The sequence below is a fragment of the Miniopterus schreibersii genome (genome assembly GCF_964146895.1).
Source record: "Miniopterus schreibersii genome assembly, chromosome: X".
In the NCBI taxonomy this organism is placed as follows: domain Eukaryota; kingdom Metazoa; phylum Chordata; class Mammalia; order Chiroptera; family Miniopteridae; genus Miniopterus; species Miniopterus schreibersii.
In genome coordinates, this window is record NC_138104.1 from 29,249,894 (window position 1) to 29,538,251 (window position 288,358).

General features: G+C 40.2%; 6 protein-coding genes, 1 long non-coding RNA gene and 1 pseudogene across 16 annotated transcripts; 6 read left to right on the forward strand and 2 right to left on the reverse strand.

The window, feature by feature from the left end:
- Positions 1-18,578: 18,578 nt before the first annotated feature.
- On the forward strand, positions 18,579-30,455 carry XKRX (XK related X-linked). Its single transcript, XM_081126486.1, has 3 exons — positions 18,579-19,464; positions 23,369-23,637; positions 28,909-30,455. The coding sequence occupies exons 1-3, from the start codon at positions 19,130-19,132 to the stop codon at positions 29,652-29,654; spliced, it is 1,350 nt and encodes a 449-aa protein (XP_080982612.1). The 5' UTR covers positions 18,579-19,129; the 3' UTR covers positions 29,655-30,455.
- A 37,355-nt stretch (positions 30,456-67,810) lies between these two features.
- NOX1 (NADPH oxidase 1) lies at positions 67,811-90,396 on the forward strand (the record flags this gene model as incomplete). 3 transcript variants are annotated; one of them, XM_081126068.1, is made up of 13 exons in its annotated part: positions 67,811-67,957; positions 71,918-72,013; positions 77,563-77,673; positions 78,232-78,316; positions 78,659-78,810; positions 78,913-79,094; positions 79,182-79,314; positions 85,521-85,613; positions 86,171-86,406; positions 86,652-86,814; positions 87,242-87,388; positions 87,588-87,712; positions 90,270-90,396. In XM_081126068.1, the coding sequence occupies 13 exons, from the start codon at positions 67,913-67,915 to the stop codon at positions 90,394-90,396; spliced, it is 1,695 nt and encodes a 564-aa protein (XP_080982194.1). The 3 variants fall into 3 exon arrangements, with proteins under 3 accessions (XP_080982194.1, XP_080982193.1, XP_080982192.1); XM_081126067.1 differs by lacking the exon at positions 87,242-87,388 and having other exon boundaries at positions 67,913-67,957; XM_081126066.1 differs by lacking the exon at positions 77,563-77,673 and having other exon boundaries at positions 67,913-67,957.
- A 3,671-nt stretch (positions 90,397-94,067) lies between these two features.
- CSTF2 (cleavage stimulation factor subunit 2) lies at positions 94,068-116,738 on the reverse strand. Of its 4 annotated transcripts, XM_081126452.1 has the most exons (16): positions 116,579-116,663; positions 115,391-115,469; positions 114,427-114,596; positions 113,353-113,489; positions 112,786-112,905; positions 112,533-112,670; positions 109,903-110,026; positions 105,423-105,485; positions 103,129-103,188; positions 102,865-102,951; positions 102,346-102,487; positions 101,400-101,575; positions 100,824-101,116; positions 97,123-97,248; positions 96,300-96,425; positions 94,068-94,278 (listed from the first exon to the last, which is right to left on the reverse strand). In XM_081126452.1, exons 1-15 carry the CDS (start codon positions 116,634-116,636, stop codon positions 96,303-96,305), a joined length of 1,896 nt encoding a protein of 631 aa, XP_080982578.1. In that variant the 5' UTR covers positions 116,637-116,663; the 3' UTR covers positions 94,068-94,278; positions 96,300-96,302. The 4 variants fall into 4 exon arrangements, with proteins under 4 accessions (XP_080982578.1, XP_080982576.1, XP_080982575.1 ...); XM_081126450.1 differs by lacking the exon at positions 102,865-102,951 and having other exon boundaries at positions 116,579-116,671; XM_081126449.1 differs by lacking the exons at positions 102,865-102,951; positions 103,129-103,188 and adding an exon at positions 106,821-106,886.
- Positions 116,739-116,782: 44 nt separating this feature from the next.
- LOC308551223 lies at positions 116,783-157,437 on the forward strand. Of its 3 annotated transcripts, XR_013997997.1 has the most exons (8): positions 116,824-116,974; positions 121,402-121,546; positions 122,133-122,549; positions 129,171-129,284; positions 129,727-129,815; positions 148,224-148,381; positions 154,514-154,630; positions 156,475-157,437. It is a non-coding gene; the product is annotated as an uncharacterized lncRNA (long non-coding RNA). The 3 variants fall into 3 exon arrangements; XR_013997996.1 differs by lacking the exon at positions 121,402-121,546 and having other exon boundaries at positions 116,783-116,974; positions 122,159-122,549; XR_013997998.1 differs by lacking the exon at positions 121,402-121,546.
- A 15,597-nt stretch (positions 157,438-173,034) lies between these two features.
- Positions 173,035-240,088, forward strand: SYTL4 (synaptotagmin like 4). Of its 2 annotated transcripts, XM_081126039.1 has the most exons (19): positions 173,035-173,184; positions 173,498-173,727; positions 198,545-198,618; positions 201,537-201,716; positions 202,017-202,232; positions 202,369-202,478; positions 202,703-202,805; positions 210,291-210,386; positions 210,836-210,911; positions 217,297-217,387; positions 217,503-217,606; positions 218,207-218,305; positions 219,445-219,623; positions 219,913-220,015; positions 229,298-229,459; positions 233,306-233,414; positions 235,218-235,317; positions 236,076-236,284; positions 238,433-240,088. In XM_081126039.1, exons 4-19 carry the CDS (start codon positions 201,607-201,609, stop codon positions 238,564-238,566), a joined length of 2,001 nt encoding a protein of 666 aa, XP_080982165.1. In that variant the 5' UTR covers positions 173,035-173,184; positions 173,498-173,727; positions 198,545-198,618; positions 201,537-201,606; the 3' UTR covers positions 238,567-240,088. The 2 variants fall into 2 exon arrangements, with proteins under 2 accessions (XP_080982165.1, XP_080982166.1); XM_081126040.1 differs by lacking the exons at positions 173,035-173,184; positions 173,498-173,727 and adding an exon at positions 173,845-173,932.
- LOC308551633 (heterogeneous nuclear ribonucleoprotein A1 pseudogene) lies at positions 223,033-225,332 on the forward strand (annotated as a pseudogene). Its single transcript has 2 exons — positions 223,033-223,071; positions 224,572-225,332. The product of its transcript is annotated as a heterogeneous nuclear ribonucleoprotein A1 pseudogene (transcript).
- An 8,239-nt stretch (positions 240,089-248,327) lies between the features above and the next one.
- SRPX2 (sushi repeat containing protein X-linked 2) lies at positions 248,328-272,822 on the reverse strand. Its single transcript, XM_081125877.1, has 11 exons — positions 272,497-272,822; positions 270,380-270,598; positions 265,913-265,993; positions 257,734-257,925; positions 255,492-255,668; positions 255,065-255,191; positions 254,808-254,929; positions 253,325-253,504; positions 252,844-252,977; positions 250,574-250,695; positions 248,328-249,483 (listed from the first exon to the last, which is right to left on the reverse strand). The coding sequence occupies exons 2-11, from the start codon at positions 270,459-270,461 to the stop codon at positions 249,303-249,305; spliced, it is 1,398 nt and encodes a 465-aa protein (XP_080982003.1). The 5' UTR covers positions 270,462-270,598; positions 272,497-272,822; the 3' UTR covers positions 248,328-249,302.
- Positions 272,823-280,360: 7,538 nt separating this feature from the next.
- TSPAN6 (tetraspanin 6) lies at positions 280,361-287,113 on the forward strand. The gene is made up of 8 exons (XM_081126306.1): positions 280,361-280,749; positions 281,675-281,863; positions 282,146-282,220; positions 283,091-283,189; positions 283,660-283,794; positions 284,124-284,207; positions 286,110-286,214; positions 286,988-287,113. The coding sequence occupies exons 1-7, from the start codon at positions 280,663-280,665 to the stop codon at positions 286,176-286,178; spliced, it is 738 nt and encodes a 245-aa protein (XP_080982432.1). The 5' UTR covers positions 280,361-280,662; the 3' UTR covers positions 286,179-286,214; positions 286,988-287,113.
- The last annotated feature ends 1,245 nt before the right edge of the window (positions 287,114-288,358 follow it).

A 288,358-nucleotide genomic window follows, 5' to 3' on the forward strand; every position in this document is an offset into this window, starting at 1 on the left:
GTCATTGGCGCTAATTCAATGCCAGCAGGAATCCCTAATTCGGGGTGCAGTGAAAAGGGAACATTATTCAGTGCAAAACAGCTCAATAGTGATACAGCATGGCTGTAAAAACAGCACAACTGTGAGCTGGCTCTGGGGCCAGGACCCTGTCTGCCTAAACAGCTCTGCTCCTGGGTGGAATTTCAAGATGGCAGTAGAGTTAGTGGAAGCTACACACACCTCCTCCCAGGACCAAACTAGAATTACAACTAAATTAAAGAACAATCATCCTGAATAACCAAATGAAGACTAGCAGAAGGAGAAGCCTTATGACAAAGGATTTATAGAGAAGCCACATTGAGACTGGTGGGAAGGGTGGAGATGCAAAAAAGGCTGGCCCCACACCCACAGATGGTGCCTAAGGTTCGGGAGGGATATCTCAGCTGCAGGGGGTTCTCCCCACCCCCCCAGAAGCATGGGGTCTCAAGCCCAAGTCAGACTCTCCAGCCCAGAGCACCAGAGCTTGGAAAAAATGCCCACATATCATCTGGCTGTGAAAAGCCGCAGGGTTTCTGACCACCAGGGAGAGACTGAGTTGGCTGGAGGCACAGGCACCCCCTTAAAGGGTCAATGCATAAAATTTTGTTTGCAGCCACTCACCCTGGGCTCTGGTGGAGGGAGGGCAGAGCAGACTAGAGTTACCTGAGCAAAATCTCGGGTATGTGTCTCTAAGGAGGAAGCTGGAGTGATAGCTAACAGGATCCCTATGCTGATTCATTCTTCAGTACTGCAGTTGCCATTTTTGTGGGTGGAACATTCCTTTCCATGTGGCATCAGCCTGGGGAAAAGCAATTGCAGCACCCTTTGAACTCTTTCTCACTCCATTCTGTGGAGCTTAGGCCCTGCTGAGGACTCAGCTGCCTTGGCCAGGTTGTAGAGGCCTGAACAGACTCAGGAGGTGTCAGTGACTGAGTTGTCTGGCTTTCGGGGGGCCATTCCCCCCACTTTCCCATGAACAGGACTGGTGCTTCACCCTCATGGGAGATCTGATAGAACCACTGTCCCAGCTTCTGGCAGACACAATCTCTGGGCTCCTGAGGTCCCACCCTACCTGACTCCTAGTGGCTCCGCCCTACCTAAGTCAGGGCATTAATTTGGGACAGACTGAGTTGTGTGACTCTGGGATTGGGAACCACATCCACCACCTTCCCTGAAGCACGAATGGAATCTCCCCCTCTGGAGATCCACTAGCCCAATCATCCCAACTCCATCAGAGGTTCTTTCAGTGACAGAGCCTGGCAGCTGACAGGTGGAAGCAGGTGGAGGCAGATCTCAGGGTGCCTTAGGACTTTCACTAACCTGCCCCTGGGCCTGGTGCCAGTAAAAGCCAGCTTTGGTGTACAAGTTGGTACTCCCTGTGCACACCCAAGCCTAGTAGAGGCAGCTATAAACTATTGATCACTTGTAGCTTCAAACAGGTTGCCCAGGATGATGCATAGATATCATCTGACATTGGCCTGCACCAGAGTCCCTTCTTAGAGGCCCAGAACCAGCATACCCAGTGGCCAGCTTCAGAAAACATCAGAGCAGAATCCAATAAGCTTCACAAACAGCATATCCAAAGGGAGATCTCAGCAGGCACTAAACCCTGCAGAGACAAATTCCACTTCGTGTGGTCACCACCTGCACAGCAGCTCACATGCTACGGTCCAGGTTGAGCCTCATAGTCATCCAGCCTGAGGGTCGATCCCATGCACGAATGGGCCAACAGCAATCAAGACTCAATTACAACAGGAAGGCCCACATAACACACACAAGGGACATTCCTAAAACACCTAGCTCAGGTGATCAAGGAGACTGCATCATTGAGTCCCACAAACACCTACTACATAAGGTCACCCCACAAGGACTGGAAGTCATAACAGATCTATCTAATACATAGAAACAAACACAAAAAGGCAGACAAAATAGGGAGACAAAGAAACAGGCCCCAAATGAAACAACAGGAGAACTCTCCAGAAGAATCGCTAAATTAAATGGAAGCGAGCAATTTATCAGATACAGAATTCAAAGTAATGACTACAAGGATGCTCAACAAAATGAAAAGGGACCTATAAACCATTAAAAAGGACCAGTCAGAAATGAAGAATACAATATCTGAAAAGAATACACTGGATCGAATGTCAGAGGGATGGAGGAAGGCGGGTGGGTGGAGGGGGAGAGAGTAACTAAAGAATTTATATGCATATATGCACAACCCAAGGACATGGACAACGGTGTGGAGAGAGACTGGGGAGAGGGATGGGACGGGGTGAAATGGGTCATTGGGGAGAAAAAGGGACATCTGTAATATTTTAAACAAAAATAAAATTAAAAAAAAAAAAAGAATACACTGGAAGGAGTAAGCAGTAAGTTGGATGAAGCAGAGGATAAAATCAGTGATTTGGAAGACAAAGCAGGAAAAAAACACCCAATCAGAGCTAAAAGAAAAATGAATTAAAAAGAATGAGGATAAGCCATTGTCACCCCAATAAATTTAATTAAAAAAAATAAAATAAAGGTAAAGCAACAGAACTTGCTGGGGGAATGTTAGGAGAAAGAAAAAAAGTTAAGGGTGATTCCTAGGTTGTTAGCTTAAGCAACTGAGTGAACGGAGGTGCCAATGATGGAGAAGGGAAAGAGGAGCAGAGGGAAAAATCAGGGGTTTGATCTGGCACATATTAAATTTGAGATGTCTATTAGCTCTATTAGTGCTGATGTCAAGACAGCAATTGGAAATTTAAGTCTAGTACTTATGAGAGAATTCAGAACTGGGTATAAAAATTTGAGTCACCAGCTTAGAGATGAGATTTGATGAGTCACCTAAGGAATGTTCACTACATTGAACAAATGTGTCCTTTATGAATAAAATATCAAGATTAAGTTACATTTTAAGCATCATTTTTATGTTACCTGAATATAGATTTTTATTTTTCCCTTTGTATATCCCAGTCTCACTGTCAGTATTATCTGCTGCTTCATTATAAACCAATTAGCTTTATATTGTTACTATTAACAGTAATTGCTATTAAGTGCTTCCTCAAGGCAAGCAGTGGACCTAGAACTGTTTGAGAAATGTTCTCTTTCTGTTCTTATGCAGAAAGCTTATCAGCTGTGGAGTTCTATATTATGCCATTCTGCTGCAGTTCATTATTCTTAACAAAGAAAGTGTCAGTTGCACAAAATGGAACTATATTTTGTGTGTTATAGGTCACTTTGGTTTGGAAAATTGTTAAGCAATCACTTTTTTGTCTCTTGTACCATCTGGACTATGAATATTAAAATTTTGGGAACAACCTCAGCATTTGCATTATCAAATGATATAGTCTGCCTTCCTACTTGTTGAACTATGGAAGTTAGTTTGCACTATTATTTGATAATCTGTTTCAAAATACTATCTCAGTTGGAGGGGCGTGAATAATTTCCCTATGTGATGGAAGCTATTTAATGAATTGAGCAATAAAAGGAACCAGCTTCGATTACAATTTCCATTCCAGAAGTTCTGAAAGCCTCATTACAGAAGGAAATTTTCTTCCAACACCATTAGACATCCTAAGATTTAGCAGAGGGATTGCATGACCTCAAAATAAAACTATACCAGTTCCACATTTGTGTCCCTAAGGCAATGTCTTTGGGTTGGTGGTGCACAAGATCAAGGTAAAATTGGCCTTTGGGAAACAAAATAGAAAGGAGAGATGGGGTGGCTTGGGAGAAGCTACTTGGGTTTCCTAAAGTCAACTTCACACAAAAACACTTGGAGCTAGTATGTATGTTCAAAAGCAAATGCAGCTTTTTGTATAGAGAGAGAAAGAGAAGTAGAGTCCCATGAGGTAGAAAAAAATGCATTCTTAAAACCTGTATTATCTACCTTATTGAGCAGAAAAATAAATGACAATGTAAAAGTGGCACTTTTTTAGACACTGGAAGGTCACTATCTGGTAATAGCAACACGGAGGAGATATTGGTGCATTTAATCTTAGAATTATGTTACAGGCTTTTTGTACAGGGGTGTCCATGCTTTAACAAGAGCACTGCTGCCTCCCTTCTCCCGTTCTGAGCAGTGAAGAGAGTCCAGGCGTGGCAGCATCTGAGTCTGGGGGCCACTATGTCCAACTCTCCACTTGCTTTCACGTTTGTGCCTTACTTGCGATCCAAGTGGGAGTCGAACAAGAAGGCAAAGCATATAACCATTTTTAATGAATGCAAAAGTGAATGCCTCCTTTGGTGTCCCCCAGAGATATTAAGAGCAGAGGGACAACGAGAAGGGAGGCATTAGAAGAAAATAAAAGTAGGGAAGATGAAAAATGAGAAATGGCTGTTATTTAGGGACTCAGTGGTAATTCAATGTATTATTTTACATTGTCATTTATCTGGCTCTGCTTCCTCTTGATGCTGATATAATTCCTACTTTTCCTTTGCTGTCAGTGGGAGGTGGGAGATTTTTTTTCTTCCAAATATGGATTGGTGACTTAGAGCAGTGATGATTGGATCAGCAACCATTTTATCAGTTACCCAAAAAGTGATTCCTACCAATTCACTCTGCATTTATAGTGTGCCTACTCTATTCTAGCAAGAAATATGTTTTTTGCATTTATCTGTAAACTACAGAACAAAAATCATTGGAAGCTAAACCTTTAAGAAGAGTTGGATTTATTGACCCATTGTTTTATAACAGGCAAAATAAAGCCTCCTTTCATTCATCAGTAGATATCTTCTGGTATTGAATTCCTCTTCAACTCTGAGGAGTGGAACTCTCAGAAATATATTATTATACACAATGAAAGCCGCCATGATTTTCCAGGAATTTCTAAGAAAATTTCATCTTTACACAGAAGTCTGCAAATAAATCAGAAGTGTGCATGCAACATTCATGTGAAGTTCTCAAGAGAGAGTTATATCAATTAATTCCTTTTCTTATGCAGCAACATAGTTACCTTTCCTATGATGTCATTAGAATCAATGTACAGGGAGCAGGAATTTGTGTTGTCAAAGGAAAGCAAACCAGGGCTCAAAAAATCCTCACTAAAATGTATGTAGATTCCACTATATTCAGAGTGCTGGAGGAATAAAAGGTTAAAGTTATTTTTTTTTAAAAGGGCAAGATGTGTATATTTTAAAGTTGCACAAGGATGTCTCTTGGGGTATGATATTATTAAATGTTAACATTATGAAATAAAATTACAGAACACTCTAAATAATGAGAACTGTAGTCCCCAGCAGAGCTGCCACTTGAGGGTAGATGCTCAGGCATCAAGCAGTTGCAGGGTAATTTTGAGTGTGTGAAAGAAAAGGACTAACTGCATCACTGTTTCCTTGTTGATATCTTGAAATAATAAAAAAATTCTGAGAGCAGACAGCCCTCACATTTGCTTGAGGTTATAGGAAGAAAATATTTTTGCTCTGTCTTTAAGATCCATTCTGAAAAGTAGAGAAATTTGGTTCAGACTGTGGAATTTATTAAAACCTAGGACTTTAAGCTCAGTGAAAGGAAGGTTCTATACTAAATGCCAAAAAATCCCTTCAGCTTAATCATTACAGTTACCATCTTTATAGATGGAAATGATCTTCATTTATAATCACTTTCTTTAAATTAATTCCCAGATTAAGTAGACTCAACCAAAGCAAGCACATGGGTTGCAGCAGTGCGCCCTCTAGTAACCCTTTGAAGTCACCCTCCCTCCCTGCTTCTTGCTTCAGAGGATAGAAGACATAGGCATGCTGCAATGGGAGTCGGGTGATGTTCCTTATGTAATGAAAAGTCCCCAAACATCAAACATTTGCTTTAGACCCTTGTTAGAACAGCAGTAATTGGCAGAGTCTATATAAAACAGACTGAGCTACTTGAAGGAATAGTATAACATTTTCCTATGACAATTGAGATGACTTCCAGGTGGAAAAACAGTGGCAAAAGTCAAGAGGAAAATCATGAAATGCATTCGAGAGATGTGAGAGGACTCCTTTGATCTGCTATCATAGAAGAATCACTACAGGCATCCCCCATAAGTTCACTATGCAGTTGTTGAGGGCAGGAACTGTTATCTCAGTATTTGAGGTGATGATGGAATATGGTATAAGTTCTGACGTGTTTGTTGAGTAAATGGAAAGCATGAAGGGAAAGAAGAAGAAAAGAAAAAAGGAAGAAAAGAGGGAGGGGGAAGGGAATTTTTAAAAGAAAGAAGAGAGAGAAGAAGAAATGGCAGGGACTGGAGAAAGAAATACTTTTAGGAAGGCCTAGTAATTATTTTTTGTCTCCCTGGAATAGCCAAGTACATTATATATATGTACTGGATCTTGTTTGAAAATTAAAGTTTGTATTAACTTGCTGCCATCCACAGCTTCTACCAGCAGATGAAATTGCTCTCTAACTCTTGTGGAATTTCATTTACTTAGCACTTCGTAAAGCAACAGGCTTTCAGGAACGAGATATGCATTGAGATAGATGGTGTGAATATACGTCTAAGGAGAGTTTGCTTCAAGTCAGCCAGCTGTTTCTGGCTGTGAGCAGTTGTGAGGTACTTGGACTAGGAATTTTTAAGTGTCCTGTGTGCTTAGTGATTCTTATGGAGTTGATATACATCTCTATGCTCAACCTCAAACAAGAGCCCCTACAGCTGGCAGAGTTATATCCAGATCTGGAAGCCCAGCCTTTGAAACACATCAGAAAGGGCTTTGTCAGATAATCTAAGCAAACAGCATGGTTTTAGTCCTCTGTTCTGCAAGATGTGAAACTTATAAAGAAGCTAAAACAGAGTTGGTAGACACAGGCATGACACAACTCCCTCTTTTTTCCAGTGCTCATCAGACTACAACTTTCATTCCTCTATCTGCCACTTGGGCCAAGCTAGTGCATATGTTAGAAGTTATTGTAAGGAAGTCAGAATCACAGAGCACCAAACAGGAAGAAACAGGCTTAGTATAAGCAAAAGTTAGAGGCAAAGCAGATGCTATGAAATATTAAGCCCTATTCCTGAGAATCTTCTGAAAATAGTACCTACCCAGTAAGGTGGGGTTTCTTTGGATATATAGATTGACCAAAAGGCAAGAGGTTAGAGATCACAGAATTGAGTTTGAATCAGGCTCCACTTCGAATTAGCTGTGATACCTTGGAAAGGTGCTTTGGCTCACCTCCTCTATGATATGGTAGTAATAACAGAAATATAATCTTTAAAAAAACAAAGAATGAGGACAGTTTAAGGACATTTGGAATAGCATGAAGCATAACATCTGTATCATAGGGGTACCAGAAGGAGAAGAGAGAGAGCAGGTGATCAAGAATTCATTAGAAGAAATAATGACTGAAAACTTCCCTAACCTGATGAAGGCAAAAGACACACAAGTTCAGGAAGCACAGAGAGTCTCAAATAAGATGAACCCAAAGAGGCCTAGACAAAGACGCATCATAATTAAAATGGCAAAGGTTAAGGACAAAGAGGGAATCTTAAAAGCAGCAAGAGAAAAGGAGTTCATTACCTTCAAGGCAGCTCCCATAAAACAATCAGCTGATTTCTCAACAGAAACATTTCAGGCCAGAACAGATTGGCATGAAGTATTCAAATTAATGAAAAGCAAGGATCTGAAACCAAGACTGCTCTATCCAGCAAGGCTATCGTTCAAAATGGAAGGTGAAATAAAGAGCTTCCAAGACAAAAAGAAGAAGAAAGGGAAAAAAAGCTAAAGGATTTTCTTACCAGCAAACCAGCATTACAAGAAATGTTAAAGGGACTGCTGTAAGAAGAAGAACAAATAGAGAAAGAGAGAGGAACATAGGCATAAAGAATAAAAATGGAAATAAATAAGCACCTATCAATAATCACTTTAAATGTAAATGGCTTAAATGCTCCAATCAAAAGACATAGGGTAGCTAAATGGATAAGCAAGCCAGACCCATATATATACTGACTACAAGAGACCCACCTCAGAACAAAAGGTACACACAGACTAAAAGTAAAGGGATGGAAAAAGATATTTTATGCAAATGGAAATGAAAAAAAGCTGGTATAGCAACACTTATATATGACAAAATAGACTTTAAAACAAAGGTTATAGTTAGAGACAAAGAAAGACACTACATAATGATAAAGGGAGCAATCCAACAAGAAAACATAATCCTTGTAAACATTCAAGCACCCATCATAGGAGCACCTAAGTATGTAAAGCAAATCTTGATGGACATAAAGAAAGACCACATCAAACTAAAAAGATTTTGCACAGCAAAGGAAACCATTAACAAAATGATAAGACAGCCTACTGAATGGGAGAACATATTTGCTGATACCTCTGGTAAGGGCTTAATATCCAAAATTTATAAAGAACTTATAAAACTCAACACTAAAAAACCCCCCAAACAATCCAATTAAGAATTATGCAAAGGACCTGAATAGACACTTCTCCAAAGAAGACATACAGATGGCCAGTAGACATATGAAAGGATGCTCATTGTCACTAATCATCAGAGAAATGCAAATTAAAACCACAATGCGATATCACCTCATACCTGTCAGAATGGCAATCATCAATAAATCAACAAACAACAAATGTTGGCAAGGATGTGGAGAAAAGGGAACTCTTTTGCACTGTTGGTGGGAATGCAGATTGATATAGCCATTGTGGAAAGCAGTATGGAGTTACCTCAAAAAATTAAAAATTGGCCTTGGCCAATGTTGCTCAGTGGTTAGAGTGATGGCCCTCGAATTAAAGGGTCACAGGTTTGATTCCCCAACAAGGACACATACCTGGGTTGCAGGATCGATCCCTGGCTCCTGTCGGGGCAGGTGTGGGCAGCAACCAAGACACATCGATGCCTCTCTCTCTCTCTGTCTCTCTCTCTCTCTCCCCTCTCCCTACCTTATCTCTAAAAATCAATGGGAAAATGTCCTCAGGTTAGGATTAACAAAAACAAAACTAAAACAGTCAATGTGAATGCTAGAACATCTGCATCTATTTAAAAAAATTAAAAATGGAACTGCCTCATGACCCAGCAATTTCACTTCTGGGAATATATTCAAGGAAACACAAAACACTAATTCAAAAGAATATTATGTACCCCTGTGTTCATTGCAGTATTATTTACAACAGCCAAGATTTGGAAGCCCCCAAGTGCCCATCAGTAGATGAGTAGATAAAAAAGCTATGGTATATTTACACAATGGAATACTACTCAGATGTGTAAAAGAAGGAAATCTTACCTTTTGCTACAGCATGGATGGACCCAGAGAGTATTATACTAAGTGAAATACCGGTCATAGAAAGACAAATACCGTATGATTTCACTTATATGTGGAATCTAATGAACAAAATAAATTAACAAAGTGGAGACAGACCCATGGATACAGAGAACAGACTAATAGCTGTCAGAGGGGAGGGGTTTGGGGGTTGGGTGGGAAGGTCGAAGGGATAAAGCCAAAAAAAAAAAAAAAACAGACTCATTGAGGCAGACAGCAGTATGGTGATTGCCAGGAGGAAGGTGGATTGAGAGGAGGTAGGAGAAGGTAAAGGGGACATAAATGGTGATGGAAGGAGACTTGACTTGGAGTGGTGAACATACAATATAATATACAGATGATATATTATAGAATTATATACCTGAAACCTGTATAGTTTTATTATCCAATGTCACCCCAGTAAATTCAATAAAAAAATGAAATGAAATAAAATAAAATAATAAAATAAAAACAGCTGTGCTCCTGCTCTCTGACCAGATATCTTTGGTGTTTCAGCTCAGCTGGAAAAACACAGTCTTCATTGTAAATGGTAAATGCCTACCTGGAACCAGTGGGGAGCTGGTTTATATAGACAGAAGCCCCTGCCCTTGGTCCCTGATTGGTTCATCCTCATACAAATGAGAACCCAAATCCTTGTAGTTTGATTGCTCCAAAAGGCACTGTTCTGATTGTTCAGAAATGAGCTGCTCTGTTTGGGTGGTGATGATATAATGGGTATATAGCTGCACAACTCTGATTGGATTGAAAAAGCTTCCATCCTATTGGTTGATATAGCATTCCAGAAACTCCTTTATAAGGGCTGGCTCATGTGGCAGAGACACATTGCAGGCAGGCAATTCAGTGCAGAGGCAGGTAATTCAGTACAGGCTTCTCCGTGAAGTGCAGTTTATGTGAGAGGCCTCTGTGTAGAAATGGCTGCTAGGCTCTATTTTTAAAAAATTGAGCAGGTGCCCCGTTAGGGCAGTAGGTAGCGCGTCAGTCTCATAAAAAATTGAGCCCAGTTAGTCACTAGGAGCCCTTCTTAGTAGGTATCTTCTAACTTGGTACATAGTTTGTTAACTCGCTGCTGCTTCTCTCTTCATCCAGGCCTCATCCAAACAAAAGCTTCTCCTGGCCTCTTCAGTTTCTCTTCAGTCAGCTGCCTGAAGAGACTCTCAGAATGTACCTTCCAGTCTTGAGGGCAGACAGGGAAGGAAACAAGCTAGCCACCTAGACACTCTTGAGACAGACTAAACCAAGAATTTGCCTTAGACTCTTCTTTCTGTTTTCAGAAACAATGGTACTCCTTTGTTCACTTAGGTTCTGTTACATGGTTGAAAAAGATGGGTCTGTGACGCAGTTGGTTAAAGTTCTTTTTTCTTTTTTAATGTTTTGGACAGATGCATACATATTTTCTCTACCATCTCCCTAGTTTTCCCTTTTCTTTCCCTGGAGTCATTTACTGTTAACAGTTTCTTGTGTATCCCCTCAGAAGTATATATGTATACCCTTCAGTTTTATACAAATTGCAACATTCCATAAATGCTATTCTGCACTTTGCTTATTTAATTTAATATATAGAATACTTTCATATCAGTATATAAAGAGCTTCTTTGTGGCTGCATGGCCACATGGTATTCTGCAATTATTGGAGGTATACCATAGTTTATTTAGGCAGTTTTTGTTGGTGGAAGACCATCTTTGGCTATTACAAATCATGCTTATACATGTTATGTTTCACATGTGAGAGTATATCTCTAGGAGAAATTGTTTAATACACTTTGATCATTGGCTTGTTCAGTTGCTTGATGGTCATAAAAACATAGCACTACATGTGGAATCAAAGATTCTAGGAGGTACAGGCATGCTTTACCACACAAATGTCACTGGATGTTAAGCTAGAAGGGATCTTAGAGATCCCAGAGAGGGCCAAAATCACACAGAGATTTAGAAGTGATCCAGGATTAAAACCCACAGAAATTTTTGTTGTTGTTGTTGTTTGTTTGTTTGTTTTTGTTGTTGTTTACTGCAGTTTATAACAAAATTATTTTGGCACCGCCTGATTTTTGTCCCAACTGAGAGGACTGTGCATTAACTGGCTTGCTGTGATCTCACTACCCTGGCTTTACCTTATTTCTCTTTCCAGGGTGTGACTTTGCCAACCTAATTTAACCTACTTTCCCTGATGTTCTGACTTCTCCCATTAATAATAACTCCATCTTTAAAAAAATTAGAGCTGAAGTCATTTATGGTTTGGGGACCCTTTAGTAGTAAAGCCAAGTAGGAAAGGCAGGCATGCTGGGGATTTGATCTGGTAATGCCACATGATTCATGATCTTACCTGTTGCTTTCTACTCTTAGCTTATCCACTGAGTCAGCGTGCAGCTCAGACAAGGGAGTTTCTGTCTCTTCTTGGCAATTATAGAATATCTGCTTCCTTTGGTCATAAGGTTGAGCACCTCAAGATCCAACAAGTGCATAATTTGACCCATAAGAAAGAATATGACAGTTGTGCAGATAGTTTAATTTTTACTGAATTGTACAGGTGATATTCATTATGGGCAGCCCTAGGAAATCAAGGGCTTTGGTGTCAGGGACAACCCCTTGTATGTGGAATGACACTTAAGTGTCTCAGCTTTGGCCCAGACCACAGATGAGCCAACTGATGCCAGTATTTATGAAATGCACACTATGATGATAGATAAAATCATTCTAGGGACACACTGTAGAGCTATCCCTAGGACAGTTTTTCTCAAAGTATGATTCTCTGTGCACCTGCATTGCTCAAAGGAAGAGGCCCTATAGTCTGCAAGTAGTCCTCCTCCCCAAGTAATTCTTCTGCGAATGTAACTATGAGAACTACTGCCTCAGGAATGGTAAATTGGGAAGATGATCATGAGACTTTGAATTTGGGGTGGCTTATAAAATTAGTGACAAGAGCTGACTAGCAATTCCCAGTAGCATACAGTTATTTCATTTGAGATTTCATAAAGATTGGGTTAGGTGTCTCTTACATCCTCCCACAGACTATGTGATTCTATCATAACCCTTATCATGCTGTGTCATAATTGAATGTTTTGTCCCTTCCTCATATAATCTAGAGGGTTCTTAGTTATGAGCAACAGAAATTGACTGGCTAATTTAAGCAGAAAATGTTTGTCTTGAAAGCATATTGAATAGATCACAGAATCACAGCTTTGATTGGAAAACCAGACTCAGGGCTACACAGCTGCCATAGTTACTATCACTCCCACTGCTAGCACCATTAGTGTGTTAACTCAAGTCCTCAAAGGAGCAGATACCAAGCTGCGATTAGACATGGAAGAGATTTATTGGGGAAAATGTTTGTGAGAAAAAATAGTGAAGAAGCTGGAGGAAACTGGGAGAGCTGTCCAACTGTGGTGTAAATCTGACCTTTAAAGGTGAGAGAAGGAGAGAAGGTTGTGTAGGAAAAGTTATAGTCTGAAGTACAGTGCTAATAAAGTTTTGCGAGGCTGGTGTGGAGTCCCGTTGCCAAAGTCACAGGTCACATAGTCCTGTATCTCCCAGAAATTGGCCTGACTTAGTATCCCAGTGGTGCTCAGTCATTGGCTGGAAGCAGTGTGGCTGCAGAGAAAAGCAGCAAATATTGGGGTGAATTGAGAGCACAGCTGCTAAGGCAAAGGTCAGTTACACTCTCAACATTGGAAGAACCAAGAGGCATATTTTTATGACTGTCTCAATTGGAGATTGTCCACTTCTTTGGGTCACTGGCTCCCAATTCAAGGTACGGATCCTTGGATTGAGTGAGCCTAAGTTACATGCTTGTGCCCCAACTGTAAGGGGGACCTGCTTCCTACCAAGATTCCTATGTCTTCTCCCCTAAATAAAGGGGTTCAAATGTTGGACAGCAACACCTCCCAAAGGAGAAATGTCTGCTATACTCCCTGAGAGCAGAGATCTTTGTCTTGCTCATTGCTATTACAAGTATTTACAAATAAATGTTTATTGAAGTAATTGAAAGAATATGGCTAGCTAGTATTCAAAGGACCTTACTTACACACGCGAGCACACACACACACTCAATTTAGCCGTCAGGAAAATGCAAATCAAAAACCCCTTGGATGGCTATAATGAAAAGACAGATAACATGATTTGTCAAGGATATGGAGAAACACACTGCTGATGGAAGTGTAAAATGGTGCAGCCACTTTGGAAAAGTCTGGCAATCCCTCAAAATTTTACATATAGTTACCACATCATCCAGCTTTTTACTTATAGGCATATACCCAAGTGAAATGAAAACATGGTTATGCAAAAATGTGTACACAAATATTCCTAGTTGCATTATTCATAAGAGCCAAAAAGTAGAAACAACCCTGTGATGGTTAATTTTATGTGTCAACAATGGCTGTGGTGCCATTGTTTTGTCAAACGCCAGTCTAAATGTGTTGCGAAGGTATTTCTTAGGTGTGATTAACATTTAAATTAGTAGATGTTGAGTAAAACAGATTACCCCCCCATAATGTGTGTGGGCCTAATCAATCAGTTGAAAGCCTTCAGAGCAAAGACTGAGGTCCCCTGAAGAAGAAGAAATTATCCCTCCAGACTGCAACATAGAAATTCTGCCTGAGTTTCCAGCCTTTGTACTCAAGACTGCAACATCGACTCTCTCCTAAATGTATACCTTGCTGGCCTGTCTACAAACCAGGCCTCATAACTATGTGAACCAATTCCTTAAATCTCTCTCTCCTTTCCCCTACCCATTCTGTTTCTCTGAAGAACCCTGATTAATGCAAACTCTTACGTCCATCAACAGATTAATGGATAAATAAAATGTGGTATATCCATACAATGGAATAATATTCACCATAAAAAGAAATGAAGTACTTGACACATGCTACAACATGGCTGAACTTTGATAACATTACGCTAAGTAGAAGCCAGACACACAAAAGGTCATATATTGTATGATTCCATTTATATGAAGTGTCCAGAATAGAAAAATCCATAGAGATAGAAAATAGATTAGTGATTTTTCTAGGTTGGGGGAGGGGGCAATGGGAAGTGAAATCTTAATGGGTATTTGGTTTCTTTTTGGGGCGATGAAAATATTCTGGAACTTGGTAGGGGTAATGGCTGCACTACTTTGTACTAAAACCACTGAATTGTACACTTTAAATGGGTAAATTGTATGGTATGTAAATTATATCACAATACAGCCATTATTTAAAGAATAAATCATATCCATTACAAACCCCCTTTCCTGTCCCTTCCCTCCACCAGAACTGTCTGGCAAAACCCTTTATCTCCAAATTCCATGCTGCATTTTGCCATAGTATTTTTTTCCCTTCAATGCTAACTGAGATAATTATTTTAACCAATTTTTTAAAATAAAAATGCTAGGGGTGAGGGCTGCAAGGAACTCACTTGTGTTTTTGTTGTTGTTAATCCTCACCCAAGGATATTTTTTTCCATTGCTTTTCAGAGAGAGTGGAAGGGAGGGAGGGAAGGAGAGAGAGAAAGAAGGAGAGAGAGAGGCATTGATGTGAGAGAGACACATTGACTGATTGCCTTCCACATGCACCCCAAGCTGGAGCGGGGAGCAAACCTGCAATCCAGATATGTGCCCTTGACCCAGAATCAAACTCACAACCCTTTGGTGTGTGGGGCTCATGTTCTAACCACTGAGCCACACCGGCCAAGGCTCACTTGTGTTTTAACTCCAGGCCCAGATGCCACCTATGGAGGATGCTGATGAGGGAGTGGCTTAGAACAGGATAGGCAAAAGTCTGACCTCAGGGAGCTTATAGGGAAAAGAAAAGGTCCAGAGGATAAATGAATGATTTTGCATATAGTATCTTTTAAGGATTCTAACAGTCCAAACTCATCATTCTACAGAAGAAAGCCATTCTTCCATCCTAGCCACTGATTCTCCGGGCCTTGTGTATCACCTCCCACCAACTAGTGTTCTGTGACTGGACTATCAGCCACTTGCTACACATCTCTCTCCTTCTTCTCCTCTTCCCTTGGGGATGCCAGCTACCTCTTACAAGTCAGCTCTGGTTGCAGTGGCTTTGAAAGCTCAAACCTATCCCCGAGCCTTATATGATTCAGAGGGGTTCTGAATGCTGATAAAGATGCCAAGAGCTTTTAGATCCACTTTTTGCTCCTGCTGTGTTGGAAGTTGGAGATAGGAGTGGGTGAGGAATCAAAGTTGGCTCACCCTTTCTTGCAGAACTTTGGTTCTGCATGAAGAAGAGGAAATTGACCTCAAACACTACCTAGCATTCAAGGCACAGGCAGCCTAGTGGTATCAGATGGCCAGTTCTTGGGAGATCAGTACTCTTAATGGGGAACGGGTTGCCAGGGCCTCAGGAGTCTCCTGACTGTCAACATTTCTGGCATCTCTAGTCCTAAGAAGAGTAAAGGGCTGAAGCATGGAGATTGTCTGAAACAGGAGAGAGTTGGACAAAAACAGCAAATTCTCAGTAAGTTTCTCCCAGCAGGGCAAAAGGAATAGGGAAATAAGAGACCAGAGGATTTAGTGACCTAAAGCGCCAGAGAGTCCTGGGGCTGAAAATAGAGAAGCTGGTGGGTGAAGGGGATCAGGTGGCAGAGAATTTACAGGTCTATACCATCCATGGGGGAATCTAGAAAAAGTGCAACCTTCAAGGAGCATGTGGTAATTTAGTTGTGGAGTAAAAATTAATATATTTGAAATAATTTGTAATTTGGTGCTAAACTGTGGTGTTGACAAAAATGCACTGTAGGAACTCTGAGAAGGGACAGATCGTGTAGGCTGGTATCCTCTGTGAGCTGAATGGCTGGCTCAGGCAGTGTGTGTCCCAAGGGACTTTATGCCCTGTCTACAGTGGCTACAGCTTTTAGAGATGAGTGTGCCTGAGCCCTGCACGGTTTCCTTGAGGAAGCATGGGGGAGGAAGCTTCAGTATCATCACCATTTGTCAATCACTATTGTTATCAATAAGAACTACAATAAACATTAATTAAGCATCCCTCCCTGGGTATACACTTCTGTTGGAGAGGCAGGGCAAACACAGAAATTGTTTAAGGACTGGTATAAGACAGCATGTGCCAGTAGCAAAAAGACAGAGGGAAAAGTGAAGATTGGGGAAGTGAGAGAACGCTTCCTGGAGGAGGTAGTACAGGCATACCTTGGAGATATTTCAGGTTTGGTTCCAGACCATTGCAGGATAAAGTGAGTTGTAATCTTTTTGCTGATGGAGGATGTTGCCTTCATTTTGTGAAGTACACTAAAGTGAAGGACAACAAAATGGGGTATACATGTACCTGAGCTGACCCTTAAAGGAAAGTTAGGGTTTGGACTATAGAGAAAAGAGTGAAAGGGGCCATAAATGGCCTAATAAGGCACAAAGGTGGGAGTGAGCAAGGCAGTTATGATTAAGTGAGAAAACCTACTGGACTGGAGCAAAGGGTGTGTGGGAGGGTAAAGTGAGCAATAAAGTCAGAGAGGGAAGTATTAGTGTGATTATAGAGTCTTGAATGGCAGACAAAAGGAGTTGTTTTGGAGCAAAGTAGGAAGGCCTTTGTAGATTTATGTATTTGGGGAGTGATGTGGGCACAGGTAAGGAGAAAAGGCTGAAGGAAAAACATTGGGATTCCACGTTCTTCCTATCTTCAGTCTCCAGTGTTAGGGTGGCCAACTCATGCTATCGCAGCAAACGGAGATGAGTTTGTCACTGCTTGGTATTCCACTTTGAGAACAGGTTCCTAAGACACCCCCAAGAAGTTCTGTATCATATGCTGTTGGTGGAGAACCTTGTGCCAGTTGGAAAGTCCCAACCAATCATCACTATGTGTGAGGTGTTCTCAGATAGTGTTGAGGCACCTTGTGAAACAGAAAAGAGGAAAGATCAGCCTGCTAGGCCCAGCTGGTAGCACAGGTGCATACCAAGATGGGGCGACTGTTTCAAAGGCAACACCCTTTAGAAGTTGATCTGTCTCTGAATCAGCCCTCGGGAAAGGAGGCAACAATTGCAGGGATCTTAAAAACCAACACTACAACAAGACTGTCTTTCATCATTTTGGTGGCTGCTACTTGGCCACTCCTCACGTAGAGTATTTTTACTAACTTCCTGCAGCAAAAAGAGATTGGTGCAGGCTCTGCTACATTTATATTACTACCAGGATGCAGATGTTTTCTTTTTTCTCTGGGGTTTAGAATTATGTAAATGAAGGCATGAAAACAAAAGCTCAGTGAGGTGGGGGAGTAGGAAGGGGGACTGGGGACGGGGGTGGGACAGGGTGGAATGGGTCACTGGGGAGATAAAGGGACGTTTGTAATATTTTAAATAAAAATTTAAAAAAATTAAAATTATAATTAGGTACCAAAAAAAAAAAAAAAGGAAGAAAGAAAGAAATTCAGGCAATTTTCAGGGCTCTTTAAGACACCCTTCTCAGTTTTTATTAACAGCTCTCTTGGCTCCTCTAGTTTATTTAGAATTTGGCACCTCTTCAGAACTTTCCAACCAAAGATCTGTAAGTTTATTCTAAAGTTCCTATCCTGACTTCATTTTGCAAGTGGAGAAATCAAGGCATATAATATGAACTTTCACTGTCTGTGGGCTAATCTTGAGTCTTGACACCCCCCCACCCCCACCCCCACTATCACTCTCTATCTTCCCTCTGTTGCATACAGTCTTGCCTGGAAAGGAAAAGCTATAGCCCAATTGCCTCCCAGGTCTTCCCTCAACCCCACCGTGATATTATCTGGAGGGCAATAGGACCTAGGGAGGTTCAACCCTGAGGCCCAGAGAGACACACCTGCCTAACAGCGTGGGTTGAGCGAGTGTGGGAGCGAGCTAGTTAGGGAGGGCGGGATAGAAGCGGGCGACTGCTGCTATGGGGGTAGAGGATAGCTGTGGCTCCCTCTGGGGTCTAGGTGTCGTGGTGAGAAGTGCTTCTAAAGATAGGTCCAAGCGCCTTTTTGTCGCGCCTCTACACACCAAGCGATCCCGCCTTGGAACTCGCAGGCTGGCTTTTTTTGGCCCCAGTTGTTCCTCCCATTTCACCGGCCCCGGTTATCAGTGCCTTAGTTCTCCAAGCCACTGTCCTCTCACAGCTGAACTAGGACCCGGCAGCATCCAGCAGCAGATGGCACACAAGTTTGGCAACATCTACCCGGCCAGGTTGGCGCCCCGCACGTCTTCTCGCAAGCAAAGTTTCTTCATAGGAAGAAAGAAACCCTTACAGCTTTCTCTTAATCCTGTGGCGCGCGCGCTCAGCTTCTCTGGCGGAAGATTGTGTTTAGGAACAGCGCGGTGACTTTGTTCCCGCCCACTGCCCGGCTGCCTTGGGGGCGGAGCTTGTGGAATCCCAGGAGCCACCCAGAGAACCCTTGACTGAGCGCGGGTCCTGAGAGAGCATCAGGTGAGCAAGCGAACTAAGTCACTCAAGCTGCACCCCTTCTACTGCCCTGCCTCAGTTCTTGGCTGATTTGAGAGGGCACACTGATCAGGACTCTTCGAGAGGAGCTGCTGGGTGTCGGTGCTCGACAGAGTGGCTATCCTTCTGCCTGGGGGTGCTGAGAAAGGAGGAGCCCACACGAAAACAGCTGTCCCCATGGCCCTTCAACTACTGCCTGGAATTGGACTCTGGACGGGGCACTAAAATGCTTGCTTGTCCAAGTTTCACAGCACGTGTATTGACGATTGGAATCCTGAGCCAATCAAGAGTCAAGTTGAAAGTGGTACTCCTGGGCTCTCCATCCCAGACTTCAGCAAGACTAGAAGGGAGGGGTCTCCTGCTCTAACTAGTAGATCTCCGTTCTGGAATCGGACTTGACAGCTTTACTCACCAATACTTGGACTGCAGTGGCTACAGGGTTCTCTTAGAGGTTGGAGGAGGGTTCTCTCTGAAGACCAGACCAAAACACTCAGAACCTCGACAATGGACCGAGTTTATGAAATTCCTGAGGAGCCAAATGTGGATCCGATTTCATCTCTGGAGGAAGATGTTGTCCGTGGGGCCAACCCCCGATTTACCTTTCCATTTGGCATCCTTTTCTCCACCTTTTTGTACTGTGGGGAGGCTGCATCTGCCTTGTACATGGTTAGAATCTATCGAAAGAATAGTGAAACCTATTGGATGGCATACACCCTTTCCTTCTTTATGTTTTCATCCATTATGGTCCAGTTGACACTCATTTTTGTCCACAGAGATCTGGCCAGAGACAAGCCGCTATCATTGTTTATGCATCTAATACTCTTGGGACCTGTTATCAGGTGAGTAAGTTTTTAATCTCTCCCCTCCTCCTCTCCCCCTCCCCCACCCCCAATTTGTGTAAAGAAAGATGAAGCTAATCTTTATAAGACTGATACTGTGCCTCTAATTGTGCTCTCATTCCCTCCCACTCTTGGCTTCCCTGCCTACCATCCAAAAAATCTTATCTGAAATCTTAAATGCCATCACGATGAATATGTGATATGTACCTGTGTTCTAAAACTATGTATGGTACCATTGATGCAACTTCATTAGACAATGTTTGCTCTCTGGATTTGGGCTGGGAAAATTGGTATGGAACCAATTGATGTGGTCACCTTGTGCACACAGGCCATACTTAGCTTAAGAGTGTGTTATTTAGACTCTACCTTTTAGACGCACTATAAATTGAATGAAAGTTCCTAACCCCCTTCACATCCCATCTCACATTCAGTTTCTTTATCCTGAACTGCTTGGGCTGGTGCTGCTACCATTTAAAAATTTTCCAGATTTGTTTTAAAATATTTTAAGACATCTGTAGTCATCTGGTACTCCAACCTACTGTGTGTAGTTTATTTTTCTCTGTCAGTTCATCTGTCTCCTGTTTATCTCTTTGTATCTTTCTGAAGAAAAGTTACATGGTTAAAAGTGGGCAAAGAAAGATAGTTCATCTGTCCATCTGGATGCTGTAGCACAATATAATAGCATCAAGTCTTTTCCATTCAGATTGCCTTAAAGGTACAAGAATGTGCCTTATTCCAGGAAGGCAGGCATCTGTGTCAGCAGTCTCATCTGGACAGTATGGGATTATACAGATAGGGAGACATTGCAAAACTTATGAGGTCAGGAGAAAAGAATGGACCAAGTTTGTCTTGATTGCCAGAGAGGCAGAAACCTGCAGTCAGCTGAGCAATATGGGTCAGAGTGCTGATGTTGTAATTGCAATAGGAAGATATCTTATTCTTGTGGAAATAAACATAGTCCAAAACTGACTAAGGTTGGAACTCCCCCTTAAAATTTTTTTTTTTACAATATGTGTTTAAATGGGGAGGAATTCATTAGCCTCCATTAGAGAAAATATGGATATCAACAGAAACAGTGGCCTGGAATTCAAGAGACCTAGTATCTAACTCTCCCTTTGTCACTAACTAGTTGCATGGCCTTGGTGAAATCTCTGAAGATGCCTTGGCCCACAGTTCCGTCATCTGTAAAATAAATTGGTTGCATGGGCTAGGTCTCAAACACTTGCAGAGGCAAGGCAGGCATCATAAATGAGTGAAATGGGCCAAGTATGAGAAAAACAGTAGCTTCACGTGTGATAAATGTAAACAAAACTCAATGTTAAATGATGGAGAGTAGTGAGGACTGTGGCAATCTGGAGTCCATGTGATCTACCTCCTTTGAGGCAGCTACTCTATAGTTCCCGTCCATTGTTTCCCTGTTGAAATTCAGACCCAGTATTGCCACATCCCCCAACTTTTCAAGAGGAACTCCCAAAATAGGATTTTATATGAAATGCCATTATTTAAAAATTTGGGACCTTACTAATGAAATAAAAACATGGTATGGGCCAAACCACAGCTGTTGGTCAGATGTGACTCAGCTGGACTGTATCCACCCTTTGGACTAGGTAGTCTAAAAAGAACCTTTACAGTTCTAAATCTTTGAAGTTAAGCTGTAAAAGGAACACTTCATCTTCAACTTGGAACCAAGAAATTTAGAGATGTGGACCATGGAATCCATTCTTCTCTCCTTTTTCAACTGCAATTTATTGAATTAACAGATCCAGCACTCACAAGATGAAAATTTCAGCAAGTTCCATACCAGCCCTCAGTTCTGACTTCCCATGTTTGCTTTGTGGCCTCCCAAGCCATCTTTGATTCGGACCCTCCATATAGAGTGTTGAGTACTATGTTTTATATTTGTAATTTAGCTTCCACTAGAAATGATTGGAAAGCATTCATAATCTCAGTCAACTAGCCCCACAGCAGAGAAAAACAATTAAAACCTCATAAATTATATTCTTGATATACTTATTCTCAAGGCAAATTACTTTTTAAGGAGGTAGGAACTTGATTGGTGCTATTAGGCACATGAAAGTGTTTGGAGGGCCCAGCTCCCTTTTTAAAAAAATATTTTTAATTGATTTTAGAGAGAGGGAAAGGGAGAGGGAGAGGGAGAGAGGAACATCAATGTGAGAGAAAAACTTTGATCTGCTGCCTCCTGTACACTCCGTAATGGGAACTGAACCCACAACGCAGGCCTGTGCCCTGACTGGGACTTTTTGGTGCATGGGTCGATGCTCATCCAACTCAGCCACAGTGGCCAGGGCCAGGCTTCCTTATATAAATGCAAAGATAACTTCTGGAACTGAAAATGTACTCTAATTTACTGAAGCTTATAAGCAAGGCAAACACCCTTACTTAAACCAGTAAATATCCTTAAGAATAGAAGCGTAAAGAAAATGCTTTATGCAACTGCTTCCTTCAATATTTCATTCAGCAATAGCATTGGTGGACTTGGGTTAAAGTCTAAAATCTTTTGTCAGAAATACACTTAGACATTTTCCCTGAATAGGAAGAGAATGTTGCTTTTTTCTTCTCTGTTCTCTCCTTCCATCTTTTTCTCTCCTGGGTTTCAGAGCTGTCCCTAGAAAGTGGATGTTTCAAGCTACATGCTTCAGACTGGCACACAAGCACCAATCTCAGAGGGATCCTGTGAGAATGGCAGCCAGCACATGTTCCTTGAGGAAACCAAAGGCTTAGAGAGCATATACATCTCTTCTGTCTTTGGTATATTTTTCTGTTAAATTACATTGCCATTATTATCATCCTCTCCTCCCATTATTTCTCACCCTGTATTGTTTTCTTCCTTCTTACTCTTTCATTTACTCAGAAAATGCCCATTTATCAAATACCCACTATGTGATAAGGGTGGTAGGCAAGATAAATATACCCCCCCCCCCCCGCTTCAATCTGTCAGGAAAGATGGCTTAATTTTCACAATTGCTCTTACTTATCATACGAAATAGTCCACAGTTTCCATTCATTTCAGGGTGAATAGAAGTGGTAATTCAGGTGTTCTAAAACAAGATGTTCTAGTTGCTTCTCTTCTATTCATTACATCAGAACTTCGAATGACTTCTGATTTATATGGGGGAGATGCGAGGGGGTATAGCAGGAAATGTGGTCTTATCACTGTTTCAAGAGTGGTAGGTTCTCATAAGGATGTTTTCTTCTTTGTAAAGAGATAGTGGAGTTTAAAAGTCTGTTGTCCCCATACAGGTCAAGAGGCCCCCAAAGCAATGTAGAAAGATCTTTTGAGGTGCCCTAGGATTGGATTGTGAGCTGTCAAGTCTTTTAAGTTCCTTTGTTGCTAAATGGCTTTTCCGTGTATGTGAGAGGTTTTCTCTAGATCCCCTTTAAGACTTGTTGGCAGAGACAGTGATAGTTGTGGGTTTTGTCTTGAAAAAAGCAGAACTCAAAAACCCCAATTATGGAGCTGAATGCTTTGAATAAGGAACACTTGACCTCAGGAACTTGAGGTATTATGACAACCGGGGCTTTTTGGAACTTCCTTATTCTCTCTCTCAACACATTGTTTACTTAATATCTTGGTGTTTAGGGCACTTTTCTACCCTTGGGCTTATTCTTAAGGAGACAAAGCAATTCCTTAACTCCTCAAAGAAACACTTTTGAAATGGTGTTTTTAGGTCAGTGGATGACTGAAAAAGAAAAAAAAGGATTTAGACTCAAGTAACTTGTAGAAGGTTTGGCCAACTCTTTGACTCATGAGAAATGAGTAGAATGGGAGAGAAGGAATGGCAAAAAGTAGCAGCACCTCTCTGAGTTATTTTCCCCTCCCTCACTAAAATCTCCCTTCCCAGGACAGCTTTAGTTAAGTTCCCATGATGCTTTACTTCTGCAGATGTTTGGAGGCCATGATTAAGTACCTCACACTGTGGAAGAAAGAGGGGCAGGAGGAGCCCTATGTCAGCCTCACCCGAAAGAAGATGCTAATAAATGGCGAGGAGGTGCTGATAGAATGGGAGGTGGGCCACTCCATCCGGACCCTGGCTATGCACCGCAATGCCTACAAACGTATGTCACAGATCCAAGCCTTCCTGGGTTCAGTGCCCCAGCTGACCTATCAGCTCTATGTGACCCTGATCTCTGCAGAGGTCCCCCTGGGTAGAGGTGAGTGGGGTCAGGATTGGGGTGGGCTCCACTTAAATCCAGGGTCTTCAAAATCTAGACCTGAGCTGTCTAATACACTGAGCGACAGCTTCCTGTGGCTATTAAAATGAAAAATTAAGTTAAAAATTTACTTTCTGTCATACTAGCTATATTTAAGTGTTCAATAGCTATGTGTGGCTAGTGGTCACTTATTGGACAGCACATATATTATAGAACATTTCCATCATTGCAGAAAGTCCTATTGGACAGCACCGGTAGATAGTCAAACAACTTGGGAATCCAGACATCTCAGGCCTGACAGATTTCTTAAACTGGGGTAAGCTATTTAGACTAAAAATGCCACAGATAAGCCCTCTCTGGGCTAGTAATAAACCCTCTCAGAAGAAGCTAGTAATACCAGCAGTCAGTAGGACATTTTCTCCAGCCCAGAGTGTTTAAATTATACTGAGGATTTTTTGTTTATTTGTTTGGTTGGCTTAGGGGTGACCATATTTAAATAAGAGGTTCCCAAATATTACTGATCATGAAACTCCTTTTTACAATTACATTTTCTACTCAGACCTGAATCAATCTGAGTGTGGGGAGGGTAGGAATCTGTATTTTTTAATGTACCCAGTTGATTCTGATCAGCCACATTTGGGAGCCAGTGATTTAATCACTTCTCCCAACTCCAGCAAAGAGAAAGACCTTTGGCAGAGGATGAAATGTGAGTCAGTGTTTTCAAAGCTGAGATAAAGTACTGTTAATGAGTTTTAACAGCCTGAGATTAGCTTCATCTTCTTGGGCTGGAGCTGGTACAGCTGTGGGTACAACTTTGGATCATTTTCTTATTGTTGGGTGCTGACTCTGCTTGGCAAACCTCCATGTCTCAAATAAGTGTAAGGAGGAAATTTTTCCTCTTTTGTACTTTTCTCCACTAAGAATTGTTCATGAAGCTCTATTGGTCTTGAAGATTTTCACATTCCTAGAATGGACAATTGTAGGAGGAGAAAGATCTCTGGAAATGACATTTTTCCTCCTGAGAATTTTGAGGGTCATCAAATCATCTAAATTAAAATGTGTATACATTACAAAAGTAATACACACACAAATCAATTGACCTACAGGTCATTATATATGCACAGAAGAATTTCTGGAAAGATATACAGGAAACAATTTACCTCTAGGGAGTGGAAATGACTCAGCCAACTTTTACTTTTACTTTATACTCTTCTTTATGGTTTGAAATTTTTAATCATGATCATGTTTTATTATTTTAGATCCTTATTTTTAAAAATTTAAAATGTTATTTTTATCCTTATTTTTAATTATAAAAATCTGATAAGGTAAAGACTCAAAACCATACAGAATATATATAAAAGAGGAGATGTAATCTCACTTCCCAAAGGTAATCTCTGTTAATCATTCAGTATATATCCTTCCAGACTTCATTTTACTATGTAAATATAAACATACATACAACAGATATATGTATATTTTTGCCAAAAGAGGACTGTATTAAACATTCTGTTAAGCAACATGTCTTTTTCAAAAGTAAGCCAGTATGTCTTTCTTCAACAATTACTTATACATACATATAAAATAATAATAATAATGATAAATATATATTTTTTCCTTATATGAATTGGACCAGTCTTTCTTATTTCCCTAATCATCTATTGGTAGGATTAAAGTTTGTTTCTATTTTTTCCATGCAAAAATTTTTTTAAATTATAAACTATGTTCCAGTGAACATCTGTGTACTGGAATGAAGCTTTGTATGATAAATTCTGAACAGTAGAATTGCTGGGTAAAAGGATATGCATGTTTAGAATTTTATCAATACTGACAAATAACCCCCACAAAAGGTTGTATGAATTTATAGTCTCACCAACAGGGTAAAAATGTGCCTGTTTCTTCACATCTTAAACTAAATATTATTTAGTTCTATAATTATAAAATAACTGATTTTTAAAACATAATTTGCATTCTTTAGTATGAATGAAGCTGTGCATCTTCTCATGTTTGGTCATTATGTTCTTTAAATTGCTTACTTGCATATTTTACTTTTTCTAGTGGTATATTTTTTATTAATTTGTAGGAGCTATTTACTTATTCTGGCTATTAATCTTTTCTCTGCTGTGGATAAGTATGTATGTATACATTTGTATACTTTTTTGTGTGTGTATATACACACGTTTTAAATGTACATATACATGTAACATGTGCAGCACACACATGCAACACATGTGTAAGATCAACACTATACTTGTATCTTCTGGCATTCTGAAGGATTAAATTTTTATGTATTTACATTTTTTATTGGTTTTAGATATTGTGGCTTTTTCACAAAGGTCTTTCACAACGCATATCTGATAGAGCAACTTAGCCTGATCTTCCAAATAGATGATTTACCACAATCAATTTGTCAATTCCCCTACCAAAGAAACAAAACGAAGCAAATAATAACAACAACAAATGAAATAACATTTCATTGAGACTGTGATTAGTATTACATTAAATTATTTAGGCTATTTTGGAAGGAATTTACATCTTTACAGGATCAATCAATTTCATATTAGAAAATAATATATCTCTCCATTTCATTAAATATTTTTAAATCACTTTATTGAGGTACAGTTGACAAACAAAAACCTCGCCTATTTAATGTATACAATTTGATGAGTTTGGAGATAAGTATACCTCCATGAAATTTCACCACAATCTATGCCATGAGTAAGAATAGTTTTCTTGCTATAGGTCATTCACATTTTTGTAAGGCTTATTTCTAGGTGTTCTATCAGTTTTAAAATTGCCTAATTTCCAAAGTGTCATGGTAGTGCCTAAGTAAAGTAAATGCACCTACTACACTTTTGGAAATAGAGGATGATGATGATGATGATGATGATGATGATGGGAGCTAGCAGATAGTATTTACTATGTTCCAGACATTTCTCTAAGCCCTTTATGTGTAATTATTTCATTTAATCTTCATAACAATCCTACGAGATAATTATTATTATTTCCATTTTACAAATGAGGAAATAGAAGCACTGAGAGGTTAAGTAAATTCCCTAAGGTTCTGTAAGTAATAGGTAGCAAAGACTGGATTGGAATTCAGGATGTCTGCCATTAGAACCTGTGTTTCTAAACATATTACTATGCAAAGGATGTAAAGGAAGTTTTTTCAAGGCCTTTTAAAAAATTATTCAGTGATTTCTCCTATTAAAAACTTTCTGACAATACCATCTCTTTTAAGGTTTTGTAAGCTTTTTGGTTTAGTTTTCCTCCTACCTTCTTCTTGCTACCCTTTTCCTAATCCCTTTTTCTCTTGGAGGCCATCTGGATTATCATAGATGACCAAATTCACTCACAGCATTATGATCTCTTATGGCATGAGTCTATTTGTAGGGAGGCAGATGGAAGGTGTTTTTACATTTATTTGGAAGCATCAGGCTTTCCTTCTTTTATTACACTACTATCAGTAAATGAGTTCTAATTAAAAGGAAAGCATTACCAACACACTTGGATAGATGTAGGTACACTCTGACATTCCCAGCTCTTGAGCATCAAGTCTGGAGGATGGGACTGAGAGTGATTTAGAAAGCTAAGACTATAGCAAATTATTATGTTACACACTTTAAGCCAGTGCAATGTTATATGTCAGTTATATCTCAATAAATATAGAAAAAATAGAAAAATAAAGCTAAGAATAGAGACTTTAAGGAAGTCTCCCATTCTGGTCTTTGAGATTCCAACACTCTACTTAGAACTGAAAAAGAGGTAGAAAACAAAGCTGTGCTTCCTTTTGGGTTTCCATGGGGATGTCATCACTTTTCTTGCAGATGATCTCCACTGCTGTAGTTCTCTGGATGCAGTATTTTTATAGGAACAGAAAGCTCAAGTAGTTTTGTTTTTTGGACTCTCAGGCCTGCTCATTCTCCTTGTGAGTACTAGATTTTTCTTTTTTAAAAAAATTTTTTTATGTCTTTATTGATTTCAGAGAGAGGAAGGGAGAGGGAGAGGGATAGATAGAAGCATCAATGATGAAAGGGTCATTGATTAGCTGTCTCCTGCACCCCCCCCCCCCACTAAGGTTCAAGCCAACAACCTGAGCATGTGCCCTGACTGGGAATCAAACCTTGATCTCCTGGATCCCAGTTGATGCTCAACCACTGAGCCATGCTGGCTGAGCTGGATTTTTCTTAGTTATCAGTATCCTTTGCTATAAAGGAAGAAAAGGAAAGGGGCATGACACGATCTATAGTTAATATTTAGTAAAGCAGGTTAGGAAGTATTCTAATCCTTTAGGTCTCTAACATACAGCAGTATGGATGATAGGCTAGGAAATGGAGTTTTTATATTTTAAACAACTCTGCTGGAAGTTTGGCAATTCCTAAATTATACCAAAGCATTGGGGTGACAAATTTTCATTGTTGATGATTAATACAAACAACTCTAGAGTATCTCAGTGAATTGGGGGAACTGAGGTACATAGATACTGAGTGACTTTCACAAGCTTCCACACAGCTGAACCAAGGACTTTCTAAACATAAGTATTTTATGCTACCTCTCTAAACTCAGAATTCTTCATTAATTCCACAAACATTTATTGAGCACTTACTATATTCCAGGCAGTATGTTAAGCTCTGGGGATACAGCAGTAAATCAGATAGACATGGTTCCTTCTGCCCTCATGGAATTTCCGGTATATATTTTGACACATTCTTGAAGTACCCACAAACAAGATTAGCTCCTTGAAGGAGATACACATCAAGGAAGGAACTTCTATAACCAAAGGCATTCTCTGTGAATCTCCTAAGACTGTATTTTTCTGAGATAAGAGCTCTTTCTGCCTCCTGCACTGTTTGCTCAGAAGCCTGTTTCATCAGGTAGATGCTGTCCTATATCTTTATAAGTGCTCCTCTTAGTGACCCCTCAATGCTAGTTTTGAGATCCACTCTTTTTAAAAATTTCATTGTGTATGTTTATGTGATTAATTAAAATATTACAGTATATGTTCATGGCAAATTTAGAAAATAGGGAAACATAGAGAAAAGAATTTTAAAAACTGACATAGTCCTTATTATGAAAATATATATTTTAGTTTATTTCTTTCCATTTTCTTTCTGTGCTTGCTATTTGTTTACATAGCTGTATTCATACATGAGTGCTCTTAACTGGGGCCCTCAAGTCTCACCTATTATCTCTCTGGACCTCTGCATCAGAATATAAGCTTCACCAACATTAACTGAATGCCTATTTTTGTTTCTTTTTTTTTTCTTCTTACAGTTGTGCTAATGGTCTTTTCCCTGATATCTGTCACCTATGGGGCTACCCTCTGCAATATGTTGGCTATCCAGATCAAGTATGATGAATACAAGATTCGCCTCGGTCCACTAGAAGTTCTCTGCATCACCATCTGGAGGACATTGGAAATCACTTCCCGCCTCCTGATTCTGGTGCTCTTCTCAGCCACTTTGAAATTGAAAGCTGTGCCCTTCTTATTGCTCAACTTCCTGATTATCCTCTTTGAGCCTTGGGTTAAATTCTGGAGGAGTGGTGCCCAGATGCCCAATAACATTGAAAAAAATTTCAGCCAGGTTGGCACCCTGGTGGTGCTGATTTCCATTACAGTCCTCTATGCTGGCATCAACTTCTCTTGCTGGTCAGCTTTGCAGTTGAAGTTGGCAGACAGGGACCTTGTTGAAAAGGGTCAGAACTGGGGACATATGGGCCTGCACTATAGTGTGAGATTGGTAGAGAATGTGATCATGGTCCTGGTTTTTAAGTTCTTTGGAGTGAAAGTGTTACTGAATTATTGTCATTCCTTGATTGCCTTGCAGCTCATTATTGCTTACCTGATTTCTATTGGCTTTATGCTCCTTTTCTTCCAGTACTTGCATCCATTGCGCTCACTCTTCACCCACAACATCATGGACTACCTCCATTGTGTCTGTTGCCACCGGAACCCTCGGGGCAGGCTTGAGAACTTGGAGTCACCATTTGATACTGAAACAACACAAAGTGTTGTCTGATTCTATCTCCTGGGTATTTTTGGATGGATTTGGGTGGCCAAGAGCAACTGTGAAATTTAAGCAGAGGATGAGGCTCATGAATGATGAGTACCCACTGGGACTTTTTTTTTTTTTTTTTGAGTTTTCTGGTAAGCCTTTCAGAAGAAAGAGCAGCCCCCAAATAGGTTTCATTTCCTTAAAATTGACTGCTATGTTTGCACACCAGGATAGCCACCATATATTCAGAAGGGTCAGAGATAGCATTTATACTCCTCCCATCCAGGTCAGCTGTCTCGCCTCCCAATGGGATAACCTACCTCCATGCACTTCAGGCATTCTTTGACCTTCTAGTTCTGCTCATTTGCTTGAGGTGCATTACTGAGCTTTCCCCAGGCTGAACTAAAAGACCAGAATCCAGCCAGAATATATCCTGACTGATCAGAGGATGTGACTACTTACTAGCTATGGTTACCCTTCAGGAAACATTCTGACTAAGGTGGAACATTTAACTGTAAGTGTGGCTGGGGTCTTTAATTCGAATGAGAAACTCTGGTTAAGAAGAAAAACCCCACTATTAAAAGTTCTGCTCTCCAAATGAGTTAGCTCTCCATTAAGATTTTACTAGTGATCATTCATCAAGGACCTCTCTTTTCAGTGGTCCATTATAGGCACACTCTGAGGAGGGAGTGGAGAGTAGGATTCCTTCAGGGCATATGCAGAATGACTCTTTTCCTCAGGGACCTGCATGGACCTGCAGCTTGTACAATGGAATGGTTAAGTAAAATCTCTCTCTTTGTGGCTCATTATCAGGGATTCCCTTCAACCCAGCTTTTCTGTGTTTTTGGTGTTTTGCTACTTGATATGAACCTCAGAGAAGGTGAACTGTAATTAAAAATGTTTCTAATGTGTGGAAGAAGTGAAGATTTCATTGTGTCTTTTACTGTCTTGAGTATTTTGTTGATTTGTTTTTTTAAGGGAGAGAGAATGTAATAACTGGGATATCACCTTTATGTTTTTTTGGGTTGAGATGGTGGCTAACACTCCAAGGTAGAGTGAAGGCAGAGGAGGGAAACAAGATCACAGTAAATCATGTGACATGGGATATTATTTTCTAATTAGGAGCATATGTTTATCATTCCCATACCCCTAATGGATGAATGCAAGTCTCCCTTTCTCATGTATCTCAATGTTTACATCTCAAATCATTTGAGTATTTTGATGGGAATATCACCTGGATGCCTCTAAGGTAATGAAGGAATCAAGGTTAGTATATCCATTACCTATTGGGACCGAGAATCCCACCATTTACCTAACTAATGCTTGCCTCTCACAGACCAAGAAGGTGAGAAGAACTCACTAGTAACATGTACTACTACCACAGTTGCTGTGAGAAGTTCTGAATAGCCCAAGCTAAGACTTCTCATTCCCATCCAATTTTACTCTTGGGATCATGCTTTAGCCATTTCCCTTCCTCTTATTCAGTGTCAGGACATGTTGCAGGGGCTCCCCCTTCTAAGTAAGTAGCAGGCTGTTTAGCCAGAATTGTCCTGTTTCCTGGCGTATCTAGTGTGGTTTTCCCCTCTTCAACCACTGTTGGGGGCTAAAAGGATTGGATAGTACTTAATTTGGGGGAGACTAAAGTGACTTGCTTTGGAGCATGGAGATTTCCTTTTTCAATCCATCTCCCTCATTCCATCCTTCATGATGAAGAAGAGATTTAGGTGGTCATAAAAAGCTCACACTGCTGTCTTCTATGTTATTCAAGGTGAATTTGAAAGAAATAATCTATCAGACGTCCAAAAGAACATGCTGCCTCTTTAGAATTCAAACAAGAATCTCTACCCAGTGGTTAATATGCCCTCCATCAAAAGCAGAAGTAGTGTGGAACTATAATTTGGTCCATAAAAGCCATGTGAATCAGCTACTTAAAGGGTGGGTGCTATGGGAACATAGAGAGACACGCTAAGCTAGGCAGGCCAATTAGAGCTAGAGTGGAGATACACAGGGTGGAAAAGCATGTCTTGGTACTGAACCAAGCCTCTTTTCCCAGTGTATCTTCCCCAGCCTTAGTGACTTAATATCCAGGGAATGCAGGAAGTTTAGGGTGAAGGGTGTGGAGCAACTTCTGACCTGAAAAACCTGCTGCCCTTACCCAAAGAGAAAAGACTCTAGTGATATATTATGCAAATGAAGCCTCAGAACCTCCTATAAGTGGTGGCCTCTCTATTCTACAGCAGTCTTCTAGATACACAGAAGATGGAATTGTGGAATATGATTGTGGGGGCAGGGGAAGCACCCCCTTTCACCTACAAACCCTTCTTTAATTTACTACTCTCTTTTTACCCTTTGAAATCTTAAAGCAACACAGGGTACTAGTGTAGGGGCAAGTCTGACTGAGTGGGAGAGAAGGCAGAGATTGGGCCAGAAAATTGGTCTTGGAAGAGGAAGGCAGAACCATGAAGATAGGCCATTGTAACAACAGCTTCTCTCATATTGGAAATTTGGTGGGCTAAGTATGGGCAAGTGAATATGGTAAAGAAATGTATTATATAAACCAGTAATTTTCACCAGTGCTGCAAGAATTTTTAAAACATGCAATACCTAACTATTTAGTCAGGGCCACTAACCTCTTTTCCCTTAGATTGTCAAATAAAAAAATGACAACAGCCAACACAACAATAGTCATCCATTGTGAATGAGTAAAAATTATGCCTATTTTTTTTTTTTTTGTCGGATTGACAAAAAATATATTTTTGGTGTGCCACAGATTTTATTAATTAGTTTGTGTGCCATAAGATAAAAAAGGTTAAAAATCACTGATATATACTAATTGTTGTCAATTTTATTTCTCCACAAATGCTTTAAAGACTATGGGCATAAAACTGTGAGGCACTGTAGGAAAATTAAATAATAGCTAATATTAATGAGCACTCACTATATATCTAGCATTGTGCTTTATGTGCATTATTTCATTCAATCCTCAGAACAAATGAAGGTTTGAAGGCATAGAAAAGTGAAGTGAACTGCCCAAGATTACAGCTAGTGTCAGAGCCAGGATTTAGAATTAGACACTAAGGCTCCAGAGCTTACACTCTTAATCATGATACAAGCCTCTAAATCCTCTTAGGTCCTTTGTGAGATTATTTTAATATATTAGTGATTTCAGGAATATTTTCTGGGCTATGGCTAGATTCATATCAAACATTCTTTCTCATAAACATACCTTATCAAGGGGCACCACTCTAAAGAGAGGAGTCAAGTCCTAAAAGGCCTGGGATGAAAACTGAGTGTGTGTTCACATGTACTTATAGGTTGGTATGGGAGTGGGGATAGGGTGGAAGAGAATGGTAAAGGGACCCATTTCCTTTCTAGTTTCAGGATTTTGCTTCCTGTGTGTTCTTAAACACACATTTTCCAGACCTTGGTTGTGGGAATTAAAATGGTGGGAGCAATTTTCACTTCAATTTGTATGAATTCTTCCTCCAGAAACAACCTATTAGAGCAGGGCGGTGCTGAAGCCCATTCTTTTAAACTTCCTCTTGCCAACACTGCCCTTACTCTCACTGAGAGGCTGACTTCTAGTTCTTAGAGCAGGCCATAGAATGTGGATGTTAGAGAATAATACCACCTGCCCCCCTCCCCAGCTTTTACAATCTTGAGAGCCTAGGTCAACCTTCAGTGCTCTTTCAGCTAGCCCCCTCAAGTCTGCACCTCACAAGGTCATGATCCTTAGCATTACAGACTTGATGGCTATTTCACAGTGTGGAGGTGGAGTGAGCAGCTATAGGGTAGGGTATTCACCAGGACATTCCATTTAAACCCATGGGGCTCTATCTCTGAGAAGTCCTTTATCACAAAATCAGTGGAACCTCCAAAATATTTACCTACTTCAAAGTGGTAATCCTTGTTCTCTGAAGCTTTTGCTATTGGGCTTTATTACTATCTTCAGGGGAAACATATGCCCATAATCTTATGTCATTGCACACACTTTAGACCTCAGAGCCTCTGGGGTTCTCAGTGAAAGTTACCTCAGGAGCCTTGGCAATAAAACATATAGCATGTGAAACTGGGAAGTAGCAAGACCAACCTGAATGAGAGATAAGAACTAGGTGTGAAAACACATTTCTGTGTATGGAAGGGATGTCTGAATAGCACTGCATAATATTAAAGGGCACATTTACATACATTAGCTCTGTGCTCTTGTATCATTGTTAGGACAAATCTTCTGAGTTGTACACATGGATTTACATTGTTCTAACCTTCAGTTCATCAAACAATTACTAAATTATTATTTTATGACAGGGAAATCTATCTGGATATCTAAAAATGCTTTATAGAGGCTCAAAGACTCAAAGGAAATCCCAAATATCGAGTATAAGTCATTTTGGAGATAAGGAGGCACTCTAATGCATTACTGGTATAAGGGTAAAGTATTAGCACAATTTTTTGGAAAGCAATTTGTCAATATTTGTCAAAATTAAATAAACATGCTTTTTGTCTCAGGATTTTAACCTCTAATAATTTTTCTTATGGAAACATAGTCACAGTTGTGGAAAGAGATATGCATAGGAATGTCCGTTGCAGCACTTTGTAATGGTGAGAAATTGGCACCAACTTAAATTTCCATCTATAGGGAAATAATTAAATTCTGGAAATTCTAAAATTAGAATACCTTTTAGCCATTAAGAAGAATGGGGTAGATGTATACAGCATTATTAAGTGAAAAGGCAGATGGGAAAAGCTTTGATTTTAACTTAGCAATATTGTTTTAGCATTTCTTTGTTTTTTAACTTACTATAAAATGCCAGTTCTCATATCCTCTTTTGAGTTAATTTTGCCACCATGCTGGTTTCCTCCTTCATGAGTTAAAATTAAACTTTGACACATGCTCACTCTATTTGTACGAAACTTAAAAAAGCACTTTGAGAATCTACTTTAACAATGATCCCACATTTGTAAAAACAAAACAAAAACAATATGATGTGGAGGGAGTAGGCAAAAATTGCTCCAAACTCTTTACAGCAGTTCTCTGGTTGGGGAAGTGGAGGAGGTTATTGGGGATATTTTCTGTGTTAAATAGTTTACAATATTTGAATTTTGTATAATGTTACATGATATTTATAATCAGAAAAATACATTACTTCAAAAAGTAAATATATGTAAATGAAATAAGCCAGTCAAAAAATACAAATACCATATGATTTCACTCATATGAGGAATCTAATGAACAAAATATAAACAGATTCATAGATAAAAAGAACAGTCTGACAGCTGTCAGAGTGGATGGGAGTTGGGTGGAAAAAGAATCCAAGAAAATGAGGATAGTTTAAGGCACCTCTGGGAAAACATCAAACATAACAACATTTGTATCATTGGGGTACCAGAGGAGAAGAGAGTGCAAGAAATTGAAAACCTATTTAAAGAAATAATGACTGAAAACTTTCCTAACCTGTGGAGGAAATAGACATACAAGTCCAGGAAGTGCAGAGAGTCCCAAACAAGATGAGCCTAAAGAGGCCCACACCAAGACACACCATAATTAAAATGCAACAGGTGAATCTGAAAAGCGGCAAAAGAAAAGCAGTTAGTTACATACAAGGAAGCTCTCATAAGACTGTCAGCTGATTTCTCAACAGAAACATTTCAGGCCAGAAGGGACTGGCAAGAAATATTCAAAGTGATGAAAAGCAAGGATCTGCAACCAAGATTATTCCACCTAGCAAAGCTATCATTTAGAATTGAAAGAGAGATAGTTTCCCCGGAATACTATGCAGCTGTAAAAAAGAAGGATCTCTTACCCTTTGAAACAACATGGAGGGACCTGGAGAGTATTATGCTAAGCAAAATAAGTCAGTCAGAGAAAGAGAAATATCACATGATCTCACTTACATGTGGAATCTAATGAACAAAATAAACTGATAAGCAAAATAGATCCATAAACAAGTAAGCACACAACAGACTGACAATTCTCAGAGGGAAGGGGGGGGGGAGGCAGAAAGAGATTAGCCAAAGAACTTATATGCATATATGCATAATCCATGAACACAGACAATAGTGTGGTGAAAGCCTGGGAGGGGAGCGGGAGTGGGGAGGAAGGGGCCAATGAGGAAAAAAAAGGGGACATCTATAATACTTTCAACAATAAAGATAATTTTTTTTAAAAAAAGTTTCCCAGACAAGAAAAAGCTGAAGGATTTCATCACCACCAAACCATTATTACAAGAAATGTTAAAGAGACTTTTAAGAAGATTTTAAAAAATTAAGAAAACACTGCAAAGAATAGAAATTCTCACTTACAAGGGCCAACACATAATAAAAGCAGTGGATCAACCAAGTTTAGAACTAGTACAAAGGTTAAAAGGCAAAATAGGAAGACCATGTGTAATTACAACAGTAAAGTAAGGGAAACACACACACACAAAAGAAGTAAAAAATAATGACAAAACATAAACATGGAGGGGTGAATAAAAATGGTAGTGATTTTAAAACGTGCTCAAACTTGAGGGACCGTCAACTTAAAATAAGCTGCTATAAACATAGCTTGTTTGGTATATATGAAGCACATGGTAACCACAAACCAAAAATCTAGAAAAGATATGCAAGAAATAAAGAGAAAGGATTCCAAACACAGCACTATATGAAGTCATCAACATACAAGAGAAGAGAGCAATAAAAGGAACAGGGAAAGAACTCAAAAACAATCAAAAACAATAAAATGGCAATAAGTACATACTTATCAATAATTAGTTTAAATGTAAACAGATTAAGTGCTCTAATCAAAAGATGAATGGATAAAGAAGATGATACATATATATAACGGAATATTACTGGGCCATAAAAAAGAATGAAGTCTTACCATTTGCTACAGCATGGATAGACCTAGAGGGCAGTATGCTCAGTGAAATAAGTCAGAGAAAGTAAAATACCATATGATTTTACTTATATGTGGAATCTAATAAACAAAATATATGAACAAACAAAACAGAAACAGGCTCATAAGTACAGAGAATAACTCATGGCTGCCAGAAGGGAGGGGGGTTGAGGGGCTGGGTGCAAAAGGTGAAGGGATTAAGAAGTACAAATTGGCAGTTATTAAATAGCCATGGGGATAGAAAGTGCAGCATAGAAACTATAGTTAATAATATTGTAATAACTATGTATGTTGCCAGGTGAGTGCTGGACTTAAGGGGGGATCACTTTGTACATTATATAATTGTCTAACTGCTATGTTGTACACTTGAAACTAATATAATACTGAATGTCAACTGTAATTGAAAAGTAAAATTTTTAAAAAATAAATGTATGTGAAAATGATTCACACAGTGCCTGCCCTCAACAAATTTAAGATCTGGTTAGAGAGAGAGAGAGGCATGTATTGCATATAACTAACTAGAAATGTAAGTCAAATTATGATAGGTGCCCTTTGAAGGAAGGGGGCTTGTCATCTCTTGAGTGCTTATTAGATACCAACGTCCAGGTTGGATTATTTATATAATTTCACTTCAGCATCACAGTGATTCTCAGAGATAGTTGCTCTCTATCTCCATTTCTCAGATGATGAAGCTGAAACTGAAAGTGAATTGTCCAAGGTCACAAAACCTTTAAGGAAAAGAGCCAGAATTTAAATCCTGGTCTTTCTGAATACAAGGTTCATATTCTTCCCATTCTACCATGCTGCCTTCCATTGATGTTGGATCCCATAGTCCGGACTGGGTAGGACTGAAATCAGTGGGTATTTTATACTCATCTTTGGCTTTTTAAATAGGACAGGTCCATTCACACATAACACAGAGGGGAATAGTCAAACAGCCCTTATCACTAATATTTACCCAAAAGAGCCTATGGTTTTGCCTGCTCTCTATGGTTCAGTGCTCTTATTCTTGGCTTTGGGATCCAGTTCCTCCTTGTTTACTTGACCTACTTGGCTCTGCTGCTCTTGTTTACCACCCTCTGCCTACCACACTTGACTTTAGAATTTCGTCTTCCCCATTGGGTTGGCTCAGTTGCCAATGAGACAGTCCTCCTGTCAGCCTCAGCCCCAGGTACCCACATCTGTTAGGCAAGCTCCCTTGTCTTCCAGCCAGGAGTGTGGGATTGAACAGGCATAGCCAGGTCAGAAAACTAGAATGTCCCTGGGAGTGGCATGGAAGAATCATGCTTAGGGGACCAAGTCAGGAATTCAGTGCTAGAGCAGAAAAGCTGGAACTTATGTAATTGAGAATAAAGTTGATGCTGGAGTTTGAAGGATGGGAAGGTAAATAACAGGACAAATTTAAAGTCTACAGGTATAATAAGCTGGCCTGGAAGCCAGGGGGGCACTGGGTGCTGAGATAGGAACGGAAGGAATGCAAATGCTTGGTACTAAGTGAATAGTTCTGAGTGGGTTTAGTGGTTTTATTGCATAATTATTGGAGCTTGTTTCTGCTTGCGCTTGTCCTATAATATCTGGTTGTATCAGTCAATGAGATAAAAGCAGAGTTCTGTGGCAGCACTAAGAGATTCAATTCTGATTGAGGAGCTGAGGTCCACAGAAGATGTGAGGTTTGAACTAAACCTCGAAGGATAAGTAGACTTGCTATTGTTGGTGGGTAAAGGTGCATTTTAGCAAAGGGAATATTAGAAGCAAAGACACAGAAGTGTCAAGGTCCTTGACATATATGTTCATTGAAGAGCAAGTACTTAGTGTGGCTGGAATATAGTGTGTATTTGGGGTGAGGCTCCATGAGAGATGAGGTTAGAAAGGTAGACTGGGAGGTGGGGGAAACGTGGAAGGCTTTACATACATTAGCCAAGAATCCCGAGTTTGAATCTATAGGCAATGGGGAACCATTGAAGGCTTTTTCAAAAATTATAGAAAAATTGAAATTTTGGGGTAATGTATAAATTTTAACACATTTATAGATTTGTGTAACCACCACTACAATCAGGACAGAGAACAAATTCAATACCCCCAAAATTTTCTCTTAGTACCTCTTTATAGTCACACCCTCCCCACACCCTGGACCCCTGGCAACCACTGATCTTTTCTTTGTCCCTGTAGTTTTGTCTTTTTGAGAATGCCATATAAATGGAATCATACTATTATAATCTCTTGCACTGACTGTTTTTGAGCAGAGAAGTGACATTGTTAGGGCTGTTTCAGGATGATCACCTTCATGTTTGTGTGAAAGAAGGATTAGTTGAGGGTAAAACTAAAAGCCAGGAGACCAGCTGCAAAAGCTCAAACCAGAGATGACCATTCCTTTGGCACATATGGTACATATTCATTAAAGGGATGACTGTAGTTAATGAAACAGCTGTCAGAAGAAGATAACTAAACTAGGTCATGTTTACACATCTATAATGTTTTTGATAAACTTTAGCATGATTACCCCAAGGATATAATAATACACACAGAGACAAAAAAGAAAACCCAACTAAACGAAATATGAGGCCACAAAATGACACAGTATAGTCCAAATTTTATTTTTTTAAAAAACATGTATATAGCCCTAGCCTAGTGGCTCAGTTGGTTGGAGTGTCATCCCATACACCAAAATGTTGCCAGTTTGATTCTCGGTCAGGGCACACACCCAGGTTTTGGGTTCTCTCCTAGTTGGGGTGTGTGTGGGAACCAACAGATCAGTGTTTCTCTTTCACATAGATGTTTCTCTCTCCATGTCTCCCTCCCTCTCTCTCTAAAAATCAGTAAAAACATATCCTTGGGCGAGGATTAGAAAAAGAAAGACAGTATATATATTCACAGAAAAATATCTGGAAGACATGTCAAGATCTTTGTAATTGCTGTATGGTGGGTGGGATCTTCTTTATAATATTCTATGTTTCCAAAAGCCCTGTTTTCTTTCCTACTCCCCCTCCCCACCCTGATGCCTTTAAAATAAGTAGAATATTTCCTATATATGGACCATACTTTCTTGTTTGTTTTAATGATTCTTATTTTTTTGTTGAAAATTGGATATTTTGAATAAGTTGAAATTCTGGAACTCAGATTTTCCCCCAGGACTTGTTGCTGCTTGTTGTGAATTGCTGTTTTTTGTTTAGTGAGTTTTCTAAATGATTTTTTAAAAAAATATATCTTTATTGATTTCAGAGAGAGGAAAGGAGAGGGAGAGAGATAGAAACCTCAATGATGAGAGAGTCATTGATTGAGCCCGCAACCCGGGCATGTGCCCTGACCGGGAATCAAACCCCGATCGCCTGGATCCTAGGTCGATGCTCAACCGCTGGGCCATGCCTGGCTGGGCAAAATGATTTTTTTTTAAAGTCTGTATTCTATGTCATGTGTGGCTACTGAAGTCTGTGTTCCATTATTTTAGTGACCAGCTAGTATATTAGCAGGGCTTTCCTTTAAATGCCTGGAGCCAAAAAAAGAAAAAAAGAAAAATAAAGTTATATTCTCCCAAATTTTGTAGATTGGCTCTTTTCTGGGTAGTCCTTCAGTGTTTAGCCAGGCTGTTAGCAACTGTGCTTCGACCTTCACTTTCTACTTGCCTGGAGCCTGAAGATCAGCCAGTGGTGAAAGCTCAGGGTTCTCTCAGGCCTTTTCAAAGTATGTGTTCCGCCCTGGGCATATGTGTGGCCTTGTTTTCTTGGTATACCCAGGAACTTTTAAAAGCCCTTATTTCCTTATGTATCTCCTTTTCCAAACTTTTCCCATATTTTTCAATCTATTGCTTGTCCCAACTGACATCCTTTGACGCAGGGTGCAGAGACCAATACCTTTGCCTTGAAATCCTTTTAGCAAACACCACCTTGTAAGCTGCCTCAGCCTTTGGAACACTTGAAGTTGGGCAAAATAAACAAGCCCTTATGACCTTTCTTTAGGGAACCACCAGACAGGTTGAGTACACATACCCAGTTCTTTGAGAATAAGGTCTATGCTGTTTCCTCTGACACAAGCAACCTGCACCAGCTGCCAATTTGATGAGTGAAGAGGGATGGAAAGCCGGAAATTTCAAATACCAAAAATCCTCTCTTACTGCAATTACAGCAGCTTCTTTCTTCATTAAGCTTTCCTTTGTTTGATGTACATTTTTTTACCAGGTTCCAGAGTTCCTGGAAAGTTGATTCTGACAGTTTGCCACATTATTAGTTGTTTTTGTGGAGGGGCAGAGCCCTGGAATTACCTATTCCACCATTTTTTGTGACCCTCAGTTTTTTATTTTCTGTAAGGATGGCATTACCACTTCTAAGCTCTTAATATGCCAGAGCTAAAGCCAGATGTCCACCCATTATTATTTTTTTTATGCACAAATCATCTTATCATTGGCCAATGGAATTCCCTTCAAAATGGCTCTTAGTCCTTTTAACAGAATCTCAGTAATCACTGATAGCTTCCTTTCTGCTACAAGAGATCTCAGACTCATCTTGTACACTTACTGACTCGGGTTCCTTTAGGTGGGAAACAGTATTTAAAGGCCAAAATCTGGATGCTAAGGATATTTGTTGCTATTGAATTGTCATTGCTTCTAGACTTTTCAGTGGATAGACCTAGAAGAAACCTTTTGAAAAATGAAAAATATCATGACTTTGTAATGATATTTCCAATTCAAATGTAATAGTACAAAAATTAATAGTACAAGGTTTTACCTAATTTCTTTATTTTGTACTTATGTATTTTTTCTCTTATCCTGACCATCTTGGTTTCTAACTACATGAACTTCGTACTTATTTGTAATATTCTAAATAAATAAATTATAATTCCAAAGTAACAATGCTACTATTGCTATTAACAATAAAACTACTGAAAGCAGTTTAACATTTCTTGTGTGTAGTTCATTTTGTTCTTAAACCATTTATCACTAAGGATGTACAGCCAAAATACTATGTTTTAAAGTCAATTAAAGTTATTCTCTTCTTTATATAATTATGCCACCAACATGACATAGAGTAGGGTTCATTTGTTTCTCTTCATTTTCAATAGAGATTGCTTTTTATTTTCCTTTTTATTTAATTTTATTTTAAATTATGCTTCCAAAGTAAAAACTAAATTAAAAATACATTTAGAGAAGCTTAGCTTCTATCTCTGTCATTGCACTCTGTTCCCTCCTTGCCCCAGTTTCTTTCTTTCTTTTTTTTTTTTAGATTTTGGTTTATACTTTTGATGTTTCTTGTTGAAAAATATAAACAAATATATGTGTGTATGTATTTCTCCCCTTTTTGTACACAAAAGGTGGCACACTATAAAAACTATTTCTACCTTGCTTTTTTATCAGTTATTATATCCTAGAGATCATTCTATGTTAGTATATGAAGATTATCTTGTGTATTATTTCATTATGTGAATGTACTGAGTTTCTTTTAGTGTTTTGCTGTTATAAATAATGTTACAGTGAATAGCATTAGGCATATGTCATTTTGAATTTTTTCCAGTATGTCTTTGGAACACATTCTGGGAAGTGAGATTGCTTTACTGTATGCATATGTAATTTTACTAGATAGCAACAAATCCCCCTCCATAAGGGCTATACTATTTTGCATTCCCATCAACAATATATGAGAGTTAGAACTCTTTACATCTCTCCACAGAGCTAGTGTGGATAAGTTTGCTAACTCTGGCCTTCATGGCATGGGAGACTTTGCCTTCTTTGCTACTCATCCCTCAGATACATACCAGAGCTTGCAGCCTATTATCTTTCTTATTACATGCCTTGGAATTCAAAACAAATAGGTTGCCTAATTTGTTAGAAGTAATGAGGAATGAAGTAATGTGGCAAGCCTTGGCTTGTTATGAGCTGCTTCTCAAGCTGCCTGTGACGGAGGGAGGTTTCTGAAAAACATGTTCAACAGCCCTGACAGCCTGATTGCAAATGAGTCCACATTGCTGTTGGTACCAACCATGTGATCTTGCCTATGCCCCTGTGACCAGAAGGCATGGCCTAGTACACACGGCTCAGGAAAGTACATTAGACATGCATCTTTATACTTCCCTGAAGTAACTGTTTATTGTTTATTATCAACTTTGAAATAAACCCATTGAAAGTTCCCAAAAACAAACACATCTTTGTTTTTTATTTCCTTTAAAAATTGTTTACCTTTCAATTACAGTTTACATTCAATATTACTGTGTATTAGTTTCAGGTAACAAATCATTGATATTTAAAAAATAATTTTCTTTTTTTTTTTTTGCCCAGCCAGTGTGGTTCAGTGGATTGATCATGGTCCCATGCACCAAGAGGTCACCAGTTCAATTCCTGGGCAGGACACATGCTTAGGTTTTGGGCATGATCCCCAGTAGGGAGCATGCAGGAGGCAGCTGATCAATGTTTCTCTCTCATCTATGTTTTCTTCTCTCCCTCTCCCATCCTCTCTCTTTAAAATATCAATAAAAACATTTAAAAAATAAAATAATTTTTTTATTTTTCAATTACAGTTGACATACTTTATTATACTAGTTTCAGGTGTACACCCCAGAGATTAGACATTACATAACTTTCTAAGTGATCATCTTGATAAATCTCACACTCAGCTGACACCATACATAGTTATTAGAATATTATTGACTATATTCTCTATGCTGTACTTTACATCCCTGTGACTATTCTGTGATAATCAATTTGTACTTCTTAATCCCTTCACCTTTCTCATCCATCCCCCCCTCCCCTCCTCCCATCTGGCAACTGTTAAATGTTCTCTGTATCTATGAGTCTGTTTCTGTTCTGCTTGTTCATTTATTTTGTTTTTCAGATTCAATTGTTGATAAATATGTATTATTGCCATTTTATTATCATATTTTTATTTATTTTTCTTCTTAAAGAAGACCCTTTAACATTTTATATAATACTGGTATGGTGGTGATGATCTCCTTTAGCTTTTCCTTGTCCTTCCATTCTAAATGATAACCTTGTTGGGTAGAGTAATCTTGGTTGTAGGTCCTTGCTTTTCATCACTTTGAATATTTCTTGCCAGTCTCTTCTGGCCTGAAATGTTTCTGTTGAGAAATCAGCTGACAGTCTAATGAGAGCTCCCTTGTATGTAACTAACTCCTTTTCTCTTGCTGCTTTTCAGATTCACCTGTTGCATTTTAATTATGAAGTGTCTTGGTGTGGGCCTCTTTGGGTTCATTTCCTTTGGGAATCTCTGCACTTTCTGGACTTGTATGTTTATTTCCTTCACCAAGTTAGGGAAGTTTTCTGTCATTTTTTCACATAGGTTTTCTTTTTTTAATTTTATTTTTGTTCAAAATATTACAGATGTCCCTTTTTCTCTCCAATGACCCGTTCCACCCCATCCCTTCCCCCTCCCCAGTCCCTCTCCCCATCACTGTTCGTGTCCTTGGGTTGTGCATATATGCATATAAATTCTTTGGTTACTCTCTCCCCCTCCACCCACCCGCCCTCCTCCATCCCTCTGACATTCGTCAGTCACATCTATGCTTCTGTATCATTGAATCTATTCTGTTCATCAGTTTATTAAGTTCTTTAGATTCCATGTATAAGCGAGATCATGTGATATTTGTCTTTCGCTGCCTGGCTTATTTCACTTAGCATAGTATTCTTTAGATCCATCCATAGTGTCCCAAAGGGTATGAGATTCTTCTTCTTTACAGCTGCGTAGTATTCCATGGTGTAAATGTCCCACAGCTTTTTTATCCACTCATCTACTGATGGGCACTTGGGCTGTTTCCAGATCTTAGCTATTGTAAACATAGGTTTTCAATTTCTTGTTTTCTCGCTTCTCTTTCTGGCACCACCATAATACAAATGTTAGTACTCTTTAAGTTGTCCCAGAGGCTCCTTATACTATCCTCATTTTTTTGGATTCTTTTTTTCTTTTTGTTGTTCTAATTGGGTGCTTTTTGCTTCCTTATATTCCAAATCATTGATTGGATTCTTGGCTTCATCTATCTACTGTTGATTTCTTGTAAATTATCTTTCATTTCAGTTAGTGTATCCTTCATTTCTGAAGGTCCTTTTTTATGCTGTTGAGGTTTTCATTAAGTTTCTTGAGCATCCTTATAACCAGTGTTTTGAACTCTACATCTAGAAAATTGCTTGTCTCCGTTTGTTTAGTTTTTTCTGTTCTTTCATTTGGGGTATGTCTCTTTGTCTCCTCATTTTGGCAACTCTCTGTGTCTATTTTTATGTATTAGGTAGAGCTGCTACATCACCCAAGCTTGGTAGAGTGGCCTAATGTAGTGATGTTCTATAGGGCCCAGTGATACATCCTCTCCAATCATCCAAGCTGGGCCCTTGAAGTGGACCCTTCCACCATGTAGACTGTGTATATCCTCCTCTTGTAGTTCAGCCTTGATTGCTGTTGGCACATCAATGGGAGATATTTACCCCCAAGCCAATAAGCTTCAAACACTGGCTGCAACCACTGACTACCATGGTCGATTAGCTGTGCAGTGGCTCACCCCAAAGAACAGGACTCACTTAAGCAGAGCTCTGTTGCCTGCTGAGTCTACCCCTTAAGTGTGTGGCTTGTGGAAGTGGTTGAATGGTGGTGCTTTGATATGGTCTGAAGCTGTCCACTGGGTGCACTGGCTCTGGGGCCTCCCAGGAAGTGCAGGCCAAGGTCAGCCACCACCTGTGTTCTTCTCAGGGCCACCTGGCATAAACTACAAAGCAATCTGTAGATGGCTTCTACTTGTGCTGGGCTTGGAGGTACCCAGGTGAGGCAGAGCTGCAAACAAGGCTGGCTGCTGCTAGTGCCAGGCCTGGGGCACTTAGCGAGAGGTACAGGGCATGCTAAGGCCAGATGCTGTTTTTTTGAGAGATTTTAGGAAAAGATGAAGCATGGGCCTAGACAGGCCATTCAATAGAAAAAGCCACTGGAAACAGCTTAGGTGGGCCTGAAAGTTGGGTTAGATGGGGCCTCAGGGAATGAGGGGAAGAGAAGTGCAAATAGTGTTAGTAGCCAGGTTGATGGAGTTTCAGATATGGCGCCTGCCTGCCGGCTTCGTATGGGGAGGGCTCATCAAAGGAACAATGGACTCTGCCAGCACTTCTGTATGGGAGAAAACTGCCCCTCCAACTCTCGCTCGGATGTCCTGGTGCCTTTCTTTTTTTTTTTAATTTTTATTTTTGTTTAAAGTATTACAGATGTCCCTTTTTCTCCCCAATGACCCATTCCCCCCATTCCTTCCCCCTCCCCAGTCACTCTCCCCACCATTGTCCGTGTCCTTGGGTTGTGTATATATGCACATAAATTCTTTGGTTACTTTCTCCCCTTCCATCCCCCTGCCCCCCTCCATCCCTCTGACATTTGGTCAGTCTCAACTAAAGCTGCTGCCCCAACACTAAAACTCAGAGGGAGTGAGTCCAAGTACTTTTGTGCATGTGCCCTTTAGGAGGAGCTGCCTGGGACTCCAGAAGCCCTCCGTCTCCCCCAGCTACAATCTCTGCTCGTTTTTACAGCCAGAAGTTACAGGTACTTCTCTTCCCAAAACTAGAATCCTGGGTTGGGAGGCCTGGTGTGGGGTTGGGACCCTTCACTCCTCAGGGGGGACCTCTGCAGTCGAGATATCCCTCCCAATTTTTATCTGCCACATGTGGGTGTGAGACCAGCTCATTCCATGTCTCCACCTTTCCTACCTGTCTCAATATAGCTTCTTTAATTCCTTAGTTGTTGGATTTCCATTCATCCAGATTTCAGGCAGTGCTGAATGATGGTTGTTCTGTAGTTGTAATTTTTTAAAAAAATAAAGGATGTGACTCCATTTTTTTTCTTTTTCTTCTCTTTAAAAAATTTATCTTTATTATTGAGGGTATTACAGATGTCCTCCTTTTTTCCCATTGCCCCCCTCCACCTGGTTCCTACCCTACCCCAGTCCTTCACCACACTATTGTCTGTGTCCATGGATTATACATGCATATAAGTTCTCTATCTGTTATTCCTTGCCCACTCCCCCTGCCCCCTCTTCTCTGAGATCCCTCAGTCTGTGCCATGCTTCCATGACTCTGGGCTTATTTTGTCCATCAGTTAATTTTGTTTTCTTTTATTAATTTTAGAGAGGGGGGAGAGAGAGAGAGAGAGAGAGGGAGAGAAAGCGAGAGAGAGAGAGAGAGAGAGAGAGAGAGAGAGAGAGAGAGAGAGAGAAAGAAAGAAAGAAAGAAAGAAAGAAAGAAAGAAAGAAAGAAAGAAAGAAAGAAAGAAAGAAAGAAAGAAAGAAAGAAAGAAAGAAAGAAAGAAAGAAAGAAAGAAAGAAGAAAGAAAGAAAGAAGAAAAGAAGGAAGGAAGGAAGGAAGGAAGGAAGGAAGGAAGGAAGGAAGGAAGGAAGGAAGGAGGGAGGGAGGGAGGGAGGGAGGGAGGGAGGGAGGGAGGGAGGGAAGGAAGGAAGGAAGGAAGGAAGGAAGGAAGGAAGGAAGGAAGGAAGGAAGGAAGGGAGAGAGAGAGAGAAAGAGAGAGAAAGAGAGAGAGAGAGAGAGAGATTGATAAGTTGCCTCCTGTATGCATCCTGACCAGGGATCAAACCTGAAACCTAGGTATGTGCACTGACCGGGAAATGTACCAGTGACCTTCTGGTGCATGGGATGGGATGATGTTCCAACCAACTGAGCCACACTGGTAGGGCGTTTAGTTGTAATGTTGATGTGATTGTGGGAGGATATGAGTACCAAATTTACCTATGGGGCTATCTTGGCTGGAAGTTAACACATCATTGTTTTGGTTTTTTTCTCCCCCAGTTTTATTGAGAAATAATAGACTTACACCATTGTATAAGTTTAAGGGGTACAGCATGATGGTTTGATTTACGTATATTGTGAAATGATTACTACAATAGGTTCAGCTAGTTATTGTTGTTCATACTTCTTTCATCAATGACACTTGCCTTCACTTCCATTCTCTGCTTCTCCAAGTATTTCCTTGGAGCTCTTGACATTCTGTGGCAGGTCAGCAGGCTTGCGAACTGCAATGTTGACTTTTCATAAGTGTGAATAAAATGTTTTATAAAATATCACAGGCTCAGGCTCTCCCTGCCACCTTTGGCAGCACTGTGAAGGAAGAAATATTCATTGCCAATGTTCCCAGATTTTCTTTTTAGAACTCCCTTCATTTTGTGCTCCCAGTGCTTCTTCAAGGTGCTCTCTCTGACCTAAAATACTCAGAGCCCTGGTGGTCTCTGCACCTTAACAGCTTTTTGTGATAACATGTCACTGTATTCTTCTCCTGAAGATTTTGTTCTCTGGCTGTGAAAAGAAAAAAATCTGTCTTCAGCTAAAAAAATTTCAGGCACCAGAGAGGGTGGTAATGACAGGATGAAGGGGGGTGCGTATCAAACTTAAGAATAAAATTTTTCCTGAAATCATGCCATACAAATATCATTTATTCAGCCTCTGCCAGGACTGTGACATAGCAAACTGAGAGAGGACCTGAAAGAACTTTTTGATATAATGGCAAACTTTCACAATAGCATATCACTTATTTCTAGCCATGGTACATGTCTGGTACTTGCAGTTCATTAAGGCTTTTCCCCAGAGATGACTTGATGTTTCAGTGGTTATCTACAAGGTGCAATCCAAAGGGTTCTAGGAAGACTCCAGAGCCCAAAAGATGTTTTCCCCTAGATTTTTACTCTCCTGGAAAATTTCACTCATATGTGGAAGTACATATTTTAAATTATAAAAAGCAATGCATGGTTTTACGTAAAGATGGCAAATTGAACACACGAATTTGTTTTTGCTCCTTCAGAAAGCCTCATTTTAATGGCAATGAAAGAAAACCTCCAAGATTTCAAAATGATAACAAAACTAAAAAGATTGGTATCCAGAATATGTGTGTATAATATGTAAAAATGACAGTGAAGGGATTTTTAAAAAGTAATAACCCATAAGAACCAAGAGAGTAAGAAATAAGATAGAATTGAAAATATTTTGAAAGCTGGAAAACAAATGGTGAAGTTATTAATTCCCTCAGAAGATCTGAGGAAGCTGGACCTTATAACAATAGTGAGAAAACGAGGAAATGAAAATTTAAATCTATATTAACTCAAGAAATTTTCCCAAAACTGAAGCTGATGTATTTCCAGGTTGACGGATCCTATGAGTAATGTAAATGGATCAACACTAGGCACATCTTCATAAAATTTCTCAAAGTTGAGTTAAAAAGATCATACGCGCTTCCAGTGATAAGAAAAAGTTATATATAATGGATCAAGAATTAAAATGTCTTTGTATTTCTCAATATCAATATTGGAAACTAAGAGATGATGGAAAATGCTTTCAAAACTCCGAAGAATAATTATTTTCAACCTAAAGTTCTATACCTAGCCATGCTGTCAATCAAGTGTGAGGATAGAGTAAAGATATTTTCAGACAAGCAAAGTCTCAAAAATCTACCCCTCATGCACTTTTTGGTTAAAACAAGTTTTAAATCAAGAAAAAGGAAATGCTTAGGTTAGTGGGAAAAGTATCCAGCATAAGAAAGACGCAAAGAGAATCTCCAGGATGACGGTTAAGGTAGTCCCAGGATGACAGCTACACACCAGAAAGGAATAGAAGACAAATAGCTCATACAGGACAAAAGCTTCAGTAGAGATACCTGATATACCTAAACACGTGGAGAGGAGATGGAAGTAAATGATGAAGTGTTTAAAGTTGAAGTCCTGCTAAACTGTTTAAAGAAAACTATTTAAAAGAAATAAAATAACTATCCTACCCAGTTTTGCTCAGTGGTTAGAATGTTGTCCCTTGGACTGAAGGGTCCTGGCTTCAATTATGGCCAAGGGCATGTAGTTCGGTTGCAGGTTCGATCTCTGGCCCACTCGGGGCTCATGGGGGAGGCAACCAATTGATGTGTCTCCGTCACATCTCTCTCTCTCTCTCTCTCTCTCTCCTTCTCTCTCTGAAAAGCAATGGAAAATATATCTTCGGGTGAGGATAAAAAATAAATAAATAAATAAATAAATAAATAAATAAATAAATAAATAAATAAATTAAATAAAATAAAATAAAATAAAATAATAAAATAGAATTATTAGCTCCAGGAAAAACAAAAATTTGTGTCAGTAAGGAAAAATATTCGTGATGCTTCATGACTCAACTGCAGTAATGTCTACTTAACAACCATACCATAAACACTAAATAGTGGCCTAACCAAAATCATGATATGCCTATACCGGAAGAATGTAGGGATAGGAAGTGTCCTTGAGTGAGGTGGGAGGACAGGGTGTGTGTAGGTATGTCAATAGACAATGCCAAAAACTTAAAAGTCAAGAAATAATAAGATAATGTTATTTAGAGAACCAAAATAAGTACCAAAAGAATCAGCTAAAAGAGTTGAAAGCTTTTGCCCCTGGGGAGTGGGAAATTATGAGGAAGGAGGGGGAAAACACTGTTTTGCATAACAAAACTTGTAGAATTATTGAACTCTGTGAAATATGATATTGTATAACTTTAATAAAAATAAAAATAAATTAAAATATAAAGAAAATGCATGCCCATTATAAAAACTTAGAAAATTTGGAAAAGCAAAAAAAAAAAGTTTTAAATCACAAAAAAACTCACTACTTATCAATAGCCATATTTAATATTTTGCTATATTTCCTTTCAGACTTTTTACATGCCCAGTTTTTTTCTGTTAATTTTAAAAATATAGAGGGTACTCTTCATGAATTTGTGTGTCATCCAATTTACATAGTTGTGATTATCCTGATATCTTGGCTTTTCTCTCTATTAATGTCAAGGCATATACATTTTCCTGTTATATTCTGTTAAATGGCTTTGTAGTGTTCCACTGTGTAGATATACTATAATCAATTTAACTATTCTCTACTACTGAGTATTTAGATTGTTTCCTTTTTTGCCACTATAGCTAATGCTGCAATGAACATGTTTATTCATAATTTTTTCTGTACTTTAAATTATTTCCCTAGTATATATTCTGCAGAGTGGTGCTGAATTGTGTGCCCTCTAAATTCATATGTTGAAGCACTATCCCCTAATGTGGCTGTATTGGAGCTAGGGCATATAAGTAGGTGGTAAAGGTTAAGTGAGGTCATAAGGATGAGGCCATATTTCCAAAGGGTTGGTGTCCTTATAAGAGGAGGGGACACAAGAGGTCTCTCTCTCTCTCTGTCTCCCTCTGTCTCTCTCTCTGTGCACACAGAGGAAAAGCCATGTAAGGATGAAGCAGAAGGCAGCTTATCTGCAAGCCAGGAAGAGAATTCTCACCAGAGACCAACCCCTGATGGCACCTTAATCTTGGATTTCTAGCTCCAGAATTGTGAGAAAATAAATTTCTGTTGTTTAAGTCACCCCGTCTGTGGTATTTCATTATGGCAGCATGAGCAGTTTTGCATCTTATTTTATACATTAGAATCAGAGAAGATGTAAAGTGGGAGAAAGCAAAGTGGAGAAATCTCTGAGATTATATAAAGAGTAAAATGGAGAGACACATACTTTTACATTGGTGGGTACAGGATAGTTCACAACTAACATTTACAGCACCTAGAGATGGTAGGAGGGGAACAAGGTAACAATGAGGGGCTCTGTGGTCTCTGCTCTGGTGGGAGATTGTGCCCTGAGGGATCTAGGAAAAGGGGATTACTCCCACATTCTAAAGGCATGTTATCATAGATACAAAAAGGTAATAGGCTCAGTTAAGGTAAAGATTGACCTTTGTCAAGGAAGATACCGGCCTAGGACCTGAGTACTTGTCATGACTGGCTTTTAGTTAGGAAGTTTTCATTTCAGACCATCCTATGTGGTTACTTTAGGTCTCTGAGTTTGTAAGGCTGCCAAGCAGGCCTCCTCAAGCTTGTCAGGTTTAGTATGTGGCCCCTTTTTCATCCACAGAAACTAGACTTTTGGTCTATAGTGTATACAGATATCAAATTATAATGTTGTGCACCTGAAACTTATATAATGTTATTAACCAATATTACCTCAATTAAAATGAATAAATAAAGCCCTCATGTAAAAATGTCAATGTACTTGGGGAAGACTTACACAAAGGGCTATTGTCAGCTGTTCACGCCCTAGTGTGACAATTTTATTTGCTCCTTTCTCCTTTACAATGAAGTGAAATACTGGCACCTGGAGGTGGAACTCATTGCAGCTAATAAGGGATTGGCAGAGCTTCTGGAAGTCACAGAGACCTAGCAGTACTGAGTTAATAAATGCCAAAACAAGACTTGATAATTATTTAGATTTGTAGCAGTGTTTTCTTTTGTATAAATTGTTTATCAATATGAATAAACACTGCCCGTTCACCTGCTCTTCAAAATATATCCTAAATCCACACTTTCTTCCTATCTCCACTGGACCCAGCCACTCTGATAATTTCCCCTGCTTCCATAATCAGTTCTTTGCACCACTAACAATACACTTATAAAAACTGAAAACCAGAACCCATTCATTCCCTGTTCAATACTGCTTTCTATCACATTTTAAATAAAGTTCGAACTCCTTGCCATTATATATTGTATATGTGCAATGTCTATAATTTACTTCAAAACCCTTCAGTACCACTGTGTAATATATCTTACTTAATCTACTGTAAAATGTATATTTTTTCACTTTTTATTACCCCTGAAATTGGGGCAAATTTTACCATTAATGGCATGTCATAGTTTGAAAACAATTTTCTTTTCTTGGTGCATAAAAGAATGACAGGTCTACAACCTATGACATCTTGGATTCACAGAACTAATGACTTAATAAAATGGTATACTTGTCTACAAATGATCTTTGAAATATTGGTCTAGGGTGTGGGCACTGGAGGTAGGAAGAAGGGGTGGATTTAGTATGTATTTTGTTGTTTTTCTTCTTTTTAGTGAATTTACTGGGGTGACACTGGTTAACGAAATTATACAAGTTTTGATACCATTGTAATTAACCAGTTATTAATTCATTAACAGGAAAGGAGCAAAGGGAAGGCTGAATATTATAGGCACACCCAGTGAAATCTGGGTGACACAGAGAGGTGCTTTCCTGTCAGTCATACCTGGGAACAGGGCATTGGCCAGAGTAGATGTGTAGTCTTGGCCACTACAAGTGCAGGAAAATTTGATATTTAAGCTCCTAAACAAAGGGGTTCACTTGCTTGCTTGCTCTCCTGCTGCTCTCGTCTGATTCATGTCTTGCGGGGCTCTCACGCTCTGTACTCGCTCACATGGGCCACAGACGTGTGGACCCTCCACAAAGGACTGATGGACTGGAATTAATCTAATGCTGTGCTGGACCCAGCTCCATCATGAAACAGAAACTCTGGACACTGGCTTTGCTTTTGACTGCTGAATCCCCAGCTCCAACTTTTCCAGGACTGGTTTAAGGGAAATGGGACTTTGGAAAATGAGGGATATAATTCCAGGCAAAGAAAGCTTTCTACCACATCTCATTCTCATGTGGGGGCCTCCAGAAATTCTTATTCCAGCAGCACCCCAAGAATCCCACTTCCACTAGCAACAGAGAAGTTCTACCTGTGCAATTTTCCGATAACAGTTTCAGGTGCACAGTTCCACAACACATCATCTGTATATTGTATTGTGTGTTCACCACTCCAAGCCAAGTCTCCTTCCATCATCATTTATTCCCCTATACCCTCCTCTACCCCCCTCCAATCCTCCACAATCACCACACTTAATATATATTTTGAAGTGGAGAAGAACCAGGCAATGTTTATTCATATTGATAAGCAATTTACACAATTCACTGTAAATTCGTTTTAATCCACACTCTGGAGGTGGTTAGTTAACATATGAATTATCTTAATCAGGAATATCACTCAAAAGTGGTTAGTTAGCATTTGAAAGACCCTGCGTAGGTTTCCACACCCCAGCCCCTTGATGTTCACATTTTCTTACCTGAACCTGTGCAGGAATTCTTAAACTTTCTTTGTACCATGGTCTCCTTTTGTCAACTGGTGAACCCTTTTCAGAGTCATGTTTTTTAATAATTTATGTATATGTATGGCTTTATACAATAATAGCAAAGATTGTTCTTGTGTCTGTAAGTACATCGGCCTCATCAGGCACTTCTCAGAGAGTATTGGAACAGGAACATGGATCTGTACTGTTACTAAACTCAAGAAGCTGTACCAGGCTGTGCACCACCCTCAAGGAGGAGGCTATGAGTAAGGCCCAGCAGCTTTGTTTGCATAAACCACACTGTTTTTTACTGAATGATTACTCCCAAAATAAAATCACAACAGAAACTTCTCATTTAAATGTCAGTTGTAAATTAAGACCTCTTAACAGCCGAATGTAAAAATTTTTGGGTGGGGGGTAGATAACATATATCTAGTAGTTGGTCAAGTCTAAATTATATACCTTTGGAGAACTGTTTCCATTTTAAGTGGCCTTCTCTTCTTGGGATGTTCTATTGACTTGTATATTTAGATTCATTTTAAAGGTATTTGCATGAGTTAAGAATTTATTTAGCCTTTAGCAACCTAAATTATAATTCTGATCATTATATTTTAATATTGTCCAATTACCTGTAACTGACAGACCAAGCTAATTGGCTTTGTGTCCCACTTAAAGCATTGGTTTTTTTCAAGTCACGTGGATGCCTGAAGTCAGCACAGTAAAAGGAACAGGTGAACAAAAATGTTCCTCTTTGCCTGCTTGAGAAGGCTCTTATTTCTATGTACTTAGCCCCAAACATTTGCTTTGTCCTATCTTTGAATTGCATCTTTGTTGGTTTGTTTTTTCCTACATGTTTAACAAGAACACAGGGGTCCCTGATAGATTTCCTGCAGGAGGCCAGCTCAATGGTAAGATTCCCACTGTAACTTGTACTATTTTGAAAATTCATTAAGCAACCACCTCTCTAACCATCTTCACTGTCGGCCACTCCAAAATGTGTCTGGGTTTGGAAATCCTAGTTTCTCTCAGCAGTGCTTCCTGCATATGGAAAAGAACTTGGTGCAGAGTACTCATGTTTCTGTTACCACAACTGTTAGATGGGTCAGGTATGGAAACCCAGGTACAGAAACTAAGGTACATAGGCTCACTGGGAAAGAAGGCCCTGGGTGACTAGCAAGGGGCAAAACTGGGAAAACAAGAACCTTGTCCCCTGCGTAACCTATCCTCCTCTAGCATATCTCTGGTCATGTGGTTTAGACCCCCTGACCTTTCGTCCCTAAAGATAACATCTAGCCCTTAATTGTATTTCAGCTCCAGGCCCAGAAAAGCAGGAAAACCAGATAAGTGACCCTGTGGCTGCCTCAGGACCAGCTACCTGGAAAGCTGATGAATATTCTATTGAGACACTCCCTTGAGACCTCCCCTAAGAATCCCGCCTGCAAGAAAGAGATAAATAGGCTCAGGATAAAGGACCCAGTGTGTGCTTCCCACTAGGGGAGCATGCCAGTGCCATCTCCTTCCCTCCAAGGGGACCCCAGGAGACTTGCAACCAGGGGAGCAATGCGCAGCTGCAGCTCTCCTGGGCTTAGCCCCTGAACCTGTTTCCAAGGCCTCCTTCTCTCTCCCTGACTCCTCAGGGAGCCGAAGCAGCCCAGCCCAGGCTCTCCTGTTACTTCTATGCCCTTCCTTGTCACTGTCCCAAGTATATTTTTGCTACCATCATGGACCCAGTACCCTTTGGCTCAGTGCTGTGTAGCCCTTTCCTTTGGATATTCCTATCCCCTTTTAATAAATTTAATTTTTCTTTATCCACCCATCTGAGATGGCTATTTAGCCTGCCCATGCACCACCATGTTAACCTTTCAACAACTATCACTTCTCATCCCATGCCATTACACATGAGCCTCAGAGACAACTACAGCTAACGTCATTATTAATATCTTACTGCTTCATAGTGTGACTTTTAAAAAGACATTTCTCCCTCCCAAGTCTGTGTAAATGTCTTTTTTTTCCTTTCAAATTTTTCTTTGTGTTGAAATACTAACATGAATCCTAGGCACAATGAACTCCAGTGAAAATACCTTGTCAATTTTGAAAATATTATATGACCTCTGGTAATTCTTTTCCTGTATGAATACTGACTTTCTGGAGTAATTAGTGTATCAGTTACTGTACATGATTGCTTTGTGAACTGTGCAAATATCACCTATGTAGCCTTGTTTGATTTACTTTTTCTGGTTTGTACTGTTATTAAAAGCATATTGTATTACAGTCATGTTTTTAATGCATAAAGTAAAACACAAAGGATTACAATTAAAACCAACTGTGTTGAAATGCTATTATCAAAATTATAGAGATATAATTCTGACATTAATATGTGTGCTTCTTTATTAACCAAGCAAATAACAAGATCTAGCAGCAGGCCTAATAAACACCATAATTTTGAAATAGTGATGAATATAAAGGGTCTTTTGAGATATTTGCAACAGCTTTAATGTGACATGAAAATATCTTCAATATGTAAGTAAGACTAGTGTGTTGACTTTCAGTTAGAAATTGATAAAAATGTAGGAATAATTTTTTCCAATGAAAGTCCACAGACTCCCCTAAATTCTCTCCTCAGGACCCAAGGTTAGGAAACCTTACACCACAGACTTCATTAATTAATTGCATGAATAGAATATAAAAATCTTGTGAGCCAGCCACTTAGCTCAGCACTCTTCAGAATGGCTTTCTAAGCCCCAGACTGTGTGGTTCTGTATCCCTCTATGTGGTAGCCAGCCTGCCAGATGGTCCCAAGTGATGCCTTCCTTGTGTAATCCCTTCCTACATTGAATAGGGATGACCTGTGTAACCAGTAGGATACTGTATTATGGAAATGACTGTGTGTGACTCCCAAGACTATGTCAGGAAATACATTGCAGCTTCTGTCTTGTTCTATCTTGGATCATTGCTGTTACCTTGTTATGAGAATATTCAAGCAGTCCTATGGAGAGGTCTAGGTGGTGGGAAACTGAGATCTCCTGCCAGCAACTAACACAAACTTCTATACATATGAGTGAACCACCTTGGAAGCAGACCCACAGCCCATTCAAGCCTTCAGATGGCTGCAGCCCTAGCCAACATCTTGACTACAACCACCTAACTAAGCCACTCTCAGATTTGTGACACACAGAAACTACGTGAGGTAATAAATGTTTGTTGTTTCGAGGCACTAAATTTTGGGGTAATTTGTAACACAGCAGTAGATATACCACTTAATAGAAGATTTTCCTGCTCCACTCAGAAAACAGGCTGATCCTGTTACCATATCATTAGGTCATCTGTTTCAGGTAAATCTTTTATGCAAGGAACTTCCTGGAGTTCCTAAAGGTCAGAGAACATGTACTTTCACCCAGTTTACAAGATGAGGCTATATAGCTTCTTTGGTCCCTGATGACTAATCATTGTATGAGCCATAGAGTTCTTTCTGACAATTACCTTCACTGTAAAGTTCTATCTAGTAGGAGGCTGTGGAAGAGGTGACCTATAGCCCTCACCTACCTTTAATCTTCAGAAGCTCCCTAAGTCTGCCAAAAACAATGGGTTTAGGTCTATTTGCAACACATGTGCAAAGGCCTGCAAGGCCTTAGATAGTCAGACTTTTATCTACTTCTCTGAACTCTTCTTAGCTCCTACTCTCACTTCTCTCTAGCAACACAGTCTGTATTTGTTTGCTGAGGTGCCATAACAAAGTACCAAACACAGAATGGCTTAAATAATAGAGGCTAGGAGTGGAGATCAAAATGTTGGCAGGATTTGTTCCTTCTGAGAGCTGTGAAGAAGAATCTATTCCATGCCTATCTCCTAACTTCTGGTGGTTTGCTGGCAATTTGGGGTGTTCTTTGCCCTGATTCCTGTCTTCATCTTCACATGGTTGTTCTCCGGGTGTGCATGTCTGTGTTAAAATTTCCCCTTTTATAAACACATCAGTCATATTGGATTTGAAGTCCACTCTACTTTAGTCTGACTTTACTTAACCAATTACATCCAAATAAGGTCATATTCTGGGTTATGGGGGGGGGGCAGTTATGCCTTATGGGCTGTCAGAAAGAAGATGCCTACTAAGAAGGGCTCCTGGTGGCTAACTGGGCTCAAATTAAAAACAAAAAACAAAAAACAGAGCCTAACAACCGTTTCTACACTGAGGGCCTCTCACACAACTGCACTTCAGGGAGAAGCCTGCACTCTGCACTGAACTGCCTGTCTGCACTATATTTCTGCCATCTGAGCCAGCCCTTATAAAGGAGTTTCTGGAATGCTATTTCAACCAATAGTACAGAGGCTTTCCCCATCCAATCAGAGTTGTGCAGCTGTATCACCATTACATCATCACCAACCAATCAGAGCAGCTCATTTCTGACCAATCAGGACAGTGCATTTTGGACCAATTGAACTGTGAGGATTTGAAGTCCTTATTTGCATGAGGATGAACCATTCAGGGACCAGGTACAAGGACTTCTGTCTCTATAAGCCAGCTCCCCTCTGGGTCTGGAAGTGCACTTTCTTTTTCCACTGAAAACTGGAAGACTACATTTCCCCAGCTGAGCTGAAATACCTAAGGTGTCTTTCTGGAACAGAGCAGAGCAGAGCAGAGCAGACCAGTGCAGCACAAAGCAGACTGACTTGAAGCAGAACAAAGCTGTCTAGCCTGATAGGGGAGGGCCTCAGGACCACCTGGCCCCAGAGCTGCCTCAGTTGTGCTGTTTTCACAGCTGTGCTGTATCACGATTGAACTGTTTTACATTGAATAAAGTTTCCTTCTTCACTGCACCCCAAATTGGGGATTCCTGTTGGCACCAACGGCCATTGGTTGACAGCTTTCAACATATGAATTTTTGAGGAGACACAATTCAACGCATAACATTGGACTTCTTGCTGTTTCTCTAGCGCACTGAGCTCATTTCCACCTCATATCCTTTATACTGATCCTTCCATCTAAACCCCAAAGAAGCATTGACTGTTCCCTTCTCAGCATATAGGTGTCATCTCATGTCACCTTCTCAAAGAGGTCTTCCCTGATTACCCTATCTAAAATAGCCCCTCCACCACATACACATCATTCTCTGCCCCATTATCTGATTCAGTATTCTTCATAGCTCTCATCACTACCTGAAATATATTTCTTTTTTAAAAAGTATGTCTTTATTGATTTCAGAGAGAGGAAAGGAGAGAGAGAGAAACAGCAATAATGAATTATTGACCTGTTGCATCCTGCATGCCCCCCACTGGGGATCGAGTCTGCAACCCTGCATGTGCCCTGACTGGGAATCAAACCAAGATCTCCTGGATCATAGGCTGATGCTCAACCACTGAGCTGTGCCTGTTGGGCCTGAAATATATTTCTTTTTACCTATTTTTATCAGTTCTTCTCTCCAGAATGTAAGTTCCATGAGGACAGGGAACTTGTCCATCTTATTTATTACTATACCGTCAGCTCCTAACACAGTGCCTGTTAGAGGGTAAATATTTAATAAATGTTTGTTGAATGAACACTGAATGAGCAAATGTTCACTGTGTTGATTCTCTAATTTAGTCTCTGGAAAGTCCAGTAGAATAAAGTTTTCCCTGAGAAAATGGAAGTTGTTGTAACTCAAGATATAAAACAATAAAATAATATTACTTCTCTCCCCCAAAGTTACCTGTTTTCCCTCTGCTTGTACTACCAGGAAATCACCCAACGGTAGTAAAAAATCAAAGATCAGAGTGAAGAGATGTCAGTTCTGAGACAGAGGCACATTTTTAATATTTCCTCAAAGATTGTCTACCACCTGCTCTCTCTCCAGCCCGGCTAGTTCTTTTCAGGTCCAGCAGGCACACATTAATGTGCCTCGCTGGACTACCTATTAGGAAATAAAGGGGGTTCCCCTTTCATTGGATCTACTGCTCAGAAAAGGCAAATGAACTAAGCTGACTTCCAATTGAGATTTCTGAATATAAGAGCCTTAAGGTAGAACAATGGCTATACTTTGTTCTTCAAGGTTTTTGTTTTTTAAAAATAATTGTCCACTTTGAGTTCTGACCTGCCTGAGAGTAGAGAGGTGACCTTACTGACCTTCCGCCTGCCTCCCAGCTCTCAGTTGTAGGACAGGTGCAAAGATAAAGTGTTATCTAAACAGTCTCTTGGGGTTTTTTGGTTATTGTTTGTTTTCATATTTCCTTAACCATCAAAAGAGGACTCTAAACGGAACTTTTGATGTGTAGTCACCTAAACTCGGGCTTTTCCTGTAATAAGAAGAAGGGATTGTTTGTGGCTTGTGAACTGAGAAGTTTCAAGCAAGTAGGGAGGGAGGCTTAGTTTCTAAACTATTTTTTAAAAGACAAATTTTTGTTAAGTAAAGGGAAGAATTAATTTAATTAAATAATTTTGTGAGATCAATTTCCAACTTTATTCCATTTAATCTTTTCCCAAGCATGCTTAAGTCAGTAGTTTTTGAGCCCTTGTGGGTTGCAGACCCCTTAGAACATTGCTTCTCAAGTTTAATGTGTGTATGAATTACCTTGTGATCTTGTTAAAATGAAAATTCTAATTCAGTAGGTCTGGAGAGGGAATTATAGGGTAAATCAAGTGGGTTTTCAAGCTTCCCCTTTTTAAATTTTTATTTATTTTTTATTTGAGAGAGAGAGGAAGGGAGAGGAATAGAAACATTGATGAGAGAGAGAAACATTGATCCTGCATGCTTCTTACTGGGGATCGAGCCCACAACCCAGGCAAGTGGCCTGACTGGGAATCGAGCCAGTGACCTCTTGGTTCTTGGGTCAGTGCTCAACCACTGAGCCACACAGGCTGGGCTTCAAGCTTCCCCTTTTAAACACTCACTTTGGCTTCAGCCAACCTCTAAATGCCCAATGCATCCCTGTTTTCTGAAGCCCTCTGCTGCAGTACCCCATTCTAACTACCCCTTCCTGCCAGACACACCATTTTACAGATCTTGCTGTTTTTAACTCACCTGAAAATTTACCTGTCTTTTTAAAAGATATTTTGCTTTTTTAAAAATATGTTTTTATTGATTTTAGAGCGAGAGGAAGGGAGAGAGAGAGAGAGAAACATTGATGTAAGAGAAACATCGATATGCTGCCTCCTGCATGCCTCCTATTGGGGATCAAGCCCACAACCCCGGCATGTGCCCTGAAGGGAATCAAACCTGCCACCTCTTGGTGCATTGTTGGGAGTCGGTGATATGCCTCGACACGGTCCACTGAAGGTCTGGAGTCAAGGACTCGACCCTCCCACAATTACCCTTTGTTGGGAGCCGGCTACGTGTCTGGACATGGTCCACGTAGCCTGAGGGTCTGAAGTCAAGGACTCGACCCTCCCCACAAGTTCCCATGAGGAGCTGAGATAAAGAAATTACCAAGGTCTGGGCTCACGCAGGAGGCAGGGTGTTTACGCTGAAAGAGTGTTCGTGAAGCCTTGAAGGGACTACTTTGTATCACCCTCACCTCATTATCACTTGTTTGTTGCTTACTGTATAATAAAGGCATTGAAGCCATTTGGGGCTGCTCCTCATGGGAGGGCAGCCCTCCTGATCCCATCACTTTGTCTCTTTCATTCCCACGGCTCGAACTCAGGTTTGTTTGTTTCTCAGGCTGGTTCCTGACTGCATGGGACGATGTTGAAGTAGCTGAGCCATACTGGTTATGGCAAATTTGCCTGTCTTAGGTCCTTTTCTTTTTGGACCCTACTATCTATGAAAATATAATGAGTAACAGATAATAAAGAAGTGAAAGAAGCCAATCACAAAAGTCACATATTGTAAGATTTCATTTATATGAAATGCCCAGAATAAGGAAATCTATAGAGACAGAAAAAATATGTCAGAGAGTAGAAAGCAACTGCTAGGGGCTGGGGAAAGGCAGGAATGGAGAGTAACTGTTTAATGGGTATGTGGTTTCCTTTCATGGTGATAAAAATATTCTTTGACTAGATACTGGTGATGATTGCACAATATTGTGCATGTACCAAGTGTCACTGTGCTGGGCACTTTAAAATGGCTAAAATGGTAAATTTTATGTTATGTGTATTCTTGCCCATGTACAGACTGGAGAACCAGTGGACACATGGCTCTTTTCTCAGTGCACTTGACTAGTTATAGATGTGGGGACAGCATTCTAGGATTAAGCCCCAGAGCACCTAGGCCACATTCTCTAACCCAGTCAGCAATTCTCTTCTTTGTCTCCCCAACTCGAAATCCTACCTGGATTTCAGGATACCACTTCTCTATCCAAAACCCAGTTCTGTTTTCTTTACCAACCTTGATGACCCATGGTGAAGAGCCTCAAACCAGAGCCCAAATCCTTAATAATCAAAACCTTTTTTTGACAGCAAGAAAGTATCAGTCTTGAAAATTTAGATAATCTCATCTTGTACTCTCTGGAAGGAAGGACAACTATTTGCATCCTGTCCTGGGAGAGTTCCCTTACCCCTATAATGAGCTGAGTGTTTCTAATACACCAAAGGAAAAAGACTTTAAAAAATCAGTTCCATTTCCTTATTTAAAAAAACCCAATCATTTATATCCTGCTTTACATGCAACCAAAATAGTTCTAACTCATCTACCCCACAGCACATGTTATGTTAATGATAAGAATTGTAGTCTGTCAATCTTGAGCTCTGAAAACTTGAGGCTTTACCTTCATTCTCAGGCAGAGTAGGAAGTTCAGAGCCAGTGAATAGTCACAGGAAAGTCATTCCTTGTCATCTGCATTAGTTTCCTGTGGCTGCTGTAACAAATTACTACAAAATTGGTAGCTAAAGACAACTCAAATTTATTATCTTACAGTTTGGATGTTAGAAATCTGCAATGGGTCTCACTAGGCTAACATTAAGGTTTTGGCAGGGCTGCGTTCCTTTCTGTAGGTCCTAGGGGAGAACCCATAACTTTGCTTTTTCTAACTTCTAGACACTGTCTACATTCCTTGGTTCATGGCCCTGATCCTCCATCTTCAAAGCCAGAAGCAGAGTGTTGAGGTCTCACATCACATCACTCTGACCTCTTCTTCTGCTTCCTTCTTCCATTTTTAAGGATCCTCGTGTTTACACTGGGCCCATGTGCATAATCCACAATAAACTCCCTATTTTGAGGTCATCCGAATAGCAACCTTAATTCAATCTGACACCTTAATTCTCCTTTGCCATGTAAGGTGACATATTTACAGGTTCTAGGAATTAGGATGTGGACACCTTTGGAGGCCATTATACTGCCTACCACACCATCACTTGACAAATGTTTCTTGAGCACCTACTATGCACAGAGAGCTTCATGCTCTGCCTTAGGGAGCCACCTGGGTGAGACAGGACTTAGTCAGAAAGGGTAAATAAAAATAGGTTTCTCAGGCTGCAAGAGAGATAAGAAGATAAGAGGAAGTCCTGTTATGAAAATTAGCAGAGGGTGTGGTGTGACTGATGTGTTCAGAGAAGGCTTCCTGGAAGAGACAGAACTTGTTTAATCAGTCTTAAAGGAAGAACAAAACTTGAATATTGTTTTAACAATATTGAAACATTAAATTGAATTCAATGAGTTGAATAAGGCTTACATACTGTTAAATTAGTTGAACAAGGAAACCATTAGACTAAGGTGGCTTTAATTCACTGGTGGCCCATGTAAGCAGATCAAAACCTATGCCTGTAAATGCCTCAAGGTTAAAAAACAGAAGCCTAAGGATACCCAATCACAAAGAGCCAACTAGGCTTTAAGATTTAACCCATTAAATCATTTTTTTTTCTTCTGTACCTTCTCTGTATAAGTAATTCCCCTAGCTAGTGTCCATGGAGAGCCCCTAACCACCTGTGGTTTGGTGCTGCTCAATTCAAATCAATTTTTGCTCAAATAAATTCTTTATATGTTTAATATGCCTCAATTTAACTTTTAACAATACACATTTTTGAGTGTAGCTTTCCAGCGTAACAGCTGTAAAATGTAAGTACTCACTGCTATTCAAGTGACGTCTCCAGAACACTTATCAGCTTCAAAAGCACCATTATAAGCTCATTTGATGTTCTCCAAAGCCTGTGAGGGCAGTAGGGAGGGCAGGCAGCCACATGTGTTTTGTCATCACTAAGTCCTCAGGCCCCTTTCCAGGCCTGGGTTTGTGCCTCATGTTCCTTCTTCCTGGTAGCCCAGGGACACAGCCAGTTTTCTCCCCTTTCGGCAGTTGTCTTCCTATGCCTAGCTGCAGAATGAAATGCAGTCTCTCCACCTCCTCCACTTCCTTGCTGCCATTTAAGTCAAGTAAACGGGCTTATTTAATGAAAGGTTTATCTGCTAACTACTTTGGACAAACAGGGGGTAAAGCTAACAGATAAGGGAGCGGCAAAGGTTCCATAATCTTACAAAGTTTATATAATGAATGGCCATTAATCTATCATTTCTGCTCCCCTTTACAATGGTAAAAGCAAGCAATTTTGGGTTCAGGCCCTCAGCTTATATTTTCTTAGAGATCATTATCATCATAGCAACAAGCAGCCATGGAGTGCATTGTTCTAATTGCTTTACATATTTTCACTCATTTAATTTTCACAAAATTTAACTTTATGAATAAATAAAATGAGGTAGACTTCAAACCCAGGTAAACTGGCTCTGGAATCTGTGTTTCTAACCATTGTGCGGTACTGCCTTTTCCCTGCCTCCGCCTACCTTCTTCCTGTCAATACAGGCTACTATTTGGACATTTCCTCCATGAAGAACCAGTGTACTAAGTTACAGATGAAGAAACTGAGGTCTAGAAAAGGTCGACTTTCCCAAGGCAGTATTGGTAGGGAGTAGGGAGCTGAGAGTTAAATCTAGCTCCATCACACCACGTTATCTTTAAGGATGGCTACTTTGTGAGGTTTGGTTCGGATCCCAACATAGTGGGGGGGGGAAAACAAAACTGATTTCAGATGACGAGATCGGGCGCTTTCAGGGTGGTATGGCCATAGATAAAAAACTGATTTCAAACCATTCCACATGCACTAATCCCTCTTATCATTATGGAATGTTTCGTGTTTGGACACTGATCAAAGCCAGATTAATACCTTTAAAGGCTCTAAACTCTAAAAAGAGAAGGATGTCCTCCCAGCACAATCCTCTATGGATACAAATTAAAAACAATTATAAACAGTAAAATAAATACAACAAAGTATTAATTTTCTCGTCATGACTACTTAAATTTTTCTTTTTGAAATTTTAATAATCAAATACTTAAAAGAATTCTTAGAAGGATTTTTTTCCAGGTGTCCTAAGCACATGTTTAAACTGTTAAGTAATTTAACACTGACTGTTATATATTAATTCCTGGAAAAGGTGTACAAGAGTTATTATTGTAAAAGTAAGTTGGAGACAAACGATGACGAAGACAAGTGAACAGGAAGAAGACAAAACAAGCTGGTCAGGGAGTGCCTCTGGGCGTGCAATTTACAGAAATCCACCTATCATGGGCGGGATCGTCAGTCTACAGGAAAGCTTTGCAAAAGACTATGGCCAATAGTACAACTGTTGGTGAGTTACTGATGACATTAAAGTATTCCCTAGAGGTCTCCAGGAAGCAGCCAACCTTAAACCTAATGTCAATCTATAAACCTGGGAAATGCAAACATTAAGACAGCCTTATGAAACAAAGAAGGGGGGAGGTATTATAATATCTAGAGCCAAAAAGAAGGAAAACAATTCTTGGAGAATTTATAAGAAAAGGAGATGGACTGTAAGAATTTTTCAGTGTGTCCAGCATTGCCTGAGGAAGAAGGGCCTCAGATTTGGGCCAGAAATATTTTAGTTGGATTAGCTGGTCTAATCTTATTTTGAAAGGACCCAATTAATCTTGCTGTTGCAGCTTAATAATAATAATAATTCATTAAGATCATCCACTTATCTTTGCTCAGATTTTATGCTCATCAACTTATCAATTGACTTCCTACTACTCTGGTATTAGGAATAGGGCCCCTACCCAGTGGCTCCATTCAGTATGGCATATATAATCCTTTAGGTAATACACAAATTGTCATCTAGGTTATAAATCATTCTTTTGTGAATCACAGGATCTCATGGTTGGAAAATAACTGGCAAGTAGTTATTTTTCCTTGACATGTCAGGTAACAGGAAACGCATCACCTCTTCACTTCTTTGAATACCGCATTAGAAAATTCTGCTTTATATTAAACAAAAATGTTGTTACTTTAGTGCTTCCAACCCTAGGTTGACTCTTTGGGTCCACATAAAAAAAACAAACTAAACCTTCTCCTCCCCACCCCCACTCCCATCCCCACCCCCAAAACATAGATAAGCTCATGTCCCTGAAAAACTAGGATGGTTTCAAATCATCATTCTGGTTACCCTCCCATGGGTGGGCTTTAGTTTTTTTTTTAAGGCATAGTCTTGGGCATGGTGAAGTATTTTTGTAGAATTTGCAAAAGTAACATATTTTCATTGCAAATGGTTAAGATAACTTTTTCCGCTTCTCCTTCCCCTCTGTCACACTTACACTCACATCAAGCAATGCTGAAATGGCCATGGGCATTTCTAGAATAAAGTTAAGGGGAAGCTGTGTTGGTAGTGTATTTAGTTTGGGTTTAGGAGAATATATATTACGTGGTTTACTGACACTTCCATGCATAGTTAACTGATTGTTAGCTATGTCTTAGTGTAGGAATGGCTTCCGGGAAGACTCCAAACACCCACTCACTGTGCTAATTTCACTCAGCGTTGTGACACTAAAGTTGCAGGTGTATTAGGTAGCTAATGAAAATGTTATGCTATTTTTATGAGTTTTATAATAGTGAAGAGATTTTTCAGCTTTTTAAAACATAAAATGTGATATGCATTGAGCTGTACCCTTATAATGAGTAAATTTTATGGTATGTAAATTATACCTCAATAAATCTATCAAAAATGTTAGGTGATTTCTTTTCTTACTTTAAATAAATATTTATTTTTTTGCCCAAAGTAAAGTAAAATAAGAGTATATAGTTTTTTGTACAAAAAGCTACACCCAACATTATACTTAAGGGTGAAATGTTGAAAGAATCCACTTTGAGACTGGGAATTAGACAAGGAGATCGCTATTACTACCTTTGTTCAACATTGTATTAGAAGTTCTAGTGTGTACAGCAAGCCAAGAAAAATAAATAAAAGGTATAAGAATCAGGAAGGAAGAAATAAAATTGTCATTATACAAAAAATATGGCTGTGTTTGTAGAAAATCTAAAAGACTAAATACAGAAATATTATTAGAATTAACAATTGAGTTTAACAACATTGCTGAATACAAAAATTGGTATGTAAAAACCAGTTGCAATTTTATTTAGTTTTTTGCACTTTTAAACAATAGCCACAATTAAAAATTAAAAAGATATAATTTATAATCATATAAAAATATAAAGTACTTAGCAGCAAACATGACAAAAGAAGTGCAAGAGGAAGTTGAATCTAAAATTTACACTGGCCCTGCCAGCGTGGCTCAGCGGTTGAGCATCGACCTAGGATCCAGGAGATGGCGGTTCGATTCCCGGTCAGAGCACATGCCCGGGGTGCAGGAGGCAGCCAACCAATGACGACTCTCTCATCATTGATGTTTTTTTCTCTCTCTCTCCCTCTCTTTTTCTCTCTCTGAAATCAATAAAGATATATTTTAAGAAATAAATAAAAAAGATACTGGAAATAAATGTGTTTATTTTTAACTTAGGTGGCAAGTACATAGATATTCATTCCTTAAAATTATTATTTGAATTACATCAATGTTTTATATATCCTTCTGTGTATATTTTACCTTTTATAGTAGAAGAAAAATCAGTGCCCAGAACTGAACACACAACTCCAGCAAATCAATCATACTAGGAGACAATCACCTCCCTTGTTTTGAACACTTTGACTCTGTTTTGCAAATCTGGGTGTACATTTATACTGCTAATTTATCTCTTATTCGATTTAGCTATTCTTTTCACTTGTCCTCCCAGGCAGCCAAGCTCTCCCCAGAAACAGATCATCCTCTCCGATACAGACAATCCTCCAGTTACTTAAATTTCTGAGCCAGCTAGGCCTGAGGTCCACATTACAGCTGGAAATGTGACAACTCCTCTGAAAGCCCATCTTAAAGCAGCTTCCTTAACAAACTCACTTCCTGTCCTGCTTCTCCTGAGGTGATCTGTTTATAGCCCAGCCTAATGAAGGTAATGCCTCACATTAGGTCATGTTGATAAGATGATGAGAGCGTATTCTCACTCAAGAAGACTGTTATTTCCTGAAGGGATAAAACCCCAAGAGGGAAAATCCCTGTGGTTCTCATAGGTAGGGCTGGTCTGCTACCCAAACTGATAACATAGTTCCGTCCAGAGGAGGAAGGGCAAATGCATTTATTTGTTCTGGAAGTTTTGTGGGTAGATGTGCATCTTCCATGTCTTAAAGACTCACAGACCTTGAGCTGGAAAGAGGTCCCAACCCTGAAGAACCTCTCCAGAGTCCAGGCTGCTGAATCTTTCCTGCTGCTTAAAAAGGTTCCAAACCACCTCTTGAGAATGGCAAACTGGGTGGTTAACCACTGGCTCTCAGTTTTGGTTTTGGTAAGTGATATTTAACTGCCTATTAATTACTCTTAAAAGAGGAGACATCCTGTTTGTTTATATTTGTAAAGCTATTTGAAAGGGAAAGATTCCGTGCCAATATTGGGGTCATCAAGGCCAGTTATCAGTTAGAAATTTCAACTTTATGCTTTATATACTCTTTTGTGTATAATATATTTCACCACTTTAGAGAAGGAAAAAAATCCAACTCTAGAAATTGATTAGTAGAGACAAATAATATGTTCTTAAGTCACAAGTATTTGAAATTTCAATCTTTTCATTTTCTATCTTCTCTTTATCTCTTCCATCTCACTTATAACTACTGCCATGGATCATTCTATTCTCTCCATCCTTCCTGCACTGCTTAATCAAGATTTTATAAGGCCCTGGCCGGGTAGCTCGGTTGGTTAGAGCATCGGCCCCATATGCCAAGGTAATGGGTTTGATCCCTGGTCAGGGCACATACAAGAAGCAACCAATGAATGCATAAATAAGTGGAACAACAAATTGATGTGTGTTTTTTCTCTCTCTCTCCCTTCCTCTCTCTCTCTCTAAAAGTAATAAAAAAGATTTCATAAAATCATTGAACTTTTGAGTTAGAGGGGATCTTAGAGATAATCTGGTATAGCATTGTCTATTAGAAATATAATGTGAGTCACATATGTGATTTTTAACTTTTCTAATACATTGAAAAAGGTAAAAATAATAGGTGAAATTAATTTCTAGTAATATATTTGTTAAATCCAATATATCAAAAAGATTATCCTTTCAACATGTAATCAATAATGAAAATATTAATATGATCATTTATATTCTTGTATTTTTACTAAGTCTTTGAAATCTGTTGTGTATTTTCCACTTACAACACATCTCAAACAGGACTAGCCACATTTCAAGTGCTTAGTGGTCACATGTGGGGATAGTGACTATGGCATTGCATTGTGCAGATATATATAAATTCCTTGATTTTACAAGGGAAAATGAGACCCAGATTTCACACAGTGAATTGATTGCAGAACCATCACTCAATCCCAGCTCCCCAGTGTTCAGACAGAACTCCTGCACACACACACACACACACACACACACACACACACACACACACACACACACCCTTTTCCCAACTCTCATTCTTTCATTTCTGAGCCACCCCTGAACCTTGGACTCCCTATGTCCTTTCTTACTTTCCTTGATCTTCATGCCATCACTCCTTCTAAGGTCCTTGTCTCTTTCCTCTTGTTTTCCTTTGGGCCCCATAGGACTGCCATGTACTCCAGGGGAAAAAGTGTGGAGACCAATCACGTTCCCCTGGAGAGTTGTTCTGCATTTATTTTGGCAGGCTGTACTATGACTTATATTTTCAGTGTTTCAATGCTCTATGTTTAATTCCTTTTGCACTAGTTTAGGAAATAGCACATCTGGGAATTAGTTTCAGTTCTGCTCTTAATTGAGTGGCCTTAATCAAATTATTTATGCTTTTTAGACTTCAGTTCACCCGTGTGTGTATGTGTGTGTGTGGAGGGGGTAGATTAATGAAGTGACTAGATAAAATATAACGGTGTTTCTAGCTTTAAAATCCTTTGCTTTGTATTATCCCTCTCCTATTTTTTGCTCAGAGAGTTTATTGCCCATGGTGATGAGTCACATTTAACTGTCTAGCTTTGAATATCCATCCCCCACCAATCATCCCGGCAGGCCCAGACTTCTTGCTATCTCTGACATATACTCTTATACACTATTTTTTTAAATGAAAAAATAAATTACTCAAAAATATTTTTACTCCTCTTTCCTGTCAGGTCTTCTACTCCACTTTCTTTTTCATTCATAGTGGAGGAAATGATAGTCAAGGTGGGAAATGGAATTATTTACTCTCAGATGTCACTGTATTTCATCATTCACCTTACCTACAATTGTTTATTGGGCTGACACAGAGTTCCTTGCCTTTGTGTACCTCTCGGATTCTGAAATATTTCTGCTCCCTCTAAATTAGTTTCTCTCCTCTATCTTCTGAATCTTGAGATATCTGTGGTTTTCATCAGTTTTTCCATGGGGTCAAAGAATCTCTGGAAGGTACTCATCTCTGGAAAGGGTCTCTAAACAAAGGATGCAGGAAAAAATTAATCAGTAAAGCCGGTCTGATAACAATGCAACTCTGTAGCCTGCATTTATTGAGCTCTTACTATGCACCAAGCATTGCATTAATTATTTCACATGCATTATTTCATGTAAGACTCATAGCAGTGCTGTGAAGTAAATATTGTTATCACTCTTATTTTACAGGTGAATTAATTGAGGTTCAGACAAGTTAAATCATATGTCTGTTTAAGATTACAGAGATAAAAAGTAGTGGAACTAGAATTTGAGCCCGGTGAGTCTGACTCCATTATCACACATTAGATCACTATGCCATGCTGCTAGAGGTGTGTGAATGGTCCAGATCTAGTGAATCTGAATGGGCAATGTCCTAGGCTAAAGACCCTTTACCCTGGGCTGAGATGGTTCTGATCCATCCTGGGACCAGGGATACATATTAGAGGCATCCCAGTGTCTGGAGTCCTGTTCAATTACAAACTAACACCTCTAAGCTTCAGCTAGAGCCCAGTTGTTTGATCTCCCAGGCAGTGGGCAGTGGGTTCCAAATTTCCCCCTTTACCAATGCAGAGACGGAGCTTGGGATATACAAAAGCAGTCTTAAGAGCTCAAATGAGTCCAAAACAATGATAGGTTAATTTAAAAAGAGACTCACAATCTAAAAACAGGAAAATGTGTGTCAGGGTGTAATTAAAGAGGCCAGCCCATCTGGAAGGGTTTAGTCCTTTTCAGATGAATATTGTTAAATTTATTCTTTGCTTCTTTAGAAATCCATTATTCACTGATTGTCATCTTTTAGGTAATAGTGTAAATTCTCTAGTCCAGGAGTTGGCAAATGCTTCCTGTAAAGGGCTGGGCAGTACACATTTTAGGCTTCACAGGCCATATAGTCTCTGTTACAGCTACTCGGTTTGTTCACTGTATCATGAAAGTAGCCATAAACAACACAGAGATGAGCAGGCATGGCTAAATTCCAATACCACTTTGTTTATAGACACTGAAATTTGAATATCATGTAATTTTCATGTAATAAAATATAATTTTTCTTTTGATTTTTTCCAACCATTTAAAAACTTGAAAATGAAAAAAGTATAAAACCTATTCTTAGCTTGTAGGCTGTACAAAATAGATGGTGAGCCCATGGACCTTGGTTTGCTGACCCTGCTCATGAGTGTCCAATCCATGTTTCGAAGTTCTAACTCACTGTGAAAGTAAGTTAGATACTAGCAGGACTGTGTTCATTTAAAATAGAAACAGACTCGCCCTAGCTGGTTTAGCCTAGTGGTTAGAGCGTCGGCCCGTGGACTGAAGGGATCCTGGTTCAATTCTGGCCAAGAGCACATACTTTAATTGCAGGCTCCATCCCTGGCCCTGGTCAGGACGAGTGTGGGAGACAACCAATCTATGTGTCTTTCTCACATTGATGTTTCTCTCTCTCTTCCTTCCACTCTCTCTGAAAAGCAATGGAAAAAATATCCTCAGGTGAGGATAAAAAAATAAAAATAAAAAATAATAATATAATAATATAAAAACAGACTGCCCTTGTGTGGTTCAGTTGGTGGAGTGTCTTCTCGTGCACTGAGAGGTCACAGGGTAGATTCCTTATCAGGGCACATGCCCAGGGTTTCTAGCTCAATACCCAGTAGGGCAGTAGGGGGCATACAGGAGGCAGTCAATCAATATTTCTCTCTCTCTCTCTTTCTCTTCCTTTCTCTCACTAAAATCCATAAAAACATATTTAAAATAAAATAAAATGAAAACAGATAAACACAAAATAGTCAAAGGGTGACACTATTTCCTACCCTTTATTTCCTGCTGCCCAGACCCCAATTTCACTTTATTCTTTGCTTTTTTTTTTTCTTCTTTTAGGTTACTTGGTTGGGGCTGAATGCTTTTTTGTTTACACATGCCTTCCTATCATATGAGAAGGGTGACAAGTACTACTACACAAGAGAAATCCTGGGGGTGAGTATCACAGTTGCAAATGTGGGGAATCTAGGCATTTTTCTTGTCTTTGATCCTGGCTCATTTGAGACTCAATTTCCTAACTTCCTCTAGGGTTCTCAGAAAAATTACAGGATGCCCAGATAAATTTGAATTCCATAAAAATAACAAATCATTTCTTTTAATATAAGTATGTTCCAAATATTGCATAAGCATACAGTAAGCCCTCACTTAATGTTGTCATCAATTGTTTCTACAACTTCTAGCAAAATGATGTATAACAAAACCAATTTTACCATAAGCTAATTGATATAAACAAGAGTTAAGTTCCTATGACAGCTCATCAACATTATAACTACATGACCTTAATCAAAAGGACTTTATTCTAGGGCCTCCTGTACTAAAAAAAAAAAAAAAAAAAAAGGTTTTCCCCACTCTCTGAAAGTAGAGCATTCCTATGAAACCTTTTGCAAGCCAAAATGGCATAAAGCAAAGAAGCAATTACCATTGATTTATATGGAAAACTTTTTGAGCATTCTTAGACTCCAAAAATAATCCATCACATCATACCAAATATGCTTAATTACATCTGGTTTTATGCTAAGTGTAACACTCTTCTGAGCTCGGATACTTTAGGACACACCTTGCTAACATGTACATAATGAATCAAGATAAAGCATAGATGCTCAGAGACACAGTTCAAAGCTATGGTGGCTTGGTGCTGAGATGCTGAGGTAGCTCCTGGGAAGGATCTTAGTGAGGCCACTCACTGCTCAGGTGTGCACTGTCCCTGTAAGAGCTGGCTGCAAAGCAAACGCTGAATGCTATTTTTGCTTTTAACTTTTCTTTTTTTTTTTTAAACACAATCCTCTTTGTGCACCCCCCTCCCCCCGAAAAGGTACTGATGTAGGTCTTTTGTAAAAGTTAAGTGGCAGAACTCAAACTTCTGAAAATTGGGGTGATATCTGTATTCCTTTTGTAAATCTGATGTTCAAATTTAACTGGGCATCATGTATTTTTGTTCACTAAATCTAACAGCTCTGTCTAGGGCACACTCCCCAGACCCATTAATGAAAACATGCAATACAGTAAACTATTAAGCAGTGTTTTTCAAACTGGTTTCCACAGAAACTCAGGTGCTCCTACAGGCTGTGAAGGGAAGGCTAACTGAGTAGTGCTCCTGCCTCTGCCCCGACTTCAACCAAAGCAGCCTTTATCTGTCTTATGGACTCTTGCTTATGATTTTAAGAGTTTGGTTAAAAATAAACAACTTAAAACCACCGCTATGGATAATCTCACAGAAAAATAATTTCCATGAAACAGGGATACTTAGGGAGGTGTGGGGTTGGGTGGTGCTACACAGCTCAAGGCCTGCAGAAAAGTGAGGTCAGGTCACAGTAACAGGATGGAGAAGGTTGGAGATGTGGCAGATTGAGAATAGAAGATGCGGTACATATATACCAGAGAATACTCAGCCATAAAAAGATGAAGTATCGCCATTTGTGACAACACGGATGGATCTTGAGAGTATTATGCTAAATGAACTAAGTCACACAGAAAGGGGCAAACACTAATGGTTTCACTCATATGTAGGATATAAAACAACAAACAAAACAAAACAAAACAAAAAAGAAACAAAAAAACAAACTCATAGGTACAGACAACAGAATGGTGGTTACCAGAGGGGAAGGGGAGTATGAAGTGGGTAAAGGGAGTCAAATACATGGTGACAGAAGGAGACTGACTTTGGGTGGTGAGCACACAAAAAAGTACACAGATGGCATATTATAAAATTGTACACCTGAAATTTATGTAATGTTATCCCAAAATTTAATATAAAAAAAGAATACAAGAGGAAGGGTAGGGGTGAGTAGGGCACATTGGTGTGGAAGTTTTCAGGGGGAAGCATGGAGGTGAAAATGGTTCTCTCACAGGCTCATCAATCTGGCCACTACTTGTTAGAGAAGGAAATGTGACTACTAACTGGTGAGTTATTCAGTAACAACAGGTGAGGGATTTGGTTAAGTCACTTTAATCTTGACAGTGCCTTTTTCTTTTCTTTTTTTTTATCCTCAGATGAGGATATGTTTTTATTGATTTTAGAGAGAGGAAGGGAGAAGGGAGAAGAGAGGGAGAGAGAGGAAGAGAGAGAAACATTGATGTGAGAGAGAAACATCAATTGGCTGCCTCCTGTATACACCCCTACTGGGGTTCGAACCCGAAACGTGAGCATGTGCCCTGACCAGGAATCGAACCTGAGACCCTTTGATGCATGAGACGACTCTCCAACCAACTAAGCTACACCATCCAGGGCTTGACAGTGGCTTTTTCCACTAGCTTTCCACAAAGATCCACCCAATGTACATGTTTAAAGATAGCTTGTCCTTTATTTATTTATTTTTTCCTAAAATACATCTTTATTGATTTCAGAGAGAGGAAAAGAGAGGGAGATAGAGAGATAGAAACACCAATGATGAGAGAGTCATTGATCGGTTGCCTCCTGCACGCCCCCTGATGGGGATCGAGCCCGCAACCCGGGCATGTGCCCTGACCGGCAATCGAACCCTGATCGCTTGGATCCTAGGTCGATGCTCAACCGCTGAGCCACGGCCGGCCGGGCTATCTTGTCTTTAAAAAAAAACAACAAAAAAACCCTTCTTTTCTCTCCATAATCAAAGGATCCATGTTGAGATCACAACTAATTTGAATGTTCTTCTCATGGCTTATTTTACCCTGCTGTTTTCTATTTAAAATATTTGTTTTTGATCCTTCTTTGGAAACTATAACTCCAAAGGAAGTGTTAATTTGTTTTAAAAATAGCTTTTTATTAAGAGAATGATGCAATAAATGTGACTAGTTGTTAACAGCTGAATTGTTTTATGATCAAAAAGTCAGCAGCAGAAAAATGAATCATGATGATTTCCTGTGGGTATTTCATTTTTAAAGGCCCTCTCTATTAAAAAATCAATTATAAATAATGCTGCATTCGATGAGATCAAATGATAGAGAAGTGTATAAGTAAAATGTGAAAATTGCCCCGCTGGCTTGGTTCAGTGGTTGAGCATCAACCTGTGATCCAGGAGATCGTGGTTCGATTCCCTGTCAGGGCACAGGCCCGGGTTGCGGGCTCGATTCCCAGTAGGGGTCATACAGGAGGCAGTCAATCAATGACTCTCTCATCATTGATGTTTCTATCTCTCTCTCTCTGAAATCAGTAAAGATATGCTTTTTTAAAAAAATGTGAAAATTACTCTCCCATCCCATGCCCCCAAAATAACCGTTTATTAATAGTTTGGGAGGGGTGTGTATAAATACACTGACATATTCACAAATACATCAGGCATGGGTTTTGTTTTATTTTTGAGGTAGATACTATTGTTATTCAATCTTTTCCTGTATATGGTAAAAGTTGCTCTTTTTGGTGTACTGTTCAATGAGTTTTGATAAACACATTCAATAGGACACATAGGTTTTTTAAATTTTATTTTAACCGAAAAATGGATCACATTGTAGATTTTGGTTGGAAATTTCTTCCCACACTTAGTATATCTCAGATATCTTCCAATATGGGTATGTGACCAGCAAAGCGCTGGAACCAGCTTATACCAGCTTGCAGTAGCCAGGTATGTGCATATCTTACCAAGCCAGCATTCAGTGGCATTCAATGATTTCAAGTTGGTATCTTGAAATATGCCATGGTGGGAGTGTTTACCTCATGTAAATTGGAAGATGCTGGAAATAAAGATCGCTGTGTCTTCCGAAAGCTGACTGTTAAACATTTACTACACCTATACCACTGCATATTGTTCTCATTCTTTTAAGAACATAGCACTCGATGGCATTGATGTGCCATAATTTACCTAATCATTCCATAGGATATTTCTTAAACTTGTGTTCCCTCTAGGAAAATGCAGAGAGTTATTTGATTCAGTATGAAGCAGAGCAAATAAGTAGCAGAGGAAGGAGTTTAAATCCATAGTTAGTGAGGCATTAATGACAGTAGCAGTTGAATTAGAATATCGCCTAGTGTTGATGTTGAAAAGTGAACAGAATTTGGGGTATTTCAGTGTGCTGCAATGGGAAAAAAAGATTTGTTCTAAAAAGAATCCATCCTATACAAATGGCCCCCACAGAATATGGAGCTGTGAAATTGAAGCCCTATATTTTCAATTCACTTGCCAATTTTAGCCTTAAGAAACCTCTGTGACTTAAATAAGCAAGCTGTGGGAAACAATGTGGAAATGTGGGATCTTTGAGATGAGCAGAGAAAATTTACGCAGTAATGGAACACGCTGTTTCTATCAAAAAACATTCAGAGTGTGACTCAGCGGAGGGAGAAACACAGGTCATGTGGAAAAGCCAGAAATGGAAAACAGTAGGACAGCTCTTGTTCACTGCACTGCCTGACATTGTAAGGCATTATGGATGCGAGGGAGATCTTGCTCAGGCTTATTAAACCAATGTCGCGTTGCTCGAGGTTTAGGTTGTATGGAAAAATAGCTTTTGTGTCAAAAAGATTACTAGAAAAAAAGGCTGAGAAATTGTTAACTCTAACCCATATTCTTCCTTTTAGTAAGTCATCAACGGGTGCACATGTAAGGCCAGCCAGTCACCTGAAGTGCAACAGTAATTGCTTTCAGGTGACTGGCAATTGTGAGATTGCCATAGTGCATTGACTGTGAGATGGTCATACCACATAGCCTGCAGTTTCAAGTACATGGAGCCGACTCAGAGACCAGTTGTGCAGAGTTGAGGAGAGAAGTTGGATTTAGCTACTATGGAGTTGAGCATATTCTTTCCAGTGTATACCTAATTAAGCCTCTTTCTGGGCTAAATCCTTCTTTGAAGAACTGATTTTTTGTCTCCTTTTCCAGCAGCTTCTACTGCTGGATCAGATTGACCTTGATGTCTGTTGCCTGGCCACCCAAGGAAATCAGTTTCAAATTCTGTTCTCAGAAGTTGTCCCTTCTCAAATCTCTACTGAAGTTTAACCTTTTCGCTTTAAGAGATTCACTAGTTTTGCCTAGGCTTTATTCAATTATTAAAGACATCTTAAATACAAGCAGTTACATTTTAATTGTTTTTATTACATGAGTATTACATGCTTATAATTGCTACAATAGAAAATACAGAAAAGAAAAAACAGTCACCATCTGTAATTATACCTCTAAATAAAATAAGCTTTATTTAAACTGCAAATAAAAAAGATATATCCAAGATTGTTTTACAAATGAAAACAATATACTCATAATCATTGTTGTAAACTATTACACCCATAGAATGTGTTTGTTGACATGGAATCATTAAATCCTGTTCTCTTTCATATTGAAAATGTATAGTCAAATATTTCAAATCACTGTCACAGGAATTTCTCAATTCAATATTAAGTTCAGCAAATTTTCAGTCATTTGCAAGCAGAGAGCCTGGCCTGATTGTTCTAGCTACTGAGAAAGAGGGGAGGAAGCTGCCGCCTGCCCATTTCCAGGTCTCAGACAAGTCGACTGGGCTTATCCTCCCCGGCTAAACAGTGAGATGAAGCAGCTGATGATGTCTTCTCTCCTCTGCTCTAGTCCTCGTTGGCCTGGGCCCGAGCTTCTGCTCGATGCCTGAATTTTAACAGCATGCTGATCCTGCTTCCCATGTGTCGGAATCTGCTGTCCTTCCTGAGGGGCACCTGCTCAGTGAGTCCCAACCATTTGTAGGTCAACTTTCACATTAAGGAAGGTGATTTAGAACACCTAAAATGGAAGGGAAAAAAAGTGAATTAGGGTACTCTCAAAGAATAATAGTTTTTTTCTGAATAGCTGTACATCTTGTATTACCTTTAGGGCATTCATCTGAATGTCAATTTATAAAGTACTTTCAATTAAACTAAACCTATAGAAAAAAAGCAGACACATCACAGGGTTTCTAGGAAAAAATGAGAAATAGGATGGAAAATGACTATGGTGTAAAATGTATCTTTTACTTTTCATAACCACTCTGAAGTATGTATAATTTATGGTTTATTAGTAAAGACTTAAAGATTAAAAAACAGACGAGAGACCCTGGACTCCTTAGTTGGACAATCCAACACCAAGGCTCTAGGGATGGAAGTCAAAGGTCTCCTTGGTAGCCAAGGGGGTGGGCATTGGTGGGTGAGTATTGGTGTGCTCTGTGTAAGACATGTTGGTTATGGGTTGGTGAATTTCATAAAGCTGCCTGGGAGAAATCTCACCTCCGTCACTTTACATTTGTAGTTTTGCAGGCGCACCCTGAGAAAGCAACTGGATCACAACCTCACCTTCCATAAGCTGGTGGCATATATGATCTGCCTACACACAGGTAACTGAGGCAAACCATGAAACTATAGGCTTCCAGGCATTCAGAGTCTAGTTTCATTCGTCCATGAATATAGACATTCAACAAATATGTATTTTACACTTGGCATTATTTGCCAGGCACTGTTTTAGGCCTATTTTCATGGAACTTACATTCTATTTATTTGGAAACAGAGTAAGTATGGAAAAGGTCTTGGGTCTCTCTATGGTCAAGGTTTATTGGGCACCTTCTGTGGACTTGGCATTCTGCTAGACACTATATATAGGATTCTCCTTTTCTAGTGAGGCATGCCTGCCATGATGCTCCTGGGATACCTCTCACAATCCTTTTCATCTTTCCACTTAGCTATTCACATCATTGCACACCTGTTTAACTTTGAACGCTACAGAAGAAGTCGACAGGCGACAGATGGATCCCTTGCTTCTGTTCTCTCCAGCTTATCTCATCAAGAGAAAGAGGGGGATTCTTGGCTAAATCCCATCCAGTCCCCAAACACGGTGAGTTGACTCAATGGCAAAGCATCTGGCCCTGGTCACGAACAGGAAAAGCCTGGTATTCTTGGTGGATATTGTGCCAGGCTGACATTTCTCCTTTCATAGACCGTGATATATATGACATTCACCAGCATTCCTGGTCTCACTGGAGTGATCATCACAATAGTTCTGGTTCTCATGGTGACTTCATCTATGGAGTTTATCCGGAGGAGTTATTTTGAAGTGTTCTGGTACACACACCATATTTTTATCATTTACTTCATCGGCTTAGGGATTCACGGCATTGGGTAAGGTCCCCAAACTCCTTTCTCATGCTCCAGCCCCTGACCTTGCATAATTCTTTGCCTCAAACTGTCCTTCTTTGTCTATTTCAGTGGAATTGTCCGGGGCCAAACAGAAGAGAGCCTAAAGGAGAGTCATCCTCACAGGTGTGCAGAGTTTTTCGAGAAGTGGGATGATCATGACTCCCACTGCAAGCGTCCCCAATTTGAAGGGAACTCCGCTGAGGTAAAAACCCTATGGACAAGGATAGACTCTTGTTAGGAGCTGTTATTTGTATTGTTGTTATTATTATTTGTTATTATTACCTTATTAGTTCAGCCAACATATCCACAAAATTCCTACCATCAAGGAATTCCAATACCACTGGCAACAGGCTAAGGAATTAGCATTAGCAGAGGACCCTGAAGAGGAAGGACTAATAGTTAGTGAATGTTGTGAAACCCTCTCCAAAGGTAATAATGATAGCCTATGTTATTAATAGTGTTTACCATGGGCCAGGTTTGCTGCGTTATATGGATTACCTCATTTATACATAGCAATAACCTATGAAGTAAGTACTTCTTCTGTCTCCATTTTGAGACAAAAGGACTAGGAGGATTCATAGAGATGAAGTAAACTGTAAGTAACTAGTGGAGCTGGAATTCAAGCCCAGATATTTTGGATTCCAAAGATTGTGTTCTTGACAACTGTACTGCCCCAAAACTTAGGTGAAATTCCAATCAATTTTGGGGGGGTTTTGTTTTTTTGGAAAAAACATTCTTTTTTAAGCTCTATTGAAGTATAATTGACAAATAAAATTGTATATATTTAAAGTGTACAGTGTGATGAATGACATACATATACTTTGTGAAATAATCACTGCAATGAGGTTAACACATTCATCACTTCATATAGTTACCATATTTTTTTTTCTGCTGAGAATGCTTAACATTTACTCTTTTAGCAAATTTCAAGTATATTATACAGTATTATTAACTATAGTCACCATACTGTACTTTAGATCCCCAGACCTTATTTTATTTTTATTTTTTAGTCCTCATCTGAGGATATTTTTTCCATTGCTTTTCAGAGACAGTAGAAGGAAGAGAGAGAGAGAGAAACATCGATATGAGAGAGACACATTGATTGGTTTCCTCCCGCAGGTACCTCAACTGGGGCCCAGCCTGCAACCAAGCTATGTGCCCTTGGCTGGAATCGAACTCGGGACCCTTCAGTAGGCAGGCGCAACGCTCTAACCACTGAGCCAAACCGGCTAGGGCAGACCTCATTCATTTTATAACCGAAAGTTTGTACCCTTTGACCAAGTCGGGATCCCCCACTCCCATCACCAGCCCCTGGTTAACCACTTTCCTACTTCTGTTTCTCTGAGTTGAACTTTTTTTTTTTTTTTTTAAGCTTTCTTAAGGTCGGCTTTCATTGGTGTTATAAGAATATGCTTAGAAATTATTGTTAAATAGTGGATGATCAAGAAATTGGATTCCAGGGAACTCAAGGTGTGCTTCAGGGTAATTTTGTGGCTAGTATGGCTTATTTTGGCTTGCTCATAAAATATGTTAGCTTAAAGAATAAATGGAAGGGAAAGGTTAATTGTGATGCCTCAAAGTGTTTTGAGGATAATTGAAGCATTTAAATCAGATGCAGAATGAAGAGCAATAGCTCAGTCCTCATCTAGAAAGGGAAAAAATATCTAAAGAAATTCCCTAACGTTGGCATTTTAAATCAGTGGGAAAAAGATAAGAGTGTTCAATAATTTTTTTTAAAGATAATATAATAGTCATCTAGGAAAGAAAAGTTCTATCTTTAGTCCATATTTTACATTAAAATATGGATCAAGGATGCATGGATCAAGAATTTAAGTGTTAAAAAAAAGAGAAAGAAATCATAAAAGCACCCTAAGGCCACATGAGGAATTTTTTCTAAGACTGTAATATTAGTAAAAATATTCTCTAAATAAGATAAAAAACACAAAGCCAGAAAACATAATAAAATTTAATAAATATATATTCAAATTTATTATCATATATATATGGCATGTATAAACACACATGCATACTTTTGTGTAGCCAAAAAACCCCATCATAAATAATAAAGACAAGCAACAAATTACTAAGTAGGAAAAGTACTTACAACTTACAGATCATGAACTAATTTCCTAATATATGACTCCTACAAATCAACAAGAAAAAGCCTAACAACCTGATAAAAAAGATATAGATCACAGAAATGTTGATATGTGTTAATCTTAAATATATGAAATGATGTTAAATGTTCCTCATAATGGAAGAAATGAAAAAAAGAAACAACTTCATTAAGATGCTTTTTAAAAAAAATATCTTTATTGATTTCAGAGAGAGGAAAGGAGAGGGGGAGAGAGAGAAACATCAATGATGAGAGTCATTGATCGGCTGCCTCCTGCACGCCCCCTGCTGGGGATCGAGCCCAAAACCCAGGCATGTGCCCTGACCGGGAATCAAAATGCGATCTCCTGGATCCTAGGCCCATGCTCAACGGCTGAGCCACGCCCGGCCGGGCAAGATACTTCTTTTTTAATCAAACAGATCAGCAAAGATGAACAAGTCTGTTCATGTGCTGTGTTGGCAATGCTCTCATGCATTGCTGGCGAGAGTGTGCACACAACTGCTTGTAAGGTTGATTGGCAGTATTTATCAAATTTAAAAATTCTACTTCTGGGAGTTTTTCTAAAAATATACTTGCTTATGTATTAACACGTATTCGGTTATTAATTTTATCATTACTTGATAGAACAAAAGATTGGAAATAAGTGCCCATCAATAGAGGACTAGATAAATTATGGGACTTTCCTACAATTATGGGACTTTTCTGCAGCCATTAAAGAGAAAGAAGCAGGCCTATATGTACTAACATGGAGCAGTCTCTGAGATGTTAAATGAGCCCTGACAAGTGCAGCTCAGTAGGTTGGAGTGTTGTCCCATACACCAAAAGGTCGAGGGTTCGATTCCTGGTCAGGGAACATGCCTAAGTTGCAGGTATATCCAGGTTACCCAGGTTTCGGGTTCAATCCCCAGTGCATACAGGGGGCAACTGATAGATGTTTCTCTCTCACATCAATGTTTCTCTAAAATCAATTTATATCTCTATCTATCATCTATCTATCTATCTATCATCTATCTATCTATCTATCTATCTATCTATCTATCTATCTATCATCTATCTATCATCTATCATCTATCATCTCTTAGGGTGAGGATTAAAATTTTTTTTAAAGGATGTTAAATGAAAAAAAGGCAGGGCAGTGTGTATAGTCTGCTACCATTCATACTTTAATGCATATTATCACTTAAACATATATTTTCCAGAAAGGTTTACAAAATAATAACATTGATTGCCTGCCTCTGGGGAGGAGGGGTGGGCAGGGATGGAAGGGAGATTTGTACTTTTGATTTTTGTGCAATGCACACGTATTACTTATTTAGAAAATAACTTTAAAAGGACATACCTGGCATATGTTAACAGCACACTTCATTTCAAAAGTCAGAGGAACTTGGAAGCTATAACCAGAGACCTTCTGTATTATTCGACAAGAGGCCCTGAAAAACAGAAACCTATAAAGCTTGATCAGCCCCTTACTAGCTAAGGCAATTAATCCCCTGTCTTACCAACATCTATCTTTTCCCCATATAGTCCCTGAGATAAGGTATATTTGGCCTATTGGGAGGTATACTTAAAACTCAAGGCTGCTTTGATTGGTTACATAATACCCCAAGGGCGAGAACACCAGTTTTGCCATCTATTTGAGTATATTGGTTTGTTTCTTCCATAAACATTAAAAAATATCCTCTCCACATTCTCCCCACTTGAAAATTATAAAAATAATTCATGTTTATTGTAGAAAGTTTGAGAAATATAAAAAAAATATTTAGAGGAAAATAAAACTTTCAGAGTTCTACCACTTAGATGTAACAATTTTTCCCCTTCATCTATATCATTGGATGGTTTCCTCTGTTGTCAAATATTCTTTTGAAACTTAAGTTTTTAAAAAGCTGTATGGTATACCATTTTTCATTTTTCTTTTTCTACATGGTCAATTTTAGTGACCTTGAGGGCATTATGCTAATTGCAGTAAGTCAGACAAAGACAAATACCATGTGAACTCACTTATATGTGGAATCTAACTTTTTTTAAAAACCGAGCTCATAGATATAGAGGAGAGATAGAAGGTTGCCAGAGGCAGGGGGTGAATGGTGGGCAAAATGGGTGAAAGTGGTTAGCAGGTACAGACTTGCAGTTATGAATAAATAAGTTCTGGGAATGTAATGTACAGCATGGTGACTACAGTTAATAATACTGTATTGCATATTTCCAAGTTGCTAAGAGAGCAGATCTTAAAAGTCTTAATCATAAGAAAAAAAATTTTTGTAACTATGTAAGGTGACGGATGTTAACTAGACTTATTGTGGCAATCATTTTGCAATACATACAAATATAGAATCATTATGTTGTACACCTGAAACTAATATAATATTATATGTCATTCATATCTCAATACAAAAATGAATTAAAATAAAATTTAAAAGACAGTTTGGTTTTGACAAGAAATATGTATGGTATACCATTTTTGTCATTTTTTTTTTTTGTAGTAAATAATGTGGCCATTACTATACTTGTATATTTGTGCACACCTTAATTATTTTTTATGCTCCATTTCCTAGAAGTGAAATTCCTGGGTAAAAGAGAAGAAATGCTTTGCAGGCTGTTGAGATGTACTGACAAATTGCTCCCTGGGAAGATGTTACTAATTTGCACTTTCACCAGCGGCACATGTGAATGTGCCCATTTCCCTGCATCCCCATTAATGGTGGGCATTATTGTTTAAAGCTGTTTTTGAATTTGAGAGGCTAAAGTGATATTTTGTTTTAATATTCACTTCTCTGATTACTTCTGAGGCAAAAATTTTTCCCCACATTGTTTGTTTTTTTTTAAAAAAATATTTCTTTGTTTTTAATTACAGTTGACATACAGTATTATATTAGTTTCAGGCGTACAACTCAGTGATTACTTACGAAGTGATCACCCACTTCTAGGAATATATCCTAAAAATCCTGAAACACCAATCAGAAAGAATATACGCACCCCTATGTTCATAGCAGCACTATCCACATTGTTATCAGTCATTTCTTAAGTAATTTTTTTCATGTCTTCTGAATTCAGCTGGGGATTTGTCCCCAATAAGAAGTAGCATCACATTGTGTAATGCCCACTCTCAGGTTCACTAGCCCCATCTCTGCCCTTTTTCTCCCCAGAGATACCCAAGGAAGTTACTTACCTGAAAAAGCACGAGAAACCTCATTTCACACAGTTTTGATGTATCACACTTGAACAATTATGTGAGAAAGGATATGACTTAGCATTGCTAGAAAATACATTTTTAGTAGTTCTGTGGATATGGAAGCAACTTGCTACCTTTAAAAAGATTTTGGGGATAAAAAGGCTGCTTTAAAAAATGTAGACAAGACCAAAAGTGTATTACCATGTTAGGTGCTTTGAGCACCTGAGTAAAGAGGTGATGAACAAAGACCAAGTTTTATATATTGTTACCAATAGTGTCTGCCACCTACTTTCCCTTCTGTGTTTGTTTTGTTTTTAATCATCTGCTTCCATTTCACATCTACCTTCTCTGTTGGTCTTTCAGATTGGGCAAGCTGTCCTGGAAAACAGTCTTAGATTCTGAAAATTAGGTTTATACATATAGATGTAGATATATAAATTTATCTTTATTGTTGAAAGTATTACAGATGTCCCCTTTTCCCCCCTGTTGATCCCCTCCATCTCCCATCCACCCCCCAGGCCTTCTCCACACTATTGTCTGTGTCCATGGGTTATGTGTATATGTATATACTTACCATGTACTTTATTTCTTTTTTTGTTTTTTAATCCCCACCTGAGGGTATTTCTTCCATTGCTTTTCAGAGAGAGTGGAAGAGAGAGAGAGAGAGAGAGAGAGAAACACAGATGTGAGAGAGACACATCGATCGGTTGCCTCCTGCATGAGCCCAGACCAGGGCTGGGGATCGAGCCAGGAACCAAAGTACATGCCCCTGGCTGGAATTGAACCTGGGACCCTTTAGTCCTCAGGCCAACGCTGTAACCACTGAGCCAAACCGGCCGGGACCCATGCACTTTATTTTTGTGCTTTTCTTTTGCTTCCTGGTGAGGCCTGTAAAATTTCAGGAGGTGATTTGCTTTATGAGTAACAGATCAGCAAACAAAAGCATTGTGATTTATTCTTTTCAATTTCTGTCCTCAAGATTTGGTGAAATTAGTGGCTTACCAATGATACACAGCAGAGAACTCAGTAAATACTTACTGAATGAAGGAATGAACTGCCACACAAATAAATCCTAAACGAGAGATTAATGTGTAACCTCATTCTGTACTCTGCTTCTGTGCAGTCTTGGAAGTGGATCCTTGCACCAGGTGTTCTCTATATCTTTGAAAGGATTCTCCGATTTTACCGCTCCCAGCAGCAGGTTATGATCACCAAGGTAAAGCATATGCACTTTCATCTTCCCATGATAAGAGTTCTATTCTTCCCGATTATAGAAATAAATTGTCACGTTGTCACCCTGAAGGGAATAAAAAAAAGATCTTGGTGGTAGCATACTTCAGTTTGTCTGGAGCTGGACAGAACTTTGGCAAGAGGGGCTTAGCAGAAATCATCAGCATGAGCATGGGTCTGTGTCAGAGGCTGCAAACAGGCGGCCTGTGCCAGATCTAACCCACAAACATATTTTGTTTGGCCCACACACTCATTGTTTAGAAAGTTGAATTGGTTGCTAACACTTAAAAATCTGGATGGAGGCTTTCACATTAAAAATTGCATTTCTGGCTTCTCTTGAAGAATCAGGCAACTTCCTAACGCTGAATCACGGTTCCATAGCGCAACCATTGTCTGGATAAATAACAGCTACTCCCTTTAGAGAGAGCACTTGTGCTAAGGGTTCACCACTGTCACCAGCCCTCCAGCTTTATTAATTAACTTTATCTACCTGTCCCTGTTGCCATTTGAAATTGCCTCCTTTGGTCTCTGCTTCATTCATAGGTTGTCATGCACCCATCCAAAGTTTTGGAATTGCAAATGATCAAGCGTGGCTTCAGCATGGAAGTGGGACAGTATATTTTTGTTAATTGTCCCTCAATCTCTTACCTGGAGTGGCATCCTTTTACTCTGACCTCTGCTCCAGAGGAAGACTTCTTCTCCATTCATATCCGAGCAGCAGGGGACTGGACAGAAAATCTCATAAAGGCTTTTGAACAACAGCATTCACCAATTCCCAGGTAGGTCTTGGAGAGCTGCAGAGACCCAAACCAGGATGCAGACAAGCAAAAAAACAAGAATGCAATTCCATTGAACCTTACATCTGGTACAACAGGATATAATAATAATAATAATAATAATAATAATAATAATAATAATATAAGGCTGAAATCAGCTGTGGGAACTGTTGTGTCTCTGGGATGATGTTTGAGGTTGGGGGTGGAGGTGAGACTTCACTTGTCCGTTGTCTTCTGTCTTCTGCCAGGATTGAGGTGGATGGTCCCTTTGGCACCGTCAGTGAGGATGTTTTTCAGTATGAAGTGGCTATGTTGGTTGGAGCAGGAATTGGCGTCACTCCCTTTGCTTCCATTTTGAAGTCCATCTGGTACAAATTCCGGCATGAAGATCACAACCTCAAAACACAAAAGGTATACTCCCTCATACCACTTTTTATCTGGACTGGGCCTGACAGGTTCATTGCTTTCATGGGCTAAGTTCTTTACAATTGGTGAGAGAGTAGCCCCTCCCTGGAGTTATGAGAGCAAGTGATCACTTCTCTCTGCCAAGGCATCTGTTTCTACGGATTGACCATGAAAACAGGGTCTTCATTTTCAATTTGAAATTTAAAATTACCTTGAACCAAAGATGACACTGGTGGGCAGTCTCTCTCCATAAGGGAAGTTATCAGAACTCTGGACATTTGTGCTGCCTAAGGTCTGCTGCTCTGTAGAGGTGATTTCTCAGGTCACCCTGAATTTGATCAACAAATATACAGTACATCTACCTAACCTTGTCACCACAACACACATTGTAAATGGTACTTAATAAGGCCATGTTCTCTCTTGGTGGTTCCAGATATATTTCTACTGGATCTGCAGGGAGACAGGTGCCTTTGCGTGGTTCAATGACCTATTGGCTTCCCTGGAACAGGAGATGGAGGAATTAGGCCAAGATGGTTTTCTAAACTTCCGTCTCTTCCTCACTGGATGGGACAGCAACATTGTGAGTTCAAACAATACACTAATTCCCATGTTAGATGCAAGCTGAATGTCAGCCAAAAGACAGTGCATGCTGATTGGAAATAATTATTTCTTGTGATTTCCTACCTGCCCTCACCCTCACACCCAAGTTTAAAAGTGACTGAAGGAAGAGACAGCTATCAGGACCTGCTTTTTCTAACTTTTTATTTCTATGACTCTAGGTTGGTCATGCAGCATTAAACTTTGACAAAGCCACGGACATCCTGACAGGTCTGAAGCACAAAACCTTCTTTGGGAGACCTATGTGGGATAATGAGTTTTCTACAATAGCTACCTCCCACCCCAAGTAAGTGCATTCTCCTCTGGTTTAGGAAAGGTATTACAGTATGTTGAACACCCTTGGGAAAAGATCTCTGGGGTAGAAACTATTTGCACCATTCTTAGATTCTTGCTTGAAACTGAGGAAATTACATCTGGGGTTTCAGACATATAAGAGTCATGATCTTGTAATTGATGAGAAGACATTTGCTGCCCCTACAAGCCCGCATTCAGACAGTGAGGTAGAGAACTCAGTTCTGATCTGTATTACCAATGAAATAGGGAACTGGAACAACTTAAATGCATTGCTTTTGGCCTTAGTGACCTCTACTAAAGCAGCAAGGGTTTGGAGTGTATTACCTAGTTAACTGATGACTTGACCTGGTGCCATGACGTCAGGCATTCTGATGGAAGGGAGATTAAGCTGATCATGTTAAAGTTCCAGGAACAAGTTGGCAAGTGAAGATCAATTCAATTCCACAAACATTACTGCTGACCTTCTATAAGCTTAGCACTCACTAGTCTAGAAGCTTTGGAGGTTGAAAGAGAAATAGGATACGGTTCTTGCCTTCAAGGAGCACACACTTCAATAAGAGATGCATAAAACCAACTCAAAGCAGAATGAAGCACTCCATGAAACAGATGGAAGGAAAGTCTATGCCCACATGGGCTGATCAGGAAAGGCTTCATGAAGGCAGTGGCCACTTAGTGACTGGGATTCAGATGATCCTGGTCATAATGCTAGTTCTGACACTTTCCAGTTCTGGGACCTTGAGCTAGAAAATGCTCTGATCTTCAAATTTCTCATCTGTAAAATGGGAGTTATGTGAGTAGATGTCTACTCTCTCACTTGCAGGATTCTTATGAATATTAAGCCAAACGATATATAAAAATGTTCTGTAAACGGTAAAGCAGCATATAAGCAAAAGAGATTATTTTAATTAGTGTGTCAATTGACCATAGTTGATGCTATGAGAATGGATGGGATTGCTAGGGGAGAGAGAGTGGCAGAGGACAGAGTATTATGTAATGTTTCTATTATGTAGGAAAGGAGAGAGGTGAACCAGGCAAGGAGGAGACTGTGAAGCAGTGTCACAGAAGCCAAAGGAGGAAATATTAGAGAAACACGGTTAACAGTTTTGAAGGAGTGGCAGGGTCCAGGAAATGCTTATTTAGCATAAAGATGATCTAAGCATATTTATAAAAAGAATAGGAGCCAGTAGACAGGAATAAAATAAATACACAAAAAGGGGGATAGGGCTAAGATGGTCATAATAAAAGATAGGTGATAATAAGAATTTGCAAGAAAGTGAAGACATTGTATGAGGGTTCTTCCTACATTGCTTGTTGGAATGTGAAACGGTGCAGAACTTGAGGAAACCTTCGACATGTCCTCAAAATGTTAAACACAGAGTTACCACATGATCCAGCAGTTTTACTCCTAAGTATATTCCCAAGAGAAATAAAATACATGTCCACACAAAAACATCTACATGAATGTACACTGAATAGGCCAAAAGTGGAAGCAACCCACGTGTCCATGAACAGGTGGATAAACAAGATGTGGTACATGCACAGCGAAATATTACTCAGCTGTAAAAAGGAATAAGTATAAATGCATGCTACAATATGGATGGACCTTGAAAACAGCATGTTAAGTGCAAGAAACCATGCACAAAAGGCCATGTACTGTAGGATTCCATATATATGAAATGTTCAGAACAAGCAAATCTAGACAGGAAGTAGATTTGATTGTCTAGAGCTGGGGGTGGGCAGTTGGGAAGAAATGGGGAGTGACTGCTAATGCGTATGGGGTTCCTTTTTGTGATGATGCAAATGTTCTTGGGTTAGATAGTGGTGATGGTTGCACAACTTTGTGGCTATACAAAAAAAAAAAGCACTAACTGCACACTTTAAAGGGGTAAACGCTATGACATGCCAGTTACCTCAATTAAGTAAAAAAGAGGTAAGAGGAAGGTATGAAAGAAGGAAGGAGAGGGTGAGACCCAGAGAATAGTTAGAAAGATTATCGCCCACTGCCTCTTCTGTGTGAGAACTTTTGAAGTGGGAATTAAGTGCACAGTGAATGACTTTAAGGGCAGCTAACACATGTGTACTTGTTCTGTGCCAGGCATTTTTCTAATTGCTTTATATGTTTTTCATTTAAACCTCAAAACAACCCTATAAGGTGGGTACTATTTTTATCCCCATTTTTGGAGGGGGGGGGGCGGGACTGAAACACAGAGCGCTTAAGAAACTTGCCTAAAGTCACACAGCTGGGACAGGTGTCAGAGCTGGGATTTGAACCCAGGCAGCCTGGCTCACTAGTCTAGCTAGCACTTCACTGCAGGGCACTACATCTGAGCATCTGTTCTCAATAGAATAGGCAAGGCCGAGTGCTGAGCGTGCTAAGTGCTGAGAGCACATTTGGGGCTTACAAGAATAAAAAGTGAGAAAACTATGAAGAATGTGAGAAGGGCATCAACAACTGAGTTTCTACACAGGGTTGTCAGTAGCAGAGGCCTCGTCGTTTCTCTAACATCACAGCCTTTACTACATTCTAGCCAACTATTCTTTTCTTGCAGGTCTGTGGTGGGAGTCTTCTTATGTGGTCCTCAGGCTTTGGCAAAACGCCTGCGCAAATGTTGTCACCAATACTCCAGTCTGGATCCTAGGAAAGTTCAATTCTACTTCAACAAAGAAAATTTCTGATTTATAGGGATAAGGACCGTAATCTGCATTTAGTGGCTCCTTTGTACCTTCAACGACTTATTTGGTCTGCTCAGCTTTGGGCAGCCACTGAAGGACACTAATGGTGCCTCTCAAGACTTGAATTCCTGCCGTTCGTTTTTGGTTGGATTTAGTTTTGTTTCCACTGAACTTAATGTCGAGTGCTGGCGAGGGTGTGGAGAAGGGGAACCCTGGTGCACTGCTGGTGGGAATGCAGACTGGTGCAGCCACTATGGGAAACAGTGTGGAGGTTCCTCAAAAAATCAAAAATGGAGCTGCCTTTTGACCCAGTGACCCACTTCTAGGAATATATCCTAAGAATCTGGAACACCAATCAGAAAGAATCTATGCAGCCCTATGTTCATAGCAGCACAGTTTACAATAGCTAGGATCTGGAAACAGCCCAAGTGCCCATCAGTAGCTGAGTGGATAAAACAGCTGTGGGACATTCACACCATGGAATACTACGCAGCTGTAAAGAAGAAGGATCTCGTGCCCTTTGGGACAGCATGGAGGGACCTGGAGAGTATTATGCTAAGTGAAATAAGCCAGGCACAGGAAGACAAACATCACATGATCTCACTCATATGTGGAATCTAAGGAACCAAATAAACTGACAAACAGAATAGATCCAGAGGCACGGAAGCATGGATGAGACTGAGGAATCTCAGAGCAAAGGGGGGTGGGTGGCAAGAGATTAACCAAAGAACTTATATGCGTATATGCAGAGCCCATGGACACAGGCAATAGCGCAGTGAAGGCTGGGGGTGGGGGGAGGTGGCAGGGAGGGGAGTGGGGTAGAGGAGGTCAATGGGGGGAAAAAAGGGGATCATCTGTAATATTTTCAACAATAAAGATAAATAAATAAATAAAAAGAACCTAAGAACTTCAGAAGTCACAATAATTGCAAAGCCCATGGAGCCGTTCTTCGGAAAATAACCGTAAATCATTTTGGAATGCCATGACTTCTGCAAGGCCTGGTAGCAGAGGTGGGTGACAATTTAACCCCAGGTGATTCTGTTGACGGCAAGTATTACTATCTCCTGGACTTTGGGTCATATTCCCCCCTCCCTCCCACCTTCAAAAAAGATTTCTAAGTAGGGTGCTTTTTCAAAATAAAAATTTATTTAAGAATGACAAAACATAATAAGCATAAATAAAACATAAAATTACCAAGAACCTCATCCCTATATACACTATGTACATTCTTACTGCTATTTTTAAACATGGTCTTATCCAGTGTGAACAGCTATTTATGCTTTACTTATTTTTGCTTGTCAAAAAAATGAAGGATTTTCTTCTTTGCTTAATGAATAAATCTTTTGCTACTTTAGGCTCTCCATTTGGGAAAGAAAATCTTGAAAGTATGCTAATCATAACTGAAATTGTATAACTGAGAGTCAGCTATATTTTCATTAGCTTGCATTGCTCTGTTGAAAATTGTGTGAAAACTTGAACTCGATCTTAGGACAACTTATTTAGTCAATGGGGGCTCTTTATTGTCATTTTTATTACTGGGGTTTATTAATCTCTAGTTTAAAAGATAATGTCGAATTTTGATATTTTTTTGCTCCCACCTACTTATTCATTAGGGAATCATTTCCCTAGTGACATAAGCAAAATGCCTTTTCTTTCTCTTGTTAAAATGCTTTTTATTTCTCCCATCTTCCTAGCTCTGGGATGTAAGTAGTCACACTGAATCAGTAGAAAGAAGACCAGGGCCCTTAAAAGAGGGAAAAACCCCACACTTCATTGTGCCCAAAAACAATTCAACCCATAAGATTTACAAGAATGTTAAGTTACTGAATTAGTATTATAGTACCTATTTCTTTCTCTACCATTAAGTGATCAAAAATGAACAAATGATTGTTTCTGATTACCCAGAAACCTCTATAACTTGAAGGATTAGTAAGATTGATTTTTTCAGTCACTAGTCTGAACAAAATAAAAGTCAGGAACTTTACAGTAGTGAATTATGTTTCATTTATTAATTGGACATCAGTATAAAGTATTAATGGATGTTTCTGTAGGAATAGATTGGGGTACCCCTACTGTTGCCAATTTCCTCGGTTTCAGCTATCTAAATTTAATAAGGCTTTAGAAAAAAGCACAATGGAACCCTGACAATATGGTTCCTATTAGACAGCTGCTGACCAAATGATAATTTGATTTTCAATGACTTTGGTTTGGAATCTTAGCGTTCCTTGAATATCTTATGAGTTCCTACTGAGAAAGGCTTCACTCTTGATCCCAATGTCTAAATTATATTGACACTTTGAAGATATGACTGCTGCTAAAATCAACATATCAAGGTCTAGACTATTCATGGAAGTAGGCAGAAAAGGTAACGATAGTAATAAATCCTACACATAATCAACATCCAAGCCCAAACTGGGGATGTGCACGACACCCAGAAAGCTCCTAAACTGTTTTGAGCAAGTTTTTCTTCCTAGGTTGTAATATGAAGCATCTTATTCAGCAAATTCTTGTAGTAAATGTTTATATATCAGAGTAGAAAATCCCTCAATTTCAATGTCTCTCGTAAAGTCGATTATCTTTGCATTCTTTTGCTTGACATGTAAGCAATATGCTACTACACTCTCTAAGCCTATTGCAGGCTTTTAATCTTAATCTGAGGGTAGGATTCTGAGAATATAAATAGGCTTGAGCAGTTCCAGTGGAACTTTACTAATTATTAAGGCACCTCATAACCTCTTGAGGTTGGCCTGATGGAGAGAAATCACGTTCCTCCTTAATGTCACTATGAGAGAGAACAGCAGGCCAGAAGAGCCATAGGCTAGAGCTAGGGCACTAATTATGTTCACATCTATCTGCAAGGAAGCAGGTAGGGGAGGGCCTAATGGGCAATCTGCTTGTGCTCGACATTCGGTCCTCTTAAAATAAATAGTAATGCAATAGTTTTCAGGTTTTCTAAGTTTTAATTTCCCAGAATAAATTTGGTTATAAGGTAGGTCTATAGGTTAGTGACTATCTAAAAGGTAGGATGAAATGTATTTTGTCCATTTGGTTTCTGTTCAGTTTTTACTTTATCTTGAACATATGAAAAATTTGTGGCTTTTGTAACTTTTAAGGTTGACTACCCAGACTGAGAGTTTTAGAATAGACACGGAAATGTCCACAGTCTTGTGTTGTTGACACACTAGAACCAGTGGCTAATACATCTTTGTCTTAACTCTGAACTATGCATGTGAATAGACCTGCTATTGACAAAAGAACGCATTTTGATATTTCGATTTTTCTAAACTATACACTGCTCTGCTAGGCTCTTCGCTTTGTTGGCCTTCTGACCATTTTGTAACTCTAAGCATGTGCTATTTTCTTCCAGTAGACTCAGAAGTTCTAGCAAGTTCTCAAAGGGCAAATATTATTCCCACTGGAAGCAGACTGAGTAAAAACTAAGTTTCAGAAAACACTGTTTCTCAAAAACAAAACGAAAAACCATTGTTTCTGAGAAATTCTCAAATATCATCAAGAAGAATAAATGGTTAACTTAAATGAAAAACAGCTGTGGCAGTATAACACTGAAGTACGACACTGCAGTAAGGGTAGAAAATACATCTAAGGTTTCACCCTTGGTAGTCAGCTTTTTAAAAGCAAAAAGGTCGTGTATATCAATTTGCAATATACTAAAATTGTGTTCAAAGTTTATTTCAAGTCACAGAAAATATACAAACTAAGACAACAGAATGATCTAGGTTTGCTCTGAGAGAAGGTGAGGGGAGTCCTCCGCCTGGCACCAATTTGAGTCATTTGAAGCTTAGGATGTAGAAGTCATCTTTTTGTAACATTTCAACAAAGTTATGGAATTAATGTCCAGATTTGTTGCCAGGTATTTTTGAAAACCTGTAAGGAAAAGTTGGGAGAAAGCCATTAGAAGTGGAGACGAAATTCTCTTCCCCAGACACCAGGAAAAAAAATTTAAAGGTGGGGGAGGGAGACTATGCATAGAGCAAACCACCGGGAGCAGGTTCCTAAGGTGGCTGCCTCCTGCCTCTCAAAAGTAATCGTCCTTGTCGGCAGCATTTCTCAACCTCAGCACTACTGACATTTGGGGCCAGATAACTCTTATGGGGGATGTCCTGTGCATTATAGGATGTTTAGAAGCATCTCTGGTTCCTACCAGTGAATGCCAGTAGCAACATCCCCTTAAAGGTGTGACAATCAAAAATGTCTCCAGACATTTCCAAATGTCCTGTAGGGGGAAAAATCGCCCGTGGTTGGGAATCAGTGTTCTAATGGTAACGGTATAGAAGCCTGTCAGTGGTAGCAGAGATGGATCACAGCTAGCAAGGTACAGGATGGAGGGAGAGCCAATATTTTAGCTACAGTATACACAGATACCGGCAAATAACCATTAAAGCCTCGCCTGTGTAAATTGCACAGAACTACACTCACACAACATACACACAAATCAATGTAGGTTTAAAAAAATGGTGAAAACTGAGTAAGGTCTGTAGTCTAGTTAGCGGTAATGTGCCAATGCTGACTTCTTGGTTTTGTACTACAGACCAAAAGGTATTATACAACAGCTTCTCAAGATCTTATCATTGGGGGAAGCTGGGGAAAGGGTACATGAGGTACTATTTTTTCAAGTTGAATTGTGAATTTACAATTATTTCAAAATAAAAGGTAAAACAAAAAACCCTGCCCTGTCGTTTATGTGCAAGGCTTTGAATTGAGATATCTCACAAGCAAGAATACGTAATGCAAGAACTTTCAGAAACATTTCTATCTCCATTAACCCAAAATAGTAATTTCCTCACATTATAAATTAATAAATTTAAAAAAAGAGGAAGTGTTATTTATCTGTTCCTCTGAACGTAATAGGTACTCTATACTTTTACTGAAAAAGAAAAAAAAATAGAATGCCCCGGATACGTGAACTAAAAAATTAAAGTACTGGTCATACCGAAAAGTCTAACTAGCCACTCATCTACAACAGATATTATGTCTATTTCCAGTCTGGATGTTTTAATGGCATTACAAATATGGGTTAAAATATGACATATTTAATAAAGACTGCTAATTAGTGTGAATGAGTTCACGATTATATGATATGTGGACGGAAATTAGAATACGAATGGGGTAAAAAGTAGAAATTCAAACTGATATTCCAGCTGATATTGGGACAATGTAAATTTTAAACTGTTTTTAGAAAACAGATTTATGAAATACAAGCTGTTGGGGAAAAATTTTTTTTAAAGGAAACACCATCACACATAATCAAGTTAGGTCACATGGTTATGATGCCTTTTACCTGACTGATAAGCAAGAAAAATAAGGGCAGCTGTGTACAGCCATCTCTCAAACATACAGGGACTGAGGGTGATGGTGGACGTTTACTACCTTAATTATGTCCTGCAATAGTTTAACCTCAAAATAGTCAATATAAAATAAATACTGGAAATGAAACCATTTATACATTTTACTGAAATGCTCTGTATTCTTACCATTTTGATGGGACAGTTTGGAATAAAATAACACAGCTGATTCTGGAAGGGTATACACCAAACTATAGTTAGAGGTTATGTCTGGGGATCGAGATTAAGGAAGCAGAGCTTTTTACCCTGAATTTTTCACATTTCTGTATTTGATTAATTGAAATAAACTGATTGTATGTTACTTTTGCCATTAGGAAAGAAAGGCTGAAAAAGATTACAACTAATTCAATATCTGAACAAATGTCCTGTAGCCTTCTGTTATCCTGATAAGGGCTGACCTACTGAAGTGCGAAGAGTCGAGCCAAAAGGAGTGCAGGCCTCAGAGAGTCCTGAGGTCAGGAGAGTCCTGTTGGTTAAGGTTGGCAGTATATCCCCCAAATGTACAAGGAGCTTGCCTGACTCAGGCTGGGTAAGTCTGCTCACCTTTTAAGGTGCTCCAGTGGATTTCTGTATTTGTTCCTTTAAGATCAGGATGCTCTGCCTCTGTTCAGGAGGCAGCATGGCGATCTGGTCTGCAGTCAGCTGAAGAACCTGCATGATCAAAGCAGCCTGTGAAGAGAAAAAGAAAAGGGAGTGAGTTTTAACGATGGCAGCTACAAAATAACAACACCAGCTTTGGTCCAAAAGGAAAGATATTTCACACATAGAAAACAGCCCCCCGCAGATCAACCCAAACCAAACAAAAAACATACAAAACTAGAAGATGAGAAAAGGCACAATGAAAAGCACAAGTACAATACCTAAGATTAGAAGACTCACAGCAGACACCTTTACGAACCCAAAGCTATTGCAGACTAAGGTGATATCCGTGAGCCCTGGAAAATTTTCAGTTTTCGATTGTTTTGAATGTCTCCCCTTTTCTCAAGTTTTAGCCCTTCTATCAGACATGAGCTCCCCACAATGGTCAAATACAGAAACAGAAAGATCTTTGTAGGGAATCTGCTACTGTTTTTGAGGGATAAGGCAGAAAGGGGAAGAAGGGATTTGGATTTTCACGTCAATCTGGACTGTACAAAAAACGGCTACTGGTAGATGAGTCTGAAATGTAAAATAAGCTGCCATTTACATACATCCATTTAAGGATTTTAAGACCAGCCAATAAATTTTCAGGTTAACAAGATCATGAAGAGTTCTAAGAGTAAACACCACTTCCAAAGGGGCTCTGGAAATCCAGGACTTGCACATGGTAATTAAAAAGAGTCCAAATAATTTGTGCACATGCAGGCAGTCAGGCTGCGTTGCTTACCTTCTCATGGTCCTGTGGAGTGACTTGGTTCTGGCCAGGACTAAAGCCTCCAGGCTGGCCTCCACCCTGGATATTTGCTCCTTGCATGCCTGCTCCTTGCATGCCTGCTCCCTGCATGACTGGGACCTATGTGCACAAAGAGAGATGAGGAGAGATTTTTGGAACTTCTCATATAGGCAGCCAGAATCCAGTAACAACAATGTTAAAAAATATGATCTGATTATGGATATGAGTAAGAAAAGCAAATTAATGATTTTGAAGATCATTTCCTACTGCTAGCAATGGCAGAAGGCAGGGTTTAGGCAGATCAATTAGCAAGTTAGACACATTTGCTTACAACAGCTCCAGCATCGACAAATATCACACAGCACAACTGGATACCATCAAATCAAGCAAAATTCAGCCACATAAGCACAGAGAAAACAGAGCATCCTGGAAAGTAGTGTTCAGTGGAAACAGAAATGAAAGCTGACAGATTCTAGATAATGGATGCTGGTCCACTGGGGAAGCTACATTCACAGGGATACCGCCTACCTCTAGTTCAATCAGACATAGGTTGTTCATCCCAAAGGGCCCTATCCCACAAGTAAGGCAGAGACGATCCTAATGGTAGAGGCAGAAAGGAGATGGGAAGGCCTCTGGGGAGAAGATTGCTATTAGCCCAACATTTGTTTTTTGTAACTTTCCAGAGAATATGCAGCAGATGCTAAATACATACAGAGAAATATGACTGACCCGAATTAAAAGAACAAAGTGCAGTTATAACATACTTATTAATATTTAAGATATTTGGTGAGTTCAGTGTTTGAAAAGACTACCAGGACCCAGGAAAAGGCCTCAGAGCACCTAGGATAACTGTTAAATAGTCCCTATGTTGGAGTTATGTTCACATTCAGGCATTCACCCAGAGCTTAGGTACTCTTATGAAACACCAATTGTTAACAAACTTGTTACCTGCTTCCCCAGAAGATTAGAAGCAGCAAAGCATAAAAGAAATGAGGATAGACCATTAGGAGCAGATACCACGACAGCAATATGAGGAGCCAGGTGACAGCCTGACGGTGAAGGAAACTAGAAACAGGAAATAACTCAGCTTTCTATTATAGCATATACAACAATGGATACATTTAATGATGACCTTGAGTACTCAAAATAATTAAAATAATTTTTGTATTCTGTTTAAGAAGGGAAGGAAGCATAATACACTTTACAAGTTTTCATTCGAGTAGCTTAAAAATTTGGTAGAATAGTTCTATTATCTGGAACATTCACTTACATGCATTAACTCATTTCCTAAAGATACTAAAGCATTAGTATGACTTTGTACAGCTTGCTAAACTATTGTCACTTCCTGGTCTTTATCAATATTGAATCCACAGATGGGTCTGAACTTTCATCATCTGTTACAGACCTGAAGCATCTCTGAGAATAACCTTTCTGAAGCTTCAGTCAATGCTAACTTGAAGTACTGTAATGTGGTCTAATCACTCAGTTTCCAGGAGTGCCTATTTTAGGCAGACAAGTAATAATATGGGTGACCATACATCTAGGTTTGCCTAGACAATCCCAGTTTATGCTTTTTTCCCTGAGTAAATACTAACAGCACTCTCATTCTCAAATGTGTCCCTGTTTGATGATAAGTTATATAATCACTCTAACAATAATAACCCTTTTACTGATGAGTTTCCAACTTAAGTGTACTGGAGTTAATTAAAATCTGATTTAAAATGATCAAATGAGGATATACTGTTAAGTAAAAAAACAAGGCACAGAAGGGAGGAAAAATAAAAATATAGTATATTTGTATTTGAAAAAATAAGAATATATATTCTTATTTGCTAGAAAGATACATTAAAAAGCAATTATCTATAGGAGATGGTGGTCACAGGGGAGACAGGTACAGGGCAAGAAGTGAGGTTCTTATTTACATCTATTATATATGAGTGAATGTATTTTATATATTTACTTATAAGTTTACACACTAACTTAAACAATTTTTAAAAGGTTTTAGCATAAAATTTTTATTTTCTCTACCTCAAATCTAATGAACTTTATAGAATCTACTAATGAAAACTATATAAGCCTAACATTACAGAGTAATGATTTCAAGCACTAGCAGAGATAAAGGAGCAAGACATTATCCAGAAATAGTCTTCCAACCACTGTTTTCAGTGTCTTTCTCCACAGCATTATCGACAGAATTATATAAGCACATCATATAGTTATTTGTTGTCTGTCTCAACTAGACTGCAGGCCCATGGGAGCAGGGACTTCTTTTGTTCACACTGCTATATCCCTAGTACCTACAGCTCTGTCTGGTATGTACATAGTAAGTGCTCAATAAATATTAGTTGAATGACTGAAGGAACACATAAAAACCATTTGTATTATGAGGCTACTGACCATAGAGGGCACAATAAACATTGAGGTCCATGAACACATTTTTTAAAAGCACAACTTGAAAAACAATAGAGAACAGTTTTCTTCGACACATACCAGAAACAACATACTCATATTTCATTTTAAAGAGGGGGAGGGAGACACACGTATACAAGATGCAGGTAACAGGACAGAGTGGTACAGTGGAAAAAATAGTGGGTCTTATTCTTTGCTCTGCCACTTTTCAGTTGTGTGAATTTAGACAAGTCACCTGAATTCTTGGGTCTCAGTTTCCAAACCTACAAAATGAGAGAATTGGATGATTGACATGTTCCATTTCAGCTCTGACATTCTGTCCTCTCTCCCTCTCTCTCTCTCCTCGCTCTCACACACACACAGGAGGGGAGGAAGGCACAGAAGCATATGAAAGAGAAAAGAGAGACAGAACTACGTAGAGGAAGGAGGAAGACATATAGGAAAAAGAAAGGTGGAGGGGCTAGAAGGAGATGAAGGTTTTAGCGTATTGAAACTGAGGGGAGATACACACCTCCCCACAATCAATTGGGGATGAAGAGAGAGGAGATAACAACACACAGACAATCACAGACAACCACATACTCTCACAGCTGGAGAGAGACAAATAAAAAGAAAGCAGAGATAAGAATTCAGTTCCACAGGTTTTAAGGTGAGCATTAGTAAACTGCTTTTCATACTCACTGTTCACTTAGGCTAGACAATAAAAGCAAACTAAAACAGGTTTCTGCAAACCTAAGATTATCTAAATGACCACTAAGAATCTTCATATGCACGCTCTAACAAAGCAGTTAATCATTTGGGAGAGGTTTCTCAAATGACTACTGATATATTCTTTTTAAAGAAATTTTTAATTTATTGGTTTTGAGAGAGAGAGAGAGAGAGAGAAAATCCACTTATTTATGCATTCATTGGTTGATTCTTATTTGTGCCTTGACTGGAGAGCGAACTCGCAACCTTGGCATATCGGGACAATGCTCTAATTAACTGAGCTACCCGGCCAGGGCCTAGATATACTCTTTATCTCTGAATTTTCAGGGCCTCTGCTCTGAATCAAAAAGCTCCTGAAATTGTGGGAAAAAGTCGCTTTTTTGGACTATAATCCTGTAAACCAGAAAATCTCTATCCTAAGGGACAGAGAAACTAAAGGAAGGGAGATTCTAAACTTCCCTTTCCAACAGGCTGAGAAATAGCCCAAATCAGAAAGCAGTAATAATCAGGGTGAATAATCAGTTTCAGAGCAGATCAAGATTTCACATAGAAGCCAGAAGTGAATGTGCCGCACATACCTGCCTGGATCCCTGGGGGCCAACAGCCCCCATGCTCATTGGATTGGGACCCTGGATTCCACCAGGTATAGGGCCTCTAGGGCCAGGCACGGGGCCCCTTGGATCCATGCTTCTGGCCTCCATCCCTCTGACTTCCATTGCACGGGCCTCCATCGCGCGGGCCTCCATCGCGCGGGCCTCCATCGCACGGGCTTCCATCGCACGGGCCTCCAATCCTCTGGCATCTAATCCTCTCGCCTCCATGGCTCGAGCCTCCATCCCTCGTGTGTCTATGCCGCGGGGATCTCTTCCGCCTAGAAAGTAAGGTCCAAGAAAACCATTGTGTAGCTATCCACCTTTACTGCAAGAAGAATCAATAACCCAAGGAAGACAGAAATCAATTCCTCTAGTCACAATTCCCCCCAATTACAGGGGACTGCTTTCTCTTCCCCAATTTCTCAGATTTGTAGATAAACCTTAAAATGCCTGCCAACTTGATTGCCCCAGCATTCTTCATCCCAGATTAGAGCCTAAGACAGCCGGGTTTATCACCAACCCATAACTACCAGTCAGTGTTGTGACATGGTCTGCCCTTACCTCTGCCATCCAAGGGTGGACCCCTCTGATCTAGCATAGGTCCTCTTGGCTCTGCCATTAGAGGTCTGGGCTCGGCTAATGGCCCTCCCCTCATCTCATGTGGGGGCGGGCCACGGCTGTCATGGCCAGGGACATGGTGCATGGGTGGACCCTGATGAGGTGGTCCCAGGTAACCTCTACAGATGGAAAAAATTATTATATTTTAAAACAGAACCAAAAAATAAGACAAAAGTGTCAACCAGAAGATCAGTAAGCAAAAATCAGACAAAGAACTGATGCAAACATCAGTCTATGAATGCTAAGAGAGTAACACCAAACAGGCTGAAGAAAAGCTATGGAGACGTAAATCAACATATTCTAGAATTTCACATTTGGTCAGGGCGCTCGCTCATAATAAGGACTTAATGGACATCCATTATATATAATGAGTATGCAGTATAGTGCTTAAGAACATTGTTACCATAGGGGTTCAAATCTAGGCTCCACTACTTATTAGCTGTGTGATCTTGGGCCCATTTACTTAACTTCTCTATGCCTCAGTTTCTTCATCTGTAAAACGGGACTGATATTATTATCAATCTCACAGGTTTGTGTGGATTGAATGAGATGATCTAAATAAAGTACTCCGAGCAGAGTCAGAGGCATAATCCCCAGTAATATAAGTTATTATTTTAGTATGATTATTATTGCCATTATTAATATTACTACTACCAATAAGCAGTATGTTTTTCCTGTCTGGGTATGTGTGCTAGATATTCTAATATCTGAAGATGGGAGTAGCCATGGTTAGTTCAAAATGACATAGTCAAGTACACAGTTCTGCTCAAGGAGAAGTGCTCAGTCTTGAACAGCAGCCAACGGGCACAACTAGTGTGGAAAGACTTTGTTCTCAAAGCAAGGAAAAATTCTGATTCCTCTAAGCTTTTCCTTCCATGTCATTGCTTACCTAGGCTCTACCTCTCCAGTTACAGAAAGTAAAGTGCCCCCACGTGGGTCATTTGGAGCGTCTCCTAACAGACCTCGAGGAGTTGGGACGTTGGCAGGCAAGGGCCCACGCTGCATAGCTGCTCTGGGGTCTTGCATCGGCACTGACAGGGAAACAAATGGGGAGTTACTGCTGTGAAGGACATATAAGGAACAAGAAATGACTCTATACACCACTGACAACATAATTCAGACACCTTAGAGTGGGTGACACCTCACCACAGCAGACTCCTCTTGCAGCTCAAGAACAGAAGCAGGGTGTAGGCAGAATCTGTGCCATGTCAGAGGTATGGATGGAATTATATAAAGAGCAAACTGGGGAGAACCTTCCAAGGACTAGCACTGCAACCTGAAGAAACTTATGCTCCTGGTTTTCCTTATAATCAACCTTAGTTCAAGGACCAGAGTCACAAAAGAGAGGTAAGGGTCTTGGCATATGTGAACACTGCCATGGCTCTGCAAGAACCTGCTGTCTCCTTACAGACTGCTATTCCATCCAAGCCTCCTGACACCAGTAGGGAGGGAGTACAGCCTCGGACAGATGCCCATATCATCCATGTTCTCTGCCCTGTGTGAAGAGGTCAATCTTAGGCTTGTGGCCCCAACAGGAAAAAATTATAAACAAAAACCCAAAACACTACCCTTTTGGGTTCTGAACGTGAGGATGACTGCCAAGCAGTCCTTGTCCTCTCAACGTCCCACCCTGAACCACAAGCAAAAGGAAACCCACAGATACAATGGGTACCTTGAACTCGCTCAATTGATGGAGGCCCGGCGGGTCCCACGGGCGAGTGCTGTAGGGTTCCTAGGTAAGCAGTAAGTTGAAAAGGAGAAAGAGCAGACACTTAAAATAGCTTGCACACGCACGCAGAAACATACACATACAGGCACTGGAGATTTATACGTGTAAGTTAAAAAGCCGAGAGTTCATTAGTTTGCCTCAGGCTACAAAATCTTCCTAAACTATATTAGCATCTCTGGGATCAGAAGCTGTTCTGCTTTGATCAGACTGCTTCCAAAGCTGAAACCTGTGGGCCACTGATTTTATTGGGGCAGGAATACCAGCCACTTTCCATTTCCACCTCTGCTATTATGATTCCCCCTAAATCTCCTTATGATACCATTAAAAAAGAAACAAAATATAAAAAGGATGGTTCTGAATCTCTACTTAGGTAAAGAATAAAAATGAAAGAAATTATACTGAATGTGGCAGGCAAGATATATTCTGGAGAGGCCCACAACAGAAGTACCAAATGGGGAAATGCAGTGAAGGAACTTCAGACAAGGAAAGAGAATGTCACTCCTCAAGAATATTCTGCCACTGCAAGTCTTTGATAATAAACAAACACCATGACAACAGCAAACAAAGACTAATGAAATGACAAGGGCACTAACACTAAACAAAGGTGGCAGAAGGCAAGAGGAAGTATCATCTTAAACATCTCACCGTCTCCTTTCACCATTATAAATGTGCCAAAGAAACAAGGATTCCAGGAAAAGAAAGACAAACTAGGTACAAATGGAAAGATTCTTGCTTCTTCTGCCAGGTACTGAAGGAAACTCATGAAAGGAAACTCATCTCACTTTGTCTCTTCATGAAGACAGCCTTGATATACCTTCAAAACTAGAGCCACTTCCCTTTGTTAACTTTTGACCAGGAAAATGAAGATAACTATAGCAGAAAGGAAGATGCCTTGTGGAAGTATATATCAAAAAGCTACAGCTCAACTGACGGAGAGCTACAGCTTGGGGAGAGGTAAAAGTACGACTGAAACCCCAACTCCTCAGCACTACTGCAAAAATACTTTAGGATACGTATGCAATCTACTGATTAGCTGGGTGGGGCACAATTGCACAAAAGCATGGGATGCTCAGATGAAGTACTTAGCCCAGAGCTTGTCCTACAATCAACCACCTGACAAGATTATTAGTCACAGCTTCCGTAACCAAGTCCAATGCACATAGATAAGGAGTACGTATATAGTTCTATTTCTTAATGTTTTGCTTAAAAATAGGTTTCACTTATGGACCATATGCTAAGAAGTAACTTAAGCTTGTCTAAAGAAAATATTTTTGGAAGTTAATAGAGGCGGTATGGATTGACAAAAAGAGGATAGGTTCTAGAATTGGAGACTTCAGAATCTTCGCTCTGTCACTTACTAGCTGGAGGAGAAGATGAGCGCCCCAAGTATAGTCCACGTTACTCAGGTATCGGTATTTACTTACCATGTCCCCTTCAGCAAGTAACTCAAAACTCTGAGCTTCCATCTCTTCACCTGAAAACTGAGGTGCTGACCCCTAACTCACAAGGCCGTTTACGAAAATTAAAGTGCCTGACCTACAGTATGCACTCAGTTTTATTGTTAGTTCCTTCTGTTTTCTCACTCTCTCTCCTCCTAATGTTTTCAACTGAACCACTGCATTTTCATTTCCTTCAAATTCCAGCAACATAGAGAAATAACGTGGAGATTTTGGAGTGCCTACCACTGTGGTATCCAGTGTTACTGCCACAGCTTTGGTCCCCTCCCAGTTTTCTCTGGGATTTCAATTTAGTCTTTGACGTACCCAGCTGCATATTACATGTTCATTATTAAAATCCCTTACTTGATCAACATATATGCACAGAGGGAGAGCAAACATGTCAGCAGAATCATTAGACTATCAGGAAAAGGTGAGATGAATTAAATGGCAACAAAGGATCCTTTACTTCATCATCAATCCTTGTAGAGCTGGGCTCTGAATCCCTAGATTGGAAGTCTAGACCAGAGGTGTCCAATTGAATTTTCTGCAATGACAGAAATGTTCTATAGCTGTAATATCCAGTAGGGTATCCACTAGCCCCATGTGGCCACTGAGCAGTTGTAATATGGAACTGAGTTTTAGATTTTACCTAATTTCAATGTAATTTAATATCAATTACTTTAACATTCAAATAGCTATATGTGTGGGTAGTGGCTGCCACATTGCCATCTTAGACAGTGCAGATATAGAACATTTCCAAGTACAGTTCACATTAATAAGATATTACTATTTATTTACCTTGTGCTCGCTCCATGGGCACTGGTCCACTTCCTGGCATTCCAACCTGGGCCTGCATTCCTCCTAGAATATAAAGGGCAAGAAAGAAAACAAGAATTAGAGCAGTGGGAAAAAATTAGCACAGTGGCTGAGTTAACAAATTTCCTCTTTCTGTCCCACAAGCAGAAACCTACAAAGGGAGATAGATAACTACCACCAAACAATGCAGTTATACAGAAGATGGGAATTTGTTAGTATACTTTAAGCTTCAGTGACAGAAAAGTGAAATAAGAATATTTAATCTCATTGGTTATCGATACCTTGGCAGGAAGTTCTGTAATGCAGAACAATGGCACTTACTCACGTAATTCCTCTCACAGGGGACTGTAGTTTCCAGGGTATTTTGTAAATGTATGGGTACACTGTTTCGGTTGTAACAGAGATTTGTGGGGGCATGGCTGGCAATTAATGAGAAGCTGACGGAGATACTGCAATGTGTGAGACAGTCCCACAAAATCAATAATTACCCTAACAAAACTTTTAAATGTCTTGATGAACATTCATACAAACGAAAACCTGTTTATGGCCACCTGAACTTAAAACCTAAGTCTGTTTTATTTGTAAACAAAATAGGTCCTTTGCCCTGTTTATGTATGTGTGTGTTGTATTTTCCAGAAATTCAGAAATGCAGTTATTGAGTAAATTAAGGGTACTATATTTTGTTTTGTTAAGAACTTTACCAAGAGCCCTGGCTGGGTAGCTCAGTTGGCTGGAGCATTGTCCTAATGCTCCAAAGGGTCATGGGTTTGATTCCTGGCAAGGGCACATACCTGCGTTGTGGGTTCGATTCCCTGGTTAGGGCACGGATGGGAGGCAACCGATCGATATTTCTCTCTCACATCGATGCTTCTCTCTCTCTCTCCCTCCCTCTCCCTTCTCTCTCTAAAATCAATAAACACATATCTTTGGGTGAGGATTAAAAATGAACAAAAAAAGAACTTTATTAAGAGTTTTCACCATTTCAGAAAATCATATCACCAATGTCAATAGTCCTTGTGGTATTTGAGTAGCGAAAAAAAACCACCATACCCGAATCTGTCTACATTTGTAGCTTTTACATTCATGGTATAGGTGCAAGCGTCAGATTGCTACCTTTTGTTTTCTAGTATAGTTTTGCCTGAACAATTGCATATTAAAAATATTTTGTTATAAATTAATTTCTTTTAACTTATCCTTTACGTTATAGGTAGGGCATTATACCGATTTTTTAAAAATCATGTTAAGTAGGTTATATCATCTGTGCATTTCATTTCCGGATAGTAAAGAGTCATTGCAATGTATCTGTTAGAAAGAGGGGCCACTGGGTTTATTCTAACCAGTTAGGGTGTGATGACTGCTATACAAAAAATAATCATGTGCCACAAGTCCTTGTCTGGCCTTTTCCACATAGAAATTCTTCTCTTTTCCTCAAAGGAGCAATATATGCTGCAAGTGGGGAAAATAGACAAGCTCAACTGTTTGCAGTCATTAATTAGTACTTACCTAAAATATCAAGTACAAATCACATTCTTTTACTCCATTTAACATGCCAGGCATCAAGGAGCCATGGATAAAAAACCTAAACCAGTGCTAGCCCAAGCCCTACTACTAAGTGTGATTTTGAACAAATAATTTGATAAAATTAACATATTTCCAGGCTTCCTTGTATGTAATGTGAAGGAGTTGGCCTAAACCAGTGGTTCTTAGAATATGGTCCTCAAATCACCGAGCGACATCAGCATCACCAGGGACTTGTCAGAATTGCAAGTACTCAGGGCCCTACCTGCTAAATTAAAGAGTCTGTGGGTGGGGAACAACAATTTGTGTTTTAATAAGCTCTTTTGGTGATTCTACTGCAAACTAAAGTTTGAGTATCACAGGTCAAATTGATTTCAAAGCTGTCTTATAGCCAATTACATTTTATGATTTATTCAGACCACTCATCAAAACAATACAAAGATTTAGGATCTGAAGAAAGTGGTGGCAGAAGGAATTATGGGCATAATTTCTCATGTTATAAACTATTATATAACAGCACTTTTTTTGTATGCACTAGCTTCCCAGAAGTGGAATTGATGGGTCAAAGTGTATATGAATCTTTAATGTGAGACTACATTCTTAAAAGGCTGAAAACCTTCAAATTTCTGCCAGCAATGTAATTAATGATACCACATATTCCCCATCAACAGTATCACCTGTCTTTGAAACTTTTGCTAGTCTGACGGGTTTAAGTAAAGCAAAATCTTGCTATTTAATTTACAGTCCCCTGACTATAAATGAATTTGTTCTTGTTGCCATTTGGATTTGTTCTTCTATGAAGTGCTCACTCATTTTCTTTACCTACTTTCCTAGTAGGTTATTCTGCCTTCTCATCAACTATAAAAGAGCTTTGTGAGGGTACCTCAAAAATCTTAGTGTTTTCATAACTTCAGAAGTATAAATGCTACAAACTCACAAAAAATATCACTTGAAAATTCATATTACACTTAATATCAACTTTTATATTTATTAACTCCCTCTTCTTGGTGTATTTTTTAAAATCGTTTTTCTAATTCTTTCAGACGAGGGCTCAGAGTTCCATTCTTCTTTAATAATATAGGCATTTAGAGATATTCATTTTCCTTTAAGTACTGCTTTCACTATTTCCCATAGTTTTTTATATGAAGTTTATTACTTTTTGTTGTCTTTTAGGCAGCTTATAAATTTCTTTTTTTAATTCAAGAATTACCCACAGTATGTTCCTAGTAATAGTGTGTGTGTTTTTCAGTCACCTTTTAATTATTTATTTCTAATTTTATTGGCTTATAATCAGAGAGCACAGACTGTAAAATCTCTATATTTTAAAATTTGTTTTTAGTTTATGACCTGTGTACACAGCCAAGTTTTTTTGTTTCATTTTTTCTTTACTGTGCCATGGTCATTTGGGAGCGGGGGCATTCTCCAGTCAAAAGATATAAGGTGCCCTCTATATATTAAATCAAGCCTATTGATTCCATTATTTTATTCCTTAATGTTCTTATTTTTTGTCCACTAACACAATGCTATTCAAACTGTGGTCCCACAGACAATGCTGATCCACACTTTATGTTAATAGTTCATGCCAATGTAAATACAGAAGTGCAGAGCAGTCCCTTAGAAACCTTTATAGCAATTTGACATTGCTGACATCCAAGTACATGGTCAATACACTTGGCTTGCTGAACAGGGTATTTGGATATTTTTCAGCTCATATAATGAGCTGCATATGTCATGGCTTGCATACTTGTCAGGTATAGTAGGACCACATTACAACTATTTTAAGGTAAATTACACACCTATAATTCATAAACATATAAAATACAGAAGCTATTTCTTTCGCTGAAAGATAATTTAACTATAACATTATAGGATAAATGAAAATTGTGAGTTGCTGAAATTTCTTTAAAAATCCCTTCTTCCATTCTTTGTCAACTTGTCTCTGTATAAAACAGAACAATTTAGATTCAAATTATCCCCCATGAGTAGTGTTGTAGTCAGTCTAACCCAAATTAGATAAATTAACAAGTAAGTTTGCTGTATTAAAAACTTTCAATATTGACATACATTATGTGTTCATACAGGTGTTTCATATGGGGAAATCACTATTTCATGCATAACTTTAGTTACAATTGTTAAATAATGAAAAGCTACAAGTATAATAGCAAGCCTTATATATACACTTTCAATGAACATATGAAATTTTTAAAATTGTTTTTTCCTTTTGTTCTTTGGTCTGATTATATTTATTTATTGACTGATTGATTTTAGAGAGAGAGAGGAAAAGCAAAAGACCGAGAGAGAGAAACATCAATTTGTTGTTCCACTTATTTGTTCATTCATTGGTTGATTCTTGTAGGTGCCCTGACTGGAGACTGAACCCAAAATCTTGGCATATCAGGAAGATGCTCTATCCAACTGAGCTACCCAGCCAGAGCCTGGTCTGATTATACTTAATGAAATGTGATTTTATGTCTGTTAATAAAAAGAAATGTGTCCATGTACTCTGTATCTGTTTCCCCCCCCCGCCATGTGTTTTTACCCTAATCTAACAGTCTCTGGCTTTTAACAGAAGAATTCGGTCCATTCACATTTAGTAGAATAATGACTATACAAGATTTTATTCCTTCCCCCTTACTCTACGTTTACTATTACTTACTTTACCATATCGTTTTATTTTTTTCCGTATTTGCTGGCTTGGTCTAGTTTCCATTCATTTCAATTTTCCTTTCATTAATTTGGAAATTTCACTGTACCTTTCCACTTTACTGTCCTCTTCCCTGTTCTCATAATCAAACATATAGGATTTATATATAAGAAATCAACTGTTTCCTCCACCTAGAATTTTTTTCCCTAGTTGTATTTTAATTTTATATCAACATCTATCCCGTTTGCAATAAAAAACTTTAGCAAAATACCAAAATGGCGAACTCTAAATGCAACGTACCTCCGGGAGCTAAGGGACCAGGGCCAGGTCCTGTTACACCAGTTGGTATTTGCCCTGGTGCTGGAACTCCAGCCTGCATAGAAGCTTGCATCAAAGGAGGTGCACCATTGACATGCATGCCACCCTGACCAGGAAAAAAACCAGAGTATGTAGACATCTCTGTGGAGACTCAACACACAAAGACTATGACCTTAAAGAACTCTTCAAATTGACACCCCAAATATTCTACCAAATACCCTTTTTGTATAGCATGTCTCATGCAGACTTAGGTTTATAACACACTTCGAAAAGATGCAATACACATGAAGAGCCTGGTTATAACACAGTTAAGATGTTCTAAAAGCTGAGACAAGTCTTATTTGTGTGGTGAGGCTACATATAGCATCTATTGTTGATTTCATGACTGGGGCCTGGCAATAAGAGTAAAACAAAAAGTGCCTTGAACCCCAGGAGAAAAAGAGGAGGCTGGGACATTTTTATAAAGAAACTGCTAGGCCTGGTCAGGCGTGGATCAGCGGTTGAGCGTCGACCTAGGATCCAGGTGATCGGGGTTCGATTCCCGGTCAGGGCACATGCCTGGGTTGCGGGCTCGATCCCCAGAAGGGGTCATACAGGAGGCAGTCAATCAATGACTCTCTCATCATTGATGTTTCTATCTCTCTCTCTCCCTCTCCTTTCTTCTCTCTGAAATCAATAAAAGATATATTTTTAAAAAAATAGAGAAATTGCTGGCAGTCTGCATTTTAAGATGAAATTTTTAAAATTTGACCAATCTTTTCTCCTCCCTGTCCTGAGATATAATTCTAGTTTGGGGGGAGGTGGGAATGTTATTTTTTTTAATGCTACAGTAAAGCTCCTGGAGGGAAAGGGACTGTTATATGTTTTCATCTGTGTATTCCCCAGAGAACTGAGCAGTCCCTTGGAACAGAAAGAGCTTAATAAACAATATCTAAGTTATAAGAAAAATCATACATATTCTCAGAGAACACACAAAAAAAACCCCTCTAAAACAGAAATTGTATAGTAAGGTGGTTAAGAGAAAACAGGCTATGACGTCACAAAGAACCAGGTTTAGATCCTAGCAACGCCACTTACAATTATGCTATTTTTGGATGGGTTAACCTCTCTGGGTCTTATTTCATTTCATTCTATTTCTGAAGAAATATTTATTGAATTAGAGCAGGGGTTAGATCTGGCTTACTTGTTTCACAAATAAAGTTTTATTGGAACACAACCATGCACATTTGTTTATGTATTGTCTATGGCTGATTTCACACTCCAATAGAAGAGTTGAGTAGTTAGGAAGGATTACACGGCCTGCGAAGCCAAAAATATTTACGATCGGGCCATTTACAGGAGATGGTGGCAGATTCCTGCCCTAAACTTTTGTATGATCCGTCCAAGTTGTTTGCCTCTGCCAATCTGATAGCTGAAAAATGGTAGCTTTTTTTACTTTGTTTACATTTATCTTTTTTGAGGTTGAACACTTTTCCATGTATTTAATATATATTTGTATTTCTACTTTTGTGAACTGTTTATATCCACTGCAAACTTTTCTACTGGGTTATTGATAATTTTCTTACTGGTTTATGGTCTTTTTTGCTTATCATGAAAAATTCCAGATATATAAATTGTATAGTAGACAAAATTAACAACACAGCTTAGGAGATAAATTATATACATAACTGAAATCTCCCACATGGTCTTCCTTAATTGCACTCTGCATACCCTTCTTAGATAGCCACTTAAGAATTCTTATAGATGTTTTGAAATTTTATGTCATTATATACTGAATATTCTTTGCAACTCGCTCAACATGTTTTTGATAGACACATATATCCCATGAGTTTGGGAATGCTTCCACATTCACTTATTTCCACTTCTGTATGGTATTATGTTTTTAAGTTATCTTAAAAACCATGTGTTGATACCATGTATCCTAGTTTATCTTAATTGCTATATGGAATTATGTTTTTGAAAGTCACTCATGGTGACACATGTAGTTTATTCAACTGTTGTGGAGTATACTATATTTTCTCTATTCTTCTGCTGATGTAAATTTAGGATGTTTTTAATTTTCTACTATTATAATGTGGCAATAAACATTCTTAAACATGATTAAGGGCTCTTAAGTAATGAGTCAACTGTCCACATGTATAGCAAATACTTTTTCCCAATTTGTCATCTGTCTTTGATGTTTATTTCTTTTTGTCCATATAGAAATTTTTCAGTTTTCAAATGTATTGATTTTCTATGGCTTCAGGGTTTTGTGTCACATTTGAAAAGCTAGGTTCTTACTTTTTTCATTGGTAAGAATGGAGATCATAAGAGTGCTACCCTCATACAATCACTGTATTAAATAAAACAAGGTATAGGAAATAACAAAGTGCCAACCACAATGCTACACATGCATAGACACACAAAATTAGCTTATAAAAAGGGCATACAGGAAGGACTTCTTTGTTTTACAAAGTTGGCACCAAATCTATATTCATTCAGATGCCACATACTGTTCAACCTGGAAACTACTTTTATGCTTGGAAATTGAAATGACCATCTCTGGCGCCTGACCTAAAATGAAAACAACATTCTAAGACAGATAAAAGAAATGTTAAAGGGTAAAGCCCTACCAAAGGCTGGGCCCCAGGGGCTTGAGGATTCTGCTGATTCATTGACACACCAGGCCCTGAGGGAGGCCCGGCACTGTGGACTGGCTGAGGGTTGCCTGCCATCAGCGTTGGGATATTGGTCTGGCGATGCAGAATTTTCTAAAAGGTAAAAAGACAAAACTATGAGCTGTCTGTTTAACGAAGCAATTAGGTAGTTCCTACCCCCACTCAGGGTTTACCTCAGTAGTTCCATAAAAGAACCAGTAGCACTCACCAGGGCTATCTCTGGATCCACAATTCTCATCACTACCTGTGCTTGAAGTAAAGCATAAGCCAGCTGAGGGTTTTGGAGCAACATGTTCCGTGCTTCCTGGGGACTATTCTGGACACAGAGCTGAGAAGATAAACAGAATAAACATTAGATTCAATACTTATTACTTAGAAATTGATAGTGATTTAGAGCCATTCCCATCTGAGAAATGTAATGGTTTTTGCATGGCACACAAAATCTTGGTCATGGCAGGCAAGAGAAGGAAGAGGCATTTCAAATACCATAATACAATCATTTAGGGAAAAATCCACATTTTAATATCTACATCTGATATCTATGGGCCACAAAAACCCAGCCAGATTGTGTTGGTGTTTGTGTACAAAAATGAAAAGCTCTTTGCACAAAATGTAAAATATACTGTGCACACGTGGAATAGTGACAGTGCAAGAGATGGCAGTCAACAGGCACACCTTCTACTTGATCTCAGGGAATCATTTCCACTTACTTTACCAATAACTCTTGAAAATCTGATGTGATTGGATTTATTCATAACTTAATACCTCCTCCTACCTTCATCTGTTTCATCAGCTCAAACATCTGCTCTGGTGGAAGACTGGCAACAGCTTTGCTAATGGACTCAGGGGCATCCTCAGGGCTGATGGTCTCTCCATAAGGTGACTCAATGACAGGGGCACCAGTGCCAAGGCCTGATCGGGAAGAAAGTACAAAAAAGTTAAAGAGGCAAAATAAAGAGCTAAATCATTCAAAATATCTACTTTCCAGGGCTGCTGTAAGGACGTGATGGTAACTTCAAATTCTCTAGAGCTGAGAAATAAGTGATTGGCTAGTCTCTTATTTCTGTGGAAGAAAGTGACAGAGTGTATTTTCTGCTCTCAGAGTAAAGCTGGGACTAGACTCACAGAGGCGGACAATGTTAACCTAAATTGGGGATTAGGCATATCCATTTCCTTTGACAAGCAATTTCCAAAGCAAAAGGTTTAAAAAGAAAAAGATGCTAATTTCAAAATGGAATTCCTGGATCTACAACCTCATAAAAAAGCCTTACAAATGCCTTAGTGTCTCCACCAGCTAAAGATCTGGCAACATAGTTTATAGGAGTGGCAAACACCGATGACATAATTAGTACTACTAATAACTTGGTGAGCCTGAATTCACCCTCAACTGGAATTAACTCCTTGGCAACTGAGGAACTTCTAAAGTCAACTTTACCTTGTTTCTCAAAGATACACACTTCCCTAATGCAGGCACCTCAGGTAGGTCAAAAAGAAGAAGTTGTGTGGGCCCAGCCAGCGAGGCTCAGCGGTTGAGTATCGACCTATGATCCAGGAGATCGAGGTTAGATTCCCGGTCAGGGCACATGCCAGGGTTGCAGGTTTGATCCCCAGTAGGGGATCATTCATAAATATTTCTCCTACCAAGGAGGCAGCCGATCAATGACTCTCATCACTGATGTTTCTATCTCTCTCCCCCTTTCCCTTCCTCTTTCTGAAATCATTAGATATATTAAAAAAAAAAAAAAAAGCTGTGTGAGTAACCATTTAAGATGCTTAAACATACCATACATGGAAAATTTTGTTACATCTATACTACCTCATGTTGCATACAACTTGGGTTTATACTCACTCTTCAACTCCTCTTTGTTCTTTTCACTGGCAGCATTGTCCACTCGAAGTGCTCTCCCACTGAATTCACGCCCATTCAGGTTTCTCATGGCACTAAGTGCTGTCTCTTGGTCTTGGTATTCACAGAAGCCATAACCCTTTGGCTTTCCTGTCTCCCTATCATATACCAACCTGAAGAGCAGAACCGAGTATCAGGCATAAATGTTACATACACACAGGGTTCCTGCAAACACTGCCATGTTCCAATTTGGTGAACTGTAAGGTAAATAACTATCAGCCTGACTGCCTCGCTGGAATATTTTTTAAACATTGAAAAAAACTTATTTTTTAATTACAATTGACATTCATAAATATTTCTTAAAATGAATCCCTCACCCAGCTCAGTTGACAAGACAGGGCAGGTCATAAGGATCAACAGCTTCTCTGTGACTAGTGAAGGGGCTTGCTCAATTTGGTGTGGTGGGAAAAGCCCACACCCAGCAGTGTTGTCGGTAGAAATGACAATCACGGGGGTGGTTGAAGAGGGAATGCTCACAGCTCCACTAGCTTGAGGTTGTAGTCATTGTTAGAGAAGGCACATTTTTGGCTTGACTGTGTGCATGTGCAGCAGATTCTGGAGAAAATGCAAACCAGTTACACATACCTGGCCGACCCTGAAGCTGAACACATGAGCATAGGAAACATAAAAGGGGCCAGGAGAGAGTAAAAGCCTGGGCATACTTGAAAACGGCATGACCTTTGAATGCCGCCTGCATTAAAAAAAAAAGTATCTTTTAGTAAAAATGAATGTGAATTGTATGGTATGTGAATTATATCTCAATAAAACTGTTATAAAAAAAAAAGAAAAAAAAAAGAAGAAGAATGCGTGCAAAAAGTCACCAGTACAAACCTTGCCATTATTACTAATGGCCAAATTTGTGGTGATTTTTAAGAAACTCCCACCAACTAACAAAAGAGAATCGCACCTGAAACTAACAACAGGTCCAACCTCAGAAAAGATGTCCTTTAACTGCTCTTCAGTAGCTTCATATGGAATGTTCCCCACTAAGGAAAAAATAGATAACATTAAAATTCTGAGTCTGTAGCCTAGATCTTTAGTAAAAAAATAAACAGTATTTTCTTATATCATGGCAAATGTTAACAACTGGCTCAAAATACAGTGCTCCTCCAATCCCAGTTCCATGGTATTCCTTTAGATAGGATTTCAATTTTTGCTGACTTTAATTGCAAGAGAAATAAACCACTGGGACTAAATACATAAGGTGGAGACACTCCTAAATATAAGTTCACAGACTGATCAGACAAGAGTTACATTTTCCTTAACTTTGGTGAAAATACTTAGGCATTGGTATTTATCTGAAGGTCTGCAAGTCTTATCGTTAACTACTAAAATAATCAATATTGTAATTTTAAAAACCGGTTCATATGTCCATATTTACACACACACACAACCACTCAAAGAAGAATGACCATGGATGTAATGGAAGACGTTTAAAAATTATTCTGTACTGTTTTTGCCATGCCCCTTCCAAAAGGTGCTTTAAAATCACCACACATACTTAAAAAAACGCACACACAAAAAAACCCAACTTATTTCGGCTGAAAAAATTATTTAGAATAGATTAAATCCTCTTTAAAATTTCTTTGACGAGGTCTTAATCGTTCATTCATTCATTTATTTACAATCCGCCTTAAGACGCCAGGTTGCCGCTACCACCATGAACGAACTAAAAAGTACCGGGCTTTAAGCACAGAATGAAAGTCCTTACAAGAGGGTGGGAAGTGGACACAAGGATCTATACCCTCAGCACAATCTGCTCAGAAATAGGAGATGAGTAAGTAGTATGGGGCAGTTGCTAAGCGCCCTCGCTTCTGGAAAATAACTGAAGCTAGAAAACCAACGAAAGGACAAACGCACAGAAACTGCACGCTAGTTTAATCTCCTCAGCCACATCGTGGAAAGGCTGCCAAACCTCGGGCGAAGGGGAACATCACTTGGCCCACGAGTCCATCAGCTTGGCCGCCTCACAAGAGAGGCAGGCAGAGCTATCACAGGTTCCCAAAGCGATTCGAGAGGAGCAGGGGGCGTTCCTCGCTGCTCCCTGCCTCTTTCTGTCCCTCCCCAGTGCTTGGCAACTCCGCATTACTCTTACCGAACACTGAACGGAGTGAACGATCTACCGCAGGGTCCCTTACATTCAAACCCGCCATTGCTCTCTGCCTGCGGCTTCCGGTTGGTCCGGGCACACTTCCGTACTGCGCGCGACCCCGGCGGCCAACACGCTTCCGTACTGAGCGTGAACCGGAAACGCCTGGACTGGGCGGGCACAGCGCAGCGCACCTCCCCCGGCGTCATTGCGTCACAGGAGGCGTGTCTTATGGCCGCCGGCGCCTTAACCCCTCCCGGCAGGGTTGCTGCCTGGGAATACCTTCCTTCTGAGCCGAGTTCAGGCGTTTCCACGCTAATAGAATCGTTTATTATTCGTTTTATTAGGCTAATACAAGTAATTGATGACCACGATAAAGATGGCGGCAGCGGCTTTACCAAGGTAACGGGGAAGTCATTACCTAACAACTATGGCCCTTTGATTTTAATTACGCCCTCTTAGGGGAGGGAAGTGCTTGGCCCCGCCCCAGCGGCGTGCAAGTTATCACTTTGTAAAAGCTGTGAGTGTACGGGGGTGGGGAAAGAGAGTTGAGGCAGCCTAGAAGAATGAGAGAATGAGGGGCATTCAACGTCAGAGCATTAACACATAACTGAGAAGATGGGGAGGTAGAAGGAGAACAGGCCCCCCGTCTACTCTTGTCTAGCCCCAGGGCTCCATGTGCTTGGTGGTGGTGATGGGGCGGGGTGGCAGACAGCCTTAGAACAGGAAACGTCATTGACTAGGGGTACGTAACTAGCAGCAAAGGCATGATTTGGACTAAGGTTGCTTTGGCTCCAGAGACTGAATGCTTACTGTTGTATCTACTGCCAACGAGTATAACTGAGAAATATGGATGGCTTAACATATTTTATTACCATTTTGGGGGAGAAGAACTTAGAGTGTGTGACCTGGCGATGGTGGATCAATGACCCACAATAATGAACCACCCAGAATAGGTTGAGGCACTTAGCCAGGGTTAGTTCTGGTGCCATTAACCCTCTGTGGAGAATGGTTCTATCACTTCATCAACCATCCCTACTCCACTAGTTATAAAAGAGGAGGTGGGTGCAAGGCATATTTCCTAAGCTTTTGCTTTTTTTATATTTGAGTCTCTTGATTGTTTCTTTTGCTGTGCAGAAGGTTTTTAGCTTGCTGTATAGTCCTACTTGTTTCGTTTCGCTTTTGTTGCCTTTGCTTATTCCTTTTCTTTCTTCTTTTTTTTTTTTAATATATCTTTATTGATTTCAGAATGAGGAAGGGAGAGGGGGAGGGAGAGGGAGAGAGAGAGATAGAAACATCAATGATGAGAGAGTCATTGATCGAGCCCACAACCCGGGCATGTGCCCTGACCGGAAATCGAACCCGGATTGCCTGGATCCTAGGTCGGCGCTCAACCGCTGAGCCACACCTGGCTGGGCCCTTTTATTTCTATTATAAGTAGAATTGTTTTCTTAATTTCCTTTACAGATTGTTCATTGTTAGTATATAGAAATGCAACATATTCTTGTGTGTTGATTTTGTGTCCTGCAATTTTGCTGAATTCATTTATTCTAATGGGCTTGAGAGAAATATTAAGGTATTCTGCATATGAGATCATATCATCTGCATGCCATGGTAATTTTAACTTTTCCATTCCAATTTGGATGCCTTTTATTTATTTTTCTTACCTAATTGCTGTGGCTAAAATATCCTTTGTGATGTTGAATATTGTTTATCTGAGAATGTCTTAAATTCACCTTCATTTTTGAAGGATAGTTTTGCCAGATATAGAATTCTCAGGTGACATTATTTTTCTTTCAGCCCTATAAATATATTATCTCATCCCTTCTGGTCTTTGAGGCTTTCACTGAGAATTCACTGATAATCTTATTGAGGATCCTTGTACATGAAGAGTTGCTTTTTTCTTACTCCTTTCAAGATTCCCACTTTGGTGATGAGAGTCTGATTATAATGTATCTTGGTGTAGGCTTCTTTGGGTTTATCTTACTTAGGGTTCATTATGATTCTTGGACTTGTAAATTCATGGTTTTCCTCAAATTTGGGAAGCTTTCAGTGATTATTTCTTCAAATAACCTCTTTGCCTCTTTCTCTTTTCTTTCTCTTTCAACCTTTTGGAACTTTCATAATGGATATATTGCTTGATGATGTTCCATAACTTTCTTAATCTCTGTCCACTTTTTTTTTCTTCATTCTATTGTGTTGTGGGGTTTTTTTTGTGGGTTTTTTTTGTGGTTTTTTTTTTTTGCTCCTTAGTCTCCATAATTTCAAATGATCTGTTTTCAACTTCACTGATTCTTTTTTCCTGTGTGCGTCTACTGTTGAACCCCTCTAGTGAATATTTCAATTCAGTTATTATATTTTCAGCTCTAGAATTTCTGTTTGGTTCCTTTTTATAATTTTTATCTCTTTTGGTTTTTGGGAAGACCACACAACTAAAATGTCATTTTCATCACATCGTATCAAGGCCTTGATCAATTGGCCACAGTAGTATTTGCCAGGTTTCTCCTCTGCAAAGTCAGGTTACCTACTTTCTATACTCCATATTTTTAGAAGGAAGTCACTAAGTCCAGCCCACACTCAAGAAGGGTTGGAGAAGATAAATCTCCACTTCCTGGCGGGTGAGAATCCACACAAATTATTTAGCATTCTTCTATAAGGAAGAATTATTTGGTTTCTCAAATTGTTTCAGCTTTGTCCTTTGGAAGCTATTTCACTTTGGTTCCTATGCCCCTTTGGCATGCCTCCATTGTTTTGTGTTTTGAGCACTTTCTGGCACTGTGGGATGTTCATTTTCATATTCCTGCCACAGCCATTGCAGAATCAGTCATTTCTCCAAGGAACCCTGGTTCCTTTTAGTAAATCAAAATGTCTTCCAGAATATGAAAGATCTAGTAGATTATAGTAGTGCCAATGAAACCCATTCAGAGGGGTATGCATGTGTAGGAAGTGGTTAACAGGCAAAAGAAAAAGAAAGCTAGAAGGGTCAAAATCTGATTCTCTCCTGAATGATAGTTTATTATATAAGAGCACAAACTAAGGGCAGGTACCTTAGGCTCCAGTGCCAGCTCTGTCACTCTCTAGCTGTGTATCTGTGAACCTCAATTTCCTCATTTATAATATGGTATAATAACCTCATGAGGTTGTTGGGATGTTGATTTAATGATAACACATGCTTTGCACAGCGCCTGCCACATAGTAAGCATTCATATGTTAGCTATTATTAGTTTCAATTCTTTACTTGTCTGAACTCACTACTATAATGTCATGAACAACTATGAACCCTTGCTTTTTCTTATCTGATGCCTACATTATTCATCTTCCCTCTTGTTATATTTCTTTCCCTAGGAATAATTTTGATTTGACCCAGTGCATGTTTTCCTTTGATATCATCACTGAGAATCTGCGAGTGCCCTAAATGCCCTGTGCTGCACAAACACTAGAGGTTCTCTATGAAGGTGACAGTTCTTGGGACCATTGGCTTGAAGTAGCTGCCTCTTCTACCAGACCCTTGTTCAGGTGCAGTCTACTCTTGAGTCTTTATCAAGGCGGGAAGATAAAGCTCTGCTTCCTGGAGGGTGAGGAAATTGTGTCATTTGAATATTATATATTCATATTAAGGTGCACAGAACACCAAATCTCCTTTTTTTTTGGGTTAATCCTCACTCCAGGATATTTTTTTCCATTGAGTTTTAGAGAGAGTGGAAGAGAGGGGGGAGAGGGAGAGAGAGAGAGAGGTGAGAGAGAAACATCTATGTGAGAGAGATATATCAATTGGTTGCCTCCTGCACGTGCCCCAACTGGGTCTGGGAATCAAACCTGCAACTTATGGATGTGCCCTTGACTGTGAATTGGACCCGAGATCCTTTGGTGCATGAGCTGACAGTCTAACCACTGAGCTATGTTGGCCAGGGCCCAAATCTCTTTTTGTTAACAGAGAAAAATTCTTTATTGCCCTCCTAGCAAATTTATTGCCCCCTTGTCAGGTGAGCTTTTAATCCTTTGAGAAGAAATTGTCTTCCTTTTGATCATGTGATTCTCTTCCTAATAGGTCTAGAGTATAGTTATCTACAAATATGATTAAGGGACCTTCTTCTTTTGGTTTGTTTAATACATCTGAAAAGAACGCATATACAAAGAATTGAGATATGAGAAAGCATTGGTTCAATGCAGTTGAATCTACAGAAATTAGGATTTGGGGAAGGCGGACATAAAACATTTTTAAAAATTTGGAAACTGCAACCAAAATAAGCTGCTAAAATCCCTATTAAAACTTATGAGGAGTTTTTATAAGACTCTCCATCATTTTTATTAAACCAGGAAGCCTCAATTGGCTACTCTAAGGTTCCTCATGCAATACAGATATAAGGGGATTCCCTTGACTGGTCTGAATAAGGGGACTTCTGAGGTCATCCGTTTCCCTGTGCCTTCTTTAATCCCTTGGCTATGATGATAAGAAATTAACTCCCAACTCAGTCGAAAGCTGGATGTTCTCCTAAAGAGATTGCTATTTCTGAGTCTCAGAACTTGGAACCTTTATTTTTGGTTTGCCACTTGGGGCCCCTAATCTCAAACAGTATCTAATGTTTCTGTAGGAATTGACTACTTTACGTTGTTATTTTTAGTTTTTGTTGTTATTAATCTTCACCTGAGGATATTTTTTCCATTGCTTTTTCAGAGAGAGTAAGAGGGAGGGGGGAGAGAGGGAGAAACATTGATGCAAGATTGGCACATGGACTGGTTGCCTCCCACACACGTGCACCCCAACATGGGGGGGGGGCAGGGAGCAAACCTGTAACCCTGCCGCTCTAACACTGAGCCACACCGGCCAGGGCTTGTTATTTCTAGTTCATCCTGGTGCGGCCTTCATCCATGCCTGTGATTGGAATCTTCATGCTGTAGCTGCTCCAAGACAAAAATCTAGATATAAATGGAGCAGCAGATGGGTGCCAAATATACTTTGAGGATAACAGGAAGGTGAGTGCAGGGGAAATATATCTTTTGCCAACTCAGGATGACTTTCCACATATACTACCAGGCAGTGACTTTCAGAAAGTAGCCATTTCTCCAAAAACAAAACATGACCAACTGTATTGCTTGCCTTCCTCACCTTACTATACAAAGTACCGCTCTCATTGAATGATTTTACTCAGAGAGTTTGCATGATACCATGTAGAAAGTTAATTGCACATAATTGGGTCGAGGAGGGGACTAGATAAGCAGCCAAGGTCTGGAACAAGTACAGAAAGATAATAAAGTGGTTGAAATAAAACCATGGGACTTTAGAATCGGAATGCCATTTAAAGATGTGGATTGCCTGCTCCAAAATAAATTGGAGAAAAAAACAATGGGAGAAATGTGAAGTTGGAGTGAGGATTCATGAAAGATGAGTCATCCTCATATCCTACAGAATAAAGTGAAGAATTCTTTCTTTTCAAAATACACAACTGGAAAAGAGAATTGGGAAAATCTACATAAGAATTTTCCCTCCTGCTGTGCTATGGCTATGTCCCATTTAATAGTACTGTTGTCCCTCATTTCATTTTCTTTACACCTCTTATAGCTAAAACTCTTGCACATCTCTGACAGTGTAATTCTGGAGCTGGTCCTTCATTCTGAAGAGAGCTGTTCACTTCCTGCCATATGTTACATCAGGACACTAGAATCTTTCCTGAGGAAGAATCTTCAGCATCTTGGAAGCAGGAAAATAGAGAAGAAGCACGGTTACTATCCTCAGCAAATTATCAGGGGCCACTGGAAATATAAAGATGCCAGGGTTTCTGTGAGGGAAAGCCAGAGTGGCAGAGGTGGGCTCAGTCTGTAGAAACTCGCATTGCCGTTCTTCATCAGCAAGTGCACAGTAAACCATGGAGTACACAGATCATGCATATTCAGCCAGTAAGATCCTATGCTGCCCGTGTGGATCACATGGTCATGGATCTGAACTGTCGCCCCTGTCCTCTCTAGCTGATTAGAGCAGGTAAGTCCTGGGGCACAAGGGTTCCGGGTGTCAGTGAGCTTCCATAGTTATTGCCCTTGCCGTCTAGTGAACTGTTTTAAATTTTTGGAGAAAATAGCTTTATTGTGCTATAATTTACATTTAAAGTGTATAATTCAATGGCTTTTAGTATACACAGAGTTGTGGAACCATCACCACAATCACTTTTAGAATATTTTCATTACCTCAAAAAGAAACCCTGTAAGTTTTAGCTATAACTACCCTAATCCTCCATTCCCTCAACCCCCGGACAACCACTAATGTATATTTTGTCCCTATATATTTGCCTATTCTGGATATTTCATATATTGTAACTGGAAGCATATAATATGTGGTCTTTTGTGACTGGCTGCTTTTATTTAGCATAATGTTTTCAAGGTTCATTTATGTTATAGCATATTAGTGCTTCATTCCTGTGTGTGTGTGTGTGTAGCAGCAGCTATATTGAGATATTATTCATATAATATACAATCACACATTTAAAGTGAACAGTTGGATGGTATTTAGTATAACCTCAGAGGCATGCAATTATCAGTCATTTTTGGTCATTTTAGAACACCTGTTTTCAATTCTTTTGGTCCTGTACCTAGGAGTGGAATTGCTGGGTCATATGGTAATTCTATGTTTAACTTTTTGAGAAAGTGCCAAACTTTACATAGTGGCTGCACCATTTTACAGTCCTACCATCAATATACAAAGGTTCCAATTTCTCCATGTCTTCACCAACATTTGTTAGTTTCTGTTTTCTTGATTATGGCCCAGCATAATGAATATAAAGTGGTATCTCCTTGTGGTTTTATTTTGCATTTCTCTAATAATGCTGTTGAACATCTTTTCATATGCTCGTTGGTCATTTGTATAACTTCTTTGGAAAATGACTACTTAAGTCTTTTGTCTATTTTTGAATTGGGCCGTTTGTCATTTTGTCATTGAATTGTAAGAGCTCTTTATATATTCTAGATATTATACCCTTTTCAGGTATATGGTTTGCAAATATTTTCTTCTATTTTGTGAGTTGTCTTCTCTTTTTGAAGACTATTGTTTTAGAGTAGTTGTAGGTTCACAGCAAATTTGAGAGAAAGGTACAGAGATTTTCCATATGTCCCCTGCTTCTACATGCTCATAGCCTCCCCCATGTTCAACATTCTCCACCAGAGTAGTACTTTTGTTACAATTGATGAACCTATGTTGATACATGATCACCCAAAGTTCATAGTTTACTTTAAGGTTCACTCTTAGTGTACAGTCTATGGACTTGGACAAATGTATAATGACACGTATCCATCATTGTAGTATCATACAGGGCACTGCCCTAAAAATCCTTTGTGCTCATTCCCCTTCTCCTTCACAATCCCAGGCTACCACTGATTTTTTATTTTTTTACTGTCTCCATAGTTTTGCCTTTTCCAGAGTGTCATTTGGTTAGAATCATACAGTATGTAGCCTTTTCAGATTGGCTGCTTTCACTTTGTAATAAGCATTTAAAGTTCCTCCTTATCTTTTCAAAGCTTTTGATAGATTATTTCTTTGTAGCATTGAGTACTACAGTTTTTTTGTCCATTCACTTGCTGAAGGACATCTTGGTTGCTTCCAAGTTTTGGAAATTATTAATAAAACTGCTATAAATGCTTGTGTCCAGGTTTTTGTGTGGACATAAGTTTTCATCTCCTTTAGGTAAATACCAAGGAGTGTGATTGCTAGATTGTATGGTAACAATAAGTTCAATTTTTTAATAAACCAGCAAACTGTCTTTCAAAGTGGCTGCACCATTTTGTGTTCCCACTAGCAATGAATGAAAGAGTTCCTGTCATTCCACATTCTTGTCAGCATTTAGTGTTGTCTGTGTTCTGGATTTTGGCCATTCTAATAGGTGTGTAGTGATAGCTCCTTGTTTTAATTTGCAATTTCCTGAAGACATGATGTGGATTTTCCTTTCATATGTTTACTTCCATCTGCATATCTTCTTTGGTAAACTGTGTGGTAAGGTTTTTGGTCCATTTTTTAGTTGGGTTGTTTTAATGTTTATTTTTAATACTTTATATTTTGGATAACAGTCCCTTATTAGATGTGTCTTTTGCAAATATTTTTTTTGAGATGTAAGTGACATATAACATACTAGTTTCAGGTGTACAACATAATGATTTGATATTTGTACATATTGCAAAATGATCACCACAGTAAGCCTAATTAGCATTCATCATCACACATGGTTATAATTTTTTTCTTGTGATGAGAATTTTTAAGATCATTATCTCAGCGACTTTTAACTGTACAATACAGTATTATTAACTATAGTAACCATGCTGTACATTACATCCCTAAGACTTATTTTATAACTGGATGTTTGTATCTTTTGACCACCTTCACCCATTTTGCCCACTCTCCACCCCCGCATCTGGCAAACACCAATCTGTTCTCTGAGTTCAGCTTTTTGTTTGTTTTAGACTCCACATATAAGTAAGGTCACATAGTATTTGTCTTTCTCTGACTTATTTTACTTAGCATAATGCCCTTAGGATCCATCTGTATTGTCTCAAATAGCAAGATTTCTGTCTTTTTTCCTTCAAATTTTGTACTTTATTTATCTATTTAATATATAATTAACATATAAATTAATTTCAGGTGTACAACAAAATGATTTGATTTACATACGTTATGAAATGATCACCACAATAAGTCTAATTAACATCCATCACCACACACAGTTAAAAATGTTTTTCTTGTGATGAGAACTTTTAAGATGTACTCTCAGCAATTTTGCTATTGAGTTGTATGAGTTTCTTATATATTTTGAAAATTAATCTCTTATCGGATAGGTGGTTTGCATATATTTTCTTTCATCCAGTAGGTTGTCGTTTCATTTTGTTGATTGTTTCTATTACTGTGTACAAGCTTTTTAGTTTGGTGTAGTCCCATTTGATTATTTTTGCTTTTACTGCTTGTGCTGTTGATGGCATAGCAAAAAATTATTGCCAAAAAAGATCATTGCCAAGACTAATTTCAAGGAGCCTTCCTGCTATGTTTTCTTCTAGGAGTTTTAAGGTTTCAAATGTACATTTAACTCTTTAATACATTTTAGTTTTAATTTTTGTCTATGGGATAAGATAGGGGTGCAATTTTATTCTTTTGCATGTGATTATCCAGTTTTCCCAGCACCATTTATTGAAGAAACTATCTTTTCCCCAGTGAGTATTCTTGGTTCCCTTGTTAAATATTAGTTGACCATATATGTGAGTTTTATTTCTGTGCTCTTGATATTGTTCCATAGGTCTTTGTGTCTATTTTTATGCTAGTACCACTGTTTTGATTACTATAGCTTTGTACTATAGTTTGAAATCAGGAAGTTTGATGCCTCCAGCTTTGTTCTTCTTTCTCAGGATTGTTTTGTTTATTTGGGGTCTTATGTGGAGACAGTAAAAATGATCAGTGGTTTCCATGGGTTGAGGAGGGATGATTAGACAGCACAGAAGATTTTTAGGGGGTGAAGTTATTCTGAATGATACCATAATAATGGATACATGTCACTATACATTTGTCTAAACCCATAGAATGTACAGCACCAAGAGCGAACTGTAATGTAAACTATGGACTTTGTTTGATTATGATGTATCCATATAGGTTCACCAATTGTAACAAAGGTACTGCTGTGTTGGAGGATGATGAAAATGGGGGAGGCTATGCACATATACACATATGGGACTAGGGGATATATGGGAAATCTCTATACCTCCCATCAATATTGCTGTGAACTAAAACTGCTCTATAAAAAATAAACTCTTAATAAAAAAAATCAACCAAACATAAAAGAAAGCAGTAATGGAGGAAATGAGAACAAAACAACTGACTCATAGCAAAAAGGCAAAAATCCCTTCTTATCAGTAATTTAATTGTAAATGAATTAAATTCTCCAATCAAAAGAAAAAGATTGGCTGAATGGATTTTTTAAAAAACCCATGATTTACTCCATATTGTCTACAAGATGCTCACTTTATTTTTTAGCTGGAATTTGTTTCATTTTACAGTTTACTATAACAAGAATTAATGTGTATTATAGGAGATTTGAACAGTACAAAGTATACAGGAGAAGAAACGTTACTCATTGCTTTACACTCACAGAGACCCACCATTAACATGTAGTGCCTTTCTTTCTAGTATTTTGATCTAACTTGGAAAATGAAGACCTCTATAGCAAATATTTGTGACATTTAAATGTCATGACTTCTCTGTCATTAAGGTGAAGTTTGTTGAAATGAGTTAAAAACATTTGTTTGCAGTGTGAAAAATTCAATCAAACAAGTGTTTGGCATGTTAAAGACAAAATATTGCATCCTTTTTTCCCCCCTCTCACTTAATTTAAGATTTTAAAAAAAGTCAATTTAGGCCATCCATTTTTGTGTTCAGAAATGTGACCTCAGTAACTAAACAGATAAGTCAGATGCCCAAACATTGGTTATTGATGTAGAAGTTTATTTCAGGTACCCAAAATATGCAGAGTTTTTGCATTCATTGATGGATCTCAGATCATTCCTTAACTTTGTGCATATATGACCTGTGATTTTGCTAATATTTTCACATGCCAGTTAAAAATTTATGTAAACGCAAACTTACCATATTATTCATTACAGTTTTTTGGGTTTTTTTAATCCTCACCCAAGGATATTTTTTCCATTGCTTTTCAGAGAGAGTGGAAGGGAGAGAAACAGAGAGAAAAATCGATGTGAGGGAGACACATCGATTGGTTGCCTCCTGCACAAGCCCCGACCAGGGCCCAGGATCGAGCCTGCAACCGAGGTACATGCCCTTGGCCGGAATCAAACCCAGGACCCCTCAGTCCGCGGGCCAACATTCTAACCACTGAACAAACTGGCTAGGGCCACACTACAGCTTTTTAAAAGTTGAAGATATGCTAATCATATTTTGAAAGTTTTCTTATTTATTTAGTTTAATTTTGTTTTTCAATTACAGTTGACATTCAGTATTAATTTCAGGTGTATACCATAGTGCTTAGACAATCATATACTTTACAAAGTGATGGCCTTGATATTTCAAGTACCCACTTGGCACCATACATAGTTACAATATTGTTGACTATATTCTCTATGTTGTGTTTTACATCCTTGTGACTATTCTGTAACTACCACTTAGTACTTGTTAATCCCTTCACCTTTTCCACCCATTCTCCCAACCCCTCTCCCCTCTGGCAACCATCAGTCTGTTCTCTGTGTCTATGAGTCTGATTCTGTTTTGTTTGTTCGTTTATTTTGTTCTTTAAATTCCACATGTAAGTGAAATCATACGGTATTTTTCTCTGTCGGACTTACTTCACTTAGCACAATACCCTGTAGGACTGTCGATGCTGTCACAAATGGTAAGATTTCATTCTTTTTAATGGCCCAGTAATATTTCATTGTATATATATATGTAGCACTATTTTTTATCTACTTACCTGTTGATGGACACTTGAGTTGTGTCCCTATCTTGGCTATTGTAAATAACATTGCAGTGAACATCGGGGTGCATGTATCCTTTTGAATCAGTGTTTTGGGTTTCTTTAGATACATATCCAGAAGTGGAATTGCTGAGTCTAAAGGTAGTCCCATTTTTTCATTTTTTGAGCAACTTACATACTGTTTTCCACAGTGGCTGCACCAGTCTGCATTCCCACCAGCAGTGCACGAGGATTCCCTTTTCTCCACACCCTTGCCAACACTTGTTTGTTGATTTGTTAATGGCAGCCTTTCTGAGAGGTGTGAGGTGATATCTCATTGTGGTTTTAATTTGCATCTCTCTGATGATTAGTGACGTTGAGCATCTTTTCATATGTCGGTTGGCCACCTGTACGTCCTCTTTGGAGAAGTGTCTATTCAGGTCCTCTGCTCATTTTTTAAATTGGATTGTTTGTTTTTTTGCTGTTGACTTGTCTGAGTTCTTTATAAATTTTGGGTATTAACCGCTTATCAGATGTATCATTGACGAATATGTTCCCCCATTCAGTAGGTTGTCTTTTCGTTTTGTTGATGGTTTCCTTTGCTGTGCAAAATCTTTTAAGTTTGATGCAGTCCTATTTGTTTATTTTTTCTTTTGTTTCCCTTGCCTAAGGAGATATGTCAAAAAAAAACATTACTAAGAGAAATGTCTGAGAGTTTACTGCCTTTGTTCTCTTCTAGGAATTTTATGGTTCGAGTCTTAAATTTAAATCTTTAATCCATTTCGAGTTTATTCTTGTGCATGGTGTAAGAAGGTGGTCTAGTTTCATTTTTTTTTTGCATGTATTTGTCCAATTTTCTCAACACCATTTATTGAACAGACTGTCTTTACCCCATTGTATGCTCTCACCTCCTTTGCCATATATTAATTGACCATATAGGTGTGGGTTTATTTCTGGGAAGATACTCACTTTGGACACAAATGGGTTGAAAGTTAAAGGATAGAAAAAGATATCACATGGTAGTAATAACTAAAAGAGAGCTCGGGTTCCTATACTAATATCAGGAAAAATAGATTTTAAGTAAAAATGGTTAAATAAGGGAACTGTATGTTAATAAAAGTTTCAATATAGCAAAAAAATATATGAATTATAAACATTTGCATATCTAATTACAGGTCCTCAAAATATATGAAGCAGAAATTGACAAAATTAAAGGCAGAAAATGACAGTTTTACAATGGTAGTTGGAGACTTCAATACCCGTTTTTCAACAGTGGATAGAACAATAAGGTAAAAGATCAATAAGGAACTAGAGAACAACACAGTAAATTAGTAAGACCTAATACACACATACACAGAACATTCCTCCAAACAACAACAGAATAGACATTCTTCTCAAGTGCACATGGGACAACCTCCAGCAGCCAAATGATCATGCCTACCCCATTACCAGACACCACCGGAGCAGCAGAAGTCTAAGGTCAAAAAGACAGATATTTAGTAGAAACTTGTGTGGGGTCTTCCCCTTCTATAAAAATTACACGTGTGGCCTGATTCTTAGATGTTAATGTGGCTACAGCTTTAGGAACTTGACATGATTGTGCATACCACATATTCTGCCCAGGGGAGGCAGCGTATCAGGAGTGAGGAGATAGACTGGGGATGGATGGGATGTGCCAGATCAGGAGCCCCAGCTTTCTTCCCTCTTTTAATGGTGTATGTTTCATTCCAGGTACAGTGCGATCTACTAAGTCCAGCTTGCAGCAAGACAGTGGGATCCCAGTGGTGATTGAGTAGTTCACCCTCGCCCAGGGCTGTGAAGTAAGTCATCCATCCTGGTGGGACATCCTAATGCAAATTAGTCAGTAGTGCCTTTCCCGGGCATGATGGGACTTGGTGTTCTCAGCAGCGTGGCAGATTCATGTACAATGAGAGTTGGAGCAGTGGCTGTCTCGCAACTTCCATACCTTTATATACCTTCATGGTGTTGGGTGTCTCCGCTGGGGTCCCCAACCTGGCATATGGAGCAACAGGACCTACTGGGTGATTATTCAAATATATTAAAGCTTGGGGTGGTACTTTTGTAATGTTTTACTTGTTCGTAATGTAATCTGCTGCTTTAATAGTCCGTTCTCCCTTTCTACCAACCCTGCTGCTTGTGGGTTATAGGAGAGATGGGACCTTCATTCAGTGTCATATTCTTTTACCCAGTCTTTCATATCATGACCTTGGATATAAGATACCACCCCCCATCACTGTCTAGTTGACAAGAGTAACCGTGTGTGGTACTCAGCTTCTCTAATCCCCTAATGGTGGCAGCCTGGTTGGGTGACTACAGGGGAAAGCTTGGGTTAAACCAGACACAGTGTCTCCACAAACCAAGGCATATTTACAACTGTCACTTGCAGGGGTGGGGGCCAGTATAATCAATTTGCTAATCCTGCTTCGGTTGGGAACAGCGGTGAATGAGGTATGCCTGTACTGATACCTGCGATAGCATTGTTAACATAAGAAACATTCAAACCTGTAGAGAATTTTTGTGAGTTTATTTGAGCCAAACTGTCAACAATTGCTGGGAAGCAAAAATCTCAACAGATTGAAATAATGCTCCAGAGAATAGAAGTTTTGCATCTTATTTTATACATTACAATCAAAAGAGAAGATGTAAATGGGTTACATGAAACCCATTGCTGATAGATTAGGGGGCAGGAGAAAGCAAAGTAGGGAAACCTCTGGGATCTGATAAAAAGTAAAATGATAGACACATACTTCTTTTACATAGGTGGGTAAAGCATAGTTAAAAGTCATCAATTAACATGATACCAATGAGGGGATTTGTGGTTTCTGCTCTGTGCTTTGAGGGGTCTAGAAAAAGGAAATTACTTTGACATTCCAAAGATATGTTATTGTAGATGCAAAAAGACAATAGACAGGCTCAATTAAGGTGAAAATTGATGTTTGTCAGGGAAGATTCTAGCCTAAGACATGACTACATGCCATAAACTGCTTTTAGTTAAAAAGTTTTAATTTCAGACCATCCTATGTGGTTACTTTAGGTCTCTGAGTTTGTAAAGCCACCATGCAGGCCTTCCCTGAGCTTGTCGGGTTTAGTATGTGGTCCCTTTTTATCCACAGCATGGATGAAGCTTGAAAACATTATGCTAAGCAAAACAAGCCAGTTTTCAAAGACAATGTATTATATGATTCCATATATATGAAATGTCCAGAAAAGGAAATCTATAGAGATAGAAAGTAGATTAGTGTTTTCTTAAGGATTGGGAGGATGGGAGTTAGGGGGAGTGACAGCTGAACTATACAGGGTTTCTTTTTGAGCTGATGAAAATGTTCTAAAATTGACTGTGGTGGAGGTTGTGATACCATTGTAATTAACCCATTGTCAATTAACAAGAAAGGAGCAAAGGGAAGGCCATATAATATAGGTGTGCCATTTGTACAGCTTTGCCAGAAAGCTGCAGTTTAACGCTCTCCAGGTCTGTTCCCCGCAGATCCTCGGGGAAGGCACTGGACAAAGAAAGAATAGACGCATGCCCAGTAAAGTGTAAATGATGTAAAGAGGATGCCTTCCTGTCAGTCACACCTGGGAGCAGGTCACTGGCCAGAATAGGTGGGGCCACTGCAAGGGCACGAAATCTGAGATACATAAGCTCCTGAACAGAAGTAGTTCTCCTTCTTTGCTCTTACCCTTGCTTGTGCTCTTGCTGCTTGCGCCTGACTCCTGGCTGGTGGCGCTCTCACGCTCCTCACTCACCCACATGGCCCACAGCCATGTGGACCCCACACACAATAGCCTAGTGGACTTAATGGACTGCAACTAGTCTGACGCTGTAACTCTGGACCCTGGCTTTGCTTTTAGCTCTGCTAGATTGCCAGATACCTTTTCCAGGACAGGTTTAAGGGAAATGGGACTTTATAAACCAAGGGATATAATTCCATGCAAATAAAGCTTCCTACCACATCTCATCCTCCCGTGGGGGCCTCCAGAAATGCTTATTCCAGGGGTACCCCAAGAACCCCACTCCCAGTAGCAACGGAGAAGGGCAGTCCACACAATTCTCCGATAACAGTTGCACATATCTGTGAATATATTAAAAACCATTGAGTGGTACACTTTAAATGGGTTAATAGTATGGTATATGAATTATAAATCAATAAAACTATTTTAAAAAAGAGTAGTACTTGACTCATGGAGAGTGTCATCTGCAAGATGTCAGAATAGGAAGCCCCAGAACCACCTGCCCCCACAGAAACACCAACTTAACAATATTCAGAACAACTGCCTTTTTAAAAAGTCAAGAAACCAGTGAAGCCGTTCCTGCACCCCAAGTGAGCATGAGGTTAACTGAATCAAACCCTGTTAGAAAAAATACTTCTAGCATTCACTCACTAGAGCCCCTCTTCCCAGCATAGTAGGCATGGTCAGAGAAAACCCTCAACTCCCTACTTCTCCCTGGGGGGGGAAGATTAAGAGTAGACTATACATCCAACCTTCTGACTAATGGGGCCACTGTCTGAGAGACTGGTTTTTGTCTTGCCTTAATCTGAGCTCTGACAACAATTAGGCGCCAGGTTGGGAGCCTCTGAGAACAACGATCGAGATGCACCAGAGTCTGCAGTACCATAAACAGACACTAGACGGAGCTCCAGAACCATGGCTTAGTGCACAACCAGAGAGGCTGCAGTAGCGCAAACAGACACCAGAGGGCGCACATGAGTGGAAACTGGCAAATCAATCACGTTACACACAGAAGCCAAGCACAGCACATTACCAAAAAAAAGTTTTAGAGGTCTCCTGAATCTCTAGTTGGGTGACTGGAGAAATTGTTTCCTGTACCAAATCAGACCACAAAGGCTGGGAGAAGTGGCTGATTTTTCAAATGTCAAAGTCCCAGCAGAACATGATAACACACAAAGGAACAGGGAAGTGTGGCCTAATCAAAGGAACAAATTAAATAAACTGAAACCAACCCTAAAGAAACAGATATATAAATCACCAGGCAAATAATTCAACATAATTGTCATAAGTATGCTTGATGAATTCAAAGAGAGCACAGGTGGACAACTAAACAAAATCAGAAAAATATGCATGAAGTAAAAGAATATCAACAGAGTTAGAAATTATGAAGAAGAAAATGGAATTCAGGAACTGAAGAATATAATTACAGAACTAAAAACTTCACAAGAGGGGTACAATAGTAAACTTAATTAGAAGAATTTGTGTGCTTGAAGAAGGACTTCAAAATAATTGAGGCAGAGGAAAAAAAGAAAGAATGAAGGAGGGGAACAGAGTGAGGGGACATTGGTGGAAGGACCAATATATGCATAAAGAGAAGAAAGAGACAAAGGGACAGAGATCCTATATGAAGAACTAATAGTCTAAAACTTTCCAAAGCCGAGGACAAATGGATGTAAAATTCGAGAAGCTAAGAAAACTTCAACAAGGAAAAATATAAAGAGACCTACACCAAGACACATTTAATCAAACTGTCAAAAGTCACAGATACAAAGACAGTCTTCAAAGCAGCAAGACAAGAACAAGTCATCACACACAAGTGAGTTCCTATTAAATTATCAGCAGACTATATTTCCTATGTATATATGCCATATGGAGATATAAAGTACAGCATAGGATATATAGCCAATAATATTGTGATAGCTGCATGGTGTCAGGTGGGTACTGGAAATATCGGCGGGATCACTTTGTAAATTGTATAGTTGTCTAACTATGCTGTACACGTGAAACTAATACAAAATAATATTGAGGGTCAACTGTGATTGAAAAAATTAAAAAACATTAAAAAATTACCACCAGGTTTCTCAGCAGAAACCTTGCAGGCTAGAAGGACCTGGGATGATATATACAATGTGCTGAAAGAAACAACAAAAAAATCCAAGAATGAAAGATTAACAGGCAAATATATTAAAATAATTATAGCTACAAATTTTGCTAATGGGTACACAATGTAAAAAGATGTAAATCAGGCCATCAAAGCAGAAAGTGTGTGGGGGTAGTAAAACGATAGAGTTTTGTGTGTGATTGAGTTATGTTGTTATCAGATTAAAATAGACTTAAAACTGTTAGATGTTTTATGTAAGCATCATAGCAATAACCAATTAAAAACTTGCAGTAGACACACAAAAGATAAAGAGAAGGGAATCAATACATAGCATTATGAATAATCATTAATTCACAAAGAATGACAGCAAGAGAGAGAAAAAAACAACCAGGAACTAGAAAACAACCAGAAATAACTGTCTATTACTGTCTATTACTGCATGATTCTACATAGAACATGTAGATATATATACAGTGGGATATTACTTAGCCATAGAAAAAAAGGACATACTGCCTTTTGCAACAACACCGATGAACCTAGAGGACATTATGCTCAGTGAGATTTGTCAGACAGTGAAAGTAAAATGTTGTATGCTCTCGCATACGAATCTAATGGGAAAAAAAACCCCTCATAGCAACAGAGAGTAGAAATGTGGTTACCAGGGGCTTAAGAGTGGTGTAGATGAGGGCATACTTTTTACCCCTCATTGATCCCCTGCATCCACCCCACCCCCAGGCCTTCCCCAGACCAATGTCTGTGTCCATGGGTTATGCTTCTGAACATATAAGTTCTTTGATTAATCTCTCCCTACCCACACACCCCTCCCTGCCTTCCCTCTGAGATTCAGCAGCCTGTTCCATGCTTCTATGTCTCTGGATCTTGGCTATTGTAAATTGCGCTGCTATGAACATAGGGGTGCAATAGTTCTTTCTAATTGGTGTTTTAGGTTTCTTAGGATATATTCCTAGTAGTGGGATCACTGGGTTATAAGGCAGTTCCATTTTTAATTTTTTGAGGAACCTCCACATTGTTTTCCATAGTGGCTGCCCCAGTCTGCATTCCCACCAGCAGTGCACCAGGGTTCCCCTTTCTCCACACCCTCACCAGCAATTGTTTGTTGATTTGTGGATGGCAGCCATTCTGACGGGTGTGAGGTGATACCTCATTGTGGTTTTAATTTGCATCCCTCTGATGATTAGTGACTTTGAGCATCTTTTCATATGCCTCTTGGCCATCTGTGTGTCCTCTTTGGAGAAGTGTCTTATTCAGGTCCTTTGCTCATTTTTTAATTGGATTGTCTTCCTTTTGTTAAGTTGTATGAATTCCTTATATATTTTGGAAATCAATCTTTTATCCGATGTGTCGTTGGCAAATGTGTTCATCCATACAGTGGGCTCCCTTTTCGTTTTGTTGATGGCTTCTTTTGCCGTGCAGAAGCTTTTTCTTTTGATGCTGTCCCATTTGTTTATTTTCTCCTTCATTTCTCTTGCCCTAGGAGATGTATCGGCAACCATATTGCTAGGAGAGATGTCTGAGATTTTGCTGCCTATGTTTTCTTCTAGGATTTTTGTGGTTTCACATCTTACATTTAAGACTTTTATCCATCTTGAGTTTATTTTTGTGGCTGGTGTAAGTTGTTGGTCTAGTTTCATTTTTTTGCATATACTGTCCAATTTTCCCAGCACCATTTATTGAAGAGACTGTCTTTACTCCATTGTATGCTCTTGCCTCCTTTGTCAAAGAGTAATTGAGCATAATGGCTTGGGTCGATTTCTGGGTTCTCTGTTCTGTTCCACTGATCTATATGCTTGTTCTTGTGCCAGCACCAGGCTGTTTTGATTACAGTGGCTTTGTAGTATAACTTGATATCTGGTATTGTGATCCCTCCAACTTTGTTCTTTCTCAAGATTGTCGTGGCTATTTGGGGTCTTTTTTGGTTCCATATAAATTTTTGAAGTGTTTGTTCTAGATCTGTGAAAAAAATATATACAACTTAAAAGTTAATTCTACCTCAATAAAACTGATTTTAAAAATAGAAAATTTATGGAATTCAGAGAAAGCAGCACTAAAAGTAAAGTTTATAGTGGTAACTGCAGCTAAAGAATATATATGCATACCCCATGGACATGAACAAGAGTTTGGTGAAGGCCAAGGGAGAGGGATGTGGGGGTAGGTGAAGGTGGACAAAGGGCTGGGAAAAGGGGGACACCTGCAATTATGTCAACATTTACAATTTTTAATAAAAATTGTAGAAAGACCTCAAATCAACAATCTAACAACATCTCAAGGAACTAGGAAAAAACAAAATCCAATGTTAGCAGAAGGAAATATATAATAAAGATTAAAGCAGAGATGTATGAAATAGAGAATGGAAAAGCAATAGAAAAAAATCAATGAAACCAAAAGTTGGTTTATGAAAACACTGATAAAATTGACAAACCCTTAGCTAGACTAGGAAAAAAAGAAAGAACACTCAACTAAAATTAGAAGTGAAAGAGGGGACAGTTGATGTGACAGCAATAAAAGGATTATAGGAAACTACATGAACAATTATACACTAACAAATTGGATAACCTAGAAGAAATATATCCTAGAAACATACAACCTACCAAGACTGAATCATGTAGAAATAAAAAAAAAAATCTGAACAGACCTATAACTAGTAAGTAGATTAGAGTTGTAATAAAAAGCCTCTCAACAAAGAAAAGCCAAAGACCAGATCAGATAGCTTCACTGGGAATTCTACCAAACATTTAAAAAAGAATCTAATCCTCAAATTCTTTCAAAGAATGGAGGAGGAGGGAACACTTCCAAACTCATTTTGTAAGGCCAGCATTACTCTGATACCAAAACCAAAGACACAAGAAAACTACACACCAATATCTTTGATGAATATTAATGTAAAAGTGCTCAATGAAATTCTAGCAAACCGAATTTAAAAGCACTTTAAAAGTATTATACACCATGACCAAGTGGGATTTATACCTGGAAATGAAAGATGGTTCAGCATATGAAAATCAATCCATGCAATACACCACATTAACAGAATGAAGGACAAAAGCACAATTGACATGATCTTATGACAAGAAAACCTTAAAAATCCTCCACAAAAACTGGTTAAAATGAATAAATGATTTTAGCAAAGTTGCAGAATACAAAATCAACAAACAAAAATCAGTTGCATTTCTATACACTAACAATGACCAATTTGAAAAGGAAATTAAGCAATGTCACTTTGGGGTATATAGCTAAAAGAATCGAAACCAGAGTTTTCAAGAGATACCTGATCTTCTACGTTCATTGCCATATTATTCACAATAGCCAAGATATGGGAACAACCTAAGTGTCTGTTGACAAATGAATGGACAAAGAATATTATGTACATATATATATATATAATGAATAATATTCAGTCTTAAAAAGGAGATCTTGCCATTGCAACCACATGAATGAACCTGGAGGACATTATGAAATAAGCCAAACAAAAAAGGACAAATACTATATGATCTCACTTATATGTGGAATCTAAAAAAGTCAAACTCATAAAAGCAGAGAATGGATTAGTAATTTTTTTAAAAAATATATCTTTATTGATTTCAGAGAGAGGAAAGGAGAGGGGGAGAGAGAGAGACAGAAACATCAATGATGAGAGAGTCATTGATCGAGCCCACAATTCCCGGGCATGTGCCCCGACCGGGAATCAAACCCCGATCGCCTGGATCCCAGGTCGACGCTCAACTGCTGAGCCAGTAATTGTTAAGGGAAGGGGGTAGGGAAATGTTGATCAAAGGGTACAAACTTTTCAGTTATGCAGGATATATAAGTTCTGGAGATCTAATTTATAACATAATGATTATAGGTTGTAATACCATATTGTGTAATTGAAATTTACTGAAAGAGTAGATCTTAAGTGCTCTCACTACAAACAAAAGAAAAATAGTAACTATATGAGGTGAGGGATATGTGAATTAGCTTGATTGTGGTAATCATTTCACAATGTATATGTATATCAAAACACCGCAGTGCATACCTTAAATACAGACAATTTCTATTTGTTAATTATACCTCTATAAATTTGGAAAATAAAGTAGCCATATATCAAAATAGGTTCTAAGTTAAGTTCGTATTTCTTTTGTTTTAAATTTTAGAATATTTTATTTAACTCAATATATAAAAAATATTTTGTCAATGTATAATTTATGTTTATTTTAAAAACATTAAGTTAAAGAATGATGCTAGGCACCAAAGCCTTTAGGACCACTAAATTCTTGTGTAAGGAAACAGAGATCATAAAAATTAGAATCTATCTTTAATTTTTGCTACTGAGATTGTAAGATTTAAAAGTCAAAAGAAAAATGTGCATAAAATGATCAATGTCAATTGTCTACATCAAATAATATAAACTACAGGCATGAAATGTATAGAAGATTCGGTTAAAATTTTTCAGCCCGGCCAGGCGTGGCTTAGCGGTTGAGCGTCGACCTAGGATCTAGGCGATCAGGGTTCGATTCCCAGTCAGGGCACATGCCCAGGTTGTGGGCTCCATCAGTGACTCTCTCATCATTGATGTTTCTATCTCTCTCTCTCCCTCTCCTTTCCTCTCTCTGAAATCAATAAAGATGTATGTAAAAAAAAATTTTCATATACTTTAAGGCCCAAATTTGTTAATTTGTTAGCAAATAATGTGAGCTTTCAAATCAAATTCCATAGTAAAACACCTTTCTTAAAATTATTCACAATAAAAAATATTTCAAGTTATAAACTGTATCCATGTAAAATTACAAATTGTATCCATAGATTAAGTCACTAAAAACATTTTAGTGGTCTCTTTCTACAGGAACACTTGATTACAGACATCCAGTTATCTAGGAGGCAGGAGATATTCTACTTCTAATTGTTCATTTAAAAAACCATTGGCTTTATTTATTTACTTTTTCTTTAATTTTATTTATTTTAATTTTTAAAGTTTAATCATTTTTATTGAATGTATTGGGGTGATATTGGTTAATAAAATTATAGGTTTCAGGTATACAATATTATAATACATCATCTATACACTGTATTGTGTGTTCACCACCCCAAGTTAAGTCTCCTTCCATCACCATTTATCTTCCCTTTACCCTATTCTATCCCCCCCCCCCTTTTCTCTGGCAATCACCATACTGTTGTCTGTGTCCATGAGTCTTTTTTTTTTAATTGAATTTATTGGGGTGACATTAGTTTATAAAATGATACAAGTTTCAGGTATACAATTCTATAGTACATCATCTGTATATTGTGTTGTGTGTTCACCACCCCAAGACAGATTTCCTTCCACCACCATTTATTGCCACTTTACCTTCTTCTACCCCCCCTCCGCCCCTTCCCTCTGGTAATCACCATACTGTTATTTGTCTATGAGGGTTTTTTTGTTAATCCCTTCACCTTTTTCACCCAGCTCCCCAACCCCTCTCCCCTCTGACAGCTGTCAGTCTTTTCTCTGTATGAGTCTGTTTCTATTTTGTTAGTTTATTTTGTTCATTAGATTCCACATATAAGTGAAATCATATGGTACTTGTCTTTCTCTAACTGGCTTATTTCACTTATCATAATACTCTCCAAGTCCATCCATGCTATTACAAAAGGTAAGATTTCCTTGTTTATGTCTGAGTAGTATTCTATTGTGTAAATGTACCATCTATTGATGGGCACTTGGACTGCTTTCAAATACTGGCTATTCTAAATAAAGCTGCAATGAACATAGGGGCGCATATATTCTTTCGAATCAGTGTTTTGTATTTCTTTGGATATATTCCCAGAAGTGGAATTGCTGGGTCATAAGGAAGTTCCATGTTTAAACTTTTGAGGTAGCTCCATACTGCATTCCACAGTGGTTGAACCAACCTGCATTCTTACCAGCAGTGTACTAGGGTTCCCTTTTCTCTACATTCTCACCAGCACTTGTTGTTTGTTGATTTATTGATGGCAGCCATTCTGACAGGTGTGAGATGATATCTCACTGTGGTTTTAATTTGCATTTCTCTGATTAGTGACATTGAGCCTCCCTTCATATGTCTATTGGCCATCTGTATGCCCTCTTTGGAGAAGTGTCTGTTCAGGCACTTTGCCCATTTTTTAATTGGATAGTTTTTTTTTTTGGTGTTAGTTTTATAAGTTCTTTATAAATTTTGGATATTAAGCCCTTATCAGTTGTATTGGTGAATATACTCTCCCATTCAGTGGGTTGTCTTTTCAGTTTGTTGATGGTTTCCTTTGCTGTGCAAAACTTTTTAGCTTGATGTAGTCTCATTTGTTTATTTTTTCTTTTGTTTCCCTTTCCCGAGGTGATATATCAGAAAAAATATTGCTAAGAAAAATGTCTGAGATTTTGCTGCCTATGTTTTCTTCTAAGATTTTTATGGTTTTGAGTCTAACATTTAAGTCTTTAATGCATTGTGAGTTTATTCTTGTATATGGTATAAGCAAATGGTCTAGTTTCATTTTTTTGCATGTATCTGTCCAGTTTTCTTAACACCATTTATTGAACAGACTATATTTGCCCCATTGTATGTTTTTGCCTCCTTTGTCAAATATTAGTTGACTATAAAGGCATAGATTTATTTTCTGGGCTCTCTATTCTGTTCCATTAATCTATATGTCTGTTTTTATGACAGTACCATGCTGTTTTGATTACTATGGCTTTGTAGTATAGTTTGATATCAGGTAGCATGATTCCTGGATTTATTAAATTCTAAATTGTTTCTAGGATTAGAAAAACTTTTCATTAATATATTAAGTAATTTTCAATACCCCAGAATGTAGTTCTATTTTATCGAAATATAAAAATAAATTAAAAATAAAAATAAATAAATATAACTAATCAGAAAAGCAAATAGTTTTAATGAGCATAGTGTATGTCATATTATATAAAATGGACAAACATGTTTCTAATATTAATATGTTGAAACTGATTAGGAAATAAATTAGGGACACTCATTGAAAGAGTGAACATATTTCTAAATAAACATCTAATATAGTCATCTATGAAAAGATGAGTAATTTTTAGTAATAATCTGTTTACAGGTACTCCAATGTTTAAAGGTTAAATGTTTATGAAACAAAAAAAAGCAAATTTGATAGTTACGACAATGTATGAAATTAGAACATAAGGCAAGATGTTGTAGTAAGATACTATTTTAAATCAATGAAAATTAGGCATAGATAGGGAGAAATGAAACCAATTCTATTCACTGAAATGATTATTGATATAGATAGACCAAAGGAATCTACAAAAGAACCCTCTAAGAAATAATAACTTTATTTAGCAAGGTGACTAATGATGCTTATAATGAATTTGGAAACTGAAATTTAAAACCACAATACCATTTGCAATACCTCCAAATAAATAAAGTACTTAGTTATAAATATTAAAAAAAAACCATGTGCAGAATCTATATGCTAGAAATCACAAAATGCTGATGAAAGAAAGAAAAGAAAACCTAAATATATGTACGTACCATGTCCATGAATTGGATGACCCAATGTTGTAAAGATCTCAATCTATTTTTAATTGATCTATAAATTTAGTGTAGTTCCAATCAGTACCCTAGCAGGACTTTTTGTAGCTATAGGCAAGCTGATTCTAAAATTTACATGGAAATGGAAAGGAACAAGCTTAGCCAAGATAATTTTGAAAAAGAAAAAGCTGAAGGGATTACACAATCTGTTTTATTTTATTTTGTTTATTATGATAACACATAACATAGAATTTATCATCTTAACCATTTTAAGTGTATAATTCAGTAGTGTAAATTTGTAGTGTAAGTGCTTGACAATTAGCTTTTTTATTGTAATGTAAGGGCCTGACATTAAGCTTTTTATTACTAAGGCATTCATTTCAAAGACCTCTATCTTGAATAAGCCTATTTCCAGCTATACAGGTAAACAAAAAGCCAGGCTGTCCCACCCATGAAGTGCCCTTTTTAGAAAGCGCTGATCGACCTAGAATTTTAAGCCCTAGTTGACCTAGAATTAAAGCACCAGAAGTGCTTTAATTGACCACTTGAGTGACCCTGCATTTCCCTTCTGGTGCTTTAATTCTCAATCTTATGTTTTACTTTATTTATTTACTTTTTTTTTTCCTTTTAATTGAATTTTATTGGGGTGACACTGGTCAATCTTATGTTTTAAATTCACCAATACAGAGCGAACCCACAAAACCCTAGGCACCCCAAACTCAACCCAAATAAAGGCAGAATCCCAGGTCCATGCTCTCTCTCTCTCTCTATCTCTGACCTCATTGTGTGGCCCTGGGTGTACTGTGTGCCCTTCAGGACTTGTCAGTAATAAACTTTGTATTTTTAAAGTTCCTTGATGGTTGTTGCTGAGGTGCATCTTGCAGTCATAATAAGAATCTCAAGGGCTGTTATAGCCACAACATTGACTCTGGTCACACTGGGAAATGTCTGTGGGGGTGCCACAAGTAGCACAGGCCCAGGTAAATGCCCCAGGTATTCCTAGCTGATAGCAGTACTATCAATAGGCCAAGATTGACACAAAACAATTGGCGTAGTTGGCAGGATTGCATGAATGCCCTTTAGCTGCAACTGACTTACTAACTGGCTAAGCCAGGTGGGCAGTGCCATCTGGGAAGGCAGTTTGGAGGTCTGTTGCATTGCTATGTGCTTTTGCATATTGCCTCTGCTGTGTGTTGCCTGAGATATCTATCCTAAAATGTCACTGCTGTCCAAATAATTCATTGACCACCCCAGAGCATCATGATCAAGGCCATATGGTCTAATGGGATGATTAGACCACTAATTATAAAGGCCTTAATTTACTATTAATATATGTGAGGGTCTTCCACTCTTTGAGGTCAAGAAGAGCAAAGAAGGGTGGACTGGGTTGCTAGGCTCTTTTCACTGCACAAGGAGAGGCTCCAGGCTGAAGACATGAGGAAAGCATATTGTTATAGGTAAGAAAGAGGGTGACCTCTGCCTGTGACTGCTGAGGCTGTGGATTAGACCAGAACTATCTGTCCCAACTTGGATGAGTAAAAAAGCCTTGCGAGAGGAAACTAATGGCCCCATCAAAAGGGAAATGCAGCAGAGGCCTGTGGTTTCTGCATCACCATCTCACTTTCTGCTGTCATTCTTTGCCCCCTGACCTGATGAGATATGGTGGGTCAAATCCTTGGTGCAATGTTGCTAAAAAAGTTAATGGAAAAATATGAATGTCCTGAACATCTAGTGCCAACATCTCCTAAGAACCCAGAGGAAGTACACCAGTTCCTTAATAAATGTAAAAGCCCTGTGGAAGCTTCCTGGGCATTGCTTAGTGCCACAGCATACTAACATGCCAAGGCTCTGGTTAAGCTCCAGAGGCCTAGGGACTTTACCCAAATAACCTGTGCATATAGTGCTAGTGGAGATTGACCCCAATTCTGGGAAGGTAGATTGGGATACCCTGGAAAGAAAACTGGCTGCCTATGAAAAGGGCTCACAGGACATCATCCACAATTTTTTTGGTAAAAACACATAAGGTTAAGGTAACAGGAGAAAATCAGGAAGTAGAAACTGAGATCAGAAGCTATACCTTAACTAAAATTCAAACCTTCCTTAAAGATTTAGTGCAGCAGGAAGAAGGCAGCTGGTTGGGGATTGTGGGTTTTTGGAACAGGCTCTGGATTGATACTCATGGTTGCTGAAGTGCATCAACTGGCCAGTGTCTCTAAGGACCCTAAAATCCATTATCTTCTCAAAGATCCATATGGGCTATATGTCCGCTTCCTCTGAGTTACCACAGATCCTGAGTCCCTTTGACTTGCCTCTGAATGGGGCAGAATCAAGAAACGTGCCTCATGAGGCATCCCTCCAAGGGATCCTCTAGTGAGGATGACGAAGGAGAAGGAAAGGCAAGGTCACTGATATTCATACCAGCACCTTCTCTCTTCACCTGGATATTTGTTGTCTTTCCTCCCATCATGGTGCTTACAGCTAAGGCTCATAGTGAATGGAAAACATTAGATAAGGTTCTGCTGTGCAAAATTGGCACAGGCTGATGGGTTTATCATTTCTATGACCATTGGGACCCCATCTTCATTTCTAACCATGAAAAGGCCCCATTTGACCCTGAGTCCAGAGAATTACAGGGTGACACTACTACATTTTATTGGGACTACTGAAACCATCCAAAAGGCACTGGGGGGTGTTGACATGGTTGCTAGACATGGAGGAAATTCCCATTCAGATGCTCAGATACTTCAGACTCATGCCCCTCTACTCCTGCTGCCCTAGAAGGGTCTCCCTCGAATGAATTTCCTTCACCAGAAAGGGCTCCTTTTTACCCCCCCAATGAACACTTGATCTAATTTTGCCCCTTATGGGAGTACACAGGCAAACCTTTACTGGCGGTTGTGAAAACTTGGAGTTCCTGGCTACTTCTTGGACAGCCAGTCTCTAAACTCCAGGCCCTGAAACTAGCATTATCCCAGCTATAGCCCCTTTTCTTCTGTCCATCCACTTGCTACACAGTTGCTATCTAACCCCTCTGTCCCCTTCCCTAACCTTCAGGACTGGCAGCTACCTAAGCCCCTGTAATAGGAAATTGGTGGCTCCCTGGGGCTTGTCCCAACTCCAGGGACAATCACTCCTCTACCACTCTGGTGGTCCATTGGCACAATAAAAATGAACAGTCCTTTTTGGCGCTGTTAGACACCGGAGCCCAAGTCACTGTCATTTCAGGCAATCCCTCTAAATTCCTGAAATGGGAGCCCTTCTACTTAAAAGGCATTGCCAGTAAAGCAAGAAAAGGTGTACAAACTCATTCAGGTGTGACTATTGGGACCATTCACCACAAACAGCTTCCTATGGTGGTGGACCTCCTGGTTCTTTCTTTCCCTCTTATAGGCATGGATGCACTGACTCTATGCCATGCCTCATGGAACAAGCATAAGCCCTTGGCTTTCCTGGTGGGACTTGCCAAGTGGATGCTGAGGCCTCTCCTCCGGTCAAGATAGTACACACTCCCTAATATACACTTAAAGAGGGGCACTGATACCCTGGCCGGTGTGGCTCGGTTGGTTGAGTATCATCCCATGCACCAAAAGGTCACTGGTTCAATTCCCTCTCAAGGCACATACCCAGGTTGTGGGTTCGATCCCTGGTTAGGGCTCGTTCAGAAGGCAACTGATTGATGTTTCTCTCTCACATTGATGTTTCTCCCTTCCCCTCTCTCTAAAATCAATAAAAACATTTTAAAAAATAAAGAGGGGCACTGAAGGCCTGCACACCCTGTCATTAACAATTTGCTTGAGTCATTAATGATTTGCTTGTGACAGGATTTATTAAGCCTACCATCTCCCATTTCAGTAGCCCACTTGACTGGTACTTAAGCCAGCCACTGATGAATGGTGCTTCACAATTTACTATCAAAACCTCGGAGCTCAGATTCCCCCATTAAGGCTTCAATTCCTAATATTATAGAACTGATTGGGGACATACAGTTTTATAAAAATGAACAAGAAGCATCTTTCATTGTTCTGTTTCCAGTGTGGAGGAATCTCAGGCCCAAGTTTTCTTTCACTTTTGAAGGGGCTCAATATATATTTATGCAGCACCCAATGGGATATTTAAACAGCTCTGCAATTGCAAATAACCTCTGCTGCCAGGATTGAAATAACCTTACAGTGGGAAAGGTACTGTTTTTGGCATTATATTCATGACATTATGTTGAGGAGTCCCTCTGAGGGATAAGTATGGGCAGATCTGTACACCTTCACAAACCACCTACACCAATGTGGCTGGGCAATCGCCCTTCACAAGATCTAAGGCCTGGCCTCATCTGTCAAGTCTCTGGGCATCATCTAGTCCTGCAAGGGCCAGAAATTTCTCCAGCAGTCAAGCATCAGTTCCTCACCATCAAACCCACCCTCTATGCTCAGACAGACACAACACATATTAGGTCTTTTCAAGTTCTGAAGGCAACACATCCCTAATCCCTCACTAGTTCTTCGACCTATATACAAAATCACACACAAACTTGCCACCTATCTTTAGGGCGAAGCCCGGGAATACTTTTTGGAAACTTCCCAGCAGGCAGTCCAGCAAGTCCCACCTGGCTCTACGTTTTGAGTCTAGTCCTGACTATGCCTCCTGGAGTACCTGGACCAAACAGGAGTCTACCTGGCTTCCTATGGGGTTTTGGACTAAGTGCCTATCCCCAGTGGCAGCCTGATATACTCCCTTTGAGCACCAACTTTTGTTATCCTATTGGGCTCTTTTGGAAACCAAGGCCTTAACTGGTTCCCACCTGGTACTACTCCAGGACCAAGTTCCTATAGTGCCCTGGATTAGAGATGCATCCCAGGAGAAGCTCAGCATGGCTATTGATGGCTCCCTGGTAAAATGGAAATGGTATCTTCAGGAGAGGGCTAATCCTGAGGACATTCATCAATGAGGGGATCACATTGGGCTATCTGCCCTCAATCAGGTCACTGGTACTTGTGGGCCAGCTTAAGCAGTTGAGTAGCTGTTTGGCGCTCCAAGGCCTGGGTGAACTGGTTAATGGCAGGAGGCACTTTCAGATGCTTATAGAGAATAGCCCTTTGCTGCTGCAGCCGAATGTAGCCCAGCCATTTGACAAAGCTGGTGAAGTCCCTTTTGGACTGGATGTCCTATCTAATGCCAAAATTATTGGGCCTTCTCTTGGCCTCCTGCTTCTTTAAGACATCTTGGGCTGCAGAAGGAGAGAGGATCTCATCTGTCTTTTTTATTGTAGATATCTCAGTGGGTGTGAAGTGTTATCTTTTCATGATTTTGACTGGGATTTCCCTAATGATTAATGGTGCAGCCATTCCGGGAAACAATTGGACAGTTCCTCAAAAACTTAAAACATGGAGTTACTGTATGACCCAGTCATTCCACTCCTAGGTAAATACGCAAGCGAGTTCACACAGAAACTTGGACACGAATGTTCATAGCAGCATTATTCATAATAAATAAAAATTGAAAGCCTGGCTGGGTGTGGCTCAGTGGTTGAGCATCGACCTATGATGACCCAGGAGACTGCGGTTCGATTCCTGGTCAGGGCACATGCCCAGTTTGCAGGCTCGACCACCAGTAGGGGGCGTGCAGGAGGCAGCTGATCAATGACTCTCATTGATGTTTCTATTGATGTTTCTATCTCTTCCTCTCCCTCTCTCTCTGAAATCAGTAAAGATATATTTTTAAAAATTGAAAAAAACACTAATTTTTATCAACTTATGAATGGATAAAATGGTATAGCCATACAATAGAATATTACTCAGCAATAAATTTCAAAGACTCAGAGAGTATTTTTTTCATTTTCTTTTTTCCCTCTTTTCTTAGCTCCAGGCATTTAGTCAAACCCCATCAAAATACCAGCTGACCAGCTATGTAACAAAACAAAGATTTCAGTGGCCACACAGGACAAAGAATACAGTAATTAAAAAGTAATTTAGAAGATGTCAGTAAGATGGCAGAATAGGAGATTTTAGCCCTCAAACCACCACAGAAACATTAATTTTAACCACCAACCATAGAGGAGAATTCCTTTATGGGAGCCTAGGAGTCCAGTAGAGAGGATTCAACACCATAGTGAAGCAAAGATTCTGAGGATAGAGTCAATGAAGAGGATAAGAACAGTCACCCCCTCCCTTAATGTGGCACAGCTCTGTGATAAGAGAGATCCCCTTGGCCCTTAAATTCTTCCCAGGAGAAAGGGAGAGAAAAATGAGGGCCCAAGTTTCACAGCCTTGTGGAGCACTGCCTAGGAAGTCCATTTTTTTCCCTCCCACCCAGAACACTGTGGGCACTAACACAAATGACGTATATTGGGGCAGCTATCACATTGGGCCCACCCAGATAACCAGGATAATCATCCCATCTCAAGATCCTTAACAAATCACATCTGCAAATTCCCTTTTTCTTTTTTAATTTTTTAAAATTGATTTTTTTGAGAAAGAGAGATCTCAATGGTTGTTCCAATTATTTGGTTGATTCTTATATGTGCTCTGACCTGGGATCGAACCCACAACCTTGGTGTATTAGGATGATACTCTAACCAACTGAGCTACCTGGCCAGGGCAGCAAATTCTCTTTTTCCATGTAAGGTAACATATTCACTGGTTTTAGGGATTAAGATGTTGATGTCTTTACAGACCATTATTGTCTACCACATTTACCTTTCCATTTATTTTGATTGTATTTAATGTCTTTTCAGAATGCATTATAGTTTTCAGAGAATTGGCTTTGCACTTCTTTTGTTAAATTTATTCCTAAATATTCTCTTGGTTGTTTTTGTAAATATAATTGTTTTCTTAGTTTCAGTTTCAAATCGATCATTGCAGAAATACTATTGATTTTTGTATTTACAGAAATGCAATTGCTCTTATATCCTGAAACCTTGTTGAACTCATTTATTAGTTCTAATAGTTCTTTTGTGGAACATCTTCGGAGGAGAGGATGGGTGATGAACCGTCAGAAAATTCAAGGCCCAGGCACTGCCATCAAATTTTGGGAGTCATTTGGTCAGGTAAGTGGCACATTGTTGCAGAAGCTTGGAATGATAAGGTACAAGCCTACCCAACCTCTAAAAGTGTGAAATAGGTGCAAGACTGTAGGGATTTGGGGGTTTGGGAGCACTTTTATTCCCCACCTGGCACACTGCCTCCATCCCTTATAACACCTGGTAAAGAAAGGGCATGAGTGGGACTGGGGATCAGCGGTGGCTCCGTTGGTTAGATCATTGTCCCATATGTCAAGGTTGTGGGTTTGATCCCTGGTCAGGGCACATACAGGAGGCAACCAATCGATGTTTCCTCCCTCCCTCCCTCCCTCCCTCCCTCTTTCTTCCCTCTCTTTCTTTCTTTCTTTCTTTCTTTCTTTCTTTCTTTCTTTCTTTCTTTCTTTCTTTCTTTCTTTCTTTCTGTCTTTCTGTCTTTCTGTCTTTCTGTCTTTCTGTCTTTCTGTCTTTTCTTTCTTTCTTTCTTTCTTTCTTTCTTTCTTTCTTTCTTTCTTTCTTTCTTTCTTTCTTTCTCTTTTTTTCTTTCTTCTCTTTCTTTTTTCTTTCTCTCTCTCTCTCTCCCCCCCTCCCTCTCTCCCTCCCTTCCTCTCTCTCTAAAAATCAATAAATATGTACATATATCTTCGGGTGAGGATTAAAAAAAAAAAAAAAAGAATCAACCAATGAATGAGTAACTAAGTGGAACAACAAATCAATGTTTCTCTCATTCGCTCGGTCTCCCTCCCTCCCTTCCTCTCTTTTTTAAAATCAATCAATCAATTTAAAAAAAACAAAAAAAACAAGCTTCCTTTGAGAAGGCACAAATACTAGTATGGCCTATTAAAGCCCTGGACATCTCCCAAGCAAGGCTACCATTTGAGTTAGATGTGTCTGTGACTCCAGAGTTAAGGGTCAGACACTCTGGCAGAGACAACAGAAGGGAAACGTATCCATAAGATTTTGGTCTGCCAAGGAGTCTGGACCATCCACTAGAGTTCTCAACATGTGAACTTTTGTAATCTTGCAAAAGTCTACAGAGCGTCCTGCAGCAGAGGCAAGTCTTCACATGTTAACGTTATGCCATCAATGTAATGAGCCGTTTTACTGATGTGGGGAAGGAGAACAGGGACAGGTCTTAGGCTCCCATCCCATGACATTTGAAGGGCTGTGTAGGTAGCCCTGGGGAAGCACTTGAAAGGTTTATTGTTGGCCTTCCCAAATAAAGGCAAATTTATTTTAGTTATCAGAAACCCATACTTGTCAGAATCATTCTGTGAATCTCTGAAGATGAAGCACTTTGGGAGGACACTTTTGCAAAAGCATCAGAGTAAAACAATAACCATCTGCAAGTGACAAAAGATTTCAAAATGGCCATAGTTAAACATCTGGTGAGAGTTAAGAGTTAACATATACACACAAAATGATTCAATTGACTTAGTTATCCATTCCAATCTTAGCTTGACCACACATAAAATTCCATTCTCAAGATTTCTTTTCTGCAAACCTTCAGCAACTTCCACAATCCTTTTGCAATGTTCATATACATTTTAGCTTTCATCTCATATTTTTCCTTCTTATTTTGAAACAATCATTTTACGTTAGGACAAAATTACTTTCTTTTCTTTACCAACCCCCTTCCCCTCATGCCCAACCCCCCATTCCCCTCATGCCCTTTATATATTTCCTTATCCCCCAAAAAACATTTAATTTTCCTTTCCTCAACAAAAATGCATCTCCCTGTCAACTGATGGTCATTGGTGCCAATTTAATGCCAACAGGAATCCCCAATGTGGGATGTGGTAAAGAAAGAAACTTTATTCAGTGCAAACAGCTTAATTATGAAACAGCAGGGCTGTGAGGTGGCCCTGGGGCAAAGGCAGCCCTGGAATAAGACCCCCTCTCCAGCTGGACAGCTCTGCGCTGCTCCACTCTGCCCTGTACCAGTGTGCTTTGCTCTGCTCCTGCACCAGTCTGCCCTGCCCTGGGGAGACTTCTTCAGTGTTTCAGCTCCAGCCAAGAAAATGCATTCTTCAGTATTTGATGGAAAGGGGAAGTGTGCTCTGCTCTCTGAGCCAGAGGGGAATTGACTTATATAGACAGATGTCCCCACCGCTGCTCTGTGATTGGTCTGTCCTCATGCAAATGAGGACTCCAAATCCTTGCAGTTTGATTGGTTCAGAAAATACTGTCCTGATTGGTCAGAATGGAGCCACTCTGTTTGGTTGGTGAAGATGCTGATTGGCCAGAGCTGCACAGCTCTGACTGGAGGGGGAAAGCCTCAGTCCTATTAGTTGAAACAGAATTCCAGGAACTCCTTTATAAGGGCTGGCTCGCATGGCAGGAACACAGTGTAGAAAGGCAGCCTTTCAATGTGGGCTTGTAGTAAAATCCCTTTTATTTTAAGGCTATTTTGATCTTTGAATCTAAAGTATGCCTCCTATCACAGCATATAGTTAGACCTATTTTTTAATACAATCTGACAATCTCTGCCTTTATATTAGATTGTTTAATATATTTGCATTTAATGTTATTTAATTATATTTAATATAATTGGACTTATATCTGCCATTTGAAATTTGTGTTCCCCAAATCTCATGTGGTTTTGTTGTTGTTGTTGTTGTTACTCTGTTTCTCTTTTACTGCTTTCTTTTATATTATATGAACATTTCTAATGGGACATTTTAATTCCTTTAATGAGTTTTCTTTATATTCTTTGAGTTATTTTTCTCAGTGATTGCACTAGAAGTTATTATATACATCTTAACCAATCAGAATCTATTTCAAACTTTTACTAACAATTTGAGTGAATATAGAAACGTTACCCCTATATATAGCTTTGTTCCAGCTTTCCCCTTTGTTATGCTATTCTTGTTATATTACATATATAAGTTACAAACCCAAGAACACATTATTAGAATTACTTTATATAATTTTGTGTCTATAAAAGAAACTGAGAAAAGAAAGGAGAGCAACCATGTATTTGTAGAATTTGTGATATTAATCTTCGTATTTACCATTTCTGGTTGTCTTCACTTGTTCTTGTGGATTTGTGTTACAGTTTATTGTCATTTCCTAACTCTAGTACAGCTTTTCTCTCACCCACTTCTTTGTGCTGTTATTATATATATTACATTACTGTATGTAATAGGCTTAACAATACAATTATATACCAATTGTTTTATATATTTCTTGTTATATAAGTCAAGAAAGAAAGAGAAGAAATAAACAACTTTACTATCTTTTAAAATTGCATAATTACCTTAACCAGTACTGTTTTTTTGAGTGGTTTCGTTATCATGTGTTGTTATTGGCTTTCAGCTTGATGAACTTTCTTTAATATTTTATTTATTTGTTTGTTTGTTTGTTTAATGTCTGGGAGGAACTGGGTGGGATGGGTAATGAAAGACTCTCAATTCTGTATTTACATATTTATATTTGACTTGTTAAACTGTTGGTGGTGGCAAAAACAGCACCAGGTGTTAGGTGGAATCAGACCAGACCTCGGTTCAGCAACCTCAGCACTTGAGTTCTGGCTAAGAAAGAATTCAAAGCCAACACTCAAACTATAAGAGAAATTTTATATTTTGCTCTATTCCTCAGATTATATAATTGCTGTCAACCAATCTTCAGTTTTGCTGGTTCTTTCTTCTTCCAGTGCAAACCTACTGTTGAACCCCTCTAGTGATTTTTTCATTTAGAATATTGTACTTTCAACTTTAGAATTTCTATTTGGTTCTTTTTGTATAATATTGTCTCTTTAGTGAAATTCTTTGATACAATATTATCATCACAACTTCATTTCTTTAAACATGATGAGTTCCTTTTAATTTATTTAAATATATTTATAATAGCTAATTTGAAACTTTTTCCTGCTAAATCCAACGTCTGATCACTCTTTCAGGCACTCTCTATTGCCTGCTTTTTTCTTGTATATGGGTCACTCTTTCTTGCTTTTATGCATGTTGTAAATTATTTTTGAAAACTGGACATTTTAGGTAAGATATTATAGCAAGTTGATGCTGATTTTTATCTCCTGAGCCTGTGGCTTTTTTGTTGTTGTTTATCTGTTTAGATACTTGACTAGACTATTTTTGTGAAGTGTATTTTTCATGCAATATGAAGCCTTTGATGGTGCACCTCAAAAAGTGCAGACTTGAGCATGTATTTCAGCGGTGTTACCTTTGAATATCTCTCTCCCTGTTCTCTGTTAAGCTGCCTACCTCGGTTGGTATCACCCTCAGCTGTGAGGCTCCAATAATTTCTGGCTGATTGCTCTATTGTTTTAGACAATGCCCTGGGGCTTTAATTCCTCCAGTTTGATCCAATTAAATTTGGGCCATTTTTTAGGGATAGTTTTGAGGCACATGTTTGAGGTTTGTTCTGATCCCTGGAGGGTTAGTATTAGCTTTCTCTTTTTCTGGTTCTTTCTGGTAAGTTTTTTGGCCTACAGTTTACCTTGTTCTTTTGGAGTTACTCTTCTTACTTGCTTACTACAAAAATGTGCATTGTTTCAAAGAGCACCTATAGTCTTGAACTGCCCCCACATATGGTTTCAAATTCAGTCAGTTCCTATGAAGAGAACTTTGGAGCTCTCTGTTATTATGTACTACTTCTCCCTTGGGAAAAATCTCTGAGCCATTTTTGGGGCACTGTGTGGATGCAGCAGTCTCTGGTCTTCTCCTGACATGGAGCCTTTACTTTTAGAGTGAGCTGGAGCAAGGGCGATTAGGGCCACAGTATTCTGGCCAGCCATACCTGGTGCAGAGCCTCTTCCCTGTGAGTGGGAGCTGGATGAAGGAGCAGTGCCCCAACTTCTTGGCCATATTCACCAGAAATTTAGTTTCTTTGACTTGGAATGAGAGGGGAAGAGAAGTGCTGGTGGTTTCCTTTCCCAATGAGATATGTTAACCCTTGATTTGGAACTGAGGGGTGAGAGAAATCTGTCGTCTTGTCCACATCCTTCTGGAGGGGAGCTTCCATTAAACCCAGCTGGGAGATGGGGAGGGCGGGAATTGGTCTTAGCTGAACTGCCACAGATTCTTGCTGTCCTAATTGAATTTTAGTAGATTTTCTTGAAGAAATGTTTCTGCATTTGCTATTTCCCTATGACAATTTCCAGGGACTTTAAATAATTGGTTTTTAAATGCTTTCATCAGTTATGCTTGTTTTATTTTGGAGTATATCTTCAGTGCTCCTCATATTTTATTCTAGATGTGGAATTCCTTCACTTCCACCTTTAACAAAATGCTGCTGTTTCTGAGAAATTTTATTGTTTGGTGGGTCAGATAGCCCTCAGTTCATGAAGACAGGTTTGGTCTGTATAGTCATTTTGTGTCCGATGGTCAGGTTTTCAGTATCGGGGCCAAGTAGTAAACCAGTAGCTCTTTTTCAAATGGAGAATTGTTGTCAACAAAGGAGAGTGTGATCTTACTCATAATCCATAGTGATGTTAATAGTGAGTTTCTATTGAGGCTTATCAGAGGTTTCATATTATTTATATGCCTGCTACAAGCATGACATTTTGAATAGTGTTGGGTCTGCTGGGTCATAAAGACCCAAGTGGTAGATCAGCTTCCACTGCAATTAGGACATGCTCCAAAGCTGTTTCTTGCTGTGAGATTCACTCAAAAGTAGAGCCTTACAAGGTTCCTGGTAAATGGGACAGAGCAGCATATCAAATACAGTATGGTAATCTTATCTTCAAAATCACCAAGCATTGTGTGCATCTTTCATATATATATATGGCCAACATATATAGGGCTTATATCCTATTTTATAAGAAATATCCAGACATGCCCCATACCACAGAACCATTAGAAACTTCAACAATCTGGTAGGTCCCTGGACTTCTCCAAGTTTCATTCCCTCCTCCTTTGGCATAGTGTGTCTTGCTAAGGTATTTATTTATTTGCTGTTTCCTGTTCACTGGTTTCACTTAGCATAAAAGCATAAAAGTATAAAAGTAATGAACCAGTGTGATGTTCTTTGAGATATCAAGACAATCAAGTATCCTCTGGACTATGTATGACAGGGAGCAGAAAAGTTAACATAGTTCTGGGGCAACAATAAAGGTCTACTGCTATCCTGCTGTCCCTGCCCTGTAAATGTAAACTGTTTCTGATTTTGTTTATTGATAGAAATGATAACGAATGTATTTTTCAGGTCAATAACTGCATACCTATAGAGATATTGCATATGGATTCTCAGCTGCAATTGGTCTCACTTGACTAAATTTGTGATACTTTTTCACAAACCATCTGACCTACAGTGGCCAAACAGGTGAGTTAAATGAGGATCTGGTAGAAAGTGCCTCTATAGCATCTTTCAGTTTTTGATATGGCATTGATTTCTGCAGTTCCTCCAGGGACACAATATTGCTTTTGGTTTAATTATCATGATAAGGGGGGGCGCTTTTCCAGGGGCTTCCGCTTAGATTTTCCTCCTGTAGTAACTCTCACTCCATGGGTCAGAAAATCAATTTGGGTATTCTGCCAGTGAATAAGTAAATCTATTCCCACTATACTGAGTTTTGGGAAATAACCATAGGATACATGCTTAGTCCCACCATAAAGCATATTCAAGCCCAGACTCCATATATCATCTAAAGTCCACAGATTCCCTATTATCACTGAATAATAGTAGTTATTTCGGTTGTTTAGGGATCAGCATACCTTCACAGCCAGTATCTAATAATCCCCAGAAGGTCTGGGTATTTCTTTTCTTCCAGCACAGTTACCTTGATAAATTACCACAAAACCCTTGGGGGAAGATTCATGATACACATCCGTGGCTGCATTGCAGGATCATTCCTGGGTCCGGGGACTGTGTGTCTGGGAACTGGCTTATGACTGGGAACTGGCTAATAAGCCATGGCTTTTCTTTATGGTGACCAAAGGAAGTTAGGTTTCTTCCCAGCAGACCTATAATTTTTCCTCCTATATATGTCAAGCAGAACTTTGGTAGACTAACCGTACATTTCATTTCTAGGGATCCTATGATAAATTAGCCATTGCCACAGATCCTCATGGATCAAAACCCTCAGATTATCATTCAGTCCCTGTGTGTTATTGTGGTAATGGCTCCAATTTGGGGGTTAGGCTGCCACCTGATCTTTAGCACTCTGTGATCCCGTTAGGTCCCACCATTTGAGATCAGGGAATGCAATTTCATTGCAGTATCCCCCAACATCTCTGGTCTTCAGTGTATGGCCAATACAGAGTTTGTCAAGGATACAGGTACTCCCATTACCAATGCACATTTTTATGAATTTTTTTATTTTGAAACAACCACAAGTGTACAGAAAACTTGTAGAAAATTGGGAAATACAAGTAATTTTTTTCTCTTAGAAACTTTAGAGAGTAAGTTGCCAACCTGCTGCCCTTCTACTTCAGAATACTAAAGTGTATATTTCCACAGATACTTAAGCGTGTACTTCTAAGAAACGAGGACATTCTCCTATATAACCACAAGACAATTATCAGTTTCAGGAGATTATCACTAATATGTTATTACCATCTAATCCTCAGACCCCACTTGAGTTGTACCAATTGTTCGCCAGAGCAAAGGGACTCAGGACAGAATTACGCATTGTGTTAAATTGTAATGACTTTTTAGTCTGGAATAATTCTTTAGTCTTTCCTTATCTTTCACAATCTTGAAACTTTTGAAGAAAATTACAGTTTTATTATGGACTGTTCCTCAATTTGGATTATTCTGATATATCTTCATGATTACATTCATGTTATGTAGCTCTGGTGGCTTTGTAATTTGTCATCTGATTAAGGTGAACTGCCTTCCCCCCAATTCCCTTTTCTGTATGTTTCTTGTTGAGGTGGGCCACAAAAGGGATTCCTGTGGGAGGCTCCGAGGGTGGAAGTGAAGCAGCGGCCATTTTGCAGTTGCTTAACCGTTGGCTGACCTTGTTGGCGTGGGGCACCAGCTGGGCCCGCGAGTGTTCCACCCGAATCTCCCGCTCAGGTGTGGGTTTAGCTTCATGATGAAGGGCCCAGCTTCTGTGGGACACCCACACCACTGAGGGCGGACGCAACAAACTGCTGGCTCGTGCTTGTGGCTTCCAGCTTGTCTTTGTTACCCCCTGCTTTACATCTGTCTTACCTTTCCAGCTGGCTGACCTGTGGAGTGCAAGCTCCAGCGTTAGATGCAGACGGCAGTCTTGCCTACGCTGCGTAACCAACTGCCACGATTGCATAAAGGAGAATCTGTAACAAATTCCTGGTGGGTCTGTTTCTTTCATTGAACCATAACTGATAGAGCATCTTTAGCAGAAATATCACAGCAGTGATGCTGCATTCTTCTTATTATGTCCTATCAGGTGGTAAACGATCTCTCTTTGTTCCATTACTAATGATGTTCACTTTGATTACTTGGTTAAGGTGGTACCTACCAGGCTTCTCCATCATAAAGTTACTCTTTTTATCTTTTGTAATGAATAAGTATTTTGTGAGGAGATATTTCAAAACTATGTAAATAACCCATTCTTCATCAAAATTTAATTTTATTATATCACTGTGGACACATGATTTCCAATTTTATTCAATAATTTGTTACTATCAGTAATTTGATGCTCAAATTGACACTGATTGGGGGCCCTTTCAAGCTGACTTATTTGTCCTTTTGACATGCCCCCATCATACTCTAAGCATTTCTTTGCTTCCTTGCTTTCTGGTACAAAAAGGTGTTCAAGGCCCATCTTATTTTCCTGGTCCAGCCCTGTAATAAGCCACTTCACCAAGGACCTCTGATTTCTTTCAGCAGAAAATGGTATTTAGAAAATAATATCTTCCTGGCTGGCATGGCTCAGCAGTTGAGCATCGACCTAGGATCCAGGAGATCGGGATTTGATTCCCGGTCAGGGCACATGCCCGGGTTGCGGGCTCCATCCCCAGTGGGGAGCGTGCAGGAGGCAGCCGATCCATGACTCTCTCAGCATTGAAGTTTCTCTCTCTCTCTCTCTCTCCCTCTCCCTCTCTCCCTCTCTCCCTCTCTCCCTCTCCCCCCCTCTCTCCCTCTCTCCCCTCTCCCTCCCTCCCTCCCTCTCTCTGAAGTCAATAAAAATATATTTTTTTAAAAATAAAATAATATCTGAGTGCTGTGTGTGATCATTGCTATTGGATGTTATTGCTTATAGGTCCTTTCAGTGGACAGAGCTAGAAAATAAATATAGAGGGGTGTGTGTGTATGTGTGTGGGTGGGTATGGGTGTGTCTGTGTATATTTATCTCTTTAGCTGTTTATCTAAATGTGTATATATTCACATACACACATCTACATTTATATATTCTAATTTTGAAAATTGATTTGAGCGAGAGAGAAACATTGATGTGAGAGAAACATCAGTTGGTTGTCTCCTCTGTGTTGGAGATGAAAGTTCTTTGTTTGCACAAAGGACAGGAATGCCTTCTGAGTAACAAAAAAGGTGAACTGTGCTGATTATTCTTTGCCCCCACCCCATCCCATTTCTGTCCTTTCTAGCTCCCCTCTCTGTCCTAGGAGGTTTACCCCTGCAGACCATATATTCTTGGCTCCCTTGCCTTTTGGTTTGTAGATAGGCTTTATGAGGGGGTAGAAATGGTAAGAGATCTAATAGTGGGAAGAGGGGTTCAGAGTGTTTCTTCTCCACTCCCTCCCTGCTCTGGCGCTGGACTCTGCAGGAGCTGCATACCTGTAGAGCACCTCCTGGGCTCCTCCTCCTCCATGATTCTAGCACTCACTGGGCTCTGGTAACTCTATCACTTCCCTTGACCCCTTGACTCTAGGGTTTGTAATTTAGTTTCCCTACTCATACTTAACTATCCCTTGTTATTTCCTGTAACCCTGACCACTCACTGTAAATAGTATTTTCACAAACTCTATTCATCTGAATCACCTGAAGTATTTTCCTGCTGATAAAGTCTATTCATACCTTCATCCTTTGCCTTATCTCCCCATGATTTTCAAGAACAATAATGCTGGAACTGGAAAACTCCCCACGTGGGTGTTTTCTGTACACTTTCTGGGCTGTTCTACAGTGCTTGGAGATAGAGCACCAGGGAAATAAAAATGACTCATTGAGGAAGGTTACCTTTTTAAAGAGAAGTTTTAAAATGTACACAAATAATACATGGTTATGATGGAAACTTTAGCCAACCACAAAGAGAAAATTAAAATCTCCAGTAATCCCACTCTACAGAAATAACCATTATTAACATTTTGATGAACATCCTTTTGAACTAAGTTGCTCACTTCTTTAAAACTTCCACAATTCCTGAAGCAGTGTCAGCTTGGAATCTTGGGCTTCTGGAATTTTCACAACTGCCTCCATCTGGTCATGTGTACAAAGCAGGAGCAATTGAAGAGAAGAGAAGCACAGAGGAGAAGGAAGCAGGCCTTGGCTAGTTTCAGAGTTCAGTCCCTTTCTGGACTGTCATGTTTGATGCCCTGGATGGACCCCACCCACACTAAGTCCTGCTGGGCTGGGCTGGGCTTGTGTGTTCTCTGGGAGGGGCTGTCTTCTCCATTTCTCACATTCACAGGAATCTAAGCCAGAAGCGTAGGTAAATAAGCCACAGTTGCACAGCTGACTGCCCTGCACAAAGCTTCTTTGGAATAGAAGGTTCCATTTAGTGGAAACCTCTAGAGCCTAAGGCAGCTCAGAGAGAGAAGTTAAGACCCAATTGATTCTCCAGCAGTCCTGAAAAGGTTAATCCTAAATGGACTGCAGACACACTTGTGTTCCCACAGGGCAGAATGTAATATTGTGGGTAATAACTTCAGTCAGTCTTTGGAACTTATTTTTTTGGATGCCAAGGTCATTTTGTTTTCCCTCAGAATCCTAAGAGCCCCAAATTTCTGCCATTTGGTTCCTATGTCTCCTCAAAAGAAATGATACTATTATGCAAGTGTAGAACATATTGTCCCTATTCCCTGTACTTGATTTTCCATTGCCCAGTGTTATGCTGACCTCAAATAATCAACCATTTTGACATTGACATCAATTTTATAAATTAAGCTGGGGAACAGGTCCCAGAGAGGGGGAATTTGACAAGCAGAGATGTACACAGAGTGGAGGCTACTCCGAGCTAGCCTGTTGGTGCCAATGTACCGATTTTCTTCCTGAGGGATGTCCCATCTGATTATTTGTCTCACGAATTCAGAGCAACTGAAGCATCAATGTTCTACCACTTTCCTCCTCTGGATAGTTACTAGTAGCAACAGAAGGATGGAATCTGAACATCATTCTTCGAGCTTGTTCTTTCTTTGCTGTTCTATTATTCTTCAAGCTCCTAGTGTCACTCTAATAAGATCCTGTCATGAGTTTGCTTTTTAAAGAAGACATAAAGAAAGAGATATGTGAAAAATTTGTCACAGGTCAATCATAGGACTTAGAGTGCAGAGGAAAACAATCTTATTTTAAAAAAGGGGGAACTTTTATTTAAAAAGGGGGGGACTTTCAACAATAAAGATAAGTTAAAAGAAAGAAAGAAGAAGACTGCTTTACACTTTAATTCTTCTAGTCAAATGCCTTTTTGGAAATCTTGTTGCACCTTTTCAGTTCATACTGAGGTGAGATAGTTGCAGGTTTACTGAGCTTCAAATAGAAAGTTATCTGGGAAGGGTGAAGTCTCAGTAAACTTATTTGTTTGCTCAAAATGAGTGCCAGGACTTAACAAATATGCTGAAGCTTCTTACTAACTGCCTGTGTATTTAAGTGCAGTTAATTTTTATCAGGCTTTATTCTCACATACGTTCTTTGGCTACACATTAAGAATAGCTCCATGATTGTCAAACAGAAGTTCAAGAAGAACCACAAAGAGAATTTTAGGAGAAGGAGGCAGAGATTAAACCTATGTGAAGAGATGTGAGGATAGTTCCTCTCTGTAAGCCTGAAGAGAAAAATCTTGAACCGAGTTATCAAAAAGAAATGGCAACAGCAAAGTAAATGGAGATGTGACTTCAAGATCCTTGAAGATGAAGCTCGTAATATTAGAATAGGTATAAGCAGAGTGGGGGGAAAGGCTAGTAATGGTCAGACTATGTACTATAGCATCAGCACAAGCTGTCCTTTGCATTGGGGCAACCGTTGATGATTGAGTAATTGAGGTATTATAAGGCAGGCACAAGGCTATTACAATGACCACCATTCATTCCTATGAAGCCTTATATATCGTGCCAGAGCAGTCTTTAATAAAACAGAAAAATTGCATGATCCTTGCTTTCTTCTGATTCTGGCCCATGCAATAAATAGTCACTGCCTGTAGGGAAGGATTCCTTTAGTAATGATATAACAGGTTACATAAAAAGAACTACTGCGATTGTCTTATGGAGTATTGGATCGTTTCCCACTCTGCAGAATGAAGGAAGGGGAATATTAATGAGAAGGAACTCCAAGTGGATCGAAATGGTGAAGGCACTTTGGGGAAGCAGAAAAGGCAGACTGAATCCTACGGGCCTTTGGCTAGGGAGTGGGCCTGGTCCTGAGAAGGGACCTTAAAGTTGCATATTACAATGGCCTATATGTGGGATATTTCACATCTATCATAGCCTGTTGTTGTCATAATCAAACTTTATCCTTTTGCAGGGGAAAACCCAAGGAATAGTGAGGTAAATGTCACAGTCATTTTTTCAACTACATGTGGTTAATTTAATGAGTTCATGTATTTTTATTCCCAGCCCAGGCATGATCCTATTGGACTATAGCGCCCCCCAAATGGATATGTATCAAAAGAAGATGAGTCCTGCTCAAGTGTGAAGAACCAAACAAAGGGTCAACTGGACTTAGCGTGGATGCCAAAGTACTTTTTGTTTTTTAAGTTTGATAGAAGCAAAAAAAAAATGTTGAAAATGTTGGAAGATATCTTCTGCCTTGAGAACTTGATTTTTATGTGCCTTGAGCACTGAATCATCCTAGCGTGGTGTAATAGAAAGGCCTTGGATTTAAGTACTTATTTCTTCACTTAGTGTTAATGTTATCTAACTTCTCAAGCCACAGTTTTCTCATCTGTAAGATGGAAAGAATAACAGTGCCTAATTTATAGTGCTATTGTGAGGATTAAGAGAGAGAATGCATGTAAAGCACTTTATACAGTGTTTGGCATATAGAAGCAGCTCGAAAAATGTTCATTAGTCTTTCCTTTTCCACTTGTACAGGAGTTTGTCTAGTATGCTTAGCTTGAGTCAAAAGTGATGGCTCTGGAGAGTTCTCTGAATTCAGTTGAAGTCCTTTGGACCATTTGTAGAATGGTCCATCTCTCTGTAGTGAGCATTTTCCCAAATATGGATTTTAGCATACATTCAAATGTGTTTTCGTTCATCTAGCAAAACCCCAGCCCACAAGAACTTTATCTTTATGACTCCTTTTTCCTCTTCCTCATTATCTTAGACCTCAGAAGTCAGAACTGAACTTCACAGGCAGCTCTGTAATTCGGCATGAAAGTTCACCATAGCTGAGGGGTTTTGCCTGCCCTCAGACAGGGTTTCTTAGCCTCTGCACTATTAATGTTTTCAGCTGGACACTTCTTTGGTGTGTGTGGGGGGGGGGGGCGGGTGTCTGTGCTGTGCACTATAAGATGTTTAGCAGCATCCCTGGCCTCTACATACTAGTTGCCAGTAGCACCCCATTCCTTCCCTGAGTTGTGACAACCAGAAGTGTCTCCAGACACTGCCAAATGTCCCCCGAGGAGAGGGGCCACATTGTTCTTGATTGAGAAGCAGTCCTAGGAGGAACAAATCTGCTAGCTCTTTAGCACACAAACATCCTTGTAGGGGTAGACTAGTGGAATATTTGGGACTTATTGGAAATTTAAAGGACATGGATGAGCGTGGGAAAGAAGAGTTTAGGCAGAGGAACAGCCTGGATTTTGAGAGAGAGCCTATTTTATATGCCAGGCCTTATGGATACAGAGATTAATGGCATAGGCCCTGCTCTGGAGGGGCTCACATTTCGGTGGGAGGTCCAACCTTGTGAACAATAAGAATGCAGTGCAGTAAGTGCAATGTCAGAAATATGTAAATGGTGCTATGGGACAATGGGAGCACAGAGGAGGGGCACCGATCTTAGTGTGGTGCAGGGAAGCCTTTCCAGAAAAGATCACATTAGAGTTGAATGAATAAGGATTAGCCTGGAGAAGATATAGAATAGAAGAGACATAGAGAATTTGGGGTTTGGAGGGAAGTGCAAATAAATCATTTAGATTGGCTGGGAGAGGAGTGCTCAGGAACAAGGAGTCTTGAGAGAGACAGCTTGTAAGATAGATGGAAAGCAGATCATGAAAGTCCTTCTAAGCCACATGAAAAAATTCTGAGAACCATCAAGAGCCATTGAGTTTCTCCATGATCCTGTTTGGATTTAGGGATGATTGTTTCAGCAGCAGTGTGGAAAATAGATAAGAAGTAGGGTGACTAATCAGGAGGCTATTGTTGCAGTCCAAGCAAGAGATGACTCTGTGTTAAGTTAGGGTAGTGGCAGTGGGAAAGCATTCAGGATCTATTTAGGTGATGAGAACAATAGGATATGGGGACTAGTTAGGCTTGGGGACAGATTCTAGCTAATGCTACTTGTAGCGCTCTTTATTAAGGATGGAAAAGACGAGTCAGAGAGGTTTGGAAGGAAGATGAAGTTTAAGTTTGGAAAAGTTGATTTGAGATGGTTGTGATCCTGGAGGTGGGGCTATCTGATAGGCAGTAAGTATATGAGTCCGAAGATTAGGAGAAAATTTAGAGTTGCGATTCAAGATTGAGTAACAATAAAGATAAATTTTCAAAAAAGGATGTGTATACTGAAAAGAGATAAAGGCTAAGGATATTTTTATGGCTTGTTCTTCACTTCATTTGTGTCACATCCTCTGAGATGTTTTCCTTCACTAACATATATAAAATATCACCCCTATTGCTCTCTGTCCCTTTACTGTGCATTTTTTGGTAACATGTCACTATCCCATATTATGTTATGCATGTGACCCATTAGCTTTTTGGTTACTCTCAGATGTTTACAATAGTTTAATTCATAGGCATTAAAATGTTTAACCATTTGATATCAAAAATTTTTTTTTATCTCATTCAATTTAAAGCTTCTCCTCTAGCCCCCAACCTCCAGTGCAGCTCAACTGGAGATCCCACAGATCTCTAATAAAGAAAAGTGACTTGGTCTGTTCTTTCACTCTCATTGCTCCACCCTTCCCCTGCTTGCTCTGTTGCTTCTGGTTCCTCCAGCATTCAGGGGTGGGGTGGAGAGGGAGAGGAAGTCTTAAAGGGACAGTGAGAGGCTTAATTGCCTGGGGCCAGTATAATCTGGCTATCAATACCCTTTGTGAAGAAGATGCCCAAATACTGCCTTTTTGAGTGATGTGTTTTTGTGGTTCCAACAGGGACCCCATTCACTCCCTATCCCCCTACTGGGGACCTCTTCCCTGTACCATTCCTAATGGGAGCAATGCTTTCCCCCTTGACTCTTGCCCACACAACTTTCTTCTCACGGGACCCTCATTCTTCTGTAGGAGTTGCCAGCTACAATCAGAGAAAACCACCTGGCCATAGAAAACCTGCTACCTTAGAAGTCTAGACATTTGCCCTGCGGTTGTGAACAACTTCAACCAGCCTTCTGCCTTCAGATTTCTTCAGGTAAAAGTCAAGCACAAGTGTCTATCTTCTGCAGACACCAAAGCACACATGATCCTTTGTGTCCAAAGGTTCTCCCATGATCTCTTCCTGCTTCAGTGGCAACACAGTCAAGAGACCTAACTTTTTTTTTTTCTGTAGGATAGCAAGACTCCAGCCTGGGAGTAAGAAGCCAGTGTTCCCTCTTGAAAGTTTTAATTGGGGTCCTTTTACTTGGCTTTAGCAGAGGAACAGTAGCACTTTCTACTTTAAAAATCATTTCTCTTCCTCCAGTTGATCTCTAGAATTCTCTTATGTAGACTGGAATTGAATGGTGAAGAATGATAATTGAAATACTAGTTTGGCTACCTCTTAGCAAGTACTAGTTGATATATTTATTTATTTTTGAGAGGCAACATGGAGTACTAGTGAACAATCTTAACTCTGGAGCCATAACGCCTGGCTTCAATTCCTGACTTAACCTTTTGACCTCTCTGTGCCTCAGTTTCTTTATTTGTAAAACAGGGATAATAAGAGTATCTACATCATAGAATTTTTGTGAGGACTAAATGTGTGTGTATCGTAGATAAATACCTTAGAACAGTATGTAGAATAACAGTGCTATATGTGCTATTAGTGCTATTGCTTATTTTTCGTTGACTTAAAACTTAAGCTCCATGCATTCAGGATCTTTTTTTGTTTACTGCTACATTTCCAGCTCTTAAAAACAGTGCACATAACAGGCACTAGTAAATGTTAGTGCCCTCAGACTTCTTCTGAATGAATTAATGTGACATTTAAGCTTTAGAAGTTAAGGTGTGCGCAGGGAAAGTAGGGTCTGAGAAGATTAAGAAAGATAGCCAGAAAACTGTGATGTTTCAGAAGCTGTAGGAGAGGAGAACTTAACAAGGAAGGAATACACAACAGTGTCAAACATCACTTGAGTGTAAAAGAAAACTAAAACTAAAATATGGTCATTGTGTTTTGTAACAAGAGACCCCTATCTTTTTGCTTTCATATCCTGGGAAGTAAGGGTTTTCTTCTCTCCAGAGGTATTTTATTAGAATGAATGACCACTCAGAACAAGTCTTTGAATAAGTCTTAAAAGTTTTTAGCTCTGTGTTATCAACCTCCAAAGAACAAACCAGTCCTGCACTCACTTAGTTTGGGCCATAACAACAAAGGACCCACTCTTAATACGATACGGTCCATTTTCTTGACCCCAAATTCTCCTCTTGAATCCAAGAGCAAAACTTGCTTTTGACATCTGCACACAACTCCGTGCTAGTTCCCCACCTAAGAATGTTCTTCTCCCTTTTCCCCACCCACCCTTGCTTTTCAAGAATACAAGTAAAATGTATAAAGAACTGTTAACAACTCAATAATAAAAAGACAAATTAAAATGGACAAAAAAATTTCAATAGATATTTCTTCAAAGAAGATATACTAATGGCTAAAAGTACATGAAAAGATAGTCAACACCACTAGTTGTTAGGGAAAGGCGAACCAAAACTACACGAGATGCCACTTCACACCCACTGGGATGTCTGTAATCAAAAAACCAATAACAGGTGTTATCGAGGATGTCGATAAACTGGAACCCTCATACATTGCTGGTGAAAATGTAAAATGGTGCAGCCACTTTGGAAAGCAGTCTGGCAGTTCATCAAAGGGTTAAATACAGAGTTACTGTATGACCCAGCAATTCCACTTCTAGGTACACACACAAGACATTTGAAAACATATGTTTAAAAACCCCTCACACGTGAATGTTTACACCAGCATTATTCACAATAGTCAAAATGTACAGACAACCCAAATGGCCATCAACTGATGAATGAATAAGGAAAATGTGGCCTATTCATACAGTGGAATATTATTTAGTCATAAAAAAGAATGATTTTAGTGATGTCACAAAAAATGATGGAGTAGAGAACTCCAGAGCTCTTTGAAAGGCTGTAATTAGCTACTAAATAAAATCTATGTTCATTAACATGGCTCACAAGGCCTCTGCAGTTCTAATCCTTACCCATCTGTTATAGGTGAAATTATGCGCCTTTCTAAAATTCATATGTTGAAGTCCTAAACCCCAGTACCTCAGAATGTGTCCTAACTTGGAAATAAGGTCATTGCAGATGTAATTAGTTGAGATTAGGTCATTTGGGTGGGCCCTAATACAATATGACTGCTGTCTTTATAAAAAGGGGAAATTTGGGCACAGGGACACATGCACAGGGAAACTGCCATGTGAAGATGAAGGCAGAGAAGGGGTAATGCTTCTGTGATCCAAGATATGACAAAGATTGCCAACAGGCCACTAGAAGCTAGAAGAGGGGGACTGTTTTGCAGGACTGGCTTGTTCTTTGGAGGTTGATAATGCAGAGCTAAAAACTTTTAAGATTCTTCCTCATACCCCTCAGAAAGAGCTAACCCTGCAGACACTTTGATCTCAGACTTCTAGCCTCTAGAACTGTGAGACAATACGTTTCTGTTGTTGAAGCCACTCAGTCTGTGGCACTTTGTTATGGCAGTTCTAGTACACTAATACACCATCTTTCTAGCCTCGTCTGTGATCATTTTTTCCTTACACGTTATGCTCCAATGCCGCTTCCTTTGGGTAGGCCTAATGTTTCTAGCCTTTTGTTCTTGCTTATACTATTCTGCCTAAAATACCTTTTTGGTCTAGCTAATTCCTATTCATATTTTAAGATTACTTTTTGCAGGAACTCTTCACTGACCACCCCCCACCAGGCTGGTGTAAGTGGCCTTGCTATGTGCTTCCACATATCCTGTGTATCTCCCCAGCTTTGCACTTTATACATTATATTATAATTGTATAATTGTATGTTTATGGTTTGTCTGTCTCCACCCACCCCATGCAATAAATGGTGAACGCCGTGAGGAGTCACCAAAATCCCAGTGCCTAGCACAGTATACTTTCCACATAGTATATGCTCAATACATATCTTTGAATAAAAGGACTTTTTAAAAATAATTTCAGTGTTTATTCTTCTTATTTCTCCCCATAGCACCTACTAAAGTGCTTTGCATAAAGGGTGCTCAGTACATCTTGATGGTTCTAAACTGAGGACATTTGGCAATAGCTGGAAACATTTTCAGTTGTCACTATTGGCATCTAGTGGGTAGATGTCAGAGATTCTGCTAAATATCCTACAATGCACAGGATAGCCCCTGAGAGTGAAGCATTATCTGGTCCAAGATGTTAATAGTGTGGAGGTGGAGAAACCCTGATCTTGACTGAATAAGAGACTGAGTCTACTTTTTACACCCTGTGCTCACGATAGACAGTGCACTAGTGCGCTAAATATGCTCAGTTGGGAAGCCTTCTATTTTTGATCATTTCTTTTCAAAAGTAAACTATTACTCAACAAGACATGATGAGGGAGTGTCCTGGCATTCAGAATTAAGACTTTGGCAATTGAAAAGTACCCGATCAATAAGAGAACACATATAATTTACAATATTGTTATTCCCGAAATGCTCTATAGCAGTGAAAATGAATTAGAGCTACACTTATCAACAGGGATAAATCTCATAAGCATAATGCTAACTGAGGAAAGCAAACTGCAGAAAATACAGAGTTATATTATCTATATAAAGTACTACATATCGTTTAGGAATAGACACATATGTAGTAAATGTATAAAGACAGCTATATAAATGAGCAAGATCAAATCTGGGAGAGTGAAAACCTCGGGATGGAGGTGTATACAGAAGGCTCAGACTGCAATGGTAATGCCTTATTTCTTAAGCTGGGTAGTGGGCATAGGCTTGTTAAATTATTCATTATACATTTATGTATTTTTGAAATATTCAATACTTTTCAAAAAGAGCAATTGCTCAATACCGAGGCATCCTGTCACCTGGGCCTGAGGAAAAACTCCATCTTTTCAGCTTGCACTTGCCAGAACTCCCTCAACGTGGCAAAACCAAACCATTCATTGAATCCAATCATTCACTATGGGACAGGAGCTTACATACTATCCCTAGCGTAATAATCCATCGGTTCCTGTTTACATTATTGCACAGGATGGTGCCTGGCACTGCTTGCATTGAAACCCTCACAATATTTGGCATAAGAATTTAAGCACAGAATCCTTGTGGCAAATGTAGAGGATCACACAGAAATAGATAGTAGTTTGCAAAGCATAGAATCTGTGTAAACAGGCCATTGGCTAACTTTGTTTTGGTTCATTGTCTATGTTTGTCTCTGTGCATTTGCAGCTGGTTTAGTGATACTGTCTTAGAGTAAAGGAATCAGGCACTCACACATCCTCTTTAATGAAGTGGACCTTGGAGAATGAGAAACTGCACACGTATAAAGAAGTACAAACTTGAAATAATATCTGGAAATTTTGCTGTGGAATAAGAAGACTGAACTAAATGTTTTCTGAAGTCCCTTCTGGCCGAGGGCATTTCCAGCTCCTGCCAAGCACCACCTACAAAGAAGGAGCAGAGAAGTGCTTGGTCTGAGTTCTTGCAGGCCAGGTTAAGAAGGCGAAGACATTCAAAGCCCAGGGCCGAGCAGAGAGGCCCCAAGGATGGAGGTGGCGACTTCAGGCTGTGGGCAGGGTATTGAAGGTTTCAAGTACAAAAGAAAACACTTGGTAGACCCTGGGAGCTGAATTTTACTGTTTTGTCTTCTAGAATTAAATTTTTTTCTTTCTCTATTAAAGAGTTTCAAAACAGATGTTTTATATTATCAAAGCTATACATGCCATTATAAGAAAGTTGAAAAATACAGAAAAGTAGGAGGAAAATGAAAAATTCATTTAGTCTCACCACCTAGAGACAACCACTATTAATATTTTGCATATTTCTTTCTAGCCTTTTTTTCATGTATATCCTCCATTTCCATTAATTGTAGTGATCCTATTTTATATTAAATGTTGTATTCTACTTTCAATTACTATTAGACATAAGCATTTTCCTGTCATTATGAACTATGTGTAAATACAGTAGTCCCCACTATCTACCATTTTGCTTTCTATGGCTTCAGTTACCCACAGTCAACTGCAGTCTGAAAATATTAAATATATGCAAAATTCTAGAAATAAACAATTCGTAAGTTTTAAATTGTGTGCCATCCTGAGTAGTGTGATGAAATCTCATGCTTTTCTGCTCCATCCCACCCACGATGCTAATCAACCCTTTGTCTATTGTATCCACACTGTATACTTTGTGCCCAATTATTAATATCTGGCTATCTTGGTTATCATATCAATTGTCATGGTATTGCAGTGCTTGTATTCAAGTAACCCTTATTATACTTAATAATGGCCCCAAAGTGCAAGAGTAGTGATGCTAGCAATTCAAATATACCAAAAGAGAAGCCGTAAAGTTCTCCCTTTAAATGAAAAGGTATGTATGTATATGGAAAAAACCATAGTATATATAGGGTTCAGTACTACTTGTGGTTTCAGGCATCCCCTGGGGGTATTGGAATGTATCTCTCATGGATACGGAGGGACTACTGTATCTGTTTTATTGGCTATATAATATTACATTGTGTTACTAAACTAATTTACTTAACCATTGAACCACTAGTTTTTTTCCCTAGTATTTGATTATTCTAAGTAATACTGGATTAACATTGTTGTACAAAAAAGTCTGTGAAAGACACATTCATTCATTATACAATTGTTAGTGAGAACCTACTATGTGTCAGGGACTATGGTAGGTGCCAAGTTTCTGCCTTGTTTTTTTTTTGTTTGTTTTTTTTTTTTTATATTGAGATAGGAAACACCGGAGGGAGAGCAAATTTAAGAGAAAAGAGGGTAGGTTCATCTTTGGATGCGCTGAGTTTGAAGTGCCTGCAAGACATCTAAGTGGAGTGTGAAAAAAGCAAAGCTCAGTGGCAGAGAGATAGAGATATAAAATTACAGTTGTAGACTGACGAATCTCAGAGGGAAGGTGGGGGCTAGGTGGGTGGGTGGGAGGACATTAACCAAAGAACTTAGATGCATACATGCATAACCCATGGACACAGACAGTAGTGTGGTGAAGGCCTGGAGGTGGGGGGTGGGAGTGCATGCCGGGTGGAGGGGATCAATTGGGGGAAGAGGGGGGACATCTGTAATACTTTCAACAATAAAGATAAATTTTTAAAAAGTTGTATGCTCACCACTATCTAGCTCTAGAACATTTTTATCACCCTAAAAAGAAACCCTATATCCATTACCAGTCATCTCCTATCCCTTCATTCCCCTAGTCCTTGGCAGCCACTCATCTACTTTGTCTCTATGCATTTGCCTGTTCTGGACATGTCATACAAATATAATCACTCTTATGCCGTTTTTTTCATGTTCTCAAAGTTTATCCATGTTGTAGTATGTATCAATTTTTCATTCCTTGTTAGGGCTGAGTAGGATTCCATTGTGTGGCTGTATTGCAATTTGTTTATCCATTCATTGGCTGATAGACATTTGGGCTATTTCTACTTTCTGGCTATTATAATGATGCTATGCACATTTGTGTACAAATTTTTGTGTGGACATGTTTTTATTTCTCTCAGGTGTATACCTAGAATTAGAATTACTAGGTCCTATGGTAATACTATGTTTAACTTTTTGAGGAACCGCCAAATTGTTCCACAGTAGCTATAGTGTTTTACATTCTCACCAGCAGTGTATGAATGATGATTTTAATTTTCTCACATCCTCACCAACACTTATTTTTTTTCTTTTGATTGATCATAGTCATCCTAATGTACATGAAGTAGTATCTCATTGTGGCTTTGATTTGAATGGCTGCAGTATCTTTACTAGAAAAAAAAATCAGCTCATCCTCTGGCACTTGCTATGTGACTACTAGACTGACTAATGAATCCTTTTCAAAAGAATCATCAAAAGCAATTCAATTGAACTTGATGTTAGAGGATTATATCCATTGGCTATAATAGGATTATGTATTCCTATCCATTGTTACGTGACTTGACCGTGCATCCTGTGGGAAGAGTCTATGTTTTTGCCCTTGACTTTGGGCTTGACCACATGGCATGCTCTAACCAACAGAATGTGAAAGGACGTGTTATTTGCCACAATTGAGCAGAAGTTTACAATTCCACATTTCCTCTCAGTTTCTCTTTCTCTCAATCCTATACTCTGTCATATCCCAGATAGGGGCTGCTCCTTGAGCCTGGGTCCCACAATGAGAAGACATACATGGCAGAACCCCAGTCTACCTGTAGCCAAGCAAAGCCAAGCCTGTCAGATAGTTGATACTAGTACATTAACTAAAAGTTTTATATATTTTTATATGCATAAAAGAAAAAGTCTCAAAAGCTCACTAAACTGTTAATTGTGTTGATTAAATCAGTGTATGCATGGATAATTTTCACTTTGTTCATTTTTGTATTGTTTGGATTTTTAAATCAACTTATGTACTTTTGTAATTCTTTCTTCACTTAGTTTTTAAAAAATTACCCATACTGTCTATTCAACATAGATAGCTTAAATTATAATGAATTTACTTTTTGAGAAAAAGAAATCAATAAAAATGAGTTTATTTTTTAAAATTTAAGTTGTATACAGAGGGAAGGCGGGGGTAGGTGGGTGGGAAGAGATTAACCAAAGAACTTACATACATATACACATAACCATGGACACAGACAATAGTGTGGTGAAGGCCTGGGATGGGGGGTGAGGGTAGGGTAGAAGGGGTCAATGGGAAAAAAGGGGACATCTGTAATACTTCCAACAATAAAGATAAATTTAAAAAAATACAGTTGTGCTCATATAGATGGTAATTAAAGCCAAATGAGTGAAAGAGATCATTGAGAAAGGAATATATGTAGCCTACCCTTGAGAATGTCTGACTTTCAGAGATTAGAAAGCAAGTGAAATCTACAAAGGAGACTAAGGAGAGGGCAAAGGGGTAGAAGGAAAAGCAGAAGAGTATGGTGTCATAGATGCCACAGAAAGACTTTCGAGGAGAAGGAAATGGTTAACAGCGTTAAATGTAGGGAAGAGGTCAAGGAAGATAAGGACTGAAAATGCCTTGTCTGTCTATCTATCTGTCTATCTATCTATCTATCTATCTATCTATCTATCTATCTATCTATCTATCTATCTATCATCTATCATCAATCATCTATTTATGTATAAGTTATCTTGTTGAGCACAGTTTCCGTGGAGTGTTAGTGAAGGAAGCCAAATTGCTGAATGAGAAGAAAGGGAATGGAGATTGCAAGTGTATATTTTCAATAAGCTTGTCCATAAAGAGGAACTGGGGAGGTACCTACAGTGTAGGGAGGAGTTTTTTTAAGGTAGTAGAGACTTGAGTGTGTTTAATTGCTTGCTGATATTTGAGAGGGAGTTGAACATAGTGATGAGAAGAAGGGAGGGAACGAGAAGAAGGGAGGAACAGAAAAGAATCTACAATTACTGGGGAGAAGTTAACATGTTAACATTTTAATTTCTCGTGAGATTTTATATATATATATATATATAATTGTTCACATGCTTTCTCAAAGGGTTTTTAACCAACATACACTCCCACCAGCAATTATGAGACAGCTTGTCTGGTGGCCAGTTTGTCATCATTGTTATAAAAACAAACCAAAAAAACTTTGCCAAATAACCTCGTTATTATTCCAATTTGCTCTTCTTTGATTAATAGTAAGTTGAATATTTTACCCTGTTGTGACTGTGTGTGAATTTAGTTTTATGTCCTTTGCCCAAAACGTTTCTATTTTAGACAGACATTTTCCTTTGCCATAGAAGACAGAAAGTTGGAGGATCGGAAGGGTATCATATTTTATTTTCCCAAATTATACGGTCTAGAGTCTTCATCTTCCCAAAGGTACACGACAATTTGACAACTCGTGGCTCAGCTGAGCCTCAGAGGCAGGTAATTTAGCACCTGACAGAGTGACCACAGATGGAAGTGAAAGCGGGGTTAGTCTTAGACCCCTATACTTAGTCTTCAAGCTCCCCTTCCTAACCCGGGAGGGCCTCCGCCCAGTGCTTTAAAACTTTGGCCCCCAGAGCTCCCCTAGAAGTGGCGCGATCCCCTAGGTAGGAGCCCCGAGCGCTGTGCGGCCCCTTTAAGAGTCCAGCTCCTCCCAGCTCCAGGGAAAGTTGGAGCTTTTTCCGCCTCCCGGGGAGGTTGAGAAGGGCCGGCCGCCCGAGCGGGGTTGCAGTGTTCCCCGGGCTGTAGACCCTGCCCTGAATCCGACACTGGGACGCCTCGCCCTCTCGTGGCACCTGTTGCAGGTGACAGGTAGGTCCGCGGCCAGAGGCCGCCCCTTTGCCCCCGGTCGGGGACTCCCCTCGGGTCCCCAGCCCCTTCGCGCTGCGCCCCCACCCCCATCCCAGGGATCTGCACCCTTCCCTGCCCGCTGGGCTCGCCGGGTCTTCACAGCCCCCTTCCCCCGCCGGCCTCCCTGGACCGCGAGCCCCGCGCCTCCGCCGCCGCCTGCCTGGGGCGGTCCCTCGCCGCCCGTCGGCTCCTTCCCGGGCCCCTTCCTCAGCCCAGCCGTCGCTCCCGCGGGCTGCGCCTCTCAGTGTCCCTCTGTGTCTCGCCTCTCGCACAGTGGCCGACTTTTCCCGCCTGCGGAAGCCGGAGCACGTCCCAGGAGCCAGCCGTGGGGCGGGGGTTGGGACCGGGTTCCTAGCGGGAACTGAGCCCTCGGAGACGTCGAGTCGGTGACCCTCTCGCCGGTTCCTCTGGCAGCGCCCAGGCGTCGCGCGTGGTCTCTGGCCCCGCGCTTCTTCCGGACGTCGGGCGGCGGCCGCTTCCCCGGCCTCGGCCGGCGCGCCCCAGGTACGGGCTGCGGCCGGTCGCTCCTGCCTTAGGGGGCTCGCTCCGCGCTGGGGGCTGGGGGCTGGGGGCTGGGCGCCGGGCAGTGTGCTCTGGGGCTGAACTGCTTTTTCTTGCCAGCCTTCAAGCAAGTTTTGTGGATTTGCTCCTGGAGGATGGTCCCCAGAGCCCTCAGAAAGGGCACAGAACACTTCTGTCTTCTGTGATGGTTTGTAAAGGGGTACATGACCGCCTCCTGCTCTTAATGTAGAATGAAACGGTTGGTTTTTGGTGGTGAAATCATTTGGTTAGAATTCTGGTGGCTTTAACAAGTGATCTGTTTGTCATTAACTAAACTTTTCTTCCCCCCAGTACTCAGCTTCTTCAGAACCAGAGGACCTAGCATTCCAGAAGACAGCCTTTGGCAGGGGTGGCCCTAGACCTTGAACATTTGTGTCAGGAATTAGTCTTCAGTACATCCCAGACCTCCTATTTTTAACTGGCTTCTTTTCTGCTCTTTCAGGGTCCCACCTCCACCCCTCATAAATCCATTAATATTAAGGGATCAATGACCTAATGTGTTTACCCACTTGGTTTGTGGAGAGACCAGTGTCTGATGCAAAGAGCTGAGGCCCTGAGGAAGTTTTTTGTTGTAGTTGTAGTTGACTTTTTAAAAGCACCTGCTGGAAATTCTAGTAGAAAAAGACCATCAACTTGACTAGTGAGACTTTTCCTGGCAGGGGAAGACCATTTCTGGTAACAGCTTCAGGAGACTCAAAGTCAGAGCCTGTTGAGGGATAATTGGTCTGTGAGTGTAAGTAGCATTCTGGATAATACTCTCTGAGCTTAAAACACTGCTACGAATAATGGTTGTTAGAATCTATTGAATTAGGTGCTGTGATAAATTCTTGACATAATTATCTCATATAATCCTCATAACTCTATGCAGTAGGCACTACAATTATAACTGTGTTGTGATGAAAAGGAAACTCAAAGGTTAACTGCTTTGCCCCAAATCACCCAACAGATGAGGGGCAGAGCTGGGTCATCTGACTACACAGCTGTGTTCCAATCCCCTGTCACACCACCTCTGCTGTCTTACATGTTAGGAACACTAAATAGCTCACAAGTGAGGACTAAGTGATTATAAAAATTCCCCTTCCAAGCTGAAGCATACATAAGTTATGGTCCTTGACTCCACCCTGGATGCACTGTGGAGGCTTTGGACCACTTACCTCATGGGTATCTTACCCACTCCACCATTTCACTTCCAATAGGGGTCCAATCGCCACATGGCCACTATAAGTCCAGACCCCTGAGTGTACTCAGCTGAATGAAACCTCTGGGGCTCTCGGCTCAATAGTAATTGTCCTAAATTAGGGATGGGTAACTCTGGGTTCTAGGGATGTGTACCTGACTCAACTTCTTCCTTTCCTGCTGGCTAGGGGAGAAAGGAGGGTGTGGTATGTGTGAAAAGGATTCCCCAGCAGCCAGGCCAGAAAGCCTGAGGGGGAGTATTTGCTTGTTTTATGGTGGGATGGATGGAGTACCTTAGGCAGGAACAGTCCAGGAGAAAAATGTCCTTCCTGATCTCATCTCTGGGCCTTTGCTCAAACTTCTCTCTCTCTTTTTTCCTCCTGAAAAGATAACTTACCACCCATTCCACTCCCCTGCCATTAATCCCTACTGATCTCTCAAGATTTAGCTCTAGCCCAGCCGGGCGTGGCTCAGCGGTTGAGCATTGACCTGGGATCCAGGCAATAGGGGTTCGATTCCTGGTCAGGGCACATGCCCGGGTTGCAGGCTCGATCAATGACTCTCTCATCATTGATGTTTCTATCTCTCTCTCTCCCTCTCCTTTCCTCTCCCTGAAATCAATAAAGATATATTTTTCTAAAAAAAAAAAAAAAAAAAAAAAAGATTTAGCTCTAAAGTCACCTCCTTTGGAAAACCTTTTCTGAACAACATAGTCCCTTCCCCTAAACAGCATTACCAGTTAGTCTGTATCCTAAACCACTTTGCTTACACTTCAGGCAAGTCCTTAAGCCCTCTCTTAGTTGCTTTTTCACCTGGAAGGTTGTAACCTCTTTAAGGGCAAGGTCTGGATGTTGGAGCTCCCTTTGCCTTAAGCATGAGAAATTAACAAATATTTGTGCTAGGAACTGGGGATACCGTGCCTTCAAGGGCCTGAGGTCTGATGATGGTGGCATTAAAGTACAAATGACACCTTTCTGAGGCACTTGAAACCAGACAGCTAGGAGCTTGTACTTAAATGTCACCTTAGTGAGGCCTTCCCTAACCATCCTGTTGAAACTTGCAACCCTTCCCTGAACATTGTGTGCTCCTTCCTTACTTTATTACTCTAGTGTATCACAGTGTGTATTTTATCCATTCTTCTCTCTTGTCTGGCCCTCTCCCCTCTCCACAATGTAAGCTCCATGTGGGTAGGGTTTTCCATTTTATGCACCAGCGAACCCCAGCATCCATAAGGCGGCCTGGTGCAGAGGTACTTATTAATATTTGTTAAATGAATTAATGAATGACATTACTGTTCTAGGAATTGGCACTTTTTCCTGGGCTCCTGGAACTGAAACTGAGTGAGCCCTGCCTGTTACCCGGCAGCTGTGAGGTTGCCCTGGGCCTGGTTCTCGATGTTTTCCTTCTGCCGAGTTTTGTTTTGAAATTGCATTCCTGATTACAACTCTGACCTAGTTGGAAGTACTTCCTTTCTCTCTTTTGAAGGCGTGAGTCTCTGAGTGGAAACTTCCGAAGTTTAAAGTGGAAATGTAAAGATACTAAGTTTCTGGTGGGTAGGAAGGGTGTGGATTATCAGATGTCTTGAGGTGTTTCAGGCATTTGGTGAGCTCAGTAAGAAGCTGGAGAACGTTACTGTGCCATAGGGAAGTGAATAGCCCAAAAGAATAAAAGATGTCACAAATTAAGCTTCTGATCTCACCCAAGTCACCTTTAGCCTTTTAGGCCTGAGGTAGTTGTTGGATTATGAACTTAATGGAAAAGCCATTGCTGAGTGCTACTTGTATAGTAATTGGAAGGGGGAGGGAGGGATGGAGGGAGGGAGGAGGAGAAGGAGGAGAGAGAGAGAGAGAGAGAGAGATATCAGTTGCCTCCCATACATGCTCCAAGCGGGGATCCAACCTGCAACCTGGGTCTGTGCCCTGACCGGGAATCAAACCCGAGACCTTCTAGTGCATGGGACGATGCTCCAACCAATTGGGCCACACTGGCCAGGGCAGCACTTGACCAGTTTTATGTTAGGAGAATCATACTGAGAGGACACCACAGATAACATAAAAGAAAAGAAAAAGTACTGTTCTGTTTAAATGTGCTTTGAAATATTTAGAAAGAAAGGGGCTAGAATCCCTTAATAGACAGGCTTGGAAGGAATTGGGCCCTTGATATGGTGGTAAATATGTGACTCTTCACCATTTGAAACTCACCAGTTCTTTGAAACTCAAGTTTGTACAGAGAACTTCTGCTCAGCCCCCCTGTTCTACTAGATTTGTCTCCATCAGCCTCTGAACACTGGAGTGAAACCAGGCTCAGTCCCTGGACTTTTCGTCATCCAAAACCTTCCTAGAAGCACTCATCTAGCTCTATGGCTTTAAATACCATGTATCTATACACTCATCACTCAAAAGTTTGTCTCCAACATAGCCTTTCTTCTAAGCTCCAGCCTCATATATCCAATGGCCTATTCAACATCTCTACTTGGATGTCAAATAGACGTCTCAGATGGGACATGGCCAAAACAGGACTCCCGATGCCTCTCACATCCCCAGCCCCTTCCCTCAGCTTCCCCTGTCTCAGTAAAATGGCACCAGCATCCATTCGGTTGCTCAAACCAAGAATCTACGGGCACCCTTGATTCCTGTCTTTCTCTCAACCTCACAACATCCAATTCATCAGCAAGTCCTGTTGACCTGAACGGCGGAGTGTGTCATTTATTCTGCCACATGTATCCATCTCATTTGCCTGTCACTCTAGTCTGAGCTACCACAAGGCTGAAATAAATATCTTTGTACAATGCTCAAGGATGGATATAGATATAAGATGCACACATACAAATATTTACGTGGGATAGCTTTCTATGAGGAGATTTGCTATGTTAAAGGATATGTATTTTAAAAATGTGAGTAGGCACCACCGAAGTAACATCTAAGAAGGTTTATACTGTCACTATTGAGAATGCCTTTTCTTATTCCCTTGCTGAGGATAGACATTCTTTTTAATTTTTGCCAATCTGATAAGTGAAAAATAGCATCTAACTGATTTAACTTGCATTTCTCTGATCACTGGTGAGGCTGAGTATCTTTTCATGTGTGTTAGCTAATTGTATTTTTCCTGAGACTTGCTCTTGAATATCCTTTGCCCATTTTTCTTTTGGCTTATATGTTTAATTTGTTTGTAAGAACACTGTATTTATTAGGGATATTTACCCATTACCTGTTATTTAGTGCAAGTTTTTTTCTCTCTGGTCTGTCATATGTCATAACTTTGTTCATGATGTGTATCCCTCTTGTAATCAGATAAAACACACTATAAAACATTTAAAAACATGTTCATTAGATTTGGCAATTAGGAGCTCAGTGACGACATCGGTAAAGCAGGAGGAGAGAGAGGCAGATTGTAGAGAGTTGGGGAGTGAGCACTGAGGACTGATAGGGAATATGGTATACACTTTGAGGGGGCTTGGCTATGATGGAAAGGAGAGAGTGTTTCTTATAGACGGTCCAAAAAATGTTAATTAATTTTGTTTTGTTTTAAATATAGAAGAGAGGTGAGTCCATTTATGTGTAGATGGCACAGAGCTTGATGATGTAAGGTCATTGAGAAAGCAAGAGGATGGGGGCTCCAGAGTGAAAGAAGTGAAAAGACTGGCCTTAGAGAAAGGGAGATGGCTCTTCCATTGAGACAGGAGGGAAAGAAGGTACCATTGGTGAGGCTGTGGAGAAAACAGGAGCTGTGGAAGGACAGGATTTTGAGAAAGGTCCCATCTGATGAGCATGGTGAGGAATTGGAGAGGCATTTGAGAGGGATGGAAAGAGGAGCCCTTTAGAGGTATATCATCCAGATTGCCACATCATAGTGAGCCAAAAAAGGTTTGGATAACTTGAATGTGTCTCTGCCTCAAGTCACAGAACCCTGTATCCATTCTCTCCAGTACTCAGCATCTCAGGTGTAGAACAGAGTATGGACAGTCTAGTTTGGGGGATTTTTCTGGGTGGCTGCGACAGAAATATAAGAAGGCACGAGATTGGACACTGCTGGCAGAATAGTTGAAATGATGGAGCACTGTGGCTTTCATATCTGTGACTATCTAAATCTACCTTGAACTTGAGTAATTCCTAAGGCATCTACACTGTTTCTTGTTTGTAGCTCTTATCAATTCAGATATCAGAACAGCTTTAGTATCAATGTCTTTATTGTTTGCAACTTATAAGAAAACATGGGTTGATTTACTGAGGGCATACAATGTGCCAGTTTCTAGGCTAGGTGCTTGAGATATAGTGGAGAAGAAGATGTTGGCCTTTTTAATGGAACTTATTTCAGCAGGAGAGATATGTGTTAAACAGTGTATCACGTAATAATTTAATCACAATATTGATAGTTCTATGAAGTTCAGATATTTTAGAAATCAAATTGTCACATTACTTTCTCTGAAAGGCTTTACCAATTTACATTTTATTTATTAATTTATTGTTGACACTATTACAGATGTTCCCCATCGCCCGCCCTTAACCTACTTCCACCCAACCTTTGCCTCCCCTCTCCCTCTGGTAATCACCACACTGTTTCTGTGTCCTTGGGCTACGCATATATATTCCTTGGCTAATCCCGTCACCTTCTTTCATCCAGTCCCCGGCACCCTCTCCCCTCTGACAACTGTCAGTCTGTTCCATGTATCCATGCTTCTGTTTCTATTTCATTCGTCAGTGGATTTTGTTCATTAGATTCCATATATGAGTGAGATCATGTGATACTTGTCTTTCTCTGACTGGCTTATTTCACTTAGCATAATAATCTCCAGGTCCATCCATGCTGTCACAAAAGGCAAGAGATCCTTCTTTTTTACAGCTGTGTAGTATTCCATTATGTAAATGTACCACAACTTTTTTATTCACTCCTCTACTAATGGGCACTTGAGTTCGTTGTCACCAATTTACATTTGCAAACAAATTATTAGAGTACCTCCTACATCTTCCCTCTTTAAAATTAAATGTTGTCTTTTTAAAAATTTGCTGAATTGATAGGCAAATATAAAAAATCTTATTGCTAGTAGGAGTGAAATTTTTACTTTTTTGCATTTATTGGTTACTTGATCTTCCTCCTTCAAGAATTATCTGTTCATGCTCTTTGTCTATTGGATAATTATCTCTCCTTGTTTTCAGTATAACTCTCTTTCCCTGTTTGAAGTCATTAATCAGCCTTCTCTTTCTCTTCTCTTAGCTCTGGAAACACTAAAATAGATTTCACCCGGTCTCTCAGGCCATTCCCTTTTGCTCTCCTTTGAATTTCTTTCTTTCTACTTTGGAAATATTGGTGTGCTTAGGGACTACTATATTTTTATTACTTGACCCAGTAAAAGATAACATATAAGTCTTCTGTTCTCATCACATCCCATTCCTCAGAGATAACAATATTAAATTTGTGTATCTTTTCAGACATTTTCCATGCCTATGTAAATATTTCCTTCCTCCTTTTCTTTCTTCCTTCCATCCAGTCTGCACATAAATATTAAAAGATATAAATGGAATCATGATATATGTTTTTCAATGTATTGTTTCCTTAATATTTGTGACAAGCTTTCAATGTCAATATATATAGAACTACCTCTTTCTTTTTACCAGCAACATAATATTCTATTATATGTATGTACCATAGTTTATTTAATCAATTTCCTATTGGTATGTGTTTATTTAAATTGTTGTGTTGTATTTTTTGTTGGTTCAAACAGTGAGCATTCTTATGATATATACTTGTGCATCTATTTGAATATCAGTAGGATATGTTTTTCAAAATGGCTCCATCAGAAACTGGTCAGTGGTGCTAAAGATTCAGAGAGATCTAGGAAAATAAAGACTAACTATTGTCCTTTGGATTTAGAAGATTCTTGGTGACCTTAGAGCAATTTCAGGGAAGTGGGGGGGATGGAATTCTAGTGGTGGATTGAGAAATGATTGGGATATGAGGAAGTGGAAGCAGTGAACATGGATCATTCCTTAGTGAAATTTGGTTCTGAAGAGGAGAGAGAGGGTAGTAGTAGGGGAAAGGTTGAGATCCAGGGACTTTTTTTAAAGTTTAGAAGGAACTTAGATGTCTTTAAAAGCTGATGGCAAGGATAATTGATAGAGCAAAGTCCTTATAGGACAGAGTCCTTATGCCAGATGGAAAAGCATCCAGACTGAGGTAGAGGAATTACCCTTAAACTAAAGGAAAGACATTAGTGTTCAGAATAATAAAAAGTGAATAGATATAGATGAAAGTAGGTTTATAGATTTGATGGCAGGAACTTACCTGACAGCACTTTTATTTCTCTATGATGTAAGAGGAAAGGTCATCCTCTTAGAGCAGTGGTTGAGGTGGGGCAAGGTTTGGGTTGGAGATTTGAGGTATTTGAGGAAGGTTTGAAATAGTTACCATGGTGACCAGGAGAGCAAATTAGGACCAGGGAAGCATACTTGGAGTATCAGGCAGTGTTGAGGTGAGCTTAGTGACTAAGAATTCATACTAATAATAATATACCAGATTGTGATTTTTATTTTCTCCAGTAGACCTCAGGAGTCCCAGTCATAAAAGCATAACAGTTGGGCTCTTCTAGGGTTATGTTTTTTATTAGATATTTGCAATGAAAATATGGGTTATTGAGGATATTGACAAGAGTGCAGTTGAAACAATAGAGTCCAAACTCTCTAGGAAAGGAAGTGAAGACAGGAAGGAGCTGGCAGGGCAAATATAGAAGGGTCCATGGAAAGATGAACCCTCCCCTGTGAGGTCTGAGAACCAGTGTGAAGAGTCTAGAAGGATAGGGGATTATAATCAGAGTGAAGTATTTGAATTAATGATATCAAAAGTGGAGAAATTCTGGGTCATAAACTCTTGGGTGTGGCTGAATGTGATATATGGTATTTTTTATATCAGCTCATTCATTCAGCAAATATTTATTGTGTGCACATTATGTGGCACACAGCATTCTTGGCACTGGAGGTATAGAGATGAACAAAACAAAGCCCTTTCATATAGTTTACTATCTAGTAGGGGAGATTATTCACTTTTATAAAATAAAAGGGCATCTTCATTGATATGCTGATTACTGAATGTGTAGTTCTGTTTAGAAACAGTAATAATGCCAAGATCAAATATTTACATATATGAGGCCAGTAATGTCCATCTAGACATTTTGAGTGCCTTACTTTATTGTATGTTATATTAACTGAATTATGAAAATTCCTACCTCCTCCCCCGTTAGAACTTTTAAAGGCACTTTCATATGCTATGTTAGAATTGAAGATAAAGTAAATATATACATGTGTAATGTAGAATTTTAGCAGTTTTAACACATTAGTATTTTTTAAATGTTAGGACATTGCTTCTAGCTGTAGACCAGATGTTGACAATGCATGTACTAATCTTGTTCTAGGGATTTGATGTAATGTGTAAAGTAATTATGATTAAGCAGGCAGTTTAGGAGGGAAAGAAGGCTTATAGTATGTTAACATTTTACCTTTATTGTACATTCTCTAATATATATCAACTCCTTTGTATACATATGCTCATGTACCTATTTATTAGTATTTTATTTGAAAGAAATTAGTATTTATTTTATGCTGCATTGGCCTTAAATAACACTTTAAAATTATCTGACACGTATACAGTTTGATTTAAGTTCAACTACAGGTTGGTTGATTGTGTTTAAGGTTTCTGCGGCCATAGCTAGATCACAGCATCCCTAAAATTAAAAAAGTAACCAAATGCGTGAAATCACAGTTATGTGTGAACATGGGTTGGATTAGTCACGAACTATCATGATTTCTCATTTAAGGGGACTGTGTGGGTGATTTTTAGGTGACGTGGCCTGCAAGAATTAGATGGTAGCTAGAGTTCAGTTTAGAAATCCCCACCATCTGTGACCTTGGCAGGAGAAGAGGGTCTTCTCTGTGGGAGCTGCTGGTTTATTAAAGTTTGTTGAATAAGGAAAGATAATGGTGTTCCACGGCAATGAGGCTTATCATTGAAAAATGACAACATGTCAGGTCTCACCAGGCTTGAAAAAATGTTTTATGCATATAAATGACCTGGATTTTAAAACATTCTGTTCTTTTAGTTGGGGATTTTAGATCTTTTTAAGCTTTGGCACTGTTAAGGAAAGGGACTTTGGCCGAGGAGAGGATGAACTTGCTGTCCTTCACCCCATCAACTTCATGGGGCTCTTATGAATCCATTTGGCTCATGTGAAAAGCTTCAAGTGTAGGTCTTGCAAGCTGGAACACCAAATGGGATTTGTCTTAATATATGCATTTTCCCTGCCAACAGGGTGTGTGTTTGGATGTATGGTCCTGTTTTTATGATATTTTCTACTTCTATGTACCATGTTTATGGACATCTACCTTCTAGGATTGGTGGTAGGTTTAAGGCGCCTGGAGTTGCTGAAGAGCAGGAAAAAAGTGTGAAATCATGAAAATAAGACCACATTTCCATCTATCCAATTAGTAACCAATCTGCAGGAGACATATATATCTGTACAGGGTGGGGCAAAAGTAGTTTTACAGTTGTTCATATGAAAATAATACAATAATTAATAATAATACGAAAATAAATTCTGTTTTGTGTATTCACAACTGTAAGCCCTTTTATTTTTGTGTATTCACAACTGTAAACCTATTTTTGCCCCCATATAATATATATGTATATATATACACACACACACACACACACACACACAGACACACACACACATATATATTTACATACATATGACTTCTAGCTTCCCTCTGGGATTTACTTTAGAGAAGTATATATTTTTTTTCAGTGGGAATTTCTTCAAGCCATTTTTGAACAGAATTTGGTTGTATGGAAAGGTAGCTTAACAGGATCACTTTATAAAGTATACGATTATCTAACCACTATGCTGTATACCTGGAACTAATACAAAATAAGATTGCGTATCAACTATAATCGAAAAGTTAAGTTAGAAAAGGTAGCCTTGCGGATTCAATCTGTAGGAAATTGTCCACATTTATGATTCTAAGGGCTAACAAAGGAGATATTTTAGTTACTCCCCCCACCCCTGTACTCTCCTACCATCCTTGAGAAGGAATGTCCTGATGAGAAGAATGGGCCTTTTCCTATGTGTAGAGTTACTCTGAACCTGTTACGCATTACTACATGGGGAGGTCAGAGAACTGAGAAAGTAAGCTGGATCAAGGGCCCCTCAAATGTTCATCTGTTATTAGCTGAGGACTTTTTAAAAACTCTGCCTCTAGTTCTAGGTAGGATGTCCCCTTTCCCAAATATCACCATGTGGGAGCAATAGTATCAGAATACGAAGACACTGTATACCATAGTGGTTAAGAGCTTGGACTCTGGAACCAGATTGCCTGGGTTCAAAAACTAGACTCTCAGTTACAGGGCATAAGACCTTGGGCAAGTTATTTGTTCGATGTGTGCCTCACTTTCCTCATTTGTAAAACATGCTAATATGGTACCTACCTCATATGATTGTGAAGACTAAACGACTCCATATATGTAAAGTGCTTAGAAAAGCGCTTGGTACATAGTGATCATTACAGAAATGTTAACTGCTTTCTTTTTCCCCTCCCTCACCCTTCCTCCTCCTTCCTCCATCATCATCATCATCACCACCACCATCATCACTATCATCTTAAAAGGAGCTAAAACTACGAAATGTCTCAGTACATGCAAGCTCCACTTTTTGTAGAGCCTGTTTTGAAAAGGATTGTGGGGACAAAAGAAACAGTGCAAAACCAAAATCAGAATATTATAAAATTGAGAGCTAGTTATAAATTTTTGGTTGTTAGGGGAAGTAAAAAACAAACAAACGTGTCTACCATAACAATTTTGAGAAGGTGAGCAGGCCTGGGTATGTTGCCTGAGGCATGGGTGTGCTCCGTGGGTGGGCTTGCCGGAGTCTAGAACTCAGCAGACCACTGGGAAACCTCAGTTGCCCTTTGGTTTTAGAGCTTTAATTCTGACTCCTCTACTTTGTTCCTACTCTTGTTTTTTATTTTTGATCCTATTTTTAAAATTTATGCTATTTTGTTATGTTTTATGTATCTTGGTAAGTCACTTTAAATCCTGTCTGGAACAGTGTATAAATAAGTACCTTTTAAACTGATCGTATCTAATTACTAACATTTGCTTAATATTTATGGTTGTCAGCCTACTTTTGTGCAGAGAGGTACAGTGGTTTTCCATCTGGGCAAAAATACTGATTAGATTTCTCACATTTCATAGTAAGATGTCAAAAGAGCCATATGCTCATATATTTTCCAAAGCATATGGTTAATAATAATTCCAGTTAAACAGCTACCAACATTAGGTGCTTATTCTAGACCAGGCACTATTTCATGTCCTATACCCAGGATGTATACTTGAATCATCATAGCCTTAGGCAGGAGTTCTTGTTATTAATCACCGTTTTTACAAATGTGGAAGATGAGACTCAGGGAGGCTGAATAACTTTCCCATGGCGAACCAGCTAAAAGTAGTGAAGCTATGATTTGAACCCAGGCAGCCTGGCTCCAGATCCAGTGTTCGTCAGCACTATTCCATGCTATACTGCTCTTAATAAGAAATCTAGCACATCAGAACTCCAAGTCTTAGTAGAAGCAGCTGTTTTGTGTTACAAAACATTCACAGATTCTGCAGATTTTAACTCAGTGTTATGTCTTTAATATTCCCCTTTCCATCTCTACTACCAGTGCCCTGTGCTTTGGGCTCTCATTATCTTTCCCCTGCATTTACACCACAGCCACTTCAAATCTATATTCTGCATAACTGTCACAGTGACCTAACACATCCTTGCCTTACTTATAGTACTTCAGTGGTTCCCGTTGTCAAAGGCTTATTAGCCAATTCGCGGAGCATAGCCTATCACGCTCCTCTGACTATGTGATATGAACCCCACCTGCCTCTTCCACACCCCCCCTTACAATTTATTATGCAGTCTCACTGCACTGCTTGCCTGCACCACGCTGCATTATGACTCCATGCTTTTGTAAATGCTGAGCACTCTACCTAGTTGACCAACTGGTACACATTATTGACGACCAGTTTATATGCTATCGCTGGTATCTCTTTCTAGTCCCCTTTCCCCAAGTTGGAGTAGGTGCCCCTCTTTGGTATTCTCATAGTAGCTTGTACTCATATTTTATTGATTACCATGTTCTTTTTATGATTATTTAAGTATCTCCTTTGATAGACTGTGTGCTCTTTGTGGGCAGGGTCTCTGTATTATTCTTTTGTTGTTGTTAATCCTCACCTGAGGATATTTTTCCATTGATTTTTTTTTAGAGAGTGGAAGGGAGGGAAGGATGGAGGGGGGGGAGAGAGAGAAAGACAGAGAGAGGGAGGGAGAGAGAGAGAGAGGGAGGGAGGGAGAGAGAGGGAGGGAGAGAGAAACATTGATGTGAGATAGACATATGGATTGGTTGCCTCCTGCACGTACCTCGATCAGGGCTGGGGATTGAACCTGCAACCCAGGTACATGCCCTTGACTGGGAATCGACCCTGCGACCCTTTGGTGCAAGGGCTGACACTCTAACTACTGAGCCACACCATCCAGGGCTGTGTATTATTCTCTTATCCTTGGCCAGCTAGCACAGCATTTAGCACATAGTTGGCCCTCCTAACTAATTAGCATTCTGTAAACAGTGCAAAATACAGAACTCCAGGTCAGTGAAAGAAGTAGGGTTTTGAAGAGCTGAGACCACACACAGAGATAACTACAAGGACAGCAGAGGGGGATTTTACAGAAGAATCTTTGCGGCCAGATATATTTACATTATTTAATCCAGGAGCCAGAAGGGGCTTGGGGTGATGGAAAGGTATCTGTATCCAAAGAGAACTTGGATAGATCTGAGAAACTAGAGTTAGTAGCTTTGTAATTTGAATCCACCTTAGATTTGTCTGAGTGGCGTTGACTGGAAATCTAAGATAGACACATTTGAATAAACATATTTAGAATTGTCTTTTGGAAGGACACCACCCTAAAATTGAAAGGCAGATATGATAAAATAACCAACATAGTATTCAAATGTAAACATTTTATTGACTGTCAGCAATGTTGCATGCTCACTTAGCTGTTACCAACCAAAAAGATGTTATCCGTGGATGCCTTTGTGCATAGGAGACTAGATCTAAACAAGGGGATTTATGGAATACTGCATCCCTGGAAACTTTCTTTTCTTTTTTTTAATTAAAAATTTAAAAAAATTATTGAACTTATTGGAGTTATATTGGTTAATAAAATTATATCGGTTTCAGGTATACAGTTCTACCATACATCATCTGTGTATTGTATTGTGTGTCCACCGTGCAAACACAAGTCTCCTGTTACCATTCATCCCCCTTCTCTCTCTCCTGCCTCCCCCATCCCCCTCTCTCTCTGGTAATCACCATACTGTGGTCTGTGCCCATGAGGGTTTTGTTTCTTTTTGCTTAATCCCTTCACCTTTTTCACCCAGCTACCCAACGCCCCTCCCCTCTGACAGCTGTCAGTCTGTTCTCTGTATCTGTGAGTCTTTTTCTGTTGTTTGTTAGTTTATTTTGTTCATGAAATTCCACATATGAGTGAAATCATATGGTCCTTGTCTTTCTCAGACTGACTTATTTCACTGAGCATAACACTCTCCAGGTCCATCCATGCTGTCACAAAAGGTAAGATTTCCTTCTTTTTATTATGGCCAAATAGTATTCCACGGTGTGAATGTCCCACAACTTTTTTTATCTACTTATCTACTGCTAGGCACTTGGGCTGCTTCCAAATCTTGGCTATTGTAAATAGCAATGCCAAGAACATAGGGGTGTGTATATTCTTTTTGATCCGTGTTTTGAGTTTCTTTAGATATATTCCCAGAAATGGAATCACTGGGTCATAAGGCAGCTCCATTTTTAATTTTTTAAGGTAACTCCATACTGATTGCCACAGTGGCTGCACCAGTCTGCGTTCCCACCAACAGCGCACCAGGGTTCCCTTCTCTCCACATCCTCACCGCACTTGTCATTTGTTGATTTATTGATGGCAGCCATTCTGACAGGTGTGAGGTGGTATCTCATTGTGGTTTTAATTTGTATCTCTCTGATTAGTGACATGGAGCATCCTTTCACATGTCTATTGGCCATTTGTATGTCCTCTTTGGAGAAGTGTATATTTAGGCTCCTTGTCCATCTTTTTAAAAAAATATATATCTTTATTGACTTCAGAGAGAGGAAGGGAGAGGGAGAGAGAGAGCTAGAAACATCAATGATGAGAGAGTCGTCATTGATCGGCTGCCTCCTGCACGCACCCTACTGGGGATCGAGCCCGCAACCCGGGCCTGTGCCCTGACCGGGAATCGAATCTCGATCTCCTGGATCCTAGGTTGATGCTCAACTGCTGAGCCACACACAGCTGGACAACCTTGCCCATTTTTTTAATTGGATTGTTTGTTTTTTTGGTGTTGAGTTTGATAAGTTCTTTATAAATTTTGGATATATAACCTCTTATCAGATGTATCATTGGCGAATATGTTCCCCCATTCAGTAGGTTGTCTTTTCCTGTCGATGGTTTCCTTCATTGTGCAAAACCTTTTTAATTTGATGTAGTCTCATTTGTTTATTTTTTCTTTTGTTTCCCTTGCCCAAAAAGATATGTCATAAAAAATATTGCTAAGAGAAATGTCAGTGATTTTACTGCCTATATTTTCTTCTAGGATTTTTTATGGCCTGGGAACTTTCTTTTCTACATGGAGACTTTTTTTTAAAGTTCTGCAGACTCCCCACATAATTCATATTTTATCTCATTTTTCCATGCTCTAAAATCCACTCTCTTTTAGGGTAAAGGAGAGATAAATAGTGATGGAAGGAGGCTTGAACTGGGATGGTAAACACACAATACAGATGACATGTTTTAGAATTGTATACCTGACACCAATGTCACCCCAATAAATTCAATAAAAATATATTAAAAATTGGATTTTGAAATAATAAGTTTTTTTCCCCCAAAGGCAGCTGGATTTTGCTAGCCTTTAGTGCTATGCTTTACCCATGGTTTGGAAACCAACATACATAATAGGTATCAATTCTGACAGTACTGTAGATTGGTCTGCTTCAGATACTGTAATTGCCTCGGTCACAATTACTTAATAGAGTCCACTTTGGAATGTACCTTATGGCAGCACAAATCCTTATTCATTATCCTGCCTACTTGCATCAGGGCAGCTCCATTAGTCATCGGAATGATTTATCCTTTCCTAATTGACATACATCATAACTGTAGGCAAGCAGAATCATCATGACATATGGCAGTTTGTAAGAATGGTTTGTTTCCCTTCTCCTTCCCAACTTCTTTGATCAGTCTCCCTTACCTCACAAAATTTTGGTCACCCCAAATATACATCGGTTTATTTTTAAACTATATTTACCACTGTGCTAATAATGTATATTATAAAGCATTCGCAAAAATGAAATAAAGAAGGATGAAAGATGAAATGAATACTATTTAAAATTAATTTTAATATTTATTAATTGTATAATAACTTTGGGTATCAATTCAGTGACAGCAGTGACATTGTGTGCTTCATTTAAACAAAATCTTGGTTTATGATACAGCTCTTCAAAGGTCTGATTCTAAGTTCTGTTTATTCTTATACTTGATTTTAATGACTGTCATAGCTGAGAAAGATACCTCACAAAACATATACACCTACAAATAAAAGAAGCGCATCATTGGATATACTAACTAAATAATGATACTCATGTTATAGTTCCAGGAAACAATTAGGCGTTTTGGTGCTATTCCATCTTCTCTATTCCGAGCATGCTGTCAATTCACATTTTTTAGCAAATGATTGAAAACTCCCTGAAATTGCTCATTTGGAAGAATGGGAAAATAAAACACATCTTTTAGGCAATAAAATTAAATAATAATGGAAACACTATTTTTTAGATTACACAAATAAGTGAGATCATACAGTATTTGCCTTTCTCTGTCTGACTTATTTCACTCAGCGTAAAAAGCCAAGCTCACAGATATGGAAAACAGATTGGTGATTGTCAGAGGTGGAGGGTGGGGGCAGACAAAATGGGTGAAGGGAGTAAAAAAGTACAGACTCCAGTTATAAAATAAGTCAGGGGATGTAGTGTACGGCATGGCTACCATAGTTAATTTATACTGTATTGCATTTTGGAAAGTTGCTTTAGAGAGGAAATCTTAGAAATTCTCATCACAAGAAAAAAATTTTGTAACTATGTGAGGTGTCAGATAATAACTAGACTTTTGTGGTGATCATTTTGCAATATATACAAATATTGAATCATTAGGGTATACACCTGAAACATAATATATGTTAATTATACCTCGATTAAAATGATAATGGAAATATTTAAAAATCTACTGTGCTTTAGTTATTATTTATGGAAGAAATCTACCTTTGACATAAAACAACATTTTATTTGTTGAATGCATTTAAAGTGTCCTACTGCCTTGTAAGTATTCTGAGATTGTAAAATTTCTGATTACAAGAATGGTTAGTTACATTTGATCCTAAATTTAAAAAAACAAACAATTTTATCAAGGTATAATTTACATACAATGAACTGTACATATTTAAAGTATACAATTTGAAAAATTTTTTAAAAATATATCTTTATTGACTTCAGAAAGAGGAAAGGAGAGGGGGAGAGAGAGAGAAACATCAATGATGAGAGAGTCATTGATCAGCTAGCCTGCAACCCGGGCATGTGCCCTGACCAGGAATCGAATCCTGATCGCCTGGATCCTAGGTCGATGCTCAACCACTGAGCCACGCCTGGCGGGGCACAATTTGAAATTTTTTGACATCTGTATATATCATGAAACCATCACCAAAGTCAAGATAGTGGACATATACATCAGCTTCAAAAGTTTCCTTGTGCCATTTTTGTAATCTTTCCTTCCTGCCCCTCTCTGTACTATACACCCCCCCAGCCCTGCAACCACTGATCTATTTTTTGTCACTGTAGATTAGTTTGCATTTTCTAGGGTTTTATATAAATGAAATTATGTAGCATGTGTTCCTTTTGTCCGACTTTTTTAGTCACCATAATTATTTTGAGATACAGCTGTGTCAGTAGTTCATTCCTTTCTGTTGCTGAAAAGTAGTATTCCATTGTATCGATATACAACATATATACTAGTTGTTGTTTTTTTAATCCATTTACCACTTGATGGACATTTGTTTCCAGTTTTGGGCTCTTACAAATAATGCTGTTATTATTGTTCATATGCAAGTCTTTGCATGGACTTATGCTTTTGCTTTCCTTGGGTAAATTCCTAAAAGTGAGAAGGCTAGGTCATATGGGAGATGTATGTTTAACTTTTTGAGAAAGTACCAAACTGTTTTCCAGTGTGGTTGTACCATTTTTATATTTCCACGGCAGCATATGAGAGTTCTAGTTGCTCTAAATCCTGGCTAACATTTGGTATATTTTAAAGTTTAGCCTTTCTAATAAAGTGTAGCAATATCTCTTTGTGGTTTTAGTTTACGTTTCTCTAATGATTAATGATGTTGAGCATCTTTTCATGTGATTATTTTGCTATTCATATATCTTTGGTGATGTAATGGTTCAAATCTTTCTTTCACTTTTAAAATCTATTTTTTTAAATTATAGAGGGTTTTTTTGTTGTTGTTGTTAATCCTCACCAGAGGATATTTTTTTCCCATTAATTTTTAGAGAGAGTGGAAGAGAGGAAGAGAGAGAGAAACATGCATGTGAGAGAGACACATCAATTGGTTGCCTCCCGCACACGCCCCGACCTGGGCCAGGGATTGAACCTGCAACCCAGGTGCGTGCCCTTGACTGGGAATTGAACCCACAAGCCGTGGCCCTTCAGTGCATGGACCCATGTTCTAACCACTGAGCAACACCAGCCAAGGCATAAATTATAGTTTTGAGAGTTCTTTATATATTCTGTATAAAGGTCCTTATTAGATATGCTACTTGCAAATATTTTCTTCCACCATATGGTTTGTCTTTTTTTTTTTTTTTTTTTTTTAATCAGTATCTTCCAAAGAGCAGACGTTTTTAAGTTTAATGAAGTCCAATTTATCCAGTTCTGGATCATGTTTTAGATGTAGTGTTAAGAAGTGTTTGCATTTTTTGCATATGGATATCCAGTTTCTCTATCACCATTTGTTGAAAGACTGTCATTTCTCTACTAAATTCCCTTGCACCGTTATAAAAAATAAAGTGACTATAAACATTAGGATTTATTTCTGGATTATATTCTGTTCCATTGATCTATTTGTCTATCTGTATGCCAATACCATACTTGCTTGACTACTGTAGATTTATAATAAATCTTGAAATCAGGTTTTGTAAGTTTTCAAACTTGGTTCTACATATGTTTTGAACCTCACATGTTATTCAAATCTCCTTTAAAAATATAATCAACTTTTTAGAGCAAAAAAAAAAATAAGACTAAGAAGAAATATTTTTCCTCACATAGTTAGTATTCCATGTGCTCTTCATTCCTTTTTGTATTATTTTTATCTGGTATCATTTTTCTTCTGCCCGAAGGACTTCCTTTAACATTTTTATAGTACAGGTCTGCTAGTGATTAACCATTTTAACTTTTGCATGTTTGAAAAAGTCTTTGTTTCACCTCAGTTTTTTAGTATTTCACTGAGTTTAGAATTTTAGGTAGATAGTTTTTTTTCCTTTCAGTATTTTAGAGGTGTTCCACTGTCTTCTTATTTGCATTGTTTTCGATGATAAATTTGCTTTCATCACTATCTTTGTTCTTCTGTATGTAATGTAGTCCTCCCCCGGCTGCTTTTATGATTTTCTCATTACCTTTGTTTTCAAGCAACTTGACAATTGTGTGCCATATGGTGTAGTTTTCTTTATAGTTTTTGTGTATGAAGTTGATTGAGCTGCTTAGATCTGTGAGTTTATTGTGTTCACCAAATTTAGAAAAATTTTGGCCATTATTTACTCACACATTTTTTCAGTATTCCCATTTCCTTTGGTGACTCCAATGGCATGCATATTATGCAACTTAAAGTTGTTACACTGCTCATTAGTGCTCTGTTCTGTTTTTTCAGTCTTTTTTCTTTCTGTTTGATTTGTATAGTTCCTATTGCTATGTCTCCAAGTTCACTAATCTTTCTACTACTGTGTGTAATCTGATGTTAATCTCATCCTGTGTATTTGTTGTCTCAGACATTGTAGTTCTTATCTCTAGGTTTGATTTGGGGCTTTTAAAGTATATTTCATGTCATATATATTTAATTTTTTCAAATATGGAATGCAGTTATAATAAATGTTTTAATGACTTTGTTTGCTAATTCTAACATTTGTGTCGGTTGTTGGTCAGATTTTATTGCTTTTCCTCCTCCTCATGGACTGTACTTTTTTTTTTTTTTTTTGCATGCCTGTTAATTTTTTATTGGGTACCAGATATTGTGAATTTTACCTCATTGAGTGCTGTGTATTTTTATATTTCTATAAATATTCCTGAGCTCTGTTCTGGGATGCGCTTGACTTATTTAGAAACAGATTGATCCTTTCAGGCTTTGCTGTTTAGGTTTCTTAGGTGGGACCAGAGCAGTGCATATTTTAGGGCTAGTTATTTCCCATTACCAAGGCAGGACCCTTCTGGGTGCTCTGCCCAGTGCCATGTGAATCATGAGGTTTTCCAGTCTGGCTGGTGGAACAGGCACTACTCTTGGACCTGTGTGTGACAGGCACTGTTCTCTTGAGTCCTTCTAGTTGGTTCTTTTCCTGGTATAGGTAATGTCCTTACAGGCATGCCATGCACTGATCAGTCCTTTGCTGAATACTCATGGGAGACTTCTACAGCTCTCTGAAGATTTCTCTCTGTGCGGTTCTCAGTCTCCTATGAACTGTAGCCGCCTGGGTTTTCCCATACGCTCAGCTCTATCACCTCAACTCACGGAGTTCACCGGGCCCTGCCTATGCTCCTTCTCCCTGCACAATGGCCTGCAAACTGTCTCAAGATAGTAAGCCTGGAAAATCAGAGGGCTCACCCTATTTATTTCCTGTCTCTCAGGAATCACAGTCCTTTATTGTCTGACGTTCAGTGTCTTGGAAACCACCATTGTTTCATGTATTTTATCCATTTTGAGCAGGGGAGGGGTCTTGTTCCCCACAGGGTGGAAATCCATTCTTTTTTACCCCACCTTAGCCAAAAGTACAAGTCTGCTGACATTTTATAATCCCAAATTTTCACAAGCAGTCATAATTTGTAGCCTGATTTCAGTTCTAATCTTTCAGAATTGTGGGCATCATCATGCTTCTTCACATAGCTGGATCAGTTCTAATGATCTATATTCAAAAGTATGCACAATCTGACACCCAGCGGTATTTATCTTCTCAGATCACTAATCAGTTTCTGTATAAAACATAGTGTCATTTGCTTAACAATAGCAGTTTAATTCAGGGCTTCTTGGTTAAACTAATATCCTTTGAAAGACTCTGGTTCACTTTTTCATGTTCAATGGGGTATACATTTTACCAAAATTGTCCATTGTCCTTGGCCCAAACAATAAAGTGCTTTTATTGCACCACTTTGGTGGGATGTGCCTGATAATCCAATATAATTTCTATGCAAAACAACTGCATAATTACTACCTCTAAGTTTAGATGAATAATTTAATATAAGTTCAGTTGTTTTACCCTTGAGCATGGATCAGTTTTTCTGAAATTCTTCTGTCATGTCTAAAGTTGACTAAAGCATAGTTTTTTCACTTCAAAAAATGCCTGAAACTTTAAATGGTGTCTAGATGCAGTTTTACTCACAATTCATCTATATTCTTTAAAAGTAAATAAATGTCATTATGTAAGACCCAGTTAAGTCTTAAAGCACAAATGTACATATAAAAGCTGACAAAAATAGCCAACACTTAGCCTTCTCTGTGTTCACATTACTTTAAGCATTTTACAGATTTTTAAAATGCATTTAATATTTATAACAAGCCCAAGTTATTATCTTCATTTTATAAATGAGAAAATTTAGGCACTGAAGGGGTTAGTAACCTGTCCAAGTTTACACAGTTAGTAAATGGCGAAGTTGGGATTCAAAATTCAGTCAATCTGACTCCAGAGTTCATGTTCTTAACCAAAACACCATACTGCCTCAGGAAAACAAAACCACCTTTCTCTCAGCTCTATTACCACTCTTCAGATTCTGTGAGTTTAAGTTTAAACATATAAATACAAATAGGTATCTGGGTAAAGACATTTATTGAACTCATACTGTGATTCAGACACTGTGCTAAGTAAGCTCCTAGGGGTATGAAGCCCAGATACAGTGGCTGCTCTCAAGGAAGTCACATCTGGTAGAAGATTCTAATTTGAGCATAAATATTACCATTTTCACATTTATATGTGTACTGCACATTTGGGAGAGGGAAGGGTACCCATTTGCCCAACAAATTAAACACAGCAAAATCTGTTATTTCTTGCCCAGTACAGGAACATTATTTGGTGGGGTTGTTTTTTGTGTGTTGTTTTTTGTTTTTGAGAGGTATGGAAAGGGAGAGAGAGGTGGAGAGAGAGAAACATCGATGTGAGAGAGAAACATCAGTTGGTTGCCTCCTGTACATGCCCCAACTGGGGATCAAACCCACAACCTGGTATGTGCCCTGACCTGGAATTGAACCTGTGACCCTTCAGTGCACGGGACAACTCTCCAACCTACTGAGCTACACCAGCCAGAGTTATTTGGTGTTTTTCTAACTCATATCAGTTTCCATTTGGGAAACACCAACAATTCTTTTTAAGCTAAGTACCATTCTTACAAGAAATTCCATATTCTGTGTATTCTATGTTCTATGTCTAATCTTTTTTTATATTCTAGGTCCTTGCCCAAGGTCAGATAATTAATAAATGTAAAGGCTAGGATTTGAACCGAAGTCAGTCTTACACCACTGTATTCATTCATTCATGCTCTGGATCAGTTTGCATTTTAAAAACTGGTCTTCAGAATTTAAAATGATTTGAAATAACTCTCCTCACTCCTTCATGAAAACTAGCTGTGTTGGTGATAGTGTTAATTAATGCTCATTTATTAATTATAATTATCTCCTAATCTATAGGATTAGGGTATAAATGGGACATATCCACTTGAATATATAATTCTGCATATGTTCATTATCAAGCTTATTGCTTTATTCAACTTGTTTATATATTTACAAATTTTTATCTGCTTGTATGATCAGTAATTAAGTAGGGTATGTTAACCTCCCATTCTGATGGTATATTTTTCAGTACCCCCTTCCTTTTGTAAGTATTTGCATTAAAATATTATCCTGAAGTTTGAGAAATAGATGTATGTAATTTTCTAACTAAACAAACCATCTTTTCTAAAATATCTTATTGTGGGCATGAAGTCCCACAAGGACTTGACACCCCACCACTAACATGGAACAAATTGTCCATCACAGGTCAGGTTTGGACACTTATGTAATCTGAGCTGTGGTTTTCTCAGTAGATAATCCTTGCCCTTTTATTTTTTTGTTTCTTTTTAAAATATTTTTTTATTTAATTTATTGGGGTCACATTGGTTAATAAAATTTTACAGATTTCAGGTGTGCAATTCTATACTACATCATCTGTATATTGTATTGTGTGTTCACCACCCCAAGTCAAGTCTCCTTCCATCACCATTTATCCCCCTTTTACCCTCTTCTACCTTCTACCTTCCCCCACCACCCTTTCCCTCTGGCAATCACCTTACTGTTGTCTGTGTCTGAGGTGGTTTTTTTTCTTAATCCCTTCTCTCTTCTACCCCAGCCCCCAACTCTCTCCCCTGTGACAGCTGTCAGTCCTCTCTGTATCTATGAGTCTGTTTCTATTTTGTTTGTTAGTTTATTTTATTCATAATGCTTGCCCTTTTGACTGTACACCTGTGAGTAAATTTCAGTGAAGGGCCTTAACAAGTTTTCTTGGGCTTTGGTTTCTCCATTAAACCCTAGTGTCAGTCAATTGGGAGAATAAGAAAGGTCGTAAGTTTTCTAACTTCAAATCTGCTTGGTTTTCTTATTTGTGCTTCCCTTATTTTTATGAGTTATATTTTTCAAAATGTGATGTACCATTTACCATAAAAATGTATCACATAACTCATTGCATATCAAAACATTATTATTAAAAATGTGTTTTATTGATTTTAGAGAGAGAGGAAGGGAGGGGGAGAGAGAGAGAAACATCGATGTGAGAGAGAAACATCGATCAGCTGCCTCCTGCATGCTCCCTACTGGGGATGGAGCTAGCAACCCAGGCATGTGCCCTGACCTGGAATCAAACCGTGGACCTTCTGGTACACGGTATGACACTCAACCAACTGAGCCACACTGGCCAGGCCGAATGCATTATTATTATTATTATTATTATTATTATTATTACTATTATTAATCATCACCCAAGAATATTTTTTCCACTGATTTTAGAGAGAGTGGAAGGATGGGGGGGGGACGAGAAAGAGAGAGAAAGAGAAACATCAATGTGAAAGAGACACATTGATGGGTTGCCTTCTGCACACGGCCTGGTGAGGATGGAACCAGCAACCCAGGTACATGCCCTTGATCAGGAATCAAACCCATGACCCTTCAGTATGCGGGCCTACACTCTAACCACTGAGCTACACCGGCCATGGCCAGGGCACAAAAGCATTATTTTGATTCTATATTTCCCTTTTTGAGTTTCTAGAAAATATTCTATCCTATAGTAAGGGGGGGGTGGGGCTGGTAAGGCAGGCAGCAGGTTCCTTTTTGAAGATGTTAATGATAGATTTAGTACAATTATGATTTGTTCTTTGACCTATGAATTATTAAGCAGTGTCTTTAAATTTCCAAAAGATATTGGGATTAAAAAATATCTTTTGTTATTGAATTCATATTTAATTTCCTTGGGGTCAAAGACCATGGTCTATATGAGAATGATTTCTTTGAAATTACTGAGACTTGCATTATAACCTAGTACAATGGTCATTTGGGGAGATAAATGTTCTATATGTGCTTGAAAAGAATGTGATCCTCCAACTGGATATAGAATTCCACATATTCCCATTAAATCAAGCTTATTTTGTTCAGCTTGTCTATAGGCTTACTAATTTTTTATCTACTTGTACTAGTAATACAGTCATGCACCACATAATGCTTCGGTGAACGACAGACTGCGGTGGTATACCATAGCCTAGGCGTGTAGTAAACTCTAGGTGTGTAGGTTTGTGTAAGTACACTCTATGATGTGGGAACAATGACAAAATCACCTAATGACACATTTCTCAGAATGTATCTCTGTCATTAAGTGGTGCATGCCGTAACTGAAAGAGGTATGTTAATCTCCCATTTTGATGATCGATTTTTCAATTTCTCTCTCTAGTTGTAGTCTTCCTTTATATATTTGAAGGTGTTTTATTAGTGCATATGAGTTTATTTACTCTGTGTAGTGATCTTCTTTAGCCTTTGTAATGTTTTTGTCATGAAGTTTTACTTTTTAGGTTAATATAGCTACCTCAATTTTCTTTTGGTTAGCATTTATCTGGTATATCTTTTTCCATTTTTTTTACTTTTAACCTTTCCTTGTCCTTATGTTTTAGATGTGTCCCTTGTAAAATGGCACCATAGCTGAATTTTTAAATTTTATCCAGTCTGTTAATCTCTATTTTAAAGGGTGAGTTTTGCTAATATATGCTTTTTATGTTTATTGTTATATTGAAACTTGTTTTTACCTTACCTTTTGCTTTCTATTTGCCTCATTTTTTTTTTCCTGTGCTTTCCTTTTTCTGCTTGCCTCTAAAGTGTTTTTCTTATTCAGTTTTCCTCTCCACATTACTTATTCTGCAAGATCCCATCCTTAGTTAGTTGGCTGGTAACAGGATTAGTGTTGGAAATCCAAACAACCCATGGTTGAAGGTAGGGCTGGGGATGGGATGTGGATTATCTGAAAGGAGTCAGATTTGCAAGTGATGGAGGAGAGAAGAAGGGAGGTCATGGCTGATAGACACTAAAAACTTTTTTTTTTTTTAACAATTGTGAGATAAGGATGTCTGGTAGGACTTGGGGAATGGAAAGTGGGAGGAGTGTGAGATGAAGTCTTAAAATAGAGCCTGAAGAGATTAGGTAAGGAAACTGAACTAGGGCAAGTAAAAAGATTTATGGGTGACAATGAGGGTCCTGCTGATTTTGGAGACCAGGAAATTGAGGAGACGTGTGTTATCTAGGAGCTGCTGATTTTTTGACCAGTGCTTCAGCCATAATCACACATATCAGAATTCATTTCCACAATGCATTTGATTGCTCTGTTCAATATTTTATAATTGCTTTTGCCATTATCCTGCCTGATTCGAGCCAATAGAGCACTAGCTCTAGAATCAGAATGCCTGGGCTTGAATTCCAGCAACTTCACCTACTTGCTGTTTATTTATGGACAAATTAACCTAACCTCTCCTGAGTCCTCATTTATAAAATGGAGATAATAATAGTACCTCACTCTCAGGGTTGCTGTGAGGATTAAATTAGTTAATATATGTAAAATACTTGTTGCTTGGAATAGAGTAAATTCTCAATAAATGGAACTGTTGGGGTGATGATGACAGTGATGATGAATAATAGTGGTGGCATGTACAATGCGGTGTGCCAAGTACTGTGTTAGTGCCTGTCCAGATACATAGAATAAAATTGACAAAGTCCTTGTTCTTATGGAGAGTTTATATTCTCTTTGGGGGCAGGAACTGAGATGATTTCCTCAAGACTATGTAAGAAAGGGCCTAGGAAGTAGGCTTAGTTCAATAAAGACCAGAAAATAGCTAAGTTGAGAAAATGTTGAGGTTTCAGGAAGCTGTATAGCTTTGCTGTCTTTATATTTCTATTGTCAAGTAGATAATTAGTAAAAAAGTAAATTGAAAAGGGCTTGTTGTCTAGTTTCAAGGGAGAGCAGAGAAGGTAAGTATGAACCTCATTTCTTTTCTCTCTCTCTCTCTCTCCTGGGCTCTCACTCCCATGATTACCAAATATATATTTTCAGATATAGTCTCTTCCTGAGGTCCAGCCCTGTACTTCCAACTTCCTGGGTCTAATTACCTGGATAGGCTGTATGCAGCACAAACTCAATATAACTAAAACTATGCTTCTTTCCTTACTTCTGAACCCATTTCTTCTCTTATAGCCTATACAAATATTTAAATAAATACTTTACCAAAGAGATCATTCAGTATCGTTCTGCAACTATTTTTTCACTCAGGGATATATTTTCATATAGATCTCTATCACATTTTTAATGGCTGCATACTGTGCTGTTATATGGAATTATTATTTGGTTTAATGATTTCTCCATTAAATAACTTTTTTTCTTTTGCAAATAATGTTGCAGTAACATTCTTGTACATATACCCCTGCATGCATGTTTGTGTGAGTATTTCTATTAGGTAGATTCTTAGAAGTGATATTGTTTGACTAAGGAATATGCATATCTTACAGTGTGTTGTATACTATTAAACTGCACTTCAGTCTGTCCTTTAATCAGTCTTTTATACTACAGCTCGAGTGATCTCTGTAAAATGAATTTGATCATGTGACTTCCCAATATAAAAAACAAAGCAACAGCAAAGATGTTTGATGGATTTCTATTGTCTATATAATGAATTTTAAAATTCTTAATTGTTAAGAGTATTGAGAGTTATGTAATCTGGCCCTGACCTATCTCTCCTACCATTTCCCCCACCAACAAACATATACTCTGTTCTATAAGGCAAAATTCACCTCTTCTGTAAAACCTTCATGTATACAGTGCTCTCTTTTCCCTCTCTATGCAAGATAGAATTAGTTACTTCCTCCTCTAAGTTCCATAGCATTTAATTTATTACCCCTCTGATAGCACTTAGTACATTGTACTTTAGTTATGTGTATCTGTCTCCCCTGCTACTCTGTGAACTTCTTAAGGACAGGAACTGTTTTACTCATCTGTCCATTTCCTGCACTTTGCCTAATGCCTGTCAGAGTGGGTGCTCAACAAATGTGCATGAAATGGGTGAAGGTATCCTTGAGGTAGTGTTCACAATAACAACTTTGGGAGATAGAGTAGGTGATGGAAGTTTTGAAATGTAGCAGAAAGCTGATTGAATCCTGGGAACATGGAAGCTGGTCAGGAAAGGAGAAATGGACTTCAGCTGGCAGGAGTCCCCATGTGGTTTTCTCCTCCACTACAGACACCAGCTGTCTAATTTTTTGCATTAATAGACTTGGGGCTTGAGAACATTTAAAGTATTGAAAATTGGATGATTGAGCATCTGCTTGGTGGGGGGGGGGGAGTTAGACTCATTTAGTCTGAGCTCTTTCCTGACCAAGATGCTTATGCTGAAAGACCCAACCCTTTCCCAGAGTCATGAATAAGTTTTTCTTCTAGAAAAATCAAAGCCTCTTGATTTTAAGGGTAGGATTCAGGTGGGGGTAGGAATGGTAAATAGGTCAGATACTTATACATCATCTCTTTAACCTGGCTCAAGGGGAAAGGAATCTACTGAAAGGCTCTAGGGCTGCGGGCCTATTCTGGAGTAAATTATCCGTGTAAAATTAGTTCTTACCTTATTTCAGGCAACTCTGGTAGCTCTCCTAGTCTGGTCGCTTTGAAGAAAGAAGAATAGAAGAAAAAATAGAATTAGTCATGTCAGAGATGCTTGACCTCTCTTTTCTGTCTGAGATGGAAAGGGATTTGATCCTGAATGTTGTACAGCGAGATGAGGAGCTCCAGAAAGCAGATGAGAAAAGGATTAGGTAAGAGCCCCGGAAAAAACATGGGTTCCCAGGCCTCTGACCGATGGTATCCAGACTTTTTCTTACACCTCTCCTATGACTTTCAGGGGAACTTGTGTATGAGGTTTACAGCTCCTCATTGGCTCAGGTTGGGCCCCGAGGTGGTTGCTTTCACAGAACTAAATCGTTTTACTGTCTCTGTCCCACAGCCCCTCTCTAGCTAACCTATGCATCGTTTTACTGTCTCTGTCCCACAGCCCCTCTCTAGCTAACCTATGCAGATCCTGAATCCACTTGTACTTCTCTTTTGGCTCTCGGCAGGCGATTGAAGAATGAGTTACTGGAGATTAAGAGGAAGGGCGCCAAAAGAGGCAGCCAACACTATAGCGATCGGACCTGTGCCCGATGCCAGGAGGACCTGGGCCGTTTGACTCCTAAGACCAACACTTGTCGGGGTTGCAATCACCTGGTGTGCCGGGACTGCCGTATCTATGAAAGCCGTGGGACCTGGAGGTGCAAGGTGTGCGAAAAAGAGATGTGAGTGTCACCTATGGCTGAGTAGAGAGCGGAAATGAGGCCCTGGCTGTGGTGAGAGTTTCTCCCCTCAGCCTTCGTTGGTTGGGTGACAAGGGCCATTCTTTATCGATCTGTCATTTCTTTTATTCCTCCCCAGAGAGCTGAAGAAGGCAACTGGAGACTGGTTCTATGACCAGAAAGTGAATCGCTTTGCTTACCGCACAGGCAGTGAGATAATCAGGATGTCCCTGCGCTGCAAACCTGCAGGTACCAGGCCTTTCTCGAGGTGGTTCCTTGAGGCGTTTGACCTCAGTCATTGATCCTCTGGTGTGAAATCCTTGTGTATTCTTATTGGTGATATCTTACCTTCATGTGCTCAACCTGATTGTGGGGAATATAGAGATTATATTGCCATCCCTTTTGCAAGTGCGACGTGTTTCCCTTTTCCCCCTCATCACCACAACCCTGCCATGATTTTGTTTGTCTTGAAGTGAATAAAAGAGAGACTGTAGGACAGTCCATACTTCATCAGTCACAGATGAGTGATGTCTGGCCAGGAAGAAAGATCATTCAGGAGCAAAAGAAGGAGCCTAGGTAAGAACCAAACAATCATTTCAAGAACTGCTACACACCTCTTTAATTCTATTATTTTTACTTTGTTCTGTTTCTAAAATAATAGGTGTTCATTATAGGAAAACTGGAAAAGTACAGAAAAGAATGAAAAAGGAAGAAAAAGCTCTGCCCTATGTGGCTCAATTGGTTGAGCATCAGCCCATGCGCCACAGGGTTGCTGGTTTGATTCCCGGTCAGGGCACATGCCCGGGTTGTGGGCTTGATCCCCAGTAGGGGGCGCGCAGGAGGCAGCAGATCCATGTTTCTCTCTCATCGATGTTTCTATCTCTCTTTCCCTCTCCTTCCCTTTCTCTCTCTAAAAATCAATAGAAATCTTTTTTTAAAAAAGGAGGAAAAAATATTCCTAATCCTACTACCCATATGTAAACGTTAACACTTTGGCATATTTACTTTATAAGGACAATTTGAAGGTATGTACAAATAACACACACTCATTATTAAAATTTTAATCAGTATAGGAAACAATAAAGAAAACAACAAATCACCTAAATTCCTACTTTCCCAGTGTTCACATTATGTGAAAATTATTCCAGATATATTCTGTGCCAATAGAGAGAGAGGGGGATGGGTGAATGGATACATAGAAAAAACTTTGTAATATTAGATCATAATATATTAAACTAAAAACATTTTGTTTAATTTTACTTGAATGTATCAGAATAAAACACAGAAATAAAGTTGAAGAATTGCTGATCCTCAGACAAATGTTTTTTACCATAAAAGATATTAGTCATTAACATCCCTCTAAGCTTAAGTAAAAAATATTATGAAAATATTGAGCAGCTATTAATTTTTTTCTGTCTTTTTGTTAAAAAACGTTTTGAGATAAAATTCACATACCTTACAGTTCATCCATTTATAGTGTTCAGTGTAGTGGGTTTTAGTATATTTACAGAATTGTGCAACCATCACCCCAATTGATTATAAAACTTTTCATTACCTTAAAAAGAAAGCCTGTATCCCTTAGCTCTCACTATCTTTCCCTATCCCTAAGCAATCACTGACCTACGTTCTATTTTTATATATTTACCTATTCTGGATATTTCATTTAAATGTAATCATACAATATGTGGTCCTTTGTGACCATCTTCTCTCACTTAACATGTTTTTAAGATTCATCCATGTGATGGCATGTATCAGCACCTCATTTCTTTCTCTTGCCAAATAATATTCCATTATATATAGATACACATTTGTTTATCCATTCATCTGTTGATGGACATGTGGATTATTTCCACTTTTGGTCTCCTGTGAGTAATGCTGTTATGAACATTCATTACTAGTTTTTGTTTGGACATATGTTTTAATTTCTCTTAGGTAGATACCTAGGAGTGGAGTTGCTGCATCAGTCAGTCAGTCAGTCATTTTTTAAATCTACCTGTTTCAGTGCTACACGTCCTCAGTGGACTCTCTGCTATGAAAGAGATTAGATTTCTTATACTTCCTCCCAACTCTTTCCCCTCCTTCCAAGTTTTATTACTGAAATTATTATGGCATTTACATTATGCTATCATAAATCATCTTTCTTGTTTTATCTGTTGGCTTAGTTTTAGTTCATATTAAAAGGATTGTATGCTTATAACCATGCATTGTACGACTTCTCTATATTTCTGAATTCTTTACTTTTAGTTATTTCTTAGTCACCTGGGTTTTTTCATTGAGGAATTCCTTCAAGAAGGGCTTGCAGGTGCCATTTTTATTTCAGTCTTTCATGTTAAGAATGTTTGTCTAGAGCCTTTATACTTGAACGATATCTTGGCTAGATATTATATTCTTGGGTCACACTTTCTTTCCCTCAGCATGTTGTAGACATTACTCTATTGTCTTCTGCCCCTGAATGTAACTGTGAAGAAGTCTTAGGCTAACTAGCTAGTTCTTGTTTTTCTCCCTTGTAGGTAACTTACTCTGTGTGTGTGTGTGTGTGTGTGTGTGTGTGTACGCGCACACTTGCCTGAACAAATTCCTTTTATCTTACTTGAAGTTTAGTAACTTAGCAAGGATATGTCTCAGTGGTGTATCTTTCCCAAATATGTGACATACCCTTGAGTTCTTTCTTTGTTGCTGGAAAATTTTTTTGTACCATATACTCTGAACTCTTTTTCTGTCTCATTTGTTAAGTCCTCCACCTCAGGGACATTAGATTTCCTTATCCTCGACTTCTGCCCTCTTCTTTTACTATGAAATGCAAGAGAAAAAAGAGAAAGATGAATGCAGTTAAGCATGATTAGCCCAACCCTTTCCTCTGTGCTCTTACTTTGATTTTTAGCCAGTTTCTCTCTCCCTCCTTCCCTTGTTCCCTCCCTCCCTTCCTTTTCGATGTTTCTAATTTACTTATTTGAATGAATGGTCTTACTTAGGTTTTAATTTGTTCTTTCCTCTCAGCCTTCCTTTTCCTCTAATTTTGTTACTTTATCAGCCTGTATTTGAACTCTCGCGCTTTATCAAACCTATATTCTTATTCAATTCCTGTGCAGTGTTAAAGACTCACAAGAGAGCTACTTATTGTCCTAGGGCTATAATCTTCTCCGGAATGGGTTCTTTGTTCATTTTTCAGGTTATTTCTTTACCCCCTCTCCCCACCTAATGGCATATTTATATATTTGCAAGACCATTTCTTTTCATTTTACTCACGTTTAACATGGGAAGTTCTGCCTATATATTTTCTTTGCTCTGATATAGTGTGTGTGAATTCTTCTCGACAGGCTTCTCACCTCAACTTGAAACAATTTATCTCTTCCCCACTCCCAACTACATTTAAATTTAAGGATAAAATATTGCTTTCTGTATACTTCTTTTTTTGTAACCTTAGGGGAGGGGCAAAAGGCAACTTAGGGGTCAAGGGTTTCAGTCCCCTGAAATTCTCTTAAATGCCCCAACTCACTCAACCCAGCTCTGGATGTGTCTTCTAGGTCATACCAGTGCCCTGAGAGATGACATACCCCAGTGGTCTTGTCTGCCTCTGTTGGGGTCCCCCAGGGATATCTGGGGCTATAAATCTTGAGGACTCTGTTTTCCTTGACTTATCCCAGGGCTGCCTAGACACTCACTCAGTCCGAACATCTCCACATTGGAAAGAGTTTTGCTGAGCTAAATCTTTCTTTTGTTTTCTTAGCCATGATCTTTTGAACTTTATGACTTGAGATTTTGCTCCTTTCCTCATTTGGTTGCTGCTGGTGAGTTTTTGGCTTTTTATTTGTTTATTTGTTTTTGTTTTTAGTCCTCACCCAGGAATATTTTTTCCATTGCTTTTCAGAGAGAGCGGAAGGGGGGGGAAGAGAGAGAGAGATGTGAGACACATTAATTGGTTGCCGCCTGCATGCACCCCAACCTCAGCCGGGGATCAAGCCCTCAACCGTGGTACGTGCCCTTGACCGGAGTTGAACCCAGCACCCTTCAGTCTGAGGGCTAATGCTCTAACCACTGAGCCAAGCTGGCTAGGCTATCTTACTTGATTTTATTAATCTTTCTTAAATGTATGCATAGCTCACACTTATTTCAATGTAATATTAGAAGTGTTTTGGATCTTTATTTAGAAGTTTGGTGGTGTTTTTGTGACCAGAAATATGCCATAAGTACTAAACTGTTGTTTATATCAATTAGCCCATGGTAAAATTGGTTTTGTTATATGTCGTTTCACTTAAAGTCAGTTTCCAAGAACCTACGGATGACAAAAAGTGAGGAGTTAGTGTATGTAGTGTGATTTTATCCACACAGCCTTGGGTGGGTGACTCATCTCTTTTAGGTGATGGGGCCCCCTTTTTCCTTTGTGGGTAAGGATAAGAATGGCTTTTATTTCCTGAACCTGATTAACACATCTGACATCATCGGTTAGAATGTAATTTCTGAATCCTATTGCTTCTGGCTGTCTATGACTTCTTGTCTCAGTGGACCCAGAAGACTTATTCATTCTAAACATGAAAACAGATTAAGTGGCCATAAGTGATCTTTTCCATAAAATTATGGAGCTTCAGAGATAATCTAATTCAACCCCCTTATTTTTACAGAAAAGAAGGCAGGATAAGTGATTTACTTAAGATCATACAGATAGTTAGAGCCCAGGACCTCCGTCTCTTAGTTTATGTTTTTACTGCACAGATGTCAAATAATTGCTTTTTTGCCCTAGGGTTGTTTGTATTAGCTCTGGATCTCTATGTATTAATCTTTAGGGGAAAATACAAGCAGAAAACACTCTCCATGGACCACTGTTAAACTACCTCTCTAGAGGAATTGGTTCCACTTTGGGTTCTTTATTCTATGGAGCAAAGGGGGGAAAAGAGTAATTCTAAAGTAAAAATAAAATCAGGCTCCCTGATGTGTCTTGGACTATAAAGCTAATACATCTCTTAAGAAATGACTGCTGTTGCCCAGCCGGGCGTGGCTCAGCAGTTGACTGTCCACCTAGGATCCAGGTGATCAGGGTTCGATTCCCGGTCAGGGCACAGGCCCGGGTTGTGGGCTCGATCAGTGACTCTCTCGTCACTGATGTTTCTACCTCTCTCTCTCCCTCTCCTTTCCTCTCTCTGAAGTCAATAAAGATATATTAAAAAAGAAAAGAAAGATATGACTGCTGTTGCACCTCTTGCATGCCCTAGGGTTTCCACCACTCCTGTCTTTTCATAGAGCTATCTCAAACACCATGTGATAACTTGTAAAGTTTATTGTTTACTGCCTAAGACATAGATTTTGCTTACTTCAGTCTTTGTTCATTTACAGTTTCGTTCATTTGTTAACAAATATCTATGAATGCCTACTATTTGCCAGGCATTGTTTTAAGCAGTGGGACACACTGGTAAATACAACTAAGTCCCTTGCTGTGGAGCTTAAATTTGGCGGTAGGAAACACAGACAACAAATAATCAAGTAAATATATATAAGATGTTGACAACTGCTTTGGAGAAAATGAAGTAGACTAAAAGGATGCGGGGTGCGAGGAAAGCCTGTGTGTGCATATGCTGTTTTATTAAGGATACCTAGGGGAAAGTCTTAACCAGATGACATTTGAACAAAGTTGTGAAGCAAGTTGAGGGAGCAGACCCTGAGAGTATCTGGGGGAAAAGCATTCTAGTCAGAGAAAGCAAAAGATATAGAGATCCTAAGGTGAGTTTGTGTTTGGCATCTTTGAGTGTTCTGGAACTGAGTTAGAAGAGGGCAGTGGTAGCATATGAAGACGGAGATGGGGTGGAAAGCAGGTCATGTAAGATTTGTTGACACTTATAAGGGCTCTGTTCTTAACTCCAAGTGAGATGGAGGGCTCTGAGTGATGTGGTATTATTTTTTCTTTTTTTCAATTGAAGTAAAATTCACATAATATAAAATCGATCATTTTAACACTTTAAAAGTATACAATTCAGTGGCTTTTAGTACTTTCAGAATGTTGTGTGACCATCACCACTATCTAATTTTCGAACATTTTCATCAATCCAAAAAGAAACCCTGGACCTATTAAGCAGTCATTCCCCATTTCTCCCAGCCCCTAACCTGCTTTCTATCTCTGTGGAGTTGTCTGTTCTGAACATTTTGTATAAATGGAGTCAACAAAATGTCGCCATTTATGTCTGGCTTCTTTAACTTAGCATAATGTTTTCAAGGTTTATCCATGTTGTGGCATGTGTCAGAACTTCCTTCTTACTGTCAGTAATATTTCACTGTATATATGGAACACATTTCATTTATCCATTCACCCATTGATGGACATTTGGGTTGTTTCTACCTGTTGACTATTGTGAATAATGCTACTATGAACATTTGTGTACAAGTTTTTCTGTGGACACATGTTTTCAGTTCTCTTGGGTATATACCTAAGAGTGGGATTGCCGGGCCATATGGTAATTCTGTATTGGATTTGTATTTTAAAAGCTCATTTTGGCTGTTGAGTTGAGGATAGGTTGTGTGGAAACAAGGGCAGAAGTAGGGAGTTCAGTAGGCTATTGCAACCATCCAGGAGCTAGATGATGGTGGTTTGGACTAGAGTAATGGCAGTGGAGGGGGTGAGAACTGGTTAGATTCTAGGTATACACTGAAGATATAGCCAAGAAAATTTGCTAGCACATTGGATTTGTATTGTGAGAGAACAAGAGGGGTAAAGGATTATTTTAAAATTTTTGACCTGAGAAATGAAAGGAGGGAGTTGCCATTTGATGAGATCGAGGGAAGATCAGGTTTGGGGGAGTATTAGGGCTTTGGCTTTGGACTTCCTGTGTTTGAACATCCAAGCAGAGATGTCAAGTAGGCTCTCGGAAATATAAGTCTGACGTTTGAGTAAGAGATAAATTTAGGAGTTATTAATTCACAAAGATTTTGTAAAGAATATGAGACTAGATAAGGTCATTTAGTAATAGTTCTAGATAGTAAAGAGAAGCAGTCCAAGGAATAAGCCTGGACACATCTAAAGATTATAGGTCTAGGACATGAGTAAAGACCAGCACAGGAGACTGAGCAGCAGCCACTGAGGTCAGAGGACCAGTAGAATTTGGTGTCCTGGCAGCCAAATGCTATTACTTCAGACACTTGAGGAAAAATAAATTTTTTTCTTTTCTTACTGGTCTCACAAATTCCTTAAGGTAAAGGGCCCAGGAATTGTATTCTTTCCTTTAGAGATGAGGGCTGCTGTTTTGAATGCTTAGGGACATCCTTCATTAAGCTGAAAAAGAATTCTGGTCTTCTGAATATTGTCTTCAAACCATATTGCTTATTTATGTATATACTTTAAGCACTACTGGGGGTATTTAGTCAAGAATGCAGTCAACAAATATTTGAGTGCTCACTCGATGCTGGTTTCTCTTCTAGGCATTGGGAACACGGCAGTGAAAAAGATATGTGCTCACTGATCTCACAGAACTTAGTCTAATGGAGAAAGACATTAAACAAATCATTTGTTTAAATTATTGAACAAATTAATTAATTTCTTTAAAAGACATAAACAAATAATTAGATATGGGATGACTGCTACCAAGAAATCAGGGTGCCTTAAGAGCACATAGGAAGGTTACTAATGGAGACTTGTAGTGCTATGACCAGAGAGATCTGGAAGGATTGACAAATAAGGAGAGACCTGAAGGATTAGATTTAGCCAGATTAAGAAAAATGGCCATTGTGAAAAGAACATCACAGGCAGAGAAAAGAGGGAAGAGGGAGAGTGTTGTCATATTCAGAGAACCAAAAGAGTCTCATCATTCTGGAATGTAAAGTATAAGGCAAGGTGGAGGGTGAGAGATGCATCTGGAGAGGTGAGCAGGGGTCAAGTCATAGGGATTTTCTTGACATGCTAAGGAGTTTGAACTCAATCCCAATAGCAATAGGGAACCACCGAACAGTTTTAAAAGTACACTCAGATATTTATTTTAGAAAGATCACTTAGGATACCATTGTGAATAGGTTGGAAGGAAGCCTGATGACTGGCAGAAGAACCCACTTCCTTTATACCTTGGCTCTTGGGTTTTATTCTAGTGTGCCGTTTGAAGTGCCCAAGCTGAAAAGTGGAAAGAGTGCACTGGAGGCTGAGAGTGAGAGTCTAGATAGCTACATGGCTGACTCAGATCTCAGGTGAGATCCCCCCAAGTTCTCATTTTATTCTCTAGCATCAGGATGCAGGGCTCCTATGCCTTCAGTGTTCCTGACTTCTCAGCAAGTAGAATGAAATCTTCTCTCTGACCTTGTCACAAGTCTTTCAGTAGCACTTCAACTGTTGTCTGATCACAGCCTTCAGGAGCATGCTAACTTCCACAGGCTGCTGTGCCTTGGAGGGGTGTTCCTGGGCCAGCAGCAACAGATGCTGCTCTCCTTTAGGAATGGGGGTATGTTTGCGTTCGTGCAAAGTTGCTTATCTGATCATCTCCATTCCTTCAAGGAAAATCTGATGTGAAGGTTACCTTCTGGATTTAGTGACTACAATGACCCTGAGCCAGTGGCTCTCCTTCCCTAGAGCTTGGGTCCCTAGATAGAAGAGGAAGGGGAGGAGGTGATTTTGTTATAACTTCTGTATCTACCTATAGGAGAGACTCTCTGGATAAATCTGGCCTCTTTCCAGAATGGAAGAAGATGTCTGCTCCCAAATCTCAAGCAGAAAAGGTAATCTCTCTCTCTCTCTCCCACCCTCCTTCCCTCCCTCCTCTCCCACTCTCTCTGCTATTCCATTCCTCAGAAAGAATTTAAATCAAAAGTTTAACTAAACAAATTTTAGTTCAGATTCACTTGGGAACATTTTCTAAGGTTTTGCTTGAAATGTGAGAAAATAGGTTTTGAACTACTTCCTAGGATTAAATTAAATTCCTAAGATTAAGCATTCCTTTAAGTTTGTAGTAGTTTAGTGAAACTCTGAGCCTTATTCTTTTTAATTTTTATTAATTTTTAAAAACATTTATTTTTCTTTTTTTTTTTTTCTTTTCTTTTATTTTTTAATTTATCTTTATTGTTGAGAGTATTACAGGTATACCATTCCCCCCCCCCCCAATTGATCCCCTCCACTTCCCTCCCACCCCCTTCCCAGGCCTTTACCCCGTAATTAACTGTGTCCGTGGGTTATACATATAACTTCTTTGGTTAATCTCTTCCCACCATCCACCCCCCTTCCCTCTTTCCCCTGAAATATGATCATCTGCTACATGTGTCAATGTCTCTGGATCTATTTAGTTCATCAGATTCTTTTGTTCATTAGCTTCTTCTTAAAGAAGACCCTTCAACATTTCCTGTAGCGCTGGTTTGGTGGTGATGAACTCCTTTAGCTTTTCCTTGTCTGAGAAGCTCTTTATTTGACCTTCAATTCTAAATGATAGCTTTGCTGGGTAGAGCAATCTTGGCTGTAGTTCCATGTTTTTCATCACTTTGAATATTTCTTGCCACTCCCTTCTGGCCTGCAAAGTTTCTGTTGAGAAATCAGCTGACAGTCGTATGGGTGCTCCCTTGTAGGTAACTAACTGCTTTTCTCTTGCTGCTTTTAAGATTCTCTCTTTGTCTTTAACCTTTGGGATTTTAATGATGATGTGTCTTGCTGTGGGCCTCTTTGGCTTCCTCTTGTTTGGGACCCTCTGTGCTTCCTGGACTTGTAAGTTGATTTCTTTCCCCAGGTAGGGGAAGTTTTCTGTAATAATTTTTTCAAATAGGTTTTCAATTCCTTGGTCTCTTTCTTCCCCTTCTGGCACCCCAATAATACGAATGTTGGGCCTCTTGAAGTTGTCCCAGAGGCTCCTTATACTATTTTCATATTTCTGGATTCTTTTTTCTTTTTGCTCTTCTGGTTGGGTGTTTTTTGTTTCCTCATGTTCCAAATTGCTGATTTGATTCTCAGCGTCCTCTAATCTGCTGTTGATTCCCTGTAAATTATTCTTCATTTCAGTTCCTGTAGCCTTCATTTCAAATTGGTACTTTATTATGTTATCAATTTTCTCAGTTATTTCCCTAATAGTCTGCTTAAACATCCTTATAACCCAAATTCTGAACTCTCTATCTGTTAGCTTGCTTGGATCTATTTCATTTAGTTCCTCTTCTAGAGATTTCTTCTGTTCTTTCCTTTGTGACATGTTTCTTTGCTTCCGCATTTTGGCTGCTTTCAGGTGTTTGTTTCTATGTAGTAGGTAGAGCTGCTATGTCTCCTGGAATTGGTAGAGTGGCTTTGTGTAGTAGGTGTCCTCTAGGGACCAGTGGCTCAGCCTCCCCAGTCACCTGAGCTGGGCCTTCTAGGTGCTCCCCTGTGTGGGCTGTGTGCACTGTCCTGTTGTAGTTGAGCCTTGGTTGCTGATGGCATCCCTGGGAGGAACTGACCTCCAGGCCAATCAGCTGTGAGGACCAGCTGCAGCTACAGCCAAAGAGCTGCTGTGCTGGAGACACCCCTATGGAGCAGGATTTACTTCAGTGGAGCTTTGGTGTTCACAAGTGCGCCCCTTGAGTGTGTCACTTGTGGATGTGGTGGGGTTGTAATCCAGCGTGGTCGAGTCTGACCACCAGGTGCACTGTCTCTGGGGCCTCCCGGGAGGTGCAAAGTCAGCCTCTGCCAGTGCCTTGCCCAGGGCCACCCAGCATGAGCTACACAGCAAACCGTAGCTGGCTGCTCCTTGTGCTGGGCTTGGAGGAGCCCAGGAGAGGCCAAGCTATGAGCCAATGCGGCTGCCGCTAGTGCCAGGCCTAGGGCCGCTTATCAAGCCGTATGGGGCACTCTGCTGCTTGTTTGAGAGATTTTAGGAAAGTCCTAAGCATGAGGCTGGAGAGGCCACTTGCACAGAAAAGCCCCTGGAAATGGCCTGGATGAGCTGCAGGTGGGGGGGCGGGGCCTCCGGGAATCACGGGGCGGGGCCAAAGGGGTGAGTCAGGTGCTGGCGACTCAAATATGGCGCCTGCCTGCTGGCTGTGTGCGGGGAGGACTTGAGAAAGGAGCCATGGCCTCCGCCAGCCCTTCTGCCTGAGAGGAAGCCGCCCTCCGCCTCTCGCCCGGATCTCAGGCAGGTTAGTTCCTCCCCAAGTGTCCCGGGTCCTTTCAGGCCGCTGCCCGGCGCTGGGCTCAGAGGGAGCGTCCGAGTGAGTCTGTGCGCGGGCCCTTTAAGAGGAGCTGCTGGGGCTCCCGCGGCCTCCACGACCCTCAGGGATAGTCCCGCAGGTGTCACAGCCCGGAGTTGTGGGGACGTTTCTTCCCAGCCTGGAGCCCTGGGCTGGGGGCCTGCTGTGGGGCTGGGTCCCCTCGCTCCTCCGGGAAACCTCCGCCGCCGAGATTCCCTCCCGGGTTTCAACCGCAGCACCCGGTGTGGGCCCGCAGCACGTCTTTGTGATTCAGCCCCGACCTGCCCGCGTCTGCGCCCCTCCTCCTGGTCTCGGTGCTCCTTCAGCTCCCTGGTTGTGGGGCTTCTGTCCAGCCAGATTTCAGGAGGCTCAGGATGGCGGTTCTGTATTTTAGTTGTAATTTTGATGTGGTTGCGGGAGGCGGCGGGTGCAGTGGTTACCTACGCCGCCATTTTGTTGTCTCTCAAAAACATTTATTTTTCAGTTACAGTTTACATTCAATGTTATTTTGTTTTAGTTTCAGGTGTACAACATAGTGGTTACATAATCATGTACTTTACAAAGTGATCCCTCCTATATTTCCAGTACCCACCTGGCATCACACATAGTTATTCCAATATTACTGACTATATTCTCTATGCTGTAATTTACATCTCTGTGACTGTTCTGTAACTACCGGTTTGTACTTCTTAACCCCTTTACCTTTTCATCCATCCCTCAAACCCCTCCCCTGTGGCAACTGTCTGTCTGTTCTCTATATCTATGAGTCTATTTTATTTTGTTTGTTCCTCTTTTTGTTCTTTAGATTCCACATATAAGTGAAATCATATGATATTTTTCTTTCTGTGTCTCACTTATTTCACTTAGCATAATACCCTGTATGTCCATCCATGCTATTACAAATGGTAAGATTTCATTCTTTTTTATGCCTGAGTAATATTCCATTGTTTATACTGTATATGTACCACTACTTATTTTTCCACTTCTCTATCGATGAGCACTCAGGTTGCTTCCATATCTTTCAGGTTGTAAATAATGCTGCAATGTACACAGGGGTGCATATATTCTTTCAGATTACTGTTTTTGGTTTCTTTGGATAAATACACAGAAGTAGAATCGCTGGGTCATAAGGAAGTTCCTTTCTTTTTGTTAATCTTCACCCGAGGATATTTTTTTTAGAGGGAGTGAAAGGAACAGAGGGAGGGAAAGAGAAAGTGAGAGAGAGAGAGAGAGAGAGAAACAGAGAAACAGAGAAACAGAGAAACATCCATGTAAGAGAGACACATTGATTGGTTGCCTCCTACACACAACGCGACCAGGGCTGGGGACTGAACCTGCAACCCAGGTATGTGCCCTTGACCTGAAATGGAACCCACAACCCTTCGGTGGATGGGCCAGCCAGGCCAGGGCAGAAGTTTCATTTTAAATTAAAAATTTTTAAAGAACCTCCACACTGTTTTCCAAAGTGGATGCACCAACAGCGTAAGAGGGTTCCCTTTTTTCAATATCTTTGCTAACACTTGTTATTTGTTGATGATTTATTGATGATAGCCATTCTGACAGATGTGAGGTGACATCTCATTGTGATTTTAATTTGCATTTCTCTGATGATTAGGGACACTGAGCATCCTTTTCATATGTCTTTTGGGCATCTGTATGTCCTCTTTGGAGAAATGCTGTTGAATCCTTCTAGTATATTCTTCAATTCAGATATTGTATTCTTCATCTCTGGTTCTTTTTGATGGTTTCTATGTCCTTTTTATGGTTACTATCTTTTTATTGAAGTTTTCCCTGAGTTTTTCTATTCTTCTAATTTCCCATTGTTTTGAATGCTCTATCTGGTAAATTTCTTGTCTCCATTTCATTTAGTTCTTTTTCTGGAGACTACTGTTCTTTCATTTGGTGCATGTTTCTTTGTCTTCCCATTTTAGCTGCCCCTTTGTATTTGTTTCTGTGTATTAGGTACATTTGCTATGTTTCTGAGTCTTGGTAGGTTAGCCTTATGTAGTAGGTGTCCTGTGGGTCTTTGTGACACATTCTCCCTGATCATCTAAGCTGGGTGACCCAGGACTGTCCCATGTGTGGGTTATATAAGCCCTTCTGTTGTAGTTGAGTCTTTATTGCTGTTGGCCTCTGTTGGTGGGTCAGCTCTCAGGCTGGCTAACTGTGAGGATTGACCCTAGCCACAGTGTATGAGTTGCTGTGTGTAAGCTGACCCCAAAAAGCGGACTTTCTCCAGCTGGTCTTGCCTGCTGAGACCTCCCTTTGTGTATGTCACTTGTGGAGCTGATTGGATCATGCCTTCATGTGACCTGGAGCTAGCCACTGAGTGCGTTTGTTCTGAGGCCTCCTGGGAGGGATTCTGTTGCAGGTCAATGTCAGATGCTGCCTATGATCTGCCCTGACATACCTGTTAGGAGCTGCAAAGTGATACGTGATTGGTAGTTGCCTGTGTTGGGCCCAGATGTGCGTGGGAGGGGCCAAGCAGCATACCAAGGCTGGTGGCCACCAGTACTGGGCCTGGGGCAGGTCAGCATAAGGCTCAAGGCACCCTAATATCTGCTACTACCTGCCAGCTGCCTGTTAGGCTCAAATAGTTAAAGCCTCAGACGGTACATGAGTTACTTGAGGCAGGTTCTCAGTTAGTCACCAGGTAGGAGTAAATGGTGTTCATCGGGTTAATATAGATTCAAACTCAGCACCAGTGCTGAGTGTGAGGCCACTCAGCAAAAGTCTCTGGATACAAGGTCAGGCACCATCTACCTGTAGTCTGCCGACCTCTAGGATGAGACTGGGTCTGAGGGAGTCATCCGAGTAGAGCCAGTAGAGTTCATCTGGTTAGAACAGATTAAGATTTGGCCATGCAGAAGGATGGCTCTGCACAAGAATGATGGTACCTGTCAGCCACATGGAAAGACATCCCTTGCCCTAAAGCCACTAAACTCAGGGAGTCGGCAGGGTTGGGCTAATGCAGTTCTTCAGGCTGATGCTATGGTGGGCCCAACACAGGAGCATTGGTACCAGTAAGACATGTGGGGGGAAATGGCCCTAGCCCTAAAGCCACACAACTCAGTCTCTTCCTGTGTGTCTCTGACACCCCCTAAGATTGTTTGGAGTCCTTGAAGAGTTTTTTTAAGAAAGACTGCAATGCAGGCCCAGGCTGGTTGCTGCTGGTAAAGCCTACAGCTGAGTGTGAGCTGGGCAGGGTGGTGTATAAAAGAGTTGGCAGGGTGGGTTTGTATAGCTCTCTCCTGGCTGATGCCATATGGAGAGGAGTGCTTGACCCAGGATCAGATGGCATCTGTGTGCAGTGTGGGAGAGGGACTTAACACAGGGACATTGACGGCAGTCCCTCTAGCCCTGGTCCTGAAGCCACACAACTCAATTTCTCCCTGTATGACATTGGAATCCTATGAATTGCCATCCCTCCATTGTAGCCCAGGGTTTGTGCCTGCAAGTGAGATTTTGTGCACTGCTTTTTTCAGAGGGTGCCTGGGTTTCCAGCAATCTCCCATCTGACCTGAGTGGACAGAATCCCCACTGATTTTCAACACCAGATATTATGTGGGCTCTTCTTCCATGTACTGGTACTCTGTTCTGGGAAGCCCGGCATGGGGTTGAGATCTCTTGCTTCTCAGGGGAGACCTCGGCAGCTGAGATACTCTTTTAGATTCTCAACCATGGCAGATGGGTGTGGGGCCAGCCTTTTTTGCATCTCCACCCTTCCTACCAGTCTCGAAGTAGCTTTTCCTGTAAACCTTTAGTTATGGGACTTCTGTTAGGCTAGTTTTCAGATGGTTACCCAGGTTGATTGTTCTATAATTTAGTTGTAATTTTGATGTGGTCCTGGGAGGAGGTGAGTGTAACTTCTACCTACTCTGCCATCTTGGATCAATTCCCTGAGCCTTACTCCATCCTTTCACTTATCCAACTGTCTTTTTCATTTCCTTGCCCTGTTCCTTCCTAGGAAACTCAGTCTGGACGTCAAAATGTGGTATCTGTCGATGAGGGTGAAATGATATTTAAGAAGAACACCAGAAAAATCTTCAGGCCTTCAGGTAGCTGTCTTCCCTTCATGGCCTTTTGAGACTGAAGTTCTGAGTGCCCTTGATGGGTTCTTGGTATGGAGAATAGTAGGTCTTTTTTGATTTGGGATTTTGGTCTTCCACTCAGAATATACTAAATCTGTGATTGATCTTCGCCCGGAAGATGTGGGGCATGAAAGTAGCTCCTTGGGAGACAGAAGCAAATCTGTCCCTGGTCTCAGTGTGGATATGGTAAGTACCTTTGTATTTCACTTGGTCACTAGGTGAAATTTTATATATCTAAAGTAGACTTTAGTACCTGATAATTTCTACTAACCTGTTTAATTATTTAGGAAAAAGCAACATGAATCTTTATTTTCCCAAACTGCTAAAGTAAATCTGGTTGCTGAATTGCTTAAAGGAAGACTGTCTTCACTGTCTCTTTTATCTTCTAATACATTGCTTGATATATGGTTCGGTGCTCAAATAAATACTTATTTTGATTAAAATGTAAATGGATGGTTGGGTTGGGGAAGTCAAATGGGAAAGAGATATTTTTTTAATATATCTTTATTGATTTCAGAGAGAGGAAGGGAGAGGGAGAGAGAAAGAGAAACATCAATGATGAGAGTCATTAATCGACTGCCTCCCGCACACCCCCTACTGGGGCTCGAGCCCACAGCCCAGGCATATGCCCTGACCGGGAATCGAACCGCAATCTCCTGGATCCTAGGACGATGCTCAACTGCTGAGCCACGCCCGCAGTAATTATGGCTCCAACTAAAGGAAGGATGTTAGTCTTTGAGCTATTTCTTAATTTTATTAACTCTAAGTTTATATGTATTGCTTTAGGAAGAGGAAGAGGAGGAAGAAGAAGAAGACATTGACCACCTGGTGAAGCTGCATCGCCAGAAACTAGCTAGAAGCAGCCTTCGAAGTGGCTCCTCCATGGTAAGTTCTATTATTTCTTTGACTGTAGACATGTTTGGATACCAGGAAGGAAGGAAGCACCACCTTGGAGCAGAATCAGGACCTGGGGAAATCATTCTAGTCACTCTTTCCAGGTAACCTAGATGCGTTCGTTCCTGTCCTCAATTTTAGACCGCAGTTGCTTCCTGCACAGCTAGGTGACTTCCTCAGCCTCTGCCCTAGAGATTATTATGTCAGGTAAGAATTAGGGCTAGAGGCGTGCCTCATCACAGCTTTGTGAACAGTAACCTGTAACTTTCCTAAAGAGTTACTTTGGAAAGAGTTACTTTCCTAAGAGTTACTTACCATGAAGTTAGCAAGGTCAGATTGCTTCATTAGAGCCCAACCCAGATCTCACATTCAAGAGTAGGGAGTCTCATGAGAAGGGCCCTGGCAGGATTAATTGGAATCAGGGTATGATTAAGGAGCAACAATACCAATCAGAATCATGAAATTAAAAGAACATTTAAGAATCAGGACCTAGTTACATCATAAGTATGAAGACTGATGTTTAGGAGGAACAAGAGTCCGGACCCAGGGTGGTCCCAGTTTGTTCCTGCTCACACACAGGAAGAGAATAATGGACTTGTGAGTTTATCACTACCTGAGAGGAAGATGTCTTTTTACCTCTGATGGGATTTTCTTCCCAATTCTGATTCATTCACTTTTTTTCTATAGCCCTTGATAGGAATAAGATAAATGAAAGAAACCCACAGAGAATTAAGGCGCTTTGTTTTCATTAGTAACTGTCCCCTCCTAGCCAATGTTTTAGCATATGTAACATATACCAAAAATGAACTTACATCCACCTTACCTCTATACCTTGCCCGCCTTCTGGAGCAGGTGAAAATTAACAATAAAATGTGTAAAAATAGGGGAAGAGGAGAAGCTAAGAGCCTATGCGAGCCATGAGCTGATTTATTAGCCTGAAGGACCGTGAGAGTGCTCCTAGATGTCTCTTACACTCTGAGTACAAGATTGTTGGCAGTAGTGGCTTGTTGTAGGGACTTTTGAAACTTTTGTTTTATTCAATGACTGTAATTTTATCATGAGGGAAGATGGGAACCATGTGGGTGGGGGAGTATGCCTTCCCCAGATGTTTGTGGGTGCTTTATCTTCAGAGTACAATAGGCAGCACGATGAGCATCTATAGTGAAGCTGGCGATTTCGGGAACATCTCTGTTACTGGCAAGATTGCCTTTTCCCTGAAGTATGAGCAGCAAACACAGACTTTGGTCATCCACGTGAAGGAGTGCCAACAGCTGGCTTATGCCGATGAAGCCAAGAAGCGCTCTAATCCGTGAGTGTTTCTAGAACCCGTCTGCTGCTCTGAGATGAGAACTCAGACCCTGGCATCTATCTGGGAACTCAAACTGAGATTATCACTTCCTGGGAAGGATGTGTGATTGAGAGTGGTTAGGAGAGATGTGGGAAAGGGACCAGGATTGGGAAAATGCAAGAATGGCGTATCTAAGAGGGCTTGATGTGACATTTTAATTTCCTCATGGCATATATGTATATGAAGAGCAGGGAAGTAAAGAATGGGTTGAGAAAAGAGTGAATTACTCAGTACTCTCCTTGGTTTCCAGATATGTGAAGACTTATCTACTGCCTGACAAGTCCCGGCAAGGAAAAAGAAAAACCAGTATCAAGCGGGACACCATAAATCCATTATACAATGAGATCTTCAGAGTAAGTATCTAGACCTGGAGGGAAGGGAAACGTGTTCTGTCTCGTGTACTAAGTAAGCTGTAGCTATTCTCCTGCTATATGGTTGGTTGACGTGGTTTTCAGTGGCCATGTCTGTGTCTGAGGATACACTATGGGCTTCTGTTCACACCCTGACCTCCCAGAGAAGAGAACAAAGGTCATCTGGCTTTCTTGGATTGTTGTGAAGTTGGAGATTCACATTACCACAAATCTCTGTTTAAAAAGTCATTTGGGGGATCAAAGATGGTAGCAGAGTAGATGGAAGTTACACTTACCTTCTCCCAGGACCATATCAAAATTACAACTAAACTACAGAGCAATCAACCTGAATATCTATCTGAGGACTAGCTGAACAGAAGTGATAACTAAGGATATACAGAAGAAACCATGTTGAGACTGGTAGGAGGGGCAGAGATGTGAATAGGGCTGGCCTTGTACTCGATTACGGTGGTTTAGAATCTAAAGGGATATTTCAGCTGAAGAGGTCCCCCCCAGTGGAGCAAGGGACCTCAACCCCATGCCACTCTCCCTAACCCAGAGTACCACAGTTGGGAACAGGAGCCCACATAATATCTGGCTGTGAAAATCAGCAGGGATTCTATCCACCCAGGTATGATGGGAGACTGCTGGAAACCCAGGCAGTCTTCTTAAAGAACCAATGCACAAAATCTCACTTGTAGGCAGCACCCTGAGCTCTTGGAAGGGATGGTCGCTTAGAGGGGACCAGATTCATACAGGGAGAGATTAGGTTGAGTGGCTTTGGGGAAGGGGCTGGAGGGACAGCTGCTGGTGTACTTGTGCTGGGTCTCTCTTTTATACTGCCCACAGATGCCATCTTTCCTAGGTCGAGCACTCCCCTCCATATGGCATTAGCCAGGAAAGATGCACTAGCCCCTCCCCACTGACTACCTGAGGCTCCACTCAGCCAAGATAGCTCACAGTGGAGAAATCTGCTCACAGCCTCCAGCCTGAACCTGCATTGCAGTCTTTCTTGAAAAACTCTCAAGGAAGTTCAGGCAAACTCAGGGAATGCCAGAGACACACAGGGAGAGACTGAGTTTGTGGCTTTTGGGTGAGGGCCATTTTTCCCCATACGCATGAGAAGGCACCACCGTTCCTGTGTTTGGCTGGTCTCCATGATCCCATAGCATCAGCCTAGGGAGAAACACTAGCCCCTCTCTGCCAACTCCCTTAGGGCCTTCCCCACTGCAAAGGCCTGCAGGCCTCAGGCAGATAGCAGCTGGCTTTGGCATACCCTGAGACTTTTGCTAAGTGGGTTTAGACTTAGCACTGGTGCCTACTTTGAATCTGTATGAAACACTCACCCCTACCTGGTAACTCTGTAAGAACCTACCTCATGCAACTCATGTAGTGCCAGAGACTCTTTTAGAGGCTGAGTCTAACAGGCAACCAGCAGGTAGTGGTGAGTTTCAGGGTCCTTGGGACTTTTGGTGATCTGCCCCAGACTCAGTATTGGTGTCAGCCAGCCTTGGCACACAGCTTGGCCCCTCCAATAAGGAACTAGGCCCAGGAGGGGAGCTACCAACTATGGATTGCCTTGTGGCTCCTAACAGGTAGCCCAGGACCAGCTGCAGACTGTCTGAAATTGACATCCACTGGAGTCCCTCCCAGGAGGCCCCAGAACCAACACATTGATGGCTAGCTTCAGACCACATCAGAACATGATCTGATTAGCTCCACAAGTCTCACACAGAAAGGGAGGACTTGGCATGCACCAAAACCTGCACTTGTAAGTTCCTCCTCATGGGGTCAGCAGCTCATACACTGTGGTCGGAGTCAATCCTCATAGGCAGCCAGCCTGAGGGTCAACTCCACTCATAGTCGGGCCAACAGCATTCAAGACTCAACTACAACAGGAGGGATCACATAACCCACACAAGAGACACTCCTAAATCACCCAGCTCAGATAATCATGGAGACTGCACTGTTAAGACCCAGAGAACACTTACTACATAAGACAACCCTACAAAAACTGGGAGAAATAGCTTATCTACTGAATATGTAGAAACAAACACAGAGAGACAGCCAAAATTGGGAGATAAAGAAACATGTCCCAAATAAAATAAAATAAGAAATCTCCAGAATAGAAAATAAATGGAATAGAGGCAAACAATGTAGAGATGCAGAGTTCAAAATAATGGTTATAAGGATGCTCAAGGAACTTAAAGGAAGAATGGATGAACTTAGTGAGAATTTATAAAAAAGAGATACTAAGCATAAAAAAGGACATAGAAACCATAAAAATAACCAGTCAGAAATAAAGAATACAATAATTGAAATGAAGAATACACTATCAGGAATCAACAGCAGATTAGATGAAGAAGATTGAATCAGTGATTTGGAAGAAAGTGTAACAGAAAACACCCAATCAGAGCATTAAAAAGAAAAAGAAAAATTTTTTAATGAAGACTTGGGGATCTCTGTGAAAACATCAAGTGTAACAACATCCACATCATATGGAAACAAGAAGAGACAGAGCAATTGATTGAAAATCTATTTGAAGAAATAATGACTGAAAACTTTCCTAACCTGATGAATTAAAAAGACACACAGGTCCAGGAAACACAGAGAGTCTCAAACAAGGTGAATCCAAAGAAACCCACACTAAGACACATCATAATTAAAACAGCAAAGGTTAAAGACAAGGAGAAAATCGTAGAAGCAAGAGAAAGACAGTTACCCACAAAGGAGCCCCCATAAGACTGAGAGCTGATTTCTCAACACAAACTTTTCAGGCCAGAAGTAACTGGCATGAAATATTCAAAGTAATGATAGCGCAGCTGGCATGGCTCAGCGGTTGAGCATCGACCTAGGATCCAGGAGATCAGGCTTTGGTGCCAGGTCGGGACACATGCCCGGGTTGCGGGCTGCAGCCAATCAGTGACTCTCTCATTGATGTTTCTGGCTCTCTCTCTCCCTCTCTCTTCCTCTCTCTGAAATCAATAAAGATATATTTAAAAACAAAACAAAACAAAGTGATGATAAATAAAGACCTAGAACCAAGATTATTCTATCCCGTAAGGCTACCATTTAAAATTGAAGGAAAATAAAGCATTTCCCAGAGAAGAAAAGCTAAAGGAGTTCATCACCACCAAACCAGTATTACAAGATATGTTAAAGGGAGTTCTCTATGAAGAAAAAAAGAAAGAAAAAAAAGAAAAACGTAGATATGAATAAAAATGGCAATGAATAGGTGCCTATAAATAATCACTTTTAATTTAAATGGATTAGGTGCTCCAATCAAAATAAACCGACAAAATAGGTCCAGAGACATATTTTGCATGGAACAGAATAACAGATCTCAGAGGAGAGGGTGGTTGAGGGGATGAGAAGAGATTAACCAAAGAATATATATGCATATAGTCATAGCCCATGGACACAGACAATAGTGTGGGGAAGACATGGGGTGGGGCAGGGGCTGGGTGGAAGGGGGATAAGGAGGGGAATATGGGAGACAGCTGTAATATTGTTAACAATTAAAAAGGCATAGGGTGTTTAAATGGATAATAACATAAGATCCATATATATGCTGTCTGCAAGAGACCCACTTTAGATCGAAAGACACACAGACTGAAAATAAAGTATGGAAAAAGATATTTTATGCAAATGGATGAAAAAAAAAGCTGGGATATCAGTACTATATCAGACAAAATAGAGCTTAAAACAAAGGCTATAATAAGAGTCAAAGAAGGACACTACATAGCGATTAAAAGATCACTCCATACAATTATCCTTGTAAACATTTATGCACCCTACACAGGAGCACCTAAATATATATTAAAAAATGTTGATGGACATAAAGGGAGAGTTCAACAGCAATACAGTCATAGTAGGGGACTTTAACACCCATTGACATCACTGGAGAGATCTTCCAGATGGAAAGTCAACAAGGAAACAGTGGCCTTAAATGACACATTAGACCAGATGGATTTAATAGATGTTTTTGGAGCATTTCACCAAAAAACTATAGAATATACATTATTTTAAAGTGCACAAGGAACTTTTTGGTAGAATAGACCACATGTTAAAACATAAAACAAGTCTCAATAAATTTAAGAAGACTGAAATCATGTCAAGTATCTTTTTCAACCATAATGTATGAAACTAGAAATCAATTACAATAAAATAAAACTGAAAAACACACAAACACATGGAGGTTAAATAACATATTACTAAGAAATAAATGGGTTAACAATAAGCTCAAGGAAGAAATCAAAAGATGCCTTGAGACAAATAAAAATGAAAACACAACCACCCCCAAAATGTATGAGACACAGCAAGAGCAGTCCTAAGAGGGAAATTCATAGCAATACAGGCCTACCTCAAGAAAAATGTCGAATAAACAATATAACCTTACAGCTAAAGAAACTAGAAAAAGAACAACAAAGCCCAAAGTGAGTAAAAGAAAGAAAATAATGATCATAGAGGAAATAAACAAAATGGAGTCTAAAAAGAAAATATAGCTTTCTCCCAGTGGATGCCACCGAGTAAGCAACATCAGTTTCCCCCTCCTGCAGTCCTCATGTCTAAGTCAGAGTCTCCAAAAGCCTGAACAGCTTCAGAAGCTCTTTATCAGAGGTTTGGGCTTTAAAACAACCAGAGTCTGAGGAGTGATTATGAGCAATGGGGAATCCTCACAGACTGTGTGGTGATGAGAGATCCAAACATCAAGCACTCCAGAGGCTTTGGGTTTATCACGAATGCCACTGTGGAGGAGGTGGATGCAGCCATGGATGTAGCCAAGGTCACACAATGTGGATGGAAGAGTTATGGAACCAAAGAATGCTGTCTCAAGAGAAGATTCTCAAAGACCTGGTGCCTACTTAACTATGAAAAAGATTTTTGTCAATGGTATTAAAGACACTGAAGAACATCACCTGAGAGATTATTTTGAACAGTGTGGGAAAATTGAAGTGATAGAAATCATGACTGACTGAGGCAGTGGCAAGAAGAGAGGTTCACTTTTTGTAACCTTTAATGACCATGACTCTGTAGACAAGACTGTCATTCAGAAATACCATAATGTGAATAACCATAACTGTGAAGTAAGAAAACAAGAGGTGGCTAGTGCTTTATCCAGCCAAAGAGGTCGAAGTGGTTCTGGAAACTTTGGTGGTGGTCGTAGAGGTGGCTTTGATGGGAATGACAACTTTGGTTATGGGGGAAACTTCCGTGCTAGAGGTGGCTTTGGTGGCAGCCATGGTGGTGGTAGATATGGTGGCAGTGGGGTGGCTATAATGTATTTGGTAATGATGAAAGCAATTTTGGAGGTGGCTGAAGCTACAATGATTTTGGCAGTTATAATAATCAGTCTTCAAATTTTGGACCCGTGAATGGAGGAAACTTGGAGGCAGAAACTCTCACCCCTAAGGTGGTGAGAACACCAATCCTTTGCCAAACCACAAAACCAAGGTGGTGATGGCAGTTCCAGCAGCACCAGTAGCTATGGCAGTGGCAGAAGTTTGTAATTACTGACAGGAAACAAAGCTTAGCAGGGGAGGAGAATCTGAGAGCTGACAGGGAAGCTACATGTTACAACAGATTTGTGGACTCAGCCAAGCACAGTGGTGGCAGGACCTAGCTGCTACCAAGAAGACGTGTTTTAGACAATACTCGTGTATGGGCAAAAAACTTGAGGACAATATTTGTGACTACCTATATAATAGGTTATTTTAGTTTCTGTTCGGTGGAAAATATAAAGCATTCCAACAAAGGGTTTTAATATGTACTTTTCTTTTGCACCCATGTTGATTGCTAAATGTAACAGTATGATCATGATGAATAAATGTGTCTTTTAAAAAAAGAAACAAAAGATCAATGAAGCCAAGAGCGGGTGCTTTAAAATGATAAACAAGATTGATAAACCTTTAATCAAGTCATCAGGAAAAAGAGAGGACCTAAATAAATAAAATTAGAAATGAAAGAGGATGAGTAACAACTGACACCACAGAAATACAAAGGATCATAAGAAAATACTATGAACAATCATATGTTCACAAATAGGACAATGGATAAATTCCTAGAAACCTACAATCTTCTAAGAGTGAATCAAGAAGAAACATTATCTGAACAGACCAATTGTAACCAACAAAATCAAAGCAGTAATAAAAAATCTCCCAACAAACAAAAGTCCTGGACTGATAGACTTCACAGGTGAATTTTGCCAAACATTCAAATAATTAATACCTATCCTCCTCAAACCATCCCAAAAAATTTCAATAGAAGGGAAAATTCCCAAGCTCATTTTACATGGGCAACATTATTTTGATTCCAAAACCAGATGAAGACACTGTAGAAAGAGAATTATATGTCAATATCCCTGATGAACTTAGATGCTAAAATCCTTAATAAAATATTAGCAATCAGATTCAGTAATACATTAAAAAGATCAAGTGGGATTTATTCTGGGGATGCAACATTGATACAATATTCACAAATCAATAAATGAGATATATCATGAACAAAATGAAGGATAAAAATAACATGGTCATATCAATAGATGCAGAAAAAACATTTGATAAAATACAGTACCCATTTATGATAAAAACTCAGTGAAGTGGGAATAGAGGGATCATACCTCAGCATAATAAAGGCCACATATGACAAACACACAGCCAACATCATACTCAGTGGGCAAAAGCTAAAAGTGTTTCTTTTAAGATCAGGAAGAAGACAGGGTTGTCACCTCTCACCGCTCTTATTCAGCATAGTACTGGAAATCCTAGCTAGAGCAATCAGACAAGAAGAAGAAATAAAAGGCATCCAAATTGGAAAGGAGGTATTAAAACCATCATTATTTGCAGATGACATGATCATGTATATAGGTAACCCTAAAGACTTCACCAAAAAACTACTAGATCTAATAAATGAATTTGACAAAGTAGCAGTATACAAAATTAAAATTCAGAAATTGGTGGCATTTTTTACATAATAATGAACTATCAGAAAGAGAAATTAAGAAAACAATTGCATTTACTATTGCAACAACAAAAAAGGTACCCATGAATAAATTTAACCAAGGAGGTAAAAGACCTGTACTCAGAAAATTATAAGATACTGTAGAAAGAAATTGAGGAGATAAAATAAGTGGAAGCATACACCATGTTCATGGGAAGGAAAAATTAGCATAATTAAAATGTCCATACTACCCAAAGCGATCTATAGATTCAATGCAATTCCTATCAAGATACCAATGCGCATTTCACAAAAGTAGAACAAATATTCCCAAAATTTATATGGAACCACAAAAGACCCCAAATAGCCTCAGCAATCTTGAGAAAGAAAAACAGTGTTGGAGGTATCACACTACCTGATATCAAACCATTCTACAAGACCATAGTAATCAAAACAGCATGGTATTTGCACAAGAACAGGCATATAGATCAGTGGAACAGAATAGAGAGCACAGAAATAAGCCCACACCTTTATGGTCAATTAATATTTGACAAAGGAAACAAGAACATACAATGAGGCAAATACAGTCTATTTAATAAATGGTGTTGGGAAAATTGGACAGATGCAAACAAAACAGGAAACTAGACCACCAACTTACACCATACACAAGAATAAACTAAAAATGCATTAAAGACTTAAATGTAAGTTGTGAAACCATAAAAATCCCAGAAGAAAATATAGGCAGTAAAATTTCAGACATTCATAGCAATATTTTTGCCAATATATCTCCTAGGGCTAGGGAAACAGGAAAAAAATAAACAAATGGGATTCATCAAACTAAAAAGCTTTTGCACAGCAAAAGAAACCATCAGCAAAATGAAAAGGGAACACACTGAATGAGAGAACATATTTGCCGATGATACATCTGATAATGGCTTAATTTCCAAAATTTATAAAAAACTTAAGCAATTCAACACCAAAGAAACAATCAATCTAATTAAAAAAAACGAGGAAAAGACCTGAATAGACTCTTCTCCAAAGAGGACACACAGATGGCCAATACACATGAAAAAAAATGCTCAACGTCACTAATCATCAGAGAGATGAAAATTAAAACCACATTGAGACACCACCTCATGCCTGTCAGAATAGTATCATCAATAAATTAAAAAACAAGTGCTGGTGAGGATGTGGAGAGAAGGTACCCCTGGTAAACTATTGGTAGGAATGCAGACTAGTTCAGCCACTGTGGAAAACAGTATGTAGTTTCTTCAAAAAATTAAAAATGAAGCTGCTTCCCACCCAGTGCCCACTTCTAGTAATATATCCTAAGAAATCTGAACTTGTAGCAGGTTAAGGGCCCTTGAGTGGCCTCAATTTTCCCAGCAGCCCATCCAAAGAACCCAAACTGAATGAAGGATTAGTTTAGCCCATTACTAGCCCCACAATCCTACAAGGTAGACATTACTGTGATTCTATTTTAGATATGAAGGAACTGAAGTCCAGAGAGGTTAAACCATGTGTGTAAAGACACACAGAGAGTGAGAAGGCTGGATGCCCAATTCCAAATCCAGTGCTCTTTCAGCCACGCCGGGATTGCCTGGAGCAGGAGCAGGACCTGGTAGGTGGTAGTGAGAGAGGACAATCAAGAATGGAAGCAGGAAGTTTGAGTAGATTATTCAAGTGAGGGGAATACCATGGGATTCAGCCAGAGTTAAAAAACATACACAAAATGAACAAACAAAATAGAAACAGACTTACAGATACAGACAACACAGTGCTGGGTGCCAGAAGGGAAGAAGTTAGGGTTAGGGGGACTGGCTGAAAAAAGTGAAGGGATTAAAAAGTATTAATTGGTAGTTACAAAATAGTAATGGGGATGTATAGTAAAACATAGGTAATATAGTGAACAGTATTGTAATAAATGTATGGTGCCAGGTGGGTACTTGAAATATTGGGGGGGAACACTTTGTAAAACTTAGGATTGTCTGACCACTATGCTGTACACCTGAAAGTGATACAAAATAATGTTGACTATAATCTATAGTTGAAAAGTAAAATTTAAAAAACATCATTTGGGATCAGGAGTCTCGACAGCTTTTTTGGAATGTTCCAGTATTCTCTTACCCACTCAAGGAAAATTAATTTCCAGGTACTCCCATGTAATATGGTAGGTTTTTGTCAAATGGGGCAAGTAGAGGCTTTGAGTGTGGAAACTCAGAGTGCTTAGGGACTAGAGTAACGAGATATTTAGTACTATGGACTTTGGGTATGGCTGCTCAGATTTTGGAATAATCTTTGCTGAGAAATTATCACTAATTATCTTGGCCTTCTCCTTGTTTTTCACAGTATGAGATCCCAGAATCTCTCCTGGCCCAGAGGACGTTGCAGTTCTCAGTTTGGCATCATGGTCGTTTTGGTAGAAACACTTTTCTTGGAGAGGCAGATGTCCAGATGGATTCCTGGAAGCTTGATAAGAAACTGGATCATTGCCTCCCTTTGCATGGAAAGGTAGTCTGTTTTTACAACTCGGGCAATTTGGATCTGAGGTGGCATTGTCTGCAGTGTCCTCTGCCGGTACATGCTGGTAATGTCTTTGAATGTAGCCTGCTGTATAGTTCTAGCGCCCCCCTGTGGGAGTTTCTGAGTTTGACAGTAATTTCAGATGCACTTGTATGGCTGGCACAGGATCAAACCATAGTTTTCCCTTGAAAAGTCTTTCATATGTGTGCCACACTTTTCCTCCTAACCTTCCAGAGCCTGGGCGCATCCTAACATCCTAACTTGCACCTCTTCTCCAAGCTAACCTTTTGGGTGTATCCTAATCTGCATTCCTTTTCTAATCTAACCTTTTCACTAAAGAAGTGGGAAGTAAAGCAATTCATGGAGTTCCAATGACTGTTCTCTTGGTCACACAAGCCAGGGAAATGGAGATGGCAGCTCAGATGAGAGTTTAGCAGTGAGTATAACAGTGCCTGGGATTTGAGTGCAGACCTGGATTTGAATCCTGGTACTGCTATTTGCCAGGTAGTTAAGTCACCTAATTTATAAAATAACTTAGGTAAGTCACCTAACTTCTGTGAACCTTAGTTTCTTCATCTATAAAATGGAGATAATAATATTCCTCTTTTGCAGGATTGTATGCAAAGTACCAATTGTATGCAAAGTGCCTGGCACATAATGGACATTCGATAGGTTGCTGTCATTCTGGTTAAGATAAAGTTGCTAAAACAGAGGACTTCTTGATTATCAGAACTGTTCAATGGCAAAGTTCTTCTGTAAAATTTTTTGACACTAGCATTTTAAATGCTAAAGATAGGACATGGTACATAGAATATCTTTGGAAGGATAGACAGACAAGAAACTACTAGTAGTGGCTGCCTCTAGGAAAAGAGACTGAGGTGGGAGGGCAATTAAGTTTTCTCTATATGCCCTTTTATAATGTTGGAACTTTTTACCGTGTGTGTATATGTGGATATGTGTGCATGTGTGTGTATCACTTATTAAGAAAATTAAGAATAAAAGCATTTATATGTACATGGTTGAAAATTAAAACAACATAGAAATGTATAAGAAGAAAAGTAGGTTCTATTCCCTAGAAATAACCACTGTTTATCAACTACTTGGATATCTTTATAGAAATTTTAAGCAGCATGGATGTACACATATGTATTTACATTTTTTCCTCTTTACACAAATTGACTCATACAAACCTCATTGGTTACATATATCTTGATTTTTTTATTTAACAATTTATCATTTATCATGGACATCTTTCTCTGCCATTGCTTATAGATCTATCTCATTTTTATTGCTGTATAGTATTTTTTCATGTGCCTGTATTATAATTTATTTGTCATTCTCTCACTGATGGGCATTTAAATTGTTTGCTTTCTTTTTGCTGTTAAACCTATGGTGTAATATATCGTGGCCTTCTTTTTCAAATGTGACTAGTAGAAATTTCTGGTGATGGAATTGCTGAGTCAAAGGAAATGTACATCCAATATTTTGATAGCTACTGCCCTCCAAAAAACAAAACAAAACAAAACAAAACATCAGTAACAAATCAAATTTGTCCCTTTAAATACTAGTAAAAACAGGAAACAAATTATCACAAAATTATAGCATATTATTAGAAATTTAGAATTTCTTAAGTATTTGGCATACGAGTCATTCTCTTAGGGGCCTACAGTTGATATAATTATATTGGAAATGTTACTATAAACCATCATGAACTACTGCCAATGAAAATGTTTCTCATCAAATGAAAATCTGCATTAAAATGAAGGTATTTGCTCTTTGCAATTATTTTAAGCCAGAATGAAAATATACTACTGAAACAAACATGCCAGTTTCCAGCTAAGACTAAACACCAATTCTTAAGAGTCCACTAAAGTTCACAACCTAGAAATTTAAATTTTGTAGACATTTTATAATCAACACAAAGGCCATTTCAGTATTCCATATCTATTTTAACTTAAAACATTCTACATTTATTGCCTCTGGTTTGTTTGTGCCCCCCCCCCCCCCCCCCCCCGTAATCCATTTGCCTTCCAGTCAGTTTTCTCTTCCTGGCATCTACCTCCTTTACTCTTTTTTTTTTTATTTTTACATTGACTTTATTGGGGTAACATTGGTTAACAACATTATACAAATTTCAGGTGTACAACTTTATAATACGACATCTATGCACTCTATTGTGTGAAGTCTAGTCTTCCATTACCTTGTATTTGACCCCCTTTACTCTCTTCGTCTTCACCCCAACCCCCTTCTCCTCTGGTAACCACTATTACCTCCCTTTTCTTTCCTCTCTCCCATACACTAAACTTTGTGCATTCTGGGTATGTGGTACATTTTTCTAAAGCGATAAGGATTTTGCCCTCCTGGCATCAATATACTCAGTAATGAGGACCTAGTTTCGAGGAGCCCTGGTGAACACAGGCAGATGAAAGGGCACCTCTAATGTGCGTCAGCTCATGTTCTGGATACCAAAGTATAAAAAACAGCCATGCCAAGAAAGCCAACAGAGTGAAGCAGTTCTGCTACCCACAGCCAAAGGTGATCGCCACTTGCTGTTCATCCCGGACATTCATTCATTCTCTTTTGCATTCAGTAAATATTTGTGGAGCATATACTATGCGCCAGGTACTTTGCTAAGTGCCAGGCACACTAGGACGAACAAAAACAGGCTTGATTCCTATTGGCAGAGACAGTCATTAATGAAACATAACATAAATATGAAATTAAAAATTGTGTCATATTCAAATCCTTGTAACAGAGTTCCACCTAGCCTTCAAATCTTTGCAAGTTCTCATAAAAAAATACCACTTATCTTTGAAGATCATTCAAGTGATACATGCTATTCTCATTAAAAAGACTCTATAGATATATACAGAGTAAAATGTGAAAGCCCTCTTTCCTTACACCATTCCACTCCCTTCCTTAGAAGAAACAAGCATTAAGTTTGTCTATAATCCTTTGGGAGTTTCCTATGCAATGTAGTAGAGTGGTTAAAAGCATGGTCTCTGGAACCAGTCTGTCTGAATTTAAATTCTGCCTCTGCCAATTGCTGTGTGACCTTGGTCAAATTACTTAACCTCTCTGTTCCTCTGTTCCATAATCTGTAAAATGGGAATATAATAGTACCTATTTCATAGGGACTATCTTGAGGATTAAACAAAATGATATACTTAAAGTACTTACCACAGTACCTGGCACACAGTAAGTACTATTTAAGTGATAATGAAAAGAATCGTTATTTAAATACACATATATACACATATACAGATATGAATATATTTTAATATAAGTGGGATACTTTTCTGCACCTTCCTTTGGTAACTTAACAGTATATGTTGGATATCTTTCTATGTCAGCATGTACAGATTCACCACATTTTTTTGATAATTGCATGCCATATACCATATGAGGGCATTGAAATCACTCATTTAACCTTTCCTATATTGATTGACATGTAAGTTGTTTCCACTTTTTGGCTATTACTAACAGTATTGGTAGCAAGATCCTTCATCATGGCTTGAGTCCCCTGTGAGTTTGTTTGGCAACCTTGCTGGAAGACCTTTGAGGGTATTTGGAATCTCATAGCTGTATCGCCAGGTAGCAAAATAGTGGGCATTGCAGAAGACATTTTGTTGGTTCTTCTGTATATCCTTCTGAAGAAACTGCCTTAGAAGCCTGTGGCTGCCATGGCCTAGGGACCCTGAATTGTATTCATAAGGAGAAGGACCCTTATGCTGTGTAGCTGTTCTGGGGGATAATTTTAGAATCTCCTCAGCAAGAGGTCCCAACAACTCCTGAGAAACCCAGCTTGACCTGTTGGGTTTCCCTGTGTTTCAGATCAGTGCCGAGTCCGTGAGTGGCTTGCTATCACACAAAGGCGAGTTGGTGGTTTCACTGAAATACATCCCAGCCTCCAAACTCCCTGCTGGAGGTGACCGGAAAAAAAGTGAGTTTTCTTTGGGGCCCTGGATTTAGCCGTTGTCTTCTGTACAGGATCTGTGTGAGGTGGTGCTGGCCAGTGGCTAGCACTGTTGGAGAGATCAGATTGTGAGATGAGCCCTGGATCATCTTCTAGGGAAGATGCCTTTACTCACTAAGCCTTTTCTGCATTTTTAAACCAGAATGGAATGCCTCAGGGTTGGCATTTAATTTTTTTTTGTAGGCCATTAAACTAACTTGGTCTTGGTCCAGCTGTGGCAAGCTACTAAGAGGGCAGAACGGTACAGAAACTTTGAGAAAGGATGGTTGGAAGGGGTGGTGAAGTATGAGGGACAGGAAGTTGAAGGCTGAAGAAGAGTGAGTCAGCATACCAGGCACTGTGCTAGTGACTATGGATATGTAGATGAATGAGGCATGACATTTGCCCTCCCTCGAGGAGCTTAGTTTAGCAAGAAAGACAGTCATATGCAAAAAGAACGCAGATGCAGGAGCTATGAATTCTTTCTGGTTACATTTGGGAGAGCTTTAAGGAGGAGGTAATGATGAAACTTGACTTAAGACTTTGCCAGGCAGAAAAGGAAGCGAGTGGGGTGAGAAGAACGTTTCTAGAAGAGGAGATAGCAGGAGTGCATTGAATGTGGGGTGTATGTGAGTGTGAGAGAGTGAAGTCCTTATTTCAGTGGGGCTGGAGTTATAGTATAGAGATGTGGGAGTGGGGCTGGAATTGATGAGGCTGGAGCCCGACTGAAAAGAGCCTTGAACATAATGGTAACGAGTTGAAATTGATCTATTGGCAGTGGAAAGCCAAAGTTCTTAAAAAGATACCTACTGTAAGGTCTAACTATAGGACGTGGGGAATTAATGTCATCCCCAAGGAGGTTGTGCAAAATGACTAGAGAAGAGAGGTAAGGATGGAGCCATAGGGAATGTCACTACCATAAAGGTTGAAGAGAGGAAGAAAAGCCAATGAGATAGGGGGTTATCAGGGGAGAACAATGCCAGAAGAGAGCTTGAAGAAGGGAGTGGGGTTTCTCAGCAGTACTGAAATACTACTGGGAGGTCAGGCCCAAAGAGGACTGAAAAGACCCAGTTTATTGGCGTTAGATTACATTTTCAGTGGGTTAGTTGAAGCAGAAACCAGATTTCACTAGAAACTAGGCAGAGTGAATGAGGCAAAGAAGTAGAGGTGTTGAGTGTGGACTCTTTTTCAGGATAATTGATAGTGAAAGAAAGGAGAGACATAGAGAATAGAATAGCCTGAAAATGAAATAAAGTTGAAGGGCGATTTTCTTTTTAAGGAGAAATGAGATTAGCAGATATTTAGACTGAGAGGATGGAACCAGTAGAAAAAGAGATTTTAAAAGTGGCAGATGGGAGTCAAAATTGATGATGCCTGATGAATCCTGTGAAGTAAGAGTGGGATCAAGAACACAGTGGAGGGGTCCTCTGTTTTTGTAGTCATTCAACAAATATAGGCAACTTTATTTGTCTAAGCCTCAATTTTCTCATCTATAAAATGAGGACAATAATAGTATATATTTCATAGGGTTGTTTTAAGAATTAAATGCTTAATGTAGAATCTGACACATAACAAGATTTTGATAAGCATTTATTGCTGTTGTTTATATTAATTGAGCCCTTGTTGCTTACTGTCAGGCATTCTGCTAGGTACTGAGAATCCAGGTCAGGTGTGATCCACTTATGGAGCTTGCTGCCTTCAGGAGCAAGGAAAAGAAATGCTATGTAGATAAAGCTCAAGAGAAATTTGGAGCTGTAGGGGCTCACTTGCTATGGCTCATATCCCTTGCAGGTAAAGGTGGGGAAGGGGGAGAGCTCCAGGTATGGATCAAAGAAGCCAAGAACCTGACGGCTGCCAAATCAGGAGGGACTTCAGACAGCTTTGTCAAAGGGTGAGTCCCTGGACCAGCATAAAACTAACCAGTTTTAGGACAAGAGAGCTAAGAGGGAAACCCAATTTAATCTTTCTCTGTGGATATTATACTTGTGTGTTCTACCACTTCCTGCAACCAACTTTTTTCCTGAAAGTAACCACCACTACCACCAAAACCAGCACTACCACATTTGCACTGGTCTGAGCTCAGTTTGGACTGACTGTAATGCTGATTGCCAAAGAGGAGGGTGGTAGGCAGATAGGTTTGACTTTTCCTTTGTTATAGACTTATACTCTTAATTAATCCTTAATTAAAAAACACCTCTGTCCCCTGACTGTTAAGATTTGGGGATTTATGACTTTGTTCCCTACAATATTTAAGCAATGTTAGCTTTCCCCAAATCATAGATCACCCCACTGAATTAAGTTCTCTAGTAAATCATGTTTGGCTGTGCCTATAGTTACTACCATTGGTTTTATTTAAAGGGGACCTTGCTCAATAGAAATGAAAGCAAATATTTAAAACCCATTTTTAATATGATGTAATATTTTTAATATAATAACATATTAATTTTCTCTCCAGGTTGAAGGAATCGAATCAGATGAATGATCTAGTGGAGTTCTTAGGAACTCTGCTTCAGATTCAAAGGCAGGAATATGTGTATTAGGATCTGAGAGTTTGCTCACCTGAGCTAGGCCTGTGGTAGGGGAAAGGAGAATTTAGATACATATTGCCAGACTTGAGTAGGTTGTTGATTACTCCCCACCCTCTGCCAGATACCTCCTTCCCATAAGGAACAAGGCCAGTAAGCGCAAAACTCCTGTGATGAAGAAGACTCTGAATCCCCACTACAACCATACATTTGTCTACAATGGTGTGAGGCTGGAAGATCTACAACACATTTGCCTGGAACTGACTGTGTGGGACCGGGAGCCCTTGGCCAGCAATGACTTCCTGGGAGGGGTCAGGCTGGGCGTTGGCACTGGTGAGAGTTCCTTCCCTTACCCACTATCTTAAAGGCCTCTTGTATATTTCACTCCCAATATACCCAACTTCCTCCCTACAAATTTCTCTATGACAAGAGTTGTCTTCTTTCCTTTGAGTTAATGTTCAACCAATATTTACTGAGTGCCTACTGCGCAGGCCAGGAAGACAGCTCGTGCACTCTTACGTGTACAGATAAATGTGACCCTGATGGCCAGGAACACCATCATCTTCCCACCAAAAATGTCTGAAAACCTACCTATATCTGTACATATAATTTCCATCTTCCATCCTGTTATAATGAAAGAAGGATCCTTTCTAGCAAAGGCCAATCTCTTTACAAGTGTTCTGGATCATATCCTCACCTCTCAATGACCTCACTTCTGGAATCTCCTCTCTCTCCTGTATGATCAGTTTCATTCTCTCTGCCTCCCACTAGAGGTGAAAATAGATATGCTCTGATAATTCTGATATTAAGAAACAGAAAGAAACCTTCCCTTGATCCTACAACTCCCTTCTAATTTATTAAAAATAATTGTCTCCACTCCTTTACCTATCCTTTAGTCTTCAGTCCACTGTGACCTGACTCCTGTCCCACTACTCTACTGAACAATTGCTCCTACCAAAGTTTTGTATTCATCTTACTAGAATTTTTAATGCTATTCAACATAGCTGATCACTTCCTTTTTCTTGACATACGTAGCTCTTATTGACATTATACTCTTGATTCCCTTTTAACTCACTGCTCACCTTCTCAATTTTCTTTGTGGGTTCCTCATTCTATACCCAAACTCTAAATGTTGTTTCTCAAGGCACAGTCTTGGATCCTTTTTTTAAAAAAATTAATTTTTAAAAATATGTTTTTATTGATTTCAGAGAGAAGAAGGGAGAGTGAGAGAGAGATAGAAACATCAATGATAAGAGAGAATAATTGGCTGCCTCCTGCACACTCCCTACTGGGGATCAAGCCCTCAATCTGCCCGGGAATCGAACCGTGACCTCCAGGTCCATGGGTCAACACTCTGAGCCACACTGGCCAGGCTTGGATCCTTTTCTTTTCTCTCTCTCTAGTATGTACATTCCTGTGGCCTTAAATAGTACTTGTATATTAATAACTCACACAAAGCACTTAACACAAACCATCTAGGATGGTGTTTTTACCAAGGTAAGCCAGTTCATGTCAGTTGCCTGCTTAAAACCTTTCAGTGGCTTCCTGTTGTACTTAGAACAAAGTCCTCAGCATGCCTGCAGGCCCCGTATGATCTAGACCTTCTCTGTTCCTTTATGATCCATCACTGTATCTCCCCTGCTTGCTCACTATGCTTCAACCACAATATCTTTCTTTCTGTTTTCCAAGTATACCAAACTTTTTCCCACTTTATAACCTCAGCAATTAGTGTTCTCCCTGTCTGGAAAGGCTGGTTCCTTCCCATCCTTCAGATCTTGACTCAAATGTTTCCTTCTCAGAGAGGCCCTCAGACCACTCCATCTAAAGGATGCCTTGATCTAGGCACTACAAATCACCTTGTTTACTAACTTCATGACACTTACCTCATTATCTGAAATACTCTTGTTGATTTGCTTAAGTATTTTCTGTCTTCCCTATTTAAATGTAAGCTGTCTACAGGCAGGGCTTTTTCTGCTTTGTTCACCACTATATTTCCCAGAGGCTAGAAGACTACTGACAAACAGTAGGCACTCGATAAATGTTTATTGAATGAATGTACAAGAGAATAGGAATGAGGCCACGTATGACCCTAACTTCATACTTGGGGTTTACAGATAGAGAAAAAGATGTTCATCTTCTTTATTTAAAAAAACAACATTTAAGTCAAATTACCAATAACAGAAGGGCAGTAGCTCTGGCATGAGGTGTCAGACACCAGAGCTCCACACCAGCCTCAGAATAAAAGGTCTCTAACTACTGGTGTCCCGTGTAACCAATCAGAAGTCTCTTGATAGAGCCTCAGGAGCACAGAAATAGCTGTGCAGAATCATCAGGGAACAGTTCTGAGACTGCTATCCCTATGGGCCCATCTTCATAGCACACTGTCTTTTATGGGGGGGCTAACCTTGTTGTATAACCCATCTTTTCTGGTGGGCTGAGGGGTGGGGTCCCTGTTCAGCCTCCTCTGGTGTTTCTTTTCAGGAATCAGTAATGGAGAAGTGGTGGACTGGATGGACTCGACTGGGGAAGAAGTGAGCCTATGGCAGAAGATGCGACAGTACCCAGGGTCTTGGGCGGAAGGGACTCTGCAGCTCCGTTCCTCAATGGCCAAGTAGAAGCTGGGCTTATGAGTCCCTGCCCTTCTCTGCAGGCCCAGACCTGGCCAAGGCAAGTCAGAGGAAGTGGAGAGACCAAGAGTAAAGGTTTATAATTTAATATGTGTGTGTTATGTCTGTGTGTACAAGCATGTATTTCTACAAATCTCATTATGCTAGAGTGTTGTAGACGTGTCCTCCTTTTGAAAGCAGGCTCAAGAATAAGGGTCTCTTCAAAATATTCTTATTTGTGTATAATCTACTATACTTGCAGAGTCCATTCTTGCTTATATCTTTCTGAGGTTTAATTAACTTATAAAATATTGTAAAATAACATTTTATCTCCTGTCTTATTACCCTTGTTCCTACCTCCCCAGGAAGCCCTGGCTACCTCTAGCATTATTACCAATCTGTGTTTAAATGTGTTCCTGGTTTGAGGCCAAGTCTCTGGGAAGCAGGATTGGGTTACTAAAGACAGGAGAAGATGGTAGAAAGGCGAGAAGGTCCTCTCCTTCCTCTCTATGCTTTTAACTCATTTTCTACCTTGACAAATTTCTGGAACTTAGCTTTTAACTCCTCTTGTTTTTTAAGCAGTTTCCACCTTGCTTGAGTCTAATGGTTTTTGTGAAATTGTAAGAAAATTCTTCAATTCCTTGTGGTTCTAGACACCTTCACTATACCTTATAATGGAGCTGCTTTAAAAAAGCACTTTTATTAAATAACAGCCTTTTGACCAAGTCATGGACACGCCCAGCAAGTACTTCTTGGTGGTTCCAGAGGACCAGAGTAACTGAGGCTGAAGTTTCTTCCAGTCTGTGTTGAATTCTTTGCATTTAAACTGATACAACAGTTGTTGGACAGCTCATTTCTCTAATGAAAGGCAAAGACATCTTCACTCTCAACATGTACCACATCTTTCTCAGCGTTTGTGTCCACAGTCTTTCGCCGCACAGAATGTAGTCTACATACCATTATGTCCACCAGAATAGCCAAGTACTATCTAAACTGGCCCTGTGTTTCTCTAGGCTGGGCACTGTTAGTGCTCCAAGGGAATGTGTTCAGATAATCTCCCAGTTACTCTGACTTTCTTCTTGAAGTGGTTTCGGTTCTTATTTTTTTCTATTGTTTCCTAAACTTGACCTAGATGTAACATGGGACTGGTGCATTGAGGCCTTTCTAAGAAGGGTCCTAACGACCTAAGGTTCATTTTCTGAAACTCACTCTTCCACACTGACCTTTTTATTCTTCTACATGTATCTACACAAAGTCATTTGTGAAAAGAGTCTATAGAGGAGAAGAAATTCCTGTCTGTCCGGTCATCTGCCTGCTGACTCTCCTATTAAGGCCACTGGGTTGAGGGAAGCAAAGGTGGTTTCTGTTGTATGTGTGAACCGAATGGAGGAGTGTCTTTTAAAGGTTTATTTGGTGTGGATCGATATTGGAATGGAAGGCATAACTTGGGATACTGGGCTGTACCTGGCTACTTTGTTCTCCACCCCCTGCAATGTACTTGTCCTTCAATAAAGTGTTCTTACTTCTTGTTAAGTGTTTGCATTTGTTAATTCTATAGATGCTTTTGTCTCTCATGTCCTGACTTCCTGTTGTTGCTTTTCATGTGGCTTGAAGGATAAGAACCAAAGTGACACATGCCCTTCCCTAACTATCCTGTACAGATTCAAAGAAAATTTCCCTTTCCCTACATTGCTTCCTGATGCCTCCACTGAGCTCTGATCCATTGACCTTGGTGTTGGTATCTAGGAAAGAACTGAGAAGCCATCTTAAAAGTGGTACTACTTTTCTCTCTCTCTCTCAAAACCTTTAATTTTGTGCCCAGCCCCACCACATGATGGAGGAAGGAGAGCCTTATGCACAGGAAGAGATGTTCCCAGCTGTGTTTCTTGATCCTTCGACTTCTCTAGGAGGTATAGGGCCTTTTTCCTTCACTCCTACTACCATTATTTAGTTTTGAGAGATAAATAACACAGATGCTAAGTAACCCATCTCAGAAATAAGGCTCTGGGCTTCCAGGTAGGCCCAAGTGACTCTTGACCTCTTGTACAAAAAGGGCATTAGTATATGTTTAAAGCCTTCTGTGTACAAGGCTTTATGCTAGATACATTATATACTATTGCTTTAATTTCTCCAAGAACCTTATGAAGTAGGAAAATTTACCTTTTTACAGATAAGGAAAGTCAAGGCAAGAGTTGGGATTTGAATCAAGGTCTGACTCCACAGTACCATGCTGCCTCCTGCAAGGATGATACGTGTGTTATGAGTGAAGATTCCAAGGAAGGAATGACTCCTCTCTTCTAAAATATCCCCCAAAAAATAAGTTTAGTTTACAAAGTAGGACAATTAGAATGCTTTGGATGTTACCTAGTCAGCTGACTAACTGAATAGCTTGGGAGTGGGGGTGGCAGAGAGGGGCACAGAGAAGAACAGAAGCAGAGATATGGGCAGGGGCAGGGGCAGGCTAGCCCCTTTGGGTCTGGCAGTGGGCCTAATTCTGCTGCTGTCTCCTTTCCCTACTTAAGGAGCTGAGATTTCTTCAACCATAATTTGAAGGATATTACAGTAAATGTACCTCAAAAAAGCAAGATTGATTATTCAATAAAATAAAGCAAAACAAAAACGTTTCCATTTCTTAAAGCATTTATATTCAAGAGTCAGGCGCAGATGGGAACTCTGTTCAGGAGGCAGGAGGCCTCTTCATGTTATCATTGGGCCTTTGACTTGCTCACATGCCCTGGCTTGCCACTTGGCGTGTTAATGATAAAGACAAGGAAGGGTATTCATTTTGCCTGATGTGCAATAAGTGCCTTTAGAATTGCAGACCCTGTCTGACCGGAGACTTCCCACATTAACTCATTGTATTTTGCCTTTTGCCCATAACTTGCCTCCTGCCTTTCACAACTCCTGTACTTCCCTGGAGGGAAGAGGGAGAAAGGGACCTTTTTGGTCCAAGTTTGATAATTTCCTCCATGTCTCATTCCACTCAGCAACTGCCTAAATTTTGATTTTGCATTTCTAAAATGAGATTTCCACTAAATTCCCCATCCCCAGTTGAAAGAGCTTTTCTATGACTTATCACTACCCCTATATATATCTGGGCTTGTGATTTATGTCCCATTGGTCTGCTTTGGGGAGTAAATTTTCACAAGTTCAGAGACTTTCATTTCCCTCTCCTCCTGGGCCCACTCTGACTCTTGTGTCTGAGTAGGATTATATATAGAAGGTGAAATCTTTCTTCTCTCTTGGAGCTGTCTGCTGTCTTTAAAGGAAAAATAGAAAAAGAGATACAGGCAGCATAGCATAATGTTTAAGAACATTGACTCTGGAGCCCGACTACTGTTGTTTAAATCCTGACTCTGCCACTTACTAGCTGTCTGATCTTAGGCAAGTTGCCTAACTTCTCTGTACTTCAGCTTCTTCATCTGAAGAATGGGAATAATAATAGTGCCTAATTTATAAGGTTCTTGTGAACATTTCAGAGTCAATCGATAGAATGTTTAGAATGGCACCTGGCATATAGTGAGTGCTCCAACATTATTAGCTCTGCCTCTGCACCCAGCCTGCTTCCTTCTCTCCTAATTTTCCACTGATGACCCCTTGGGTAGAGCTAAATGAGAAAGGGTGATGGATGGGTCTTAACTATGATACTGGGTTCCTTCCATGAGTGTGGAACAGAAGGTTCTCAGCAGCAAGGGGAAGAACGCTTTTCTTTAAAACATCAACACACTGTTGAGTGTGGCTGAAGCCAGAGCAGAGATCTGAGTATAGCCCCCTTCCCAATAGCCCTGCCTCAAATTTACTTTCATGCCTGTACTGCCATAGGTTCCACCTGCTCTGTGCTCATCTCTTAAAGGTGATTATCTGATGAACTTAATAAGTGAGGCTGAATCTGTCTTTTTTCCTTTTCCACTGTTTAGTTTGACAGAGGCTTGCAGTGGTGCTTTCGAGGGTTCCTAGATCATGAGGTTGAAGCTCCTCTGAGGAAGGGACAGTTTGGGCCATCTCTTACTATGGAACTGGAGGCTCGGTAAGAAGAGAGTGTTGCCTGTGAGACAGCTGGAGGGGCCAAAGAAAGCATTCTGCTCTGGCCTGGTGGTTCTTCCTAAGCTCCCACCCACAGCAGCATTTTCCTAACTCTTAGATGAAGCAATAGTAAACAAAGTATTTGTAGACTACTGCTCTAAAAGGGGAAATGACAAGTCCAAGAATGTTTTGAAATTCCCTGACCTCCAATGATACAGTTATGAGGAGAAGCCAGCTACACTTGCTAGGGTGTCCTGTTTCTTGTGATGGTGCTGCCCTCTGCTGTCACCTCAGAGTAGAGGAACCATTTAAAGCACAGCCAGTTATCTCTGATCCCATCCTGAGACACATTTATTGTGGGGGGCAGCGCACCAACCACAAGGAATGATATTTCACAGACAGGCTAAATTGGCATTCAAGAGCCAGGCTCCTGGCTTCAAGTTGAAGATAGTGGAGTATTCCCTGGCCAGTTTGGCTCAGTGGTCAGAGCATCGGCCCATGGACTAAATGGTCCAGGGTTTGATTCCGGCCAAGGGCACATACCGTGGTTGTAGGCTCAATCCCCAGTCCCAGTCAGGGTATGCACAGGAGGCAGCCAATCGATGTGTCTCTTTCATATTGATGTTTCTCTCTCTCTCTCTCTCTCTCTCTCTCCCTCCCTCCCTCCCTCCCTCCCTCCCTCCCTCCCTCCCTCTCTCCCTTCCACTCTCTCTGAAAAAGCAATGAAAAAAATATCCTCAGGTGAGGATTAAAAAAAAAAAAGACGCTAGAGTAGGAAGATCCTGAGCTTCTGTCCTCTCATTGACACAAAAACTACAACTACATATAGAACAGCTCTCTCTGAAAACAACCTGAAGACTAGCAGAACAGATTTTCCACAACTATGGATATAAAGAAAAAGGCACATTGGAATGGGTAGGAGGGATAGAGTCTAAGTCTAGTAAGGACCTACCCTACCTCCACTCCCCGTGTGGTGACTCACAAGTGGTGGGGATATCACAACAGTGGAGGTTGTCCTGGAAGAGCGAGGGGTCAGAGCCCTTAGCCTAGGACCGCACTAGGAATAGGAGCCCCCATAACATCTGGCTTTGAAAGTCAATGGGGTTGTCTTGGAGAGCCAACGGGGTATAGGAAACCCAGGCTGCACTCTTTCTGAGTCCTGGCACAGAGGCAAGAGTTTGAAAAGAATCTAGGTTATACACTGTATGAGAGAACATATTTGCCAATGACACATCTGATAAAGGTTTAATATCCAAAACATATAAGGAACTTATACAACTTAACAAAAGGAAGACAAACAACCCAATTAAAAAATGGGCAAAAGACCTAAATAGACACTTCTCCAAAGAGGGCATACAGATGGCCAAAGGACATATGTCACTAAGATCATTAGATCAAAGTCACTAATCGTCAAAGATGCAAATTAAAACCACAGTGAAGTATCACTTCACATCTGTCAGAATGGCTGCCATCAACAAATCAACGAACTACAAGTGCTGGCGAGGGTGTGGACAAAAGGGAACCCTAGTACCCTGCTGGTGGAAATGCAGACTGGTGCAGCCACTATGGAAAGTGGTATGGAGTTTCCTCAAAAAATTAAAAATTGAACTGCCATTTGACCCAGTGACCCTACTTCTAAGAATATATCCTAAGAAACCTGAAACACCAATCAGGAAGAACTTATGCACCCCTACATTCATAGCAGCGCAATTTACAATAGCTCAGATTTGGAAACTGCCCAAGTGCCCATCAGTAGATGAGTGGATAAAAAAGATGTGGACATTTACACCATGGAATACTATGCAGCTGTGAAAAAGAAAGATCTTTTATCCTTTGGGACAGCATGGAGGGAACTGGAAAGTATTATCCTAATGAAATAAGCCAGTCAAAGAAAAATAAGTACCACATGATCTCACTCATATGTGGAATGTAATAAACAAAATAAACTGATGAACAAAATAGATCCAGAGACATAGAAGCATGAAACAGACTGAGGGATCTCACAGGGAAGGTGGGGAGGGGAGTGTGGGTGGGGAGAGATTAATCAAAGAACTTATATATTTATAAGTATAACCCATGGACACAGACATTGGTATGGGGAAGGTATGGGGGGGGATGGATGCGGGGTGGAGGGGATCAATTGGGGGGAAAAGGGGGACATTTGTAATACTTTCAACAATAAAGATTAAATAAATAAATAAATAATAAATAAATAATAAAATAGACCAATGACTTATAAATCTAGTATGAAAACAATTAAAATAGCAATAAGTACATATCTATTAATAATTAATTTCATGTAAATTGACTATGTTCTTCATTCAAAAAACAGGGTAACTGGCAGCATAGGTAAAAACAGTACATCCCGCCTCCCACAACCACATCAAAATTACAACTAAAATACAGAACAACCATCATTCAGAACCACCTGAAATCTAGCTGAACAGAAGACTTACAACTAGTGAATTAAAGAAGAAGCACATCGAGACCGGTAGGAGGGGCAGAGACATGGGGCAGGATCGAGGAACAGGCTGATCCCACACCCATGTGTTGCTGTTTAAAATTGGGAGGGATATCTTGACTGTGGAAGTTTCCCCTGAGGAGCGAGGGGTCCCAGCCCCACATCAGGCCCCCAGCCCAGGGTTCCAGTGCCAGGAAGAGAAGTCCTCATAACTTCTAGCTGTAAAAACCAGTGAGAATTAAGGCTGAGCGAGGCTGAGGCTGTTGGAGTCCCAGCCTTTTAAGGGCCTCTGCACGGACTTAATTAGACTCATTCTCTCTGAGCTCCAGGGCTGGGGCAGCAACTTGAAAGGAGCCTGGGACATTTGGGGAGGACCTTACTTGTCTGGAATGAGGGCAAGAGCTGGAGGGGCAGTTTTCTCCAGGATAGAAGTGCTACCAGAGGTCATTGTTCCTTTGACGAGCCCTCCCCACACAGAGTTCAGAGGCAGGTGCCGTATCTGAGTCTCTGTCAACCTGGCTCACATTTTTCACCCCACCCTAGCGATTCCCTGAGACCCTGCCCCTCCCTACTTGCAGGTTCATCCAAACCATTTCCAGTGACTTTTCCATGCAACTGGCTTCTCTTCCCTCATGCTTCAGACTTTCCTAAAATCTCTCAGACAAGCAGCAGTTGGCCTCAGTGTGCCCCATACCTCTCAACAACTGGCCCCAGGCCCAGCACTAGCAGCAGCCCACCTTGGTTCATAATATGGCTTCTCCTGGGCATCTCAAAGCCCAACACAAGTAGCAGCAACCTACAGATTGCTGGGTAGCTCATACTGGGTGGCCCTGGGCAGGGCACAGGCAGTGGCTGACTTTGCAACTCCAGGGAGGCCTCAGAGCCAGTGCGCCCGGTGGTCAGGTTCAGACCACCCAGGATTACAACCCTACCACATCCATGAATAACACACTCAAGGGGTGGACTCAGTGAGCACCAAAGCCCTACTAAAGCAAGTCCTGCCCCATAGGGTCAGCTCCTGCAGAGCAGCTCTTCTGCTGCAGTTGCAGCCAATCCTCACAACTGATTGGCCTGGGGATCAATTTCTTCCAGTGACACCAACAGCAATCAAGGCTCAACTACAACTAGACAGTACACCCAGCCCACACAGGGGAGCACCTCGAAGGCCCAGCTCAGGTGACTGGGGAGGCTGAGCTATTGGGACACCTACAGGACACCTACTACACAAAGCCACTTTACCAATTCCAGGAGACATAGCAGCTCTACCTATTACATAGAATCAAACACAGGGAAGCAGCCAAAATGTGGAGACAAACATATCACAAAGGAAAGAACAGAAGAAATCTCCAGAAAAAGAACTAAATGAAAGGGAAGCAAACAAACTACTAGATACAGAGTTCAAAACACTGGTTATAAGGATGCTCAAGGAAGTTAATGAGAATTTCAAGGAAATTAGAATATCAACAACATAAAAAAGAACCTGACAGAAATGAAGAATACACTAACTGAAATGAAAAATAATTTACAGGGAATCAACAGGAGAGTAGAAGACGCTGAGAATCAAATCAGCAATTTGGAAATATGAGGAAGCAAAAAATATGTAATTAGAAGAGCAAAAAGAAAATGAATCCAAAAATATGAAGATAATATAAAGAGCCTCTGGGACAACTTCAAGTGTACCAACATTCAAATAATGGGGTTGCTGGAGGAGAAGAGAGACAGCAAGAAATTGAAAACCTATTTGAAAAAATAATGACAGAAAACTTCCCCTACCTGAGGAAAGAAATAGACTTACAAGTCCAGGAAGCACAGAGGGTCCAAACAAGAGGAACCCAAAGAGGCCCACAGCAAGACACATCATAGTTAAAATACCAAAGGTTAAAGACAAAGAATCTTAAAAGCAGCAAGAGAAAAGCAATTAGTTACCTACAAGGGAGCACCCATACGACTGTCAGCTGATTTGTCAACAGAAACTTTACAAGCCAGAAGGGAGTGGCAAGAAATATTCAAAGTGATGAAAAGCATGGAACTACAAGATTGCTCTAACCAGCAAAGCTATCATTTAGAAATGAAGGTCAGATAAAGAGCTTCCCAGATAAGAAAAGACTAAAGGAGTTCATCACCACCAAACCAGTATTACATGAAATGTTGAAGGGTCTTCTTTAAGAAGAAGCTAATTAAACTGATGAACAAAATAGACCCAGAGACATTGAAGCATGCAACTGACTGTCATATTTCACAGGGAAGGGGGGTGGGAAAAGATTAACCAAAGAACTTATATGCATATATGCAAAACCCATGGACACAGACAATAATGTAGTGAAAGCCTGGGGAGGGGTTGGGAGTGGAGTGGAGGGGGCCTACGTGGGGGGAGGGGATATCTATAATACTTTCAACAATAAAGATAAATTTTTAAAAACATAGGGTAACTGAGTGGATTAAAAAAAACAAGGCCATTACATATGCTGCCTATATGAGACTCCAGATTAAAAGACACACAGACAGAAAGTATAGGGATGGAAAAGGTATTTCATGAAAATAGAAACAAAAAAAGAAACTAGGATACCAATACTTATATCAGACAAAATAGACTTTAAAACAAAGGCTATAGCAAGAGACAAAGAAGGACCCAACAATTCCACTTCTGGATGCTTATCTGAAGAAAACAATACACTAATTCAGAAAGATATATGCACCCCCATGTTCACTACAGCATTATTTACATAGCCAAAATATGGAAGCAACCTAGGTGTTGATGAATGGATAAAGAAGAAGTGAATATATATGTATACACACACACACACACACACACACACACACACACACACACACACACACACACACACACACACACACTGGGATATCAATCAGCCATGAAAATGAATGAAATCTTGCCACTTGCGACAACATGAATAGACCTAGAGGGTATTATATTAAGTGAAATAAGTCAGAGAGAAAATACTGTATCATTTCACTTATGTGTGGACTCTAAAAAACTAAACAAATGAACAAACAAAACAGATTCATAGATACAGAAAAACTGATAGTTGCCAGAGGGTTGGGTGGTGGAGGTATGGGCAAAAAGGTGAAGGGGATTAATAAGTATAAACTTACAGTTATAAATAAGTCACGGGGATGTAAAGTACAGCCTAGGGAATACAATCAATAATATCAGAATAACTTTATATGGTGACACATAGACAGTGGACTTTTTGTGGTGATCACTTTGTAAGGTGTATAAGTGTAAAAGCTCACTGTGTTATATACTTGAAACTAATATAATATTGTATGCCAATTAGACTTTAATTAAAAAGATTTTACATTCCAGAATGAAAATTAGATATGAAGCCAATGTTTTGTTTACTCTCTTTAAAAAAGTGCTATAAGATACCCAAGGTTGTTTATACTTAACTTCAGAGAGAAGTACCCCCTGCCATAAAAATATACAATCTCTATTTGGAACAGAGTAAGTGGGAACTGGGACTGGGATATTACCCTAGTCCTGTTCATGAGCTTGTTCATTTCCTTGTAAAAAAAAAAAAAGAAAAAAAACAACTAAAGAGTGGCTCTGTTCCTTCTGGACAGGAAAGAATTGCTGTGGTCTGACTATGCCGAGTGAAAATAAAGCCTCTTATTGTTGTCCTGGTTGCAAGGTGGTCCGGTGTCACCAGGTTTCTCCTCCAAACCTGGCAGTCCATCAAATCCAGGTGGCCCTTTAAGAAACACGTTATACATGTTGCAACACAAACAACCTCAAACTTGTTGTTCCAAAGTACTAATTTAAATGTTTATGTATATCTGATAAACTGTAAATATAGAAGAGTCACAAAGAATAGTGGCTTATAATATGGCTAAACAATATTATTAAATGTTGAGTAATATAAAACACACACACAAAAGTCACAGCCAGTTAGTGAATGAATTTAGGATTTACTTATCTGGAAGACTTTGGATTGCTGGGAGAGGCCCTGGTTAGGAAAGGAAAACCTTTCTAACACCAACCCACCAGCCCAGGGCCTCTCCTCAGTCCCTACCTAGCTTCTTATGCTCCTCCAGTGCTACCTAAAGTGAAGACTTGCTTAGAGAAACTATTAAACGGCCCTAAAAAGGTGCCTGGAAATGTCCCAAGATTTGTGAACCTCACCCACCTCAGAGTCCTGTCCCCAGAATTGTGGGAAACCATTTCCTCCTTTTATTAGACCCTGGTTTCAATCAACTAGGAGAGCTTTTCCCTTGACCTCAACCATGCCCTGGCTCAAGTTCACTCGCATACATCCCTTTGTTCCCTGCGCTGGGTCAGCTCCTGATTGCTCAGTAGGTAGTCATCAATGAATGTGAAGATTTCCTCCGGGGCAACAGGTTCCACGTAGCGTTCCCGGTCAATCCCCTGCTTGTCAATCAACACCATGTTGAAGTAGGAGCGAGTGAGGTGCTGGAATTGCCTAGAGAGAGGAGACCAGGGAGGTGTGAGATCTTGCCTGGGCTCCATCCCACCAGGCTCTACTACCCTCTGACCTTTTGCAGCTCCACTGATGGAATAATTCCTTCCCCAACCGATCCCTTGTCTCCATCCCCTCCACTACCTATCTCAAACCCCTTTGTTTTTCTCTGCTCAGTCCCTAGACTTGCTGCCCTTGTCTGCCTAGCTCTGCTAAGCTGTCCCTTCCTCACTCCAGATGGAGCAGCTACATTATTGCTAGGCTGTGCTTCCCTCGTAGGCCCCTTACACAAGGCTAACTCATATAGCAATGCAGGCTGCATAGAATAACTCCAAGGAGCACCAGTCACATGTACTATGATGTGACTAGTGTTTTTCGAGTTGAGCTGGGCACACCTGCATAACCATGCATGATAGCTCACAGGTCGATTAATATCACCGGGTCAACTCTTCCATCTGTAGCTGCAAGTCTGCGGTTTCCTTCCTCTCAGTGTTTCTAAGTCTCTCTCCTATCTGGGACTGAATCTTTTTGTCCCTACCGAGAATGAGACCTAGAGGCAGGTAGTGTATCTAGAAGAGAGAGCAGCGGTGGCTTTATCAGCTCTGAGTGCATGTGGAGGCACTGGAAGGGTGATGATGGATAGATAATGAGAAGTCAACTTCTGCCACCTGTCACCTATAGTCTGTTTTCCCCCCAGGTGCCCATAGGTATGATTCAGATTTCACTGCCTATTAGAGACTGAAGGCAAAGAGATGACGCCATGGGGCAACAGGATCAGAGGCCTAGCTGTCATATTTGGGTCTGTGTCTCAGCCCTGGCTGTGCTTCAGAGTCACGTAAGATACCTTATTTTTTAAAAAAAAGCACAGTCCTGAGGTGATTTGGGATGGGGCCTGGTCCTCTGTATTTTAAGCCCTGCCCCCATTTGATTCTTACGTCGTGCCTCTCTGGGGTCTTAACCAATACACCTAAAGAGTTCAAACACAAGTAATGCCCCAAGAGAGTAGAGCAGCTAATTCTCCCACAACCCTCCTGTTGCCAGCGTTTCACCTAAGGTGTCTGCCCCCCCTTCCCTGGGGCCCTCCAGCCTGGACCTGAGCTCCTCGATGATGTTGGCTGACAGCTGTTGCTCCCTGATGCGCCCCACCTCCTGAGGGGGTTGCCCCACCAGCTCGATGATGGTGACATGCCGCAGGTCCAGTCCACAGGTGGATTGCTGGGAGGGGAGAGAAGGTTTTAGGGAATAGGGTCTCACACTCAAACCTAAGGCTACTTAGCTGATTGTGCCGGGGACAACCTCGAGGCAGCGTGGGAAAGGAGGGGTTTCTCTCCCAACCATCATATGATGGGGCACAACACCTTCCCTCTGTCATACCTGATTTACTTGCCCTAACAGTGTTTCCTTTATTCTAATGAAGTGTATGAAGCTGATTACAACATGTTGGGTAGAAAAGAAAAATGTAATTTATAAATCGCAGGAACACAATCCCTACTTGCTTAGTTTTGCATAGGTTTTAAACTATGTAGGTGGTTTTTTTTAATTGAGATACTAATTGACATATAACATTAATTTCAGGTACATAACATAATCATTCAATATTTGTATATACTATGAAATGTTCACCACAGTAATTCTAGTTAACGTCTATCACCGTACATAGTTATAATTTTTTTCTTGTGATGAGAACTGTTCAGATCTACTCTCTTAGCAACTTTCAAATATACAGTACAGTATTAACTATAGTCACCATGCTGTACATTAGGTCCCCATGACTTATTTATATTACAATTGGAAGCTACATAGGTTCTTAATGGATAGCTATTGTGATATGGTAATAATGGATATTATTTACTGAACACACATACCTAATGCTTTGCAAGCATAACTAATTTAATTCTCAAAATACCCTTAACAAGGCAGGTGATATTCTTATTCCATAGAGGAAAAAAAGGTAACTAGCCCAAATTTGCATGACAATAAAATGCTAAGCCAAGATTTAAATTTATGGCTGCCACTGCCTACCCAAGTGTGTGCTCTTTACCACTACACTACGATCTGTCTCCAGGATTTCTCCGAAATAGTGTTAGTGCTCTTTACATTACCCTTTATTTCCTTCCTCACACTAGGCAGGACAGCCTGTAACCCTACCTGGCTCTTTGTCCTGCATTGTCCTATGTAGAGTTATCTCTGAGCCAGTTTCCTGGGAGAGGTTTCAAGCCTCAGTGAACAACCCTTGTCTAATCTTTGGGCGACTTCTATAGTCCTGACTTTCAGAGTCATTGTCCTCATGGGCTGGCTCCAGTTCTTGTTCTTGCTTTCTGTTCAAGCTGAGGTGTTGCCGTTGTTTGCCTTTTTTTGGATCCTTGGAGGAACTTGGTCCTTTTTGGTCTAGATACCCAGTGTCATGCTTTTTACAAAGCTGCTTCCATCATAGGCCTCTGAATATTGACTTTGCAACTTGTAAGATTCAACCTTTAGAAAAGCCCTAAATAGCTTCTTCTTTCACCTGGGTACCCAGCCCCCTTTGCAGCTCCTTAGAGCTAGTTCCCTCAGTCTTGTCCTCATACCCTGAATTCTCTTCAAGAACCTAGTCTATTTTTTTATAAGTCCCAATGGTCATATCTATTCTATCCTATCCACCTTTCCTTCCCCACATGTGGCTTTGGCAAGGTATCTCATAGTGTGTTAAAAATGATTATGCAGTTCCCTCGTTTTACTTTGAAATATCACAGCACTTTTTCTCCTCTTCTGCTACGAGTCGTGGTTAAGAGCACAGATCTTAGGGACAGACTGTCTGAGTTCAGTCCTGGCTCAGTCACTTACTAGCTAGTGATCTCGGGCAAATCTTTAACTTCTCTAAGCCTCAGTTCCCTTACCTTTAAAGTGGGGATAGTAATAGTACCTACCTCTTAAAGGTTGTTTTGAGAATTAAATTAATATGTGTAAAGCACATACTTATGTACCTGGTACCTATCTAGCACTTACGACCTAAGTATTTGTTAATGCTATTATTTCTTGAAAACATAAACATAATTTAATCCCAACATTTACATTTGATCATGCCTGCTTTACAAGTCTCTCTGCAGTGCTCTGCCATGCTCCCTTCCCACCTTTCATCAAGCCCCCTGCAAGTCACACCCACCCTTCCAGGGCCCTCACTGTCTTTTTAGTAAAAACAGCAGTTTTTAAAATGTGCTAAATTTGTCTAGAGTAAAACCGATCAAATGTCCACAAACAGTTTGAGGAAGTCGAGTTTGTGCTGCAGAAAGAGCAACTCTTTGATTTGGAAGAGGGAAGGGAGTAATGGGGTAGGGTCAGGGGTATATAAGGGAGCTAAGCCCTAATTAGGGGAGTGGGTCTCACCTGTAGCATAGAGATCTGCATTTTGTAATATCGGTTGGAGGGATCAGGAGCTGAGATGATGAGGAGGCGTCGTTTCTCATAGAACTGATCCAGAAGGCCAGCAGCTGAGTTGACGTTGACATTAATCTTCATAGCTAGGGCAGAAGCAGATGGCCAGTCAGAGTACGGCCTTCTCCTTCATCCCGGCATGAGTAACAACATCTTGAGGAGTTCCAGTCTTTCAGGTTAACCCTTTTTTGTTTCTTCTCCCCTTCCTTGGGGGAAATCTTGAAAGAACACTTGGCAATTTTAAACCCCTCTTCTTGGAGTAGGAGTATTCTGAAGGAGAACACTGGCCCTTAAAATAAACACATCTCAGAACACACCCCCATTCCCACATCACACACATTACTATTGAACCTCTGTGCCATACACATTGGGAGATCCTGCAAAGGAGCCCTGATCGATATGTCTACTCTCCCCATTCCCTGGTTTCACTCACGAGCACAGACGGGTGGTGATCCTGACCACTGGCGGCTGGACTGGCACACCCGGGAGGGAGTCCCTTGGCGCTCATAACCTCCATCACAGTGGTATTCACAGGTGGCACCATAGTTGTCCCCCGCTGAGGTGCAAGTGAGGTAGCCATGCTGTGGTGGTTTCAGAGTTGGGCAGCGTCTCACTGTCAGTGAGAGGTTCAAGTTATGGGCTAGGGTATCTCTTTTAGGAAAACAACAGTTTAAGAGGGTGCCTCTGCTGAGTGTTCTAGAACATTAGACCTAGGATGACCAGAATGAATGACTTCATGTTTCTGATGGCCAGGGACAAGGCCAGGATTTTCCTAAGGAATTAAGTCTGAAATGTAGACGAAGGTGTTCATAAAATCTGGAAGCACAGGTGACTATATATTTTGTCATCAAAAGACTTTATTATTCTGTAAAATAAATATTGCCATTTTAAAAATATATTTTTATTGCTTGTAGAGAGAGACAGAGGAAATCAGAGGGAGGGAGAAACATCAATGAGAAACATCAATCGACTGTCTCCTACACGCCCCTTCTTGCGGGTCAAGCCAGTGACCCGGGCATGTGTACTGACCAGGAATTGAACAGGTGAACCCTTGGTGCATGGGATGACACTCATCCAACTGAGCCACACTGGCCAGGACAAATATTGCCATTTTTGTTGCCAGACTTTGTGGACACCCTACATAAAGCTGACCACCTTATAAAATTACTTTTAATATTAAAAATAAATAGGAGGAGACATAAATATCCATCAGTGGGAGAAGTATTACACAAATTATATTCTTAGTGGTAGATTCTTACGCTGTCATTAAAAATATTTCTGAAGAATTTTTAAAGAACACGGGAAAATTATTTGCGTTATAATGAAAAGTTTAAAAAGGGTGATCTAAGATTGGATATACAGTATAATCTCAACTACATATTTTTTTAAGTATGTGTAGATAAAAGACTGGAAAGAAAATATTAAAATATTGACAACAATTGCCTCTGGACAATGGGATAATAGATTTTTTTCCCTTTGTATATACCTATATTTCCCAACTGTTCAAAAATTAGTATGAATTATATTTATAATGAAAAAGAACAGAACGAAACAACACTGAACAAAGAGGAAGAATCAGGCAGGCAACGGAACTGATTTCAGCAGAGGCGAAAGACTGAGAATGAAGGCTGTTTAAATTTGATAATTAGAAGGCCAAGAAAAGAAACAGATACAGAGTATCTTTGTGAATTTCATCTAGATTTAGGAGTCTGAGAAAATCCTGTTGGGGAGCCAGGGTTTCTGAAGCCTGCAGGCTTCCTGAATGACCCTTTTTAGGGAACTTGTTTTTCCCCTCTCCCAATCTAAACGAGGTATCTGTTCCAGGCATAGAGAGGACAGGGTTGTGGTGAGCATCTAGGGGGTCAGGGCAGAGGAGGAATAACGAACATTGTGGAAATGGAAGACTTCTTTCTGACCTTGCACTTTCACAATGAACTTGCAGCTGGCCCGGTTGTATGCTCGGTCATAGGCAGTGTAACGAATCACATGCTCTCCTTCAGGAAAGTGAGAACCGGGCTCAGGGCCCCGAAGGGTCACCCTACGTGGGACAGAGTGAAAGAATCACTGAAGAGAAAACCTTTAGGATCGGGGGCTGTGGCACGTCATCACAGTAGCCTCAGCCTGAGAGCCTGGGAGAAGCTCCTGGAAGGCAGAAGGGGCATCCGTTACTCACCTGGTGATGGTGCCATCAGCAGAATCTTTCACCAAAGGTGGGTCCCAGTATACTCGAGCAGTCAGTTTCTCTGGCTCTGCCATCTTTTCACGTGAGTGGGGACAACGGATCTTGGGAGGATCTATGTCTGCCAAGGTCAGAAATCAGGTGCTGACTCCTGGGGCCCTGCCTTCCCTGGAGGGAACCCATAGAAGCAATACCACACCACTGGGTAGGTAAAAGATACAGTCTCTATACAAGATGCTCAATGCAACTGGGGAAGAAAGCTCAGCTGCAGGGGAAGTGATCACTTCTTTAAACATGTGCCCAGAGTGACACCCTCATAGCAAGCAGGAAGGCCTTCTGGGGTGAGGATTCCGTATCCTTTGTGAACACAATACCGGGGTGACTCTTTGCAGCAGGACAGCTAGGAGCAACCAACATTTACCTACACATACAGGCTCGCCTCCACTCCATTGCCCGTCTTCCATGCAGATTCTACTGCGGTCACCTTCCAGGTGGTAGCCACTGGAACAGCTGTAGTCACAGCGGGAGTCAAGAAGCACCCCATTTGTGCAGGTATAGGTGCCACTCGTAATGAATGCCAATGTGCGGCATCTCATCTCTAAGAGAAAACCAAGTGGCAAGCTCAGTGGCCTGTGGGACTACCTGGAGGTGATGCCTGGGCATCTAGCACAGGGACAACCATGTCAGATATAGCATAACACAGAAAACCCTACCCCAAACCTCCCTTACATTTTTTGTGCCTAATTGCCTCTTTTTCCTAAATGCTTTCTTATTTTTATATTATAAGGTACAGTAGTGCCGGGGAAGGGTGTTTCTCAAAGAAGTAGGTTACTTGTCCAAGCGCATGAACTTGAGAATCACACCTGAGTTTAGATCCCAGCTCCAACCATTACAAGCTCTCTGACTTGAACAAGTTACCTCATCTCTCTGAGTCTCAGTGTTTTCACCACTAAAATGTGGATACTTCATAGAACTGTTGTGCAGATTCAAGGGGATGATGCATATAAACCTCTGGGCTCATTTAGGGCCTCAGCTGCTATTCGTTTTTATCTCTTGTTCCTCAAATGTTAGATATCCTTGAGCAAATTCAAAACTCATTTTTGAGTATAATTTTGGTGTTGCCACAAGCACCCCTCAGCTGAGGCTCCCTTACATGTGAAAGTAGGCTGGCCCTCTGTCCCGATGAGAATACAAGTCAGGCCAGTGCTCGGAGGGCCAGCGTTAGCGGTATTTGATTAAAGAGGAATCCATGTGCTTTAGATACCACATGTGCCAGAAGTGGACACTGCTACCGTGAGTTGATTGTGCTTGCGAAAGTCTAGTTTGAGATACCTGATACTGGAAAGAAGTGGGCAAGCCACACGTCCCTTTACATTTCTAAGCTCTAACCTTGCATAAATTCAATTACTGGAGCTTTGCGTAAAGATTCTATAATCTATGTTCATTTTGCATGTTGGTCAAACCAGACTTGCCTTTTATGTTTTTAATGATTGCCTTTTATGTTTTCCAGTATCCTTTATGCAAAAATTACCTCCTTACAATCAGGGCCAAGAAAAAAAGTTTGTCTTTGTAGGTGAATTTGTTTTCTTAGTATTATATGACAATGAAAATGGTACATCCGAAGTGTTTGCTCTTTTGTCTCTTATGAGGAAGGGCAAAGTCAGATTCACTCTTCAATTAACTCATTCTAAGCACCTGGAAATATGTACGTCTCCATTCTTTTAACTGGTTTTACATTCACTTATAGACTTATATTATTTAATTTTGTGAGGCCAATTCAAATTTATTTTGGAAAAAATGGGGCCTAAGTCTTAAAACAAGTTAATTACAGTCATCTAGAGGATTTGGCAGCTTCCTTCCTTCTGGCTATCAAGCTTCTCTCCTCCACAGCATCTTTTCTGACCAACCCAATTTCTCTCTGAATGCTCAGCACTCTGTGTCTGGTCACACCACATTCATGTGCACACATTTGTGTTTCTATCCATTAGTCTATAAGCTGCCTGGGGGTAATTGAGGAATTGAGTAAGCTCCTGAAGCAACCAATACAGGGCCCTGCATACATGGGTGTCCTGCAAATGGCATTTGGAGATAGACATAAGGACAGACAAAGCTCAGCTGCAAAAAGGGGAGGCTGTAGAGCTTGAATAAGAGATAGGGAATTGGGAGCTGAGAGGGACATGATTTGGAATGTGTGTGTATTAGCACTCCCACATTCTAGCCTAAGGATTCTTTGTGACTTTCTGAAGAAAATGAAGAATGACAGGTGTCTCATAGCTTCACTGCTAAGGCCTTCTAAGGCCTTAGGCCAGGGAGTATAGTAGTTTCACGCAAGTGGGAAAGAGTCTGAGACCACACATCCTTGAGAGCTCCAGAAGAAGGCCCGGGTCCACTTCAGGCCCCAGGCCTAAGTCTTACATGCACTCCTCGGTCCCCCCAAGCCAGAAGGGCTGGTTGCTACTTAAATGCTCATATTAGTTGGGCAATAACCACAGGGAGAGGAAATGAGTTAGAATGTTAGGATGGGGAAAGGCCATTTTGGGCACCTGTGGGAAATTCTCAATTTTCACTTGACAGAGGGCATAGGAACACCTCCAGGCATGTATACTCAGTGGCTGGCCTCTCTCTTGTATATACACATCAGTATCTGCACACACACCACTTACGCCTGCAATAGGCAGTTCCAGACCAGCGGCGGCTTGGCAGGCATTGCACCGACCTTCGTCCAATCAGCCGAAAGCCCCGGTCACAGGAGATCTCACAACGCGTGCCCAGGCTGCTGTGATAATTCCGTCCCCTTGGTGAGTAGCATGTGGCTTCTCCGTCTTGGATATTTAATGTATAACACCATCGAGGAACTGTAGCAATAGAAGAAAAGTTAGCTAGAGGTACAGTAATTAGGACAGGAAAGGAGAGACACATAGATCAATGGAACAGAAAGGAAAGCCCAGAAATAGACCCACACAAATATGTTAAAATGATTTTTGACAAAGATGCAAAAGCAATTCAATGGAGCAAAGATAGCCATTCGAACAGATGTTGCTGGAGTAATTGAACTTCTGTAGGTTAGAAGAAGGAGGGGGAGGAGAAAAGAACCTCCACATAAGTCTCACACCTTATATAAGAATTAATTTAAAATGGACCATAGGTTTAAGTGTAAAAAGTAAAATTATAAAACTTTTAGAAAAAAACATAGGAAAATCTCCGGGATCTAGAGCTAAGAGGTCTTAGACATGACTTCAAAAGCACAATTAATAAAACCAAAAAAATCAATAAATTGAACCTCGTCAAAATTTTTTAAAAAATTGTTCTGTGGAAGGCACTGTTAATATATGAAAGACAAACCACAAACTGGAAGAAAATATTTGCAAACCACACATTCAACCAGTATCTAGAATGTATAAAGAACTCTCAAAACTCAGCAGTAAAAAAGCAAACAATTCCGTTAGAACATGGACAGAAGACATGAACAGATATATCCCTGAAGAGGATATACTGATGGCAAATAAGCACATGAAAAGATGGTCAGCATCATAAGTCACTAGAGAAATGTAAATTAAAACCACAGCAGGATACCACTATATACCCATTAAGATGCCTAAACTTTTTTAAAAAAAGAACAAAAAACAAAACTGGCAAAACCAAATGCTGGTGAGGATGAAGAGAAACTGGAACTCTTACACATTCCTAGGGGGAATACAAAATGAGACAGCCACTTTGGAAAATATTTTGGTAGTTTCTTATAAAAGTAAACACACACTTGCCATGCAACTCTGCAATCCCACCTTAGGTATTTACCCAAGTGAAATGAAAACCTGTGTTCATCCAAAATCCTGCATACAAATGTTTTAAAGTATCTCTATTCACAATTGCAAAAGCTGGCGGCAATTCAAACGTCTTTCTATGGGCGAATGGTTAAACTACCTGTTGTTTCTCCACACAAAAGAAGGAAGTGCTGATACATGCAGCAACATGGGTGAATCTCGAATGCAGCTTGCGAAGTGAGACAAGCCAGGCTCAAAAGGCTGCATATTGTGGGATTCCATTTATACAACATTCTGGAAAAGGCAAAAATATAGGGACAGATCCGTGGTTTCCAGAGATCAGGGGTAGAGGTCCGGGATAACCTCAAAGAGGGAGCCCTGGGCAAGTCCTTGACGTGATGGAGCTGTTTGGTACTGGGGCGGTGGTTACATGACTATGCATTTGTCAAAACTCAGAGAACTCTACACCGAAAAGTGAATTTCACAGTAGGTAAATTTAATAATTTTTTAAAAATGATAGAAGAGGGGAATGCAATATCAGAGAAGGCTGCTTAAGAATGAAAGTCCAATCCCAGTTCAGCTGAGTACTAAAGGTAATAGGGCCATTAAATCATAAAAGCATCATAAAGTCACCTCATTGGCTACACAATCGAAATGACTCTTCAGTGGGTTCAGATTTTAAAGGGACACCTATAAACAGGCAGAGGGCCACCTGTCTAAGGATGCATACACAGGGTGGCCCGGATGTGTGAGTCTGAGGTCGGGAAGGCTAAAGCCCTATGTGAGCTCATTCAATCCTCAAATCCTAAGGGACAAAACCAAGGGGACTTTGAATAAAAGTGCAGCGGGACTTAAAGGAAGAAAGAAAGGCTTGAGCCTCTGCTTGAAGGGAGCTGGAGAGTGAAGACAGGTGACAGTGAGAAAACTATCCTTCAAACAACACACTTGTGGCTTTCAGCCTTAGTTTTGAGCCTGTGGCTGTGACACAAGGCTGCCATCTGGAGACACCACCTCCAAATGACATAAAGTCTGAAGCACTACAGTTGCAGAGCTATTGATTATGTGATCACAACACATATCACAAAGACTTTGTATGGGAGGCTGGGACCACAGCAATCACTCCCGTCCTATTTCTCCCGCATTCTGTCAAGGAAAATACACATCCAATTCGAATAGATAGAACAAGTAAACATAGCAAAAGGAAATATAGAGCTAAGGATAAATACTGAGACAGTAAGAGAGGGCCTAGCTATTGTAAATAAGTTCAAATTTGTTGGCCTAGAGGAATCCTGGTATAAAGAAAGCATGTTGGGCCCGGCCGGGCGTGGCTCAGCAGTTGAGCGTCGACCTAGGATCCAGGCGATCGGGGTTCGATTCCCGGTCAGGGCACAGGCCCGGGTTGTGGGCTGCAGCCGATCAATGACTCTCTCATCATCGATGTTTCTCTCTCTCTCTCTCCCTCTCCTTTCCTCTCTCTGAAATCAATAAAGAGATATTTAAAAAAAGAAACAAAGAAAAAGAAAACATGTTGGGAAGCTGGAAAAAAATAAAAACATTATCCCAGTTTTCTTCCCCCTGCCCTGATTTATTGAGGTATAATTGACAAACAAAATTGTATATATTTAAGGTGTACAATGTGATTTTTTCCCAATTACAGTCGACACTCAATATTATTTCATATTAGTTTGGGGTTTGCAGCATAGTCGTTAGAAATTTATATAATTTATGAAGTGATCCCCCTGATAATCTTAGCATCCACCTGGTACCATACATACAGTATTATTAACTATGGTCACTGTGCTGCTCAATTGATCCCCAGAAGGAGGAAAAAGACAGCCTCTGGGAACTATAGCCTGGTGAGACCGACGGCCCTGTTAGCGTAGTATTTTAGAATATTTAAACACAGGCTTATGAGCAGTTAGAAGGAGAAGCGCTGATCTCCAGGTGCTCCTAAGAACAAGTCATTCAAGACTGACCTCATTTCCATTTTTGGTACAGTCACCAGACTGGTAGAGCAGAGGAAATTAGTGGGTACACTATGCGGAAGTCAGCGAGGCATGTGCCAGCGCCTTCACGCCACCGATGTGGCTGAGATGCAGGAATGCAGGAGCGATGACAGTCAGTCACGGAGAGTCATAACTGGCCGAACAACTGTACCCAGAGAATGCCGACGGGAAACGGAGACTAAGCGCGTGGCTCAATACTGCGCGGTGTAAATGTCCTGCTGGGAATGTGCTAGTCATCGCCGAGTAGTTACTGTGTGCTCGACACCATGCTTTACATTTTCATTTCCATCATCTCAAACAGTTCTCCCAACAGCCCTTTGCAGTTGGGAGGCATTTGTCCCTATCTTGCAGGTGAGGAACTAACCTGCCCATGGTCTCTCAGCAAGTAAGGGGCAGAGATTTGAACCCAAGCTTTGACTGGCTCTAAAACCAATATTTTTTCTAACCACAGTATCTTCCACTAGCATATTAGTGGCATATTAGGTTTCTATTTTGAAGTATACATTTACATTTTTGAATAGGTAATAGAGCCACATGGTTTAAAATCCAAAAAGTAAAAAATGTTACACAGTAAATTCGCCCTCCCACCCCTGTTCCAACACATACCATCACTTGCTCCCCACATAAAGAACCACTGTTAATAGCTTATGCATATCAAGCAAATAAAGCAAATATTGCTATGGATTCTTATTTTTCCCTCCTTTTTAACACTTAGAGTAGCATATTATGCCCACTGTTCCCACCAATGCTTTTTTAAAATAAACTTAATGTGTTTTAGAGGTCTTCCTACATCACTACAAGCATGCAATTTACTTAAATGAAGTAACATTTATAACGTACAGAGCACAGTGACTGGCACATAAAGGTGTTTGTTTGGGGTCAAAGAGCTGGAAGGTGGAGGAGCTAGGACTTGAACTCAGGCCCATGGCCTCTGATCTATGTAGCTATTCACCTATCACTTTTCAGGGATTATAAAGGAAACAAAATGCTTACAACAGGATTAAAAGGGCCTTCTCTGCGATTATCTTCAGATAACCCTGGCAGAGTTACCAGCTTGGCCAGGGCTGAAACAATACTCAGGGCGACTCAGAGGACTGAGGAAAGACCTTAGAGAAGGGTTTCTGACTCCAAGCTAGGAGTCAGGATGAGGAATGAAAGAAAGTTCAAGATGAATGAAAATGACACCAAGCTCCATGGGCAGTAAAATAATTATCTGGTTTTTACTGGTTAACTCTTCTTTTTAAATTTTTTTAAACAGTAGGTTACATTTATAAAAAATATGTTTTTATTGATTTCAGAGAGAGCAAGGGAGAGGGAGAGAGAGAGAGAGAGATAGAAACATCAGTGATGAGAGAGTCATTGATCAGCTGCCTCCCGCACACCCCCTGCTGGGGATCGAGCCTGCACGGGTTACATTTTTGATGAAAGATAAAATGAGCATGACTTTGAGGTCAGACAGACCTGGGTTTAAATTCCTGCTCTGCCACCTGTGAGCTGTGACTCTAAATTTAACTTCTCTGAGCTTAGTTTCCTGACCTGTAAAATGGGGATAATAAATCAGTTTCATAGGGCTGTTTTGAGAATCAAATGAAATTGTGTGTGTAAACTATATCTAGCCCTGGAAAGGATATTCCCTAAATCGGTGTCTGGGTTTGAGCCACTGGCTCATTCCACAGCAAGCAACAACACCTGGAGACACCATCCCCATATTACGGAAAGTCTCTTAAGCACTATAGCTGTGAAGCTAGGATTATGATGTCATAAAGACCATAAAAGGGAGGGTGGAACCTCAGGTTGGACTTTCCCAGCCACCCCTCCCCCCTCAACACTGATAACTTCACTCAATTAGCTTTATGCCCTGAGACTAATCCCTAAGAGAGCCAGCAGACACTTGACCCCACTGCCAAAGGCTGCCATATGGCTTATATTTTTCTAAAGGGCTTTATACAGATTTTAAAATCACCAATGGGGCAGGTTAATATTAATCACAGAATTGCCAGACCTCTTGAAAGTACCTTCTGTGTCTGTTGCTTTTTCCTATCCACTTCTCCCATTTACAGTCTCCTACAATCTGGCTTCTGCTCCCAGGAGGCCAACCAGCCAGTAAACATGTTTTGAGCATCTACTTTTTACATAGCTCTGAGGAGGTGTCGTACATGCTCCTTCTGTTAAATATGTAACTATTTTGCTGAGGGTAATAAAAAGTAAACCAAAGAAGCAGTACATAATGAATGCAAAATGAGTGTTCCAGACAATAAATATTTATTTCAGAAGAGGTACATAGTAGGTACTCAATGAATATTCATTGAATAAATGAATAAAATAATGAATGGATTAGGAAAAGCTCAGTGTGGGCTAAAGCAGTCAGGAAACAGCAGAGTTCTACTAAGCTGGCTAAAGCATAAATTTCATGTGAGAAGAAGGGGTAATGAGTTGCCAGGCTGGGCAGCTAGACTGAGGCCAAATTCTGTAAGAAGTGGTCACAGTGAACCACTAGGTACGAAGAGGGAAAAACATGAATCAGAGAATCTAGTTAGGAGGCAATTGCCATTATCCACGATGATAAAAGTTTTAATCCATGGGTCAATAAAGAAATGACATTTCTTGATGAATGACTAGTGAGAGGTGATAAGGAAAGGGGGGCTATAAAAGGTGATGGGGGCTCGTTAAGGCTCCATTGAGGTATTTTTAAGAGAATGATGGTACCATTATCTAAAGTAGGAAGATCATGCGGTAGAGCCTTTTTCAGGGAAGATGAGAGAATTTGGTTTTAGATATCTCCCAATGAAAGTGTTCAGCAGCAGCTGGAAATGTAGTCCAGGAGCTCAGGAGACGTGTCAGGGTTGCCCAAACTTTAGATCCATGTCCCAATATCTCTTTTGTCACCGCTACAGAGCTCCTCTCTCTTCTTGGTTTCAACTATGATCAACATAGTGAAATGTCATGGAACCCGAGGAAGGAGGGTTGAGAAGAGAGGGGTATGCTCACTGCTGCTGAGAGACTGGGGAGATTGAAACTCAAGAAAGGGCCATCTGATTTGGGCTTTGGGATAGAATTGTGATCTTCAAGGCATTGTTGTTTAAGCACGGAGATTTGTGGAAACAGACTGTAGGGAGTTTAGGAATTAGTGGGTGCTGAGACAGAGAGGCAGTAGGTGTGGACTATTTGGCAGCAAGAGGAAGGCAGTAGAAGATATCAAAAAAGGGGCATATAGGAGCCTAAAGTTCTGATCATTTCTTGATTGAGCCTATTTTCTCAAAGGTTACCATTTACCTTCTTGCCAAATATAATGCTTGCAATACCCTCCATTTGTCTCTGTAATATTTGACACAGGAGATCTCTTATCCCTTCCCCTTCCTTAAAACTCTCTTCTTGCCCGGCCGGGCATGGTTCAGTGGTTGACCTGGGATCCAGGAGATCGCGGTTCGATTCCCGGTCAGGGCACAGGCCCGGGTTTCGGGTTCGATCCCCAGCAGGGGGCGCGCGGGAGGCAGCCGATCAATGACTCTCTCATCATTGATGTTTCTCTCTCTCTCTCCCTCTCCCTTCTTCTCTCTGAGATCAATAAAGATATATTTAAAATAAAAAATAAAAAGTTGTAAAACTCTGTTCTCCTGTGGCTTCTGTAATATAATAGATACTATCTTGATCTTCTCCTACGTAGCTGACCATTAACTATCTCTGTTTCCCTTGTTGGCTCCTCTTCTCCTACTCACATCTGCAGATGTCTTCTACGGCTCTGCCCTCTGCCCTCTGCTCCCTCAGACAGTTCATCCATCTACGCTGATGACTCACAAACTTCCATCTTTCCACTTCTCACAGCCTATAGGGCACCTTCACCGAACTAGTTTTCTTTGTTAACCTTATCTTTCTGAGCAGGGCCTTACACTTCTCCCCCTTATCTTTCTGAGCAGGGCCTTCCAGTTCTCCCAGGTATTCAGACTGGATGCTTTCAGACATCCTTTTGTTTCTTAGCTTCTGGTGCATCCAGTCTGTACCAAGTCTTGCCATCTCTTTCTCTGAAGCATCTCTGGGGTCCGTCCTTATTCTCCATTTCTTTGCCACTACTCTCAGTCATCTCTAACCAACATTACTGTCACTGACTCCTGAAGAGTCCCCCTGCTCTACCGCTCCTGAACCCCTACTTTCTCTACATAATAGTGAGGTTAATATTCTGAAATTACTATTTACCATGTCACTCCCCTGGGCAAACACATACGATGCCTCCTTATAACTCATAGTACAACAGCTAAACTTTTGGCATGGCTTGCAAAGCATAGAAACAAAGAATTTTAAAAATGTAAGGGATAGTAGATATTACCCAGTCTAACCTTCCTTCTAGTACAGGAATAGCTATTCAGGATTCTTCCCAGGCAGTCCTCCTGCCCCTCCTTGGAAGAGTCTTGTAGATCATGGAGCCTTTCCTAATTTGGTCTCACTCTTTTATATTCAACTTTATTTTCTACTACTTCCTCCACATCCCATCTCCTCCAGTCAGGCTGGTTTCTTCCTAGCTCCTTCCTCTAAGAAGTTTGTTCTTACCTCTATATCTGTGGCCATCTACTTTTCTGAATGCCCTCTCCTCCCCTTTCCAGTTTTCAAAATCCACCCATCATTCAAGACCTAGTCTAAATGTCATCTTTCATGACCCTTTCCCTGACTTATTTTTCTTAACTCCTATTGCATTTACTGCTACCACATAGTTTCACACTTACTTGCTCTACACATGCTAATTTTATTGCCCCCTCACTAATCTTTCCCCCAGCAGAATGTAAGCTCCTTGGTGGGCACATGTTTTTTGTATCATCCACAGGCTTATCTTGCACAGGATTGGGATTAAAGGAGGTACTCAGTCAACGCTTAATGGCTAATAATAGATGGGCAACCTTAGTGCTAGAGAGGTGAGGTCATACAGCAAATCAGTCACCCAGTTCAGGGTTGGAAATCACGGCCCCTGATTCTCTGAGTTTCAATTTTGACACATAGAAGCCAAACTAGATGAGGGTGCTTCAGGGAGGTACTAGGCCTTAGGCCAGGAAAGACCCTTCCTGAGCCTGAGAAGCAGTGAAGATTACCTCGGTAGTCTAGGGCAGGGACACGTGGGACCTCTTCAGCATATACTTCATTGTAGCTTTCATCTGGGTAGTAGCCTGAACCTAGAATGAATAAGACAGTATTGAGATGACATATTGATTTCTCACTCAAGTCCTTCCCCAAGCTTTCCCCCTTACAACTTGGTCTCTTCCTGAGGACATGGCAAGCCAGGTGGATATTTAGTGGGGAAAAATCTGCCTTGTAAAGCAGCAGAACTATTGTGGGCAAACCTCAATACCTCAGGTGCATAAAGGGGGAGCTCATGGGGAGGGGTGAGGTGGGAGGGGGCACTGGTAGCACTAGAAGCCTCCATTCAAAAGAAAACACACACACAAATTTCTTGACCATCCATCAACCCTGCCAATCTGGACTATAAATGACCCATTTACTTGATGCAACACATGAGTCTTGGTGAGCCGCTGATGACCAGGCTCTGAGTTGTCCCGGGTAGGAGGAAAAAAATAGAGCCTACATAAGGTGACAAGCCTGCTCACAGTCCTCAGAAAGAAATGATTCCTCAAGCTCCCACTAGCCCACAGGGCACGAGCCTTTTGCCACCCGGTTGCCATTCTAAGAGTGGCATGCCAAGGCAAAGAGAGAGAGCTCAAAAGCAAGGGGAAATGAAAACAGTTTCATTTATAGTCCTGAGCAATTTGCCCTGGTTTAGAGGAAAAAGCAAGCCGAGTCCTTTGGAGAAATTTCCGGTTCCTCTAATCAGCAGGAGCTTTAGCAGGAGAACATTCCCAGGCCACCCCCATTCCGCTAAGTGGCCCAGTCCCCGGTACAGGCAGGTCTGCGGCTGTCTGGGAGACTAAACAGCGTGTTCCACCAGATGGCAGGAAATCGGTCATGAATACGAACTAATTGGAATACAACTTGGTCCTTTCCGGAGTGAAGTTTCAGGAAGCCCTAACGCACGCACAGGGATAAAGCAGCCAGCCTGGAGTCAGAAGACAATTCTTCACTTTCGGGGTTGCTGCTTCTGGGGCAGGGCCGGGTTTTAGTGCCGGAGCCCTTGGGCCGTGTGAACGCTCAGGCCACAAGCGCTTCTGCCTCCTCTTTAGGAAGAGGCTCAGCTCCCCTGCACGAAAGGGTGGAACGGAGGCCTAGGCCATGAAGCTCCTCCGTTCCCCACGGACTGGGGGTGGGGGGCGCTCGGAAACCAGTCGGACTTGATGAACAAGGGAATGAATCAAAAGGAAAGCTTGCCCTATGAAATCATGTCCTCGTTGGTTTGCCCTCATTCCAGAGGAAAGACTTCATTTTCTCTCTGTCCCTAGACTTTTCCTGTTTTCCCATCTCAGTTCTTCTGGCTTCCCTTGCTTTCTCCTCGGGCTCGCTCTCTTTTCCCACGCGGGAGGTTTCTGTGCGGAGGGCAGAATTCTCACCAGCTGTTTCGGGTTAGCATTAGCCTCAAAGACTTACAGCTCCTGTAAACAGGAGGCCAGATGTGTGCGATTCCCTAAAGGATTCAGTCCCTGTGCTCTTATTCCAGAGCTTGCCTGTGAGGAAATGGCCAGCAGGCAGCGAGCCCCTGTTTACCAGAAGAGCGAACGGGGACGGCAAAGGCCTAGGGCTGGATAACAACGGAGACTGCTCACATCATTCAGCACGTGCTCTGTGTTCAGCCCATTACATGTGTTATCTCATTGTCATCCTGACATCTCAGCGAGGTCGCTGCCCTTATTTCTCCCTAATGTACCGATGAGCAAACAGGGTGAGAAGAATGAAGGGAGTAGCCCAAGTCTCCCAGCTGGTAAGGAGCAGAGTGCACATCCCAGCCCAGGGCTGTTTGACCCTCTCGATACCAAACTCAGACACCCCACTAAGGATGGCCTAGGGGAGAACTCTGAACCATGTCCGGCAGGGCTAAAAATCCCGAAGCTTTTTTTGCAATCCAGCTTTTTTACCCTGTGTGTGTGGGATCGAAGGCCACCAAGCACTTTACATCATTCCAGAATTACAGGGGATGTGGGAAAGCTGAGGGGAAGACTCAGTCAGATAATTATAGTCTCCACCAGGGTGCAGAGGTAGCCACACCAGTGCCAAGTTTGCTTTGTGACAGGAATGAGCTTAAGCCACCTTACTACTTTCAGCCTTTCCATTTCCCCTCTCTGTCTGTCTTTGGGTATTTTCTGCACAGATTAGGATACTGAGGTGAGATGTAAGAAACTAGAGGGGCCCCCTTGGCACATTGTTCTATCTGCTTGTCCCTCTTCAGCCCTGGGGGAGAGAAGTTTGGGCAGCATTCTTTTTTTTTTTTTTTTTGTACAGTTTGGGTTTATTTGTTATAGCATCAAGGTTTACCCAGAGTAAATACACACAGATCTCCCGATAGAGACGTATTCAAAAGTGGGACCCCAAAAGAAGAGACTGGGTTTTCCCCACGGGTTCCTTTATGGGCCAGCACCTCCCACCTCCTCCTCTCAGTCTCTCGATAATATGGGGGCAGGGAGGGAAGCCGGCATTGTCCCATTTCCCAGAGCATAACACTGAAGGTCACATGAAGTGACTTGTCCTCACTCTTCCGTCCGGACCAGGGAGCGGCCTGGGCAGCATTCTTAAGCGGTTACTGTGGGGTCTGTTATTGTGTCCCTCCAACTTCCGCAGTACGGTCAGACCCTCTAAGCACTTCATTTCACAAAGGTATGGCTGGAAATGTAACTGACATTTGAAGGCTGTTTTCAGATCCACACCAATGCTTGGCTCTTAAGAGCAAAGACACTCTGACTTCCTGAACTGCACAGATCTGCCAGAATACACCTCTCACCCACTGTTTGCTCTATTTATGTCCTCGGCCGTTTCCAAACCCTGCTGATTACTCCTGGGCCCTTTTACTGATTAGCCCTGAATCCACACTTGGCTTTCCTTGTGCCATTCCCACTTGGGAACAGCGCTATCGCTGGGAAAGAAAAAGTGCTGGATGTATAGAGAGTGGTGAATATATATAGTGAATGAATGAACAAATGAGTGGAGCGAGCTCAGACGGCTGAGCTAGCGATTTGGGGAAGGATTTGCTCCAATAGGAAAATGTCCAAATTTCTCCCATCGTGTAGTCTCCTAAGAACAGAATAGGGCAGAATGATTGGGTTTGCAGGGCTGTCAGAGATGTCACAGCCTGGCTCCTCAGAAGGAGTGGTGACCCTGGTGATTCTTGTGGAAGTGGGAGTGCCACGTTTGCAAACAGCCCTTTGAGAACTTCAGGTGAATCTCAGTTTTAAAATAAAACTGCCCTTTCCTCAAGACTCCAATAGCTCAGGCTCCCACCCTGGGAAAAGTAAAGACCTTTGTATTCCATGAGGTTTCTTACAGGTGTTCGAAATTGGACTTTGAGCCATGTAATCTCCACTCCCTAAGTCCTATGGCCTTTGGCTGGATTTTGGTCTTCTGTACTGGAACTGAAGCTTGGGAAGGTTGGGGAGGATGGCTCCTTTAACCCCAAACAGTGTGTACTCTGCCAAGGGCTTGACTTGAATTTCTTCATCTCAATGACATCCCTTGTGCTTCACCCCCTACAAAGCCAGGTTAAGCCAAAGAGGGGGAGAAGTTTGCATATTTGTTTGAAAGCTTCATGCAGCTGTTCCAGACAAACAGAGTGATTGCCAAAGGCCTCCACCAGGAGCCCGGGGCATGTGGAAAATTTTAGCTGCAATGACTGTGGCTGTGATGGAAGCAGTTTGTTATTTACTCATCTCTGGATATTTTCCTAATTCCATTGGTTGGGCCTGTCTCCTTCTCCTGCCCTCCCTCGGCCCCCATGAGGGCAGACACTGCAAGCCACAGAATATTCTTAGCACTTGGAATGCCAGCTGGGCCCAATCAAAAACCTCTTTCTGCCCCCTCATTATCCTCCCATCATCCCTCCTACTCCCCTTTTCCCTCTCCCACTGGGTCTGTTCTCTTCAGCTCCCTATGTCTCCAGGGGCAAAGGATGAAACATTCAGGAATCCAGAACTCTCCATCCCTTCTGAAGGAACAAGCCAGAAGAAACTGGGGAATTCCTGTTTGAGAGAATGTGATCTGTATTTTCATTAACATCTTTGGCAGAAAGGGGCTATAAAAATCTCATCCTATAAAGGTCTGGGGGTGAGAGAGGGTGGGATGGAGGAAAGGAGGGAGAGAAAAAAGAGAAAGAAAAAGAGAGGGAGGGAGGGAGGAAGCTAAGTGCAGAAGCAGGTGAAGCAGGTGAGGCAATGGCCTCAAAGATCATATAGTCCAACCTTCTTATTTTTAGCTGGTGCAGCCTGTTTTCAAAATCTCTTGTTAGTTTGCCTCAAAGCCTCCCTTGGTAGCCTATTGCAATGTTTAACCATTTTTGTTGTTGAGAATGATTCTTCTTGGTATCTAATTTGAGTATCTCCCATTGAAGTCTAACTCTTTCCTTCTCCAAGACCTGGTCTAGGCCCTGCCCTCCCTGGGAATAATGGGCCACAGCTCCTAGAACTTACCTGCTAACCATGTTGGTGTCACTGCTGGAGCAAGGAAGAGCAGCAGAGAGAGAGCCCCTCTTTGAGTTATTTTACCAGCCATCCTTTTAAGGGGGTAGGGATTGTTAGGGAGATAAGAATAGGAGTAGGTGGCCAGAAGTACCAGGACAAAGAAAAATAACTTTCATAAATCAGCCATCAATGAACTTCCAAAAGTGAGAGGAAGCAGAAATGTGGGATCTGCAAGGAAGAAGAGAGATTTTTAAATTAATGAATGGTTGTTTTATCATCCTTCTTTTGTAAAGATCTTCCACTTTATCGAATAACAAGACTCTATTTGTTATTTATGGTCTTTTTCTTTTCCAGAAGGAGAAGGGTGTAAAACAATCAATTTTCAATTGATCCTGGTGAGATCAGATGCAAACGTTCCATGGGACGAGTCATAATGAGGGACACTGAGTTACCAAGTCCAGGAAAGGGCCGACATAAAATCATATAGAATCTAGATGAAATCCTGCAACTGGAAACCATCCAGCTGATGGTTTCATCAGTTTAACTGGTATTTCCTTAATCACTAATCTGGGAAAGCATCTTCCTGCATGGACGAAGCTTGAACACTGGAGTTATACAGATCCGAATATGTATCCAATTCTGTCCCTATTAGCTATGCGGCCTGGGCAAATTCCTTAACTTCTCTGAGCCTCAGTTTCCTCATCTATAAAATGAGAATTATAATAGTATCTACGTTTATTCAGCTTGGTGAATTTATTTTTTTCCTTTTTATTGAATTTATTGGGGCGACACTGGGTAATAAAATCATACAGATTTCAGGTGCACATTTTTACAACACATCATCTGTACACTGTCTTGTGTGTTCACCACCCCAAGTCAAGTCTCTGTCCATCACCATTTATCCCTGTTTACCCCCTTCTACCCCCCCCCCCCCAGCAATCACCACATTGTTGTTTGTATCTACTTATAGAATAGATTATTCCCTGGCACATAGGGAAACAATCAATATATACTAGTTATTATTACCAACTTTGTATTGGACAGGACAGGATGTCTCCTATCTTTAGTCAGTAACTATACCCTGGCTATGTTCTTGGTTTGGTTTTTGAAGCTGAGTGGTTTGGTGGTGGCTTGTGGCTTTCAAGTCCAGCCTAACCTTCTAGTTTTACCCTGCAGGGCCAGCAGGAAGTCAAGCGAGGTTGGGAAGAACCTGCTGAGGTACGTGAGAGGGTAAGCAAGCTCCAATTGCCCTCTCATTTCCTAGCCTGTCCTCACTTAAATGGGATTAGAGTTTTGTGGTTCCCAGTGGGCAAATACCTCATAAATGACAGTATTAAAACTTGCTGCCCATTGGTATAAACTAGCCAATGGACTTTTCAGTAAGCACCTACTCACCCACATACTTTCAATGAAATGCCAGGCTCAGGGGAGGCGTCAGTCCCAGAAATGGAGAAATAAAAAGATGCCAGAGTCCCCAAGGGACACGAGAAGTCCAAGAATGGCACAAATTCATTTCCCAATTGATTGCTACCTGGTCTCAGACTTTGTGTGGACAGTGGCAAGGAAGCAGGATAGAGAAAAAGTGAGGGCAAGTGAGGGAGGCAAGGAAAGTGGAAAGATGTGAGAAGGAAGCTAGAAAGCAAAGCAATCAACCAGAGCTGAAGGAAAGAGAGAAAAGCAGAAAGAGGGAACCAAAGAATGAGAGAGGGGAGTTGAAAGAGTTCAGGAAAATGAACAGCTAGATAAACTAATCCCTGAGCCCGCCTCCCACACGCAGCCTCAGGCCAATTCCTTGGTTCAGGAGCGAGAAGGGCTTTCCTTTCCAGACTCGGTGCCCTGAGGCTGTGAGCACTTCCCTGCCTACCTCCTCCCCGACTTCAGGCCGATCGTTTGACTCACCGGAGTCAGCCATCCCTCTGCTGAGCATCGGGAAGGTGGCGGGAACCTGTGTCTGCAGCCAGGTCACAGCTCAGATGAAAAGCAGCAGATGATCCAGTTTCATAAAAGAATTTCTTTCTCCCCCTTCACCCCCAGCCATGTTGCCCAAGTCCTGGGTCCTGTCACCCCCCACGGTTGTGAAGCGGGGGGCTGTGCGGTGCAGAGGGGGGTTAAGCAGCAGATCTTACCTGTTTTGTGGGGTTTCGTGCTCTCTTTTCCTCTCCTCGTTCTCTTTCTCCCTCCTCTCTGCTTCTCTCATCAGTTGAAAAAAAAAAAAAAACTTCTAATTTAACATTCCTAGAACGAGTGGCTCCCGGTCTGTCCGGGCCTCCGGGATTCTGTTAAAAACTGCCCAGATGTTAGGACATCCGCATCTGCCAAAAGTTTCCTTAAAGCTATATTAGCCCCCAAGCTATAGCTGCTTTTCCCTCAGAGAAGAGTTTCAGAGACAGAACACAAGGATTGGAGGGACTCGGCTGTCTGCTGCAGGACAGGGGAAAGTGTGAATGGCGCTGGCCCCATGCCCGTGCTTATAGTAATGACTGACAGAGGCTGGCGAAAGGGCCTCCCCAGAGATGTGGCCGACTGGAGAACGCGTCCTTTTATGACTCAGCATCGCATCCATGTTACATGAAAAGGAATTTCCCAATCTCGAAGAAGAGAAGAGCGTAGCTGGCTCTGACATTCCCTGGAGATGTCCCTCTAATTCCTTAGCGCTCCCCACTCCGAGTTGCCTTGCCAGCCCTAAGTACAGGCTCAGACACAGCTTGAAAGCCTAGCATCGATTACCTAACTTCCATGGACTTCAGTTTCTGATAAGATTATGTTGTTTACCAAAAAATACCATGTCCTTCTTGGCTGAAGACTAGAGGCTGAGCTGTAATGAGTGGAGGGAACGCATGCTTAGAGAGGCTTGAGCTGGAGGCTGTTTAAGCGAATCTAGATGATCTGTTCATGGCCAGGTTAGAGCCATTGCTGAGCTGTTTCCCAGTGCCCTCTGATGGAGAAATATGTTTATCTTCACCAAGCAAGCTTTCTTTTTCGTATCTGATAAGAGTATTCTACCATAGTGCAGACCAACTCCTTACATTCTCTCTCCCCTCAGACTTGACATTTCCATCCTTGAAAAATCAGTGGTCATAGCAGAAATATTTTTAACTGCTGTAGAAAGGGTTTCGTCCCTGTATGGGCAAGCAAATTGGTCACTCCTTTTCAACTATGAAGAGAAGAATTGCGCTTATGATAATGAAAAGTCCAATAACAAGCCTGTTTCATTCCCAATCCACCAATGAAAAATATGTATGGAGTGTGTACCGTGTGCCCAATAGTGACAGGGGTATAAAGAAGCTGAAGATATGATCTTGGTCTCATTCATTCAATACATTTATCAAACATCTAATGTGTTAAGAACGGTGGACACACAAAAACCCCTGACATCCTAATCCATAATTAATTCAACAAATATTTATTGAGCATCTATTATATGCCACACACTCTTCTAGATACTTGAGAGACATCAGTGAACAAAAAAGACAAAAATCCTTGCCCTTATGGAATGAAGGAGACAGGCATTCAAAAAATGTTCTTGATTACAGTTGTGTATGCTTAGGGAAGTAACCTTTGTTGGGCATCTACTATAAGCTACGAACCAGGGGACAGTGGTGAGTGAGAACTGTGTGATCCTTGATCTGAAGGAGCTTACTCTCCAGCTTCCAGAGGGTTTATGCTTAGTAGGGGAGAGAAGGGGGACACAAACCATTAGAAATAGTACACATTTAAAATTTCAAAATATATGGTATAGACTCTACAGATTCCCTGAGCACCTTGCGGGGAGAGGTGCTCCTTGGTCTGTTCTCTGGAACAGAAAATGACATAAACAAGAGCTCATTGTTATGTCAGAGGGGACTGGGCTAACTGGTTAGAGGGCTCATGGGAGGGGTAGGAAACAAAGTTGAATAAATAAGATAGGACATGATTGTGGGGCCCTTGAAATCAAAATAAGCGATCACTCTAAACACGTGTGTTAGAAAATAGTGGCCCGGCCGGGCGGGGCTCAGCGGTTGAGCGTCGACCTGGGATCCAGGCGATCGGGGTTCGATTCCTGGTCAGGGCACAGGCCCGGGTTGCGGGCTCGATCAATGCCTCTCTCATCATTGATGTTTCTACCCCTCTCCCTCTCCTTTCCTCTCTCTGAAATCAATAAAGATATATTTAAAGAAAAAAAAAGAAAATAGTGAACCTATTAAATGTTTGTGTGTGTGAGAGAGAGAAAGAGAGAGAGGGGGATTGAGAGAGAGAGAGAGATGTTGAGACAGAGAAGAAATAATTTTACCAGGGTTGTTTTCTTTCTAAAACAAACAAAGAACAAAAACAAAAACAATCCTCTCACCGGCCCCCTCTCGGCAAAGAGTACAGTCTGAACTCTTAGCAGGACATACCCAATCCTTCACAAGCAAACACCGCCTCTGTCCTCAGAGTGGTTTTCAGCTTTACCCCGTGACTTCTCATTCTGGATACACTGAACGTCTTGTTCCTCCTCTCCCACCTTCGTGCCTTGACACACGTACATTGACTCTACCTCGGGATCTTTTCCCTCCTTTCCTGGTCTATGGAAACCATATCCATCTTTGCTGCTCAGAAGTTGCCCTTAGCCCGCCTCAGCCAGAGCTGGTTTATTTCACCTTCCTTTTTATCGCATCACTTCATATATGTCTCAATTACAGGATCTATCGCACTTGTTGATCTATGACAGTGTCTGTTCCCTTCTATACTAGTCTGTTCATCTCAGACTCGACTCTGTCCCCTACTAGGCTGTGAGTGCCTAGTCTTTATTTCCCCAGCACCAAACACAGAGCCTGGCACACACCAGGATGAGGTGCTCCGTAAGGCCTCACATCCCACTTGGAGCTGGCAGGCAAACACAGAGGGGTGGCAGAGAGAGATTAAAGAAGAAAGTGAACGGGGGAGAATATGGAAATCATAGGGGCAACAAAGTAAGGGGATAAATGAGAAAACGGGGGCAGGATTCTGTGAGGTATGATATATGTAAAGAGCCTACCCCAAACACGTGAGGTTAATTTAAAACAACATTTCTTCAGCACTGTGGATAACACGGTGTTAGACACTTTCATATATATATATCTTTATTGATTTCAGAGAGAGGAAGGGAGAGGGAGAGAGAGAGAAACACCAATGATGAGAGAGTCATTGATCGGCTGCCTCCAGCTGGGGATTGAGCCCGCAACCCGGGCACTTGCCCTGACCAGGAATCGAACCATGACCTCCAGGTTCATGGGCCGACACTCAGGCACTGAGCCACGCCAGCCGGGCTGTGCTAGACATTTTAAGGATATAAAGTGTCCATATAATTTGGTTGGGAAGATAAGACAAAGACAAAGACAAAGAGGCTGACAACACTGAGATATATATAGATATATACATGTATATATATATATACACATGTATATATATGTGTGTGTGTGTGTGTGTATATATATATATATATATACATATATATATATATGTTCAGCATCATTTTCAACTTCAAGACTTTTAATATGAAACCCCTCAGCAGTCAGTAAGATATTGTTTTAAGAAATATTAGATTTAGCCCAGCCGGGCATGGCTCAGTGATTGAGCCATGGGATCCAGGCGATCGGGGTTCGATTCCCGGTCAGGGCACAGGCCCGGGTTGCGGGCTCGATCAATGCCTCTCTCATCATTGATGTTTCTCTCTCTCTCCCTCTCCTTTCCTCTCTCTGAAATCAATAAAGATATATTAAAAAAAAAGAGAAATATTAGATTTAGTAATTGACTTGCCTAGCTGAGATCTCAGCGAAGCTCAACAGGCTAGACTAGAAACAACTTTCTTAGAAAATGGACTAAGGCAAACTGACCTGGAGTTTGAATTTTAATACCTTACAAGAGTATTTCTCATTTCTATGTGTCCCAAATTGTATTAGCTTTTTTGAAGCAGGCAAGATCAGGGCTGAAAAGGGAGGAAAGGATTCATGGAGAATCTGAAAGGAGTGAATGGAAAAGCAGTGAATGAAAAATACACACAGAAGAGAATTTCAGAGAAGGAATAATGAGAATATGTAAGAGACAATAGAGCTAAAAAGATATTCCTATTCAGAAAACTAACTTTTAAAATCATACATATGAATGATTCATTTAAATGATGATGTTTAAATTGTGTGTTTAAATGTTATCTGGTGCCAGTAATGTAAAATGAGGTTTTAATAAGCAAGAAGTGCTTTAAATTTTTATAATAGGCGCTTAGCCAAAGGTAATTGAAGGGGTTCTAGAAAAGGTATTAGAAAATCAAAATGGTAAAGCTCATTATGTGAATAAGAGATAAGATGTATTCTGAGTGAAATGGTTGATGTCTTTTTTTTTTTTAAATATATCTTTATTGATTTCAGAGAGAGGAAGGGAGAGGGAGAGACAGAGATAGAAATATCAATGATGAGAGAGTCATTGATCGAGCCCGCAACCCGGGCCTGTGCCCTGACCGGGAATCGAACCCCGATCGCCTGGATCCCAGGTCAATGCTCAACCGCTGAGCCACGTCCAGCCGAGCCAGGCCGGGCAGTTGATGTCTTTTTACTGGTTCCTAAGACAGAGTGTAGTAATGTCCCAAGACATTATACAGAAGCTCAACTTAATTTTTCTGTTTTATGACAGTGTGATACTGGGATGACTTAGACATTTAGTTTTTTAATTTAACTTGATTAATCAAACCTTGAGTCACTATTAAGTGATTAACCTTACAGACCATCTGTGACCATTGAGCCCAACAGGGATTGGCTGAGCACCAAATGAACTCATCAATTGAGCATTGTGTCCTAGGGTGCTGGGGAGAGTATAAAAGGGGGCACACGAGCCTGCCACACTGGCTCTTCAAGTAGTTTCTGAACATGTAGACAGCAGGACATAAGATAGGTAAGTAGAGAAGAAAGCAAGTACCAGGTACCGTAGTAACTAAGCTCTAAGTTAATGTGAGTGATCAGAGTATGAGTACTGATGTTAGAGAAAGGTATGTGTGTAGGGGGGAGGTGGGGGGCTGAGGGGAGCTGGAGGGGTAGTGGGAGGTGGGGGTGGGGGTGAGGAGAGGTGGGAAGGGGGGAAATGTTTGGATGGGGGGGATGGGGGGTTGTATTGGGTGGTGGAGGAAGGATGGCCTCTTTGAGTTGGGGTTGAGTTGAACCTTAAGTACTTAAAGTAGGGGGCAGAAATTTTGAGCGAATTTGGAAGGTGGGAAGGGAATAGGGAACATCTTTTTTATTGGGAAGATAATCATACTGTGTCTATTGTGGAACAGAAATTTAATGTTGGGAAAGCAGTAGGAAATAAGTTGGTATCATTTGCTGGGGGAAGCATAGTTTAAATGCCAAAGAAAAACAAGTAAACCTAATCTCCAAGGTTACAGGAAATTAACAGGGAAAGGACAAACGTTCCTACTAAATATTTAATGTAAAACAAGCAGCAACAACAGTTAAGGAAATATTTTCCTCGTTTCCTACATTTTCAGTATCAGATATGTGTTTTTGTAATCAAAAAGGGGGAGAAATGAAGAGGTTGAACCAGAAAAAGTATTGAACTCTACATATCACTCTGGGACAGGCAGGGTAACCTTTTAGGTGTTTGGGCTATTGGAGCGAAGGCGAAAATAAAACTGAACAAAAAACAACTACAAGGCAAAACTGGGGAAACGAGTGAGGCTCTTGTACTTCAGGGGCTCCAAAGAGCCCTCGTTCATGGCTAAATGTCTGGGCACAGCGGCCCTTGGTAGGGTTATTCGCAGCTGGGACAGCTGTTTGTACAATGCCAGCCATGTCTCATCAAAGAGGGGCCCCGATTCTCATTAGGGAAACAGAAGTTGGCAGGGCTCAGTCCTAAGCGAGGTACTTAGCCTCTCCAGACCTGTTTGCTGCCAGCAGTAATCTTGACATCACAATGACAATCACTATAACAACTTTTGTGATGTGTGCATGATGTGACACGTGTTGAGCGCTTAGCAACTGTGGTTGGTACACGGTCAATGGCCAGTGTTACAGTCATTATTAATACTTTAAAGAATAAATTTATCTTCTCACCTAGAGAATTACTTCTTACACTCCCTTAGATGTCATTAGATGCCCCTTTGGTCTGGGACCCAAACCCAGGCCTAAATTTGAACTTGAGCTGAGTTTGTTGGCATGGCGGCGGGGTGTGTGGGGGGTGTGTGTGTGTGTGTGTGTTGTAGCCGGGCAGAGGTGCCAGGTGTTGTTGCCATGGGAATATTAAATTCCTTGTCAGCCTCTGGTTTAATTTGGCACCGACTGTTATTCAAACAAAGCAGCGTTGTGAGTGGCAGAGGAAGGGAGAGGAGGAAAATCAACACATTTTTTGGAAATAAGATGTGGCTTTTGCTTCGACTATGTGTTTTTTCTTCAGCCACAGAAATATTTCTTTGCTCTGGGGCTCACAACGCAAATCCCTTCCAGGACATGGTACAAACCTAAATTTCAGAGGAAACTTCCATTTAAGATGACAAGGAATTAGCAGGACTTTCCCCGATACTTGTTTAATAGGATAACCTCTTGGAGAGTACTAGCTAGCCTCAGAAGAAAGCTTTACATACACTTAGAGTCCCCCCGAACCTCATTTCCTGTAGCTATGGCATATGTGGTCCTTGAGAAGTTGACGTATGTTGTATTTCCTGATGGCCTTGCCTTAGTGCTGATAGGATTATAGATGTATCGTTTACCCATTCTCTCCATGTATTTATGTGTCAGGCTTTTCTAATTTTAGGATCAAATTCTAGTGTAAAGTTTGGCAGTACAGTAGTTCATTCTCCAACAGTTGTTCTCTCAGGCCTCAGGCATCTGACATGATTCCAAAGGGAGCCGGTCCCTAGGTCAGTGTTCGAAGCACAGGGAAGTTCTGTGTGACCAGGTCAACGGAACTTTCCTGTGTCCTGGTTCCGTGGTATATGTTTAAAGCAAGGTTTCAAGTGAAAAGGTTTGGGCATTCACCTCTTCCTCACTCGTTGCCATAGCGACGGGCTTTTTGCCATGGCAATACCACTCAATGGCCGTTTGTGATGCTAAGCTTGTGGCAGTGATGATGTAATGGGTTGGCTAGGCAACCGATATGGTACCTCTGGAAATAACACCCACTCGCTAGACACTCAGTCTCTGCCCTCAGAGAGCTGACACTTTAGCTGAGGAACCAGACCTTAGCACATGCTCTATGATGTAACAATACAGGCCCGCCTGTTCATGGCACACAACATGGGAACGTGGAGCTACCTACACACATGATTTAAAAGGAAAAATAATACCAGCACAGTAAACTTTGGTTTTGCTATTAGCTGTGTGGCCTTAGATTTCAGCTTCTTTGTGATCAGCTGGTTCTTAATCTGAACAACCAGGGGGCTGGAATACACAGTGCCTTTCAGTTTCAACATGTAAAAGGGGGGGTCACATTTGCTTGGCATTCTCTGTAGCACCTTTCCTTTTTCCAAGCTTGCAGCTAACGGCTGAACTTCGGTTTCAGCATTAATTACTTTTAAACACTTTCCCCTCAACTTTCCAATTACTTAGAGGATAAACGAGAAGAGGAAATTCTGAAATTTCTTGTCAATCCGTCATACCTAGCTTGGGATTCTTTCAGCAAGCGATTATTTCCCACAACCCGTTCGTTTTTCTGCCCTCTCCCCACCGCATAAAACCACGTTCAAAAGTTGAAAAGCACAAAAGAAGTGAGAGAAGAAACAAACAAAAAACCAGCCCAATCCCTCCACTTAAGTTGCACTTTTCCCTTCATTTTTTGTCCCAAAACGTGTGGCTGTACGGGTCGCTTTGCAGCCAGCTTTCTCTTTGGAAAGTCATTTCTTGTGGGTGTTTTGCTACGTAATAAAATGCTGTTAGGTCACTTCTAACTTTCTTTTACTTCTTTCCTTGCTTCTAGGGTACTAGGGGCCGACGAGGCCGAATCTCAGCGCGGGCGCTGATGGTGATAGAAACAACGTGAAGCTCTAAGGGCGGAGGGGAGGTGGGGGTGGGGGGTGCATTTTTAGGGGGAAAAAGGAAGCCAGGGCCACCACAGTAGCTAAGAAACTTCGCGACACTAGAGCCTTTGTGTACAGTTGTCAGTAACCTTCGGCAGGGGGCGCTCGGAAATCGTCGGCGCTTTCCGGACAGCCTCCAGGATTCCAGCGTCTAGAAAAGCTGCCGCGCGCTGCGGGCTGTTCCCGGCCGCGGCCTCTCGGCAGTTTTCGGCAGTTTCCGGGGAGACTCGGGGACGCGGCCGCTCGCCGGCTCCGAGCTGCTCGCCTGGCGCCGGCCGGGCAGGGTCCTGGGCTAGTCATGGCGTCGCCGTCTCGGAGGCTGCAGACCAAACCGGTCATTACCTGCTTGAAGAGCGTCCTCCTGATCTACACTTTCATCTTCTGGGTGAGAGATGGAGGCGCCCGGGAACGGGAGGGGCTCCTGGGCTGGGGCTGGGGGGCAAGGGGGGGGATCCTGAGCGGAGGGAGCCCTGATCCGGGGTTCAGAGGGAGGCGCGCGGGGTGGAGAGGTTGGGGCGGAGGTTGCTGTTGTGACTCGGGCGCTGGCGACGAGCGGCTGGGGCCCGAGCCCGGGGGTCGGGCGCGGGACGGCGGTGGTGGCCCGGACGCGCCCAGCGTTCGAATTCGTTGCGGGGCCGGGGCGGGGGCGGGGGGTTTCCCCCGCGGGGTACACGGAGGGTGTCCCCGGGCCTTCGGAGAGGCAGGGCTGGGCCGAGCCCTCGGGCGGCTCGCTTGCATAATAAGTCTCTTTCTTTTCCCTGCTTCGGTAGAGGGGAGTGTTTCCCAGGTGAGTACGGCGACGGCCCCACTCCCGCCAAGCTGTCCCCGGGCTTGCTTTTGTGTACCAGCCCTTTGTGCTCTGCTCTGAACTTGGGGGAAGGGGGAAGTTTCTGGAAGTCGTGAGAACGCCCGCCCCCTCCCCCAAGAAGGTTTTCCTAAGGCGGGAGTAAAAACAGTTCAAGTTTTGATCCCTAGGGCGAATGTACCCCGGGCTTGTGTTTACACGAAAAGACAGATGAAGTTTAAGGATTTTGTTAAGACGTCTTCTCTAGGGGCCCCCTGGCTACCTGGGCTACTTATGATGCAGCTCGGGGATTTGTCGAGGCCTGTCCTTGTGTGCAGATCGCCTTCCTACCCGCCTCTACGTGTGCCCCCCCCCCCCCATCTTGTCTGCCACATCCTAGCCACAGGCTGCTAAATCAATTGTCGCACCCATTGTTTCTTAAATACCTAGCGGTTTGTGGTTTGAATATACCTGCATCGCTTTGAGTATACAGTGCCTAACTTTTCTATTCTTATTTCCCACATAGATCACTGGTGTTATCCTTCTTGCCGTTGGCATTTGGGGCAAGGTGAGCCTGGAGAATTATTTCTCCCTTTTAAATGAGAAGGCCACCAATGTTCCCTTCGTGCTCATTGGCACCGGCACTGTCATCATTCTTTTGGGCACCTTTGGTTGTTTTGCTACCTGCCGAGCTTCTGCGTGGATGCTAAAACTGGTGAGTCTTTCTTTTCCTTAGAAGTGATCCTTGGTTTCTGAAAAGTCTTACGTATGTTTGTAGGCTTTGTTTCTTGGAACTGGCCGTGGCCTTTTAATATTTTTCTTGTTCTTTACGAAAACTTACCAAGTTGAGCTGCCAGTTACCACTTTTGTTGTGCTTTTCCTGTCCTTCTCAATAAAAAACACGCTGATTGAACAAGCCATTGTTTTCCTTTGACTCCCTTTGCATCTGTAATGGATCTTATTTATGCTGACTTGGACTTTTCTTTTTATCCTGCAGTATGCAATGTTTCTGACTCTCATATTTTTGGTTGAATTGGTTGCTGCCATCGTAGGATTTGTTTTCAGACATGAGGTAAGCCTGAGTTTGAGAGAAAAATGGATTAATTTAAGTCACAGAGCTAAACACAACTTTTACTAGTTTAAAAATCACTTACAGCTGTGTTTAAAGCTTTATTTTTTTGCAACCTGTAGCTAACAATAATGGCTTTCTTGTAAAAATTCTGGCCCACTTTTAATATAAAAGAAAATTTAGAAAATTGTAAACACTAAAAATCACCAGAACAAAATTAAAGGTACCCATAATTACATGTATTTCTAGTAATTTTTCTGCGTATAAGTACCTATTAAAGTGGAGGTGGCACAATTTATAACTTTGATAGGAAACTAAAGCACAAAATTGATATACCTTCGCCACTTATGCTACTCAGTTAGAAACGATTGGATATACTTAATGCAAATCATGAAAACCTTAATATTGAATTAGAAATTGGTGTTCCACTCTTTTAAGCCTGGGGTTAGGAAATGATTGAGTAGTCAAGGCTCATCATTGAGAGTGTTTTTTACGGAGTGGTAGTGCAGTCTCTCAAAGTAAGCTGCTGTAGCTTAGCAATTCCATAGACATCAAATTTGTACTGTTTAAAGTGGATAAAGATCGAGGTGGGTGCAATACAACGATACAGAGCTGCCACTTAAAAAATACCTGTTCCCATAGTACTGTGAACTTGTGGTTGTCATCTTTTATTGTAATGTTTTGCTTAGCAGTCCCCTCAGCCAAGCTATATCCCTTGGAGGGCAGGATTGGACCATAGAAGTTAATTACCGTGCGTGTTGCTGCTGTCAAAGAGATGACCACTGGTCAGATGTAGGGATTTCTTATTTGATCTAGAAATCAAAAGAACTTTCTAGAATCTTTGTTTATTGGCTTTGTGTTTCTTTTTTGTAGATTAAAGACAGCTTTAAGAATAATTATAAGAAAGCTGTAGAGCAGTATAATGATACGGGAGATTATAGAAGCGATGCAGTAGACAAGATCCAAACTACGGTAAGTGGTCATAGGTGGTGGCTTCTCAAGAGGGGAACACACTCCCTGTCCCGTGAGAGGACAGGGCCCTGGCTACTAGGTGTTTTCCACTTATACTCTCGTTATCATCTTAGGTTAGGAGAGAATGGAGCTATGTCCCTGAAAAGAAGAGTGCGATGATACTAAGGGCCATAGCTCCATTTCCTCCCGTCATTGTCCTCACACGTGCAGCACTCAGTCCCCACTGCCACCGGGGCCCAAGTCCTATTGGCGCCAACAGGAAAATAACGCCAGTCCAAAAATGTTAGAAACATTTGTTGTTTGAAACAAGTGCTCATCTTTTGAATTATGATACCGATTGAGGACAGCCACACAAAAATATCATTACATATAATGTTTTGAACACAAATTGTAATCTAAGATGATAGGTTAAGTGTTTGACTACAAAGTTGTAATTGTGAAGTAACAATGTTTTTGTTGGGATTTTTCAGTTACATTGTTGTGGTACCACCGACTTTAGAGACTGGAAGGATACTAATTATTACTTAGAAAAAGGATTTCCCAAGAGCTGCTGTAAAGTTGAAGATTGTTCTCCGACGACGGATGACAATGAAGTAAACAATGAAGTAAGGAGCCCTTTTAATTTTTTTAAAAGACATTCACTGAATACAGAGTTGACTCACTTTTAAATTTTTATTCACAATACACATTATCTGAAATAGGGCAGGTCTTACCCTCATTGAATAAATGAGGAAACTGAAACTCGGAAAATCTGTGACTTGAGTTCATACAACTAACAAGAAACACTTTTTAAAATGTTTTTATTACATGAAAGAGTGAGTTTTAACAAAAAGGCAAAGACTAGGGTAGCCAAAGCTCATCTTTCTGCTGAGATGTGTGATCAGAATATTATTGCTTGTGCTGTACTTAATGGGTTTTTTTCCTCTCCCATTAGGGTTGTTTTATAAAGGTGATGACCGTGATAGAATCAGAAATGGGAGTTGTTGCTGGAATTTCCTTTGGAGTTGCTTGCTTCCAGGTAAGTCCATGTACCTAGGAAATGGTTCATGACCCTTGTAGGTGTCAGCTAGAAGATTTCCACTTTGAAGGCTTCACGTTTTTGCTTCAGGGGCCTGGACAGTGTGAGTATTTTCACAGCAGTTACATTTTCACAAACACTCAGTTGCTCATCACAGTACAGAAATATTTTTATTTTGTATATGAAGCATACGTAGTAAATCATTTGTGCTTAGATCTTTATTTAGCTTATTTGGAAGGGAATATTTTGCTGTTTTCATTCCAACTTTTTATGTCTTAGCTCTTATGTTTTTCTACACTATTTTCCACAACTACAGAGTTCTCTTAAGTTTTTATTACTATTTTACCTGTTCGTTTTACCATCGCCAGTCGTGCCTTGAAACTATACAAAGCAAGGCTTAAAGTTAACTTCTAGCAGTAGATATCTTTTGAAAGCAGTTAACTGCAGAAAGACCTGGTGCCCTCTTAGTTATGGCAGTTTTCCAGCATCACAGTTCAGTAAACAAAACACTAGATAGACCTGAACCTTGCTTTGCTCTGCAGTCATCAAGATTCTAAAACAGCCTGGCTGGGCGTGGCTCAGCGGTTGAGCGTCAACCTAGGATCCAGGCGATCGGGGTTCGATTCCCAGCCAGGGCACAGGCCCGGGTTGTGGGCTTGATCAGTGACTCTCTCATCATTGATGTTTCTCTCTCTCTCTCTCCCTCTCCTTTCCTCTCTCTGAAATCAATAAAGATATATTAAAAAATAAATAAATAAATAATAAAAAAAGATTCTAAAACATTAGAATCTTTTTTTCCTTAGCTGCAAGTGCCTGATAAGTTGCATTAAGCCCTAGCCTACTAAATCAGATCATACAACCCCACGTTCAATATGTGCCTATTATTTTGGGTGGATGCTGTGTCGTGGAACCAAGTTGTATTGCTGGAGTTTTGCTGTGTCTCACTGTAGCATGAAAAGTCTGTATTGTGACTCTAGACAGTTCTTTAGGGGATGGAGTTTTTCTATTAAACATTATGGAAATAAGACTAAAAGCATTTTGACTTATGTAATTGATGAAGTCTAATCTTAATATATTTCTAAAGTAGCAGGCATAGCTATGCGTGAATCTGTACTGTCTAATCAAATAGCCGCGAGGCACCTTTGAAAGGTTCTAATTCTTAAATAAAATTTAAAATTTGTTTCCTCAGTTACTCTAGCCCTGTTTGAAGTGTTGAAAAGACACCAGTTGTCAGTGGTAACTGTATTTGACAGGAGAGCTATTGGTATTACGCAGCATTGCAACACTGTTCTAGACCCTCCAGGAAAATCTCTGTACTCACAGATGGAGATTTTACTGGATGAGGTGCTTATTCTAGGACATACCTGTTTTGTTCTGATAACTGAGAGGAAGAGTAAGAAAAGTTTCCCCAAAATTATAACATTTATAATTTTTCTTGAGTGATTTTTGTCAGTGACAGTTGGGAAATTCCAGGTGACAGTAGTGGCGAAGCTTCACTTATATTCTTTGAATGTGATCTAGGTCCCGCAGGGTAGTAAACATAACTGTCTAGGAAAACTTCAGGAAGGAAATTATTAGTGAATTAGAAGTGAAGAAGACTATACCTACACCCTGAGGTCTTTTTTTTTAAAAAATATGTCCCTATTGACTTCAGAGGGAGGAAGGGAAAGGGAGAGAAAGAGAGAAACATCAATGATGAGAGCCATTGGTCGGCTGCCTCCCGCACGCCCCCCCGCTGGGGATCGAGCCCGCAACCCGGGCCTGTGCCCTGACCGGGAATCGAACTGTGACCTCCTGGATCCTAGGTCGATGCTCAACCGCTGAGCCACGCTGGCCGGGCCACCCTGAGGTCTTTAAGCCCTTTGGTGTGTGTGTTTAATTTTGCGCATATTTCATTTCCAGCTGATTGGAATCTTTTTCGCCTACTGTCTCTCTCGAGCTATAACAAACAACCAGTATGAGATAGTGTAACCAACGTTACACGGCTTACTCCTCTCCAACTTTAAGGTACGTTCGTTTTGGTCCTCAGCTATGTCAGTCTTGGTGTTTGCTTCGTTCAGCCTGTGCACGTGATGGATGGAGTAAGTTTGCCGGAAAGGTATTGTCCAGGAATGCCTTGAAGTCTTATTGGTGCTGTGTTAGCCCCACATAGGCAGCTCAGGTCTCTAAATACAAGGCATGGCCAAAAAGGACAGTAGAGCCTCTTCAGGTTTACCTACACATACCCAGCCTAAAGCTCCTGAGTGGTGGTCCTCTTTCTAACAAATTTGAACCTACAGTGAAGAAAAGTGAGAATCCCTGGCAGGTATACTCTGCTCTTGACCGATAGTGGCATTTCCCTTAGTCTTTGACATAGTTATTATCACGGTCCTCTGTTGGACTATTATTAGAGCCATAAACTCATCTACCCTAACCAGGAACTAGATTTCAGGGAAATGTGTGTTTCAATGACTTCAGTATTTGAATGGTAAAATATGACGACTGTTGCTAGCTGAATTAATCCCTGGGGCACCCTTCACATTTTTTTCTTGGAAAAAATATAATAGTTTATTAAAGAACTATAAAAAATAGGGGTGTATATGATATAAAATAAGACCATATACTACATAATGGCAGAGGAGGTGCTTTAGTGCTGTTACTCTGGCACTTAGAAAAGTGGTTAGGGCATAGTGGGAACACATGAAGGTCGTCATTAGAAGGACAGATTAGAATGTGTGCAAGTGAATACAGTTATTGAAATTTGGGTTACATGTAAATTAACTTTTTTTCTTTCATTTTAGGACATTTACATTAGCTCCTGTGAACTACTAGATCGCCTGGTTGGAAAACTGCCTCATGTTACCCATTGACCGAAAAACTATACCAATAGTCTGATTCAATCTAGACATTTGTTTAATATGTTACAAGTCCACCATTTGTCCCATTCATCATGTAAGATCATTGAAACTTCCTTATCACCCTGAAACACTGGAAGAGCTAGTAAATTGTAAATGAAACAATGTGTGTTCCTCTTGATTATTGCTTTTCTCAATGTAGGACTTTTGAAAGGCCCTGTGGATTTTCTGTTTTGATGTACTGTTATAAAATGGGAAATTGACCCCTTTGAACCGGCCCCTTCCCAGCCAAGGTTATGTGGTTTGATTGCATCATTTGCATCAAAAAGTTAAAATGTTTAGATTAGTCTCTCTGTTCTGCTGACAGGCAGAGATTACATTGTGAACTTTAATCCCAGCCAGGAGTTGGATGGCACCCATCAGAGTTGCCAGATGGTGGTAATGGTCTCTGACCTAAGGCACCAAAGACTAAAGGGCACTACCACGTTCTGTGACACATCAGATTGCAGCAGACTTTTACTTTACATGTTGTTGCCTCCCAAGTTAAAGTGTTTATACTGATGTTTATATTTCCTCCATCACTTGAAAGGTTCTAATTAATGGTGTTGGAATTATTGTGTTTTCCTGAGAAATTAGCTCTAGCTGATATTTCCTTACCAGATAGATATGGCTTAATTATCAATATTGTGGTCAACTTTAATAATCTTAGTTTTGGTTTGTGCCTTTGATTAAAGTCACTTTTAGAAAAATGTACTTATTGGTTGTTTTCTACTGAGAAAGCTAAGCCCCATATTTCTACTTAGAGTACAGTTTTAGATACAAAATGTAAAACTGAGCTATTGACTCTGTCTTTGAAAAAATTACTGTCATACTGTTGTCTGTGTCTGAATTTTTGGTTCTTTTCTTGTTTGTTCATTTGTTGCTTTTAGTTTTATATCCAACATATGAGTGAAGTCATATGGTTCTTAACTTTTTCTTTCTCACTTATATCACTTAGTATGATATTCTACTTGAAATCTATATAATCTTATTAACCAATGTCACCCTAATGAATTTAATACAAATAAAAATAATAAAACCACACAAAAAACATTGCCTCTGTTTATAAAAACCTATTCCCTGTGAAAGGATTACATTCCTTGTTATAAAAGCATATTCTTAGCATTCTTCCAGAAATCAGACTTTTTAAATTGTATAGTTTGGATTAGAAGGTTGGCTATTTTGCTTAGCATAATAATCTCCAGGTCCATTCATGCTGTCCTAAAGGGTAAGATTTCCTTTTCATATAGCTGCATAGTACTCCATTGTATAAATTAC

Excerpts from the sequence above, each read along its gene's own strand:
- XKRX (XM_081126486.1), top strand. The coding sequence starts at position 19,130 with ATGGACCGAGTTTATGAAATTCCTGAGGAGCCAAATGTGGATCCGATT. Across the intron at positions 19,465-23,368 it reads CTCTTGGGACCTGTTATCAG|ATGTTTGGAGGCCATGATTA; the intron begins GTGAGTAAGTTT and ends TTACTTCTGCAG. Across the intron at positions 23,638-28,908 it reads AGAGGTCCCCCTGGGTAGAG|TTGTGCTAATGGTCTTTTCC; the intron begins GTGAGTGGGGTC and ends TTCTTCTTACAG.
- CSTF2 (XM_081126452.1), bottom strand. The coding sequence starts at position 116,636 with ATGGCGGGTTTGAATGTAAGGGACCCTGCGGTAGATCGTTCACTCCGT. Across the intron at positions 112,906-113,352 it reads AGCTGATGAAACAGATGAAG|CTCTGTGTCCAGAATAGTCC; the intron begins GTAGGAGGAGGT and ends TTATCTTCTCAG. Across the intron at positions 96,426-97,122 it reads CTCCACAGGACCATGAGAAG|GCTGCTTTGATCATGCAGGT; the intron begins GTAAGCAACGCA and ends TTCTCTTCACAG.
- TSPAN6 (XM_081126306.1), top strand. The coding sequence starts at position 280,663 with ATGGCGTCGCCGTCTCGGAGGCTGCAGACCAAACCGGTCATTACCTGC. Across the intron at positions 282,221-283,090 it reads GATTTGTTTTCAGACATGAG|ATTAAAGACAGCTTTAAGAA; the intron begins GTAAGCCTGAGT and ends TCTTTTTTGTAG. Across the intron at positions 283,795-284,123 it reads ACAATGAAGTAAACAATGAA|GGTTGTTTTATAAAGGTGAT; the intron begins GTAAGGAGCCCT and ends CTCTCCCATTAG.
- SYTL4 (XM_081126039.1), top strand. The coding sequence starts at position 201,607 with ATGTCAGAGATGCTTGACCTCTCTTTTCTGTCTGAGATGGAAAGGGAT. Across the intron at positions 202,479-202,702 it reads CCTGCGCTGCAAACCTGCAG|TGAATAAAAGAGAGACTGTA; the intron begins GTACCAGGCCTT and ends TTTGTCTTGAAG. Across the intron at positions 210,387-210,835 it reads ATGGCTGACTCAGATCTCAG|GAGAGACTCTCTGGATAAAT; the intron begins GTGAGATCCCCC and ends ATCTACCTATAG.
- SRPX2 (XM_081125877.1), bottom strand. The coding sequence starts at position 270,461 with ATGGCTGGTAAAATAACTCAAAGAGGGGCTCTCTCTCTGCTGCTCTTC. Across the intron at positions 265,994-270,379 it reads GACACCAACATGGTTAGCAG|GTTCAGGCTACTACCCAGAT; the intron begins GTAAGTTCTAGG and ends TATTCATTCTAG. Across the intron at positions 257,926-265,912 it reads CCCTGCCCTAGACTACCGAG|TTCCTCGATGGTGTTATACA; the intron begins GTAATCTTCACT and ends CTATTGCTACAG.